The following is a 279,974-nucleotide window of genomic DNA, read 5'->3' as shown; positions in this document are numbered from 1 at the left end:
ACGATTCTCTCTCATCATGGATGTTTCTATCTATCTCTCACTCTCCCTTCCTCTCTGAAACCAATAAAAATATATTAAAAAAAAAAAAAGACTGACCAGACAGCAGTATGGATGAGTTTAGTACAATAAGCCAGAGTGGATCCTGGAGTCCGCTGCTGTGAGTGAGGGCCTGCACAGCCCTGCACGGTCCAGACCCTGTCCACGGTGACCCTGCCCACAGCTCCTCCAGGACGCGCTGAGACAGGACACGCCGCCGCTGCCGCAGAGGTCACCCACGTGACGGTACGTACGTGTCTCTACAAGGTGCACGCGGCTGGAGAGGAGGAGGGAAGGAGGAGAGGAGGGAGGAGACGGGTCGAGGCGGCGTCCCGTCACTGAATGCGGGGTCCAGAGCAGGAGACACGGCGGTTACACCCTCACCAGCCTGTTGCTCCGACATTGGCAGGACCTTCAGCTTCTTCACTGGAAAGTGGCTATAGATGCGCCCACTCCACTGAGAGGACACAGCTAACCAGCAACCACCATGGCCAATAGGTTTTGTTTGGCGACCGTGACACGGAGGCCCTGCGGGGGCTCCAATAAGCCTCGTTTGGCAGTGAAGGAAGCACGTCCCACTGAGATGCGCAGATACAGGGACACGGGAGGCTCCGTGGTTGAACCTGTGAACCAGGAGGTCAGGCACATGCCCGAACTGCAGGCTCGATTCCCTGCAGGGGACGTGCCGGAGGCAGCCGATCAGTGACTCTCTCTCGTCACGGACGTTTCCGTCTCTCTCCCTCTCCCCTCCTCTCTGAAGTCAATACAAATATATGAAAAAAAGAATGCGCATGGGGTTGGGCAGCTGAAAAGGAACTGGCCTCTGTGCACCTACATCACAGCATCTGCCGCGACCCCCCGAAGCACATCCCACTTAATGCGATTCAACAAGTTTTCACTAAGCACTTCCTGTGCGAAGTCCCGGATCAACAAGGGCATGGCCTCACCGGGGCCACAGGTGGCGGAGGGCGAGCAGGGGGCTCGGCTCTCACCGGCAGGCTGGCCGCAGCTCCTCCGCTGTATGCCGACTGCCGTCCTGTCCTCCCCGGGGCTGGGGCTCCCCCGGCGGGAACCTCACCTTTCTCGGCATTTCTCACACGTGGCATTTCTCACGGGTGCCGTGTCAGTGTCTGATTGCAGCAGGCGAGCTAAAGTCTCCCTCAATTAAATAAATTAAAGAAATGAAGGCGCGAGTGTGGCCTCTCCCCCAGTTTAGCTTGTCCCTGGGGCTGACCTAACAGCTGGACTTTGCTCTCATGTCTGTTTACTGCCTCTGCCCGGGACACAAGCCCCCGGAGAGGGACCGGAGCCCGGGCTGCCCCCCGCCTCCTGGGCCCAGAGACTTGTCCACGGAGACCTGTCTCGCCGTGAACGGCCGGGAGAGGATTTCTGGAGTCTTCCTTGATGAGCTCTCCAGCCTCCGTAGACTGCCCTGAGGGCAACTGAACTCCTGAAACATTCACTTATGAGGACAGTTCTGGGTCAGCGGGCGTGTCGCCATCGTCTTCACAAGTGCTCAGTGACTACCTCCGGTCTCTGCCTCCAGCAGTGTCTGCTGGCTTTCCTTCAGGGAGAGGCGAGTGGGTGAGCTGCCAGGACACCTCTCTGTGGCAGTAAAGCTCATGTCGCCCCACCGAGACGTGGCCCATGTCCTCAGAGCTCTGCCCACAGGCTGCTGAGATGTACGAAGAGGCAGCCGGGTGGAGGGCACTGCTGGACGGAGCCGAAGGGACGGGGTCAGCAGCCTGAAGAGTGGGACCGGCTGCGCAGGGCACGCCCTGACACCTGGAGGCAGCCGGGGAGCTGGAGAGGCAGCCGGGGAGCTGGAGAGGCAGGCGGCACAGGCCCAGGAGCAGGGGGGGGGGGGCGACGGCTCCAGCCTGGGAGTCCCCCAGCGAGGCCTCACGCAGGTTCCATGTTCTCCCCTGTGAGTTCACAATCCTCTGAGCGCCACCAGCGTCTACAGATGCAATTAAATTCAAAACATCGTGGCGTGTGGGGACGGCTACCGTTGGATGCGGGGCAGTTAACTGGTTAATTAATAGCATTTGTACGTTTTATTTTTGTCTTCATTTATGGAGACAAACTCAGTACTTTTAAAATGTAACGTTTTAATTGGAAGCAGTTCATGTGGCCTGTTCAGCGGGAACGCGGAGGGGCAGAGAACAGCGCACGGAATAAAAAGGCCGCACATCTGTCTGCACACACCAGCCTGACGCGACACCCAGGACATGGAAGTGGGAAAAGCTACAAAATGGCAAGTGCAGTGAGCGCCTGCACATTTCCCTAAACTGCATCTTAACGTAGTACTGATTTTTTCTGGCACGTTATTTAGTGATATAAACAAACAAAATTAATGATAATGTTCAAAGCATTTATTTACTAAATCAATGAGGTTGATTTATGTACGAGCATTTCAACAAATAAAATGTTTAATGAAAAAATCCTAGTATACAATGTACTTGTCTCTAGAAAAAAAAATCTTATTTACAAGTTATTTTAGATAAAATGTGGGTTTAAAAAAAACATTCATCAGGCATTACTAGCATAATAAAAATGGGTTTCTTCAGAACAGCTCCAGCATCCAGTGAAATCTTAAGAGGTGAATGAAAATTTTTTCAATTATATTGAGAAAATCTAATATGTTTACTTGCTTGTTGAGTCTTTTCGAGTCTAATCTTTTCAGCTTTGGCGATTAACTGCGGAGAAAGAAATCAGAAATTAGAATGTATTGGATACCTAAAAACACCTTCGCCCGCTCGGGTCTGCACAACTCGGGGGCTCGGGGGCCCGAGGCCCCGCCCACCCACCCGGCGGGCTCCGCCCCCACGCCGCGCCGGCGCCCGGGGATCAGGTGACCGCTGGCGGCGCGGTCACGTGCCGGGGCGCGCCCGCGGCTGGTGGCCATGGCGGCCGCAGGCTCCAGTGTGGCCAGGCGAGTGGAGGAGCTGGGGGACCTCGCGCAGGCCCACATCCAGCAACTCAGTGAGGCCGCCGGCGAGGACGGCTATTTTGGACAGGACATATTTTGAGGAGAACAAGCTAGTAGATGAAGATTTCCCTGAAGACTCTTCCCAGAAAGTGAAAGAGTTGATCACTTTTCTTTCAGAACCAGAAATTTTAGTTCAAGAAAATAATATGTACCCAAAACACTGTGATTTACTTGGGGACGAACTCTTGGAATGTCTCTCTTGGCGACGAGGAGCTCTACTTTGTATGTATTGTCATTCTCTGACCAAAAGGAGAGAGTGGCTCACGAGGAAATCTGGTTTGCTTAAAGAGTACCTTGTTGATGGAATCAGTTACTTGCTACAGATGCTAAATTATCGGTGTCCTACCCAATTAGATGAAGGAGTTTCTTTCCAAGACCTAGACACAGCTAAGTTACTGAGTGAAGGAATATTCAGTGACATTCACTTGCTGGCTATGATGTACAGTGGAGAAATGTGTTACTGGGGATTGAAGCATTGTGCCGATCAGCAGCTAGAAAACCAGGGCGTGGACGCAGGTGTTTCTGGAGCAAGCTGCACTACACACAGAGAGCCCTTGGATTTCCGAGAAGTAGGAGAGAAAATTTTGAAAAAGTATGAATCTGTGTGTGAAGGACCCCTGAAAGAACAAGAATGGAACACAACAAATGCAAAACAAATTTTAAACTTTTTTCAGCATCGCTCTAACTCGTAAGTTTAGTCCTTTTCAAACAGAAAAGCAGAAAGACCTATGAAATGGAAACGTTCCAGAAAAGAAGACATATTGACACTAAGAATGTCATACTACATAAAGATGCCCAGCGTGGTTCCCTTTTAAAAATGCCATCACCGTAGTTCATTATATATTCTTAACTCTGTGAAGGAACAATTCTCTCATTTCTAAAATGGCATGTATGTTATTCTAACTCAGCCTGAACTACAGATATCCTGTAACTAATATTAAGGAAGAATCCAAAAAAAAATAAAAATAAAAAAATAAAAAAAATAAAAACAAACAAAATATAATTATGTCTAGAAAAATTTCACAACTATCATCAGCTTGAATAAAATATTTCCAAAAGGGGGAGAGGAAGACGGGTGAGATAATTAGGCTTAGGCCCATCAATCACAGAAAGAACTATCAGGTGTGGTTTATAGTGTAAGAAGTACTCAATCTTTCAATTACCCCTCCCCCCCCCTTAGTTCCAGATGACTGAACATTTTCCAATGAAAAGGAGCCACACTCCCCGCAGCTACGTTGGTTACCTGCGGGTCAGGACCCACCCTGTTAGCTGCCCCCCGCCCCCCGCACCTCGGCGTCAGTCCTGACGCTAAGTCACTCCTACAGGCCTGTGGGCAGCCAGGACACTGAGCTTGAGAATCATGTGCTACTGGAACGAGACGGCGTATTTCGGGCAGAGTGCCACACAAAGCTCTGCTTACAAATTTGAAAACTAAAATCTCAAACACAGCCCTGGCTGGGAGGCTCCGTTGATTGGAGCGTCACCCCATAACCCAAAGGTTGCAGGTTCAATTCCCAGTCAGGCTGCGAGTTCGATCCCTGGTCAGGGCTGGGCAACCAATGGAAGCTTCTCTCTCACATTGTTGTCTTTCTCCCCACCGTTCTCTTAAAACAAAAACAAAAACAGAAACATATCCTCGGATGAGGAAATAAATACATAAACAAACAAACAAATAAATGTCACAAGTACGGTCTACTACTGAAAATACTTATTACGCCAGAACACAAACACGTCAATATTTTCAAAGAAGGCATGAAATTATGTGGTATGAAGATCATTTAAAATAACTAAATATTCCACAAGCTTTCTTTTTTAACCCTCACCAGAGGATTTTTCTGTTGACTTTTTTTTAAAAAATATATTTTTGTTGCTTTCAGAGAGGAAAGGAGAGATAGAAACATCCATGATGAGAGAGAATCATGGATTGGCTGCCTCCTGCACGCCCCACACTGGGGATGTGCCCACAACCCAGGCATGTGCCCTGGACCGGAATCAAACCTGGGACCTTTCAGTTCGCAGGCTGACGCTCTATCCACTGAGCAACACCGGCTAGGTCAGCCATTGACTTTTTGTAGAGAGCGGCAGGGAGTGAGGGAGGCAGAGGGGGAGAGAGACACATCACTGTGAGAGACAACTGCCTGCCCCCATGTGCCTGACTGGGGCAAGGATTGAGCCTGCAACCCAGTGCACGTCCTGGACCAGGAATCAAACCCTTGACCAGCCGTGGGCAAACTACGGCCCGTTTGAAATGAATAAAACTAAAAAAAAAAAAAAAAAACCGTACCCTTTTATGTAATGATACTTACTTTGAATTTATATTAGTTCACACAAACACTCCATCCATGCTTTTGTTCCGGCCTCCGGTCCAGTTTAAGAGCCCATTGTGGCCCTCGAGTCAAAAAGTTTGCCCACCCCTGCCCTTGACCCTTTGGTGTGCGGTCCAACCCTCTAACCACTTAGCAACACTGGCCAGGGCCCAAAAGCTTTCTTTCTTTTTTTTAAAAAATATATTTTATTGATTCTTCCACAGAGAGGAAGGGAGAGGGATAGAGAGTTAGAAACATCAATGAGAGAGAAACACTGATCAGCTGCCTCCTGCACACTCCCCACTGGGGATGTGCCCGCAACCCAGGTACATGCCCTTGACTGGAATCGAATCCGGGACCCTTCAGTCCGCAGGCCGACGCCCTATCCACTGAGCAAACTGGCCAGGGCCCAAAAGCTTTCTTGATAAAAACATCTAAAATATTTAGCTTTGGTAGAAATGAAAATCTCATTCTCATAAAAACACAGATTCGAATGAGCAATCGACCACCAACACAGTTTCTTTAAAGTGTGTGGTGACAGGAGGCCACTGGCAGGAAGTCGCTGTGGGTCACCCTGAAAGCCCGTTCCTCCCGAGGCGAGGCCAGGTGACAACGGCCACTCCAGCTCCCTCACCGAAACGTGAACTACGCTCTCCCCTGCTGAGCATCCGACACACCAGTCGTGCAGGAAAAAACCCGTTTTGATAAAAAGCAACACAAAATGAAAACAGGAGGGTGAGTGGGTGGGAGGTAACCCACCACAGACCTCTTACGTGTGTGTCCATAACCCACAGGCACGGACAGTTAGGGGGGGAGGCCTGGGGAGGGGGTGGGGGCAGGCTGGAGGGGTTCATGGGGGTAAAGGGGGACAAATGAAATACTTTCAACAATAAAGACTAAAAATATTACCATTTACTCTAAGAGCTAAAGGGAAAGGAGAGAAGCCTCACTCTGCACCATGTGCTCCAGGTGATGGCCACAGGCACCCGGTCTGGCAGGAACGGGGAGGCCGTGTGGGCAGACCTCCAGTCCCTCACCGACTGTGAGCGTCATCTCATTTCCCCCCACGAGACGCTACCCGCAGGGGGGCAGGGGCAGAACATGAGTGTCCTTCCCCTCTTCCCACCAGGACTCAGGAAACTGTCCCCACTGCCTACACTGCGATGTGGAAACAAAGCCCAGGATTCACGGCAGCGCTCTCCCCCCCCCGTGGACGACGGGCTGTCAGGCAGGTCTGTCTCACCGTCTGGCAAACCTTCTGGGAACCCTCAGCGCCCGCCCGAGAGGCCTGTCCGGCCCCCAGCGGCACTGCCCCTGCCCCCAGGAACCCGGCTCCCTGGGCCGAGGCCGCAGACGCCCGGGCCCTGGTCTACTCCGCGCGGCACTGCCAGCACCCACTGCGCGGCCACTCGCGGAGTCCTCACTGGTGGCAACAGGAACGGGCCCTCGGAAATAAACGAAATGAGCCAGAAAGGAGGCTGCGAACTGATCACGGCCCAGCCTCTCCTCCCAACTGCGACCTGGTGTGGCTCCCACGTTCCACTTCGGACGGGAGCCCACGGCGGCCTCCCTGGCGGGGCTGGATGTGGCTGAAGGTGCAGCAGGTGAGGGGGTCGGAAAAGAGCCCGCGCTCCCCACCGGCCCTCGCTGGGCTCCATTCACAAAACGCCCAAGTCAATCTTTTTCCTCGCCTCAAACTTAGGAAAATGGGATCTTTCTTTAAAACAAAATTACTAATTCCTAGTTCTACAAACATACAATTTAAATAAAGCGACACACCAACTGGAAGATAAACATTATTTAACAAAGTGGCTTCATTTCAGGGCCGGGTTCTGGATTAGCGACTTTAACATTTAAATAGCCTCACGCAGGCTTTCAAATTAACACCTCCCAGAGCCCAGCGCCCCCAGGAAGGAGGAAGGCCCCCTGGGAGCAGCGTCTGCCGGCAGAGGCAGATTTCACACAGACCGGGCCACCTCCCCCAAACCACCTCCATCCCAATGGAGGCGGGTGAAGCGAGGCTGAGGAAAAACACCCGATTTTTAAGGTGAAGGAGGAAAGAATTTTATAAATACGAGCCCAAGCCGTCAATCCTGGAATACAGAAAGCATGACTTTTCAGGTGCCAATGACATAAGAATGCACATCTTCACCGAAGCCGGTTTGGCTCAGTGGATAGAGCGTTGGCCTGCGGACTGAAGGGTCCCAGGTTCGATTCCGGTCAGGGGCATGTACCTGGGTTGTGGGCACATCCCCTGTGGGAGTGTGCAGGAGGCAGCTGATCGATGTTTCTCTCTCATCGATGTTTCTAACTCTATCTCTCTCCTTCCTCTCTGTGGAAAATCAATAAAATATGTTAAAAAAAAAGAAAAGAATGCACATCTTCATAGGCTTTTCTGACTTTTACAATATACACTTTAAAATTTTGATAATAGTAATTTAGTTATTATGTGCCCTGTTCTGTTCTAAGCACTTTAAGATGCACTAACCTTTACATATATAATAATCTGTTTTAAAATAATAAGCTTGACATCTCACTAGAAACAATAATTTACTCAGTGTACCTTAAAATAAAATTACTGAACGAGAAGCTTGCTTTAAATTACTTACTGTACTGAAAGCTGTTTCTATCACCGACTATCCAGAGAAAAAGCAACACGGCTATCACTGCTCAGGGAGCCACACCCCGAAAGGCTCTCACCTTGTCTCTGGAGGCCCCTGTCCTTAGAGACCACACTCTACACACACTGTTCCCACCTTAAGTGAATGTTTAAATGACCGCTTACCCCCAGCTGAAAGCCCAGCGCCCAGAAAGCAGGACTGCTCTAAGTCAGCACACAAGTTAAAAAAAAAAAGGCCAAAGGGAAAACGCTAAATTAAAATCATGCACCCTCCTGAGGAAATAATTCCAATTCTGTGTATTTCAAAATCTAGAAAATAAGTGTTCCCTCAACCTCAAGCTCAGTGCAGGCCGCGTAAACCCGCCACCTACTGCAAACCCCAGGCTGCTGCGCGCCTGCGCGTGACTCCAGAGGCGCGCCAGCCTTCGGACACGCTTAGGCTGCCCCCAGCCCCCAGCCACGCAAAGAACAGCGAAGCTAAATAAAATCAGCCGCTACCTTCTCGGTGCCTCTTTTCTTCTCGCGGGGCTGGTTCAGCTTGGCCTGCCGGTCTACCAGAATCTTCTGCCAGTACCTCTGTTCATGGTCACCTGAAAACACAGAACACGGGCTCTGCGTACAAGGACACACGGAGAAACACGCTCGGGGCTCTGCGCCCAGCAGAGCTGAAGTTCACGGCCACGGTGCGCGTGAGAGCACAGAGGAGACCGGACTCATTAGCCAGACTCAGAGCATCACAGTCCCCCCAACAGGCAGCTGAGAGGGAAGGTCCCCGCAGCTTTACCTGCGAGAACCTCGAGTTTCCAGCAGTGCTGCTTCTGCAGGTCCGCGCTCGCGCTCAGGACGGCCTGAGCGTCCTCGGGAGACTTAAACCGCACGTGGCACTCGGTGTCTCCGTCCAGCAGGTCCACGTACACCACTTCCGAGATGGTGGCCAGCGTGTCCTGCCGCACAGGGGAGAGGGGGTATGAGCAAAGCGTCTCACACCCAGCGTCGTGTTCCCCAGGGCTCTGTCAGAACGTGCTATTCCGCCTGAAGCCTCAGAGAACGACCCTACATTAAGCATTTCCTCTGAAATATGTACAAATGCTCTTAGAAGCCTCACAGGGACACCCCTGAGAACCCAGTCAACGTCGCCTCTAATCGTAACTTCCTTTACTCCACCGCACCTTTCACATCCCCCGAGGGGAGACCTGTCTGGGGAGCACAGACGTGCAGCAGAGCGCACCACACCCACCCGCCCGTCAACAAGAGGGGCGCCCCGTCCGGGAGCCGACAGAATAAGGGCTGGAATTAAAAACAAAATAGAAAGAGCCTCCACGGATTGGGGAAGAGGAGTGTTACCCCTCACCCGTACACTTGTGACTTCTGACTTAAAATATACATGAAAATATTCAACTTCTTGGAACAACTCATGCAAAAGAAGGTTTCAGCGAACTACACAAATCCGAGGTTCCTGAGCGGTCTTTGAAAATACAGCTCAAAGCTCTTCCTCTTTGATGAGATACCTGACCCACCTCTGCTGAACAAGCCTGCCACCCAGACCCAGGAGCAGCTTCCCCACCTCGCCTGCTGGGAGGGCAGATTAACAAGATTCCTGCATTCGCAGCAGGCCCCTCAGCAAACGCAGGCGATTATGCAGGAATGTCACACCAGGTCTTCATTTATCAGTCTCCGTTCATGAAGCTAAACAAACAGCTAAGGGTTCCCAGCCAAAAACAGGGCCTTATCCATCTGGTCCCCTGCAGTTTTGACCCAAAAATCCAAGCCACAAGTAATGTAGGTTGCTCTGAGATGTTGGGTTTTTAAGGTCTGATTGACACAGAACTGAGAAACACCTGGAAAGACTACTGCATCACAGGCGAGGAGAAAAGCTTATTAGTTAAGAATGAAGCTTACGTATATAAAGACCTGTGAGTCTGTGGACACGGGCTAAGTCTTACCTCGCCCCATTCCTATCATCCTGCCCATCACACAAGAGGCATTCATGTTTGCTAAGTCAGTAAGAAAGAGGACATACTGGTCAATTCTTCCCATTTCTGTACCTCGTTAACAGCACTAACTTAGAGACGAGGCAAGAAACACAATCCGTTTCAAGTTGGAAAAGTTGGACTCTGCAATGGAAGCACAGCCACGTGACTGATTTATGTGACTGGTTTATAGTGGCCCCTTTCAAAAGACATTTACTGAAAGCCATCGTCACGTCGGGGTGCCCTCAGAATGACAATGAGCCTGGCAACCCCATGGCAAGCACAGCCGCCACCTCCTCCCAATCGGTTTTGTTCCAGCAAAATGCAAGTAACCTCGAACTTGATTCATAGTTACTTTATGATTTCGATGATCACGAATGAAGAATTTGTAATCGACATAAATTTATGCTATTCATTCCAAATGACAAACCGAATGATTTTTCTATTAAATCTTAATAGAAAAACCAACCAACTCAAGCACAGCAGCACTTCCAAGTTCGGTCTTATCCCCGTGTGTGAAGTTCTGTTTTGCCACAACGCTCTGCAAGCTGGGAGTGTCCGCGTGGGCCTGACCACACCCTCACCCACAGCCTAGGTCTAGGAGTTCCTCTCCGAGGTGTCAGCGAGAGCTGCGGACTTGCAGGAAAGCGTTCACACCGATCACAGTGAGCAACCTCAAAGGTTATGCAGGTAAAACGTGACTGGTATGAGGATGCAAAACCAGAACAACTCAACATGATGCTGAAAGTCAGTATAAAAACGTAAATACATTTGCTCTGTTACATTTCTTTCAAGAAAAAAATTTCAATTTCAATTCATTAACAGACAAAAATAAACTAAATTCATGCAAAGAAAAAAATATACATATTATCTCTTTTATTCCAAACAGTTTTGACTTTAGGCAAAAGACAATTTAGGAGTCTGTTCAAAGCTAAGAACACCAATGAAAAGAAATCACAAATTATTTCGTTTGTTCCAAAATCTGTCAGCAGACGATTAGGATTTTAGAGTAATTTCAGACCAACCCCACTGCCGACTGAATCTTCAGCACGTGTCCGCACTACCCTTCTAACACCCATCTCTCTGAAAACAAAAGCCCCGAGGAGGAGCACCAGGGAGGCGCTCTGCTGCAGCCCGCCCGCAGCTAAGAAGGACTCAGCCCACGGGCACCGGCCAGGGCACCGCGGACAGACCGAAGAATTCAGTCTTTGGATTCTGCTCTGGTCACATTTCAGAGTGACTCTGGAATAAACCCTGCGAGGACTTTCCCAGAGGAATGGGCCCTGATAGGATTGGCTGTGTTTCCCAAATGCCCCCATTTCCACAGGGAGCCCTGAGGAGGAAGGAGGGACAAGCAGCCGGACGCTGTGGCTCACCCTGACCAGCTTCCTGCCCGGCAGGGGCTCCGGGCTGACGATCTTCACGATCACGCCGGCCGTGAACTGCGGCCCCGCCGCCTGCGCCTTCTCCGGGGGACGGCCCTCCTCACTGCTCGCTGCCGATGGAGCAGAAAAGACCAGGAAGCAACATTACCCTCAGCCATTTAACACCTAGGCCTCTCTACACCGCCACCATTGTTTCTTAGGCTACTTGAAAAAATTAGTTTACTTAATTTAAACTTAATTGTAACATAATTTATGTAATTAAGAAAGTTACACATTGTAAATCATTGGGGCTCATAATAGGCCTCCCTGACAAAAATCACACTGCTAAATGCAGATTACCATGAAATAAAATACAAAAACTGTAATCACTGTAAATGCAAACTGTTACTTTTAGAACACTTGTAACATTTCCCCCCCAAATGCCCATCTTCCCTGAACCAAAAAACCCAAAAAGTACCTAAACAGGCATGGGATAATAAAGAACATATAATAATTCAGATGTGAAAATTTATTTTCATTATAGGAATTTAACATATATCCTAATATTATAAATTTCATAGGAATCTCATTTGGTGTTGTTTCTGCTTGTGGTTAATACTATGAAATAAATTTACAAGTGCGAAATTACAATCTTTGTTTACACAAACAATTCATAAAGTAGGCACTCATTACTAAATCTGACTAACAATGAGAACTAGAGAAAACTTAAATAACAGATTAGGAAACACACTGTTTAAATAAGCTCTTCAAATGTTCTTATATCAAGATGTCACACATCTGAATAACTTGCCAAATCAGTAATTTCTGTAATGATTACTGTATAATTAAGTTTCTAAAAATTAAAGTTCAGCCTATAACTCCAAAATAGCATTTTAGTGTATAATACAATATAATGTTACAAAAACTATCATTTTACTTTTTTCATTTTTCAGTCCAGGCTTATCAGTTACTCCATGGTCTATTTCCATTTCTGACTCCAATTTCATTTGGGATATTGTTTTTTTTAACGCAGCCATGCTGGCTTTTTGCAGGGCTAAATACTCCTTTTTCAAATCCATCCATTCACTCCTGTAAGAAAAGAAAAGTACATTAGAAACAGCAGATGACTACGGACGTCCCCTCACAATGATTCACATCGCCCCGCGAGCAGGCAAAGGGAGGGCCCAGGCCAGCACCCAGATGGACTGGCATCGATTTGCCAGGTCAGTTCCTACGTCTACTTCAATGATTCGAACTTTTGGAAATAAAGGCTTTGAATTAATTAACTGCTAACATTTTCTACAACAGTCATTTCTGGGGGAAAAGGACAGACTGAAATTGAAAGACTTAGATTACTGTTAAACTGCTCCCAATTTCAGAGATAACATTCCTTAGTGTTTACAGGAATGAAAAGGAATTCCTAAGAGGGAAAAGGCACCCCCTGGAAGCAACTTATTTACATGCATTTAACAAGCAGATGCTTCTTCAAACAGCTGGAGCCCCTCCAGGGAGGAACACAATGGCCCTGTGGGCTCCTGGAAGCCTCATTGTTAACCCTAATCTACGCCATCAAACACACAGATAGCAGAGTTTTAAGGAGGAGGAGATCTTCTGGTGATGGTTTAGCAGTAACATTGACATCTGTATACTTCAAAAAAAAAAAAAAAATCCCGACCCACCCAGGATCCGACCTTCCTGAGCTGAGGCATTAGAATAACAAAAGGCCCTTAATGATTCCCTCAGATAAAGGCAGTTAAGGAATTCAGAGCTAAGGATCCTATAAATACAGGAGCCCCAAGTCCTTGCCCTTTACCCTTCCCAGGAGGACAGGACGTTAACAACTTTCTTCTGAGAGGTATGCTGCTTGCGTGTCCCTCCGTGGCCCCCACCCCGGCGCCCGTGGGCTCCCCTCCACTTTAACATGGAAATGCTCTCTGTGACCTAAGTAGTAAGTGCTTCCATGTTTTAGTAGAGGTGAGTCCGGCTGTCCCTCGGCTGCCGCCCAGCAACCAGCCTGTTCCCAGAGGCGCGGGGGGCCCCTCTGCTTTAACCTGGGGGCACCTGCTGTGTAAAGCAAAAGTAAGTGCTTCCATGTTTCAGTGGAGGTGTCCCCACACCCACACCGTGTTTTGGGCCCAAATCTGTTTTCTACTCACTTTCAGGTTAAAGCCAGTCAGGACCGCAAGGCTTCCCAGGACTGGGCTCCCCACCACTTAAACGTGGATGTACTTGCTTTGGAACCAGAGAAGTAAGTGCTTCCATGTTTCAGTGATGGTGAGTCTTGCTGTGCCTGTTCCCAAGCGCACAAGCCTGGCCTGCGGTCGGGCATTTCAGCGGAACCCTTCAGCCTCTAAGAACACCCACCACTTTAACATGGAGGCATTTGCTCGACAGACGGAAATAAGTGCTTCCATGTTTCAGTGTGGTTGTTGCTTGGTCCCCGTCACCCTGCCGCGCAGACCTGGCTGCAGGCCGGCACTGTCGCTAATGTGCAACTCTGTACGCGACCTGGAATTGCACTTTAGCAATGGTGACGGCCTGGCCGCCGCGACCGGCGCACTCACTTGGGCAGCACGCGCAGGGGGATCACCTCCTCGCCCATCTTGTGCCGCTCCTTGTGCTTCTTCTTGTGCTTCCGCTTTGCTTTCAGGAGCGACCCGTCTTTTACGTCGCCCGCCTCCTTTTCCTCTTCCGTGGAGACTTCCAGATCTTTCAGAAAAAGACGGAAATCAGGCGGTAAGTCAGCTGTACCTGTCGAGCCCCGACCGTGCGTGAAGTCGGAAATACCTTTGTTTTCTTTGGACACTTGGGAGGCGTTCTTCGGTTTGTCCTTCTGGGCCGTCTTCCTGACTTTGGGCCTGGGAGCCGGGCACCCCGCGTCCTCGGAGCTGCTCCGCTTCCTCTTCTCCGCTCGCCCCGAAGGCAAACCGGCCGCGTCAGCTCTAACCCGCTTTTTCTTCTTCTTTGAGGGTGGCTTTTGGGGTTCGGCGCCCTCCCCTTCGGAGCCGTCCGACGCGGCCCTGGGCCCCTTCACCTCGCAGGCGCCGCTCTCCTTGCCTGTGTCCACGGTCGCCTCTTTGGCCGGGACACCGTCTTCCTTTTTCACCCGGACTTTCTTCTTCTTCTTCTTTTTCTTTTCTTCTGTAACAATGCTCCCATCAGTTCTCACTTCCCTGCAGCTACGTCCACTTACAATATTTTTATTTAAATACTCACCAGCTACTCCCAGGGCAGGAATGGGCTTATTTTTCACTGTTTTAGGAAATATCCCAGGTTTCCTTGGTGCTTCCTCTGGTGGGTTATTAAGAAACTGAAATGAAATCAGCAAAAATTTCTTCTAATTAAAATGCGTGATAATTTTATTTTGCTCATTTTTTTTCTTTTTAAAAAGGTTCTGGACCCACCTCAATAGCTTTTGCTGCCTGTTCTTTTGTCTCAAATTCCACAAAGGCAAATCCCTTCGGGTCCCCCGTAGACTTGTAGTGTGGGATGCTCACATACACGACGTTGCCACATTTCCCAAACACTCTCTCGATCCAGCTGTGATTGACATTTTTGGGAAGTAGCTCCTACAATGAATTAGTGACATTATTAATAATGCTCTCACTCTTCTCACTCCAGGGCGACACGTCTTCACTTGTCTTCCAGGACAGGCTTACCACGTACACGGTCCGCTCGTCCTCGTCCGGGGGCTTCTCGCCCAGGGGCTGCTTCCTCCTGATCCGGGTGCCTTCCAAGTCCAGCTGCGAAGCACACAGTTAGTGAGCGGCTGAGTTTTTATGTAATTGTGTGATAATTTGTGATATAAGCTGTTCTTACCTCGACAACGGCTGAACTTTTCAGGGCTCTGGCTATTAACTTTTTGTCAGTGGTCAATTTTTTCATTTTGTTAAAAGACACCAGAAGCGATATATCAACATCTAATAAAAATGTAAAAGTGAACAAAAATAAACTTTCAATCTGCTCCTGTTACCATCATGGTTGAAACCCTGTCCCATTTGAATTCTTAATGTCTCCTTTTAAAACTGAGTATAAAACCTTAAACTTTATTAGTTTTAAAATGCTTTCTTGGGACATGCCTCTAGTGCAGTGGTTCTCAACCTTCCTAATGCCGCGACCCTTTAATACAGTTCCTCATGTGGTGGTGACCCCCAATTTCATTGTTACAAATTGAACATAAAAAAAAAAAGATTAGTCACAAAAACAGTATGTAATTATATATGTTTTCCGATGGTCTTAAGCGACCCCTGTGAAAGGGTCGTTCTACCCCCAAAGGGGTCACAACCCACAGGTTGAGAACCGCTGCTCTAGTGCCTGTCCATTTTCTTAAAGTCCTTATAGGTGCATAATTCCACAAATCTGCACAACCCCAAGTCACTGTCCATCACCATGTACATCAATCACTATTATACTCTGTACCTCCCCCATCTCCACTCACTATGCTGTCATCCGTGTCCATGAGTTTTCTCAATCAAGTCTAGTGTGCACAACATGTTTATATAATATAGTGTGTATACACCACACATAACACAGTAATACTGAAGAACTAAGTAAAACAGTGCACACCAATTCATGCAATTACATGCTATTTCAGCAGTAAACAAGCTGGTACATCCAAGGCAGTGCAGCTGGAAACCGGTTCCGTTTACACTGAAGCAAACTTACACCCGTCTCTGGACTTCTCTATCTGCTCGCGAAGAAACCTGTCCTTGTGGAGATTTGCGTCTCCGAACCAGAAGTCCACTTGCTTGGTGATGTCTGCAAGCACCTGCTTCACCCGAGATCGCTTCTTCTTCTCAACCTCTTTTTTCTTTTCAGCACTTTCCTCTTCCATCGCCGTTTCTTGTTTTCCTCTTTCAGTTTCCATTCCTGTGAATTAAAGAGGTAAAAATGTAAGTCTGGTAACAGAAAGAGCGAATCCGTGGAGTAAACTTTCATTGGCTGGCAGTTCATTTAAAAATGTTTAGCTTTTCCCATTGGCCTTTAAGATTTAAACTTTTAGAATATCCTGCCTCAGACACAGGTCAAATAGGCCTTTGACACTGCAGGCCTGGAGGGTTCTATGTAAAATGTCACTCAGCTGCACTTGAAGTCAGTAAGTCAAAGTGTACGATTGAGGAACTCAGACATTTCATCTCAACAGACCTCAAACATTTGTTTACATTTTTAAATACAACCGCCTGTGAGACAGTGGGTTCCTGACTGAATTGTAAAGTGCCTCTTTCTCCTCACTAAGCAGAGCTTCGCAGGGAAGCTGCGGAATGGCCCTTCTCTGGTGGCCGACCATCCCAGGACTCACTTCTTGGGCACCAGTTCCCACCCCCTCCCTTCAAGTTCTCCTGGCGCCTCCTTTGCCCCTGGGCTCCAGCTCAGTCCTGGGCTGCTCTTGCTCTGAAACCCCCTAGGTGCCTGGCTGCTCCCTCGCTTGCGGAATCAAGTCTTGTTCACACGCCTCTCCAGGGAGGGCTCCTTCCACAACTCTATGTAAAACCGCACGTTTCTGGACAGTTTCTGTCTCCGCACCTGACGGCCCATCGCATCCAGCTCGCTTGTCTGTTCTGTGCCCTCCCTAGAGTGTGGGCTGGAGGAAATCCGTGCTTCTTGTGTTAGTTACGGATGCATCCACCCCGTCCCTGGCACACAGGAGTCACTCTTAATGCCGTCACTAGAGGTGCATGCACACACATGCACACACGCATGCGCCCAGGCTGACCACTGGGTCAGACGATGCCGGCCTGCCTGAGGGTAACCGGTCTCACTGAAGATGGTTTTCTTGGAAACAGGAGAGAGTTAAGACATATCTCTCCAGCCCCTCTCGGCTGGCGGGCAGGCCGTGGGCCCACGTGACCACAATGACATGACAGATGGGAGGGTGAAGGGGGCTAAAGCTTTCACGCACCAGAGGAGCCTCCACACTGACCTTTATCTGTGGAAGCCACAGGCTGGGCTGGGCTGGGGGCGTGCGGGCGGGCAGGCCTCCGAGAGGAAACGCTGCCCCTCTCCACCTGCTGCCTCTGCCCCGTAGAGCTCAGCAAACAGGGCAGGAGATGGAAGCCCATCTGCGTCTCAGTCTCAGCAAGGCCCTGCACCCGCGGGCAGCAGATGCGGCGACAGGGCAGCCAGAGCCCCCGTCACCCTCCAAAGTCAACCCGAGAGAACTCGGCCTTAGAACCGGCTTCCTCGGTCAGCGAGGTGCGGACTGTAACACAGACACGTAAGGAAGCATTAATTTACGTGATGCCCGCATCACACAGAATGCAGCTCCAGGTCAGAACCAGTCATCAGAAACCACAGGTGTCGCCGAAACCGGTTTGGCTCAGTGGATAGAGCGTCGGCCTGCGGACTGAAGGGTCCCAGGTTCGATTCCGGTCAAGGGCATGTACCTGGGTTGCGGGCACATCCCCAGTAGGAGATGTGCAGGAGGCAGCTGATCGATGATTCTCTCTCATCGATGTTTCTAACTCTCTATCCCTCTCCCTTCCTCTCTGTAAAAAATCAATAAAATATATTAAAAAAAAAAAAAAAGAAACCACAGGTGTCCTGGTGCTGCAGCACGTCCCCACCTGGTCCCATGAAGGTGACACGGGACACACATCAGCTGCACCGTCTGACCCAGCGGGTCTCAACCTGTGGGTCGCGACCCCTTTGGCGGTCGAACGGCCCTTTCACAGGGGTGGCCTAAGACATCCTGCACATCAGATATTTACATGACGATTCATCACAGTAGCAACATGACAGTGATGAAGCAGCAACGAAAATCATTGTATGGTTGGGTCACAGCATGAGGAGCTGTATTTAAAGGGCCAGAAGGTTGAGAACCGCTGGTCTTCCTCATGCAGCTCCCAGGGGGTTTCCCCTTCAGTCTCCCTTTCTGGACCCTCCCACCCGCCCCCTGGGTTCAGCTGGGCTCCCTCTGACCCACAGGGATCCTTCCGGAGGGTCCCAGCTCTCAGCTGCCTGACTCGATGCCGACAGTTTGCCATCTAAATTTTCCAGCCCTGACTTCTCCCGAGCTCCCCACTCTAACATTCAACGGCGCGATCTCTGCCTGTTTATCCGAACTTCATCTCAAGTTTAAAATGGGAAAACTAAACTCAAGTTTTAGCAAACTTGGGCTTTGTCTAGTTTTCCATCTCAGACCCAAATAGGAACTGCAGGCGGGCAGAGCCCCTGAGTCACCTAATCCTTTCCTCACACCAGACAGCTCCTCAGGGCCCAGCTGGCGTGTGCCCTGCCTGGACGACGCAGGGCGCCCACCGAGGCCTGCTCCCGCCTCCCCCATTAGCACCGACCCACCAGCAGCAGCCGGAAAAGCACCGAGGCACGGAAAGCAGGGCAGGTCCACCTCCTGCACCAAGTCCTCGACTGTGATCACACTCAGAATGAACCCAAGGCCCTTGCGGGGGCCCGGGGGTGTCGCCCTAACTCCATCTGACACCTGCTGTGACTCGCGGCCACCAGGACCGGGGGCTTCCCGCGAAGGCCACGCCCACCTCAAGGCCCGCACAGCACAGGGATCACTTCCCGGTTCACTCAGGTCCCTGCAAAGGTCACCAGCTCAGAGGCGTTCTCTTCGACCAAATCTAACCTATCCCCGCCCTGCTAACCTCAACCCCTGCACAGCCCGTCACCACCGTCCATCCTGTCTCCTCTGATCACCGCCTGGAATTACAGTTGTCTCCCCCAGACGGTAAACACTGTCAGGGCAGGGACTGGAGCTTGGCCACAACCTATGCGTCTGCTGAATAATTAAACAACGTATTTTAAAGGATTTTACCAACTGTCAGGTGTAAGCATTACAAACCCTTTGGGGGGGGGGGGTAGGACTGTAAATAAAATCCAAATGAAGCCCCTGCTTACCCCACGGCAGGTCCCAGGGCGAGCGTCCCCCTGAGCCAGCTCTCCAAGCCTCTGCTGTCAGGGCCGCCACCCGAGACAGAAAGTCACAGTCTCCCAGGAACCAGACGGTCCCCCATCCTCGCATCTCAGCCCAGAGAATCGCCTGCCCTCCTCCTCCTAAGGATTCATTTCGGGGCTTGAATCAAGTCGGGGACTCTTGCCCGGGTACATAACATGCCTGCACGTGTGCTCTGTAGATAAACAAACAGGCCTCCCTTTAGAGCAGCGGTTCTCAACCTGTGGGTCGCGACCCCCTTGGGGGTCCAACGACCCTTTCACAGGGGTCGCCTAAAACCATGGGAAAACACATCTATAATTACGTACTGTTTTGTGATTAATCGCTGTGCTTTAATTATGTTCAATTTGTAACCATGAAATTGGGGGTCACCACAACATGAGGAGCTGTATTAAAGGGCCGCGGTGTTAGGAAGGTTGAGAACCACTGCTTTAGAGGAAGCCATGGACTAAACAGAAGGCAACCACCTGGTACAATTTACGGTCCCTACACAACGGCTGGGAAAGACCAGCAGTCACAGTCGGACCTGCTTGATCCCGAAGCACTCCTCTCATCCCGGATAGCAGGTGGGTGCGCTGTCACATCCACCCGTTCCAAGGCATTATCTCTGCTACTCAGGCCTGCGCTTCGTTAAGGACCCACAGTCCACGGAGTTAATCAGCCAAACCATTTACTAGCTGCGTGGGCTCTGAGCACGTTACCTCTTCTCTCTCTGAGCTCTATGAGATGTGGGTAAAACCCGTACCCATGTAATAGGGTTTTACGAAGATTAATCGAAATACTGTACATATGCCCTAGCGGGTTTGGCTCAGTGCTTAGGGCGTCGGTCCAATTCCGGGCAGGGCACAGGCCCGGGTTGCGGACTCCATCCCCAGTGGGGGGCGTGCAGGAGGCAGCCGGTCCGTGATCCTCTCTCATCACTGATGTTTCTCTCTCCCTTCCTCTCTGAAATCAATAAAGATGCAGTTAAAAAAGGTGTACATACAGCACTTCCAACTGCTGCTACGCAGCACACCCTCAGTGACACGGAACCATCGCCGCCGATCCCTTAGCAACCTGTCCCCACGCCCCAGCCACGCGCCCTGGGGGTCGGCTCTCACGTCCACCCGGTGTTCTCCGCAGCCGCGGTCACCGCCGCCCGGGACGGTCCGTGCAGCTCACCCGCACGTCTCGCTGTGTGGCCTGGACGGCAAGACGTTCACTAGAATCCCTTAGCCTGGCCACGACCTACGCGTCTGCTGGACGATTAAACAATGTATGCTAGAGGATTTGACCAGCTGCCGAGTGTTAAGCATTACAAGCTCTTTTTGTATGGGGCGGGGCGGGGGGATTATGAGTCAGTGCTTTACGGGCCATCTCACAGCAGAACACGTATTTTCCAGGAGCTATGAGTGAAGCGGTGACCGCGAACGGCTTTAAACAAGGAATAAACCGTATTGTGTGACGGCGCCCATCCGTCCACACAGGCCATTCTACCTGCTCACAACCCACAAGCCGTTTCCTCCAACTTCCTGTGACAGAGGTTCCGAGGCTGCGAGGGGCCACAGCCCTGGGAGCTGGGGGACCCCCCGCCCATCGCCTCCGGCCCCCAGGCCTCCAGTCCGCGTTCTGGCAGGAATGGGAGCGAGTTTCAGGAATTCCTGGGAATCCCATGAACGTCTTCCATGGTGCATTTTTTTTTTTTATATTTTATTGGTTTTTTACAGAGAGGAAGGGAGAGGGAGAGAGTTAGAAACACTGATCAGCTGCCTCCTGCACGCCCCCTACTGGGGATGTGCCCGCAACCGAGGTCCATGCCCTTGGCCGCAATCGAACCGGGGACCCTTCAGTCCGCAGGCCGGCGCTCTATCCACTGAGCCACACCGGCCAGGGCTCTCCCATGGCGCATTTCAATGGAAAGGTGGTCACTGGTCCTGCGCGCAAAATGGACACGTGTCCAAGATCTTTAAGCAACGAGCCAGGGAACTAGTTACGCGTTAAAACCAGTTCAAAGGAAAATCTAAAAACCAGATACACGAATATGCTAGTAAGCGGTGTATCTGAAGGCGGAAATAAGCTTGGAGGGTTCGTCAGGGCGACCGGGCGCTCGAAGGCCGAGAGCCCCGGCCCTGCGCGCGCGACCCGCCTCCTCACCGCGGCTCCACCTCCAAGGCCCGGCCCCGCCTCGGCTCCCCAAACCCCTGCGCGAGGGCCCCGGCCCCGCACGCCGCGCTCACGGGGACAAGGGCCCAGGCCCCAGGCCAAAAAGGACTTGGTTAGAAGACACGGGTCCTCCCTCCCGTTACCCTAGCGCCCCGGGGTCCAGTCCGTGACGCAGCGTCACTTCCGCGTGCCCCGCCCTCGCCCCTCCGCGCCGACTCCGCGCGTGCGCACTGACGGGCTCGCTGGTAGGAGGAGGGAGAGGGGGGAGAGGAAGGGGGCGGGGCACGAGGGAGACAGACGGCAGGGCGCACGGACCTCCGCGCCCCTCGGTGGCCCCAGCGTCCCCTCGGGACTTACTCCGTTCAGTCTCCAAAATGCAGGCCAGCGCCTGCGTCCTCCAGCGCTTTCCGTCTCTCCGTCTCCCGAGTCTCACAGTCGTGGTTGTGACGCGTCATAGGACGCGCGACACGGCTCTCTGGGCGCCTCCTGGACGCTCCGAAGCGCAGCGCGTCGCTACGTCTCCGTCGTGCGGCTCGCGGGGCGGGGCCTCGGGGCACGCGACCAATGAGGAGTTTGATTGGCGGGCGGAGTCGGCCGCGCGAGCGGAGCGCTGGGCCGGCGCTATGGGTGTCCCGGGGTGGTGACGTCACGGCGCTTGGCGGGAGAATTGGAAGCGGGTTTTGCGTCGCGTTTGGGGAAGGCGAGCGGTGCCCGGCTTTCCGAGACTGAGGGCGCGGAGCCGAGGCGGCGTCCCTGACCTGGGTAAGGGACGAGAGAGCCGCCCCCGAGCGGACGGCGAGGACGCCCTGCGGCCGGTGGCCCCGGGTCTGCAGCCCCCGGATGTGTGAGGTGGGAGGGTCCGTCTTCACCGTCACCGGTTACACAGGGTCTCGGCCAAGGAAATGGGGCTTCTCCTTATTGTGATGTGGTGTTTTTTTTTTAATTGTAGTTTTTGGGTTTTTAAAAAATATATTTCTTATTGGTTTTAGCGAGGAAGGGAGAGGGAGAGAAACATCAGTGATGAGAGAGTCACGGATCGGCTGCCTCCTGCACGCCCCCGGTGGGAATGGAGCCCGCAACCCCCGCCTGTGCCCCGACCGGAACCCAACCGTGACCTCCAGGTTCAGAGGTCGAAGTTCAACACCGAGCCACCCTGGCAGGACAGGACAGGACAGGACATTGGGTTCCGTGGGCCGTTGATGGGTCGGGGAACAGTGGCCGCCCTGGCCCGAGCGCACAGCCACGTGGGCGTGCATGGCGCTCACTTGTGTGGTCCCCCGGGAACGTGGGGGTCCCCACTCCTTTGGAACCTCTTGGCGGGGGCGCCCCGGAATCGCCCGGCAGCAGGTGCGGGTGGACGGGGCCTGCGGAGGCCTCCCGGCGCCCCCCTTTAAGCCCCCGTAGTGCGCAGGCCGCGGGGTCGCGTTGCCCAAAGGCCTGCGTTTTGTGCCGGGAGCCGTGCGGCGGAGCCGGTGTGTGTCCCGCTCGCCCGCCCCGAGCAGCTGTGAACCCCTGAACCCTGAGTCAGACGGACGGCCACCAGCCGAAAGCCCTGGCGCGCCGCCTGCCGTCCTCGAGGGGAAGTGCGGCCGCGCGAGTCCTGCGGCCATTCCTCGCGTTCACAGCCTCCCCTCGCCGCCGTCTCACCCTGGGCCCTGACGCTGCCCCGGGAGGGGAGTCCCCGCACCCCATCCCGCCTGCGGGCCTCGCGGGCCTGTGCGGTGGGTTCCTGTTCGGAGGCCCCGCCCGCACCCGCCCTGGCCGCTGGGGGTGCCGCCTGCCGATCGGCCGCGCGTTCCAGGAGCCTTGTTTGGCGCCCTGGCCCCTGCGCTCATCCCTGTCACATTGATGTATTTATTTATTTGTTTATCTTTAAATACGTTTTTATTTATTTCAGAGAGGGAGAGAGAAAGATCAGTGTTGAGAACCATGCATCGGCTGCCTCTTGCACGCCCCGCAGTGGGGACTGAGCCCGCAGCCCGGGCCGTGCCCTTAGCCCGGAATCGAACCCGGGACCCTTCCGTCCGCGGGCCGACGCTCTATCCACTGAGCCACACCGGCCAGGGCCACTTAAAAAATTTTTTTTAAAAAAAATAGATTTCTCTAATGATTTCAGAGAGGAAGGGAGAAGGAGAGATAGAAACACCAACGATGAGAGAGAATCATTGATTGGCTCCCTAGTGGGGATGGAGCCCGCAACCCAGCACATGCCCTTGGCCGGCATCGAACCTGGGACCTCCCACGCCCCACAGGGGGGGATCTAGCCCGCAGCCCGGGCTCGTGCCTGACCAGGAGCCACGCCGGCTGGGCTGTTCCTGTTACATTTTATTGTAATTACTGCTCATCACTCCACGGCACTGAGCATTCCTTGAGGTTAGGGATGGTGTTTTGTGCATTTGAGTCTGGCACCTGGGAAGAGCTAAGTAAATGTATCTAATGTATAAGTAACACGCAGGTGGTCTGTTTTACACGTGTGAACGAGAAATGGAACCCAGAATTGCAGATCGCAGCCTTACTGAGCCCTCCCAGGGCTTCTCGGGCGGTGCTCAGACTCCAGCATCACTCACCCCCCCAGGGCTCCTCGAAAGACTGTGGGGCCCTGACCCCACCTCCTGTGTAGTAAGTCTTGGTGGAACCAAGGATTTTAATTTCTGACTAGTTTCCAGCTGATGCTGATGGCCCAGGGGTCATGGCTTGCAGCCAAGGCTTTAGGGAACATATAATTTTATTTTATCGTCTCTATTTACTTCTTCGCCAGCAATGGCTTTAGATTTCCAAATTTGCCCGCAATAACAGCTTTATCCAGCGGCCTGGGATAATTACAGAACCCGTTGCCACGACATTGAAAAGATCTTTTCCTTGCAGAGGAATTATGTAGATCCGACTGTACGATGTAAAAGGAAAAATGTAAAAAACAGGGGGGCCCTCTTGTGACCATAGCAATTCAGAAGCCAAGAATCCAAGCTCCTTCCAGCAGGGACCCAGCCTGGGGCAGGCATCATTTCTGGTAGGTGGTGCGGCACTGGGAGAGCTGGTGCCGACTGCTAATCATCACACACCCTGCTTCCTTCCTCTTACCCGACACCTCCCTTTCCCACGGCGGCGTCACTGACCGGGCGGGTCCCAGTGCCGGGTAACTTGGCTGCACCTGTTCCCCTTGGTAGTTACAGCGTCGTAGAGCTCTGATTCCTCTCTCGGGGCGAGAGTTCGTGAGAAGATTGTATTTGTTACTTATTCATTTCGTCAGGGTTGAGTATTCTTTGTCATTTTTCAATTTAGGTGTTCTAAATGGTTGAATAACCACTGATTATTTCTGGACCTGACTGGTTTATAACTTCAGAAGGAACCATGGGAAGCCAAGAATTTATTGTAAGTCTTTGTTTTTCTTCCACATTTTACAGATGTTGCTAGAGTTGCCAGATTGAGAAAAAACAAACAAAAAACCCCAAAACAAACAACCCCCCAAAACCCCAAACCTAAAAGCAGGACATGCAGTTACATTTGGATTTTAGATAAACAGTGAAAGTTTTTAGTATGAGCGTGTCTGTCTCAAGCGTTGCCCTGGATTTTAACTGGCAGCCCCACCTCTTGTCGCCTGTTCACATTGTTATACAAAGTCCTTTGGAACAAAATCTCAGGGAGCTTGGGACCAGGGGACAGTCTCTCTTGAAGAACGGACGTGCCTCTTTTAGGTGCATCCGTGATCTTACATTGTTTGGTCTCAGGATCCTTTCCTACTCTTGAAAACTATTGAGGACCCTAAGAATTTTTGATTATGGGGCTTATAGTGATGTCTTTCATATTAGAAATTATAACAAAATTTTAAACATACGTATTTACTAAAAATAATAAACTCATTACATTTAACGTAAATTACATTTTTAAAAAAATATTTTATTGATTTTTTACAGAGAAGAAGGGAGAGAGACAGAGAGTTAGAAACATCGATCAGCTGCCTCCTGCACATCTCCCACCGGGGATGTGCCCGCAACCCAGGTACATGCCCTTGACCGGAATCGAACCTGGGACCCTTCAGTCCGCAGGCCGACGCTCTATCCACTGAGCCAAACCGGTTCCGGCCGTAAATTACATTTTTAAAGAAAATAGCTACATTTTCCAAAAACAATAACAAAGAAACATTGACAAGAATAGCATTGATGTACATATTTTGCATGTCCCTTTGACATTGGATTTAATTCTCAGCTCTGCTTCTGCATGCAATCGGAAATTGAATCTTACACTGTTGCACATAAATAACCTGCACTTAACTCCACTGTGCTTCCCGGAAGGAAGGAGAGGGAGGAGGCAAGTAGCTTCATGAAGATAGTCCTGACCTCAGAGCCCTGGGAAGTCTTGGGGACCTCCAGGCGGCTCTGCACAGATCATGTGTGCTGTGTAACCAGCACATTTCCCGTTCCCGCTGATGACAAGAAGCTCAAAATTACGTTTGTTACCAGTTAACTTCAGTTTTTATTTAGAATTTACTTCTCCTTTCTCCACCCCCTTGCCTTTTGCTGCCTAGTTTCTTTTTTCTTAAATGGGTTTATTTTGTTATTGTTATGCTATCTGTGCTTTTATATTGGTAAAAGATGTCCTAAGTATATTTTTTGGTAGAAGGGTATAAAATACGTAACGTTTAACATACATATATAGAAACCATTTCTTCACTTTGTGCTTTTGGAAATAGGTACTGTATACTCATCAAAAGGCGAAGAAGTCAAAAGTGTGGCAAGATGGAACTTTGAAGATCGCTCACCTAGGAAACAAAGTAAGTGCAAAGCGTCCAGGGCAGAACCGAAGCTGCGTTTAGTTTCAGGAGCTGCAGTCTGCACGAGGCCATGCCTGTGGAGAGGGCCGGTCCCATAGTGGACATCTCCACCTCCAAGTCATGTTATTGTCCTTTTTCCAATTGAACTTATTGGGGTAACATTGGTTAATTCTTCTCATTTAAACAGATGAATGTTTAGCCTTCCCCCTCCTACAGTTTTTTATTCATTTATCTTGAACTAATAAATTCATTCACTGTTTGATGCTATTCTGTGTACTTTTTTTCTTTATATTGTTCCTATTTGGTTAGGGCCAAGTCTTCAAAATCCTACAGATTTAGTCTTATATTAAAACTAGTGGCCCGGTGCACAGATTCGTGCACATTGAAAGGAAATTAATTAGAAGAAATATTTTAATATCACTATCTGCCCTTTCTCTATAATAGAAGTGTCAACCAAATTCACGACCGACAGTGACAGATCGGTGCACATGCGTGCGATGGGCGCCAGCGAGAGCTTTCACGTATCACACATGTGCGAGTCAGCGTTTATTTTTAAGTTGCCAGTGCGTGTCATATGTACCGGACGGTCGGTCACCTAGCCTTTTATATATATAGAAGGCATCTGATTGGATTCTGAGTATCCATCACGTCTTCTTGTGATACAAAATCATAGTACTAAGGTCCGGCTAGCGGTGTCCACTTTATCTTCAGTTGTCACGTGTTTATTGTGTGCATTGTACACCTCACACTGGAAGGTGATAGGAAAACAAGATGGATGTGAGGCAGCACCAGAGATCTCTGGCCCAGGAACGTTACCGACCTCAGTCTCTCCTCGCCCGCTGCTTCCCCTGCTTCTCTTGCGCTCGTAATGCCTTTTCTCTGTCTGTCCAGATCTTACCGTCTCCATTAATGGCGCCGTCACCCAACAAGCATTGCTGGTGGGCGGTGGGGCAGTGAGGTCAGCCGTGGAGTCGGCGTGGAGAGCTGTCCTGCCAGGCAGGCCTCGCTGGCGGCCGGCTCTCCGCCTGGTGGGCGTGTAACCCGGGCAGGTTACTTAGCCTCCAGGCCTCTAGTGTCTTTCTGAATGGGGGCAGTGACACTGTGACCTTGTCCCGAGGGTTAAACGAGGAGCATGTAGACCTCTGGCACGCCACCTGGCTCGCTGTCAGCAGGCGTCTCTGTCAGGCGTCGGATGGTGACTGTTGCTGCAGTTTCTGTCGTGAGGGGCTTTTGTCTAAGCATGAGGATCATACTCGGTACAGGTATAGGTCCAGGGCTCTGATAACGAAGGACGGACATCAAACTCTCACTCTGGTTAGGAGTCTTTCCCCATGAAGCGTTTGCTTTGGTAGGTTGTGGGAAGAGGGGCCGTAGATGGGCCGTAGCTGCAACACGAGGTAGAGAACGGTAGGCAAGGTGAGGGCTACAGGCACCGGTTGTGGCTGGAGTGAGGCCCGTGTGGGGCAGTGGCAGCAGCCACATCGTGATGGACGGAGAGCGCAGCTCGAGGAGCAGGGAGGACTGAGCAGAAGGGTGACAGCCATGTTCCATGTCAGGAAATTATTTTGGCAACAGTGTCAGACAGAACCTTTAAGTTCTGAAGGATGCAAGTCAGATTGGACTTAGGGAGACAGTTGTCGTGAAGGGACAGCAGTAATATGGACACAGAGTGATGGGGTCTGACTAAGTGAGAGGGGTGACTAGTGAGACGTTAGGAAAAGAGCATAGAATCTTAAGGTCTCGATACGGAAGGTGAGGAGGCTCCAAAATCAGCTCCCGGTTTCCGTACGATTGACGTACTCGTCAGGGCATCTCCAGAAAGAACGCCAGCTCGGAGGGAACTCGGAGGCTGGGCTCCGTCTGAACGCACTGAGTTTCAGGTCGTGGAGACAGTCAGGTGACCGGCGTGGGGACCTGGACTCAGGAGCGTCCGGGCTGCTGAAGGGCGTGCGTGGCTTTTGGGTGCTGCTTGCAGCTCCTGGAGTGGATTCATGGGTTCATTTATTCCACAGTTTTTGAGCGTCTGTTCTGAGTTACACACTGTTCCGAGGGATGCCGCAGGGAACAAAGATAAACCCCTGGCTTCGTGGCAGTCACATGGAGGAGACGGACCAGCATGTCCAGTGGGTTAGGCAGACCACCGGGAGGAGGGGAGCAAGGGTGAGGTGGACACAGAAGGGCCCTGGGGCCTCCCTGGTCGCTGTGAGGACTGCTGCTCTCATTCTGTGGGGCTGTGGCGACCGAGGAGGGCTGAGCAGAGACTGACGCCGTGTGATCTGTGTGGAAGATGATGCTCAGGGTGGGGCACAGGCTGCGGAGGGGAGAGGAGAGCCCTTGGAGACACCCGCTTTTCAACAGCTTTTCTGACATACAATTCACACACTTTTTAAAAAAATTACTGATTTCAGAACAGAAGGAGAGGTAGAGAGCGAGATAGAAAGAATGAGAGAGAGGATCATGGACCGGCTGCCTCCTGCACGCCCCACACTAGGGATCGAGCCCACAGCCTGGGCATGTGCCCCGACCGGGAGTCGAACTGTGACCTCCTGGTTCCTAGGTCGACAACCATTGAGCCGCACTGGCCGGGCCACACACTTTCAATTCACCCATTTAGAGCACACAGTTCAGTGGGTCTTAGTGTATCCACAGAGCTTTGCAATCACCAGGATATAACACCCAGCCCTCAGCAGCCACTGACCTGCTCGCTGCCGGGAGCTGTGCCTGTTCCGCCTGTCACGTGACTGCCGTCCCAGACCCTGCGGGCCTCTGCCAGCTTCTTGTGATGCCATGCCTCAGTGTCCGTCCGTGTTGACCGTGTATCGGTGCTTTATTCCTCTTTCTGGCTGAGTAATGTTCTGGTGTGTGGATTTCCCACACTTTCCTTATCCCCTCGTCAGCTGACAGACGTCTGAGCTGTTTCCTCGGTTTGGCTGTTAGGAATAATGTGGTGTGAACATCTGTGTGCAAGCTTTTGAAAACATGTTTTTCGTTTCTCTACTGCCCAGGCGTGGAATTGCTGGGTGTGGGTCCCTCTGCGTTCAATTGTTAAGGAACTGCCAAACTCCCCAATGATGGGAACAGCGATACTGAAAGGGCTAGTGGAGGGACTGCTGCGAGTGGCTACAGAGACACAGGAGCAGTCTCCTGGCTCCCGCGTCCCCTGTCCCCGTGCCCAGGCTCTGTGAGGACCTCACGCACAGTGACGTCCTGCACGCCCTGTCCTCGCCCTGATCCCCCCGACCGCAGCAGTCTTCACACGCCCCGTCTGGGTGCCGCCCAGCTCCACCCCAAGGTCAGGGCGGGGACTAACTTTAGTTTCTCGTGTGCCTTCGAAGCTCTCTTCGCAGAGCGAGTGACATTGGAGACAGACACACTTCATCATCCACGTTAACAAAGTGGGCGGTCCTTTCCTGCTGCTTCCCACACGCCCCCACACTGGGGTTGGAGCCCACAACCCGGGCCTGTGCCCTGACCGGGAATCGAACGGTGACCTGGGTCACATGTCGACAACCACTGAGCCACACTGGCTGGGCGATCCTTTCCTTACATGGTTTACTTACAGAACAGTCTTAGATTTTCTATTGAAGATGTTTAAGAAAAGCAGAATTATGTTGTGCCCCGTTTTAACATTTATTTTGTTTTAATATAGGCGATTTTATATGATGACAAAGGAGAACGCTTGGAGAGCTTATTTCTGACCCGCCTTGAGGTATTTTAATGTGTCTGTCTTATTTTTTAATTTTTACTTGTTGATTTTAGAGAGAAGGGAGTGAGAGAGGGAGAGAGAATGTTGGTCTGTTGTTCCACCATTCATGCATTCTTTGGTTGATTGTTGCATGTGCCCTGACGGGGGATTGCCCGCAAAGCTGTGGTGGATCAGGACAGTGCTCTAACCATCTGAGCTGCCTGGCCAGGGGGTGTCTACCGCATTTTTAAGTATTGTTTTAAGGTATCTCTTTAAGAATTTTTTTTTAAAATATATTTTATTGACTTTTTTACAGAGAGGAAGGGAGAGGGATAGAGTTAGAAACATTGATGAGAGAGAAACATTGACTAGCTGCCTCCTGCACACCTCCTACTGGGGATGTGCCCGCAACCAAGGCACATGCCCTTGACCGGAATCGAACCCGGGACCTTTCAGTCCGCAGGCCGACGCTCTATCCACTGAGCCAAACCGGTTAGGGCTCTTTAAGTATTTTTTTACGAATGTTAAAAAGTATAGTCAAGACACTAATACTAATAATTACAGCGAGTGTTTCCTCAGCACTTATTATTAGCCAGATTCTGTGCTAAAAGCTTTTAGATGTTGTCTGATTTGATGTTTATGTAGCCCTGTGGTTGCGCGTTAGGCGTGCCGCACTGAAGCTTAGGTAGCGTGCCCACATTTGCGTGGCCGTGGTGGGGCTGGGGTGGGCCCAGGCGTGCCTCTAGTCCGGCTCTATGATGTGGTTTTGGTAGGCAGAGAACCACAGTGGGAACTGTTTTGTGGAATTATTCCTACTTAAAATCTTGTCTCATGCATTGTTCCTGTGTTTTCCCCTGTTGGAGGAGAAGGGAGGGGAACTAAAGGCATTTTTAGTGTAATGAGTAAGGATAACGGGTTGTGCTTTCCGGGTCATTTCCCCCTCCTGTGCAGCTCAGCCATGCGTCTGACTCTGCTGTGACACCCAGGCTGGGCAGACGCTGGGCTGGGCGGGGCTGCGCCCTGGGAAGATGCCCAGCCGTTAGTGCAGTGACTGAAGGGTTAGGATGCATCTTGTCATTGTGCTGGTTTGGGCCATGGTATTAAATCTACTTGTAAATTTTACATGACACTAATAGTGCGTGTGGTATTTCTATCTTTATCAAAAGAGGGTCTATAAGCACTGTTTTAATAGGTGATTCATTGGTGGTAACTGTTATTATTTCATTGAGAATAATTTAACTAATTAAGCACATTCTCTGTGATAATACACAGATTTTTATCAATTAGGTTGATTTTTTTTATGCTGCAGTCCGAGATGGTGGCAAGCGCTATACTTAGCTGGTTAAGATGCTTTTTGGGGAATACAATTATTTAAGCAACTACTAATTTATAATAGTATTTAATTTGTGATATTTAAAGATATATAATTGACATTTAATAGCTCTAATTTTTTTTTTTAAATATATTTTATTGATTTTTTACAGAGAGGAAGGGAGAGAGATAGAGAGAGTTAGGAACATCGATGAGAGAGAAACATCGATCAGCTGCCTCCTGCACATCTCCTATTGGGGATGTGCCCGCAACCCAGGTACATGCCCTTGACTGGAATCGAACCTGGGACCCTTCAGTCCTCAGGCCGACGCTCTACCCACTGAGCCAAACTGGTTTTGGCAATAGCTCTAATTTTTAAAAATTACATTTAGTTGTATGGATTCTAAAAGAGGTTTTTGCTTCTGTGTGAATCCCCAGCAAATAACAAAGCATCTCACCTAGGTCCCCAATATGTTTGTTGAGTAAATGAGTTAGTGAAACTTTTATTGTATTATTCTTTTTTGTGTATGTTGGTACTTAACTAGTACATGATATATAAGGAATTTGTTACTGATTGATCCACTCAATAACTGTTGAATATCCGTTGCGTGTTGCTAGTGCTGTAAGCTTACAGGAACGCATTGGCCATCCGGTAACGGGGTGTGTGACTCTGACTTCCACTCTTTAACGTCTAGGTAAAGCCTGGAGACGGCTTAGAAAGTGAGCGGTACTTAATCACAGTGGAGGAGGCTAGAGCTGCTGGGAGCACCGCTGCCAGCCAGGAGGACATTCAGGAGGCACGAGGGTCCCGTCCACCGCGGGCCATGCCCTGCGGCCGGTCCCTCGGGTGTCAGCCCGCCGGTTTGAAAAGGAAGTTTCCTGTAAGTGTCTCTGTGAGAATAATGAGTCAATATATACCTGTATTTCATTTCAAGAAGTCGTGAATTTTGAAGTTGTTTTAATCTCATTAATGTGGTACTTTATAGTATGTGCTTAGGTAGAAAGTAAACCCTAATTAGGAAAAATCTTAATAAAAATGAGTTTACATTTCAACTTTGTGAATTTTATATGTTAATTATTACTTTACCTTACAAAACATACACATTCATTTTTCTTTCCTTCTTTCTTTCCCAGCCAGTACATTTCACATTTTCTTTATAGGCAATAGAACAGCTAATAATTGTTTTATTATTTTTAGGGTTTTCAAGGACCACGGCAAGTGCCAAAGAAAATGGTTATTATGGAAAATGGCGAGTCAGCCGCGTCACTTGAGGCTGCAGCCCCTGGCCCTGCTCTCCTCGCTCCGTTCTCGAGCACGCCTCCTCTGTTTGCTGCTGCTGGCAGGAAAGAAGTCAGCAGCGTGCCAGCAGACCTCAGGAACATTGTCGTCCGCCAGGACGGGAGGAGTGGCCCGCCGGGCTTTCCCGTCGGCTCTGCCCCCTCCTCCAGGAGTAACCCCGAGAGGCTGAGGGAGGAGGGCCATCTTTGCTCGCCTGTCAGTTCTGCAGTCAAGGCCGCCGTTTCTTTCCTGCCTGACGAGCCCACGAAAGGACATCGCTGGGCACCTCGCTGTTTAGGAGTCACACAAAACATCAGGAGCAAAGCACAGATCCTAGCTCTTCTGAAGTCCACGCCAGCCAGTGTGTCTGAGGAAGTGGATGCTGAGATGTCAGCCCATGTCCCTCGAGCACAACCACAAGGAAGCTTACACATTCCCACTACACCAAAGTGCTTCGTTGAACAGGGAGCGTGTGCTGCGGGGAGAACAGAGAGCTTACAGTGCCGGCGACCCCCAGAAAGCCCCGCGAGCAGGGACAGCCGGTGGGCTGTGTACTTATCCCCACAGCCTTCGCCTGCTCGTTCTTCTGCTGTAGCTGGAGATGAGCTGGAAAGGGAGCCCCAGGCTCAGGGAGATGACCTCAGTTTAAATCTGAGAGACTTTTTGGAACAAAAAAGGATCCAGTTATTCGAAACGGGTGCTGAAAATGTGGAAAAGTTTAATGGAGACAAGCTGGTAGACAATGCCGATTCATCCTGGGATCGGGAGGTAAAATTAGAAATTCCTTCATTCGGTGAAAGCTTATCCGTTACCTGTGGCGATTTGGGAAAGGATGGCTTAGTGTCAGGGTCCGACATGCAAGGAAGTATTCCAATGCCCGTTAATCGGAATGACCAGGTGTGCGTAAGAGGATCCGTTCCTACAGAAAATGCTCAGGAGACAGATACCTGTGGGACGCCAGAAAGGGCGTGTAAACAAGCAGAGTCTCACCTGCCGGCATCTGAGCGTCTGCAGTTTGAATCTTCACTGAGTGACAACTCTCAGATCTCTGAAGCCGTCACTGACATGTTTTCTAGGACGAATACTGACAGTGAAAGTTTTAGTATTCATGGACCTGTGAGTCATGTGACACAGCCAGTTTTGGAGGTAAATTTTAATCTGAACAATTTTGAAACCAGTGACACGGAAGAGGAACTCCAGGAAAGCAACAAAATGTCCCAGGACCCAGAGGATTGGGAAAGGGAGGCCTTGGCTGATGCCTGCAGTTCAGGGGTTCAGAGGCGATGTGAGGGTGTGCCCTGTGAGGAGGGTGGCGGTGCACCCTTGCCTCTCTTAACGCCTATTGGGGGTAAACCTATAGAGCCGTTTCCTCCCCCAGAGACCCTGCCGCCACAGCTTTGTGGGACAGCTGCACCCACTGGGGATGAAGCCGCGGGGTGCAGTGCCTGCACTGTAGGGTGGACCGGTGATGTGGATGCAGGTAAGGAAGCTGCCAATAGCCCTACCCACAAAGTCAGAAGTGACTGTGATTTTGCTTCACTCCCAGATAAATCTAAAGGCATAAATTCAAATTTATATATTCCTCATTTTTTAGACATAGACACTAATCAGACTCCTGAAAGCAACCTATTTTCAGAACAGACACCACCTCGGCCTTTTTTTATGGGATGTGACTTAGATACAAACGATGAACAGGTTTTACCGTCAGCCTCTGGCAGTGACGACAGTCACCAACGATTAAATGCCAGTCAGAGTCACCTTGACGAATGTATTGCTCTTGATAAATCAGCCCCCCAAGTTTCCAGTTCTTTGTTTTACCCTCTGGGGGGAAAGCATCCTGTTTCCAGAGACACAGGAGCACATATTGCTGAATCTGAAGATTTGGGAGGGATTCCGAGTTTATCCCATGACCATGTTGAAGTAGATGCTGCTGGAGCAAGCAGACAGTCCTGGAATCGTCCTAGGAATTCTCCAGAACTCTCTGGATTAGTAAACAGTATTTCCCTTTTAAAGTCACTGTCTGAACACAGTACAGCTTTAGAAGGCTTGGAAATGCTGAGAAAGAAGAGTCCTGCCTTGAAACAACAAGCAGCCCCGGAGACGCAGCCCGAGAGCAGCCCTGAAGGTTAGGATGCCTGTCTGTTTTGGATTGTTCTCTAGAGCTTCAGGATGAGGAGACCCCTGCTCTGGAGGCGACGTTAGGGATTACATGTGTTCAGATGGGCAGTGCCTGTCCTGGGGCAGCCGCTCCAGTAGAGCAGCGGGTCTCCACCTGTGGGTTCTCAACCTGTGGGTCGCGACCCGTTTTGGGGTCGAACGACCCTTTCACAGGGGTCGCCTAAGACCATCGGAAAAACACATATGTAATTACATGTTGTTTTTGTGATTCATCACTATGCTTTAATTATGTTCAACTTGTAACAATGAAAATACATCCTGCTGATCAGATATTTGCATGATGATTCATAACAGTAGCAAAATTGCAGTTATGAAGTAGCAACGAAAATAATGTTATGGTTGGGGGTCCCCACAACATGAGGAGCTGTATTAAAGGGTCGTGGCATCAGGAAGGTTGAGAACCACTGCAATAGAGGCTAAGATGTGAAAAGGAAGTCTCCTTCCTTTGACACTCCCTCAGCCCACTCAGTGTGGTTTCCGCCAGAGTGTCCTCCGCACGTCTGAAGACACATGTAAGCAAACGTGTGTTTTATGGGCCAGTCCTGACATACAGTTTTGGACATGTGCTAGGAGCTGCTGTTTTTTAGAAAGTCGTGAGGTTACAGTGATTATCTCTGGTTCCACCTCCACTCCTTAGGGCTCTCTCCCCTCCATTCCGTAATGTGCTCCTTTGTTCCCGCCGTGAGGAAAGGCCAGGTTCCCTACCACGTCAGTCCGTTCCTTCCACGATCCACACCACACAGTCCCAGATCGCCACACCCGTGTCACCGCAGCACTGAATCCTGTGCGGTTTTTTGTTTTTAGACTATCTCCTGTGAGTATAGAGCTGAGTATTATGTTCAGTAGTTACTGGGTTACTTTTTTCTCTTCCGGGCGATTATATTATTCAGTATAAATATAGTTCATCCGGCTTTTTTGGCCATGCTTGTTGGTTTGTGTTTATTTCTATGTAAAATGCTGACCTGGTTCAAAAGTCAAAGCCATGTGCAGGCGTGTGCTCCTGCCTTAGGCCTCCCCCTCCCGTCCTGCTGCTGTAGCGGCCGCTGTGTCACACCCGTGCTTCCTTTTTTTAAAATGTATTTTATTGATCTTTTACAGAGAAGAAGGGAGAGGGATAGGGAGTTAGAAACATCGATGAGAGAGATCGATCAGCTGCCTCCTGCACACGCCCTACTGGGGATATGCCTGCAGCCGAGGTCCACGTGCCCTTGACCGGAATCGAACCTGGGACCCTTCAGTCCACAGGCCGATGCTCTGTCCACTGAGCCACACCGGTTCTGCCCGTGCTTCCTTTTGCAAACAGACAGCTCCACAAGGATCTGCTGTCCCTTGTTCAGCAGAGGGCGCCACGCTCTGTACTCGTTAGCGCCTTGCTTCTCACCTGGCAGTGCCTCCTGGAGGTCACGCATGCACAGGCCTCGTTCTGGTTACAGCTCTGAGGCTCCTGTGGACGGGCCATCGATGCACCCAGTCTCTGGTGTTTAATGTCACAAGTAACGTGACAGTCACCTTATGTGTCCGTATGAGTGTGTGGGCTTTCTGCGTATTGTTGGAAGTATGCGAATATGTAGCAGTGGGGCTGCGGGTGGAAATGTCTGTACATACTGCACAGTCACCATTTCTCACCCACCGGCAAGTGTGGCAGCCTTTTCCCCACGGCCTCGCCAGCCTCGTGGTGAGAAGCAGCATTTCACTGCGTTTACGTTTGTATTGCTATTACCGCAGGGAATGGATCCACTTTCCAGCATTTGTATATATATTTTCATGTCTTACCCCTTGTCAGATTTTTAATAGTGGTTTTTATTCTTGTTGATTTATACATGCTCTTGATATATTATGTATTAGCCCATTACCTGTGATATATGCTGTAGATATTTTCTTCCAGGATATCATTGCTCTTTTTACTTTGCTTATGGTATGTTGCCAATAGTATTTGTAAAAAGAAATAACACAGAACATTAGTAAATACAGTAAATATTATGTACACCTGAGTGTGAATGAATAATGTACAATACTCAAAGAAAAGTTAAAATTAAACTCTTAGTTGACTAGTTCAAGGAATTCCTGAGAAAAATAGGAATAAATTATTATAACTGCTAAATGTTTCTTTAAAATGTAGTTAAATTTGATGATGATCATTACAGTTTATTTTCTAAAAAATTAAAGAAAAAGTCTGAAAAATAAATATGGGTAGTTAAAATTATACAATACCATAAGGATACACATTCCTACTATGAAGATTTAAGAATTTTAGAATTAATTTTGGGAAATCTCTTTTTTCCTCATCAAGGTGGAAAAGAGCGTTCCAGACATTCACTTTATTTGCAGTAGTTCTGTTACATAAAGTCACCGCAAACACGATGAGCCATAGCTTTCAGGGGAAATACAGGATTAGGCTCCTTCAGACCTCAGGTCAGACCATTGTCATGAACCCATAAATACAAAGTCCTGTGTTAGTGTGTTAAGGACCCTGCAATTTATGTAGTTGATTCATTAACATCGAAGTCATAGCCAACAGCTTTATGACAAAATTGGAAAACGTGGCACTAAGTAGACCAGGAGGACGCGGTTTACAGTAGAAGCGCTGAAACAGGAAGTCAAATGCTAATTTAGAATTTGTTCCCTGGTGAAAGTGGTAAAGGAAAACCAGCTTTTACCCAGGTGCCTTCTAAAAATCCTCACCTGAGGACATGCTGAGAGAGAGAGACGTGGATGGGGGAGAGAGACATTAATCGGTTGCCTTTCTGCTTGAGCCCTGACCAGGAATCAAACCCGAAACCCAGGCCTGTGCCCTGACTGGGAGTGGAACTGGCAGCCTTTTGGTGCACAGGACAACACTCAGCCAGCTGAGCCACACCAGCTGGGTGTCCAGTTCCTTGTTAAAGCTCTTTAAGTAAATAGCTTCAAGTTCTAAAATCCAGTTGTTTTTGTTTCATTTATTGTTTTCAACAGGAAAATAATGAAACAAATGGCTAAAAATGAAGTTACAGCTATGAGTTTTTATTTTACAGTGATAAGCACTTTAAAATGATAGTCTTCTTGGTGCGTTTCGTAGAAATTGAGGTGGTTGAGTATGGACGTTTTTAGAAGAAAAATCTGTTTTTAAGCAGAAACCCACCTGCACCGCTCGTGTTTCCTTGTCTTCGGTCCCAGCTGCAGTGTTACTCCCCATGAGGGGTCTTCCCATCGTCCTGTCTACACCGCTCTCATTCTTCATTGGTGGGGACCTTTGTGTCTCAGTCTGGCTTGGCCGGGTTTGTTTATTTCCTGTGCCCCTCCCTTTTTGAGGGACCTTGTCTGTCACACTGTTTGTCCAGTGCCTGGCCCACTGGGCATAGGAGATCATTGAAGGTTTTTTAACAGTTATCAAGACCTGGCCACATCTTACAATTTAAATTTTATTCCTTGTTTCATTCGGTTTTAGAAATAAGTTCTAAGAGAATGTCAGGGCACTGCTGTGTGTGCTGAATAAAATCACTGGGCTTTGTCTCTTCAGCCGGGAAGCCGTTGACTGTCGTCGTTTCGCCAGCCGGTCCTCCGTTTCCTCCTCTGAGCCAGGATTCCCAACTGGTACGCTACTTTTTCTGTCACCATATTTTATTTTATTTTATTTTTTAAAAATATAGTTCATTGATTTTTTACAGCGAGGAAGGGAGAGAGAGACAGAGAGTTAGAAACATCGATGAGAGAAACATGGATCAGCCGCCTCCTGCACACCCCCTACTGGGGATGTGCCCACAACCCAGGTACGTGCCCTTGACTGGAATCTAACCTGGGACCCTTCAGTCCGCAGGCCGACGCTCTATCCCAGGGGTGGGCAAACTTTTTGACTCGAGGGCCACAGTGGGGTCTTAAACTGGACCGGAGGGCCGGAACAAAAGCATGGATGGAGTGTTTGTGTGAACTAATATAAATTCAAAGTAAACATCATTACATAAAAGGGTACGGTCTTTTTTTTTTTTTTTTTCAGTTTTATTCATTTCAAACGGGCCGTAGTTTGCCCACGGCTGCTCTATCCACTGAGCCAAACCAGTCAGGGCCCAGATTAGATTTCTTGCTCCACATTGATTCCCGCATGGGAGCTGATTTTATCACAGCTATTTCCTAAAACCCAGCTTCACAAGGACGTGGTGTTATTGAAAGAAATGACGTGAGATCTGACCTTGAGTTAGTTTGCTCAGTGTCTGACATGTCGAGTGACACTGTACTTCGCTCAAATGTAAAACGTCCGCCGAAGCCAAAGTACTACCATGGGAACCGTGGCAGGAACATAGAAACACCAGCACAGCCAGGACGGGTGGGAGTTCTGGAGGCAGTCCTCCAGATCAGCGCTTGTGCGGACCCTGGCACCCCCAGAGGACAGTCCCTTCATTACAGGGCACTGCTCTTCCCGCAGACAGCGAGGACAAAGGGGAAATGTCCCACTTCCCCCGTTGTGTATTTTACTCTGGTTTCCATGTTGTTGGTCTTCTTCTTTTCATCTTGATTTTCCTCCCTTTTTAAAATACAGAGATAATTATTAACATTTCCAGCTTTTGGGGGGCCTGTTTTTAAAAATATGGTTAGATTGATGTGTACAAATAGTTTTATATCCTTTTCATCCTCACATTATTAAAGACTTTAAAAACATCTTCCTTTAAACAGAATTTTTATTTTATTTTTAATTGATTGATTTTGGAGAGAGAGAAATGATTTGTTGTTCCACTTATCCATGTATGTGTCCTGACCTGAGATTGAACCCCAAACCTAGGCGTATCAGGACAGTGCTCTAACCAACTGAGCTACCTGGCCAGTGCCATAAATGTCTTTCACAGGTTATTTATATAAGAAGTGTTTTAATAAAAATTTCCTAACTTAATTTTTACAATATCCTGTTATACATAACAGGCCTGGTGCACAAAATTCGTGCGCTTGGGGGGAATCCCTCAGCCCGGCCTGTGCCCTCTCCCAGTCTGGGAGCCCTCGGGGGATGGGATGTCCGACTGACTCGGGGAGTGGGCCTAAGCCAGCAGTCAGACATCCTTAGCGCTGCTGCGGAGGCAAGAGAGGCTCCCACCACTGCCGCTGTGCTCTGCCAGCCTTGATTCTGGCTGAGTGGCACTGCCTGTGGGAGCGCACTGACCACCAGGGGGCAGCTCCTGCATTGAGCGCCTGCCCCCTGGTAGTCATTGCGCATCATAGCAACCAGTTGTTCTGCTGTTCGGTCAATTTGCATATTAGCCTTTTATTATGTAGGACTAGAGGCCTGGTGCATGAATTCGTGCACCAGTGGGGTCCCTCGGCCTGGCCTTTGAGCAGCCTTTGCATATCATTAGCATATTACACTTCGATTGGTTGAACAGACTACTGGACACTTAGCATATTAGGCTTTTATTATATAGGATTATTAATAATGAACTGTGACGTTCGCTAATGACTGATTACTATAAACATGCTGCATTCATTTCCCTTATGTGCAGGCGCACCATTTCTCTCCACTAATACTAGCAGTGGATATTTTAGCAGCCGGTTGCCACGTCATTAGTCTTGTACTGACTTGTTTGGTGTGCGCAACAGGGAATATTTTGCTTTTGGAGAACAAGAAAAGTAGGTTTATTTGTGTTACGCTTATTAATTTGTGCAGTTATTCAGTATCTGGTAAGTTAATGTTCAAGAAAAAAATATTTTTATTAAAATGTTCTGTTATTTTCAGTTAACGACGACCCATTTATTTCAGCCCTTTGTATTCAGCATTCTCTATCGAAATAAACCTACGTTTCTATGAAAATTGAAGCTTTTGCTTTTTTGTGGCCACACAAACTTAAACCTTGTTTATTTGGCCCATGTTAGCCTTTGAGTTTGACATGCTTGATGTACAGCATCACTTTAGTAAAGGTTTTTACACACAGATCATTGCTTACATTTAAGTTATTTTCTGAGATTGGATCCCCAGAAGTGTAACTAACCTGAAAGGCTATGAGCAACTTTCCTAGGTTCTTGATATAAATTGTCAAATCTTACTGTTTACAATATGAATATTTAACTTCATGTTCATCGTACTGTTGAAGTCTTCTAAAATTCTTGCAATGTGAAAGTAGTCTTTAATCAAATTTAGTTTTTATTCCTTTGGTTGTTGTGGTGTCCTCACATTCATGTCTGAAGTTTGCATGCTGTGTGTAACTTGCTGCTGCCTTTGGTTTCTCTTACGTTAGTGTTGTGCTCCCAGGACAATGAGAGAAAATGACCAAGTGGACCCAGGTGGACCAGCGCAGTCTCTGCCGGTGAGTTAACTTATAAAACGTAACGTTGCCGAAGTTACATTTGTGCATGTGGATGTGGCGTATAATTTTATGTTTGTGTTTTACACTGTCAGTTTCAAACTTACTTGTAATTAGTTACCTGTCATACTCACTGAGCTGAACCTGCTATCTTTTGTGTAAATGCCCCGTGTTGTCTGTAGGATTAGGAAAAGAGCCAGTCTTTTTCATTAAGCTAGTTTTGCAAACACACAAGCATCACCTGATTCATACATCGTCGTTGGTGGTCACAGCTCTGCTGCCTGATCCCGAGCAGGACAAACAAATCCATGCTGTGGTGACTTGGTCACTTATCTTTTTTTAAAAAATTTCTTCAGTCTGCAGGCTGACGCTCTATCCACCAAGCCAAACCGGCCAGGGCAAAAAATTTCTTTATTGATTAAGTTATCACATACATGTGCTTATCCCCATATTGCCCTCCCATCCCCCCACTCATGCCCTCACCCCCTGTTGTCTGTGTCCCTTGGTTAGGCCTGTGTGCATGCACATAATCAGTCACTTATTACCGTACATGATAAAATCATGGGCAGTCAGCAGTTGCATCATATAACTACAAGTGATCACATTTTTGTTGGTTTTTTCCCGCTGGAGAAAATAGAGTTTAAACTTTTTCAAGGACAGTTATTACCAAATGTAAACTGCAAATAAACACCATCACTGTATTTTCCTCCAGAATAAGTTGTCATTTAAGATATATATATTTGGTTTTAGAGAGAGAGGAAAGGAGAGAAACATCAGTGGGCTGCCTCCTACACACCCCCTACTGGAGACCGAGCCAGAAATCTGGGCGTGTGCCCCGACTGGGAGTCAAACCGTGGCCTTTTGGTGCACTGACGACGCTCAGCCACTGAGCCACATCAGCTGGGCGTCACACATTTTTTTTGAAATCTGTTGTAACCTCACAGTCATGGGAAAGGCCTTACAGTCTTTGAAAGTAACATTTTAATCTTTATTTCTGTAATTACTTTCTTACTACGCTTACTACAGCTGTCTTGAAGTTAAAATGTTGCCAATATCTTGTGTTTTTTGGCTGCTAGATGATTCATTCTTTAAATAAACTGTTACACTGTGTATAGTTTTTCCTCCTTTAACTTCATACTAATCTTTGAATTAAGTAATTTTCATTAACATCAGCTTTAGGTTTGATGACTGATTTATAATGAACCCAGTAATTTTCTCTAGTGTTAAAGGTTCAATTACAGTTTTAGAATCAGGATTTTCCCAGGCGTTTTGAGGTTAATTAGCGTGGCACCGCTTCTGTAGAGCAGCCCTGTGCCGGAGTGGCTTCTTACATGTCTAGAGAGACAGAAGCAAGATAGAAACGACAAGTGTGTTTCAAAGGCAAACCTAGCCTCCAGTTTTGGAGCATTTTCCCATCACACTCCTGAACACACTTCCTGGTCTTTTATTCTAGTTCCTTTCCTTGGGAAGTGAAGAAGAGACCGTCTTTCCAGCTGTTACTCCTACACAAATAGAGAGAACCACCTGGGACCCTCAGGTAAAACCTGTGAAGATCATTGGTTTTCTAACTGAATGTGTTTTCCTGCGGTTTTCACACAATCGTCAGAGCTTTCATAGGCAGGGGGTGGGGAGCGTGCTAGTACCCCCGGTTTTAAGAATAAGGAACGAGAGGGTTCTGACCGCGTTAGGTCTTGAGCCCTCGCTGTGTTACTAGTGACCTGACCGGTGCGTGTGCCTAGGAGGCCCGAGGGGCTGGCCATGGGCTGTGAAGTGCCGTTAATGACAGTTCCTCACAGCCGTGACCTGTAGTGCCCACACGCTGACGTGGCACACAGGTGCCCATAGCCCACCCTAGGGGGCGCTGGAGAGGCAGCATCCCGGCCTGGCTTCCAGTTGACTCTACTCCTGCAACCAGCATCTCGGGAGGGAGCCACGGCCACCATGGGGCCAGGCATCCGCGTGTGGAACGTGTCTTCGCCAGCACAGCAGACGTTGTACACTGCCATGCGTATTTTTAAAATTCAGAGTAATGTTTTCAACAAAAGTCCTGGGGCATTTTAGATTTGATTTTCCTTTCAAATGTGTGACCTAGAATATTTATTTTTAACTAGGAGAATATTCCTATTATGCCTCATGGTCATTTTGTTCATTTATCAGTTAGAAATAAATTCGTCCTCTAGGTACATTCCTTTGGCTTGATTAGCCTTCTTATTTTCCAGTTCTGGGTACCACCCCCCTCCCCCCCCCCATGCTGTGAAAACGCCAGCGCCCTCCCTGGAGGGCGGGGCAGCAGAGAAGTCTTCAGCCTGAGAGCTGGCCGCCTGGGCAGCGCCCCCTGCTGCCTCTGTTGGGGTCACGCTCAGACCTTTGCTCTCCCAGCAGGGGATCAAGTCTTCTGGGAGGCAGATCCTCAGAGTGAAGCCTGATATTTACTAACTTCAAGAAAAGGCTCCCTGTTCTCCTCCCCTTCCTGTTGCCGTGTTTCTTGCTGGCCACTCTGCCAAGCTTGGTGTGAGGACTTCATTGGCGCCGGGGGAGCAGAGGGCTCTGTCCTCAGTGCTCCCAGAGAGCTGGTCCCGGCCGCAGGGACCGGCAGGTCTGCAGTGGGCGTCCTGCAGTGGGCGGGGAAGGGCAGCGCGGGCTCCGTGTGCCCCTGGCTCAGGTAGCTCGGCACCAGTGCAGGTCTGTGCTCGTAGTAAAGTCACGCTGGTTGTGTTGAACTGGAGCCCAGTTAAATCAGTGCACTTCCGTCACCTCTAGCGAGTCGTCGGGTAAGAGCATTGGTCCCCTCGTCATTATTTACATTAATGATATTAACAATATGAACAGAAAGCTGACTTGTGTATTGTTTTCTCTGTATAATTACATTGTGAACGCACGTGTCCATTGTTCCTAACTTCCCTGTAGCCTGTTGAGTTCCAAGGGCACCAAGTGCAGGGGTCGGCGACCAGCGCTGTGATGGTCCGAGGGCACTGCCCGCCGCTGGGCTGTAGCCAGCTCCCGGGTCGCCCCGCGCACAACAGCTCCACGGCCGACGCCTGTGCTTGGGCGGCCAAGCTGCCTTGCGCTTGTGCGCAAGTTGACTTCTTGCAGGTAAAAAGGTTTATGTTTTTATAATTTTTTATTGTTGAAAGTATTACATTTGTTCTCCTTTTTCCCCATTGACTCCCTCTAGCCACCCCCCACCCCCCTGCCCCAGTAAAAAAAGTTTTTATAGTTGCATCTCCCAAAATCATTTCCCATATGTCAGTGCTAAATTTCATGAAGGGAGTATGTTTAAATCTTTGTACAGTTGTAACTTGAAAAGGAATTCCGTAAATTGACAAGAAACATAACATCTCAGATCAAACTAAATAGGGCAAAAATATTTTATTTGGAAGATTTACTTCTTTTGTAGGATCAGGAACGTAAAGGATCACTTTTCCCTTCAGAGAAGACTGGGAATTCATGACAATAGCGTGCAGTCAGGTTACAGTTGTTTAGCAGCTAGCAGATTTTTTCTTCTCTTTCCCCCCAAGTATGACACCAAGTGCCTCGCATTGCTACCCGCTAGAAGCCATGCCTGGGTGTCTGTGAGCAGGATCTGTTAGAGAGATGTTTAAATTCCCCTTTTCATTGACCATCACACACGTGCAGAATGAGCACACAGCTCAGGAATGACTCAGAGCGGATCCACCCTCAGGAACAGCACGACCGGCCTCCCAGCAGCCCCCTCTCCCAGTCTTGCTTTTAAAGTTGCATGTGAGTAGCGGGCAGGCCTGACATCCATCGCTGCCGGTGCCGGTGGCTGTAGTCACGCGTTCCCGGGGCTGGTGGGTGTGCCATTGTGCGAATGCCCCCAGCTCTCCATGCCTCAGTGGCTCACGCCGCAGCGAACACCCATGTGCTGTCGTGAACACCTGCCCACGTGGCATCTTCTGTTAGTCACACGGTCCAGAGGCGGGATTTCCTGTCTTACTTGTCGGGGCAAGGCCCTGTTTTCCTGGTTGCAGAACTGGTGGGTGGGCGCCCCCAGCTGGCCGGTGAGTGAGAGGGGAGGAGACTGGGCACAGGAGCAGGCCAGACACCGAGTCCTGCCTGTGAGGGGAACAGCGTGAGGTTGTCCCTGAAGGGGTGTCAGCAGAAAGCCCTGGCACTGGATTGACATGCTGTGGGGGATCTGACGGGTGAGCAGTGGGAGCAGGGAGCCTGGGTGACGGCGACTTGGTGTGGGGTGTCTCAGGAAGCGTGCAGAGGACTTGACAGGGACACAGGTGTCATTTGGAGGAGACGTGTGGATGCTGCTGGATGGATGTGGAGGGCGGGGGAGACAGGGAGAGAGACTCCTACCTCCGGAGGAGGGAACCGAGTGGTTCCCAGGCGAGTCGGGAGGGATGTCGGCCAGCTCCGGCCGCGCACAGAGGGTGCAGCTCGCGTGTTTTACACACATTTACTGCTCACATGCCTGAGGCTGGAAGTCCAAGCTCCAGGTTCTGGCTGATTTGGTTTTCTATCGAGGACTCCTCCTGGCTCATAGGGGGCTGCTCACTCTGTGCGCTCACACGGCCGTTCCTGTGTGTGCGTGTGTGTGTGCACGTGTGTGTGTGTGTGGTGGGGGGGGGGCTCATTCTCTCCCATCAGGCCCCTCACTTAGCCTGTGAGTTCCTTTAGCTTTTACCTCTTACTGCCCCTATTTCCAAGTACAGGCGCATGCATTTGGCTTCCACGTGACTTTGGGGCCATCTGTCAGCCACGTTAGGTTTGTAAGGTGATCGATTTCTGGACGCGACAGCAAAATGAAAGGCTTCTAGAGAGTGACAGTGAAGAAGACGACTGGTGCGGTCCGGGACAGATCCAAAGGTCCCTCATCTGGGAGCAGTACCTTGGCGTTTAGGTCAACGATAGGCCTGCTCTAGGCCTGAGGACGTCATGGGCGCTGCTCAGTCCTTGGTCTTCCTGCTCCGGACAGGACGTCTCAGCCTCAGCCCCTCAGGTGGACACTGATCCTCAGAACCAAACCCGCAACCCAGTCAGTGCAGGTCAGAGTCTGTCATGTTTCAAGGAAACCCAACAGGCTTTCCGTTCTGTAGTTCACTTTCTAGTTTGCTTTTTTGAGTAGCAGATAGTGTATTAGTAAGTACTCCGTACATGGTCTTAGTGGCCATCATTTCACTTGAACAGCAGACAGGAATGAAATGGAAAGAATAAGTGCGTGCTGCTCATCAGAAACTGGGCCTGGGCCCGGCTTGCGTGGCTCAGTGGTTGAACGTCAGCCTATGAACCAAGAGGTCACGGTTTGATTCCCAGTCAGTGCACATGCCCAGGTTGTGGGCTCAGCCCCACTGGGGTGGGGAATGTGCAGGAGGCAGCCAATCCATGATTCCCTCTCATCGATGTTTCTATCTTCCTCCCTCCCTCTTCCTCTCTGAAATCAATAAAAATATATTAAAAAATAAATAAATAAAGTGTTTCCTCAGGGCCATCAGGAAGAAATGCCAAATCACTCTTAGGTCAGTGATGGCGAACCTATGACACGCGTGTCAGAGGTGACACATGAACTCATTTTTTTGGTTGATTTTTCTTTGTTAAATGGCATTTAAATATAAAAATAAATATCAAAAATATAAATCTTTGTTTTACTATGGTTGCAAATATCAAAAAATTTCTATATGTGACACGGCACCAGAGTTAAGTTAGGGGTTTTCAAAATGCTGACACGCCGAGCTCAAAAGGTTCGCCATCACTGCTCTAGGTCGTATGGGACAGGCCATAGCCCAGCCGTGGGCAAACTACAGCCCGCGGGCCGGATCCAGCCCGTTTGAAATGAATAAAACTAAAAAAAAAAAAGACCGTACCCTTTTATGTAAGGATGTTTACTTTGAATTTACATTAGTTCACACAAACACTCCATCCATGCTTTTGTCCCGGCCTCCGGTCCAGTTTAAGAGCCCAGTGTGGCCCTCGGGTCAGAAAGTCTGCCCGCCCCTGGCTAGCCCCGGGCCTGTGGAGGGAGCTGTGCAGCTCAGCACCTTCTGGCTTGTTTCCTTCCAAACCAATGGCTCCTACACATTCTTGGTTTTGGATCACTTGGGCTTTTTGCGATCACAGTGTCACCTGTTTGGACACCATAAAAATGGCAACGAAGATTTTCTGCAGAGAGTATTGAACTGTAGCTCCATTGAGGGCCCAGAGCCCATGACAGCACGCACGCGTTCCGAAGCAGTGAGCGCCAGCTGTGCTTGTTCAGAAGCCCAGCGGTAACCCAGGGCCCTCCCTCTGCGGCCCCTGGGGAATGAGTGGGTGCCAGCAAGCCGGGCTGTCCCCACCACCGCGAAGCGTGCTGTGTCGGCTCCGCCACCGCGGGCCTGGGGTCTGCTTACAGCGTGTTCCTTCTTGGGGTCGTTGCAGAGCTTCCAGAAAAACCATGTAGTAAACATGTCTCAGAGCAGAACGGGTGACCCATGGTTTCAGGATTCCCAGCCCTCGCGGCCTTTCTCCCTGGGCCCCGGGTCCCCACTGTCTGGTTGGTTTGGGTGAGTCTCTTCTGCCCTGTCCCGCGGGGGCGTCTGCCCGCTGCGCTCCGCATGGTGTGGCTGAGGCGGCGTCTCAGTGTGGATCCCGGCTCGCTCAGCCCGGGAGCGCAGTCCAGGCCTGCGGTCTGCAGCCTTGTTTCTCTCTGGACAGGTGCCCCCGCCCGCACAGGAGGGCTCAGCACCAAGCCCCGCGGCCGCCTTCTCTCTGGGCTCACACGACGAGGCCTTCCTGCTAGAAGTCCCCGAGGGGGCCCTGCCAGCAAGACCGTCACCAGGTGGCCTTCCCTTCCTCCTCTTGCAGCTGTTCCAGGAGCTCTGCTGTCTACCTGCCGTGTCAGGGAGCTTTCTGTCTGAGAGATTGTTACCAACTGAGAACACGTTGGACCAGACCCCAGTCATCCTGCAGCCTTCCCCGCCTGCCTGCCCGCCCGCCTCGGGGCTCTGCTGTGGCAGGTGGCTCTCCCCTCCCTCTGGCTCTGGTTCCTCTCAGCTCTGGGCACCCAGAAGCCCGGCGGTAACCCAGAGCCCTCCCTCTGCGGCCCCTTGGGAATGTCTGGTCTACACCATCGGTTACCCTGACATGACCGGCTTCCCCTCTCTGCTCGGGGTCCTGGCAGTCTCAGCCAGCGCTCCCGCTGCTGCCGCCCGGGTGTGCCAGGCCCGCCTCCCCATCCCGACCCCTGTGCGTGACCCGCTTCTCGATAGCCCCGCTTTCGGCAGGACCCTCCCTCACCCCGTCCTCTCCCGTGACCTCATGCATCTCCCCGGGTTCTGAGTTCTGCCGGGTGAGGCGTGCAGTCATGGGCTGTTGTTTAGTCGTGGGTGGATGATACGGAAGAGCTTTGCAATGTGCCTGGGTGTTTGGGAGCAGGTTCCGTGGGTGTGGCTAGAGCAAACAGTACAGTAGAGCCGTTGTCTGAGACAGGAGAGTGACAGGGGAGTGACAGGCGCCTCCATAGTCACACCAGGAGCCTCTGCGTTTTCCCTGGCCTCACCTCCTCTGTCACTGTTGCTTGATGGCTTGTTGGCTCAACTACTGCTTTTCTAGCTTCGAAGTGAACTCCAGTTTATTTCCTAAAAACAGACACTCCAAGGAGGCACGTTACTGTCAAATAGGAACAGCCCTGTCTGGTAAAACTGCAAGCCTGTATATTCTCACGCAGCATTATTCATTTGTTTGTTTATTCAACACATTATTGCTTTTTGCATTTTCAGGGCTATATCTATTACTAACACTCAGTCCAAACACGAACTCTTATCACATACAATAGGTCAAACTAAAGCTAAAAATCTTTTCCCTTACGGTCAACATATTAATTAGTGCGTGTGATAAATATGTAGAGGAAGTTACATGGATAAACTACCTCAAACTTCAGTCTCTGGAGAAGGAATGTAAAGTGGAGGACAGTCTGGGGTCTCATCCTGAGTGCCAGTTGGTCGTGTTACCTCTGGGCCTCGATTATCTCATCTGTGAAATGGATGATGATTCCCTTCTTGACTGAAAGTTCTCTGAAAACTTCAGTGCCATGTAAATAAAATGTTCTAATTGGGGGGAAATTGTCAGCTGAAGGGAAAAAGAAAAAGACAGTTTCAAGTTCATCAACCTTAAAAAAGTTTTAGTATTTTCTTAAAATGTTTTTAAGATATATTTTTATTGATTTCAGAGAGGAAGGGAAAGGGAGAGACAGAAACACCAATGATGAGAGAAAATCATAGGTCAGCTGCCTCCTACTTGCCCACACCGGGGATCGAGCCCACAACCCAGGCGTATGCCATGACTGAGAATAGAACTGTGACCTCCTGGTTCATAGCTCAACCACCGAGCCATACCAGCCAGGCTCAGAGTCTTGTAATTTATCTTTGAAATTTTTCTTTTCTTGAGACTAAAACCATAAAAATTATATTTTATTTTAAAAAGAGCCCTAACCGGTTTGGCTCAGTGGATAGAGCATCGGCCTGCAGACTCAAGGGTCCCGGGTTCGATTCCGGTCAAGGGCATGTACCTGGGTTGCGGGCACATCTCCAGTGGGAGGTGTGCAAGAGGCCGCTGATCGATGTTTCTAACTCTCTATCCCTCTCCCATCCTCTCTGTAAAAAACCAATAAAAATATATTTTTTAAAAAATAAAAAGAAATAAAAATTAAATGTGATTTTTTAAAGGCAAGTTAGTATTTTTGCTGTTTTGTGTAGATACCCGCAGTATTTTAGAGCCTAGGCATTGACTTAATACACTTTTATTTAATTGGCTTTTCCCCAGGAATGGAAAGGTTCAGTTCCCTGGAGAGCCAGCACCTTCCGAGGCTGCCTTCGTCCAGCAGAGCCCGAGCTGCGCTCGTGACTGCGCCCCCAGTGGATGCGCCCCCCGACGGAGACCCTGGGCCCTGGGCCGCCGCCTGGGGCTGGCAGCCGGCTCCCGGCTCCCCCGGTTCTCCCCTGTTCAGCCTGTGTGAGGAGCCAGCCGTTCTCCCTCCCAGCCCTGGGCCTGAGGACCAGAGTGAAACCCTTTTGTGTCAAGTGTCCATGGAGGCGACCCCAGGGCGTGTTTCACTTCATGGAATGTCTGCTCGAAGCAAGTGGCTGAAATACCAAAACACGCCCCCGTGCGCCTTGCCGACTCCCGGCCCACCTGAGGCAGGTGCCACCGAGGACGGCTTCCCTGCGGCGGCCATGGGGCTGTGCGGTGGTGACGCAGGCGAGAGACGCAGCGATGCTGGGGACAGCTCCGCAGGCCCCACGCCTCTGCAGAGGGTGAGAGGCCAGCTCCAGCGGCAGCAGCAGGGCGTCGGCACGCGGGACTTTGTTTGTGGAAGGAAAGCGCTGTCTTTGAGGCTGGAGTCTGCATCCGAGGCTGAGGACGCTCGGGATGTGTGGGAAGAGTCTGCGTGTGCGACAGGCGTGCAGGTGAGGACGTGTCCGGTGCTCCCAGTCGGTATCGTCTGACTTTCCCCAGCCAGGATTTACTCCTGGAGCCGTGGCTTTGTGTGTGTGAGTTTCCGTAACATCTGCTTTGACTGACGGTCTTGCCTCGCAGTTGTGGGCCTTAAGTGAAGTTCCACATTGGGAAGCGTCTGGTGCAGCATTTAGCCCAGTGGGTTAACCATAGCTCCGACGGTTCCAGGCGCCCCCAGTACTGCCGCCCGGTGACTATTTCACTCAGCTCTGTTTGCTGGTCAGATCATCGAGGTAAAGGTACATCTCACACACACTGAATGTGAGCCATTCTTTTCTTTTTAAGATATCTTTATCAGTGGAAGAGAGAGGGAGAGGGAGATAGACACATAGATGATGATAGACAGACATCTGTGAGCTGCCTGTCCAGGAACCAAACCATGGCCTCCTGGCTCATGGGTGGAAGCTCAGCCCCTGAGCCCCAGCAGCCAGGCAGCAGTTCCTGTGGCAACTGTAGCAGAGACGGGAATGCACAGTGATCCACTCGCATCTGCTAACTTTTTTCTTGCAAAGGGGCCAGCAAGAAGAGTTAGTCCTGTTTATTAACAGTGCTCGCGTGGCCCTTCTCCCACACTCGTTTCTCATTTAAACTTAGGAAGGTATTTTCAAGGTTTCTGGAAAATTTTTAAAAATTGCTTCTTTTCTTGAACATACCTATAGGAAATAATTTACTCATTAGTAATTAGCATTTTTTAGTTGTTATATTAACCTGAGTTATTCCATTTCAGGAGATAAACGTCTCTGAGCTGTGCTTCCCCAGTGGGCGGGAGATAATATCTGCTCCTCTTCCCCGAAGGCAGACGCGCGTGCCCGCTGTCTTCCAGTCTCCTGCTCACTACAAGCAGGTCTTCACCTCCTGTCTCGTAGGTACGGCTGCTGCCTTTCTGTTTCCTGTGCTGGTTGTGTGGCTGCAAGCGATGCATTGTCGTACGGTGTGAGTCATGTGGCTATGAGCCCTGTAACTGTGAGCCGTGTGGCTGAGAGTGATGCAGTGTCATGTGGTGTGAGCCGTGTGACTGCGAGCCGTGTGGCTATGAGCCATGTGGCTGTGAGCGGTACAGGGTCATGTGGTGTGAGCCGTGTGGCTGCGAGCCATGTGGCTGTGAGCGGTACAGGGTGATGTGGTGTGATCCGTGTGGCTGCGAGCCGTGTGGCTGTGAGCGGTACAGTATAATGTGGTGTGAGCCGTGTGGCTGTGATCCGTGTGGCTGCGAGCCGTGTGGCTGCGAGCCGTGTGGCTGCGAGCCGTGTGGCTGCGAGCCGTGTGGCTGTGAGCCGTGTGGCTGTGAGTGGTACAGGGTCATGTGGTGTGAGCCGTGTGGCTGCGAGCCGTGTGGCTGTGAGCGGTACAGTATCATGTGGTGTGAGCCGTGTGGCTGTGATCCGTGTGGCTGTGAGCCGTGTGGCTGTGAGTGGTACAGGGTCATGTGGTGTGAGCCGTGTGGCTGTGAGCGGTGCAGGGTCATGCGGTGTGAGCCGTGTGGCTGTGAGCCGTGTGGCTGTGAGTGGTACAGGGTCATGTGGTGTGAGCCGTGTGGCTGCGAGCCGTGTGGCTGTGAGCGGTGCAGGGTCATGCAGTGTGAGCTTTCGTGGTGAGCTCTCCCCTTGGAGTGTGTTATCGCCCATGTTTACTCCAGAGTTTGACAGTAGCTTAATTTCAGAGCCACATTGTTTTAGAGATGGGAAATGACAGTATTCTCTTTCTGAAGTTACAGTTTTTTATTTTCTTTTAAACTTGAAGTGCTACAAGTGGTTTTGTTAGGAGGAAATTTTAAGCATGATGCCTGATTTGACGGCTCGTTCTGCTGTCCAAGGGCAAGCCTTGCCTTTGAAGCTCAGTGTTAGGTTATAGTTCACGCTGTTCACAGGCTCTTCTCCAGTTCAACAAGCAGCACGTGTGATGCGCACATGCATTATTGTGACTAATCCCCCCCTTCTCTCTGTAGAGCATCTGAACATTCTGCTGTGCGGGCTGGCACAGAGGCTGCGCAAAGCGCTCTCCGCAGTCGACCTGTCATTTTACACATCGTCCCTCGGAGCGGGAGGGGGCGCCGCAGGAAGCAGGGTGCCGTCCTGCCGCCACCAGCGGCCCGCAAAGCTCGTCATGGTGAAGAAGGAGGGGCCCAACAAGGTCTCGCTCCCCCTGCCCTCCTGTTGTCCACGAGCATTGTCTCCTTAAAGGTGCAGCACCTGTTGCTCTCACAGGCTCAGCAGAGTGTCAGTCTGACCAGGAGCCTCTGCCTGAGCTTTCGTCACTAACAAACGCTTAGGAACTGAGAGCTGAGTGGTGGGTGGAGAGGATGGAAGGAAGGTTACACCGCGGTTGGCAGGCAAGGCAGGAGGAGCACGGCCAGCCCCAGGGAGAGCCTGGAGGTCGGGAGGAAGGGACTCGGCTGCCGCAGGTCAGGGGGACAGGACGCCCCCGACTTGTTTGTTTGCTAAATGCGCACGGTGATGGGAGGTGTCGTGCGATGTCTGTGTGTCAGTGGGTGGTGCGTTCTTGTGAGACCAGGCTGCACAGCAACACAGGTTCACTCCGTGTCTGCATGCTGAGCACGTAAACCTGGTTTAAACATAGTTGTCAGACCAGGTCCATAAACCATATTAGAACCATGAGGTAAAGTGTTGTATATTATCTGATGACGTCGTTGTCGTACTAGTAGTATGTTGTTGGTATAAGGGTTAGGTCTGAGTTTTACTTTAAAGAGCAGAGCAGTCTACACGCGTGTATTGTGTGTGCACGTGCAGGTCAGTGAGCGGGAAAGGCCGTGAGAAGAGCTGCTCGGGCAGCTCGCAGGCTGGCTGTCGGCAGTGATCACTTTAAATCAGAAAAACAGTGCATTTTATTTTCCAAGTAAGCTTACATTCTCAGAATAATGTAACATGTAACTTTTTGATACGGAAAAAACAAGTGGAAAACTAGCTGGTTTTAAATTTTATTATTTAAATCAATGAAAAGATTGCGTTGTATAATGACGAACTTATTGGAGTGCATTAATGCCACGCAGCCTTTGTGAAAGTCTCAGCACACAGCATACAAGCCCTGGCCGGAGCTCACTGGTTAGAGCACCATCCCACTTTGCCAAGGCAGCGAGTTCCACCCGGTCAGGGCACATACAGGAAGCAACCAGTGAGTGGAAGACAAATTGACCTCCTCTCTCTCTCTCTCTCTCCCCCCTCACCCCCCTCCTCTCTCTCTCAAATCAATGAATTTTTAAAAAAAGGACTTTCCTTTTAAAAAACCAGTATAAAGTAGAAACACTTTTTCTCACTGAATTGTATTGTCTCTGTAGGGCCGTCTCTTCTACGCCTGTGACGCGCCCAGAGCGGACAGGTGTAACTTTTTTAAGTGGCTTGAAGAGGTGGCCCCAGGACACGTCACACAGGCGGACTCTCCGCCCGCCCTGGTGTTAAGTGACGTGAAGAGCATCGGCGTGTACCTGAGAAGCCAGAGCGTCCCCGTCTACGAGGAGTGCCAGCTCTCGGTGAGGTGAGTGCTGATCACACAGTGTCCTGACCAGTCAGAAGGCAGTCGCCGAAGTCCGGGGAGAGACAGGAGATCCGGGACCTGGAAGCTCACCTGGGTGTGTCCTGCTGAGATGGGAGCAGGTCCCTAACGCCGTGTGGGCCCCTCTCTGCACCAAGCAGTGTCAGCACTGCCAGGCAGCTGCAGGAACACCATTTTCTCATCATTTTAATACACAATCCCAATCCCAAGGGCAGCCCTCCCGAAGCGCCACAGGCCTGGCTTTGGTGAGGGCAGGGCCATGGTGGTGCCTGCCATAGCCCGGACTGCAGGTACAAGCGCTGCGTTTGGAAACATGTTTCATAGCAGCAGGACCGCCCCAAAGGGAGCTGTACTGAGCATGTGCATGGGACCTTAGAGAACAGCGTGCACGGGAGCTCCCAGGTGCCGCCCTCAGCTGAGCACTGCGTGTCTATTCAGTCATCGCTTCACCTCTAAGAGGTGGAGATCGGGGCCTAACTTGTTATCCCCTTTACAGTCACAGCAGCTCCTTAGGTGCTGAGATACTGTTTCTATCTCAGTCTCTTAAAACAATGATAATTCCGTGAGGGCTGCTGGTTCCTTCCTTTGACGCGGTATGTTTTTGTTTTGTGTGTGTATGAAAGCATGAGCACACCCATCCTGGTCCTTACCTGCTGTATTTTAAAACAGTTGTGCCTTCAGACTTGCAGCTATGAAATAAATTAGTCCTGGGGGTGTCACGTACAGCATGGTGACGATGGTTACCAATACTGTATATAGTCTGTTTAAAAGTTGCTAAGGATAAATCTTAAAAGTTCTCATCACAAGAAAAACATTTGTAACTACGTATGTTAACTAGACTTACCGTAGTTGTCATTTCACTGTCTGTTAGAATCACTGCGATGTACACCTGAAGCTAATATAAAGTATGTGCCAATTATATTTCAATTAACAAAAAATTTGTATCTTAATATTCAAATTCATTTTTGTTTTTTACTCATTTTGCAGAAAAGGATTTGATTTTCAAAGAAAACAGTATGGCAAACTAAAGAAGTATACGACCGCACACCCTGAATTGTATCCTGAACCTAAAAGCAAACTGTATCTCAAGCTGAGTCGGAAGGAAAGTTCTTCGGCTTATAGCAAAGGTAGGTTGGTGTGATCGGTCGATGCCTCAGGCTCTGTGAACTCACTCTATATTTATCTTTCAAATGTTGTTACTTTTACTTAATTGACCAAGAACCTTTATTTTCCTGCAGAGCAGCGGGGGTGACTGTGGAAGGGACTGAAGTCCCGTTTCCTTTCACGAGCAGGACTAGGATGTGCAGCGCAGTCCCTGCCTCAGTGAGCCACCTGGGCTGTCTGTGGGCACATCCCCCCGCCCCCCACCCCCGACACACACACAGTTTGTTCACCTGAATCCCAACCTACGGCTCCTCAGAGTGTCTCTAAGCCAGCCGTGGGCAAACTACGGCCCGTTTGAAATGAATAAAACTAAAAAAAAAAAAGACCGTACCCTTTTATGTAATGATGTTTACTTTGAATTTATATTAGTTCACACAAACACTCCATCCATGCTTTTGTTCCGGCCCTCCGGGCCAGTTTAAGAACCCACTGTGGCCCTCGCGTCAAAAAGTTTGCCCACCCCTGCTCTAAGTGCACATAGCTGAGTCATTAGATGTTGTACATTCTGGTTTAACAGAAATATTTATATGCAGTGAAATATAAAACCAATTTTTGGTTGTGTTGCTACATTTAAACAATGTATGTTGCCTAAATAATTGGAATATAACTCAAATCCGAAATTGTCCTGGAAAACTAAAACAGTCAAAAAGTACAAATATTTAAAACTATAATAAAAATTAATATTTAGTTGTATAGTTTATTATCTGTATACTCATAATAAACATTACTATCTTAATCTTAGTTTTGCTAACAATTTTTAGCAAAGATGATCTATTTTAAAAAGCTACAATTTCCTCTTATTCCATTATTATTTTAAATGTATCTCAACATTTATTTTCAAGGCAAAGAAACACAAACCTAATTCACTTCATGATAAGTACAAATGAGGAAATCTGAGAATTATAACCTCATAATTCTTTTATAAAGGGAACAGTCTGGGTATATTTTTAAAAATCAATTAATGTAACCAATGCTACTCCCAATAAATTTAATGAAAAGGGAAATGGAAAAAATCAGTTTATGAAGTTGGCTTATGGGAAAGTTATGTAACCCTAACTTAAAAAGGAAACGGACAACAACAGGCCTGCCTGGCCAGGTGGCTCAGTTGGTTGAGCGCCGACCCATGCACTGCCTCGCTTCCAGGTCAGGCAGGGCACCGCCCAGGTTTCGGGTTCGCTCCCCCGTGCCCAGTGGGTTGTGTGCAGAAGGCAAAACCGATAGGTGTTTCTCTCTCACATTGATGTTTCTCTCTCCCCCCTCTCTGAAATTAATTAAGTATATATATTTTTAAGACATGAGTAGCTTTAAAGAGTAAAATATTTCTATCCTCAAAAGAGATTTATTCTTTTGAAAATAATTTTTCAAAAGAAAAATTTATACGAGTTTAAATCATGGGCTGGTTAAAAAACAAAACAAAGGCAGAACAAGAATTCTTAGATGGTCAAGCTCAGTCATCACGTGGCTTTTCCCTGGGAACAGCACATCCTGATGCCGGTCCCAGGAGGCAGAGCGGCTGCGTCTGTTCTGCGTGCCCGGCCTCTCTGCTCTTGGTGACTGCGCTTGGGTTGAGGTTCCTTCCCCTGAAAACCTGGGCTTTGCTTTCAGAGTCTGTTCTCCGGTTTCTTCTCGAGCTTTTAGATCGTGTGAGTGGACAAGCTCTGAGCCAACTCCCTCGCCTCTTCGCTGGCTGGTTTGGTCATTTCTTACACCTGACGGGTTTCAAGTGTGTCTCCTTCAGGGAACACTTTTTCGGGTGATTTTTGTTCCAAAACAGAAGACTGGCAACTGCTTTCCTTTCTCATGTCTGTCTGCTGTTCCCAGTGAAGATGTCGTCACCACGGTCACTGTCCTCAGACAGGGAGGCCTGGTGGCCTTTCCTCGGTGCTGTCACCAGCACCCTCCCCTCCGGCCCTTCTCCATCTCGGACTCTTCTCTTTGTGTGATGCCACGCTTCCCTTTTTGGGTCAGCGGTGCCCTCTGGGGTTCAGAGGGAACTCGGAGTCCTGCCCAAGGCTTAGGTGGGGGGTTCGGAACGCCCACGGCTTCGGGTCCAGGCTCCATTGTGGCTGTTTTTCTTGTGAATGATTTCCTGGTTTCTGTGCCGGTGCCTTGGCTCCCGTGTCTTTTTTCTCACTGAGTCACTTCATGCTGCGCCTTCATGGCATCATCACTGAACCTGAAGTGCAGCGTGTGCCTGTGCGTATCGGGAAACACTGTGTTTTCAGTTCTGGGAAATTGATCTCCATTATTTCTTCAGGTAATTTCCCTCTTGCTTTTATTTATTTCACTAGGACTTTTATTATTCAGATGTCAGCACTTCTGAATGTCATCTCTAAATCGCTTCACATTTCCCTTATATTGTCTGGGTTTTCTGTCTTCCTTCTAAATTGCTTATTTTCTAACGTATCCATTCTCTATGTATCCCACTGATTATTACTTTAACTGCCACATTTTCCCAGACGAACACTGTTCATGTCCTTTTCAGTGTTTCTTGCTCCATTTGCACTGCTGCTCCCCGTACTTCTCCCCTCTTTCCCAGGCTCACACCTTCTTTGTCCGTCTGTCTGGTGCCTCCTTTCTGAAGGGCTCTGAGGCCTAGTGTTTTCTATGCAAGTCTTTGTGTCCCTTCAGTGGGTCATTGTTTTGGCCTGAGACCCGCTTCCCCTGGGTTTCAGCTGTTCTCTGGCAGCATCGGGGGAGGTTGGCCGGGCTCGGTGCTCCCGTGGCTCAGGAAGTCGGTTCAGTCCCAGGCCTCCGTGATGGCCTCTGTCTGTGGATAATTTACTTAACGTCTCTGTTCAGAGAATAATAGTAATAATACCTACCTGACATTTGCAGTGTCTGTTGGCCCAGAATGTAACATAGCTATTGTGTCTTCCTAACAACAAACCCCCGTCGATCGAGACCTGCGATGACTGACCTGCTCCCTGGTCATGGTGCCCAGGACTCATGCCCGTGGCCGCCCTCCTCACTCAGAGCCTCCCTGGTCCCGGCCCTCGGAGTCGCCTGAGCCTCTGTGGTGAGGGTCACATGCCCAGTGTCAGTCTCAGGAGTGATGCCCCACCCCTTCCTGCACCCACAGCCAGGCTTCCTGTGGCTGCCGAGTGGGGGGGTTTCCTGAAGTCCCCCAGAAAATTCTGTCTTTTCTTTTTCCATCCAGAATTCCTGTCATCTGCAGGGATTAGTAGTTCCCAAGCTTCCTAGGTCTTACCATTCCATCAGAACCTCCCTTCTAGGAGGGGTGGCCTTCGCGCGGCCCTGTTCTGTGCGGTCATTGCAGTGGGTCGAGGAGAACGGAGCGGGAGCACACTCCTGCCAGCTGTCGTGAGTTAGACATCTTCCTGCGAATCGTGGCAAACGTTGAAGAAAGTAAACATTAGCGAATGGGAATAAGTCGCTTAGATGTGTTACCTCAATTGGTAAACGCTTTTAAATAAATTAGGAATAAAATATACCGCGGTGTAGCTCAGCTTTTTCTAAAATAGTTTCCTGCACATATTCACTAAAATGATAGTTCTCAGGGCATTGGTAAGAGTGGACGTAAAGCAAAGGAGGCCGGGGCTGGGTGGGCGTGGAAAGCGCCCGGCTGAGCAGTCTCAGCCCAGGACTGCGAGCCCTGCGTGTGCTGCTGGGCGTCGGCCGTCTTCCCTGAGGCCGGTGAGGCTCTTCCGGGCCAGGTGGTTGTACAGGTTGTTTAGAGTCAGGTTATAGATAACGCATATGAGCCGTTAGCATTTTACCCTAAAATACATGGGCAGTTTTATTAATGAGCTTTTGACAGAGTCCAGGCTTTTGTTCAGAATGCGGGTTTTGATTGGAGACCCGTTCATCGTCCTCGTATGAACCATCCCCACAGGGTGCCGCCCGCGAACGCGCCGTCTGACCCGTCACCTGGGCAAGGACGCGGCACCTCGAAGTCTGAGTGGAGAGCGATTTACATTTGTTCGCTCTCTTTTCTCATGCTTTGCACTGATCTCCTCTGCACTTGAGTCAGAGCAGTTTTGTGTTTTGGGTCCCTTTCTTTAGCAAATCCTTTAAAGTTTTCTAAATTGTTCCCTTAGGTTTTCTTAAAACAGTTTTTTTCTTCATATTCATAATGGTTGAAATAATACATGATTAAGTTATATGATTATAACAACAGATACAACTGGTATAAATAAGTTTTAGAACAAAAGCAGTTTACAAAAAGACAAATACGGTTGACTCTCTTTTTTAACTTTCTTTAAAAAATATGTTTTTATTGATTTAGAATAGAGAGCAAGGGAGAGAGCGAGGAAAAAAACATGGATGTGAGAGAGAAACATTGATCGGTTGCCTCCCGTGCGCACGCCGATGGGGATCGAACCCGCCACCTGGGTGTGTGCCCTGACCAGGAACGGAACAGGTGTCCTTTCGGGGCACAGGGTGACGCTCAGCCACCTGAGCCACGGCCAGGGTTACAGTCGACTCTGCTGGTGGTGGACATTGTGCTCAGGTGGCGTGCGGGGTCCTGCTGGCCTCGGGTCACAGTGTGCGCTGGGGATGGGGGGCAGGCTCTACATGGAGAAGGCACACGGTTCATCTCCGCAGCTTCAGGCCAGCGGAGGTGTAGGGAGGCACTGCCTTCCGTCCATGGGCTGCCAGCCTTTTCTGAGCATGGAAACCACTGTACCGCAGAGCGTCTCTCTAGACCAGCGATTTTCACCCGTGTGCCGCAAGGATGTCCGAACATGCAGTTCCTGCCTATTGAGTCAGGGGCCCTGCCTCTCCCTCAGATTGTCAGATAAAAACTGACAACAGCCAACCAACAATAGCCATCCAGTGTGAATGATTTAAAATTGTAACCTATTTTTTTGTGTGAGATCAGCAAAAAGTATATTTTGTGTGTGCCACATAGAATCTTAATAACTAGTTTTTGTGTGCCATGAGATGAAAAAGGTTGGAAATCGCTGCTCTAGACTTATAGTCTACCTGGGGAAAGTCTGATGTAGCTATAAGGCTGTTCTAGAAGAGATGAGTTAGATGTCTGCTTTATTTACACTTTTTTATAATGATAAAATAACTTTAAAACCATGGAAGTAATCTAGTTAAAACATGGAGATGTTCAGGTCCTCATTTGGGTGGAATCTTGAAGATGACAATAACCAGTTTTGTTTTTTGAGAAATAATGTAGGACTAGGCACCTAGGCAATCCGAGTAGCTCTGGATTGAGCATCGTCCTGAGCCCTCGCCATGTCTGTCTGCAGACGATCTGTGGGTGGTCTCCAAAACCCTGGACTTCGAGCTGGACACGTTCATCGCCTGCAGCGCGTTCTTCGGGCCGTCGTCCGCCAACGAGGTGGAGCTGCTCCCTCTGAAAGGCTACTTCCCCTCCCGGTGGCCCACGGACAGTGAGTATCGCCAGGCCGCCTGTGACCAGAGAGAGGACAGCGTGAGGCGCGCTGCGAGCAGGGGTGCTGGCTTGGGTGGGTTCTTCGATGAAAGCCGAGAAAAAGCACCCACTTCTGCTCCCTGGGCTGTGTCCCTGGAAACGTGTGAATGTTTCTGCAGTTCAACCCCAGAGGGCTGTCGACCCACAGCATCCTGGCCCTCACTTCGGTGCTTTGTTGGGGTGGAATTTACACGCATGTACCTGATTTCTAAATAGGAATTTTGTCACATAATTCCTAGTATTAAGTCCTATTCTCGTGGTTCACTGAGTTCCCTTGGTTTCTCACGCTAGTTGGGCACGTTGTAAACACATCATTTCCTTCACACCGAGACGTTCTCAGAATTGCAGGGATTTGGGGGCAGCGGAGCGGAGGGTGTTTCATGTGGAGGGAGGTTGTCCTCGGCCTGGGAAGCGCCTGGTGAGGCCGGGCCGCCAGTGCCCCCGTTCGTGAACCAGGGCGCCTCCCCCTCGGCAGCTCTGGGATAATTCCCGATGTCCGGGGCTCGCCTGACTAATTAAAGACACAGCATTGAATGACTCATTCAGGTGTTTCATGCACGTTTTAGCGTGTGTGTGTGAATCCTCACCCGAGGATACTTTTATAGAGAGAGTGCAAGGGGGGCACGCAAAGTGAGAGAGAAACATCAACGTGAGGGACACGGATTGGTTGCCGCCCGCACCCACCCCACGGGGGCGGGATGGAACCTGCAGCCCAGGCACGTGCCCTCGAGTGGGAAGGGAACCCAAGACGCTCTGGGGCGCAGGCCGACACTCAGCACTCAGCTGCCGGCCAGGCTAACTCCCTGTTTTCTGTGGGAGCTGAGTAGACAGCTGGATCCTATTGTCTAGTGGAGCGAACATTGGTCACTTCAGAGTCCTCACCAATATCAGCGTCCAGTCTCCTGCTTCCCAATAGTTCTGTGAAGTAACAGATGCTGCAGGTCCAGGGCGGGGTGCTGACTGGTGGCTGCGCATGTCACCCGTGTGTCTCCACAGTGTCTGTCCACGCCCCTCGGGCACAGTCACGGACCCACACTCAGTGTGCCTGTGCAGACGGCAGGACGGAGGCGGGTGTGCCGAGGGCTTGCGGCCTGGGGCTGGTTCAGCACCGGCTCTGAGCTGCGTGGACACTCCCTAAGGTGCTCCCGGTCTTTGTTGTGGGCACTGACGCTCCTCTCCGCACCCTCTCCACAGCGGTCGTCCACGCCCTGTGGGTCTGCAATGCTAGCACGGAGCTGACCACCCTGAAAAACATGCGGGAGCACTTCAGCCCCGCGACCCTGCCTCTGACGCAGCACCTGTTGGCCATGTAAGTCCTGCCCCTGCGGGTGGGGCGGGGTGGCGTACCCAGCAACAGTACATCCCGTTTGGCAGCAAAATTGTAACTGTCTTTCAGAGACTAGGAGATAGAAGGGGGGAGAGAAAGAGGGAAACATCCATGACGAGAGAGAAACATGGATCGGCTTCCTCCTGCACGCCCCCCACTGGGGATGAGCCCACAACCTGGGCCTGTGCCCTGCCCCGGAATCGACTCAACCACTGAGCTACACCAGCTGGGCCAAACTTTTAAGTACAGTGGGGCCTTGACTTACGAGTTTAATTTGTTCTGAGACCGAGCTCGTTAAGGAGCTGTTAACTCAAATTACTCTATCAACTCAATGCAAAAAATCGGCCGAGAGACAGCTGGTATCTCAAAAAACTCGTTAGTTGGGACACTCGTAAGTCAGTCCCCACTGTAATTATTTTACAGTTTGAATCCAGTATGTATATTGCTACTAGTTTTATTTTTGACATAATCTTTATCTCATTTTTAATTTCCCAAGTACTATAACTCCTTTAAAAAAATTGGAAGTGATATTTTATTAAATTAAATTGACAAAACTAGTTTCAAATTTGGAATGTTATGGTCTATTTGGTTTTATTCTTTTTACCACAATGAAGTCTTGGGTTAAAAAAAGTCTGTGTACTTTCAATATGTTATTTTTCTACTTTGAAATGAACTCAGTCTTTATATACTAAAGCCAACTTATCTCTGACGGTTTTACTTGACGTAGAGGCTCTAGTAATTTCCTGAGCCAGTTTGCATAGTAAGGCCTGGGCTCCGTGTCAAACACCACTTAGCAGCTGGGTACTTGTGGGAGAAACGTTTACTATTTCCGTGTCTCTGTTTGGGTAGATTAACTGCTCCCCAGTGTGACGATCCCAGTAAAGACGTGCAGTACTCAGCATAGTGTCTGCGCGTAGTAGGTATTCAACAAATGTCAGTGCTTTTCTCTGGTGCTCACAGAAGGACGTTCTCTGAGGTGCTCGTAAGTGAAGGTTAAGTTATAAACAGGTCTACTCCCCTTTTTCAGAAGCCCCTCATTTTTCTTTGATTGTATTGCTCCTTTTACTAGGCCTTCGTCAGCTGCAGTCAGCAGTAAGAGTGTGGATAAGAGAAGATTCGTCCCGCCCGCCTTCTCCAATACCCACACGCACTGTGAGCTGCCCGGCCCAGGAGCAGCCCTGCAGTTAGCCAGCGCCTTCATCCAGGCCCACCAGCTGAACGAGGACCAGGCTTCCGCTCTCGCCCAGATAGCACGCATGGTGGCGGCGCGCGGGCCTGCCGAGGCGGGGCAGGGGCTGCCCGCCTGCCCCCTCCCCATCACCATCGTCCACGGTGAGGGCCAGGGGGTGCCGGGCACACCTGGGTGTGGGGACCCCCTGCAGCCCAGCACCTGGCCAGCACCTGATTATATATGAGTCTCTGGGACTTGGTCTGCTCCTCTGCCCCTTCTAGTCAGTGCAATCCCAGGAGGACTCAGATGTTGGGACCCACTTTAGAGGCTGTGAGAGCAGCATGGGCACCAGTGGCCTGTGCCCACCACTGGCGTATTCGGGTTTGACCCAGCATCGGCCCGGAGCCGTCAGCGATGCCAGTGGGCGGCTGTCATGGTGGGCGTCAGTTTTGATGAGCAAAGCCGTTGTGAACTGTCAGCTCACTCCCCATCCTCCCAGCAGCTGTCCCAAACCTTCCTCCTTCCTGGCCATGTGGGCCCCGCCCCCGCCCTGAACCAGGACGTGCAGGACACAGCAGATGCCTCCGCACCTACCTTTGCCTGTTGGTAGGCAATTCCCACTAGGTCACGTGCACCCCTCCATCCCAGCCTCCGCCTCCTCCACGTTCCTAGGGTGAGACGGGCCCTGGAGCTGGAATCCTGGGCTCCGCCCCAGCTCCGGCTCGTCTTAGCGCTGCGACTGGGCAGGTTACTCCCTCGCAGCTTTACCTCCTACTCCACACGGGTCAGTCAGAGCCTCTGCCTCATGGGTTGGAGGACTGACCTGTTGACTTAGGTAAAGGCTTGGCCCGTCCTGGCATGTGGTAAAGAGGGCATGTCATTGCCATGGTCGCCTCACGCTGCTCGAATCAGTTCACCGTGAGTTTCACCGTCTGTCAACCCATGGTCGTCGGCACCAATTCAGCGCCCACAGGAATCCCCACTTTGGGGTGCGAGGGAGAAGGAGACTTCCTTCGGGGAAAACAGCTCAATGGCTATACCGCTCGGCTGTGAGGACAGTGACCCTGAGGCGGCCCTGGGCCAGGCCCTCGGGCGCGGCTGCTCTGCTCCCTGCGACATCGTCTGGTTCGGCTCAGCCGGGGCTGCTGGTCAGGGAGCGCTGGGTGGAAAGGGAAAGGGGCTCCCAGAGCCAGAGGGAAAGTGACTTCCTGGACAGAACCCCCACCCCTGGCCCCTGATTGATTCTTTCTTACGCAAATGAGAACTCCAAGTCCTCAAAGTGTGATTGGTCCAAAAGGCACTGTCCTGATGGGTCAGAGTAGAGCCACACTGGTTGGTCAGAGCTGCTCAGCTCTGATGGGATGGGGAGAGCCTCAGTCCTATTGGTTGAAATGGACACCAGGAAGAACTTCCTAAGGGCTGGGCAGATGCAGGGCCAGGCAGGCAGGCGGGCAGTGCAGGCCGGTGGTCCCGGGCCGGCTGCTTCCCGAAGGGCAGGGTGCATGTGAGGCCTCTGTAGAAATGGCTGCCAGGCTCTTTTCTTTATTTCTTTTCATTTTCTGAGCCAGTTGGCCACCAGGAGCACTTCTTAGTAGCTGTTTTCTTTCTCAGGATTCACACTTCATAGTTCCGCTCAACTGGTTTTACCAGAACACTCTGATTAAGTCAGTTTCTTGCTTAAGATCCGTCAGGGACTTGCCCGTCTCCAGGACAAAATTTATTTCTCCGACAGTGAGCAGAACTCTGGGACTTGCCCTCGCCTCCCTCTCAGCCTTGCCTCTGGCCTGCGAGCTTCTCCAGCCTCTGCTGGAGGGACCTTGGCTTTCAGCGTCTGCGTGTCTTCCTCTGGACACATTCGTTCCGCTTGTTTGTCGGAAGCGTTCCCACCTCCACCAGATCTGAGCGGGGTTCCTTCTCGGACGCAGTCACAGCGTCCTCACCACGTTCACTATTTACTGACTGTACTGGGGCAACATGAACAGCACCACAGTCTCGGGGGCACAGGTGGTAACGCCATCTGTGCTGAGGCCAGTTTCCTCCCTTCACACTGTTCGACCCCTTTGGCCACTTCCCCCCCACGTGTCCTGTTCTTACTGTTCCTTCCCTGGCTGCCTTCCTAAGCCACTAAGATAGCGGTTCTCCACCTGTGGGTCGCGACCCCTTTGGGGGTCGAACGACCCTTTCACAGGGGTCACCTAAGACCATCAGAAAACACATATATAATTACATATTGTTTTTGTGATTAATCACTATGCTTTAATTATGTTCAATTTGTAACAATGAGACTTTATCTGCATATCAGATATTTACATTACGATTCATAACAGTAGCAACATTACAGTTATAAAATAGCAATGAAAATAATGTTATGGTTGGGGGTCACCACACCATGAGGAGCTGTATTAAAGGGTCGCGGCATGAGGAAGGTTGAGAACCACTGCGCTGAGAGGTCTTGCTTGGCCATCTGTTTGTCCTGGTGCTGAGCACATCCTGGGTGCTCTGCTCATGGTCTTGTAATGACTTCGTTACAAGAAGGAGAGGGAGATGGTGACATTATTTCTTGTGCTTTCAGAAATGTACTGATGACGCCCCCTTTGTTTTTCCCTTCCTTCCAAACTAGGAGTTTTTGGAGCAGGAAAGAGCTACTTGCTGGCAGTGGTGATTCTGTTTCTGGTGCAGCTGTTTGAAAAGAGTGACGCTCCCGCAGCGGGACGTGCACGGCCGTGGAAAGTGCTGGTTTCTTCTTCCACTAACGTGGCTGTGGACAGAGTCCTCCTCGGGTGGGTATGACACGTGAGCGTCAGGAGCTGGTGGTGCAGGTCGGTTGTTGAGAGGGGCCATCTTCTTGGGCCCAGGTGTGAGGCCTCTGTCTCTGATCGAGCCATATCCATGAGACAGTAACCGGCCACCTTCCTCGCTTGTAAGTTGTAGGAAATGGGTTTCAAACCTGACAGCCTTGGCACAAGGACAGGATGTCCGCTTGTGTGGAAGCGAGCACAGCAGGAGGCACCTGTCTGAGAGGTGGGCTCGGGGCCCTGACCTCTCCCACCCCAGACAGGCCTCGGCTCAGGGTCGTGCCAGCCGCCCGCACCCTGACTGAGGGGCTGGGGCCTCCCTCCAGGACAGAGAGCCTGCCCACTGCTTGTCATGTCGTAACCTCGTGGGTCCCCACGCTCCTGTTCCTCCGACAGCCCGGGCTGCTGCATGTGCGGGCTCCCTCGGGACACCCCTGCCCCTCCATGGGACTCGGGGCCGGCGGGAACCAGTGCCGACGCGATGCCTGTGCTGGCTCCGGTGCCGTGTGCGAAAGCCCTCCTCTCCGGTTCTGTGACCGGAGGAGCTGAGGTGCAGGTGTGTGAGCTGACGGTGCAGAGCCGAGCAGCTCGAGGCACGCCTCTGGTCCCGTGAGAGGCTCTGAGGAAGCAGGGGCAGGGCCTGCTGCAGGTGCTTGGGGTTGTTCACGGCTCTGCTGAAGCCTCACAAGAGATGACGTGAGGGTCGCCAGCGTTTAATGGTCTGAATGTCAGCATCAGCAAAAAGCTCGATTAGGAGAAGTGACTCCTATGTATAAATGCAGGCGCAAAAACTGAACTTTATGGTGAAATGTACGGTCTGTACAGGTAATATATTTCCTTACAGGTGTTTTATACATACACTCATTTTATTTTCCAAACTTGGTGTGATCAGTATGTATTTGTGTCTTGCTTTTAAATCTTAGAAAACATACTTTTGATGGGTCTGCTATAGGCAGTGACTTGCTTAGATCATCCTTTAAGCCATAGTCAGTGCATCCACGCGTTCCCCATGATAAATAACACGGTGGCAAGGACCCTCAGACGTAAGTCTGTCTCCGATTCTGATTTTCTCTGAGGAAAAAGTTCTCGGCCTGGAATCACAGATCGGAATAAACTGTGCGAGCTTGCCCTTCGTGAAGGCTCTCTGAGGCACAGGTAATGCGCTCCCGGCGTGAGAGTGCGTATTAAAGGCCCCTAGCAAATGCGTTCTATTAAAACTCTCAGCCACATTGCATTTACATTGAATGTAAGCATTTCACATTGAATTACAAAACTAGAAGATGCTGTTACACAAAGTTAATGTTAATAACGTAAATATTACATGGAACTGTCTTACGCTGTTTTGTTTAAAGGCTCCTCAGTCTTGGATTTGACAAGTTTGTCAGAGTTGGGAGTGTTAGGAAGATCGCCAAGCCGGTCTTACCTTACAGGTAAGAAATCGTAATTCCAAAGCCATAGGGTGCTCTCAGAACACAGCAGCCTTACAGACCTCCTCCCCCCGATGTTCTCTGAGGAAGAATAGAGAAAGCGCTGTCTTTTTCCTGGTTAACTTAGGAAATCTGTTTTTAACTTTTTTGTAATGTTTTGGAAATGGAGCGAAGAAGGTATTTTATGTCGTTCTTTCTTAGCTTGCATGCTGGCTCAGAAAATGCCAGTGAGCAATTGAAAGAACTCCAGGCGCTGATGAAAGAAGACCTGACTCCCATGGAAAGAGTCTATGTGAGGAGAAGCATCGAGCAGCATAAACTGGGGACCAATAGGACGCTCCTGGGGCAGGTGAGGGACCTGCTGGGCGGGGGGAGGGACCAGCCTGACCTTGGTCTGAGTTCCCAGAAACCTCAGGTTCCTCTTATTCCTGCTGATGGAGGCCAGTGACCACATCCAATTAGAAAATGTATTGGTTTCCTCTTTGTTATATTTAGACCCAGAGATGAAATACTAGCTTTGATCAGGCTTTCTGTCTGGGGAATAATGGTATTCTGGGGTAATATCTAAGCCTGTGAGGTTCACATAAACTCACAACCAGCAGTGCATGGGCCGTACTGCTGTTGGAATGACTTGGCGACTTTTCCTTCTTGGCGCATCAAGTTGGGCGTGTGCTTGGCGGTGAGCGGGTCCGTTCGCCCGCGTGCCCAGGGCATCCGCTTACTCAGCCTCAGCGAGGGGATAAAACGTGCGTGTGACCCCTGACATTTAAGATCCTGGCATCATGACAGCTTCCTTGTGAGTGTCCGAGGGAGCCTTCACTCTGCAATAGGCTGTCTTCGGTCGCTGTGCCTGTGGCTCCCATTTCTCGGGGGACAGTGGCAAGTGGACATAGTGGCCTGTGGGCTCTGATTGCAGGGCTCCCGCCTTTAGTCCTGACCCCACCTGCAGGCTCATGTTTTCTAAGTAGCTGACGACTCTCACATCCCTGTGCCCAGGTCCGCGTGGTGGGCGCCACCTGCGCGGCCTGCCCGTTCCCCTGCATGGCCGGCCTGCGGTTCCCCGTGGTGGTGCTGGACGAGAGCAGCCAGATGACCGAGCCCGCCTCCCTCCTCCCCATCGCCAGGTAACTCAGGGCCCGGCTCGCGTCACTCCTCCCAGGCTCTGGTGGAAACCTTGGCAATTCAAGTGCCACACTGACGTTTTCAAGAATGCAGGGGGGGCCTGGGGGGCTCATGTGCCAGCACTTTGTTCGGGGGCATGTAGGCCTCCGGAGGACGGCTCTCGAGAGGGTGCCCCTAGCACCCCCGGCTGCTCGCTGTGGAAGGTGCCTCTAGCCACCATCTGGGAACCCGGCTCTAGGCTCTGCTTCAGTTGCCTCCTTCGTCTCACTCCCATGTCTAGTTTCTGAAGATAGTTTTTAGATTATGGAAGGATATCACGTAGATAAAAATAAATAAAAAATGACAATTTGTTTTAAAGTGTAGGAGATGAAATCTTCTAAACTGTCTCAGCCACTGAAACATTGTGCTTTTAAAGCATCTCTCACGAATCCCGAGGTGGCGGGAGGAGGCCTGGATTTGGACTCAGCATCCTGTCCCCAAGTGAGGGGGGCGTCGGTCCCAGTTGTCGCCATTGGCCAGGATTGGCAGGTTCCTGCATCACAATTGGCCAGGATGGGCAGGTTCCTGCATCACGATTGGCTGGGATGAGTTAGGTTCCTGCATCACGATTGGCTAGGATTGGCAGGTTCCTACATCACAATTGGCCAGGATTGGCAGGTTCTTGCATCACAATTGGCTGGGATGGGCAGGTTCCTGCATCACGATTGGCTGGGATGAGTTAGGTTCCTGCATCACGATTGGCTGGGATGGGCAGGTTCCTGCATCACGATTGGCTGGGATGAGTTAGGTTCCTGCATCCTGGGCTCTCACTGTTACACTGGGACTGTCCTGAGCAAAGGAGGATGAGTCAGTCTCCCCACCCAGGAGCCAGGGCAGAGGAGCGCTAAGGCCGTGCACAGAGGGTGGAGGAGTCACACTGGATGCTGACACATCACCCATGTGCTTCCTTACGTCCTCACCGCAGCCACGCCGGCATGGGCACGTCCAGGTCGCTGATGAGTACTGACGCGCAGAGTAGATAACCTGCCGTGTGCATCCGTAGGGGTCCTAGAGCTGGGATGCCATGTAGGTTTTGCAATAGGGGTTCCCAGACCAGTTCCTACATGGGGCGGGGCTCCCCACCCCTCCAGCAAGCCGTTCTCCCGCACCAGCTGGGGGACAAAAGCTCCCCTCAGTTCTGACGTGCTCACCGCAGGCAGCGTCAGAGCTTCAGGGGAGGGCTGTCCTGCAAGACCCACTTCCGACGCCAGGGCCAGGCCTGGGCTGCTGACCCACTGGGTGCAGACGGAGGTTCCCGGGCCCCTCCCGCTCAGTGCCAGTCCCGGGCCTGGGCTGGCACCTGGACTTCTGACCGACTGGCCATAACCAGAGGTTCCCTTCATCTCCTTGGGTTCCGTTAACTTGCCAGAGCATTTGCAGACTCAGAGGAACATGTTGTTTCCTGACCCCAGGTCACTATGGCACTAGGAACAGCCAGAGGCATTGGTGCCAGGACAAGGTGTGAGGGAGGGCAGGAGCTTCCAAACCGTCTCTCACCTCCTCACACCTCCACGCGCTTACCACCCCCCAGCCTTGAACCCTCGTGTTTCCATGGAGGTTTGTCACCTGCACGTGACTGATGAGCTCGCTGACCACTGGGGACCCAGTCAACTCCCTGGGGGTGGGCAGGGGGTGGGGACTAGAAGCTCCATCTCTCCAACCCCAGTTCCCCTGGCAACCAGCCCCGCCTCAGGTGCTCGGCTAAGGTCCCTTAGACACAACCGAGGACCTTGATCCCTGTCACCACTTGGGAAACTCCCAGGGTTTCCAGGGTGTGAGCAGGAATTCTGGGCGGGGCCAAATATGTGTGACAGACAGACTGTGGTCATCTGAGTGACCACATACATGGTTCTGAGACCTTACAAGACTGCAGGTTTCTATTTGGAAAGACATTAAGCCCGAGAGCCTACTTCCTTGCAGGAGTTTAAACCAAATTATTCCCAAGGAACGCTCCTGAGCCTGCAGTTATAGGTTCCAAAATCACTTTCCCCAAGCGCGTTCCATGACATGCTGATTGTGTGCAGAGCAGGGGACGCTAGGAAGGCTTGTGTGGAAAATACAGTTATACCAGGGGTTTCTCCACTCACAGCCGCGGCCTTTGACTACACTGACTGGCACCACGAAGCCTGTTTCCTGGAGCGCGGGGTCCTCGAGCTCTTTGAAATGCATTTAGAAAACAGTCCGTGTCCGTCTGCGCTTCCTGTCTAACTTCTGGATCTGTGTTCAGGTTTGAGTGTGAAAAGCTGGTTCTCGTTGGGGATCCCAAGCAGCTTCCCCCCACGATCCAGGGATCGGAGGCGGCTCACGGGAACGGGCTGGAGCAGACTCTGTTCGATCGACTCTGCTTGATGGTAGGCGCTGCCGCCAGACCCGGGCTGACCGCGTCCGGCCACACCGTGTGGCCGATGGGAAATGACACTATTAGGAGACCGAGCCCCGCCCTAAAGGACCTGCGATTGGACTTGTTTAGGAAGCACTCACCTCGCCCACCTCTGACCCAGGAGGTCCCGGTTCCATCCCCGTCAGGCACAGGCCAGGGTTTCAGGCTTAATCCCCAGTGGGGGGCGTGCAGGAGGCAGCCCATCCACGATTCTCTGTCATCATGGATGCTTCTCTCTCTCCCTCTCCCTCCTTCTCTCAGAAATCAATAAAAATATATATAAAAATAAAGAGAGCACTCATCTTAAAGATAAGTAGAACCCCACGATTTAAGTGTTCCTTTATAAAATGAGCCTTTTTCTTGTGTACTTAGTAGGAAGAAAGTATAAAGCTTTTGTTCTAAAATAAAAATAAACACCTATGATCTATTATTATCCATGCCCCATTTTAGAGCTCTACTTTACATTAAAAATGTAAAAAGTTAATCATTAATCTATTTGTAACTGAGGTGATGTTCACATAACATAGAATTAGCCACCGCAACGTAAGTGGCCGTCACTACACTCCCTGCCCTGTCTGGTCCCAAACACATCCCGCCTCCCACCTCCCTCTTTCCGGCCCCCACGTCTGCTCTGTGCTCACACTCACCACCCTCACACCAGGCAGCTCCAACCACACACGGGTGCCTCCTGGGTCTGGCTTCTTCCACTCGGCACGTCCTGGAGGCCCCTCCACATTGTAGCACGTGTCCGTACTGTTCCATGCTGGCCGCCCTTATCCGAGGGGCACGCCCAGACCCCAGGGCGGCCTGCAGCTGCGACAGGAGCCCTACGTGCACTGTCTGTTCCTGCACACGCCCGCGCTGTATGGCTCCTCTGGCATCTTCAGGTGGCCGGCATCTTGTGCTTTGGGGCCCTTATTAGGAAAACGGGGTGACGTGAACACAAGCCCAGTGACACTGACAGCCTATCGGGTCCCAGGCTGACTGACTGGTGGGTGGGCCGTGTCCACAGGGGGACCTGCTGGGCGAAGGGATGGGTCATGGCGGGCGGGAGGTCCAGGTGAAGGTTTCCTCACCCTGCTTGTTAGATCATGAGTTAAGGTTTGACAGTTTAATACTTTATGATTTTGTGGTGTGTGGTCATTTACCAGGAGAATAGTTTAGTAATTAAACCATTTACTATTGTGTTTCTAATTCATGTAGTCAGAGCACAATACGGCAATACTTCCGACTTTTAAAATACCTTTTTTCCCTTAAGAAAAAAGTGCTGTTTCAGGTTCTTACTTTTGCTCATTTAAACTTCTTAGGGTCACAAGCCAGTTCTGCTGAGAACCCAGTACCGCTGTCACCCGGCCATCGCCGCTGTGGCTAACGGCCTGTTTTACGGAGGTGGCCTGAGGAACGGCGTCTCGGAGGCCGAGAGGGGCCCGCTGCTCACCTGGCTGCCCACCCTGTGCTTCTACAATGTCCCGGGGCAGGAGCAGGCGAGTGCCGTCCAGCGGGGCCAGCACAGCCCCGTCCTGTTCTCTGTGGTATGTGGTGCTATGTTCTCGTCCTCCTCGCCTTTCCGGGAAATGTAATTCTGGGTCTGTTTTTCGTTCCAGATGGAAGGAGGTAACAGCTTTCATAATGAGGCGGAAGCCGCTTTCACCCTGACGCTGATTCGAGCTCTGGTTGCAGGTGGAATCCCAGGCACCATGATCGGGGTGATAACGCTGTACAAGTCCCAGCTGGGCAAGGTTTGTGTCTCCCCCCCCCCCCCCCCCCCCCCCGCCGTGTACAGATGCTATCATTTCCTATCACAGCGCTTGATGTTATATTTGTAAGGGGTTGACTGGGTGCTTTAAAACCTTTTGGGACCATAATTAATGCATTCAGAAAGAAGCATTCTGAGTTTTGTCTGTCTGGCTTTTTTTCTGTATAATTAAATGTAAACCTAACAAGGTTTAATGAAATTCCGTTTACAGCTGTTGGGGCAAAAATGCAAATAAACAAATTAGAGGGAAGGAAATGTGGTGTGTGCTTTGTGTTTTGGGACAGATGGGATTGGATCTGTTTTCCAAACTGTTCTCTCATTATTACCTTTTATCAGTAAATAAAAATAGACACCAGATATTCATGTACATATCAGTCCATTACTTATAACATTTTTGTTAATTTTTAACTTTTTAGTACTTTTCATTGTTAATCAGCCCTAAATTAGCATATTCAAATGAGCTCCCCCAACAGATGAACCGTTACTCGTTGTTTCACGATGGATGTTGTCACCTAGTTGCGCCCATGCTGTAGAACCGGGCAGAGCCGTGCGCGTCACAGAAGACAGCGGCTTTTCCACTCCGGTGAAGACGCACTGGGAGGGCTCAGCCGCGTCCCCGCGGCCCTTGCATGCGTGACCCGTCTCTCCCCACAGCTGTGCCACCTGCTCGGGGCCGTGGACCTGGACCGCCCGCAGCTCGCGGCCGTGCAGGTGTCCACCGTGGACGCCTTCCAGGGGGCCGAGAAGGAGGTGGTCGTGCTGTCCTGTGTGCGCACCAGGCAGGTGGGCTTCATCGACTCAGAGCAGCGCGTGAACGTGGCCCTGACCCGTGGGAGGCGGCACCTGCTGATCGTGGGGCACCTGGCTTGTCTGCGGAGGAGCCGGCTGTGGGGCCGCGTGATCCAGCACTGCCAAGGTAGGCTGCCGAGGTGGGCGCTGCCGAGGTGGGCGCCGCCGAGGTGGGCGCTGCCAAGGTAGGGGTTGCCAAGGTGGGCGCTGCTGAGGTAGGGGTTGCCAAGGTGGGTGCTGCCAAGGTAGGGGTTGCCAAGGTGGGTGCTGCCAAGGTAGGGGTTGCCGAGGTGGGCGCTGCCGAGGTAGGGGTTGCCAAGGTGGGCGCTGCCGAGGTAGGGGTTGCCAAGGTGGGCGCTGCCGAGGTAGGGGTTGCCAAGGTGGGCGCTGCCGAGGTGGGCGCTGCCGAGGTGGGAGCTGCCGAGGTAGGGGTTGCCGAGGTGGGCGCTGCCGAGGTGGGCGCTGCCGAGGTGGGAGCTGCCGAGGTGGGCGCTGCGCTGCGAAGGTGCCAGGACGGGGGTCACCTGAGCCCTTGGAATGAGACCTGGCCTCGGGGTTGGTGCTCGGCGGGTTGTGGGGAGCAGAGCACCTGCCGTGCGGGAGCGGCTGCGGCTGGGGCTGGGGCTGCCGTCACCTGCCTCCCCTGTCCTTGTAGGCAGGGAGGACGGGCTGCAGCAGGCCAGCCGGTGCGAGCCGTGGCTGCGGCGGCTCCTGGAGGAGCGCGCGGAGAAACTCGCGGGAGAAAAGCAGAAGAAAGCCAGTGGGAGAGACGGCTGTGAAGATGCGTCTCCTTCGCCTGGGAACGGACCTGTGCAGGGCCTCAGTGTCCGGGACGCAGGCCCGCCTCGCGCCCACGTGCCTTTTTATTCCCCCAAACCCGTTCTCACAGAAGACTAAGGCTACTTAAGTCACATTAGATAGATGCCCATAAATACTCTTCAAAAGTATATGTTACTTAGGCTAAGATGCTGAAGGTGATAGAAAAGCTTATAATAAAATTTTTCTAAGAATTTGCTTAAAAAATAGTGTTACACGGGGCAGGGGAAGCCTCAGGGCTTTTCGATGTTGCTTCAGAAGTGAGCGAATCTCTCAGGCTCACCTGTTAGAACACATACCTGGTTCTGCCAGCACCCGCCCGGGTGACGCTCCGCCAGCCTGACCCGTCGCCTGCCACGCGGTCAGCAAGCAGGGCTCTCGACGAAGCATGTCTGTCCCCGAGGAGAAGCGGCCAGGCCGGGCCATGCGCGCCCCTGGGGTGGACAGTAAGGAAGGAGCGAATGGCTGCCTTGGGTTCACTTCCTTCTAGCCTTTCCCTCAGCATTTATTTGCCCAATAGTTATTGGTGTAGATGGTATATAATGGGTTTTAAAAATATTTATTACAGAAATTCATCTGCTTGTGGAAAACCATTGCTAACTTGGTGCCTCCACCCTTTTCTGTGCTTATGTTCTATGTGTGTGTGTGTGTGTGTAAATGAAACAGTTTGCCATGGTTTTTAGACACTATTACAAGGGAACAGTGATTAGTCCTACATGGAAAATGGCGAGGGCTGGATGGTACTTATGCCAGTGATGTCCGTACCGATTTAAAGACGTCTGTGGCCCGGGTCGCTCAGAGTTCATTTTATCTACTTATTATTTATTTATTTATTTACTTGCTTATGCTAATCCTCACCAGAGTATCACTTGCTCCATGACTTTTAGAGAAAGGGGAAGGGAGACGAGTGAGAGGACATGGGTGTGAGAGACACATCGGTTGGTTGCCTCCTGCATGCGCCCTGACCAGGGCCAGGGATTGAGCCTGCAACTGAGGTCCATGCCGTTGACGGAATCGAACCCAGTCCACAGGCCAACGCTCTATCCATGGAGCCACACCAGCGAGGGCTATTTTTTTAATTTTTGGTAATCCTCACCCAAGAATATGTTTTCCATTGATTTTTAGGGGAGTGGAAGGGAGGGGGAGAGACGAGAGAGAGAAACATGGATGTGAGAGAGACACATCGATTGGTTGCTGCACGCACCCCAAGGCCGGGGATAGAGCCTGCAACCCAGGTGCGTGCCCTTGAACCTGTGACCCTTCAGTCTGTGCGCCAACACGAACCACTGAGCCAGTGTTGGGGCTCAATGTTGATTTTAAAGATGCAGAAATTTCTTACTTGGATTACTTTGCAATAAAAGCGACCAGTCAACCTCTATAGAACTCTTCTTTTATGTTTGGGGAAAACTAAATCCGGCGAACAAGACTTGTTTCATAACCCCTCCTTGTCCAAGCAGTTGGGTGACTGCACAGCCCCTGTCCCACAAGCTGGCCTCTGGACTCGTGTATCCCAGGTCCGAGCTCTGCTGCCCAGACCCCCTCCCCAGTGTATTTCTTAACTTTGAGTCCGTTCTTCACCGGCCGGAGCACCTGGGGTCTCAAGTAGTTTTTTTCCAAGCGGAGTCTGGACAGTTCAGATTTGAGACTGCATATGTGTGTGTGGGGGGGGGGGGGGGGGGATGGTTCTGTGGCATCACAGGAAGCAGCCTGAGGGCCCCGCCTGGGAACCCCTGGCCACACCTGCATCTGATGACTTTGAGCCCCTTCTCAGGTGCAGCTGGACGGCCGAGTCCGTCTGATGACACTGGTGGTGCTGCCCGCAGTTCACCCCGCGCCTCCCATCGCCCGTTTCCAAGAAGAGGGGAGGCGTGAGCGGGTGGAGCGGGTGCTGTGTCCTGCCTGACGCTGGGCGGAGAGCTCTGGCAGCTGCCCTGGGCCTCGGGAGGCGTCGCAGCACCTCTGCCTCTGCCACTAGGTGCCAGTGGTACTTGCCCACGTTATGACACCTCGAAATGTCCCCTGAGTAGCCGGGCCCCGCCTCCCTCCTGGTTCCAAAGAGGCAGCTGCACCCAGAGGGGTCGCCGCCTGCTTTCTGGTCGGCATCAGGCTGAGGTTTGGCCCCCACACGGCGGGGGGCAGGGGCACCCCGTCATCGTCCTCAGTTCCTGACCCTCTGCCTTCCCAGGCGTCAGCTCTGAGCGTCAAACACTCGCAGTCACTGCGAGACGACACCTTTGCATACGAACACGCTGACGTCGGTAAAGGACTCCCATCCCTTCAGTGATGTTTTTGCCGAGAACATGGTGGGTACAGGTGTTACGTACAGAAGGGGCTCAGAGGCGGGCAGGACTGTTCTTGCCTGGGCGTGGCTCTGTCTTACAATTACATACTTCGCTTTCTATTTACCGTCCTGGCCATCGTAACTGACTAGTATATTCACACTTTTCTTGAAAGACAAACCTTTTTTTCTTTTTGGACAAGTTGACAGTTGGCATTCAGGTGTTGTTTTACTTTTCTTTTTACCCTTTGACCCCTTCCCTTCACCCGTGTCTACCCCAGCCCTGGCTGCCACCAGCCTATTCTTTGTGTCCTTGTTTTTGTTTGTTTGTTTTAGGTTCCACATGTAAGTGAGGTCAGATGGATTTGTCTTTCTCTGACTTATTTCACTTCGTATAATGCCCTCACGGTCCATCCATGTCGCAAATGGCAAGATTTCATTCTGTTCTGTGGCTGAGTGATGGTCCGTTGTGTGTGTGTGTGCACATATATGATGTATATGCGCATCTTTATTCACTCACCGGTCGGTGGGCACCTGGAGTCTCAGGTCCTGGCCATCGGAACCGGCGCTATAGTGACGGCGGGCGCTCCTGTGTAAATTCCTGGTGAGTGAGCTCCAGAGTAACCAGCGTGTTCCCAAGCCCGATCGACAGAACAGCGTTGATGGCGCAGGGTTGCTGCTGGGCTGAGCGCTTGTTGGCCATGTCAGGCCTGCAGGGAAGAGGCCGAGGTGAGTGTGTGGGTGAGTGGGCAAGACGGAGAGGGTGTGGGGGCCAGGCCTTCTCCCCGAGGGCGGAGGACAGCACTTTCCCGTTGTAACCGCTGAGGCCAAGGGTCAGAGACATCGAAGCGGGACCCGCCTGACCTGCCAGGAGAGCAGCGCGGGGCTGGGACCCAGACCAGCTGGCAGCTCGCCCGCCGCCTGCGCCTGGAGGTGAGCGCGCAGCCCCACGCCTGGGCCTCCGAGCAGCCAACACTCCGCAGCCCCCTCACAGCCGGCCCGTCTGTCTGCTGGCACAGCTACGTGCCCTCCTGGGAAGTGCTTCGCTGCAGCAATGGCAGGACTGACTTCCCCTGGAGGCGTGTGGAGGTCTGCGTTCCCTGTTAGAAGACCCAGCTTGCCAGTTAGTGCAGGAAAAGCTGGTTGTTAACAGAAATGTGCTAATACCTAAGCTGGTGATTCCTTCACATCAATAGTTGGTTAGGAAATATGTTTCTTGGCTCTCAGCCAACCTCCTCACGAACAGACATTTCAGCCTTGGAGTCACTTGTGAAAAACCCGCTGAGCTGCGGGGGGACCAAACTCACGAGGAAGCGCCGGCTGTGGTCTTCACCGCTGGGCAGAGGAGCGAGCTGGAGGTGCACGGCCCGCGCCCCTGCCCCGCCCCACGTAAAGGCGGCTGGGAATGGCTGGGCGCTGACCCAACCTTCCACGTTAAACAAGAATTAAACGGAAATTGGTGATTTACTTGACAGATGCTGGATCCTGAAAATTAAATAATTGTTCTAAAAGCGTTAGCTCAGCGCTGATTTGAAAGGCCTGCTTTATAGCTAGTCACGAGTGACGTGTATTCTGGTGCCAGTTGTGTTTTTGGTTTATGTTAGCACGACTTCATTATGAAGGAAAGGAAACAACCAACGGCCTCTGCCACCTCCGAGCTCCTCTTACCCTGAACCGCTCGTGAGGTTGGCATTTTTAAGCTCTTCTGTTAGTCTTAATTATTGATTTTCCTTACTATTTTTCTTTCTAATCAGGCAAATCTGGTTCAATTTCCCAGTAAATGAAGGTGTGTGTAGGCTGTGTGTGTGTAGGTAAGTGTATGTGAGTGTAAGAGAGTATGTGTATGTGACTGAGTGTATGTGTAGGTGAGTATGTGTGTGTGTGAGAGTGTATACGTGAGTTTAGGTGAGTATGTGACTGAGTGTATGTGTAGGTGAGTATGTGTGTGTGTGTAGGTGTGAGTGTATGTGTAGATGAGTGCGTGTAGGTGAGTGTGTGAGTGTAGATGAGTGTATGTGTAGGTGAGTATGTGTGTGTGTGTGTGTAGGTGAGTGTGTGAGTGTAGATGAGTGTATGTGTAGGTGAGTGTGTGTGTGTGTGTGTGTGTGTGTAGGTGAGCGTGTGTGTAGGTGAGCGTGTGTGTAGGTGAGTGTGTGTGTGTGTAGGTGAGTGTGTAGATAATTGTGTGTTGGTGAGCGTGTGTGTAGGTGAGCGTGTGTGTAGGTGAGCGTGTGTGTAGGTGAGTGTGTGTGTGTGTAGGTGAGTGTGTGTGTAGGTGAGTGTATGTGTGTGACCAGACACAGACAACAGTGTGGTGATTACCAGAGGGAAGGAGCTAGGGATGGAGAGGGGAAGGGGCCAACTATATGGTGACAGATGATCTGACCGGGTGGTGGGCACACCATGCAATATACAGATCATGTATCATAGAAATGTCCACTTGAAACTGACTGATGTCTAACCAATGTCACCCCAATATATTTAATTTTAAAAACAAACAAAAGACTGCAATTGTGTAGACCACTTCTCTCCCATCTCATCGTCAGAACTGGGTGCTGACCACTCCTGGTGAGAGGAGAGCTGTCGCCTCCCCTTGGGCAACAGGTGCCCCGCTGACAGCTGGGAGCCATCCATAGGGAAAGGGCCTTCTCATCGCTGTGTGTATGTGAGTGTATGTGTAGGTGTGTGTGTGTGTATGTAGATGAGTGTATGTGTAGGTGAGTGTGTGTGTATGCGTGTGAGTGTAGGTGAGTGTTGTGTGTGTGTGTAGGTGAGTGTGTGTGTGAGTGTTGTGTGGGTGTGTAGGTGAGTGTGTGTGTGAGTGTTGTGTGGGTGTGTAGGTGAGTGTGTGTGTAGGTAAGCGTGTGTAGGTGAGTGTGTGTGTATGTGTAGGTGTGTGTGAGAGTGTATGTGTAGGTGAGTGTTGTGTGGGTGTGTAGGTGAGCGTGTGTAGGTGAGTGTATGTGTAGGTGAGTGTTGTGTGTGTGTGTGTGTGTAGGTGAGCATGTGTAGGTGTGTGTGTGTGTGAGTGTATGTATAGGTGAGTGTTGTGTGTGTGTGTAGGTGAGCGTGTGTAGGTGTGTGTAGGTGAGTGTGTGTGTGTGAGTGTATGTGTAGGTGAGTGTTGTGTGGGTGTGTAGGTGAGTGTGTGTGTAGGTGAGTGTGTGTGTAGGTGAGCGTGTGTAGGTGAGTGTGTGTGTGAGTGTTGTGTGGGTGTGTAGGTGAGTGTGTGTGTGAGTGTTGTGTGGGTGTGTAGGTGAGTGTGTGTGTGGGTGAGCATGTGTAGGTGAGTGTATGTATAGGTGAGTGTTGTGTGGGTGTGTAGGTGTGTGTAGGTGAGTGTTGTGTGTGTGTAGGTGAGTGTGTGTGTGTGAGTGTATGTGTAGGTGAGTGTTGTGTGGGTGTGTAGGTGAGCGTGTGTAGGTGAGTGTATGTATAGGTGAGTGTTGTGTGTGTGAGTGTTGTGTGGGTGTGTAGGTGAGTGTGTGTGTGTGTGAGTGTATGTGTAGGTGAGTGTTGTGTGGGTGTGTAGGTGAGTGTGTGTGTAGGTGAGCGTGTGTAGGTGTGTGTGTGTGTGAGTGTATGTATAGGTGAGTGTTGTGTGTGTAGGTGAATGTCTGGGTGTGTAGGTGAGCATGTGTAGGTGAGTGTGTGTGTGTGTGAGTGTGTGTGTAGGTGAGTGTTGTGTGTGTGTAGGTGAGCGTGTGTAGGTGTGTGTAGGTGAGTGTGTGTGTGTGTGTGAGTGTATGTGTAGGTGAGTGTTGTGTGGGTGTGTAGGTGAGTGTGTGTGTAGGTGAGTGTATATGTAGGCCCCTCAGAGGGGCCCCCTTCAGTCCTGTCAGGAGAAACCCATTTCCTTGAATATCTTGGACTCGGGTGAGGTATTTCCATCATTTCAGGGTGTTCCCAGCCTGTGTGGAGCCGTGGGTCCGAGCACAGGTGTCTGCGAGGACACGGGGTCTCCACGGCCACTGGTCACGTGAGATATTCGTGCCCTGTTTGCACTTAACGTTTCTGATCACGATTGAAAGTAGTGACTTAAAAGCCAATAAGAAGGAAACAAAGGCAACTTAATATGCACGTCATTTGTTGGCACTTGATGACAGCCAGTGACACTGTAGATTTTTCAGCCTCTGACAGCACAGCGCTGGCCGTCGTCACACCGTACCCCGTGACCGGAGAGGCACCCAGGCTTGACGGCCGCAGTGGCAGGTCCCGTGGATTTGTGTGGTGAGCGTCTCCGGGAGTTTAGAACAGATGTGCCTGTGTGTGCGCACATGATTTACCGTCAAGTCAATACCAGTTTGGATGGAATCACCTTTGCACACAGCTGTGTTTGTGTTCGTGTACGTTAGGTTGGTGTTCGTGGTTGCATGAGAGAGAAGCACGGGCGCTTACATCGGGCTGATGTCTGTGTCTCAGGGAACAATCACGGCCTCTGCACGGAGGGGCCTCTGCACGGAGTCTTTGCAGAAGGGCGGACGCGCTGCTCAAGGGAAGGGCCCGGGCTTGGGACTGCACGTCTGGGCAGGAATGCCAGCAGGATCCCGGCCTCGGCCGGCACTGACCCGGGCCGTGGTTTCCTCATCTGTGAGGACTGAACGAACTGGACGGCTCCCCGCGGGCCCCGCCCTGGCTCAGCGCCTGCCCCTGCCTCTGCTTCCCTCCACACCAAGCGTCCCTGCTTCCTGTTTTCATCAGGAATCGCGCAGGTCACCTTGGAGAGAGCGCTCCAGCCGCCGCCGGCCATCCTGCAGCCTAAGCCTCTGGAGAAAAACTGCACAAGGAATGACTCCTTCAAGGACGGGCTTGTCAGGGCACGTGGCCCAGGTGTGAGCGGCCGGCCACGCTGACTGCTGCCTGTGCTCCGGGGATGAGGCCACCGTGGCCCGCGTCCGGATTCCCTTCCTCCCAGGCACCGAAGTAGAGTCCGGACGGCCAGCGAGCCGATGGGAGCCGGGGATTCTCCCTCGCGAGGCCTGGACCCGGGCGTGACTGATTTCCTCTCCGACTGTGTGGTTATTATTGGCTGAGAATTCTTGTGGCGAGTTTTCCTTCATCCTATTTTCTGGGGAGGGGAAAGCGCTGAGCTTTTGGGATGCGGGAGGCTGTGGTTTTAATTAGAGGCTACTCCTCACTTAGCTTGCGTGGGACAATGACTGTCTCCAAGCACCCGAATGCGGAAGTAAGCACTGTCGATGCCATTTCCCGAGGCTGCGGCCAAAGGAAGATTCAGACAAGAAAGTAAAATACAGTGCAGCCTGGCTGGTGTGGCTCAGTGGATAGAGCTCCGGCCTGTAGACCGAAGGGTCCCGGGTTCCATTCTGGTCAGAGCACATGCCCAGGTTGTGGGCTTAATCCCCAGTAGGGGGCGTGCAGGAGGCAGCTGATCCATGATTCTCTCATTTATGTGTCTACCGCTCTCTCCCTCTCCCGCTCAGAAATCAATATAAATATATTTTTAAAAAACATACAGTGTGATTCTTCGGGAGCAGCCACAAGAATGGGCGTGTCCACCGCGATGTCACCTGTGGGGCCGCGGGACATCGCCGGACAAAAGGAACTTAGCCCCCAAGTGACTCCCCGAGGCCTCCAGTGACTCATCCTGAGAAACAGGCTGGTCTCAGTCCGTGTCATTCATAATCTGCAGACACGGCTGCAGGCGGCCAGACGGTGCGAATCGTGACACGGCGTTTTCTCTGCAGCTGGGGAGTGTTTTAAGGGCAGGGGAAGGCTTCGTTCTGCTTAGGACAGTAGCCGGCGTTCAGGTTGAGTTAATAGTGACATGGAGGTTTGTTTCTTTCCTTACCCCATTTTGTTTTCCCAGAATTTCTTACCATGAAAACATGTCTTGATTTATCTGCACAATATTACATTGTGAGATGACTCCATTTCTTTCAAGAGAGAATGAACTCTCAGGTCTTCAAAAATGAAAACCCCGGGCCCTAGTCGGTGTGGCTCAGTGGGTAGAGTGTCAGCCTATGGACCCAGGGTTCTGGGTTCGATTCCGGTCAAGGGCAGGACTTCCGGTGCAGGCATCTCCCCAGCCCGGGTCCTGGTCGATGTGTTTCTATCTTTCCCTCTCTCTTCCACTCTCTCTAGAAATCGGTGGAAAAATACCCTCCGGTGAGGATTAAAAACACAAAAACCCTGGGGACCGGAGAAGCGAAGCATGCGTTGCCCCACCTCCTCCCCTTGAGCCCGGCCTCGAAGGCACAGGAAATGCACACCAGGCTCCCCGCGCTGGGAAGTGCGCAGCTCAGAGCCTCACCCGCCACGGCCACATGCTGCCGTCAAACCTCGTTACCTCTGACTCGGAAAAGCACAATTTGGCGCTGGCCGGTGGCTCAGTGGATAGTGCGCCGGCCTGCGGACCAAGGGTGCCGGTTGGATGCCGGTCAAGGGCACACACCCGGGTTGCAGGCTCCATCCCCAGTGTGGGGCGTGCAGGAGGCAGCTGACCCTGATTCTCTCTCATCATTGATGTTTCTCTCTCTCCCTCTCCCTTCCTCTCTGACATCAGTAAAAAAAGAAAAAGAAAGAAAAACAATTTGCCTGAGAACGCGGGGGACAGTAAATTTCGGGGGAAAGCGATGGAAACGGGTGGCGAGGGGTGGCGTCTGGGTTCAGGGGGCAGCGCCTAAGGCGACCAACAGCAGGCGCTCTGCAGGCCCTGCATCCGACACGCATGACGTCACGCTGAGATGGGCGTTGCCTGCATGACGTCACGCGGAGGCGCGTGTTTCCTGCCTCTTCGGAGAACAGAAATGCCGGGCCGGTGGCAGACACCCCGGAGACCGCGTCTGCGCCTCTGCCCGCCCGGTGCCTGGGCACCTTCCTGGGCCAAGGGCAACCCCTCAGGGCAAAGGTCTGGGCCGGGCCGCCTGGCCATAGACCCGCCAGGGCTGGGGGTCCGGACAGCCCGGGTGTTGGGCTGCGGGCACTCGCCACGGGCGTCCTGGTGTGCGGAGCCCAGGGGAAGGCCCACCTGGAGGCCCTGGTTCGCGGGGCCACCGGGCGCTCGGGCGACACAGGAGGGAGCGGCCGCCTCCGGACAAAGCCTCCAGGCCCGGGACCGCCTCCCGTGGGCTCGGCCGCCTTCTCGGGGAGGAAACGCCATAGGGACACGCCGCCCCCCACACCGGCGCTGGGCACGCGAGAATGTGACGTCAGCCCTTGATGTCAGCAATTGCGTCATCACTCTAACAATTGTGACGCCAGCGATGGCATCATCTCGCCGATGGAGCATGGCGTCTGCTCTTGCACCCCCACTGCCTAGGCCTCCCCCGCACAGGCGCTGGCATTTGGGGGCGACAGGACGACGCGATCAGCTGCCAGGCGCCCCAATGTGCAGGACCCAGTCACCACCTTGGACCGCGCAAGGGAAGCGCGCCCGCCCTGTCGGGACTCACGCCGCCCTGTCTCCGCCTCTGCCGTCTCCACCTCTGCCCGTGTCACCGTCACCGTCTCTCGGCGCTCGGTTCTCTGCCACCATCGCGCGTGGGCTCCCGGGTGGGTGGCGGCCGCTGCGCCCATCCCGGTGGGGGGCCGCGGGTCAGGCCTAGTGACCGGCGTCCTGTCCCCGAGGGCGGGTCACACAGCCTCCTCCGTGGACGGTCCCGCGTGTCCACCGCGATGTCACCTGCGGGGACGCGGGACATCGCCGGACAGGCCGCTCCGAAGGGCCTCTCCCCGCGGACCGCGCACTGTCACCGGTCGCTGCGAGCGCACAGGAAGGTCCTGGGGAGGAGGCGCGGAGGGGCGGCTGTCCTGTCGGGGCGCAAAGGGGACGGTGCCCACGGGGCTTCTTACTCGGGGAGATTCCACCCCCCACCTCCCCGCCGGGTGCCGGGTGAACCGCAGAGGCCAGTGCGCGGTCCCTACGGGCTGGAGGGATTACTCGGGATTAAGGTCCCCAAATCCTCGGCTTTGTCGCTGGGCCGGGCGATAATCGTGTTTGTCTCCGGGCCCTGGTCTGTCCCTCCCGGACCCTGGGGCGGTGTCCTCCGCGGGCAGAGGGGGCTCCTGTCCCAGCGCCCCTGTCACCTGAGGACCAGGTCGCCACGTGGGGGGGCGGGGGGCACCAGCGGGCAGAGTGCAAGGGCGGTCTACTCGCCCAGCCACCGCCTCCGCCTCCGCTTCTGTGCCTCCCCTGCACCTCCTCCCCGCTGCGCCCCTCCCTCCCCTCGGCGCCCCTCCCTCCCCTCTACGCCCCTCCCTCCCCTCTGCGCCCCCTCCCTCCACCCCTCCACCCCTCCCTCCACGGGGCCAGAACTCAGGCCCGAAGCCCCGGGTGGGCGCATCCTACAGGTTTGGGGCTGGGGACCACAGGACTTTCTAGGTAACCCCCGCCCCCTCCCCCTGCACCAGCCAGCCTGTCGCGGGGACGATTCCTTGGCCATTTGTGAGGTGAAGTGGGGCTCGATGTCCCGGTGGCCCCGCGGCAACACCCACCCGCGGGCCAGATCACCCGTGGAGTCCAGCTCCTCAGAGCAACAAAGACTTTACAAGGCGCCCTCGCCGCCCCGCGCGCCCCTCCGGGAGCCCAGGGTGTAAATCAGTGTGTCCTGGTCGCCCGCCCCAGCCTTTGTTCCCTTAAAGGGGGAGCGCGGCGTGCGGGGGGCTGGGGATGAGCAGTTTGACCCCTCGGGACAGGTCACGCGGTGGACAGCGCGCCCTGGTCACCGCCCTGGCTGCGGCCGGCCCGCCCTGCCTCCCCCGGTTCAGCCCCGCTGCGTCCGGACAATCTGGGGACCACACAAGTGCCTCTTGAATTCACTTCACTTAGAGGCCTGGACAGTCCGGCCCAGGACCCGGCGCTGGTCACGTCCTGCTAATGGGGCCGCAATCCAATCACTTTCTTTCTGCAAAGCCCAGCGAATGGCCAACGATCACAGAATTCCGGGGCTGGGTGCCTGGCGGGCTCCCGGGGGCACCAGGGTCTAACACTGTTCCTGGCAGTGTCTTTCCTATAAAACAATATTCTTCACAGGCGGAAGTTTTCCCGGAAGCGTCCTGGCATCAGCGGTGATCCTCCTCCTAAAAGCCGCACCACACAGAACCACAATCTTAGACTCATATTCGAGGTGGTCTGGGGGGGGGGGAGGGGGCGTTCCTCAGAGGCCTGCCCTTCGCAGGTAACCTCAGGCGTCCCTGTGGCCACGGCCGACAAGACAAGGCCTTGTTGTGAAAGTAGCGCCTCAGCCCCACCATAGCGTCATATTTACAGAGAGCGATTCATGTCAGTTGGAAATCTTGCGCTCCTGGCTTGCTTGTCCCATTCGAAGGAAATCTCAGATCAGAAGCGTGCGATTGACCCAACAATCCTTCCCCGCTCATTGCGGGCCGCACTTAGCTGTGCATCATTAACCTCAGAGGGGCAGCGCAGACCTTCCAGGGCGCCATAAAGACATAAAATCCCGGGAGACGATAAAAACCGGTGGGGGCGGTCAGGCCCCAATGCTGTTAACAGTCAACTAAAGGTCCCTTGTGTTCCCCCGGCCCTGAGCCACTGACCAGCTCCGCCTCTGCCTCTGCCTCTGTGGTTGGCCGAGGCCCCGCAGGACACTTCCCACCGACCCTAAGGCTCACACCACCTGCCCACACAGGTGCTCACTCACGGGTCTCCGTGCCGCGGGGAGAGGCAGATGTGCAAGGTTCGTCCCGCCTGTCCTCACAACCTCGCTTTCTCCTGTTTCATTCAAATCAACACCAAAGGCCTGCGCAATCCCAGGCATCCCTTCTTCCATCTGTACCCGGCCGCCAAGATGGTGGAGGTTTTTGTTTGTTTGTTTGTTTTAAGGGCGGGGGACTGTCCAGAGGGGTCTCCACCTGTGCGTCACCTCTGGTGTCGCACCCTGTCTGGCCTCGCCCTGGATCCGAGTCTTTTGTGAAGTTCTGACTCACGGCTCAGGGTACAGACAGAGACCCAGAGAAGGGAGAGAGGTGGACGCTGCCACTCAGAGACCGAGGACACCGGACGCGTCTCTCCTTCCTTTTTAAATTCCTGCCCTGCGGACCAATGAAACCCAGCTGTTCTGAACGGATTCAGAGGGAAGTGGGAAAATAACGCTTTTAAACGGAGTGGGTTTGTTTTAAAAGGTGGGGGAGACGCAAAACACAAATATTGAGGAGCTAAGTGGAGCATCGCAGCAGTTCTCACAGGATTTCAAGACAGAAGGGCACGCCAGCGAGGCTCAGTGGTTGAGCGTCGACCTCTGATCCCAGGAGGTCACCGGTTTGATTCCTGGTCAGGGCACAGGCCTGGGTTGCAGGTTCGATCCCCAGTGTGGGGCGTGCAGGAGGCAGCATATCCATGATTCTCTCTCATCATTGATGTCTCTCTCTCTCTCTCTCTCTCTCTCTCTCTCTCTCTCTCCCTCGCTCTTCCCTTCCTCTCTGAAATCAACAAAACATATATTTTAAAAAAGACAGAAGGAAGCCTGGCGATCTGCTTTGGGTGACTCCAGCCTTCACTTTTTGCTCCTTCCACTCCTGCTGTTGCCTCCCCGCAGAAGACGCCACGAAAATCAAACCTCTTTCATCTCCTTCCGGGCGCGCACCTTGTCTCCAGCGCCTGCAGAGCCAGCCCGATACTTTTCAACCCCAACGTCAGGTGCGCTCGGCCTCCGCTTAGCTTGCAGAGGCGCCTCAGGGGCTGCGGGCGAGCTGCGCCCCCCTCCCCGCCCCGCCGGGCGCGTCTCCCACCCCCGCACCCTCCCCTCCTCCGGGCCCCCTGGCTTCTTCCCTACAAGTCAGCCCCTTCGACAAGAGGGTGGGCGCTGCCGAGCGATTCCAGACAAGTTCCCCGGGTCCCTGCGCCCTTGAGCCCTTTTTTCCGAATGAAAAGCCGGGGGTGGGCGGGGGGGGGGGTCGGGAGGACGGGCCACAACGCCCCCAGCGCGGAAATGTCAGCGCAGGCCCTGCGCTTTCGGGCGTTGAGGCAAGCCGGTGGCTCCTGGGCTCCGCTGCTGCCTCCTGCTGTTCCCCCAGCCGTCTACTGAGGTCGCCCTAAAAAAGGGTCCGTGTCGTGGCTGGAGCCTGTTTGTCACACGTCCTGAGAGAGCCCCTCCGCGCGCCCCTCTCCAGGACCCCTCGGAGGCGCCTGTGAATCCTGCCACGTCTGTCCTCCACCCTCTGGCGCTGGTCTCTGAGGAGCGCTGCCCCCACGAACCCACAGCGCGCCCCACGTTCCCACAGCGCGCCCCCGTTCCCACAGCGCGCCCCCCATTCCCACAGCGCGCCCCCGGTTCCCACAGCGCCCCCCCCATTCCCACAACGCGCCCCCGGTTCCCACAGCGCGCCCCACATTCCCACGGCGTGCTACCCAGACCCCGCTCCTCCCTTAACCCAGTGATGCGCTTGAAACGGCTCCCAGGAGGCCCTGCCCAGAGGGCCCAGCGGCACCAGGACCGACAGCTCTCTCGGGGTGCGGACCCTCGCCTGGGGGTGGGGGAGTCCCGCTGCCCCCGGGCCCGGCCCCCGCGGAGCCGCTGAAAGGGAGCGGGCTCAGCGCGCGTGGCTCGCGGGCCTCCCGAGGTCCGGGCGCCGGGATTGGCCAGCTGCGCCCGCGCCCCCCATTCATTAATAAATTAGCGGCACGCTCCGGCCGAGCGCGAGCGCCAATCAGGGCGCAGGGCGGTGGCGACCCCGAGTCCCCAAGCGGACCCGCCGCAGCCGGGAGCTCCGGCGGGGGCTCCGGAACCATTTTATGCTGATTAGACGGAGGGGTGCGGGGTGGGAGAGGAGGATCGATGGCCCGCAGGGGAGGGGAGGGGCGCGGGGAGAAAGGACTGAATGAGGACGAAGCAGTGAAAGGAGGAGCGGGAGGAGCGGGAGGGGGAAGGGGGGAGAGGGGAGGGGGCCGGGGCGATCCGATTGTTTCCCGGGGGGTATATAAGGGGTTTTAAGGAGAGTCGTGTGCCAGACACGCAGCCACTGAACCCCAAGCCGCTTCGCTTTAACTGGAGTGCCCGGGGGTCGCGTGCCGGGCGGGGGCTGAGTGACAGACGGACACGCACCCCGAGCGCACGCACGGGACCCGCCCGGGCCGCACGCGCTGGAGAAGCAGCCGAGTAAGTGACCCGCTCGGAGGGCGGCTCCGCGGCGCACACGCCCTGGGCCTCTGCCTCTTCCCGGGCGGACGCGGGGCCCGGCGGGGCGCGGGGGGTCCCCCCCCCCCAGCTGGGCTTCTCTCGGGCGCGCGTCCCGGGGCCCCACGCACGTGCCGTTGCTTCCGCGTAACCGACAGTTCGGTGTCCCCTCCCCGCTCCTCCCGCAGGACGGTCGTCAAGTCCGAGGCTTCGGAGATGAAAGAGGAGGCGGACGCGCCGGCGCTGTGGGGCGCGGCCTCCCCGGCGGCGGCGCGGACCCCGCCTCGGTCCAGCGCGGACGAGGACCGCGGGGAGCCGGGCGCGCCGGGCGGGGCACGTCGGCCGCGCGGGGCCGCACCGGGGACGCGGCTGCCGGGCCTGGGCCACGAGTGCCGGCGGCGTCCCTCCCGGGCGCGGGCCGCTCCCCGCGGCGCCCGGACCGCCGAGACGGCGCAGCGGCTCAAGAAGACGCGCCGGCTGAAGGCCAACAACCGCGAGCGCAACCGCATGCACAACCTGAACGCGGCGCTGGACGCGCTGCGCGAGGTGCTGCCCACGTTCCCCGAGGACGCCAAGCTCACCAAGATCGAGACGCTGCGCTTCGCGCACAACTACATCTGGGCGCTCACGGAGACGCTGCGCCTGGCCGACCACTGCGGGGGGGCCCTGCCCGGCCCGCTGCGCCCCGAGCCCGCGCTGCCGAGCCCGGCCGGCGCCCTGGGCAGCGTGGGGGACAGCCCGTCGCCCGCGTCCACGTGGAGCGGCACCGACAGCCCCGCGCCGCCCTCCTCCGCGCCGTCCGCTTCCACCTCCCCGTGCAGCTGCGCCTTCTCCCCCGCCAGCCCCGCCGGCTCGGACCGGGACTGCTGGCCGCCGGCGCCGCCCGACAAGCGCCGCTGCGCGCCCCGCCGCCCCGCGATCGGGGGGTGCGCTTAGGCCGCGCGCCCGGCCTCGCTCCCGGGGCAAACCCCGCCGCCACGCAGCGCCCTCCCGCCCCACTTCCCGGCCCTGGAGACCCGCTTGAGTCCTGGGCGGACACAGACGTCCGTCCGGCTGGTCGGTGCCCCTGGTGAGGGACGTCCTCTGTTCAGATGGGCTCTGAGTTACTGAAGCGGAGACGGCGCCCAAGTCCGGGGATGGCGGGTGCGGGGAGGGGCGCGTCTTAGGGCCGGGAAGGCGCGGGGAGGAGGCGGCTGTGGCGGGCGTGACCCCCTCCCATCCCCGCGCGCCGAGGACTCCGCAGTCCGAGTGCGTCCCCGGGGGACGCGGTTTGTTCCCGGTCCCGCCGCGGCGTCGGCTTAGAGATGCTAATGTCGAGGAGGGAGCAGCGCCCAGGCCTCGGAGCGACGCGCTGCTCACGGTGCCCCACGGCCCGCGGGCCCGGCACCTGCCGCCTTCCCAGCGCGCCGCGGGCCGTGGGAACCTCACCCGTCAAACCAAACTCGCCCCTGACGCGCACTTTGTTCCGCGGCCCGGATTCGTCGCAGCGCCATTGTCCGTCCTCCTTCCTCCTGCGTCCCCACGTTGCCATCTGTCTCCTACGATGTATCGGGAAGACGCTGTTTTGTTGGAGGGCCAGGTTAGAAGTCATTGTATAATTTGTCGGCTTTGTGCCGCCTGAATGCGAGCGTGGAAATCTGGGCTGAACTCTCCATCGTCAGGGAAAAAGAACGTGGAGGAAAAGCGAAAGCGGGGCACCACTTCGCGCATTGTTTATCGCGACCTTTGAGGGGCAGGGAACTCCCCGCTCTTTCAAGAGATTAAACATAAATCAACAGACTGAGAACTGAAGCGGGCGCGGAGCTCCGCGGGGATCAGCCACACACGCGTCCCCTTCTATTTATTATAAAGAAACTGTTCATGGGAAAGTTATGTATTTTTTTGTATATTCTACAGAGTTTATTCTAGTATGTATTTACAACTCGTGGGGGAGAGAAAAAACAAGAAAATTGTTGTTGTGGTTAAGCTATAAATAAAATATCTAATTTTCATAATCTTTGTCTATAGAGTGGTAACTTTTTCCTGCTTGTGTGGTTTTATTTTTCCGGAACATTTTCTATATCAAATGGAGTGCGTGTGTTTCCCACCAACGTCTGTGTGTAGATGACACGAACCCCCGGGGCCTACGAACCCTGAATTGTGTTTGAAACACTGGCTGCCTGAGGGGGGCAACTCTCAGGACTAACACAACCGGGTTTTTAAGAAAGCGATTTCTGGGCAAGCAAGATGAGTGAAAAAGGGGGGGCAATTTAAATAATTAAGTCACAATAAGCTTCAGAGTTCACAAGCCCTGACTTTAAAACTCCGTGAAGGCGAGGTTTCTGGGTGGCTGTGGAGAAATGTGGCTCTTGCACTGAACTCTTTGGGCTCCCTCATGTCTCTGAGCTGAAGGGATTCCGTGGGATCCCCGAGGGCTCTCCAGCACCCCAATACCCGACTATTTATATACCTTCCTCACCGGCAGCTGCGGCAGGATCGGCCATATTAACACTCCGCGTGCGCGTGCGCTGCGAGACCCACTCGGCCTTCCCATCATCTTTGTGAGAACAGCTGGAGAGCGGAACCGTCTCCAACGAGAAGGCAAGAAATGGTTTCCCAAACTCGGGGACACAGAGCTCTAAGCCGTGCACCTCAATCCCAGGGCAAGAATACGTGACCTTTGGCTGGCCTTGGGTCAGAGATGGCCAGGGAAGGAAGGCTGGCCACGTTTGAGGTCTGAGCCCTTTGAGGGAGGGTGTCCATGGCAACACAGCTACAATAAATCACGCCTGCAAAGAAAAGTCTCTTGTTAAGCCTCCCCGGCCCCATACACTTCTATCTGCTTCTGGTTTGGGCTCGCCCTCCCCCCTGCACAAAGGGACCTCACTTCTCCCTGTGATGTCTCTGCAAACCCCTCCTCGCCACCCACATGGACAACACCGGTTCACATCGTGTGTAACTCCACATTTACCAAAGGCAGAACCAACCTGTGGTTTGCTTGGTTTTCATGGCTGGACATAAGGGACCTGTTGGAAAATCACTTCTAATTTATTTTTAAAATATATTTTTATTGATTTCAAAGAGGACGGGAGAGGGAGAGAGAGAGACAGAAGCATCAATGATGAGAGAGATTCATGGATCGGCTGCCTCCTGCACACCCCACACTGGGGACAGAGCCCACAACCTGGGCAGGTGCCCTGACCGGGAATCCAACCCTGACCTCCTGGTTCCTAGGTGGACGCTCACCCACTGATGGTCCTGTTCGGAGGCAGCCTTCTCGTCTGCCAGGAGAGAACGTGGCCTTTGTCCCTGAATCACAGTTACGTGACGTATTTAAACGCCAGGCCAGCGGGCAAAGCCGTCACAGTGAGAATTTCACGGCATCCTCTTTTAAACCTGCACCACCGCTCAGCGCCTACGCGGGGTCCTTCTTTTGGAAACTTGGGAAGCAGCTCCCGGCCCAGGGCTGTGGCCACAACCTCCAGGTGACCCTGAGGGTTTGGGGGCAGAGGCCTGAGTGGGGGCCGCCCAGTGACCCCCACGACCAACCGAGCCGCGTCCAGGGAGCAGCAGGTGGGCAGGTGCCCAAGCCCAAACGTGACCTGCGCTCGGACCTCCCCGCCGCCGTCGTGAGGAGCGCACCCGACCTGACATGCACTGGTGCCGCTCTGGGCACGGTCGCGTCTAAGAAGGAGGCGTCGGCCGCGCTGGGCGCTGGACCCCCGCGCGGCGTCCTGTCCCCTCGGGGCAGGGGAGGCGATTCCCGCGCAGTCCGTGCCCCCCCGCCCCTGCCTCGGCCGTGAGGAGCCTGGCCTGTCCGGGTGCGGACTCGCGTCTAACGCGGCACCGAGTGTCCCTGGGCGATGGCCCAGCCCCGCCGCCGGCGTGGGGCGCGCTCCCCGGCTCTCAGGCCCGGCCTGGTCCGGGCAGAACTTACCGGAGTCCACGGGCGGGAGGGACGGAGAGGGCGGCGATGCGGCCGGGGTCCCCTGGGCTCTGTGAGGAGTCTGCCCGAGGGTCCCGGGCGCGCCCTCCTCGGGCTCCCGGCAGGGTCTCAGCGCGCACCCCTGGCCCGCGGCCCGCGCCGCCTCCCCGCCCCCCCAATTAAATGAGCCCCGCGCCCTGGCTGCGCCCACGCGGGGCTTGGGGAGCCTGAAGGTCCGGTGTCCGAGTCTTGGAAGGAAACCGTGAGTGGAGGGTCCGTGGTCTCCCGCCCGCGGGGGGCGCACGTGTGAGAAGCAGTCCCCCACTTTAGTCTTAAAAAGCGGGTGCCCGCACCATCGCAGACCCTGGAGCGCCAGCGCTGCTGCTTTCCTTCCAGGACCGGCGTTAATGATTCAAGGCAAGGAAAGTTCCCCAAAGCGGCTGTCCCCTCACTCCCGGAGCTCCACGTCCTGCCGAGGCCGGCCGGTGCGCATCCTGGGGGGCTGCCTGGAGGCGGCGTCCCCTGGCCCCACCAGCTCCTCTCCGGGTTGGGTCCTCCCAGCGGACTGGGTTGTCGTGTCGGCTCCGAGGTACGCTGCTGCTCTGTCTGGTCCTCAGGGGCGTCCAGGTCCCAGGGACGCACCTCCGCGGGTTCAGGGGTCCCCATAGGACAGGAGCGGGGCCCAGTCATCTGGGGCCAGAGTGGGACACGGGGCGTGGGGGGGGGGCGGTGAGGGGTGCGCTCTGCGTCCCCGCGGTGCTGGGTTGTTGGGGTGGGGGAGGCGGCGGCAGGGCCCTGGTGCGCCCCACACCTGCTCCCACAGCCCCCGGGCGCTGGGGCTCCTCAGCCAGGTGGTCAGGCATCAAATTGGCGGGACAGGGCGGAGGACCTGACAGGTGCCAGCTCCTCGCTAACCTGTGGCCAGGAGGACGGGGAGAGGCGGTGGCTCCCCTTCCTCCCCTCCTTTCTCCCGCCTCCTCCCCCTCCGCCATCTTCTCCCTCCTTCTCCCTGCTCCACCTCCCTCTCAAAGCTGTCTACGCGGCCTCCCCCACACCTGGCCGCTCCCACACACCTGGGCTCCCGCACACCTGGCCGTTGCTCCTGCACACCTGGGCTCCCGCACACCTGGCCGTTGCTCCCGCACACCTGGCCGCTCCTGCACACCTGGGCTCCCGCACACCTGGCCGTTGCTCCTGCACACCTGGCTGCTCCTGCACACCTGGGCTCCCGCACACCTGGCCGTTGCTCCCGCACACCTGGGCTCCCCGGGTCGTCACTCACCTGCGCTGTCACCGCAGAGGCTGTAACGGTGCCGCTCGGTTCTCTTTGCGTCCAGCGTCTCCCAACCATCACGTTTCTTAAGAAACAGGAGGACTTGGGGTCCAGGAATCCCCCCCCCAACCCCCTCGGAAGCACACTTTCTGCGTTAGTGTTGGTTGGATTCCTGTTTCCTGTGGTCACTGCAGGGAACGCGAATTTCAGGGCCCAAGAGACAAAACGTTAAAGTTGCTTCAAAGGACACACATCCCAGGCGGCAGGCCGGCCCTCCAGGGGCTCGGGCTCAGGGACAAGGGCCTCCCAGTCCTGGTGGTTCAGGCCCCGCTGTGTCTCCAGGGTCTTCTTCCTCCTCCTTCCCAGGGTTCCCAGCCACCCCCTCCTCCTCCCCCTTCCCAGGGACCTGGGGGGCTGCTGGGGGGGGGGGATCCTAAGAACCAGCCCCTCTCACTGAGTTTGAGGGAAATCAAGGAGGAAAAGCTCTAAGATCCCAGCAGAAAAGACACGGACCTTCCAGGGCGGTTCCCATGGCAGCAGTTGGCAATAAAGCCCAATTCCTGTGCACAGGGGCCTCCTCCCTTTCAGTGGTGTCTGCGGCTCGCTGTGCAGTGTCTGTGGTTCCCTGTGCAGTGTCTGTGCTCCCTGTGCAGTGTCTGTGGCTCCATGTGCAGTGTCTGTGTGCTCCCTGTGCAGTGTCTGTGGCTCCCTGTGCAGTGTCTGTGGCTCCCTGTGCAGTGTATGTGCTCCCTGTGCAGTGTCTGTTCTCCCTGTGCAGTGTCTGTGGCTCCCTGTACAGTGTCTGTGCTCCCTGTGCAGTGTCTGTACTCCCTGTGCAGTGTCTGTGGCTCCATGTGCAGTGTCTGTGGCTCCCTGTGCAGTGTCTGTGGCTCCCTGTACAGTGTCTGTGGCTCCCTGTGCAGTGTCTGTGGCTCCCTGTGCAGTGTCTGTGGGCTCCCTGTGCAGTGTCTGTGGCTCCCTGTGCAGTGTCTGTGGGCTCCCTGTGCAGTGTCTGTGGCTCCCTGTGCAGTGTCTGGGCTCCCTGTGCAGTGTCTGTGGCTCCCTGTGCAGTGTCTGTGGGCTCCCTGTGCAGTGTCTGTGGCTCCCTGTGCAGTGTCTGGGCTCCCTGTGCAGTGTCTGGGCTCCTTGTGCAGTGTCTGTGGCTCCCTGTGCAGTGTCTGTGGGCTCCTTGTGCAGTGTCTGTGGCTCCCTGTGCAGTGTCTGTGGCTCCCTGTGCAGTGTCTGTGCTCCCTGTGCAGTGTCTGTGCTCCCTGTGCAGTGTCTGTGGCTCCCTGTACAGTGTCTGTGCTCCCTGTGCAGTGTCTGTACTCCCTGTGCAGTGTCTGTGGCTCCCTGTGCAGTGTCTGTGGCTCCCTGTGCAGTGTCTGTGCTCCCTGTGCAGTGTCTGTGCTCCCTGTGCAGTGTCTGTACTCCCTGTGCAGTGGCTGTGGCTCCCTGTGCAGTGTCTGTGGCTCCCTGTGCAGTGTCTGTGCTCCCTGTACAGTGTCTGTGCTCCCTGTGCAGTGTCTGCGGCTCCCTGTGCAGTGTCTGTGGGCTCCGTGTGCAGTGCCTGTGGGCTCCGTGTGCAGTGTCTGTGGCTCCCTGTGCAGTGTCTGTGCTCCCTGTGCTGTGTCTGTGGCTCCCTGTGCAGTGTCTGTGCTCCCTGTGCAGTGTCTGTGGGCTCCCTGTGCAGTGTCTGTGGTTCCCTGTGCAGTGTCTGTGGGCTCCCTGTGCAGTGTCTGTGCTCCCTGTGCAGTGTCTGTGGCTCCCTGTGCAGTGTCTGTGGGCTCCCTGTGCAGTGTCTGTGCTTCCTGTACAGTGTCTGTGGCTGCCTGTACAGTGTCTGTGGCTCCCTGTGCAGTGTCTGTGCTTCCTGTACAGTGTCTGTGGCTGCCTGTGCAGTGTCTGTGGCTCCCTGTGCAGTGTCTTTTCAGGGGGCGAGAGGGTGGTGGTCCTGGACACCATCACTGCTTTCTTCCCACTGGACACGGATCTGGCTGTGCATGGTAATAGTTTAAAAATGAGGGCTTCTGAGGGTACTTTCATTTGACTGTATATTTTTTCAATCTTTTGCTTCTTTAAAAAATATATACGTCTTTATTGATTTCAGAGAGGAAGGGAGAGGGAGAGGAAGAGGGAGATAGAGATAGGAACATCAATGATGGGAGAGAACCATGGATCAGCTGCCTCCTGCACGCCCCCGCCTGGGGATTGAGCCTGCAACCTGGGCATGTGCCCTGACCAGGAACTGAACTATGACCTCCTGGTTCATAGGTCAATGCTCAACCCCTGAGCAACTCACCTTTTACTTCTACTGAATACCACCTGCAAGACAACCCTTTCCCACTGAGCCAAGCCGGCCAGGGCTGTTACAGCACCTTTGACGTGGGGGCAGCCATGGGCTTTGCAGCGCTTCTGCGTTGACCGCCCGCTTGGGATTTTAGAAGTTCTGTCAGCACGGTGGAAGGCTTAGGAGTCTCTGAGCAAAACTGAACACGGCGGGACTGGTCCCCCCTAGGGGATTCTCACTGTGTCCCCCTGAATCTGTCTCGTTGGCGGCTGTCTGTCAGCTACACGTCCATGTGGGAGTAGAACATGCCTTGTCCCGACAGCACCCCCCACACAAGGCCACACGCGTGTGTGTTCCAGGAGACATGCTTCATCGTTCCCGTGGGCACATTCCCGGCGGCTCCGTCTCACAGCGGTCACCGAATCTCATCGCACCTGCCTGTGTGAGGTCCCCAGGCTCACCAGGGTCTGAGGCTCATCCCCCTGGGCACGCCCAGCCCCCCAGTCAAAGCATCAAAGCAGCGTGGGCTTCTGAGTGGCCCTGTGAGGAGCAGTGTTCCTGGGGACACCCAGCTCACCGTGGAGCCGCACGAGGGGGGAAACATGTGAGTTAAAAGCCACTGTGAGCCCCGTTGGCGTGGCTCAGTGGTTAGAGCGTCGACCCAGGAACCAAGAGGTCACCCGTCTGGTTCCCGGTCAGGGCACATGCCCAGGTTTTGGCTCCATCACCAGCAGTGCAGGAGGCAGCCGATCGATGATTCGCTCATCAGTTTCGCTCTCTCTCCCTCTCCCTTCCTCTCTCTCTAAAAACAGAAAGATTAATAAAAAAAATAAAAGCCACTGAGATTCGATGACTGTCAGTGCATAAGGTCACACTCAAATGAATGTGGATGTGTATTTATCTGAGGATGGTACAACGTATTTGTAGCAGAAAAAGTCTTAGAACTGACTAAAACCTAGTGCTTCACCTCTGAACAGACTGAAGATTTGGTCGTGCACGCCATTTTTATGTTTTGGCCATGAAACACAGGTTTCACGCTCGAAGTCTATCGCCATCCTAAAGTGATTTGTAAGAAGTCATCATTCGCCCTGACCGGTTTGCCTCAGTGGATGGAGCGCCGGCCTGCGGACTGAAGGGTCCCGGGTTCGATTCCGGTCAAGGGCATGGACCTTGGTTGTGGGCACATCCCCAGTAGGGGGTGTGCAGGAGGCAGCTGATCGATGTTTCTCTCTCATCGATGTTTCTAACTCTCTATCCCTCTCCCTTCCTCTCTGTAAAAGATCAATAACATACTTTTTAAAAAAGAAGTCATCATTCATTATTTTTAAGTTTACGTCCAGGCGTATTCACAATCTCCAGAACTTTCCATCTGCAAAACGGACACTCTGTGCCCATAAAACAGTGACCCTGTCCCCTCCCCCAGCCCTTGGCAACTATGGTGCTTCTGTGCCTATGAATCTGACTGTCTTACGTACCTCACATACTAACAGGTGTTGTTTTGTTTTGTTTTAATATATTTTATTGATTTCAGAGAGGAAGGGAGAGGGAGAAATAGAAATATCAATGAGAGCGTATCATTGATTGGTTGCCCCCTGCACGCCCCCCACTGGGGATTGAGTCCGCAACCTGGGCATGTGCCCTGACAGGGAATCGAACCCGGGACCTTTCAGTCTGCAGGCTGACGCTCTGCCCGCTGAGCCACACAGGCCAGGGCAGGTGCTTTTACTTTGAAGGCAGGCCGGGTCCCTGTCCCCCTTTTCTCCGTGTCAACAGGAGATGGCAACACCACATCCTCAGTTGCCTTTATAACCGTGTGCCTAACCCTGGAAGCTGGCAGCGTGAGGCCGTGGTGGTGTCCCTGTCCCACGGACACGGGCGCGGGAGGCTTGTGTGCAGCGGAACCCGCGGCCGTGCCTGTGCGCTGCACAACGGGAGCTCATCGTGCCGGGGGGAGGGGGAAGGAGAAGAGCAAACTTTTAAAAACCCTTAAGAGACCCTTTAAGCTGCTTTCGGCGGAGGACGACTGTGTCTGTCCGTCGGGGACCGTCCCCCATCTGCCCCCGCCTCCCGCCGCCCGAGGAGTGTGTGATCCCGGCATCGCCAGTCTGTCCACACATCACACGAGTGATTTAAAATTGCTCTTCTTGGGGGAAAACAGATTAAGCCTCGGCTCCCCATGAACCCCTCTGCCCGCTCCTTTTTAATAAAGAAGAGCTAGACTGGGCCAGTGCCACGGGCATATTTACCTTCATGAGCTAAAAAAAAAAGAGGAAGAAAAAAAGTTAATTACTGCTGGAGTGAGTTAGCCAGGCCGTCCGAGCTCTTTTATGACTCGCCCTTCATTAATTTCCCTCCCTGGCTGGCCAGTCCGCTCAAAGCCGCATCTGTGCCATTGAGCAGAGCGGGAGCCTGGCCAAGGGGGCGAGGGGGGCGGGGGAGGAGGTGCTGTTTACAAATCAGCTCCGATGAACGATTAACGGTGAACGTGAGGTCTGCTTCGCTGAGGGGCTGCGGGCACCAGCGCGGGGGGTGCAGTCTCACTCCCTCGCGGGAGCCAGGGTGCTCCCGGCACGGTCTGAACGGTCCCCTTTCCCCAGGGCTGGACAGCGGGCCGTCCTGTCACTGCCCTTCACCAACCGGAGCGGACCTACTGACGGTTCACCGAGGAGGGTTGGTTGTCCCAGCGAAGGCAGAGACTTTAAGGAGCCAAGTGAAAAAAAATGACCTTTCCCCTTTATGCACGAATGGCTTGTGTGTGTCTTTTGGTTTGTTTTTTTTAAACATTTCTCTTTTTTAAATGTTTTTATTGATTTTTCATAGAAAGGAAAGGAGAGGGAGATAGAGATAGAAATATCAATGATGATAGAGAATAATCGATCAGCTGCTACCTGCACACCCCTTATTGGGCATTAGGCCCCAAAACCTGAGCTTGTGCCCTGGCCAGGAATTGAACTGTGACCTCCTGGTTCATAGGTCGATGCTCAACCACTGAGCCACACTGGCTGGGCTGGCTTGTTTTTAATTATTAATTTAGTTACAGCCCAAAACTTATGGGACACAGCGAAAGCAGTCCTGAGAGGGAAGTTCACGGCACTACAGGCCTTCTTCAACAAATAAGAAGAATTGCTACTGGACTAAGCCTACAACTTAAAGAACCAGAAAGAGAGCATAGGGATCAGAGCAGAAATAAATGACATAGAGATTTAGAAACAACACAAAAGACCAATGAAACCAAGACCGGGTTCTTTAAAAAGATAAAACAAGATTGATGAACCATTAGCCAGACTCGTCAAGAAACACAGAGCAGGACCCAAATAAATAAAATCTGAGCAAAAGAGATGAAATCACAACGGACACCACAGAAATACAAAGGACTGGAAGCAAACACTCTGAACAACTATATGCTACCAAGCTGACAATGTGGATGAAATGGACACATTCCTAGGAAAATACAACCTCCAAAACTGAATCAGGAGGAATCAGAAAACCTGAATACGCCAATAACAACTGATGAAATTGAAGCAGTAATAAAAAAAAAAAACTCCCAGCAAACAAAAGCCCTGGCCCAGCGGCTTCACAGGGGAGTTTTACCAAACATTCAAAGAAGAACTAACACGATCCTCCTCAAACTATCCCAAAAAAATCCAAGAGGAAGAACACTCCCTAACTCTTTTCACGAGGCCAGCATCACCCTAATTCCAAAACCAGATAAAGACACTACAAAGAAAGAGAATTACAGGCCAATATCCCCGATGAACACAGATGCTAAAATCCTCCACAATATATCAAATCAGATCCAGCAATATATTAACAAGATAATACACCATGACCAGGTGGGATTTATTCCAGGGATGCAAGGCTGGTACAATATCTGTAAATCTGTAACTGTGATACATCACGTGAACAAATCGAAAGATAAAAAAATCACATGATCATATCAATAGATGCAGAAAAAGCATTTGACAAAACCGAGCTCCATTTTTGATACAAACTCTCAGTAAAGAGGGAATAGAGGGAGTATATCTCAACATGATCAAGGCCATTTATGACAAACCTACAGCCAACATCATACTCAATGGGCAAAAACTAAAAGCCTTTCCCCTAAGAACAGGAACAGGACAGAGTTGTCCTGTTTGACATTGTACTGGAAGTCCTAGCCACAGCGATCAGACAAGAAGAAGAAATAAAAGGCATCCAAATGGGAAAGGAGGATATAAAACTGTCATTATTTGCAGGTGACATGATATTGTACCTAGAAAACCCTAAAGACTCCACCAAAAAAACGACCAGATTTAAGAAGTGATTTTGTTAAAGTAGCAGGATACAAAATCAACACCCAGACATCATTGGCATTTTTATACACCAATAATGAATTCTCAGAAAGATAAATTAAAAAAATAATCCCATTTAAAATGACATCCTAGCCAGTTTTCTCAGTGGTTAGAGCATTGGCCTGCAGACTAATGGGTCGTGGTTTGATTCTGGTCAAAGCACATGCCTCGCTTGCAGGTGTGGACTTGGCCCAGGTCAGGACGCATGCAGGAGGCAACCAATCGATGTGTCTCTCTCACATCGATGTCTCTCTCTCTGTCTCTCCCTCTCACATTCTCTCTAAAAAAATCAATGGAAATGGGGGAAAAAGGAGACATATGTAATATTATATGTAATATTTTAAACCAGCGGTCGCCAACCAGTGGTCCATGAGGTCCAAAAGGTTGGCGACCACTGCTTTAAACAATAAAGAATAATAATAATAATAAAAAGACATTTTGATTCAAAATAATTTAAAAAATAAAGTCACTACCTATACTGTTTTAAAAAAAATCAATGGAAAATTATTGAGGATTAACAACAACATCATCAACAAAAGCCTGGCCAGTGGGGCTCAGTGGCTGAGCTTTGATCTATGAACCAGGAGGGTTCCCAGTCAGGGCACACGCCTGTGTTTTGGGCTCAAACCCCAGGGGCACTGTGCACGAGGCTCAATGTCGCTAATCATCAGAGAGATGCAAATTATAATTCTCTCTCATCACTGATGTTTCTATCTCTCTCTCCCTCTCCCTTGCTCTCTGAAATCAATAAAAATATTTCTTTAAAATTGCAACAAAAAAATTAATATACTTAGGAATAAACTTAATGAAGGAGGTAAAAGACCCGTACTTGGAAAAATATAGAACGTTGAAAAAACAGATAGAGGAAGACGTAAACAAGTTAAGAATATACCATGCTCATGGATTGGTAGAATTAACATCATCAAAATATCTATACTACCCAAAGCAGTCTATAGATTCAATGGAATCCCTACTAAAATGCCAACAGCATATTTTACAGATCTAGAGCAAACTTTCCAAAAATTGATATGGAGCCAAAAAGACCCCACAGAGCTGCAGCAATCTTGAGAAATAAGAACAAAGTTGGAGGGATCACAATACCAGATATCAAGTTATACTATAAAGCCACTGTAAGCAGAGCAGCTTGGTACTGGCACAAGAATAGGCATATAGATCCATGGAACAGAACAGAGAACCCAGAAATCAATCCAAGCCATTATGCTCAATTAATATTTAACAAAAGAGTCAAGAGCATACAATGGAGTTAAGACAGTCTCTTCAATAAATGGTGTTTGGATAATTGGACAGATACATGTAAAAAAATGAAACCAGACCATCAACTTACATGATACACAAGAATACACCCAAAATGGATAAACTATTTAAATGTAAGTCACAAAACCATAAAAATCCTTGAAGAAAACATAGGCAGCAAAATCTCTCCTAGCAATATGTTTGTGGATATATCTCCCAGGGAAAGAGAAACAAAGAAAAAATAAATAAACAAATGGGATGGCATTAAAATAAAAAACTTTAAAAAGCTTCTGCACAGCAAAAGAAATCAGCATCAAAATGAGATGAGCCCACTGTAGGGGAGACCATATTTGCCAATGATACATCTGATAAGGGGTTAATTTCCTAAGCATCTAAGTACTCATGCAACTCAGCGAAAGGAAGACAAACAATCCAATCAAAAAATGGGCAGAAGACCTAAGTAGACATTTCTCCAAACTGGACATACAGACGGCCAAGAGACATATGGAAAAATGCCCAAAGGCACTGATCACCAGAGAGATGCAAATTAAAACAACAACGAGGTCCCACCTCACACCTGTCAGAATGGCTACCGTCAACAAATCCACAAACGACAGGTGCTGGTGAGGATGCAGAGAAAAGGGAGCCCTCATGCACTGCTGGTGGGATGCAGACTGGTGCAGCCACTGTGGAGAACAGGATGGAGTTTCCTCAAAAAATTAAATATGGAACTGCCATTTGACCCAGTGATCCCACTTCTAGGAATAAATCCTAAGAAACTAGAAACACCAGTCAGAATGAATGTATGTACCCCTATGCTCATAGCAGCACAATTTACAATAGCTAAGATCTGGAAACAGCCCGAGTGCCCATCAGTAGATGAGTGGATAAAAGCTGTGGTACATCTACACCATGGACTACTATGCAGCTGTAAAAAAGAAGGATCTCTTACCCTTTGGGGCAGCATGGAGGGGCCTGGAGAGTATTATGCTGAGAGAAATAAGCCAGTCAGAGACAGACAAGTATCACATGATCTCACTCACATGTGGAATCTAATGAGCAAAATAAACTGATGAACAAAACAGATCCAGAGACATGGAAGCATGAACAGACTGGAGACCCTCTGAGGGAAGGCGATGGATGGGAGGGAAGAGACCAACCACAGAACTTACATGCACCTACGATAGCCCATGGACAATGGTGGGAGGAATGGGAGTTGGGAGAAGGGGGTGGTCAATGGTGGAAAAAAGGGGACATTTGTAATACTTCCAACAATAAAGGTAAAATTTAAAAAGAGCCTGTTTTCTTTTTCATCATTTATTTTTTTTGAGAAATATGTCTTTAATCCATGAAACTTGCAAAACACCCCTTTTTATTTCTCTTGAAAGCACCCGCGTTCTGAGCCAAGACCTATATAAAGCCTCCTTTCCCTCTTATCTGTAAAGTAGTTGGTGCTTTCGCTGGAGCATGTGATGAAATGACGCAGATGACGTAGGTTAGCAATGTTTATCCATCATTTTAAAAAAATGAGGTTATTGACACCATTTGGCCGCGTCGGAGAGAGTGCTCCTGGGGCAGCGATGCCTCCGCATGGAGGCCACGGGCAGATGGCGGGCGCTTTCACCAGAGTCATCAGATTCGCAGATGCGTGAAATAATAATCAAACTCGACATCAATACAGAACCAGGAACAATTTTTTTTTTACCAATTTTAATCTGTGTGCCCCAAATTGTTTAATTGTCTTAATTAAATAAGCACTAAAATAAAAATCACAGAAAACAAGAGGGGACTGGATGTCCCTAAGCGATGAAGCCCACAAGCATTTTCAGTTTTTTTCTCCAGACAAAAAACCAAAAACAAATAACAAACAAACAAAAAACCTGTCCACCCAGGAGCTAATCCGTTTTCCACACTCATTATCATTCAGATGAGCCTTTTGAGAAACAAAGATGTCGGCGCAGCTCTTTGCAGCCCCTGACGCCTTTCTTGTTTGATTCTGCAAATAAAGAGGACCCTCTGGATCTAATTAAGAGACTTTCACCTGCCGTCGTCACTCATTCAGCCTCCGACGCCCGTGGAACGTGCGCTAAGGGCTGCATTACACCGGGAGCCGCAGTGCACACTGGGCCGCTCATAAAACCACACTCTTAATTAATCTTGTGGTTTTTAATGATTTAATTCTTTCATTCAACGAGGCCTTATTAACAACCAAGTGCTGGCCTGGCCCCGGGGCGGACGCACTGCACTCGGCCTCTGCTCTCACGTGCTCACAGTCGAGTGGGGAGGCAAACAAGTGATTACTGTGCAACTGGGTCCCACCACCGTGGTGCGCTCCCTGTGTGTGTGCATGAGCATGTGTGCACGTGCATGTGTGTGTCTGTGTGCACCAGGGTGCATGAGCACGTGTATGTATGTACGTGTGTGCATGAGTATGCATGTCCATCCACATGGATGTGCATGTGTGTGCATGAGTATGCACACGTGAGCCTGTGCATTCTCTGTATGATCACACGCGTGCATTGTGAACATGTGGGCACACAAGTATATACATGTGTGAGAGCATGTGTGTGAGTGTGTGAGCAAATGTGTGCATGCATGTGAGTGTGTGTGCGCTACGAGAGTAAAGTAGGAGCAGAGGGTGGAAGGGGTGGGACTTGGGCTGAGTCTTGAAGGACCAGTGGGAGTTCCCGGGAGAGGGGGCGGGTACTCAGGCCCAGGGAACAGCCGTGGGGGGACTGCGCTCAGGGGAGGCTGCGAGGGTGGGGGACACCTGGAGGTGAGGCTGGCGGGACAGAGAACGAGGAGTCATGTTTGGGTGCTTCGTAGGTTGAACCATATGAACTTGCCGATATTAGACTAGTTTGGCTTAAAAAATAGAGAGTTGCTAGGGTTTCAATAATATTTTGAGGTGACGCAATAACAATGAGTGAGTCACGAGGACAGGAGAGGCATCTGCTATTGTTGTCGGTACCACTCGCGTCCCTGCTCCCCAGCTGCTCAGGAACCCCTTCTCGGGGGACCCGAGGCCACAGGCAGGACCGTGGTCTTGGGAGAGGAAGTGGGAACGGGAGCTGCAGGGCCGCACTGAGAACAAGGTTGGAGGCGATGAAAACAAAGCCCTGTCTTCCCGGGACCCCCATGCCTGCCTGTGCGGAGCCTGGGAACCCCCAAGTGTCTGTTATTCCCATCGATGCCTGGGAACCCAGAGGAGGGGGCACCTTCTGCGGCAGCAGCGCCCGGTGCATCCTGTGACTCTTGGGGCCTGGTGAGGTGGCGGCAGCAGGAGCCAGACGCCCCTGACCACCAGGTGACCCTCTCCTAGAAGAGGGGAGGTGCGGCCAGAAACGGGGTGTGGCCCCAGGAGTCACTTCTGGGCCAGAAGTCCTTGCTTTTTCTTTTTTTTTCATTTTAAGTTTCTTTTTTTTAAAAAATATATTTTATTGATTTTTTACAGAGAGGAAGGGAGAGGGATAGAGAGTTAGAAACATCGATGAGAGAGGAGCATCGATCAGCTGCCTCCTGCACACTCCCTACTGGGGATGTGCCCACAACCAATGTACATGCCCTTGACCAGAATCGAACCTGGGACCTTTCAGTCCGCAGGCCGACGCTCTATCCACTGAGCCAAACCGGCTACGGCTCATTTTAAGTTTCTAATGAAAGTTGTACAGAATATTACTCTATTCCTGCATCTTCCCAATTGCTCCTTCCTTGTGTTTTCCCTTTCCCTTTCCTACTTGGCGAGCTGTGGCTCTACGTTCAAGGATCTGTTTGCGTCTTTGTCCAGCGTTCGCCGAGTGATCACGACCTTGCGGGGCGAATGCCCGCGTGGACAGTGGCACCGTTGGCGTCTCCCGTGGCCCTCGCTCCATGTGGTGGCATATGGCTTCCTGTAGACCAGGGCTACTGGCATGGCCCAGTGCTGCCCTTTGCAATGTCCTCGGACAACCTGAGCTTCATCGCCCTCTCGGATGGGCACGGGTCGAACATCGTGCTTCCGTCTCAGCTCCTTGGAAAGAGGAGACGACATTGTGCTGGGCAGCATATCTGGCGCTTTGGCCAGACGGGTCATGCTGTGCTGTCTGTTCCTAAAACACACAGATAGGAAGGTGCTGACACCAGGCCAGGCCTTGAGATATGGTCTCATAGCCCCTTCCCAGCACGCAGGCCTGCTTTCTCAGAAGGCCCGGAAGTCTCATTCCAAATTTAGGAGACAAAAGACTGGAAAAAGTATAAATAAAGAGAGTTTCCTCCATATTGGGGGTCCCAGAATTTGAAAGACACATTTTTCTCTGGGCATCCACAGAATTTAATAATAAAATGTAACTCCTGTAGTCGTCGCTGCAGTTCAGCCTCTGCTTCGGCAGGGTGCTGTGACTGTGGTCGCTGGCCAGCTCAATAAATCCTCGCTTGCTGTTTAAGACCTAATTGGAGTCGGTGGTCTTATTCTCGCGAATGTTGGTCCACAACCACATACCCTTCCTTCGAATGCGGGAAGGTGCGTTGAGATGCCTCTTACGGCCCTCGCTCCGGTCAGAAGTCACAAAGCGACTGAACTTCCCGCTGGCCGCTGGCGCTCCTACGAGGGCCGCGAGAGGGAAGAGACCCACACGCTGTGTCCGGTTCTGTGAGTCCACCAGAAGCCCTTGCTTTTCAATGTCAGGGTTTTTGGCCTGAGGGAGGCGGGAGGGGAGGGATAGTCAAGAAGCAGGTTGGGGTGACGTGGGGGCCAGGGAGGCGGGGCAGCTTTCCTCTCCGCCTCCCGGGCAGACCCCCGCCGGCTCCATGGTGCACTCTGGGTTCCCTGCCACAGGAATGGAGGACGCACGTGGAAATGTCCTCCCGTCAACGGGTGCATAAAGCTGTGTAACATCATATGATGAAGACATTCTCTTTGTTCCCCTAAAATGTGCAGAGGAAGGAATGTGTAATCAAGAAAGACAACACCACCCGTCCGGCGTGGCTCAGGGGTTGAGGGTCGATCCATGAACCAGGAGGTCAGGGTTCGATTCCCAGTCGGGGCACATGCCTGGGTTGTGGGCTCGATCCCCAGTGTGGGGGGTGCAGGAGGCAGCCGATCCATGATTCTCTCTCATCATTGATGTTCTCTCTCTCCCTCTCTCTCCCTTCCTCTCTGAAATCAATAAAATATATTTTAAAAAAAGAAAGAAAATACAACATCTGAGAAAGTCGGGCACTCCCGGTGCGCTGGGACATCCGTCCGGCTGCAATGCGGCAGTTCCGGGGCCTGTGTCTCCAAGCCGCCAGTTCACACACGGTGAGGGGTGGGTCTGTACCCAGAGGCCCACGTGCCAGGAGCTCAGCGTCACCTGCTGTCCCGGAGGCCCGTGCGGGAATCCAGCTTGCGGGTGAGTCTCTCTCTCTTTCTTTGTGTTTATGACTTCATTTGAGAAGCAGCCGTCAGTCCTCATCCACACGCACTGTCTGCAGGTTTTGAAAGTGTGGCCGCTGCGACGAACACGCACAGCGCTGGATCGGGACGCTTTGTCGCTGTGTTTCCTGGACCAGGTGGGACTTTCCCGATCCCTTTGGCCCAGAGGCGCTGTGAGTCAGCGTCACTGCCCGCACCTGGCGGCCGTCTCCTTCACCGCCAGTTTCCAGGCCCTTCTGAGTGCCCGATGGGCGCGCTTCACGGACTTGCTGCAAACATGCCATGGACATGCTGCGAGCATGATGGTGCATGTCTGGTCCCCTCGCCCATGGCAGAGCTGCCCTCCCTCTGCCACCTTCTCTGCAGGCCCAGGAACGGCCAGCGTGTCTTTTAAAAATATATTTTTATTGATTTCAGAGAGGAAGGGACAGGGAGAGAGAGAGAGAAACATCAGTGATGAGAGAGAATCATCAATGGCTGCCTCCTGCAAGCCCCACACTGGGGACCAAGCCCCACGTAACTCAGGCATGCGCCCTGACCAGGGATCAAACCAGGACCTCCTGGTTCATAGGTCGACGCTCAACCACCGAGCCACCTGGCCAGGCTGGGCCAGTAGGCTGAAGGGACGGTGGGTTCTACTTAAAGTTTTGGACAGTGACCTTTTCAATTGAGAAGCAGTCATTCACAGTCTGGATTTTTAAAATTTTCTTAAAAAAAAAAAAAAAAAGTGGGTGTGTTTTCTTAAAGATCGCACTTTTGCATAAGAAACATATAATCTTGCCCGGCCTCATGGCTCAGTGGTTGAGCATCGGCCCCAGGAACCAAGAGGTCACTGGTTTGATTCCCGATCAGGGCCCATGCCCAGGCTGCAGGCTCAGTCCCCAGGGTGGGGTGTGCAGGAGGCAGTGGATCCATGATTCTCTGTCATCATTGATGTTTCTCTCTCCCTCTTCCTTCCTCTCTGAAATCAATAAAAGTACATATTTTTTAAAAAAGATGAACTGAAAAGACCCTTGAAGGAAATTAATGTTTTATAAATTCTAACACTCAATCCAGCTTTCAAGGAAGTATTGTTTTCAGGAAGCATTCCACAGGCCGATACGATTGCAGAAGAGACGGCTGTAGTTTCCATGGTGATGAGTGTGATTAATCCTGCATTCCACTCTGTTGGAGATGAGTTCCCTTCATCCCTGCAAAATAAGCCTAGAGTTGTTTTCTCTTTCAACAAAAGTATGTTTCTTTTTTAAAATATGTTTTTATTGATTTTCAGAGAAAGGAAGAGAGAGGGAGAGGGAGAGAGAAACATCAATGATGAGAGAGAATCATGGATCGGCTGCCTCCTGCACGCCCCACCCTGGGGATCGAGCCTGCAACCTGGGCCTGGGCCCTGACCTCCTGGTTCATAGGTGGACGCTCAACCATGGAGCCACACCGGACGGGCGGACTTTGACATCTTAAACTTCCTTTGTCGGAATAATTTATGGCTTTGAGTCTTTGCACAGGCTCCTGGCCTCCACTGCTCCGAACCTTCATACCATAGAAGAGCTTTCCTACGGCATCCGCGGGGGCAAGCCGGCCGCTGCTCAGAGGGGGCCTGCGTCTGGCCAGACCCGTTGGCTCCAGCTCACACACGCCCTGGAGGCCGGGAAGGGCGCAGCTGGCCGGAGCCCGTCTGTGTCCCAGGCCCGCGATGCAGGTGCTCAGGGCATGGTCCAGCCCAAGGGAAGGCCGCGCACGGCCCAGGTGCTGCTGGAAAGGATGCTCCCTGTCGACAGCAGCCGCGTGGGCCCCTGTCATTTGGAAAAGACCATGTCAAGTGTCTCCCAGAAGGGCTCAGCGGCCCCTCTGCTCTGTGATCTGTGCAGGGAGAGAAGGTGGATGCCGCCATCAGTCCCAGCAGAGAACACACACACTCCCTTGCTCCCGTGATTGGCACAGAACATCGTAGAACCGATAGCCAGGGATTGTGACTGAGGTTTGACATCGTAGTTACAGGAACAAAACAGGGCATTCTTTGATTCTCAACCCCTGTGAGTAGAAAACGGTCTGTGCTTGAGAGAGACGGGGGCGCGTCAGAATACGCCCAAACGGTAACCGATGGCGGCGTTTCCAGTAACAGCGCCGCCTACAGCTCACCCGGACCCTGGAGGAGCCACTGCTTCTTTCTCTGCAGCCGTTTCCTTCCCAGGGCGAGGCGAGGCGAAAGGGCAAAGCTCAAACTGAACCCGGAAGTTATCTTACGTCTTAAAAATATGTGGTTATGAAGACATTTTTCTTACATTCATTTGAATCGATGCTCTTATTCAATATAGAGTGAAACCCGGGGGACTTAGTTTTCTTCCTGCTTTTGAAAGTCACTTCTGACAACGAACATAGCACAGCTGCAGGCGTAGCACAGCTGCAGGCGCGGTTCTTGTAAAAATACTATTTTGTGTAACTTGACACCATTTGCTTCGGCTTCGAGACTTAAAGACTCGACCCCAGGCTTCCACTGGGAGCTCATTTCTGTATGAAATTCATTTAAGACGTTACTCCTGGAAGAGCCGTGTTAATGACTCTGACGTACCTGCCCCCAGGAGGTGAACTGCCCCGGGCAGGGCTGCTCATCTGTGGCTGCGTCCCCGTCATTTGCGGAGACAATAAATCAGTGTCCATCGCTGGTGACGCACTGGGCCCCGCTCGCGGCCGAGGCGGCTCCCCCGCAGGTGCATTCTGTGTCGTCGCGTCGTCTCCGGGGAAGCCGTGTCGACGGACGTGACATTCCAGGTCTGTTTTCCTGTTACATTCTCTGCTTTCCACCTTTTCAGCTTCTGTGACGTCCCCACCGGCTGCGAGGGAGCCCTTTGTCTGGGCCACACAGCGAGCTCGCCCCCTTAATCTCCCCCGGAGCACGCGAGCGCCCACACGTCGGGTAATCGGCGTGTCCCGTGCTGATCTCACGTTTCTATGGGAAGGCGGCTCCCGGTCCCGTGATGGATGGCTTGTTCCCGCTGAACAGCAGTCAGGATGGGGAGTGCCCCGGGGGACAGACGGAGGTGCTGGGAACGGGCAGCCCTGACGGCCGCGCTCGGGCGCCGGACAAAGCCTCGGCCGAGAGGATTAGCCACACTCGCCTCGCCTCGTGGCGGCCAAAGCCTGTGCTCCTTGCGCAGCTGCAGAGCTCGGGCTCCTGCGGGTTCTGCACCATCATAACGAGATTTACTTCCCTCTCGCTCTCCCCTGCCTCTCGCCCGTCACACCGAGATTTTAAAAAATATATTTTCATTGACTTCAGAGAGGAAGGGAGAGGAGAGAGAGAGAGAGACATCAATGATGAGAGAGAATCATGGATCGGCTGCCTCCTGCACGCCCCACACTGGGGATCGAGCCCACAACCCAGGCCTGTGCCCTGACCAGGAATTGAACCGTGACCTCCTGGGTCATAGGTCGACGCTCAACCACTGAGCTATGCTGGCCGGGTGGAACTTAGCTTTTTAAATGCTGTCATTTCACCACGCTACATGCAAAAGATTAAAATACAGATTAATTATTTCGTTCAACTTAGAAAAATGCTCGTGGAGTTTTTCTAAAATTGACTTGAAAATTCCCCAGTGACCACCCATTCTCGCTGTGAGACTAAACATGAAAGGGTCAGGAACGTGGCGGCCGAGGGGGCTGAAGAGGCCCCTGTCCCAGGGCCAGGATGGAAACACAACTACACTGGGGAGCATCCCCTGGAGTCACTGACTGAGGCCCCGCCGAGGAGGAGGCTCACAGTGAGGACGGACAGACACCTGGAGGCGTAGGAAGGGTGAGGTCATGAGGGGGGCTGACCCAGCGCCCAGGGTGGCAGGCGGAGAGCGAGGAGGGAGCGCTGGGCTGCGGGAGGGCCTGCTCCCTCAGAAGATCGGGGCCAGGACCCCAGGCTGGGCTCACACCAGAGCCGAGACCCGCGGCCCCTGTAACGTCCACCCGTGAAGGGTGGCAGCAGGGCTGCTGGCCACGGCAGATCCGGGAGCCCGTAGACCAGAGACGGTCGGAGAGAAAGCCACAGTTTCTTTTCTCTTTTTCCCTCTAAACCCAGAGCACAGGAGGTTCATTTGCAGCCACTGACCCTAGGCTTTGGTGCAGGGAGGGAGGCGGGACCTGAAGTGCCCGAGGAGAGGCGGGGAGGGCAGCAGTGGGGGGTCGAGGAAAAGCAGCAGCCGGGAGACCTGCACGTGGCCATGCATACGTGCCCGCAGCGAGCCAGTCATTCCCCTGCGAGGAGCTGGAGTGATTTCTTTTTCCAGTATTGCGATCGCTTCACTGTCATCGTGTTGCTATTTTTAAAAACTTTTAAATCAAATTCAGAGAGTATTCGATTATGCCTCGTTTGCAAAGAGCTTTTTTTAAAAAATATTTTTTATTGATTTCAGAGAGGAAGGGAGAGGGAGACAAACATTAAGGATGAGAGAGAATCAGTGACCGGCTGCCTCCTGCACACCCCACACTGGGGATCGAGCCCACAACCCAGGCCTGTGCCCTGACCGGGGATCAAACCTGACCTCCTGGTTCATAGGTCGACCCTCAACCACCGAGCCACACCAGCCGGATGCAAAGAGCTTTTTTGCTTTTTTACTACGAAATAATTTTAAATGATAAGTATTTTTTTCAGTATCATTTGATATTATAATATGACTTCCCCCTTTATTTTGTTAATAAGATGATTTCCCCCCATTTCTTTAATAAACGTGTCAGTTTGGGTTCTTAAGAAGCAAATACCAAGAAGGGGGTAGACGTGCAGACATTTATTGGGGGAGATGGCCGAGAGGGGTAAGTGGAAGAGGGAGGGAGACCCCAGGGTCTGGCACGGGTCCAAGTGTGAAGCTGAAATGGACTCATCAGTTCCTCTCGCCATCCTTGGCCAGCCCTGCCCCGGGCCCCCAGCCCCCGGGACCAGGCTGCGCTGACCCCTGCGCACCTGGAGGGGGGGACCTGGCCCCCGTGAGCAGCTCTCGAGGCTGCCGCGTCCCCAGAAAGCCTACGAGTGGTTTCGCGTCTCCGTGGGCGGTCTTGTCAGGGAGAGACGCCGGCAGATCTCGTTGCACTGCGCATGCTGGTGGTTGAAGAAGTAGGAGATGCCCCGTCTCCCGAAGTTGGTGGTGACCTCTCTGCGGCCCAGCGAGTGGATCTGGGGGTCCGTCAGGTAGAGCAGCCCCTTCCCGTCACCGGTCACCCAGCCTGCGGAGCAGCACGCGTCTGAGGACGAGGCCTCTGGGCGCCCAGGACGCGTCCCAGAAAAAGAGTTATGTGCTTAACAAAACACGGAGAGCCCGCGTAATGACGTTCTGCTGAGCGAGTGGGTGTTACACGCCAATGATGGCTTGAGGGAGAGTTGAATATTGGATCGTTAAATCCGTCTCCGATCGATACCCAAGGGATGGTTTCCAAGGCACCGGAGAGCAATAAAACGCACCCTCATTGTGACCAAAATCACAGATTGGGTCTTTCTTTCGTGGTTCACACCTTTCTTTGGTGCCTCAGTCGTTAATGTGTATCTTCGTTTGTGTGAGAAATAGTTAGCGAGCGCAGACACTGTACAGAGCACAGTGCTCGGCCCGGGCCCTGCAACACGGGCATGTGCCCTTGACCAGAATTGAACCCGGGACCCTTCAGTCTGCAGGCTGACACTCTAGCCACTGAGCCAAACCAGCCAGGGCTCAAATAGGTTAATTTAATTGCAAGCAGGCACTGCACAATCTGTTAAAGAGTGGTTGGCAGAGGTAGCTGGGAAGCCTCACACGTACAAACACTAAACAGGATGGGTAAGCCCCTGCACGTACCTTGTAAATCTACCACGACATCCCTGTGGTTGGAAAACTCGTAAGAAAAGTGGCCGTAAGCCAAGCCGTATTCGGTGGCTTTGTACTCGGTCTTCACCACTTGCGTGTTATTGGACAATTTCACAAACTCCCCCAGTATGTAAGGCTCCACACTGACACACCCTTTTATCGCCTCGCCCTCTAAAATCTGAAAGACAGAAGCGGGAGGCGTGTGGCGTATGGTGAGGGCACGGGCGAGGGGACGGGTGGATGGTCTGTGAACCTCGGCTTTGCCCGTCAGGAGAATGGCGACTAGACCTGGTTTCCTTATCTGCATGCGAGGTGCCTAACGTTGATGGAATATCATAGAACCTACAGTTATTGTTCTTTCACTGAAATGCTCCTGTCAAACTTGGGCTGTGATGTTTCCTTTTTTATTTTTTTAAATATATTTTTAATGATTTCAGAGAAGAAGGGAGAAGGAGAGAGAGAGAGAAAAAAAAAATCAATGATGGGAGAGAATCATGAATCGGCTGCCTCCTGCACGCCCCACGCTGGGAATAGCGCCTGAAACCCGGGCCTGTGCCCTTGACCAAAATCGAACCCGGGACCCTTCAGTGTGCAGGCCAACCTCTATTCACTGAGCCACACCAGCCAGGGCTCATCATTGATGTTTCTGTCTCTCCCTCTCCCTTCCTCTCTGAAATCAATAAAAATATATTAAAAAAGAGAAATCTGACCTAAGAGGCGTCCATGGGCCCGTCTCCCCAAGCCCTGCCTGCGTCCATCTCACCAGCAGCACCGCGGAGGGGACGTAGAAGATCTGGGTTGGGATCTGCTGCTCATAAAGTCGCTTGTTGAATTCCGTCACGTAGTGCTGGGCGGTCGCCTGGCGCTCCACGTCAGAGAAGTGCAGCCACAGCGCCTTCGGCTCCTTATACGCCTTCCCAACGTACCTACCGTTTAGACAGAACCACCAGGTGACCCCCCCGAGGAGGCGGCCTTCCGGCGTCCGGCTCCACGCTGGGGTCTCCGAACCCGTCCCCTCCCTGCACCGTCCTCTGGGCAGGTGCCCAGGCTCCATGCTCAGGCCCTCACCTGGGCTGCCTCATCTCCGGCCTAAGACGGCTCTCCTGCCTTTTCCCAGGCTCATTCGTTTACTCAGAGTGTGGCTTTCAGAACTGAACTGGACTTTTTACCAGCATTTAAACATTCCTTTTAAATCCTCGCTCAAGGAGGTTTAAAAAATGGATATTTTTATTGATTTCAGAGAGGAAGGGAGAGGGAGAGAGAGAAACATTGATTAGGAGAGAGAATCACTGATCAGCTGCCTCCTGCACGCCCCACACTGGGGATCGAGCCTGCAACCTGGGCAGGTGCCCTGACCTCCTGGGCCATAGTCGACGCCCAACCACTGAGCCCCGCCGGCCGGGCTGAGCAGCCCTTTTCACATGAGTGATGGCGATGTCTGCGATCATTACCTTCCCAGCGTTTCTTCTTGATGGAGATAATGAACCCAAAAGGCGTTCCTCTGTCTGCCCTTCTTCGTCACCTCCAGGTAGTCCCCCAGGTACACAGCAGTCTCCTGGGCCGTCCACAGCTCCGACTTCTTGGAATATTTCAACAAAAGAGCATCTGTGAAAGGAAGAGCAGGTGAAAGCGGATCTGATTTTCCTAGGATGGCACAGTTACCAACACAGCGGAAGTGGCTCAGGGCCCAATCCAGCTGATCTGACGTCTTCAGCTTCTGTATACGTTTCTCAAAGGTTAGCCCTTCCAAGGAGATGAAGAAAAAGTCATCGAAGAGCAATTAACAAGCAGGGCTTCACAAATAAGACGCAGACTAGCCTTGGATTCCCAGACTCTTGTTTGTGGCGGCAACGTGAAGGTAAGGCCAGGGTTTCAGGACGAAAGGAGAGGAGAATAAAAGGCTATTTACTTATTTTTAAATATATTTTTATTGATTTCAGAGAGGAAGGAAGGGGGAGGGAGAGAAACATCAGTGATGAGAGGGAATTATTGATCGGCTGCTGCCTGCACGCCCTCTACTAGGGATCTAGCCTGAAACTCAGCTATGTGCCCTGACCGGGAATTGAACCACGACCTCCTGGTTCCTAGGTCTATGCTCAACCACTGAGCCACGCCAGCCGGTCTAAAGAGAGACACCTCAGAGACATCCTGGAATATGTGCTACAGGCTTGGTCTTCTTCTGATGGCCTGAGGCCTCCAGGTAATGGGTTCCTACCTACGCCAGGTGCTATGGACAGAAATACATCAATGTCTTACCTCAGAGGTCCCAGGCATTCCAGGACCCCTCGATTGTGTGTTAAAGCACCCCCTCATCTTCTCTTTCTTGTTTTGCTTAATTTGGAAAAGCACAATTACTTGAGAAAATATAGCTACTGTACAAAGATATGAACTCACATGGAAAAGGGAAAGATATGAAAAAAATAAGGACCGTCTTCACCTTAAAGAATGAAGAACAGCCTGGCTGGCGTGGCTCAGTGGTTGAGCATCGACCTATGAACCAGGAGGTCACGGTTTGATTCCTGGTCAGGGCACATGCCAGGGGTTTTGGGCTCCATCTCGTGTGGGGCGTGCAGGAGGCGGCAGATCAGTGATTCTCTCTCATCATTGATGTTTTTATCTCTCTTTCCCTCTTCCTTCCTCTCCTATATCAATATATTTAAAGAATGAAGAACAGCGCCAGCAAGAAAGCACCCCTTTGAGGGAGAAACGCAGCATTTTGGGATACTGTGTGATGTCACCTTTACGTGGAATTTAAAAAGAGGTCAGACGGTGGTTCCCAGTGGGGGAGGGGGGCTGGAGGGAGACGGCCAGAAGGTGCAGGCTCAGTGTAAGAGGGGCCAGTCCCCGGACGCTGGCCCCGCTGCGGGCACACAGGGCAGCTGCTAGGAAAGGAAGCCCTCGGATTCTCATCACAAGGAGGAAGCTTTTTCTTCTGTATTTTGTCTTTCTTTCCCATTTATTGTGTCTGCGTGAGAGGGTGGAGTGAGTGAACCCTCTGATCATGTCACCGAACACAGGAGCAGACTGCCATGCTGCCCACCTCAAACTCATACAGTGATGGATGTCTGTGACTCCCCAGTAAAACTGGGGGAATGAAAACCATGCTGATTCCTGGATCCACACCCCGGCCTATGAGATTGGAATCTGGGGTGAGGCCTCGGAAGTTTAGGACTGAGCCCCAGGGGCTCCCGTGGGGTGCCAAGACTGAGAACTACTCAAGAGTCCACTGCTTAGCAACTCACGTTTTCTCATAAAATGCCCTTTGTAGCAGTTTGTTGGGTTTTTAAAAATATTTTCTTTTATTGATTTCAGAGAGGAAGGGAGAGGGAGAGAGAGAGAGGGAAACATCCAGGATGAGAGGGAATCATGGACCGGCTGCCTCCTGCACGCCCCTCACTGGGGACCGGGCCTGCCACCCGGGCCTGTGCCCTGACCGGGAATTGAGCCATGACCTCCTGGGTCCTAGGGTGACGCTCAGCCACGGAGCCATGCTGGCCGGACTGTGTGGTTTGTTCATTCCAGTAGCTGGTCAGTGTCTGGGCTTTATGACGGGTCCCCGGCCGAGAGAAGAACCTTGTTTTGTTCCTTCCTGTGTCACCACCGTGTAGCAGCCCTCCTGGATGCGTGGCCTGGGGGCACCCTCCCAGTCTCGGTACAGAAAGTGACCTCCGGCTGCCCTTTGAGCAGGAAGCAGCTGCTGATTGCGGGGGGGAGGGGGCACATCTGGCCAAGAGCCTCTGGGGGGGTGGGGAGGGCAGGTGCAAAGTCACTGCCCCCCGGAAGGGTGGTGTCTAACTGGTAGATTCTATGCCCTGGGAGCTGAGTGGAGAGATGCTGAGAGGAGTCAGCTGGCTGCTCATGGGAATGAGAGGGGCTATGGCCCCAGCTGGTTTGACTCAGTGGGTAGAGTGTCGCCCTGCGGACTGCTGGGTCCCTGGTTCAATTCCTGGCCAAGGGCACAGGCCCGGGTTGTGGGCTCGACCCCCAGTAGGGGGCGTGCAGGAGGCGGCCAATGATTTGCTCTCATTGTTGATGTTTCTATTTCTCTTTCCCTTCCTCTCTGAAATCAATAAAAATGCATTTATAAAAAAAAAAGGGGAACACGGGGTTCCTGCCTCCCGATGGCCCCGTGTGTTCTATAGCGAGTCCCCAATACGAGGTGGCCCAAGGGGGCGTCTAATCCTGGGAACCTTAGAGCCCAGCAGCCCGAGGCAGGGAAGCCCTGCCGGACACATCGCAGGACACTCACAGAGCAGGACGGAGTCCCCTGAGCTTCAAGTATGGTCACAGCTCTGCAAGGGTGCTTCTGCCTCCTGGCCATGCACCCACCTCCCTGGCCATGCACCCACCTCCCAGGCCATGCACTCACCTCCCAGGCCATGTACCCACCTCCGGGGCCATGCACCCACCTCCAGGGCCATGCACTCACCTCCCAGGCCATGCACCCACCTCCGGGGCCATGCACCCACCTCCCAGGCCATGCACTCACCTCCCAGGCCATGTACCCACCTCCGGGGCCATGCACCCACCTCCAGGGCCATGCACCCACCTCCCAGGCCATGCACTCACCTCCCAGGCCATGTACCCACCTCCGGGGCCATGCACCCACCTCCAGGGCCATGCACTCACCTCCCAGGCCATGCACCCACCTCCGGGGCCATGCACCCACCTCCCAGGCCATGTACCCGCCTCCCAGGCCATGTACCCGCCTCCCAGGCCATGCACCCACCTCCCAGGCCATGCACCCACCTCCGGGGCCATGCACCTACCTCCGGGGCCATGCACTCATCTCCCAGGCCATGCACCCACCTCTGGGGCCATGCACCCACCTCCCAGGCCATGTACCCGCCTCCCAGGCCATGTACCCGCCTCCCAGGCCATGCACCCACCTCCCAGGCCATGCACCCACCTCCGGGGCCATGCACCTACCTCCGGGGCCATGCACTCATCTCCCAGGCCATGCACCCACCTCCAGGGCCATGCACCCACTTCCGGGGCCATGTACCTACCTCCCAGGCCATGTACCCACCTCCCAGGCCATGTACCCACCTCCAGGGCCATGCACCCACCTCCAGGGCCATGCACCCACCTCCGGGGCCATGTACCCACCTCCGGGGCCATGTACCCACCTCCGCGGCCATGCACCCACCTCCAGGGCCATGCACTCACCTCCCAGGCCATGCACCCACCTCCGGGGCCATGCACCCACCTCCCGGGCCATGCACTCACCTCCCAGGCCATGTACCCACCTCCGGGGCCATGCACCCACCTCCAGGGCCATGCACCCACCTCCCAGGCCATGCACTCACCTCCCAGGCCATGCACCCACCTCCGGGGCCATGCACCCACCTCCGGGGCCATGTACCCACCTCCCAGGCCATGTACCCACCTCCGGGGCCATGCACCCACCTCCCAGGCCATGCACCCACCTCCCAGGCCATGCACTCACCTCCCAGGCCATGCACCCACCTCTGGGGCCATGCACCCACCTCCCAGGCCATGTACCCGCCTCCCAGGCCATGCACCCAACTCCCAGGCCATGCACCCACCTCCGGGGCCATGCACCTACCTCCGGGGCCATGCACTCATCTCCCAGGCCATGTACCCACCTCCGGGGCCATGCACCCACCTCCGGGGCTATGCACCCACCGCCCAGGCCATGCACCTGCCACAGGCTGTGTACTTACCATATGCCTGGTGCAGGCGGCTGGGCCTGAACACTCCTGTGCCCTTCAGCCTCTGGAGCAGCCAGTCATGCGTCACGCCTGCCAGGAGCTGTTCCAGGTCATGGGGCTGCAGTGTGCAAGCCTCGAGCGTCTCCTGCCGCGTCTCTCCCGCCAACGACCCGAAGGAACTCCCGCTGGAGTTCAGGAAGGACCAGGGCTCGCCCCCCTCGGAGGATCCCCTGGACGCAGTGGGCAGCCTCCACCAGCTCCCCCAGGAGGAGCCAGAGCTGCCGCTGCCGCTGAGGCTGAGCTGGACGGGCTGGTTCCCCTCTTCCGTGGTGGTGCAGGCCTCCTGGCTCCCGGAGGCAGGGGGCGGCCTCGGAGCGCACGGCCTGGGGCAGCCCCGTGGCCCGGTGGGGTCCAGCAGCTGTCCCCCCTCGTCCACGGTGGAGGCATCAGGGTCCACTTCCTCCTCTTGGACGGGGCCCCCGCTGTGTCCTGACTCGGGATATTGAACGGGCCACGGCGACATGGCAGGGTGACGAGCCATCGCGGGGCTTGCGCCCAGAGAATCGCCCAGGACTCCGTGGGATTCGACGGCTTCTTCTGGGGTCCCCCTGGAGGGGCTCCCTTTAAACGCAGGGCCTGCTCCTGGTGTGCGTCCTGCTCCCGGCTCCTCTCCAGACCTGTGTGCGGCATCGCCACCGACCGCTGGAAACTCGTCCGTTATCTCCAAGGTCTCTTCTGCTTGGAACGAAGGCTGTGTGGCCGCGCTCTGGGGCCCACGGGAACCAGAAGACCCAGACGCAGACCCCAGTGAGGGCCCGGGGTGGGCAGAGGTGCCTCCGGGGCCCGTGGCTCTGCCTGCCCGCCTTGCCTCTGGGCCTCCCTCCTCCAGCCCGGCCCCGGGGGCCACGTGATCGCCCACGGTGCTCCCAGGAGGGCAGGCGGCCAAGGGCGTGTGACTGGGAGAGGACTCGGAAGGGCCATCCTCGGGCGCTGGGAAAGAGAGGCCTCGAAGCTCCGAAGACAGAGCACGCACAGCTGCACTGTCCCCACGGCTGCCCGGCTCTCCCATCCCAGCAGCGGGCCCCCGAGTGTCCACAGGGCGTTCCCTGCCGGGCGCTCGGCGGGGTGACCTGTTGTCCATGTGGGCGTCCACCTCCTCCCAGCTGGAGGAGGAGCTGCACCCGGACAGCCTGCTCCAGGGACTGGAGCTCCCGCTGCCACTCGGAGCAGCGTCCCCACCGCCGTGGCCTCGCAACGCGGCCTCGGTCTCCACGTCTGGGTCCAGGGAGGCCGGGAACGCGTCCGAATGGATCCAGTCCCTCCTCCCCGCCCGCTGGGGCGCCTCCAGACTCCTCGTAGCCGCCTGGGAGGGAGACAGCCCCCTGCCTGTTTGGAGACACGGCCCGCCCTCAGCACTCACGGAGTCCGTGCCCCGTGTGTCCGTGCTCAGTGCCGTGATGCAGACGCCCGTGTCTGGAGCCTTCTGTTCATTTTTCTTGTTTCCACAGATGCTTTCAAACACTCCACACACCGAGGTGTGGTGCTGGGCGTGGGCCTGGAGGACCGCCTGGAAGTCCACGCGCCCCAGCAGGAGGGGCCTGTCCAGCCCGCATGTGAAGCCTGCGGGGACGTACGCCCCGTCTTCCAAACTCGGGAAGCTCTGAGCCTGTAGCAGGTCCTTCACCTGCGCGATCCCACGCATGATCTCCCCAGAGAGCGCTGCCCGTTCCGGGGCTGCGGCTGCTGCGCCGAAGGTGTACAGCTTCCCCATGGCCTCGCGGCAGAGCCGGCGGGCGGCGCGGCCCGGCCCCGTGTCCCCGTGGAGCCGGCGGTGCACCGTGCAGAGGCCGAGCGCGGCCCTGAGGAAGCTGTGCAGCTCCTGCCTCCCGGGCACCGGCTCGTCCCCGCGCCGGGTGAGGAGGCCGATTTCAAAGGCCTCTCTGGCGTCGCCCAGATATGCCGCCCGCATCCCGGGGGGACAGGCGCTGGCGCTGGTGTAGGACAGCAGGCAGGTGCCCCGGATATTCTGGGAAAACACCAAACACAAAGGGCGACATGGAGTTGGAAACTGGAGGTGACACGGGAAAACCTCTCATTCCCAGAGGACAGTGGTGAGAAATGCTGTGGAAAAGTAAACACTGTGATGTAGGACCCCGCGCGTGGGCCACGGGCACTCGGCGGAAAATACACAATCGAACGTGGAAGTAAGACCCTGAGGTCTTGTCCGGCCGGCGGGGCTCAGCGGTTGAGCGTTGACCTGTGAACCAAGAGGTCAGAGTTCGATTCCTAGTCAGGGCACAGGCCCGGGTTTCAGGCTCCATTTCCGGTGGGGGGCGTGCAGGAGGCAGCCGATCAATGACTGTCATCATTGATATTTCTCTCCCTCTCTCTCCTTCCTCTCTGACATCCATGACATTATCCTATCTAATAAAAGAGAAACATGGTAATTAGCCGTACCTCCGCTACCCTTCCCATTGGCTAATCAGGACGATATGCAAATTAACTGCCAGCCAAGATGGTGGCCAGCAGCCAGGCAGCTTGAAGCAAACATGAGGCTTGCTTGCTTCAGTGACGGAGGAAGCCAACGTTCCCCGCCTGCCCCTGCCGGCCTCTGAGCTTGCAGTTTGAAACATTGTTACAAATATAGAATCTAAACAAAATCCCAGAAACCTGCTTTCAGCCAGCCGGGATCTCAGAGCTGGAGTTGAAACAGTGTTTCGATTATAGAACCCAAACAAACCAGATACCTGCTTTCAGCAGCTGAGGCCTAAGAGCTGGAGCCAGAGCTAAAGCTGGCCCAGAATAAAAAAAGAAAAAGAAAGAAAGGAGCGGTTGGGAGCTTCAGTCACCCGCCAGCCTGAAAACAGCCCTCAGCCCCTCACCCAGACTGGCCAGGCACCCCAGTGGGTACCCCCACCCTGAAGGGGGTGTGACCAGCTGCAAACAGCCATCATCCCCTCATCCAGGCTGGCCAGGCACCCCAGTGGGGACCCCCACCCTGATCCAGGACACCCTTCAGGGCAAACCAGCCGGCTCCCACCTGTGCACCAGGCCTCTATCCTATATAGTAAAAGGGTAATATGCCTCCCAGCACCGGGATCAGCGGAGCCGCGAGGCCTCCTGGCACCGGGATCAGCGTGACAGGGGGCAGCGCCCAAACCCGCTGATTGCCCTGCGGCTCTGTGTGTGACAGGGGGTGGCGCTGCAACCTCCTCATCAACCCTGCCTTGAGTGTGACAGGGGGCGGTGCCTCAACCCCCCAATCAGCCCTACCCTGAGCGTGACTGAGGGTGGCATCACAACCTCCCGATCTGCCCTGCTCTGTGCATGACAGGGGGCAGCGCCCCAACTCCCTAATCGGCCCTGTTCTGAGCCCGACCAGGGGCTGCACTTAGGGATTGGGCCTACCCTCTGCCACCTGGGAGCAGGCCGTCATCTCCCGAGGGGTCCCAGACTGCGAGAGGGCACAGGCAGGGCTGAGGGACCCCCCCTCCCCCCCCGAGTGCACAAATTTTTGTGCACCAGTCCTCTAGTCTTATATAATAAAGAGGTGATATGCAAATTAACCCTCATGCCCTCACAAGATGGCTGCCTATGATCAGACCGGCAGGGGGGTTAGTGAGGGGTGACCAGGCCGGCAGGGGGTGCAGTTAGGGGTGACCAGGCTGGCAGGGAGGGAGCAGTTGGGGGCAACTAGGCTGGCAGGGGGTCAATCAGGCTGGCATGCAGAGGCAGTGAGGGGTGATCAGGCCAGCAGGGGGGCATTTAGGGGTGACCAGGCCAGTGGGGGGGGGAAGTTAGGGGTGACCAGGCCATCAAGTGGGGCAGTTGGGGGCAATTAAGTCAGTAGGGGGGCAATTAGGGGTGACCAGGCCAGCAGGGGGGCCAGTTGGGGGTGACCAGGCTGGCAAGGGGGCGGTAAGGGGTGACCAGACCAGTGGGGGGCAGTTTGGAGTGACCAGACCAGCAGAGGGGGGCAGTTGGGGGCGATTAGGCTGGCAGGGGGGCCAGTGAGGGGTGACTAGGCTGGCGGGGGGGGGGCAGTTTGGAGCGACCAGGTCAGCAGAGGGGGGCAGTTAGGGGTAACCAGGCCGGCATGCAGAGGCAGTGAGGAGCGACCAGGCAGGCAGGTAAGTGATTAGGAGCCAGTGATCCAGGATTGTGAGAGGGATGTCTGACTGCAGGATGTCGGCACCCAGATTGGAGGGGGTGCAGGCTGGGCTGAGGGGGTGGATTTCGTGCACCGGACCTCTAGTATTTATATATAAAAAGAACCTGAGGCCTTTCTGGTGACGGGGAGGAGGGCCCGGAGGTCTGAGTGGCCGCTAAGAGCTGCCCATGACCCACTCCTCCCGTAGCCTCAGACTCTTTGATTAAAGGTGTTACTTACATTTGTTGTTGCTGTTAATTTCAGCAAAGAGTCCATACGTCGGACATGAAAGTTTCTCTATGCAAATAAGGCTTCTGTGTTTACACATTATTCTTTCAATAATAATCCACACGATAGGCGAGTGGCTTCCACACCCCTCGGTGCACTTCAGCCCCCTGGGTATTTCAAGAATCAGGGTTCGGGGAATCCCAGCAACTGGCACATACAGTGGGGCCTCGACTTACGAGTGTCCCAACTAACGAGTTTTTCGAGATACGAGCCGTCTCTCGGCCGATGTTTTGCTTTGAGTTGCGAGCTAAAATTCGGGTTACGAGCCAGCTTCAGATACCCCACCGCTAGTTGGCGCAGCCAACGTCACCGTGAATGCCACATCAGCCCAGCATCACGCGTCTCACTCGTTCACTTTATGATTTGACATACGAGTAATTTGAGTTACGAGCTCCGTCATGGAACGAATTAAACTCATAAGTCAAGACCCCACTGTACAGGGTTGAGGGAGGGGCCCGGGAAGGTGTGTTTTAAAAAGGCTCCTATGGCCCGGCCAGCATGCTCAATGGTTAGAGCATCTGCCCGCACATGGAAGGGTCTCGGGGGCACGTACCTGGGTTGCAGGTTCGATCCCCAGCCCCAGTCGGGGCACATGCAGGAGGCAACCAATCCATGTGTCTCTCACATCGATGTTTCCCTCGCTCTCTCCCTTCCACTCTCTAAAAATCAATGGGAAAAATGTCCTCAGGTGAGGATTAACAATCAATCAATCAATCAATCAATCAGCAGGCTGTGAGGGTCATTCCAGGTGCCGGGGACACTGCTCCGGAGCAGATGGTGTCGGGGCCTCCGGCTGGATTAAAGGAGCCCCCACCAGGATGTCACCACCCGCCCCATAAACCTCCCGCACAGCGTCCGACCGTGTTATCCGACCAGACCCGCCCCTCCCGCCTCCTCACCATGGCCGTGAGCACGAAGAGGGGCGTGTAGGGGCTGAAGGCAGCAGCCAGCTTGCAGGCTTCGGCGGCCGACAGCAGGCGGTGGGCACAGTCCTGCGTCAGGCCCTGGGAGAGAGTGGGGCCATGGGCCGTGCCCACAGTTGTTCATCCATCAGCCAAAGACAGACTGTGACACCCCGCCCCCCACTTCTCTTCCAGATTCCCGGGGATGCCCCAGCCCCCAGCAAACTGTTCAGAGCTGTGCCCAGAGAGGGGCCGCCCCCCACACTCAGCCTCCACCCCCCCCCCCCCCCGGCCACGTGGGCAGGGCCCAGGTGCCCAGCGGCTTCCTCCCCACAGGCCCCCTGGAGGGACTCGGCCCACTTCGCAGCCACGTTAATGGCTGGCTTCCGAGTCATCCTCAGCCCTTTCATTTATGGTCTCGTGGCAACAGGGCTCCCCATTGATTCTAGAAACACGTGCTGCGCGCTCTGTGCATCAGGCTCTGTGTTAGGCACAGGGACGCACAGGGAGCTGCCTGAGGGAGGGGATCAGACATCAGCGCAGGTAAGATGCTGGTGGCAGGGCCGGGGGCCGGGGCGACGTCAGAGGCCCCTTCCCTGGAGGAGGGACGGAGCCCCGCCCTGTTTGTCCGACAGCAAGAGTGGCAGCTACGATTCTGACTCCGGTCGCTGCCAACAGCCGTGTCCTCAGGCGGCAGAGCGCTGAGCGCCGTGACTGCCGTCACTCGGGACTTAACGGAATTGGCAACATCGGGGATCGTATCCAAGTCTCACTTTCCGCCCCGCCGGCGGGGCTCAGTGGCTGAGCGTTGACCTATGAACCAGGTCAGGGTTCGATTCCTGGTCAGGGCACAGGCCGGGGTTGTGGGCTGGATCCCCCATGTGGGGCGTCAGCCTGTGGACTGAAAGGTCCCAGGTTGGATTCCAGTCCAGGGCACACGCCCGGGTTGCAGGCTCCATCCCCAGTGTGGGGCGTGCAGGAGGCAGCCGATCCATGATTATCTCTCATCATGGATGTTTCTCTCTCTCTCCCTCTCCCTTCCTCTCTGAAATCAATAAAAACCTATTTTTAAAAATCTGCATTCCCATGCAGGGCAGGGAGCAGGTCTCTGTCCCCGCGGGACCCTGCTCAGCCGGAGACCCGGCTCTGCCTCCTGGCGGCGGCCCATGCACTCGCCTCGTGTCTCTCTGGGCCTCGGCCGCTCCTCTCTAACGGGGGCGGAGGGGAGGGGGGCGGGTGCGTTCTGCTCGGAGGATCTCCCGGGGTCACAGGCAGACACGGCCTTCCTGAGCTGTGACCGCGTGTAACTGTTCGGAATCGTCCTTGCTGAGGGCAGGGGCTCCACGTTTGGACGACGATGATGAAAGTTTTAAAGTTCCTGCCCCTTGAGGCGGCCCAGGTGTGGACACTGGGTTTGGTGAAAATTTGAAAGTGGGCGTACGGGGTTCCAAGCGTTGATCACTGTGGGGAGGTCGCGGGTTCCCTCGCCCGTCGCTGTCCGAGTACAGACAGCGTGCCAGGGCTGGGACGATAGAGCGCCAGGTGGCGGGGGAACTGGGAGCCCGATGTCCCCCCAGGGGGAGGCGCTGTCCCCCCCAACCCCCAGTTCCCAGGCGGAGCGCAGGTCAGACCGTCTACGGGGGCGGCCGCTTGGCACCGGGATTGGCAAGTGAGAGTCAAGCGACAGTTACCAAGGCTGCGTGGGGGTTGTTTTTGAACTTCTCGTAGTCGTGCTCGCTCATGGCCACGAAGACGTCGGCCAGTATCCCCAGCGAGGTGGAGATGCCCTGGGAGGAAGCAGAATCCCGTCAGCGCAGCTCACAGCCCGGCCGGGCCTCCAGCCCTCGCCCGAACCATCGCTTATTGTTACTGTCATTGTCGTGACCCTAGAAACGCTTCTGAATTGGATGCCGGAGGGACTGGCGGCCGAGCCCTGGCCCCCTGAGGACAGGACCCAGCGGGAGCACACGGCTGGCTGGCGGGGCTCGGCTGGGTGTCCGGCAAGCGTGTCCGTACTGAGGCCTGGCCCGGGGTCAAGGCCCGTGTCTGCTGCAGCTGCGGGCTTGCGGGTACGAGCCCAAGGGGAACGAGCCGGAGTCACACACACGAGGCCTCGGGCAGGGACCCAGCCCTGCTCTCGCTTCCCGCGTGACGACAATATGGAAACAGCAGACCCCGTCTCTGCCCTGGTGCCCTGAGCCCAGGCGGGGTGATGCCCACACGCTGGTGCCCTGAGAGGCGACACACGGAATCGTGTGCAGGAGCGAACCAGCAGGACAAACAGGACAGGAGACACGTGCACGGCCCACCTTCCTGTCGGGCTGAGGAAGCGTCAGGTACCCCACAATCGAGGCCCGGATTAGCTCCGCTGCTTCATACCACATCCCTGGAAAAGGGACACGGGCTAGGTCTGTGTCCTCGAGAGAAAACGCCTTGAAACCGACAGAAAGGAGCTTCCTCAGCTCCAGATGGACAGGGGTCAGGTGGACAGGGGCCGGGTGGACATGAGACCCTGTACCTCGTGCAGGCGGGGGCATGGGGCGGGGCGTGGGGCGGTGCGTGGGGCGGGTAGAGGGGAGGAAGGGGGCGCACCCAGCTTCTGCAGGATCTGCCCTCGGATCTGCACGCAGACGGACTGCACCAGGACCCGGTCGCTCTCGTGTCTGTAGAGCCAGGAGCCTGCGATAAAGGAGGCCTCGAATCAGGACAGGGACGCGTGAAACCCCACTGCCCATGGCGGCCCCGGAGCCCTCGGGACACAGATGGAGAGGCCCCTCGTCTGCACGTGGGGGGAGGCCCAGGAACGGCTCCTCCCTTGCCACCTCCCCCTCCGTCCCCGCTGAGAGGGCACGTTCTGTGCGGGACCCACTTCCCTGGCTCCGAGGGGACTGGCTGCTTCCCCTGCCCGGCCTCAGCGCAGTCCTGTTGCTGCAGGGCCGCGGGGAGTTCGCCCACGGTGACGCCCGTGGCCGTGGGCTGTCCTGAGCGAGGCGGGCGGGTCCCGTCCACCCAAACACGGACCGGAGGCAGGGAAGGGCCAGGACTCCCCCGTGAGCCTGTCTGGGAGCACGGCAGGGCCAGGCTGCCACGGGGCTGGAGCGGGGCAGTGCGAGTGGCGGTGGTTTCTCTCGTGAGGAGGGTAAGGCTGGGGAGAGGCCCCGCACGCTGAGGGTCACGGATGAGCAAAGGGGTGGGGAGGCAGGTGTGGACGCCGCCCGCTCAGACCCACTGGGACACCCTCCTCACTAGTCTGCCATGTCACCTCTGTGTTCACCCAGCTTCTAATCCCGGTGTGTGCGACTGTGTGTGCATGCGTGGGGGTACGTGTGCATGTATACACGCGCGTCTCTCTGCATGCACAGGCATATGTGCATGTGAGGGCACATGTACACATGCACACACATCTCTGCACACGCGGGCATGTGTGCACGTGTGGACACATGTGCATGTATACACATGTGTCTCTGTGCGCAGGCATGTGTGCGGGCACATGTGCAGGTGTGTCTCTGTGTGCAGGCATGTGTGCATGTGTGTGGGCATGTATGCAGGTGCACGCGTGCAGTGAGCAGATGAGAAACGTGCATGCTGCATGCTGGTGAGGGCGGCCACGCTGAGGGGTGTGGGGTCCGTATTTGTACTTCAAACTGCCTCTCGCTGGGAACGCCCGCCAGTTCGAAGGCCCTGGGCTCCTGGCCGAGCAGACTGAGCGTAAACTGCTGCGAATTGTCGTCGACTCGCCGGACACTTGCTGGCCGGATTCAGACCAGCATCCGGAGGCTCAGCGACTTGTGTCCCAGCCCCCGGGACTTACTTGCTTTCATGTGGGATTCAGTATCCGCCTGGCCCGGCGCTCAGTTGGTTGGAGTGTCATCCCGTACCCCCAAAAGGTTGTGGGTTCGATTCTGGTCAGGAGACATGCCCGGGTTGTGGGTTCGATCCCCAGTCTGGGCGCGTGCAGGAGGCAACCTGATCGATGCTTCTCTCTCACGTCGATGTTTTTTTCTCTCCCTTCCTCTCTCCCTACCATCAATTTAAAAAACTTATCCTCGGGTCAGGATTAAGCGCATACATTAAAAAATATCGGGTCATTCAGCCACAGCCTGGAGGCCTGAGGGCGGAGGCGCGGGGAGACTGGGCGCCCTCACCTGTTGCTCCCTTGTTGCTGATCAAACTGCTCAGGATGACCTCGGCTTTTAACAGTTTCCCTGAAAAGAAGCACACGGATGCCTCACGGTCAGCTCTGCGCACACGCTTTACACACAGTCCACCCTGACACGCCACGGCAGGGCCACGGCCGCGGGGAAGCGCTCCGTGTCCACGTCTGACACCAACACCGTCAGCGCGTGCGAGAGGGGAAGGATGGCCGGTTCTCAGGAGTCGGGGGGTGGGGCGGCTCGTGTCTGACATGCGGTCAGGGTCGCACATGAGGACACAGCACGGATCCGACCTCCGCGTGAGGACTGGACAGCTGGCGGGCGAGCAGGGCTGCTGCAGGACCTGCTCCAGGAAGGGCTCTTAGGGCGTGGGAGGTTCTTTCTAAACTTCTCACCGTGTCGGTTCCCGCCACGTGGGAGGGGCCCCACCTGCAGCGGCTGTTTCTCCGTAAGCGGAAACGCGATCACTGACTGTCCCATCCGCCCCTCCTCCACGCCCTCTGTGACCGGCCCCTGGGACGCCTCGAAGTGACTTTTGCTCTGTCTGCCTTGGGCACCATGGTCTCCTGACGGACCCTCGAACGTGCCCGGCCAGTCTGCCCTGCAGTCTGTGTGTTTGCATCATTCTGGTCTGGAATTTGTTCGTCCTGAATCTCTGTAAGGCTCCGGCCGCCCTCCTCAACCCCGGCTCGGATGTGACTGTCGCTAAGGCCCGCCCCCCGGCCTTGGTTCCACCGCACAAGGTGCCCACCTGGCGCTACGCTCTGTCCCCGAAGCAGGTCACACACGCCGTTCTGCGGGGGGACCTGCCAGCCCCTCACCACGGGCTGGGCCTCGCGTGTCTTCCCTCCTCCTCCAGCTAAACTGTCCTGACCTGCTGGGACCCAACCAGTACCTTCATGCTCGCTCCCCGCGCTGCCCTGTGCTTTAAGCAGACTATTTAAAAATACATATTTTTATTGATTTCAGAGACTAAGCGAGAGGAAACATCAATGACAAGAGGGAATCATGGACCGGCTGCCTCCTGCAAGCCCCACACTGGGGATCGAGCCCGCAGCCGGGGCCTGTGCCCTGACCGGGCGTTGAACCGTGACCTCCTGGTTCCTAGGCCGAGGCTCAGCCAGTGAGCAGCGCCGGCCTGGCTGAGCAGACGACTTTTAGGCCGCGTGTTTCTTGGGTGTATTTCTGTCCTTTCCGGGTTTGGGGCGCCTGCTTCCTGACTGTGTCCGTGCTGTGCCCTCGCGTGCTGCTTGTGGACTGTGACCTCAGGCGCCCTGGCGGGCGGTCCCCCGGGGCCCGGTGCGCACTTCTCTGGAGCCCAGGTTTGCACGCGCCCTGCCGGGCCCTGGACACTCCACCCTGAGCTGTTTGGTGGGGATTCCCGTGGAGCGGGCACACTCAGGCTCCACACACACGTTCGGCAAAGACGTGAGGTTTTGCTTCCTTTGGGGGATTTTTTTTGGCTCCCACCCAAGGCGGGGGCAGCTCGCAGGCCTCCCTGTCACAGGGCGGGCAGCTGGGGCTGTGCAGACCTCGGAGGGTCCAGCTTCTGCAGGTGTCTCACACCCACGGCTCTGTCTCTGCCCCGCACAGAGCGGGGCTGGCCCTTCCCTGGGACCGGATCATGTGTTTCTGCGTCTGCTGCTCTGACTGAGCCTGCCGGGTCTCGGGCGCTTGGACGTCTAAGTCACTGTATCTGTGACGGGGGAAGGTCCTTGTGTGTCAGCTTCCGTGCAGAGGGAGCTGGCGGGAGCTTTCACTGCGGGGAGAGGCGTGACTCTGAGTTTCCGGGAACTGGGCGGGTCAGGGTGGCGCCTCTGGCCCGACGCCCACACACTGACCACTGGCCTCTGGGGGTGTTTCGGTTGGACGCCAGGAAGGCGGGTCCCGGGGACAACAGGAGGACCCGCCGTTCCCTCTCATGGCACTGAGCCCTGTCGCCGTGACAATGCATGACTCCCCCTCTGCACGGGGTCCGAGGCCGAGGGCGGAGCCTGCAGCCGGGATAGCTCCTCCCGGTCCCTCCAGGACGAGGCAGCCCAGGCCGGTGGCGGCTCCAGAGACTTTCGGGCAGACGTTTGCACATGAGCACCAAGGGCTGGCTGTGCCTCTCGGGGCCCCTCTGAGTGTCCTTCAGGCAAAACAGCCCCACCTGTTGGGGCGTAAGATGGGACTCTCACCCCGGACACGGCCTGTGGGCCCTGCTCCGGGGCCCCCACGCTGGCATCACCAGACAGTTCCCCATGGAGCACAGCTCCTCAGAGACAGGACAGCAGAACCAAACAACAAACAAAAGCAAAAGTTATCTCGGTCTGCGTGGCTCAGCGGTGAGTGTCGACCTATGAACTAGGAGGTCACGGTTCGACTCCCAGTCAGGGGGTCAGGACACAGGCCTGGGTTGTGGGCTCCATCCCCAGTGGGGGGCGTGCAGGAGGCAGCCGATCCATGATTCTCTCTCATCATTGGTGTTTCTCTCTCTCTCTCCCTCTCGCTTCCTCTCTGAAATCAATAAAAATATATATTTTTTAAAAAGGCAAAAAGTTAGGCTGCGTAAAGCAAAGCTGTCAACGCATCTACTCCCCACTGGAACTCACCCCCATGGAACCCCACCCCACGGGACCCCACCCACGGGACCCCACCCCACAGAACCCCACCCCACCCCACGGGACCCCACCCCACGGGACCCCATCCCATGGAACCCCATCCCACGGAACCCCACCCCAAGAAACCCCATCCCACGGAACCCCACCCCAAGAAACCCCACCCCAAGAAACCCCACCCCACAGGACCCCACCCCACCCCACGGGACCCCACCCCACGGGACCCCACCCCATGGAACCCCACCCCAGGGGACCCCACCCCATGGGTCCCCACCCCACGAAACCCCACCCCTATCCCCAACCCCATCCCCACCGCCCACAGCAGCGCCATGCACCCCACACGAAGGTGCCACACCAGCTGTGTCCCCACAGGGCTCTCCCCACGCGCCACAGCCACCTGCTGCCATCGCAGGGACCTTGGTCCTCGGGGTCCCTCAGACCCACAGGCTATAAAATGCCCCAGAGCAGGACACGGAAAGGAAGGGACTCTCCCCAAGGTCAATGCTGTCCCACAACCCCTCTCGTGAGTAAATAAGGGGGGAGGGGCACACGGATGCCAGCTGTGCACGGGGACGGAGGGCCCGGGAGCTCGGCCCTCGCTGCAGCAGTGTCCCCGGGGCTGTGGTGAGGGCAGCTCCTTGTCCAAGACACCAAGGTGCAGGCATCAACCTCCCAGAGACCAGGGTTATCCAGACAAGAGCCTCAGCCTCAGCCACAGCCTCAGCCACAGCCACAGCCACAGCCACAGCCTCAGCCACAGCCACAGCCTCAGCCTCAGCCACAGCCACAGCCTCAGCCACAGCCACAGCCTCAGCCACAGCCACAGCCACAGCCTCAGCCTCAGCCTCAGCCTCAGCCACAGCCTCAGCCACAGCCACAGCCACAGCCACAGCCTCAGCCTCAGCCAGCCTTGTCTCTGGTGGGGCAGCTCCCATGGTCCTCGATTCTTTCACTCATGGACAGGAGAGCGGCGGCCGCATGTTTCTAATCCTCATGTTGTCGGGAATTAAAGACTGACTGAGCCTGTGGAGGGGACCCACTGCACACACCGGCCGGCCCCTCCGCTCTGCCCTCCGTTACCCCGAAGTCACAGACGAGCCTCCCTCTCCATTCCACTCACAGGGGCAGGAGGGGAACAGGCGCTTTAAGCAAATTGGGGGGCAGTGCCCATGTCCCGTGTCCCATGTCCTGTGTCCCATGTCCTGTATCCCATGTCCCATGTCCTTTATCCCATATCCTGTATCCCTTGTCCCATGTCCTGTGTCCCATGTCCCATGTCCTTTATCCCATATCCTGTATCCCATGTCCCATGTCCTGTATCCCATGTCCCATGTCCTGTATCCCATGTCCCATGTCCTTTATCCCATATCCTGTATCCCATGTCCCATGTCCTGTATCCCATGTCCCATGTCCTGTGTCCCATGTCCCATGTCCTTTATCCCATATCCTGTATCCCATGTCCCATGTCCTGTGTCCCGTGTCCCATGTCCTGTGTCCTGTGTCCCGTGTCCCGTGTGTGTGACGGGAGCCTCGGGTACTCCGTGTGCTTGTCGGGGGCCCTCCAGCAAGGAGCTGGGCCCAGGGAGGAAGAATTCTAACCTGCTGCTCACAGGCTCCTCTCAAAGTGCAGCAATGCAGCCCTCTGTCCGAGAGCAGCGGACGGCTTTGTGAGGAGACAAAAGCTCCAACTAGCTCCCACCCTTGCACGATTTTCTCTGCGCTCTGGCCCTGCAAGCAGGTCTTTGTGCCAGGGGAGGGGTGGGAGGGGAGGAGTGGGGGACAGGCAGGAGGGGCGGCAGGGCGGCCCCATCCTCAGGGTCAGGTCGGCCAGGACGGGCGGGCAGGTGCGCCTACCTGCGTTGAGCGCCACGCGGGCCTGGCGGATGACCAGCTGCGGGGCCAGGGGCGTGCTGGGCCACCGCCGGTGCAGCGCCTTGGCGACCCGCAGGAGCGGGCGGGACGCGTCGAGCCCGTAGAGGAGCCGGTCGCTCAGGAACAGGACGGCTGCCGCCGTGGCACCGTCCCCGTCGAGGATGGCGGCCTTCAAGGACACCTGGAGGTCATGCAGGGACACAGTGAGCCCGAGAGACGTGGCACCTGCCCCAGAGAAGAAGGCCGGGAACAAGCCTGGTCTTTGGGGTGTTTTTTTTATCAAACAGGAGCATTGCACCTGGCTGGTGAGGCTCAGTGGATAGAGTGTCGGCCCGGGGACTGAAGGGTCCCGGGTTCAATTCCAGTCAAGGGCACGTACCTGGTGTGCAGGCTCCATCTCTCACCCCGGTGGTCGGGGCGTGTGCGGGAGGCAACCAACAGATGTGTCCCCTCACATCCATGTTTCTCTCTGTCCCTCACCCTCTGTTCTGTTTTCTCTAAAAATCAATGGGGGACACCCTTGGGGTGAGGAGTAACGAAAGGAAGGGAGGGAGGAAAGAGGGGGGGAGAGAGAGAGAGAGAGAGAGAGAGAGAGAGAGAGAGAGAGAGTCTGTATTAGGCAACTGGGCCGAAGAAAAAACATCAGGCAAAGGCCAGTCCAGCTGCGGGAATGACAATACTCCTTCCCTCCCTTTCCCCACGCATTCCTGAATTACACACGTGATAGGCGTGTTTCCTCACACCACAGGTGAACATGGAACACACCCTGTTTCCCACCCCTCCTCTCCGCCATGTCACTCCTTTCTGCCCGGGCCCTGGCCCAGGGGCGGCTGACCGTCCGGCTGGCACATGGGGGAAGGACCTGGCGGCCCTCTCTCTCGGGAAGGAGCCGACCGAGGCAGCAGGATTCCCGTGCACACCCGTCTCACCTGGAGAGCCGCCCACCTGGGGTGTTCGCTTGGCCCCGCCCTTCCTGTGACGGGTTGGGGTGCCCACACACTCCCCAGGCTCACAGAGCAGACCCCTGTGCTGCGCACAAAGTTTTCTCTTCCAGCTCGGCCTTGACCTGAACTAGAGGTAAACGCGATCTCGTCTGCCCACGCCTTTTGCTGAGGAAGCTCTTTCCGCCTCCGGGGCCCAGGAGGGGGAGGAGGTGTCATTTGTCCAATCCTCCAAGCACCCCGCCATTCCCACTGCCCGAGAGACCGTGGCTTCCTTTGAAGCAGCCGTGATGTCGCTACTTGACCTTGATCCCCACCTCCCCAACCTTGACCCACCGACCCAACCTTAACCCACCTCCCTGACCTTGATCCCCACCTCCCCAACCTTGACCCCACCTCCCCGACCTTAACAACACCTCTCTGACCTTGACCCACCTCCGACCTTAACACCACCTTCCTGACCTTGACCTACCTCCCTGACCTTGGCCCCATCTCCCCACCCACAGGCAGTTCACGTCTATGCTACAAGGACCCGCCTTATGCAGGCTCCATGGCTCTCTGGCCTGGCTTGAAAACAATAACTCTATTAATCGGAGCGAAGAAACAGAGAGAATTTGCCAGTGACAGGACGGAGAGGAGCAGAAAGGAGGGTGCAGCTGAAACAGATTTATGGGCAACACCAGACCGAAGATCCAGGAACGCAAACCCGCCTTCTCGTCAGCGCGGCCCCTCGAGCTACGTGCGCGTCTTCATAGGAAAACGCACCCCAGTCTCTGCGTTTGCTGGAGCCTCCGTTCCTTCCACTGACACCACCTGACGACCTCGGGGCGGCAGACTTAGCCTGGGGCGTGTCAAGCAAGCCACCCCCCGAAGAACCCAGGGTTTAAATGTCAACAACTCATCACAGACTGTGAGTTCACAGATGGCAAATAGCCCTGGCTCAGTTGGTTGGCGCGTCGGCTCCAGATGCCCAAAGGTTGAGGGTTCGGTTCCCAGTCAGGGCACATGCCTAGGCTGCAGGTTCAGTCCCGGTTTGGGCTCGTGCAGGAGGCAGCGGTGGATGTTTCTCTCTCACATCCACGTTACTCTTTCCCTCCCCCTCTCTCTCCCTCTCTCTCTGAATCAGCGGTTCTCAACCTCTGGCCCTTTAAATACAGTTCCTCCTGTTATGACCCAACCATAACATTATTGTCGTTGCTGCTTCATCACTGTCATGTTGCTGCTGTGGTGAATCGTCATGTAAATATCTGATGTGCAGGATGGTCTTAGGCGACCCCTGTGAAAGGGTCGTTCGACCGCCAAAGGGGTCGGACCCACAGGTTGAGAACCGCTGGTCTAAATCAACAAGCAGATCCTCGGGTGAGGATTTGTTAAAAGGACGGAGAAGAAATGGACGGTTTTGTGTCTGTCCAGCTGTCTGGGGGTGGTGGTGGTGGTGGTGGTGGGGACTTCCTCCTCGGGGCGCACAGCAGCCTCAGCCACTTTCTGCAGAACTTCCGGCTCCCACCACTATGATCTCATTTCACTTTATTGTCACTAAAAAGTCCAAGTGAAATAAGGAAACTGGGGCTGAGAGGTTCTGTGACTTTCCAAGTTACAAAGTCAAAAGGGTCAGAGTCAGGAAGGAGCTCAAGTCTCTCTTTCCTCTTTTTGTTATTATTAACTAGAGGTCTGGTGCACAAAATTCGTGCACTGGGGGGGAGGGTGTCCCTCAGCCCAGCCTGTGCCCTCTCCAATCTGGGACCCCTCGAGGGATGTCTGACTGCCCATTTAGGCCCGATCCCACCTAAACAGGCAGTCGGACATCCCTCTCACAATCCAGGACTGCTGGCTTCCAACTGCTCACCTGCCTGCCTGATCGCCCCTAACCACTCGCCTGCCTGCCTGATCGCCCTTAACCACCTCTGCCTAGGCCCCCGCCACTGTGGCTTCATCCAGAATGACGTCTGGAAGGTTGTTCAGCTGTCCGGTCTAATTAGCATATTACACTTTTAGTATTATAGATTTATTATTATTATTATTATCATTATTGTGGTCAAAACAATAGCATTTACCCTCCTGCCCATTGTAAGTGTCCAGGTCAGTGGTGTTGAGTGTAGTCACACGGCTGTGGATCTGAACCAGAACTTTTCATCCGCAAATATAGAATCTAAACTGGCCCCGGCCGGTGTGGCTCAGTGGACAGAGCATCCGCCTGTGGACTGAAGGGCCCCGGGTTTGATTCTGGTCAAGGGCACATGCCAGGGTTGTGGCTCGATCCCCAGTGTGGGGCGTGCAGGAGGCAGCCGATCAGTGAGTCTCTCTCATCATGGATGTTTCTCTCTCTCTCTCCCTCTCCCCTCCTCTCTGAGATCAATAAATATATATTTAAAACAAACAAACCAAAAAACCCCTTTAAACTCGCTAATGGCTCCCTGGTCCCTCTCTCTCCAGCCCCTGGAAACCACCATTTTGCTTCCGTTTCTATGAGTTTGGCTTCCCCAGGTGCCTCATAGGAGCGAAATCTCAGGGTGCTCATCGTTGTGTCGGGATTATTTCACTGAGCGAATTCCCCCAGGGCCCCGCCTGCTGCCGTCTGTGATGGGAGAACGTTCCGTGGTGGGTGGACCACACTGTGTGTCCGCTCCCCTGCGGTGACGTCGGAGCTGCCCCCACTCCTGGCTGCTGTGAGGAGGCACACGGGTGTGCAGGCAGCTCCTGGAGACGCTGCTTCCCTTCCTTGGGGTGAAAACCCAGGTTTCCTGACGTCGGGTGGCTGCTTCAGGCTCAGGGAGATGCGGGGGACGCTCAGCACGGAGCCCGGCTCCTCGCGGGGCGAGCGAATGACAGGGAGCACGAAGGAAAACAGGGGAAAAGGCAACTCCCGCTCCCGCTGCCGTGCGTGACGAAACAGCGAGGAGCAGAGACGCTCCCCTAAGTGAGTGTCGGGGGGGGGTCAATGGGGTAAAAAGGGAATGAAAGTCACGCCGACACCTCGAAGGCTCATCCCAGGAAATGTCTGCACCTGCAGTTTTTAACACCTCGTTCCGTCCACCCCCTCGGAGGAGCCAGTCGCTGGACGCCGAGAACAAGGGCGGAGGCCCCCTTCCCCACGGCCTGGCCCATGGGCCCCGCTCGCCACACCGAGACCAGGCCGCGGACTCCACGGTTCCTCCTGGACACGCCGGGCTCCGAGCGACACTGGACATGCCGGGCTCCGAGCGACACGGCGGCGTCTCTGCCCCGCCCCCCACTCTCCACAGATCCGAGCACAAAAGCCCGAGAGAGGGTGACCCGGCGGACAAAGGCCCTTTGAGCTGCTTGGAAAGGAGCCGTGGGGGCGATGGACGGGGTCCAGGGCCCGTTCTTCCCACTTGCACTAATTAGACATTTTTCTGTCGGCCACTGAGCACCGCTGAGAGGCCAACCCGCTGGATTCGTTTCTAAAGTGTTTACAGAAGTTTGCATCTGTTTGTGTCTCCTCAGGAGGAAATAAGCACTTCAATAGCTTTGTGGGAACTGAAGGGAGCCCTCGGGGCGGCCTGCAGCTGCATAACTCAGCTCCCTCCTGGCGCCCGGCCTGCGAGGAGGAGGAGGAGGAGGAGGAGGAGGAGGAGGAGGAGGAGGAGGAGGAGGAGGAGGAGGAGGAGGAGGAGGCCGCAGGGGGCCGCCAGGCGCCGTCCTGCCCGGCCACACTGGCTTCTCTCCCTCTCTGAGCAGGACACGCAGATTCAGGGGTCCATCCCCGTGGGCTAGCAGCACTCTGAGAAATGAGCCCCACTTCCAAAGCTCCGAGGACAGGGGGTGAATTCTTCAGCAGCAAAGCCGAGTCCAGCCGCGCCCTGGACTGTCCCCGGGCAGCCGGGCCCTCTGACTGCGGCCGGAGCAACGAGAGAGGCCGAGGGTGCGGGGGACCCGGGAGCGGGCCCCACGGAACCCCTTGGTTCTGAGCAGGCAGAGGAACAGGAAGAGGGCCGCACCCCGAAAGGCGGAGGAAGAAAACAACACAAGCCCAGCTCGCCGTCCGCGGGGCAGCCTGGGAAACGCATGCCGCCCGCTCGGAACCTGGCCCGGCTCTGCCTGTGCGGCTCTGAGGCCACAGCCGACCTGCCGTCGAGGGAACGTGATAATATGGCCTTGCCCAGCACGGCGGCTGGGCTGGCGGGGCGTCAGCACGGGCAGCCGGGGGCTGCAGGTTCGATGCCCGGCCGGGCACACACCTAGATGTGGGCTGATTCCCAGTCGGGGCACCTACGGGAGGCAACTGACCTCTCTCTCTCTCTCTCTCTCCCTCCCTCTCTCTCCAATAAAAACATATCCTCGGATGAGGATTAAAAAAACAAAAGGAAGTGTGCCTTTTAGATGGTGGCTCAGTAACAGAAGGTAGTGCGGACCCAGCATCGGGTGTCCAAGATGAAAACAGGCCGGAAGCTGCTCCTGTCTCTCCTCCAGCCGACGGGGAGCCTGCTGGCCGCCGGGCCCCGGTCCTGTCCCTGCTGAGCCATGGGGTTAAATCCACCTTCAGGAGGTGAGGGTGCTGGGCGCCTGCGGCTCAGGCCCACAGACATCACACACACACACACACACACGCACGCACGCACGCACGCACACGCGCGCACACATGTGCACACGCGCGCGCATACATACACACACACGTGCACACAGGCACCACTCCCTCCGCGGTGGAGATTTGGGGTCTAATGGAGTTTGAGGCCCAGGGGAGCTCCAGGGCTGGGAGGCTGAGTCAGGCAGCGAAGGAATTAAACTTCACAATAAGGTTCCTGTTCACAGTGATTGGAAACATGCTAAGGAGCCTTCCGAAGGGCTTTGGCGACCGCGGGACCAGGGGAGGAAGAGTGTGTGTGCCGCGCTCACTGCTGCCCGCATTAGCCCCCCCCTCCTCGCTACGCCAGCCCCGGGCGCCCCAGCCTTGGCTCAGAGCCCGCGGCACTCACACCAGTGACAATGGCCGCTGATCTGGGGTGGGGGGTGGGGGGGTGGGGAGTGGGGGGAGGACCAGGACAGAGCCATCTGGCATTGCCGTTCAGGGGGCCCAGGAAAGGGAAGCTATGGCTGGGGAGGAAACTGGGAGACGGGGTGAGGGTGGAGGGGTGTGTCCCGAGGTGAGGAATCAGCAGAATAAGCAAGTGAGACGTGCCTGACGCCTGCATCGTTATGCACCAGCCGTGACCGTGACTGCTGAGGACCGACTGGGGTCAGCTGGGCTCCTGGTCTGTGCACCTGCTGACCTGGGAGGAGGCGGAGGAGCAGGGAACTGTCCCAGGTGGGGCCCAGGACCTGTTACGTTTCCCTGGTCCCTCCTTCCCGTCCCCAACGCCGCACACAGACTCAGCTCCTTCGGAAAACGGTCATCGTCTCCTCTGTCTCAGGATCTAAAGATGACACTTTGAGCCCAGCCAACGTGGCTCAGTGGGTGAGCGTCGGCCTAGGAACCAGGAGGTCAGGGTTCGATTCCTGGTCGGGGCACAGGCCCGGGTGGTGGGCTCCATCCCAGTGTGGGGCGTGCAGGAGGCAGCTGAGCCATGATTCTCTCTCATCATTGATGCTTCTCTCTCTGTCCCTCTCCCTTCCTCTCTGAAATCAGTAAGTATACATATATGTAAAAATAAAGATAACACTTTGAATCATCTACCCTTGCTCTTTCACCTTCCCTCTCCCAAATCTATTTAAGGAAAGAGAAAGCAATCCCCAAAGAGACACCCCCTCCCCTGGCCTGTGCCCACGGCCCCTCCTCTGCCCTGGAGGTTGCTAAGGCCGTCGCGACTCACGACATCCTTGGTGAAGTCCCTGCTGCATCCCCACTCCCCACTGCGCACCCAGCGGCCACTTACTGACCCTCATCTGACCAACTCCCAAAGCATCTGGGGTGACAGTCACTCCGCCTTTTCCAATCACGTGCCCTGTGGCATTTCCCACCGTCCTGGTAATTCTGAAAACGTGGCATTCAAAACAACTTTCTTTTATTGCTTCACCTCAAAACTGTGTCACTTTACAGTTTTCCAATTCAAGAGAGTCACCTTCACACACGCAGCAGAGATACATGTTTCGTCAGTAAGGGTGAGCCTCGCTTTGACAAAACCTCATTCAGAAAACCAGACGACTCAGCGATGAAGTGTGGACGTCAGAAATGGTTTTGTTGCCACGACAGCGCTCACCCTTCGCTGTCATGTTTAATCCTCACCCAGGATATTTTTCCATTGATTTTTAGAGAGAGTGGAAGAGAGAGGGAAAGAGAGAGAAGCACATTGATTGGTTGCTTCCTGCACCGCCCTGACGGGGATATGCCCGCAACCAAGGCACATGACCTTGACTGGAATCGAACCCGGGACCCTTTAGTCCGCATGCTGATGTGCTATCCAGTGAGCCATACTGGCCAGGGCCATGTTCTTTTTTTATTTATTTCTCCTCATCCAAGGACATGTTTATTGATTTGAGAGAGGGAGGAAGCAGGGAGAGAGAGAGAAAGAGAGAGAGAGAGAGAGAGAGAGAGAGAGAGAGAGAGAGAGAGAGACATCGACTGGGGATTGAACCCACAACCTATGTGTCCTGACCAGGAATCAAACCCGCAACCATTTGGTGTAGGGATGACGCTCCAACGCTGACCCACCAGCCAGGCTCTCTGCCATGTTATTAACGAACGAGCTTTCCAACACCCCCCCCCCCACCCCTGCCCCGTCCATCTGCAGCCCGGCTATGGCTCCGAGACCGGGCGTCTCTCACCCTCATCCAGGCCGAGGCAGAGGGAGCGTCCGATGGCCGGACTCACACGGCTCCTCGAGCTGTGGGGACGGGACTCTGTCACCGCTGATCCCATTTCACCAGCTGAGACGGTCACACGGCCACGCCTGGGCGGCCAGAGGAAAGCTGGAGCACCAGCCACAGGTCAGGTGGACTACCAATGGGCGGCCTCCAGCGAGCAGGCCTTCGGCCAGGGGGCCCAGCTCTCCGTGCTGGGAGCGGGTCCCGGGCATGAGCAGGACTCCTGGTTCTCTGAGTTGATGTCAGAGCTCAAACTCAAATGCCTGGCACTTGCCGACAGTAAAGCTTTGCTGAGTGAAGGAAGGCATATCATTTGCCTTCACTTTGCTTTCTGTCTCCTGACAGAAAAGACCTAAGTGATTGATTAAAACCCCAAAGCTGCCCGGCCGGCATGGCTCAGTGGTTGAGCGTCGACCTATGAGCCAGGAGGTCACGGTTCGATTCCCAGTCAGGGCACAGGCCTGGGTGGAGGTCTCCATCCCCAGTGCGGGGCGTGCAGGGGGCAGCCGACCCATGATTCTCTCTCATCATTGATGTTTCTCCCTCCCTCTCCCTTCCTCTCTGAAATCAATAGAAATATAATTTTAGAAAAGCTTTATTTTCATATTCTCGTCTCACTGTGCAGAAATGGTTCTTTCCAGAAATGTGAACGTTACTGGAAACAAAGGTGGCGTCCAGAGCCGGCCTGTCCCCGATCCTCGCGCCCAGGCGTGTCCCCGCTGCCGTGCCCGCCATCACAGAAGAAAATGCCGTCGGTGCTTTAGAGAAGCCCAGCACGGCTCCTGCCGAGCCATGTCTCTCGGGCCTCGCTGTTCTCCCAGGCGCCCAGCGCCCTGCCCGGCACTTGAAACCCTGGCCCCGCGTTTCATCTCTCCCCTCGGAGGGTAAACATTGTGCCGAGTGAAAGGGGCTGAAGGAGGGCTCACTTTCCCTTGAAATCTCATGCTTCATGTGAGAGGGAGCAAATCCGTGCTCCGACCAGAGCGGATAATACCGCGGGTCAGCGTGTCAGGCGGGCGACAATCACCGCGCACACAAAGGCGGCCCCTCCTCCTCCCCCGGCACAAAGGGCCTGGGACACACATCACCCACGAAGACGAAACAGCACTTCAAAGCCTGCGGGGCGATCGGACCGCCGTCCCCCTGGAGGGACCGGGAGGGGGGTGCCCGAGCTGGGGGACACTGGCGTGAGGTAGGACTGAGGTCCCCGCAGCCCGCAGCCCTGGGAAGCGCCTGGCCTCCCCGGGCAGCTGATGTGTCCACAGATGTTTTAGCAACAAGCAGTGGCAACACCTCGGGAGGGTCCCGCCCACAGGGGAGAGGGCACAGCTCCAGATGCACTGTCCGCTGTGCCAGCCACACTCACGAAGCCATGCGCTGCCTGCTGTGCCAGCTCTCCAGTCCCACTCGCCCTGTTTCAAGTGCGTCTGAGCCACACTAGCTGGGCAGCCAGGCCCCACCAGACCAGCTTCCTTCAGGCCGGCCGCCTCCAGCAGCTCCCGGGGCCCCAGGGAGACCCGGGGGGACCGAGAGGGGCTGCGAGTCCCGCCCCTCAGTGGTCTGACCCCGGGCGGGTCAGCTCCCTGCAGCCAGCGTCCTCGTTGTTACAATGAGAGGAGGAGGAGGTGGGTCACCGGAGGCTGCTCTGAGGATTAAATGAGACACTTGTGCACGTTGCAGACCGCACAGGGATGTAGGAATGACAGTCACTCCCCACGCCTCATGGCCACTGACGCGGGCAAGGCGTTCAACCCTCTCCCCGCACCCTCCCAGCCACCCTCCTCCCTTGGCTGCAGCCCCCGGTCGGCTTAGCCCAGGGGCCTGTGTGTCTGGTTTTGGTGGGTGGGTGGGTGGGACGGTGGGGATTTGCTGCTCTGGGGATTTACTCACAGAGAGGCTGTGACGTAGCTCAGGGTCTTTCCTGGGTTTTTGTTTTGAAGGCAAAGACAGTGTGTAAGTTTTGGGAATATATCCTTAAAAAAACCCCAAAACACCCACCAGAAAGAATGTATGCACCCTTGTGTTCATAGCAGCACAATTTACACTAGCTGAGATCTGGACACAGCCCAAGTGCCCATCAGTAGATGAGTGAATAAAAAATCTGTGGTACAGCTACACCATGGACGACTATGCAGCCGTAAAAAAAGAAGGATCGCTTACCCTTTGGGGCAGCATGGAGAGACCTGGAGAGCATTATGCTGAGAGAAATAAGCCAGCCAGAGACCGACAAGTATCACATGACCTCACTCACATGTGGAATCTAAAGAACAAAACGAATTGACCAACAAAATAAGACCTGAAGCAGGGAGGCATGGACCAGACTGACATGCCTCCATGTGGGGTTGGGGGGATGAGAAGAGATAAACCGAAGAACTTATATACTTACTAGAGGCCCGGTGCAGGAAATTCGTGCACGGGTGGGGTCCCTAGGCCTGGCTGGTGATCAGGGCTGATCTGTGGGGCAACCCTGGGGGTACCGGGGGCTCCCACTGGCACCCACTTTGGCTGGCCTGGGGCCTGCATGCTGGGAGCAGCTCCTGTGTTGAGTGTCCGCCCCCTGGTGGTCAGTGCGCATCATAGTGACCGGTGGTTCTGCCGGTTGTTCCACCGTTGGGTCAATTTGCATATTAGGTTTTTATCATATAGGACAGGCACAGCCCATGGACATGGGCCATAACGTGGGGAAGACCTGGTAGGGGGCGGGTAGGGACTGGGAGGTGGGGGTTAACAGGAGGAAAATGGGAGACATCTGTAATTCTATCAACAATAAAAAGGACATTAAAAAAAGACAATGTCTATACATTTATTTGCCTGTGAAATAAAAAGTTTAGGGTATTGTCATTGCTTGTAATCCCTGGTCTCCAGACATATTTTATTTGAGAAACAAATGCATAGAAGCACACACAGTCTCTCCCTTGACACTCATCCGAGACAATGTGGGTGGAGGCAGCAGGGCCATCAGCTCCCGGTCGGTCCGTGAGCTCGGGACTAAGCATGTCAGCGATGTTGGTGAGATGCTCCCTCCTTGGCCTCATCCTAAGGAGATAGGCCTGGGTCTGGGAGGGGCCTGCCAGGGTCAGTAGCTCAGACGGCACATCACCCTGATGACAGGTGGGGAGTGTGCTCACAGGGGGGAGGCAGAAGTGAGCCCACAGTTATGCGTACACGAAACGCAGAGTTTACTTTGTATTATTATTATTTTATGTACTAGAGGCCCAGTGCGTGAAATTCATGCACTGCGGGGAGGGAGGGTGTCCCTCAGCCCAGCCTGCACCCTCTCCAATCTGGGATCCCTTGGGGGATGTCCGACTGGTGGTGTAGGCCCAATCCCACAGGGCCTAAACCGGCAGTCGGACATTCTTCTCACAATCCGGGACTGCTGGCTCCCAACCTCTCACCTGCCTGCCTACCTGATTGCCCCTAACTGCTTCTGCCTGCCAGCCTGATAACCTCCTAACCACTCCCCTGACAACTTGATCAACACCTAACTGCTCCCCTGCCGGCCCAATCGCCCCCAACTGCCCTCCCCTGCTGGCCCAATTGCCCCTAACTGCCCTCCCCTGCTGGCCCAATCGCCCCTAACTGCCCTCCCCTGCTGGCCTAATCGCCCATAACTGCCCTCCCCTGCAGGCCTGGTTGCCCCTAACTGCCCTCCCCTGCAGGCCTGGTTGCCCCCAACTGCCCTCCCCTGCCAGACATCTTGTGGCAGCCATTTGTGTGAGGGTGTGACTGTCAATTTGCATATCACATCTTTATTATATAGGACTAGAGGCCCAGTGCATGAAATTCATGCATGGGTGCAGTCCCTATGCCTGGCCAGCGATTGTAGTGTGAGCATCTGGTGTGGAAGTGCAGGTCCCAGTTAACCTCTGGGTCCTGGGTAGCACCTGGGTCCCCAAGCCCCTGTGCCCCCCCCTCTGCCTGAGTGATTGGGCCCCTGCCAGGCTCCCTTAGCACCTGGGAGCCAGCAGAGTTCCCTGTCCTCGGCCACCACAGCTGGTCACCATCTGGGGGGCGATCGGTGGGGCTATTTGGCCCCACTCTCACCCGCCTTGGCCTGGCGCTGCCTGCTCACCTGCTCCACCATCCTGCCGCAGTCCCGCTCTGGTCAGGGCCCATTGGGGCTGGCAGTGCCTCCACTGCCACCCGCTGCCAGCACCACATCCCTGATGCCTGCCATGTTCCACGCCCCCCTGCCTAGTGGTCAGCGCACATTATAATTAGTGGTTCAACTCCTGGTTGAACTCTCAGTCGAAGGGACAATTTGCATATTAGGCTTTTATTATATAGAATTATTTTCCATACAAACAACTGCAAACCTACGTTTGCCATCCCCCCCATATTTAAGCTCTCCAACTTTTATTTATTTATTTATAATATACTAGGGCAGTGGTCGGCAAACTGTGGCTTGCAAGCCACATGCGGCTCTTTGGCCCCTTGAGTGTGGCCATGAAGTTTCAATCGCACTGTACGTGCGCACCCGCACGTGGTATTTTGTGGAAGAGCCACACTCAAGGGGCCACAGTTTGCCGACCACTGTACTAGGGGCCCGGTGCATGAAATTTGTGCACTTGCGGGGGGGTCCCTCAGCCCAGCCTGCCCCCCCTCACATACTGGAAGCCCTCAGGGGATGTCCTACTGACGGCTTAGGCCCGCGCCCTGCTCCCCTTGGGGAGCTGGCCTAAGCCGCAGCCTTTGTGGGAGGCGACCGGGCTGATCAGGGGAAGGCACCAGCCTCATCACCCCGCTGCTGCAGCCACTGCCAGTCACTGCAGCCACCAAGGTGTTTTCATCAACACGGACTCCAGTCCCTTCACCATGAAAAAATGACAACTTTCTTTAGGCATTTTCAAGATGTGTCTTTCATAGAATATGACATTTCTTTATTATTTTTTTTTTTATCCTCACCTGAGGATATGTTTCCATTGATTTTTAGAGAACGTGGAAGAGAAAGGGAAAGACAGAGAGAAACATCAAAGTGAGAGGAACACTTTGATTGGTTGCTGCCTGCATGAGCCCTGACCTGGGCCCCGGCCAGGGAAGAGCCTGCAACCTAGGTACATGCCCTTGGTTAGAACTGAACCCAGACCCTGCGGTCGGCAGGCCGAGGCATTATCCACTGAGTCAAACCGGCTAGGGCAGGATATGACATTTCTTAGCCCTCCAGCAGCGGACCTTCATTTTTTTCCCCAGGAGTGTGGTGAAAAACCCTAGATCACCTTATTGGATTCTTATTACCCAAGTTACAAAGAATAGTACCAGTGGCATACAGGGAGCTTAGCCAATGAGCGGTCAGAAAAGGTGTTTCCTCTGTAGTTCACTCCAATCGCAGGCTCCGCCCCTGCCCCTCTGATCATGGCTCCACCCCTGCCCAGGCCTGAGGCCTCTGGCTGAGGACTCTGGCCTGAACAGGGGACCCCCAGCCCCCTCCAATCACCTGCTCCACCCTTGCCCACCCTTCCTCCCTCGCCACCTGCCTGGCCAACAGGCCTGGACACTTCAGTGGCGGGACTGAGGGGACTGGGCGCTGCCATCTTGTGGCTATGGGCGTGGCCATCTCTGTGATGGAGTGACAACTAATTTGCATATTACTCTTTTATTGGATAGGATTTTTATTGATTTCGGAGAGGAAGGGAAAGGGGGAGAGAGATAGAAACATAAATGATGAGAGATGATGATTGATCGGCTGCCTCCTGCACGCCCCACACTGGGGATCGAGCCCACAACCCAGGCCTGTGCCCTGACCGGGAATTGAACCGTGACCCCCTGGTTCCTAGGTTGATGCTCAACCACTGCGCTAAACCGGCCGGGCATTTCAGGGCCCTGACTTTTAGTAAGTAGCATTTCAAAACAAGAATGCAACATGGCATGGTGCAGTCAAAACCGCAGCTCTGGCCGGCAGACAGGTGAGCATTTCAGGACACAGGTGTCTGCATAGCCCCACTGTGCACCCTCCTCCCCTCGCTCAGCCTGGTTTGTAGGTGCCTGGTCTCAAGATGCTTTTCTAAAAGCTGTTCCCTCCCATTCTTCAGCTGGCCAAGGGGGACACAGGGAGAGGCTGTCTTAGGCCTGAGAGAAACTCAATCGATGGCAGTGCATAGGGCGACACGCCTGGTGGGTCGGGGAGCAGGTGGGGCGTCCTACCAGTAGCTGCTGCAGCCCGGCGCCCACCAGGTCCTGCAGGTTGGCTTTGTCCTCGGGGCCCGCGGCCGGCTTGTACTGCCACTTCTCAGGCACGAAGGGCCACGCCATGTTCTTGGCCTCCTGGAGGAGGGTCCGCAGCTCGCCGGGGAGTGCAGCTGGAAAGGTCAGAGTTCAGGTGAGGAATGGCTCTCAGAGGAAGGCGGTGGGCCCCCGGGTTGTGATGAAGTGCCTCAGTGGCAGAGACACTGCCCCAGGCCCCCCCGGAATAACAGCGAGGGGCTACCTGCCCCTCCGGGCAGACGGGGCAGTGGGGCATGGAAAGGTTCAGGGGGACGCGAAGAACTTCCGCGAGCAGCTCTGCGTGAAGTCAGACAGGATGCAGGAGACACAGGCTCCCTGTAACGTGAGAAAGAGACTGTCCGGGGTGCACCTGGGGCCGCGGCTGCAGCTGCAGACACCACCTGGGCCCCTCTGCTCCCACCCCTCCCTCACCCACACTTTCACTGCGATGGGACTCGAATGCAGAAAAGAACATGGAAAACCCAAGTGGAGTGTGAAATGGTATCAGTCTTCTGTGAAATGTCCTTGCCTCATGGAGCAGATCTATTTAATCTCTTTTTAAAGACATATATATTTTTATTGATTTTAGAGAGGAAGGGAGAGGGAGAGAGAGATAGAAACACCAATGATGAGAGAGAATCATGGATCGGCAGCCTCTTGCACGCCCCACACTGGGGATCGAGCCCACAACCTGGGGGCATGTGCCCTTGACCGGACTAGAACCCAGGACCCTTCAGTCTGCAGGCCAACGCTCTATCCACTGAGCCAAACTGGCCAGGGCTAGTTAATCTCTTGGTGGCCACCACACCTAACTAGCACACCCATCCACATCTTCTGTCCAAGCGCAGCGAACTCAGAAAGCTCTGGAAATTTGAAGGTTTTCCGTACATTTGATGCCCAAAGCAGCTTGAAGTGATGAGACGCTAATTGCAGTTGCGTTTATTCTACAGAGTGAGCTCAGTCAACAATTTTGCTGCAAAAATGTTCCCGCTTGACTCTGGTCGCCACCCAGTTCCTGCTGGTGTGTGGCGTCCAGAGGCCACATGCCATTCAGTGCCCCCCGGACATCTGGGAGCCTCTGGATTCTGGAGCCCATGTGTCACCAGTCTGCCTCTCCAGGTGTGAGCTGTGCAGACACCGCAGACGCAGCATCCCTCCAACAGAGCTTGTTGCCTTCCCTCCAGCTGTGTCTCTCTTCTGTCCTCTGCTCCCACACTCACCGAGTCCCCAGATCGGACACCAGGAGTCAGTCTGGACTTCATGCTCTCTCTTCTCTCTGAATCTAAATGGGTATCAAATCCTGTGGATTCTGAAACCCATTTCCCTCTTCACTAGGAGTAATTCCCATCGCATTCACTGCCCCCAGTCTTGCCCACCCATCCCATCTTCTGCCTTGGTTGATCCTAGTTTTTTGAAGCACAGGTGGCTGGGCATGGGCCTGCACTGAGTTCTTTAATGGTTTTCACACCTGCTGGCCCTGTTTTGCTTGCTCTCTCTGAACCCCACTGAGGTCAAGCTCAGCCCACCAACAGCATTCAAGGCAAACATGTCACTTCCTGTCAGCCCCCCTGCCTCCTGTGACCTGAGGTGCCCTCCTGAGCACCCACAGATCTCCAGGCCACGCCCCTCTCAGCACACATCCCACAGAAATTAGTGAGAACATCAAAGACATGAAAAGGGACCCCAGTCAGAAATTGAGCATACGCTAACTAAAATGAAGAATAATTTACAGGGAATCCACAGTAGAGTAGAGGATGCTGAGAATCAAATCAACAATTTGGAATATGAGGAAGCAAAAAACATCCAATCAGAAGAGCAAAAAGAAAAAAGAATCCAAAAATATGAAGATAGTGTAAGGAGCCTCTGGGACAATTTCAAGCACACCAACATTCGAATCATGGGGGTGCCAGAAGGGGAAGATAGAGCAAAATATTGAAAACCTATTTGAAGAAATAATGACAGAAAACTTTCCCTACCTGGTGAAAGAAATAGACGTACAAGTCCAGGAAGCGCAGAGAACCCCAAACAAAAGGAATCCAAAGAGGACCACGCCAAGACACATCATAATTAAAATGCCAAAGGTTAACGATGAAGAGAGACTCTTAAAAGCAGCAAGAGAAAAGCAGTCAGTTACCTACAAGGGAGTACCCATACGACTGTCAGCTGATTTCTCAACAGAAACTTTGCAGGCCAGAAGAGACTGGCAAGAAATATTTAAAGTGATGAATCCCAAGGACATAAAACCAAGATTACTCTACCCAGCAAAGCTCTCATTCAGAATTGAAGGTCAGATAAAGAGCTTCACAAACAAGAAAAAGCTAAAGGAGTTCATCACCACCAAACCAGTATTACATGAAATGCTGAAGGGTATTCTTGAGGAAGAAAAGGAGGAGGAATAAAACAGAACCAGAGGCATGGAAACATGGAACAGACTGACCAATCTCAGAGGGAAGGGGGGGGGGGAGAGATTTACCAAAGAACTTAAATGCATCACCTGTGGACACAGACAATAGGGTGGTGAAGACCTGGGAGGTGGCATGAACCGGGGGGAGGGAGGCATTGGGGGAAAATGGGGGGCATCTGTAATACTCTCAACAATAAGGATTTTCAAAAACAGAAAGAAATGTATTGATGACCAAGACAAGGGAGATCGGACTGATGCGGTGACACGTTTACGGAAAGCAGAGACGCCTGTGGAAACGGGTGAGGCACAAAGGCCCGTGTGAGAGAAAGTACGTGCCAGCATTGAGAAGTGGCCTTCGTTTTTTCATAATTGAAACGTGCAGGCACCAGCCCACTCGGAGCCTTTGTTCCCCTGGAACCTCCCTGTGTCTTGAGGCCTCCTGTTTACTGAAGCCGAAAACGAGAACTGACAGTGATTCACGACGACAGAGTGGCCGTCCCCCTGCCCTCGCAGCCCCCCCCATTCCTGCCCCAGATCCGCTGTCCTGGGTCATCTGCCTGCCTGGGGAGAGACGGGGGCCAGGGGACCTCACCTCCGTGCGGCGGGTCCTTGTCCCTGCGCTGTTCCCGCGCAGGTGCGCCCGGAGCCGCTGCCAGCTGCTGCAGCAGGTGCAGGCACTCCTGCAGGTGTGCGGCCACAGCGCCTGGGCTGTCCATGACCCTCCCTCACGCGGGTGCACGTCCCTGGTCCACGGGCTCAGCCACCTAGGAGAAGACATCCATTCTCAGTAAATGAGCCCTTCGAGGTGATTCGCTGAGCATCCATGACCTACAAGACTCGAGGAGACCAGGAAGATGCAGACAGCCTGGGGGCTCTATGGGGTCTCTGCGAATTCCCTGCAGGGCCCGGTCCAGGTGGCAGCCCCTCTGGGCAGGTCCCGGAGACACCCCCCCACCCCCCAGGGATGTTGGTGGAGCCACAGGGAGCCTGCAGAGTAACGCACCTCTGATGACGTGGCTTCCAAACCCCTCCGGTCCGCCCGTGGGTCCCGGGGACACCGCTGCCCGCCCCTGCAGAGTCCCCAGGAAACTTCTGACTGATGTGCCTGCTACTCAGACACAAGCCCACAGGAACCCACTGCTGATTCTGCGCATGTGTCCTTTGTGGCATTTGGAGTAAGATAGGCAATGACAGCCCTGGCCGGTGTCGCTCAATGGATAGAGCGATGGCAATCAAGCAGGTCAGGGGGTGACCAGGCTGGCAGGCAGAAGTGGTTGGGGCAATCAGGCAGGCAGGCAGGTGAGCAGTTGGGAGCCAGCAGTCCCGGATTGTGAGAGGGATGTCCCACTGCCGGTTTAGGCCTGATCCTGAGGGGTCCCAGATTGGAGAGGGTGCAGGCTGCGCTGAGGGACACCCCACCTCCTGTGCACAAATTTCATGCACTGGGCCTCTAGTTTAAAAATAAACCTCAACAGGTCCTTTCTAAACAAATTGCTAAAATAGTGCTTTAGAGAAGAGGAAAGCGATCACAGACGAATGGCTTCAAGGGGAAACAAAAAGGATGCCACTGGCTAAATCTAAGCATGCACTGTATAAAGCTGTAACTGTCTTGTGGGAAAAATAAGAAAGAAAAAATATACACAAACACCAACAGAATCCACGTCAGGAGGAGAGAGACGGGCAGTATGGTGTTCTCAGATCTTTGAGTTGGTTAGGAGGAGGGGAAACATTAACTTTGGATGGTGACAAAAATGTTAAGCTAATCCCTAAAAAATTATAATAAGACATATAACTTTAAACTAGTAGAAGGGGAAAAAATGAAGAAAATTTCAAGAGAAGGCAATAAAAAAAATTAAGAAGTACTCTCCTAGGTCACTTGCAGGCCCAAGAAGTCATCATCATGGAAATTAGAAGCTATTCTAATGGAATGGCAACTGCTGTGTATCGGAACATGTGGAGCCCCGGCAGGTTTGTCTCAGTGGGTAGAGCATAGGCCCGTGAACTGAAGGGTCCCGGGTTCGATTCCAGTCAAGGGCATGTGCCTCGGTTTCAGGCTCAATCCACATCCCGGGCATGTGCAGGAGGCAACCGACCAATGTGTCCCTCTCGCATTGGTGTTTCTCTCTCTGTGTCTCTCCCCGTCTCTTCCACTCTCTCTAAAAATCAATGGGAAGAATATCTTTGGGTGAGGATTACCAAAAACAACATAAAAAGGAAAAACACGTTGAGTTCAGTCAAGTGAGACATGAAGTAGGAAGAGTCAGAGCGGATTCGCGGAGGGAGACAGAGGGACGCGGGTGAGCACAGGGGCACGGGAGATGGTGTGCGGACCTTTCCTTAAGTTCATGGTTCCCTCTGTGGGCATCCATCATGTTCTGTGCACAGTACACCTATTTCATACTTGTTTGATGTCTGTTAGACTTTATTTTTTTAAATATATTTTTATTGATTTCAGAGAAGAAGAGAGAGATAGAAACATCAACAAAGAGAGAGAATCACTGATCCCCTGCCTCCTGCACGTCCCCTAATGGGGATGGAGCCTGCAACCCCGGCATCTGCCCTGACCATGAATCAAACCGTGACCTCCTGGTTCATAGGTCGAAGCTCAACCACTGAGCCACGCTGGCCGAGCTCTATTCGACTTTTAATGAAAAATTAAAAAGAATAAAATGGAAACTGGGTCTCCGAGTGTGGCTGAATTATAAACATGGACCTCTGCCCTCAGGGCTGTGGCCCCCTATCCCATGGCAGGGGCCAGGCAGGGGCCTCCCGGGTCAGACGGAAATTGCCGGGGACAGACGCGAGGACGGGAAATCAGGTGGGGACAGACTCCGGGAGCAGGTCCTCTCTGTGTTGAGAGCCCGGGATGAGCACACGTGGTCCTAACAGCGAGGAGGCCGGCATGGGAGCCATCAGTGTAACCATCGCTTGGCTGCCAAGAAACCCAGTTTACTTTCTCAGTCCATTTACAAAGAACAGGAGAGCGTGTGCGTGATAATCAGGACTTTGGGAAAGGCTGCAGGGGACCCGCAGTTCTTGCCCGAGCGCACAGCTGGGTAACTCAGGACGGAGGCCCCGCCCGGCCCTGCCTGTGGCCGTTTGTCACACCTGCGGGTGCAGGAAGGCAGGGGGGTTCCGGGTCACGGCGGGGCACCTGCCGCCTCAGGGAGACGGAGGAGGAAGAAGAAAAGGCCGCCGTCGCGGGCCCTCTCGCCGGCTCTGGTTACCTCTCCATCAGCGCGGTGACACCTGCGAACATTAGCCTGGCCCCGGCTGCCAGGGCGACACCGGGGGTCAAGGTGAGCCGGGCCTGCCATCTGGTCCCCCTCGAGGCTCCGGGCGCCTCTCCGGGAGGTAGTCTCCGTGTCTCTGACCCCAAAGGAGAGGCGGCCTCCCACTCAGACAGCTGCCCGCACGTGGCCCCGAGTCCAGGGCTGCCCTCAGCCACGGAGCAGCCGGAGCAGAACAGGCCTCGCAGACGTGGGAGGCCCATCGGAAAGGCCTGCTCTGGAGGCAGGGGGCCCCGACCCAGGTGGAGAGGGGGAGCCGGGAGGCGGGACGGGGAGGCGGGATGGGGAGGTGGGACAGGGAGGGGTGAGAACTCGGGTCTGAGGTCCCTCAGACGCACTCTGCTTCCTACTAAACAGAGGCCTGCGTCCGGAGGAAGACACAGCGGGAGGGCTTTGCTGGAAGAGGAACTGTCCATCTTTAAGGAACAGCCTGGCTGGTGTGGCTCAGTGAACAGAGCGTCAGCCTGCGGACGGAAGGGTCCCGGGTTCGATTCCCATCAGGGCACGTGCCTGGGTTGCAGGCTTGATCCCCAGTGTGGGGCGTGCAGGAGGCAGCCGACCCAATTCTCTCCCATCATCGATGTTTCTCTCTCTCCTTCTTTCTTCCTCTCTGAAATCAATAAAAATATTTTTTAAAGTTTTTTTTTAAAAAGAAAGAAGCAGAGAGCCCTCGCCTGCTGACGAAGGGGAAGCTGGTTCCCAGTGAGGATGCAGACCCGCCGCCCGCCGTGACAGGTGCGGGTGGAGGTGTGCGGGGCCCCTGCAGCGGGAAATCGCCAGGGCAGGGACACGTCACATGATTCTCACGAGGCCAGCGATGTGGGGATTAAAGTTAATTTCACAACAAAACCCTTTCCAATCTGTGTTAGTTATACTCCCAAGGCTGGGAGAGTGACTTTGTAGAGCCGTCTGGGTTTTTGACCCACCTGTCTTGGAGAAAGGTGAGGGGTGAGGGGGCTCCAAAATCATAGGAGAAGAGAAATGGTCTTGAAATGAAAGCTGCTGTTTCACCGTCAAAGTCATCAGAGGTGACAGGTTCACTCATGCCCTTGCCCTCAGGCTCCCTGGCTGCGATTTGGGATTTGGGTTCTGTTCCCCGCTGGCCTTGGGCCAACCAGATCCCGGTGTCCTCGTGGGGGGAGAGAAAGGGAGATGAATGGTTCCAACCTCAGAGTAATTTTCCTTTGATTTTTACAGAGAGTAAAAGAGAGAGGGAAATTTAGAGAGAAAGATTGATGTGAGAGAAACACATCAACTGGTTGCTTCCTGCATGCACCCCGATGGGGAGGAGCTTGTAACTGAGGTACGTGCCCTTGGCTGGAATCGAACCCTGGACCCTTCGGCCGCAGGCCGACGCTCTATCCACTGAGCCAGACAGCCAGGGCTCACAGAGTCCTATGAGGTGAGTTAACATGTGCAAACGCAGGCGCCTACCACGGACTAAGAGCTTCGTAGGGATCAGATATTATTGTTTAAAAATGAAATTTCCTTTTTAAAGAGATCGTCCAATGTTTTCTTTAGTCTATTTGGGTTCGGTGCCTTGCTGGCCTCGTTGGCATTTATGGGTTTGAGAATAAATCTCAAAGTCTGTGCAAAGTCTTCAGGCTCTTGCTACCCTTCCCAGCATATCGCCCTGTGATAGTGATTACCCCCTAACTGAACCTCCAGATCCACATGCAATTACGGAACAGAAATCCGATCCCACACTGAAATATTATGACGGCCAAGACATTTTCAGGACGAAAGATGCGAGTTTTATTTGCATGAAAATGACACCCGAGGACCCAGCCTGCCAGGTTTAATCAGCTGTTGGCCGCCGCACAGGCGTGGGGAGCCCCCACCCCCCAGTGGCCAGGGCAGCTCCCGGGATTACAGCCCAGACAGGAACGACGGCCCTTATCCGCGTCTTTGCTCCCAGACACACAAAGCTGGTTATTTATTTTATACTTAAAGTGTCAGGGGCGCCGGGTGGGGGGCCTGGGCTGGGGATCGCAGACCACACTCTGGGCGGACAATAGCGTCCCCCGTGTGGCCGGCGATCACTCAGCCCGTGTGGGTTGCCGGGGCCGCTGGGTCTCGGCGGGAGCCTCCCGCGGGCCTGGGAACCAGGGGGGACTTGTGTCTCCTCGAGGGGCAGCCCCTGTGAGGGACGCTCGCTCAGCACCCACACATTTAGGGGCCAAACCTCCACACGCCAACCGCTTCAGCCTGCGACCCCCAGGCCCAGCCCCGCAGCCAGGCTCTGCCGACAAGGATTGTGCTTCTCCGTGTGACCTCAGGGGAAAGCGCCCGAAAGAAAAGACAGCACGGCTACCGTTTTGCTCTCCTTCTTCTTCACTGCAGAGTTCTCCCTCCTCCACCTCCTCCTCCCTCCTCCTCTCTGCTGCTCCCCGCTTCTCCTCCCTCCTCCTCACTGCTCCTCCTCCCTCCTCCTCCTCCTCCTGCCTGCTCCTCCCTCCTCCTGCCTGCTCCTCCCTGCTCCTCCCTGTTCCTCCCTCCTCCTCCCTCCTCCTCCCTCTCCTCCCTCCTCCTGCCTGCTCCTCCCTGTTCCTCCCTCCTCCTCCCTCCTCCTGCCTGCTCCTCCCTCTCCTCCCTCCTCCTGCCTGCTCCTCCCTGCTCCTCCCTCTTCCTGCCTGCTCCTCCCTGTTCCTCCCTCCTCCTCCCTCCTCCTCCCTCCTCCTGCCTGCTCCTCCCTCCTCCTGCCTGCTCCTCCCTGCTCCTCCCTGTCCCTCCCTCCTCCTCCCTCCTCCTCCCTCTCCTCCCTCCTCCTGCCTGCTCCTCCCTGTTCCTCCCTCCTCCTCCCTCCTCCTGCCTGCTCCTCCCTCCTCCTGCCTGCTCCTCCCTGCTCCTCCCTGTCCTCCCTCCTCCTCCCTCTCCTCCCTCCTCCTGCCTGCTCCTCCCTCTCCTCCCTCCTCCTCCCTCCTCCTCCCTCTCCTCCCTCCTCCTGCCTGCTCCTCCCTCTCCTCCCTCCTCCTCCCTCCTCCTCCCTCCTCCTGCCTGCTCCTCCTGCTCCTCCCTGTTCCTCCCTCCTCCTCCCTCCTCCTCCCTCTCCTCCCTCCTCCTGCCTGCTCCTCCCTCTCCTCCTCCTCCTCCTCCTCCCTCCTCCTGCCTGCTCCTCCCTCTCCTCCCTCCTCCTCCCTCCTCCTCCCTCCTCCTTCCTGCTTCTCCTTGTTCCTCCCTCCTCCTGCCTGCTCCTCCCTGGCTCCTTTGGTGAGAAAGACTCCCTCAGACCCCCAGGCACCCTGCTCTCTGGGACCGCAGAACCCGGGCCCTGCTTTCTCAGGGCTGACATGGAAGCGAGTAGCTGAGGTGCAGGACTCCGTACTTCCTGTGAGTTCTGTCACTGAGTCAGGTGCCGGGGCAATGTGCTCAGCGTCACTCGCCTGATGGGCAGGTGGCCGTGGTTTGGGGCCGCTGCACGCTTGGCTCGGGAGCTCCTGGAGCGGGAGGACTCGCATCTCCTTTCTCTAGCGAGGAGGGTGGGATCGGAGACGTGCCGCCAATTCCACTCCTCGCTTTCAGCGAATGGGGCACCTTCGCCAGCACAGAGCTGACACAGGAAAATGTTTTTTAAAAACAGTGAATTTAAATAGCAAGCGAAACACCCCTGATTACTGGAGACAAGAACATTGTTTTCTGCTGTTTCCTTAGCACCTGGCTTGCATGGCTGACGGAGAGGCTTACCATGTGAAACACTAGGGACTGATTTGCAAACTCCTGGACGGGAGTCAGCATTTCCTGGTGCCTGGTGGACACGGTGCTTCACTCCTTTGCGGTTACGGAGGAACAGAACGGACTTTCCTCAAAGTCGCCCTCACTGGGAAGGAAGACAAGCAGGCAGGTCAGCCGAGAGGAAGCCCAGCCCCTCCCGCCCGCAGTCAGGCTCAGGCTCGCTGACACCAGCTGGAGAATGCTCTCTACCTCCCCCGCCCCCCTTTATGGGAGAAGAGGCGTATCGGATCCTGGCCGAAGGCAATCGAGGAACTGGACTGATTATCCTATGTTTACAAGATCACAATGAGGCAGGTAGCAACTGATAGGGCCCCCGGCGAAGACCTGAAAAGTCGGAAGTTGTGTGATTTGTCCACGTTCCTGTGGCAGCTCCGGGGCCGGGGGGAGGTGGTCAGACGCAGCGCCGACCTCCGACCCACGGGGTTCCCGTAGGACGGCTCGGTGTCCTGGCTTCTGGAGCAGAAACAAACGGAGAAGCAGGTGCTCGACTCTGATCGCTTGTTGATTCCGTGAGAGAAACGTGCGTCCTAGTCGCCCAGAGAAACAGGCTCACGTCTCAAGTTTTAAAGAACGGAGAGGATAACGGCTGCGCTTTTGTCTTGTGTTTGTAGGATATTTTACCATTGATTTTAGAGGGAGCGGGAGGGAGAGGGGAAGACTGAGAGAAGTGAGGATGTGAGAGAAACACATCGATGGGTTGCCTCCTCCACGCTCGCCGACCAGGGCCCGGGCGGGGAGCAGCCTGCAACTGAGGTCCGCCCTCTTGACCGGAATCGAACCTCGGACCCTTCGGTCCGCAGGCGACGCTCTATCCACTGAGCCAAACCGGCCAGGGCTCCAGGGCTACGTAACATTTTCAATCCCAGTTTATCGTCACAGACACCAGGGCAGGCAGAGGCGGGTGTGTGTGTGTGTGTGGGGGGGGCGCTCTGTCCGAGGGAGCACCTGGGGGCCTTGAGCCTGCGCACGCACTCGGAGAGGCAGGCTCTGGGCTTCCCAGTGGAGAGATGAGGGCGTCGGGTCAGACCCCACGGGGCTTCTAAAACCATTTGCCTTCCAGCTACCGACACAGCCCTGAATATTTCAGAACACACCCATGTGCCCGCACAGACAGGCCGAATGGGAGCTGCCAGGACTCAGCTTCCAGCAAAACAATTCTGTGAACACACACACACATACGTGACCGACGTCCTCCCTCACTTCACCAGTAAACCGGCTCCTGCCCAGCCTGCGCCTAAGAAAGTTGATCGAATGCTTGGATTTCCTCCACCCAGACCAGAAGGAGAGCCTGAATGGGGCCGCTAATCCCGCCGGCACCCCACCGTGTTCAGGGTGGGTGACGCCTGCTGACAACCAGGTCTCCAGGGCCCTGACGCGCTAACTCGGGCCAGAACCCCCCACTCTGTCCTCTCCGGGGAGGGCGTCTGCTCCTACAGATGATTACAAACTCGGCGATGCCCTGCCCAGGATGTCTCTCGCCTTTTCCTCCCAAAAGGAGAAACTTGGGCTGGAAGATGACGGGTTTCTCCCTTTCTCTGAGGCGGAGTGCACCAACTGGCGTCGCTGCATTCAAAGCAGGGGCAGCCCGGCCGCGGCAGCCCCGAGGAGGGCGGGCTCTGCGCGCAGCCACATGAAAGGGCTCTTTTCATCCCGCGGCGTGGAGCGCACACCGGGCCTCGGCACAGCGCGGCCGCGACCCCCGCGGTAACGGGATTTACATTACTTTCTGACAGGAATTAAATGAGGGCCTTGTGGCCGCACGAGCAGCCGCGGAGGCGGCAACAGATGGGCCTGAATGCGCTCCCGGAAGCACCACGGCGACATCTGTGGCTCCACAGCCCGGTGGGCGCAGCCCGTCGCGGGCAGGCGGGGCTGGGCCAGCGTGTGTGTGTGTGTGTGTGTGTGTGTGTGTGTGTGTGTGTGTGTGCGCATGTGTGTGTGGTGCCTGTATGTGTGTGGTGTGTGCGTGTGTGTATGTGTGTGTGGTGTGTGTGATGTGTGTGTGGTGTGTGTGATGTGTGTGTGGTGTGTGTGATGTGTGTGTGGTGTGTGTGGTGTGTGTGTGGTGTGTGTGGTGTGTGTGTGTGTGTGGTGTGTGTGGTGTGTGTGTGGTGTGGTGTGTGTGTGCGTGTGTGCGTGCACACGTGTGTGTATGTGCGTGCGCACGTGTGTGGTGTGTGTGTGTGTGTGTGTGGTGTGTGTGATGTGTGTGTGGTGTGTGTGATTGTGTGTGGTGTGTGTGATGTGTGTGTGGTGTGTGTGTATGTGTGTGTGGTGTGTGTGATGTGTGTGTGGTGTGTGGTGTGTGGTGTGTGTGTGGTGTGTGGTGTGTGATGTGTGTGTATGTGTGTGATGTGTGAATTGTGTGTACGTGTGTGGTGTGTGATGTGTGTGTGTGTGGTGTGTGATCTGTGTGTATGTGTGTGATGTGTGATGTGTGTGTATGTGTGTGGTGTGTGATGTGTGTGTGTGTGTGGTGTGTGTGTGGTGTGTGTGTGGTGTGTGTGGTGTGTGTGGTGTGTGTGTGTGTGTATGTGTGTGGTGTGTGATGTGTGTGTGGTGTGTGTGGTGTGTGTGGTGTGTGTGTGTGTGGTGTGTGCGTGTGTGGTGTGTGTGGTGTGTGTGGTGTGTGATGTGTATGTGTGTGTATGTGTGTGTGTGGTGTGTGTGATGTGTGTGTGGTGTGTGGTGTGTGTGGTGTGTGATGTGTATGTGTGTGTATGTGTGTGGGGTGTGTGATGTGTGTGTATGTGTGTGTGGTGTGTGATGTGTGTGTGTGATGTGTGTGGTGTGTGATGTGTATGTGTGTGTGTATGTGTGTGTGTGTGTGATGTGTGTGTGGCGTGTGTGGCGTGTGATGTGATGTGTGTGTATGTGTGTATGTGTGTGTGGTGTGTGATGTGTGTGTATGTGTGTGGTGTGTGTGTATGTGTGTATGTGTGTATGGTGTGTGATGTGTGTGATGTGTGTGGTGTGTGTGTGTATGTGTGTATGTGTGTGTGTGTGGGTGTGTGTGTGTGTATGTGTGTGTGTGTGATGTGTGTGTATGTGTGTGATGTATGGTGTGTGTATGTGTGTGGTGTGTGATGTGTGTGTGTGGTGTGTGTGTATGTGTTGTGTGTGGGTGTGATTGTGTGTGTGTGGTGTGTGATTGTGTGTGGTGTATGTGTTGTGTGTGTATGTGGTGTGGTGTGTGATGTGTGTGTTGGGATGTGTGTGGTGTGTGATGTGTGTGTGTGTGATGTGGTGTGTTATGTGTGGTGTGTGTATGTGTTGTGTGTGTGTATGTGTGTGTGGTGTGGTGTGTGTGATGTTTGTGATGTGTGGGTGTGTGATGTGTGTGATGTGTGATGGGTGTGTGTGTGGTGTGTGGCGTGTGGTGTGTGCTGGAGCCGCCGGCACAGGGTTGGCCCTATTGTCACCATCCGATGGAGAGCGTGTCCTAGCGCCTGTGTGCACCCGGCGAGTCTGAGATGACGTCTCTCCTTGGACCGGAGGCTCGGCCCCGGAGGCTGATCCCGTCTTCCAGGGCGGCCTCTGGCGACGGGCTCACTTTCGGCCGGGCAAAGGGCGCTGCTGTCTGCGGTTGATGGGGCGCGCTCACACGCGGCCGAGACAACAGGGACCCGTCCCGGCGTTCTTCCTCCGAATCCGTCCCTTTCCTCCTCCAAGGGGGGTCCTGTTCTCACCCGGAAGTCTCAGTCCGTTCCCGGTTGAGACCAAGTCAAGAGACCTTGCGGCGGTGACCTTGAAGGGCGACCTTGATGGGCGTGAGGGAGGCTCCTGGGGATGGAGGGAGGCCGGCAGGGGGAGAGCGAGCGGCTGGCCCGCCGGCCAGGCCAGGCCCCCATCCCGTCCACACGCCCCTCTCCCCCACGCTCTCCGCTCTCCGCGAGGGGCCAGGGCGGATGGACCTGGGGCCGAAGGCTGGGCAGGGAGGCGAGGGGTCCAGGATGTGCTCTCCAGTCCCAGCGGGAGGAGGGACGGCTCCCTGGCCTGCAGCCCCCACAGCGAGAACAGAGGCTCTGGATCAAAGTGCCCACGTCTGGCTGGGCCGCGGCTGATAGGAGGCGGGGGGCGACGTCCGTGTGCCTGTGTCCTGGGCTGCGAAGCAGAAGGAAGCAGCGTCCACCTCGTAATCAGACGGGAGTCGCGTCCCCGTGGGCAGTGCTTCTGGCCTGGCTTCGAGGCCCTTCTCACCCTCACTGTGCGGAGGGGGGTTCCGAGGCCCCAGGGCAGAGCCCAGCCTCTCGATGAGTCTTTCAAAATGAGTAGCACTGTGCTCCGCACGTGTGTGGAAATTCAGAAAATGAACTTTTCAAAAAAAACACCCTTTTATTTTGGCTTCTCGGGACTAAGGTTATACTTTAAAATCACATACTTTTCAGCCCTGGCAGCATTGCTCAGTGGTTAGAGCACTGGCCTGGGCACCGGAGGGTCTGGGGTTCGATTCCCAGTCAAGGGCCCGTGCCTGGGTTTCGGGTTTGTTCTCGCCTCCAGTTGGGGCATGTGCGGGAGGCAGCCAATCAGCGTCTCTCTCGTATCGGTGTTTCTCCCCCGCCCACTCTCTCTAAAGAAACCAGTGGGAAAAGATGCCCTCGCTCCTTGGGTGACGATGGAAGAAGAAATCACATTCTTTTCATAATGAAACTGTGATTTGCTGTAACAAACGTGCTCATGACCAAAAGCAGCGGGGCATCGCCAAGCTATGGTAGAGCCTGCCGGGAGGCTGATAAAATAATACATTGAGATGAAAAAGGGAGGGTCAAGCCATATTTCTAGCCCCTCTTCCTGGTGCAGAAACGGAAGCAGGCCGGGTGCTTGATGGAGAGTTCCGGAAGAAAGTGGTTGGATGCCAGCGAAATCCGTGCAACACACTGTTCCGAGCAACAGCAGCAGCAGGAAGAGGCTTCGACCCCGAGGCCCTCCTGCTGTGACGCTCACGCTGCAGGGGTTCAGGTAAGCGTCCCACACGGACTCACAGCCGCAGCCTCTGCTCTGTGCGGCTTTAAAAAATACGTATTTTTATTGATGTCAGAGAGAAAGGGAGGGGGAGAGAGAGAAACATCTACGATGAGAGAGAATCATGGACCGGCTGCCTCCTGCACGCCCCACACTGGGGATCGAGCCTGCACCCCGGGCCTGTGCCCTGACCGGGAATGGAGCCATGACCTCCTGGTCCGCAGGCCGACGCTCAGCCCCTGAGCCGCGCCGGCCGGGCTCCATGTGACTTTCAAAGGGCCCAGGCGTGAGCCGCGGCGAGTGGGTGGGCCTGGTGCCGTGTGAGGCTGCTTCTCAGGGAAGCAAGTCCACAGTCAGGCCCCCTCTCGCCACGGCTTCCTGTCACCGTGGACGTGACGGGGATGAAACAGGTGCAAGCACTTTATTTTCACCAACGGGAAGCCCTCCTTCCTGAGGCTGCGGCACACGCACAGCTCGTCTCCCCATTGCTCTCCTCCTGTCCCGTTGCTGTCCTCCTGTCCCATTGCTGTCCTCCTGTCCTATTGCTGTCCTCCTGTCCCGTTGCTGTCCTCCTGTCCCGTTGCTGTCCTCCTGTCCCATTGCTGTCCTCCTGTCCCGTTGCTGTCCTCCTGTCCCATTGCTGTCCTCCTGTCCCGTTGCTGTCCTCCTGTCCCATTGCTGTCCTCCTGTCCCGTTGCTGTCCTCCTGTGCCGTTGCTGTCCTCCTGTCCTATTGCTGTCCTCCTGTCCCATTGCTGTCCTCCTGTCCCATTGCTGTCCTCCTGTCCTATTGCTGTCCTCCTGTGCCATTGGTGTCCTCCTGTCCCGTTGCTGTCCTCCTGTCCCATTGCTGTCCTCCTGTCCCATTGGTGTCCTCCTGTCCCATTGCTGTCCTCCTGTCCCATTGGTGTCCTCCTGTCCCGTTGCTGTCCTCCTGTCCCGTTGCTGCCCTCCTGTCCCGTTGCTGTCCTCCTGTCCCATTGCTGTCCTCCTGTCCCATTGCTGTCCTCCTGTCCTATTGCTGTCCTCCTGTCCCATTGGTGTCCTCCTGTCCCGTTGCTGTCCTCCTGTCCTGTTGCTGTCCTCCTGTGCCGTTGCTGTCCTCCTGTCCTATTGCTGTCCTCCTGTGCCATTGGTGTCCTCCTGTCCCGTTGCTGTCCTCCTGTCCCGTTGCTGTCCTCCTGTGCCATTGCTGTCCTCCTGTCCTATTGCTGTCCTCCTGTCCCATTGGTGTCCTCCTGTCCCGTTGCTGTCCTCCTGTCCTATTGCTGTCCTCCTGTGCCATTGCTGTTCTCCTGTCAGGCCTCGGCAGAGGCCCTTTGTCTTCAGGGCCCGAGGAGAAGCCACAGAACAAAGGCCCCTGTTGTTCCCTCTGCGGCCTCAGAAGTGACCGCGGCAGCGGCAGCGCGTCCCGCTCTCCCGGGCTCCCCACACCGCCCGCTCCCCGGTCGTCGCTGGACGTGAAAGGGGGGTAATTGAGGGAAGACCCATAAATTTAAGAGCTCTTCAGGGACAGACATAATGAATTTGGTACAGCACATATTTCTACATCAAAGATGCCTTTGAAGTGACAAAACCCTAATCCGCCAACGACCGGGCACTTCCCCTCGGCCCGCGAGCCCATCGGCAAATAAACGCACATTCAGGAAATTATCTTTATCTGGAAACGGCCACCAGGAGCCTCGGCCTCCCGGCAGCCTTGCCGCAGCGACACCGGGAACGTTTGGGGAGCCAGGCCTGAGGAGCGAGGGGCTTGCTGTGTGCAGGGCCCTGGCCCCGCAGCCGCCTGTGCGAGGGACAGGCCGGCTTTGTGCGCTCTCCGCTCGCTCGGGGCCTACAGGGCACTCGGTCATGAATATGCATCATGTCAGGAAGAGACAAGCCCTTCAGATCCGACATAGAAGACACGCACATCCCTGACCAGCCAAACCCCAGGACCCAGAGCGACTTGGCGAGCACGGTGACATGCTGGCCGCCAAAGGCAGGTGACGCTGGACACGCGTGCAGCCCGGCTGTGGGTGACGGGACTTCCACTCTCCAGCGACCGAGGGGAAATCTCACAGGGATTTCAGTTCTCGGAGCCACGGGTACGGATCCCACATGCAAATCACACACCAGACAGTGAGCCCACCTTCCCGGTGTCGACGAGGTTCTGAGTGCGGGAGAGTAGCATCCCGTGAACTAAATACACACGCGGTTTTAAGAGACAGGATTTTCCCATATTGAGCAGAAGGACATTGTGCAGAAAAAAGTAAAAATAGCAAATAAACAATTTTAAAGGGAAATGGTGGAGAGCCACGCGGTAACCTGAAACAGTGCTCAGAAGTTCCCGTTCTGTGCCTATTCTTTTCTACAAAGACGAGCTACTTCGCAGCGACCCCTGGGCGGGGAGCTGGTCGGATACTTGTTAATGACGGGGCTTTGGTTTTTCTGCCGACTTTGAAGGGTAACGCAGCCGAAATATAAATATAGATTTAAATGAACTTTTCACAGACGCAGATCCGGGAGGCGGCTGGGTACGCACTGGCTCCTTTTCTGCTCTCCTCCCGGGATGATAGAGCGGATCCCGCGGGGCACAGACAAAGCGGACGGGGGATTTGGGATATTCCCAGTGTTCCTGCAGACGTCCCGCCTCATTAGCATCACCTCCTCCCGGGAGGGACCGGCTCAAAGCCCAGCCCGCCCGCTAATCCCCGCGCAGAGCTCTGCTGGCTCCCTTTGAAGAGTAACAGAGTCCCCTTGTGCCTCCTGGGCGCCGGCCTCCCGGCCGAGGCTCTGGGCTGGAACCCGCTGCCGTCGGGGGAAGGACCAGGAGGCCGAGTGTCCAGGAGGCCAGTGCGGTGCAGGGGAGACGCTGGCTGGTCTCCCTCTTCCTCAGTGTCCATCCGTCTTCCCTCCTCTCGGCCGAGATGACGAGAGCACTAGCCCTGCACCTTGTTCCTTCGATGAGGGTCAGGCGCTGCCGCGCACCTGCCGGGCCATCGAGTCCTCGCTCCTCAGGGACAGAGGCTGGTCCCGGCCTCTTCCTTCACCCGCATCTTCACGGGACAACGGCACACTTAGAGACGGCCATTCTGGCGGCTCATTTCCTACAGACGCTGCTGACATACTCAACTAAGCAGCAGGTGGACGAGCAGCCTCCAGTTTTAATAAAATGCAAAAAAACCCAAGACCAAAACAAACAAACAAACAAACAAAAACCAAAAATTACACAGCAGCGTGGAAAACATTTGTCATATATATATATATTTTTTGTTGTTGTTGTTGTTAAAACCAAAGGCTCCGGAGTTTGCTGAAGACACTCCCTCAGGGAGGCCTACATTCTGTGTCTGAAACGCAAGTGCGAGGCTGAGAGCACAACTGATTCTAGTTGTTTTTCTCATTTTATGATCATTCCTTTGTGATAAAAGGAACCGGCTTTCACGTGTTTGCCGTCTTGAAGTAACTGCTTCCTAAGATTGCGGGAGCGTGTCCCCCACACGGCTCAGTGCCAGGTGACGCCCGCGGGGCGGGTTCTCCCTGATTAAAGCAGGAGACGCTGGTTCTCATGCTGCTGGGACCTGTTGTTGGCATCAGGTCATGAGCATCTCAACCTCGGCACGTTGCCCCTTTTCACCTTTGCTCACAGGGAACTCGGAACCGGATGCTGCCCACGGCTCCACAGTGCCCTTCGCTCCGCCAGCCTCGCACAGACCACCTGTAGTGACAGTTCTAGACACATCTGTGCGTCGCAAATAGAACGTTTCGGTATTTCTGAGTGCGTGCACAGGTTAAAACACGTTTCATAACAGTGCTCCCTATTCGACATGGCCTTCACATGCGTACGGAGAGAACTCGGGGTCTCAGGTGCACGGCGTGATTTTGTGGCACACCTTGCCATGTGGCAGGTGACGAGGCTGTGAGGCAGGTCACCAATTACCTCTCTTGCCAGGAGCCACTCTGGCACGTTCATGCCCTAAATCAGATCTGCTGTGCCTTTCATCCTAGCAGCGCCAACGTGTGGTCGCCCAGGCGTTGGCAAGTGCCGGTCCTGAGGGGCATGCTTCTCCCAGTCCCCGTCCTTTAAAAGTTATTAGAGCCCTGGCTGGTGTGGCCCAGTGGATAGAGCGTCAGGCTGCGGACCAAAGGGTCCCAGGTTCGATTCTGGTCAAGGGCACGGACCTCAGTTGCAGGCTCCTCCCTATCCGGGACCCTTGTCGGGGCTCGTGCAGGAGGCAACCCATCGATGTTTCTCCCACACTGATGTTTCTCTCCGTCTTTCCCTCTCTCTTCCACTCTCTCCGAAAGATCAATGGGAAGATATCCTCAGGTGAGAATTAACAACAACAACAAAAAGTTATTAGAGCATCGCTTCTGTGTGAATGTCCTTCTGACACCTTCTTCCCGCACTTCTCACGTAAACAAGACAGGGAACGATGTAGAGAGTTGGATATATTTACGATTGTGGGTGATACTTGTACTAAAAATCTGTCTTCCTTGAAAAAAACAACACACCACTAAAATACTTAAGAATAAAAAAAGTCACAACATGGCTTATTAATTTAAAAATGCAAGCCCTTCAGCTCTTACCCAAAATAAACGCATGTTACTGCTGGGCATTTACAAAAATTAATAACATAGCAGGGAAAAATTGCCCATGATCCCTTTAAGAAGCTCTGGATGGTTAGCCAGACGCTGGCATCAATCACCAGCCCACTTGGAACTTCCACGGCGCTCACGAGCCATTTTCCACTTCACCCCCAAACCGAGCCCACGGCTACACGCACGAGACCAACAAAAACGACGCGTGAACCTCGATTTCCTCCCAAGAAGAAGAAACCAGCAAAAACCAAGCCTTAGGGAAGCAGAAGGAGCAGATGGACGTAACACGTTTAAAAGTAGTGATTTATGCCCGGCGGGCCTGGCTCAGGGGTTGAGCATCGACCTGTGAACCAGGAGGCCATGGTTGGATTCCCGGTGCAGGAGGCAGCCAATCAATGATTCCCTCTCATCCTTGATGTTTCTATCTCTCCTCCTCCCTCCTCTCTGAAATCAGTAAAAATATATTTTAAAAAATAGTGATTTATAAAACAGTCGATACATCAAAATGGTGGTTATTTGAAAAGGCCCCTGAGTTGGCTTCTGAGAAAATCTAAGGGGTGACAGGAGAGAGAAGAATGTGGAAGGCGGGACGAAAACCATCACAGGTGAGATCTTCGAAGGAGGTGAGGCCATTATGAACAAACCCACCTGACGTATCTGCTTCTAAAAAAGGCCAGGTTAAACATTTACCAGCTCTAAGCCTGTCCTGCTGGCATCTTTATTGTTTGATAAAGGTGTCGATGACTTTGGAGAGCAAGACTCACAAATAATAGGCAATCTTTGCACACTCTCAGTCTTAATTAGGTCTTAGGCTTTTCTTCAGTTTTCTGTTTTAAATATTTTAATTGACTTCAGAGAGAGGAAAGGAGGGGGGAGAGAGAAACATCAGGGATGAGAGGGAATCATGGATCGGCTGCCTCTGCACGCCCCACACTGGGGATGGAGCCCGCAACCCGGGCCTGTGCCCCGACCAGGAATGGAACCGTGACCTCCTGGTTCACAGGGTGACACTCAACCACTGAGTCTCACCGGCCGTTTTAATCGTGTATCAGAATTGTTCAGAGAACAAGCCGCTCTTGCCACGGAGATCCCGTGACCAGGACACCTGTGGGCACTGTGGCCGCAGATCTGAGCTCCGGGGAGGAGGACCCAGCGCGGCCAGAACCGACAAAGCCGTCCGGGCCTGGGGTCAAACACCTCTTTTCCTTGAGAAACGTCCCTGCTTTCTGTGTTGGGCCCTGGGAGAGACCGGTGTCTCCGGGGAAATGGCCTGAGCCTGAGGCCTGAGCCGCCCTCTAAGCGCGTTGCTATTTCAGGCTTTTATTGGCAAGGTCTCCTCCTGTGGACTCGCTGAAGGCCAAGTTCACCCCCAGCAACACACATAGCGTCGCCCTAAGAATGCGCTGGGCCGCTCCCAGGGCTCACCGGTCGCACCTCAACCCAGAGCAGCTGGCCATCCGTCCGGAGCAGGGAACTCCACCAAGGAGGACTCGGCCGGAGCCGGCAGGGGCGTGAGAGGAGGCGGGGCCCTGGTCCAGAAAAAAAGTACCTGCTCCAAATCAGTAACAATACCTGGTGTTTCCGCCAAGGACAGATGGTGGGGTGCAGGAAAGACGGGCTAGGAGGGGGCCTCCCGCCTCACCACCCCCTTACTGAGAGCACAGCCTCACAGCCGGTTCCCACGGGGGCTGTCAGCGCGCAGTCTTCTCGCCTGTTCATCGAGCGCCTGCCCACATGGCAGCCCACAGGCAGCCAGCCATCCCCACACTCCCTGCCGCCCTCTACTTCGCTAGGCTGTTCGGTGGTGGTGCCCTTTACAGTTAGTCGTGAGTGACATGCACAGGGCGGGGCAAAGTAGGTTTGCAGTGGTTCCCATGGAAAAGAACACAACAGTCTATACTAATAAAAGCGTAGGTGGCCCTCCCGCCCTCGCACGATGCCCTCACGTCATCACAAGATGGCCAGCAGGGGAGGGCAGTTGGGGGCGACCAGGCCTGTAGGGGAGGGCAGTTGGGGGAGACCAGGCCTGTAGGGGAGGGCAGTTGGGGGCGACCAGGCTGGCAGGCAGAAGCAGTTAGGGGCAATCAGGCAGGCAGGCAGGCGAGTGGTTAGGAGCCAGCGGTCTCGGATTGTGAGAGGGATGCCCCAGATTGGAGAGTGTGCAGGCTGGGCTGAGGGACACCCCTCACCCCCCCCCCCCGCATGAATTTCATGCACCGGGCCTCTAATTAATAAATAATAACACAAGAATAAACTCTGGCCCAGCTGGCGTGGCTCAATGGTTGAGCATCGACCTATGAAACTGGAGGTTACAGTTCGATTCACGGTCAGGGCACCTGGATCGTGCAGGAGGCAGCCGATCCGTGATTCTGTCTCATCACTGATGTTTCCAGCTCTCTCTCCCTCTCCCTTCCTCTCTGAAATCCACAAAAATACATAAAAAAAAGGACGAACTCCATGTTGCGTCCTCACTACTATAAACCGACTTTGCCCACCCCGGGTGTAGCTTGCACAAAACTCATGGAGCCTCTTCTTTCTCTCATGTGAGTGTCGGAGCAATAGCGTCTTTCTGGGATGAAGTTGCAAGTATCAGGGGGCGCCCCCAGGCTGGGACCCCTGGCTGCAGTGGGAACCTGGGCGCCAGGAAGCTCAGGGCTCTGACCAGCTCCGTGCGTGCATGCGTGCGTGTGGCGAGCCCGCCCCTCGGGCCCTGCCTTTCGACGGCCTCCTGACCGGTTTCTGATCAGTGCTTCTCGCTGCCACTTGTCCTCCCTGCCCTTCGTTTTCATCACGCGTGTCACTTGACTCGCTTTCACACACACGGAGACTCCCCTGTAAGTGAGTGAGACGAACCTGCCTTTCGCCAAGCAGCTCAGCCACACGACCTGCTCACTCACCCGGTTTCACCGAGCGCCGGGCCCCGCCCTCCCGCCATCGCTGCCCTGGCCGTCCCTGCGATGTCCTGTCCGTACCCCATGCCAACCCGTTGGCCGGGGACCTGCTCCTCCTCACGCCCTCTGGGCCCACCTTTCCCGGGCGGGTCCCTTTAGATCCACTCCAGCTCAGACCCTGCAATCTTACACCTGATAACGTCTCCGGTTACCTCACCGCAGGATAACGGCGGCCTCGCCCCCTGGAAGCCAGAGCTGCCTGGTCCTAGAGCTGGACGTGGTGCTACGATGACGACGAGGCCGGCCTCACAGCCGAGAGGGGCTGTGGCCGGGACGGGAGTGGGCGTGCCACGCTCTGGGTCCCCTTCAGATGTGTCCCCGGGAGGGCGGTCACCAGCCACACGCGGTCGTGCTGTCCACACTCGGCCCCTTTCCCTCTCTCCTCTGAGGATGTCCGTGTGAATCAGGCGAAGTCCTCACTCGTGTGCGGCTTTTCTTCTTTCCCCTCAGCTGGGCTCCCCTCCTGCCTGCGCGTTCCTCCCCGGCACGTGCGTTTATTCTTTCACTCCCTCGGCGTTGCTGGAGCATCTAGGCCAGTGACGGCGAACCTATGACGCGCGTGTCGGAGGTGACACGCGAACTCATTTTTTTGGTTGATTTTTCTTTGTGAAATGGCATTTAAATATATAAAATAAATATCAAAAATATAAATCTTTGTTTTACTGTGGTTGCAAAGGTCAAAAAAATTCTCTATGTGACACGGCACCAGAGTTCAGTTAGGGTTTTTCAAAATGCGGACACGCCGAGCTCAGAAGGTTCGCCGTCGCTGCTCTAGGAGGTGCCGACAGGATCCGCTTAAGGATGAACAGAAACGCACAGCCGAGTCCCGGAGTCCGGAGCGCGAGGCTGCAGAGGCCGCTGTGCGGACAGTGGTCAGCGCCCTGAGGAAAGGGAGGCACCTCAGGCGTCCCAGGCGCCCTTCGCCTGAGCACCGCCGGGAGGCGCTGGGGGGCAGCGACCTGCTTAACAAGCCGCGAGCAGGTCCGCAGGATCGTGGCCCCTCGTCCTGGGGGCGTCGCTGGTCTTCACGCGACATCCCAGGCCGCCCGGGACCACGCACAGCCCAGCGACGTCGCACTTGTTCCCCCACATCCCCATGTTGCATGTGGCTGAGATCTGGGAGATCTGGGAGGTGAAACTCCTGCCCAAAGCAGCATGTTAAGAAGAAAAAAACACATGTTTTTCAAAGGAGGACAGAGATCCCCGGGATCCCGAGTGGCCGCGCAGAGCCCAGAACCTGCCAGCCCGAGAAGCGCTGTCGGTAAAAGGGGGACGCTGGTCCCCGCAGGGTATCTGGGGTGCGCACAGCAAATGCCACAGTGGCGCTGGGTGAGCCTGGGGATGTAATTATTTATGTAGATTGAAAGGTGGAGGTCCTTGGGGGGATTCCGAGATGTAGCTTTAAATTAAAAAAACTTAGTTGAGTGATGATCTATTATTAGTTAAGCAGAATCAGCAGGGAGAAACCCCATAGCCAGAAGGGGTGGTTGAGCTCCTTGATTTTACAGATAAGAAAGAGGACTCCTAGAGGGACTGTAGTCGGCCACCACCTAACTGCAGGGATGTGTTATGAGGACTGTGCGGCATTAGGCGGTTTTGTCGCTGTGAACATCACGCAGTGTAACTCTCCAGACCCAGACGGTACAGCCCACTGCACATGCAGGCTGTGCGGTTCAGCCTGTCGCTTCTGGGCTCAACCCTGTGCAGTACGTTACTGTACTGCACACGGTAGGCAACTATAACACAGTGGTATTTGTGTATCTAAACATAGACAAGGTACAGCAAAAAATATGGTGTTAAAGATAAAAATGGTCACCTGTGTAGGGCGCTTACCATGGGCGGAGCTGACGGCCACAGGATGACTTGTGTTTCCATTCCCAAAGGTCACTGCTGGTCACAAGACAACTCATGTCTGCACTTACATTAATTTCAGTAATTTTAAGGTCTGAAAGCCATGTAGAGTTTTGTGTGTATATATGTGTATGTGTGTGTATATATATATAGTGACTTCAGAGAGGAAGGGAGAGGGAGGGAGAGATAGAAACATCCATGATGAGAGAAAATCACAGATCAGCTGCCTCCTGCTCACCCCGCACTGGGGATTGAGCCCGAGACCCAGGCCTGTGCCCTTAACCAGATCGAACCCGGGACCCTTCAGTCCCCAGGCCGACGCTCTATCCACTGAGCCCAGCCGGCCAGGGCAGGACGAGCGATCTTCATCTCGTCCACAGGAGCTTGGTGCCACCGGCCCAGGCGCTAACTGAATGCTCCTCAGGGTGTCAGGGTCATCACCCTCGCGTGGTACACGGGGCACCGGAGGCTGCAGTGACGTGAGTCGGGGAGTAAGTTGGGGCTTGGGGCTTGCAGATCTGTCTCCCTTCAGACCTGTGCTCGCGATCAGCGCACCACCCTGCCTCCAAGTGCTTCGTTTCCTACTTCTCAAACCTGGGATGCTTGCCTGTGGCCTTGCCCTGACCGCCCGCCCGCCCACCTTTGAGGTTTACACCCGACCCCCTGCTGCCTTGGGAAGGAACGGCCTTTCTTCTCAGGCCCCGCACAGCGCGGGGTCCCAGAGCCCGGAGCCCCTGCAGCTCCCTGTCAGCCGAGCGCAGAGCCCAGTGGAGCTGACGGCGGCTCCTCGTCGAGCGCTGAGCTTGGCAGGTGTCTCCTGTCACAGCTGGCCCTCCCGTGGCCTTTAAATGCAGCCACGCTCACCAGCAGTGCCCCAGCCCCTCTCCCCAAAAGGTCTTCAAGTTGGAGCTGGTCATGTTTTACTATCAACCCCTGGCCGGTGCTCAGTGGTTAGAGCGTCGGCCCGCGGACTGAAGGGTCACGGGTTCGATTCCCAGTCAAGGGCACTGCAGGCTCGATCCTCGGCAATCAACCAGTGCGTCTCTCTCACATCGATTTCCTTCTCTCTCCCTCCTCCCCGCTTCCACTCTCTCCAAACATCAATGGGAAAATATCCCTGGGTGAGGATTTAAAAAAAAAGAGAGAGAGAGAGAAGGCCACCAAGTGTTCTTTTTGGAGGTGATTTGTTTATTGTCAGTTGAGTCCTATTTTCAATTTCACTGAATTTCCAACTTTAGGGTTGAACCCAAACTGATGTATTCGGGGCGATTTCCCTTTCCCCCCAGCTGTAGGTAATGGATTAATGGTGAGTCTTTCAAATGTGTGTCTCTCGGGCTATCGTATAAACTGCAACAGGCCAGGGACTGCGTCTGCCCTGCTCCCTCCTAAACCTGGGGTATTCGGATCTGGAATAGTTCCTGGCACGGCCGAGGTGCAGAAACGTTCGTTGTTGTTCAACGCTCACGAAAGGAGACGCTGGCTGAACCGGGGCAACCTCTCTCATTTGCTTCGTCCTCCGCGTTGCTTACTGTCCACTTGATACGTTGAAAAACTTCCTTCTATGCCAGCAATAACTCTGCCATTCCCAGAGGAGGTGCTTTCATCGTCTCTGTAAGGATTAAACTCCCCGCCGACCCCTCGAAGTGGTCATTTCGTCCTCTCATCTTTTACCTCCGAACTCATGTCAAGTTTTCAGTCCTCGTCGGTCCTAACAGACGTTTCCACACATCGATGACCTGATGGTGTTACCAGGACGTCATCGGACCCTCCGAAAACCGTGGCCGTGTCTACGCCACAGTCTCCGGCTCAGAAAGTGAGTTAAATAGGACGTCAGCCCCGACAAATGTCTGCGTCACTTGCATCAGGGTCTTCCTCGCTTTTCCCCAACAAGAGCCTGTGGTCTGTTCTCCTACCCGCGCCTCTCCGCCGCCCTCTCCTGGCGGCTCATAGCAGCACAGGCCAAGGAGAAAACCCTTGTACACGCTCACTTATTAGGGAAAACAAGTGTTTTGTTGTCAGAACAAAAAAGACCTAAAGAAATTACAAGACTCAGTAATGACCAATGGAAACGTAGAGCTTCTGTGAAACGTTGACATAGACAATAAATAAATAAAAACAAACAAACACATACCCTCTGGTGAGGATTAAAACAAAACAAAGAAACCACTGAAATAGTGATGCATATTATTTGCCTGACCAGTAAATTCAACTCTATTTCAGTAAAAATACAGGCATCTTTTTGGAATTCACTATAAAAAAAAGAAGATTCGCTAATCTATTATCTCAAAGTCGGTGATGTTTCCGTGTAACGATGATAAAATTACACTTGTGCCATCTACGGCGTGTTTGCTAACCAAACCAGCACAACAAATTCACCTGTTAAGTCCTGCCCGTCCGTGAATCTCCTGCCCGCGACCTACTCATTCCCAACCACATAGTCAGCCCTTTGCCGGCGAGGGCTCCCGGGTTCTAACCCCACTGTTCCGTGAATTTAGGGGCGTCCCCTCTCCCTGCCAGACCTCCACTTCCTCCTCTTTGTTTTTTATTTATTTACTTTTGTTAATCCTCACCCGAGGATATTTTCCCACTGATCTTTAGAGAGAGTGGAAGGGAGAGGGAAAGACAGAGAGAAACATCGATGTGAGAGAAACACATGGATTGGTTGCCTCCTGCCTGCACCCCAACCTGGGCCCGGGCCAGGGAGGAGCCTGCAACCCAGGAACGTGTCCTTGACCAGAATCAAACCTGGGACCCTTCAGTCCACAGGCCGATGCTCTATCCACTGAGCCAAACGGGCCAGGGCCATTCCCTCCTCTTTAAAATTAGAGGGTGTTGCTAAGGTCTCTGAAGCCCCTTCTGACTCACAGAGTCTATGACGCCATCTCCACCTTCTCGAAATTCAGTCGGATGTCCCCGAGGACTGTGTCAGCCTCGTGCGATCTGGTAGATGCCGCAGGACTTAAAAACAGCAGCGTTTGTTATGACCAAGTCCTGGCATCAGGTCCTCAGTGCGAAAGCTCATCTGATTTTTGTAAAAACCACACGGATAGTTACCCTTCCTGTCCTCCTGCTCGGGGCGCGAGCACTGGGGCCCAGAGGGTCAGGCACCTGTCAGGGTCACACACGAAGGAGCAGAGGTGGTTCTAACAGGGCAGCCAGAGCAGCCCCCGTGGGCGCCCACACACGGGATAAAGGGTGCCTGGAATAGGTGTGTTCAACAGACAGGAAGAGGGTCTGAAGGGAGGGCAGCCAGAAACACAGGAGGGAAGTCAGGGTGTGAGGTGGGACAGAGACCAGTCAACAGCCTGAAAACTGGAGGGAGAGAAGAGAGAGAGAGAGAGAGAGAGAGAGAGAGAGAGAGAGGTGAAATCTACAGAGTGGCCTTTGAGTTTGGATAAGGTGAGCAGAGGTCACTTTTCCGAGTGGAAATATGTTTGAAGAATGTGCCCCAAGGAGAGTGAGGAAGGTGAGGGGCCCTGCCCATCTGGCCAGGAGGCGAGCGCCTGTGCGGCCCAGCAGCGGGCAGGGGCTTCTGCCAGCTTCTCGCTGCCTGGCCCGCGGCCTGGGCACCTCGCCCGCTCCTGGGTCTGGTCTCTCACCCTCTGGGGAGGGGCTGCGGGGGGCAGAGCGTCTGAGCTCGAGGCTTCGAATGTTCCTCCATAGCCCATCACCTGCAGCTTCTGGAAGTGAGCATCGGACCTGACTCCTTACTGTCTCGGGAGAGTCACTGGGGGCACGACTTAGGGAAGGAAATTTCTGGGCAGGGGTGTCGGTGTCTTGGAAAGTCACGGCCCGAGGCATCCAACCTTGAATGAGAGGTTAAGTTATTGTGAGGACGTGGCCCAATCAAAGGAGCATCTAAATGTGTCTTTTCTAGAAAAAAAAAAAAGAAGAAGGACGTTATGAGCGGCCGAGGCAGCGTTGGTGGTTCTGCAGAGGCGCTGGCTTGTGCAGCGGTGGGTGAGGAGTGAGGCGCGGAGACCAGGGGTGCCCCCTGCCGAGCCAGGGGCGCGCAAGCCTGGGCCTGGGCTGGGAGTGTCTGCAAGACACGTGAACGTCAGCCCGGCGTGTGCTGGCCTCGCCCATGAGCCTGGGTCAGGGGAACACTGACTAGTAAGAGTGAGAAACGAAGAGGGTGTCACCACCGGGGGAAGTTCCCCTTCCCCCTTCCCTTTTCTCTTTAAAAATTTTCCATTACTTTTGAGAGAGAGAGGAAGGGCGAGGGAGAGAGAAAGAAATATTGGTGTGAGAGCGGAACATCCATCGGCTGCCTCCTGCACGCCCCCTGCTGGGGACTGGCCCGAGACCTGGGCATGTGACCAGGAATCGAGCTGGCAGCATTTTGGTGCCCGGGAAGATGCCCAAGCAACTGAGTCACAAGCTCACCCAAGGCCGCTTTGTAGATTTCATCTCTCTCTCTCTCTCTCTCTCTCTCTCTCTCTCTCTCTCTCTCTCTCTTTTCTTTAATTTTTGTTTTTTTTTTAATCCCCACCCTAGGACATTTTCCCATTGATTTTAAGAGAGGGTGGGAGGGGGAGAGACACACAGAGAGAAACATTGATGTGAGAGAGACACATTGATTGGTTGCCTCCTGCACAAGCTCCGACCATGGCCCAGGCCGGGGAGGAGCCTGCAACCGAGGTCCGTGCCCTTGACCGGAATCAAACCCGGGCCCTTCCGTCCTCAGGCCGATGCTCTATCCACTGAGCCACACCGGGCAGACCTTCTCTTTTCTTCAAAGCAAAAGAGGAAGAATCCACACGAGCAAAACCAGCCGATAGAAAGGGTTCCCGTCGGCACTTCACCCCGCGCTCTCTGGCTCCACCTGTTGGTCCTTGACCGAGGCTCAGTCCTCTCCACGTGTCCAGTACACAGAAGGCGAGGCCTTCCCTCCCAAAGACTGCCATTCACTGTGCACCTGCATCGTTTTCTTTAATGAAGTCTGTTCGTTTTCTCAGAAAAGTAATATATTACATAGTAACATAAGCAGCCAATCATAGTATAGATATAGACAAAGACCTGGGTTCAGGTTCACATACCGACATAGACATAGGTGGTAGGGGAGAAAGAGAGAGAGAGAGAGAGAGAGAGAGAGAGAGAGAGAGAGAAGAAAGAAAGAGAGAGAGAGAAATAGAGATAGAGAAATAGAGAGAGAGGGAGATAGTGAGAGAAATAGAGAGAGAGGGAGATAGTGAGAGAGCAAGAGATAGAAATGAGAGAGAGATAGAGATAGAGATAAATATATATATATAGAGAGAGAGACAGAGAGAGAAAGAGAGAGAGAGAGACAGAGAGAGAAAGAGAGAGAGAGAGACAGAGAGAGAAAGAGAGAGAGAGAGACAGAGAGAGAGAGACAGAGAGAGAGAGAGAGAGAGAGAGAGAGAGAGAGAGAGAGAAGCAGAAGGGAGAGGAATAGCCTGCCACTATAACACGCCATCCACGCCAGAAGATCTGTGAGTTATACCTTTGCCGTTTCACGTGAGCAGCTGTAAGAATCATAGCTGAAGCCCTGGCCGATGTGGCTCAGTGGATAGAGCGTTGGCCTGCAGACTGAAGGGTCCCGGGTTTGATTCCAGTCAAGGGCACATGCCCAGGTTGTGGGCTTGATCCCCAGTGTGGGGCACGGGGGAGGCAGCGGATCCATGATTTTCTCTCATCGTTGATGTTTCTGTCTCTCCCTCTCGCTTCCTCTCTGAAATCAATAAAAATAGATTTAAAAAAAAAAAGAGTGATAGCTGAGTCTGTGAGCATTTTCTGTGCTGATGCTGGTCTCAGTCCCACCAGGCCCACAGGGAGCCACCATTAGCTTAGCCCAGGGTGGGCAACCCCGGCACTCGTGCCAAACATGGCACGGCAGTAACTTTTGCTGGCACGCGAAACCCTCTCTTATAATCTTCCGTTTACAATTTTTTTCTTAATATCGACTTTTTTATTTTTCAGATACATTCAGTGTAGGTGCATCTTAGATAACTAAATAATTTTACATAACACGTTATCTTAAAGACCATAGCCATGGATTGACGAGAGAGGGGAAGAGCAATTTCTATGCCTCTGCCTTAACTCTCCCTGCCTTCCTAGGTCCGACCAGTGTTTTGGTTTCATCCACATACTCTTGTGAATCTTTGTTCTCAGTGATGAATTTTGTTAAGTCTCCTAATAGGAGTAGCCTGACGGATGAAAGCAGTAGCGCGTGCGTATCTCTGAAGGTCACGAAATATAAACCTGATGTAAAATCTCTGTCATCAGTGAGGCAGCAGCAAAAGTCCCACTGATAGTATCAAACGGAGTCAGAAAGTTTTCTGTCGGACTATCAGTGTACATGTATACATTAAAAAATAAGTGTATTTTTCATCATCATATACTGTGTTTTTGTCGCTCGAATGAATTTTATTAATTCTTCAAGGTTCTCCACATACGTACACCTTCAGAGATATCAAGCAGGCGTAACATGTTCTCAAAAAATTAGGGTTGGCACGCAGAAGAATTCTGAGTCAGAGATTTTGCTGGTTTTGGCACGCACTCACAAAAAGGTTGCCCACCCCTGGCTTAGCCTTTCTTCTTGGTTAGGGTGCCTGCAGTTCTTTCTTATCACACATACCTCGGTAATGAAACTCTGTGAATTTTCTCCGTATTCACCACTATTTCCTCCCTAGGATGGACTCCCGAAAGGTAATGACCAACATGCGCATTTTTGACGTCCGCTGGCACGTAGCGTGATAGTTATGACTCTTGACCCCGGTGCTCCTCGAGGTCAGAGAGCCCATCTGACCGGCAAGAAGGAGCTGGGGGTTACCTGGGACAACTCGCCTGCTCGACGACTCATTTCACAAGTGCTGGCGGCCTCTGCACCTCCCATTTCATGGCAATTCGGAGGAAATACGGAGCAGCACAGCCCAGTGAGATCTGATAAGACGTGTACTTATCTATCAAACACGTTGCATGTCTATCATCAGGAAACCCAACAGTCTGTGTTATCAGTTAAGCTCCGTGACCCAGGGACAGCGCGGCTCAGGACTCCCACCCGCCCTGGTCAGAGACGCCCGCCTCACACACACCAGTGCCCGTGGCCTCAACCGCGGCCCTTCCCAGGCGCCTTCCTGGCCTCACCCTGTCGCACATCTCCTGTCACCGCATTTCCTTCATCGCTTCCTCCACACGGACAGTAAACAGGCTCAACATCTTTCAGGGCAATCACATCCAGGGAGCAATTGTAACTCACATTAAACCAAGCACATAGCAACGTTTCAGTCTGGAAGGAGCCGCCTTCCATCAGCAGTTGGTGTATCACGTGTATCAGGCTTTTTTTTGCACCCACATCTACCCAGCGTTGTTTGACGCGTGAAGGCCGGTACTCACTTTTCTCTCGCAGGAGACGGAAAACACTCGGAAAAGAACCCCTCGGCCTCCTTGAAACACCGTTTCTCAGAAGCAGCCTCCGTGCCAGGAAGCAGGAAACTGAAAGAAAGCCAAGCCGGCCAGTCTCCGGATTGTGCAACGTCCAGCCGTTTGCACCGTTGGACACACCCCCGCAGGCACCCCTTGGTGCAGGGTATTCTGGGAGTTGTATTACTGCAGAAAATTCCTTCTTTTAAAGAAAGTGCAAGAAAACTCTTTATTTGGACTTAGAACGGAGAACCGTCCCCCGGGAGCCGAGGACAGAGAGTGTCAGTGGGGAACGGTTCTGATGCAGTATCAGAAGACAGACCCGAACGGGAGAGCGCGATGCTGAGGGAAATAAGCCAGTCACTGAAGGAAAAATACCACATGATCTCACTCACTCATGGATAATAGAGACCATTATAAACTTATGAACAATAGTAGATACGGAGGCAGAGCAGCCTCAAACAGATTGTCAAACTGCAGCGGGAAGGCCGGGGAGGGTTGCGGGGCAGGAGGGAGGGGGGTAAGAGATCAACCGAAGGACTTGTATGCATGCATATAAGCATAACCAATGGACACAAGACACTGGGGGGTAGGGGAGGCCAGGGGATTGTCAAGGGCGGGGGGGGAAAAAGGACACATATGTAATACCCTTTGTAATACTTTAAGCAATAAAATAAATAAATAAATAAATAAATAAATAAATAAATAAATAAATAAATGGTCTAAAGAAGGAAACCTGCTTAACTTGAAAAAAAAAAAAAAAAAAAAGAACAAGATGTAAGCTGCACGCCTCTTGGAAAGGAAGTTGGGTCAACAGCTAGTCATTTCTTTTTCTTTCTTTCTCATGGAAATCTGTATAAGTGCATTTTGGCCACTTAGAAAACATGGTTGCAGGCCTGACTGGCGATGTCAAAGGTCAGGGGTCTAACCTCATGGCCAGCGATGTGAAAGGTTAGGGGTCTAACCCCATGGCCAGCGGTGTGAAAGGTCAGGGGAGGGTCCCCCATGGCCAGCAATGTGAAAGGTCAGGGGAGGGTCCCCCATGGCCAGCGGTGTGCTAGGGGAGGGAAGGTCACCGTGGGGCGAGGTCCTTGTTTTCCCAGTCTTGCCTGTTGCTGGGCACCGGCTCTCCACCCTGGTGACTGCCGCACCTGGTCCCCGTCCCGCTCTGTGGAGTCTGGCTAACTGCCCATCACCTTCCCCCTCAAGGGTCTTGATCAGGGGGAGAGTTACTGACGCCAACGTGCTTATTATCCTGGTCCTTCTGAGCCTCCGGTTAGAGGGGGCTCCTCTCTGGCGGAGGGGGTTGCATTGTGGTGACGCAGGAAATCTCGGGAAAGCTCTCTGGTACATTTCCCCCACCGACTCTAATAACGGGACGGACCCTGTGGCAGCTCAGATGGCTTCCAATTCTGCCTCCGAACAAAAGAAAGAAGGGAATCCGAGAGCGGCTGGATAACGCGGAAGTGCTACACACACTACTCAGTCTACCACTTACATTTTTTATAAGAGTGCACTTTGTCATTCTTCAAAAAATATATATAGCTATTGATTTCAGAGAGGAAGGAAGAGAGAGAGAGAGAAAGAGAGAGAGGGGAAGAGAGAAACATCAATGATGAGAATCGTGGACTGGCTGCCTCCTGCACGCCCCACACTGGCGATCAAGCCCGAAACGCAGGCCTGTGTCCTGACCGGGAATCAACTGTGACCTCCTGGTTCATAGGTCGATGCTCAACCACTGAGCCACACCGGCTGGCACTTTGTAATTCTTAATACATGACCTTAGAAGTTCAAATAACCCAATGGCATTGCTGCCACAAAACTCTCTCTCCATCGATTTATGTGAACTAAACGGTGAACTAGGCTAGCACGATTCAAGGCTTGGTGTGTGTGTTTCTGGGGATGCTGTTTTATTAGCTACCAGTAGCATTCATCCATGAAGTAATTTCTTTAAACCCCCCTAAATCTCGTTAAGAAAGAAATGCATTTTCCATAAAATTGTAGTTTAATATTCATAAAAACATGTAATTTATTTCTGTCTTTCATTATGAATTTATAATACTTGTATAAGTCAGTCTTTTAAAATTTTAATACTTAGAGTCTATGGCTAGAGGAAATAAAAATGTTTCATCTCAATGTCCACATGTTTTTAATGTAAAAAAATATGGTAAAAAAATACCTTACAAGCATTTAATCTACTTAATATTATGAGAAAATTCTATGGAGAAAGTGGAATGAAAATAGAAGTTTAAGGCGATAAAGAAATAATAGGCTCAATTGTTAAACTTTTTTGTGTGCAAAAATTTGTACATATATTATATGACTGGGCATCAAATCACTATTGTATATAACTCCCTTTGGATACATTTAAAAATTACTGCTTAGTAATTACTGAATTAGATCCTTTCAACTATTTAAACTTATGATAAAAGGTGAATAACAACTTTAAAATGTATGAGAGAGTTATTGTTTTTGTAAAATTCTGTTTGGTGAGCAACAATGTTGGACATTCAGGGTTTTGAGTGGGGCTGAATGTTCTAGGGCCTCACGGAGGATCCCGGGAAGGGAGAGAGGAGAGCGTTGGCACTGCCATCGTCCTTCCTGGGAAACGCAATACGGAGACGCTTACCTGTCTTACCATCTGGACAACGGCCGAGCCTCTTCCGGCAGAGAAGCCTGGCAGGATCCCCAGATGCATGGAAACCCAAAGAAAGAACGGATTACAATGCTGAGCTTCAGACATATCTCAAAGCCAAAAATGCCTGTAGTGGAATAAGTCATTGAGATGTGCACGCATAAAAGAAGCACATGTGGCCCCTTAGAAAACATGGCTGCAGGCCCGACCGGCGTGGCTCAGTGGCTGAGCATCGACTTATGAACCAGGAGATCATGGTTCGATTCCCGGTCAGGGCACATGCCCAGGTTTCAGGTTTGATCCCCAGTAGGAGGCGTGCAGGAGGCAGCTGATCAATGATTCTCTGTCAACATTGATGTTTCTAATCTCTCTCTCCCTCTCCTTTCCTCTTTCAGAAATCAATATAAATGTATTTAAATAAAAAATAAAACATGGTTGCATCATCATATTCATTTTTATTGAATGAATAAAAATGCCAGAAGGCTGAGAACCACTGGATTAGAAGAAGAGAAGGGAATTAGGAAAACACTGTGATCGTCTCTAGACGGAGGTAATGACCAGGCTTAATTAGTGTGAGAAACATCAGAAATAAAGGGAAGGGGAGAGCCGCGTGGGAGACGGAGGCACACCTCCCATCCGTGTCTGGTGGGAGGCAGAGAGGCCGTGACACAACGACACTGTAGTAGAGACGCCCAAGGCAGAGTGTGAAAGGAAGGCCACAAGGGGCAAACGTGGGGATTCCAGGGTTCAGCTGGAAAAGGGGGGCCCACGGAGGAGATGCGGAAACAACGCCCAGGACAGGAGCAGAGAAACCACGAGAAAGCCATGCTTTAAAGACGGGACGGCCCGGCTGGCGAGGCTCAGGGGTGGAGCCTTGACCTCTGAACCAGGAGGTTATGGTTTGATTCCTGGTCAGGGCACAGGCCGGGGTTGCAGGTTCAATCCCCAGTAGGGGGCGTGCAGGAAGCCGATCCATGATTCTCTCTCATCACCGATGTTTCTATCTCTCTCCCTCTCCCTCTCCCTTCCGCTCTGAAATCAATACAAATATATTAAAAAGAAAAACAGGACCAGCTACATGATTTGTGGGGTCTCTTGTCCAAAAATCATCCAGAATTTCAAGACAGCAGCAGCAGAGCCACGCACGGGGCCCTGTGGGACTCCGCAGGCCGCACCCTGGGAAGCCTGAATTCCTAAAAGCCCCGTAGGTGGTGGGTGTGATGCAGCAGGTGGGCATTTTGTTAATTTCAAATTAAATGATTCATCAGGGATCATTCAAACAGTTAATCCCTCTTTTTTTGTATCGACAGCATACATGCCTGGTGTTTCCTTCTGTTTCGCTTTGATAACTGTCTCGCCCAACTTTTGGGGTGCATTTCTCTGAGGGTTCCTGAATTGGCAGCCCAGGAATGCGTAAACGGCCGAGAAAGCATGTAGCTAATTTCGCGTACTCCCAGCAACCCTCACAGCTTCTGGCTGTCTCACAGGAAGGCAACCGAGTTTAAAAGCACCCAGAGCCTTGGTGAAAGTCTCAGGAAAGGGCTGGCCACGCGCGCTCTGATTAAGACGCTGGTGGCCCATGAGCAGCTCTGAGTGCAAAAGTTTTTGCCACTTCAGGGTCAAAGGATGGGTTTGTCAAATGATACAACCACACGGGAGTGGGGGGGGGGGGCGGTTTGTTGTTTTGTTTTGTTCCTTTTTTAAAAAGGAAACTTGCAAATAGGGCTTCAGAATGGTGTCCGCAGTCTGCTGGCCTCAACAGATCTGGGAGAGTAGCACGGATCTGGAAGGCTGCCCTGCCCGTGACTTCCCTGCTAACCAAGTCCGACCAGCCAGCATTCACGTGGTCTACGGCTGCTGTTCACGTTCTCCTGTAGGTGCTACCATCACTCTAGATGTTTAAACTTTGACCTTGAATAAAGCAAGTAAAAATCTGCAGTAAACTGCAAAATAATCTTATTTTTAAATTTTTAAAAATTTGTTTAAATATATTTTTATTGATTTTTAGAGAGAGGAAGGCAGAGGGAGAGAGAGAGAGAAACATCAGTGATGAGAGAGAATCATGGATCAGCTGCCTCCTGCACGGCCCCCTCGGGGGGATGGAGCCACAACCCGGGCCTGTGCCCTGACCGGGAATTGAACTGGCAACCTCTTGGTTCCTGGGTCGATGCTCAAGCACTGAGCCACGCTGGCCGGGCTACCGTACTTTTAGTGGTTTCACACAAAATGAAACAGTAATAAAGTGAAGCACTTGTTACACATGACTTTGCCTGATTTCGATATTAGAGGTTTAAAAATCATGTCTTTTAAAAATATCTCCTGAGTATCTTCGGAAAACTCAGCAAAGGGAAGTTGCCAGAAAGAAGCGGGCACAGTTCTCTCTGGCTCTGGCTCTTCCAAGCTGTTAGACGTTTCCGGGCCTTCGGTCAAGTTTCAGGAAGTTGGGGAAGCCAAGGCTGCAAATGTCTGTGCCTCGGTTTTCAAAGGGGAGAACAAGGCCCCGGTCAGTGGCTCCGCTGGTTGGAGCATCACCCCGTGCACCGGCTTCCTGCCAGGCCACACACCTGGGCTGTGGGCTCGGTCCCCGGTCCTGGGAGGTGTGGGGGGGGGGGGCATGTGGGAGGCAGCCCCAGTGGATGTTTCTCTCTCTCTCTCTCTCTTCCTTCTCTCTAAAATGAATAAAATACATCTGTTAGAGCAGTGGTTCTCAACCTTCCTAAGGCCGCGACCCTTTAATACAGTTCCTCATGTTGTGGGGACCCCCAACCATAAAATTATTTTCGTTGCTGCTTCAGAACTGTCATGTTGCTACTGTTATGAATCGTCATGTAAATATCTGATATGCAGGATGTATTTTCATTGTTACAAATCGAACATAATTAAAGCATCGTGATTAATCACAAAAACAATATGTAATTATATATGTGTTTTCTGATGGTCTTAGGCGACCCCTATGAAAGGGTCGTTCGACCCCCAAAGGGGTCACGACCCACAGGTTGGCGACCCACAGGTTGAGAACCCCTGTGTTAGAGGCTTCCAGGGCAGGAGGAATAGGGAAACTGAGGCAGGAAAGCTAAAAAAAGGCAAGTAGCAGCCAGCTTGTAACTAACGAGCCACTATCTTCCCAGCCAAGGCAGGGAGAGCAAATGGTTAAAAACCGCCCCAGGGAGAGACTGCAGAGGGGGAGGGGGAGGGAGGGGAGGGAAAGGGCCGTTCCACTCCCTCAGCAGAGGAGCCGGCAGCCTGGGCTTGGGCTTGGCAGGGCAGAGTGGCAGGTGCTTCTCAGGAATTCTGGGTAAACAGGGGCCTTGGGATTAATCTGCACCAAGACAGCCAGCGGGGAACTTTGAAGCCTATAGACAGGAGGGTGCATAACGCACCCCCCCCCGCCCCCCTGCCCCCCCACCTGCTCTTGGGATGAGCCGAGAGCCGTCTGCGCTTCCTGAGCCAGATGCGAAGGTCTGCTGGCTTCACTTTTGCTTTTTCTCAATAAAGGTGCAGCTCTAATTGCTTTGATGATTGGCTTTCACACCGCAGCCAAGGTCTCTCGTATAAATTCACTCACATGAGAAGACAGGGATCGAGGTTGGGGACAGCCTCTCCCGCTGTCCGGGGCTGTGCTGTCCGGGAACCCCTCTCTGGTGTCGGTGAGAGGGGCCTATAGCGTTGCCTCGGGTGAGGGGAACAGAGGGCCAAGTCGCTGCAGCCCTTGTCCAGTGTCACTCGAGGCTCCCGGGAACAGAAACTCCCGTGTGCACTCTTGACTGTTTTGCAACTGCCACAAGCTTTCTGGGCTTTAAGGCCCATGATGCTGACCCGGCTGCCAGAGGCAGACAACTTAGGGAGCTTGGATTCTGGTCTAGAATTGAAGGCTCATTCAGAGTCTCATTCTGGGTCACTGACGGGAAACAAACACAGCAGCATGCATCTTAGCAATTGTCGCACCTGCTCTGTTATCATCACCTGGAGGCCCCATGTGCGGATTCATGCACCTCAGGCACGGGGACGGGGTCCCTTGGGGTGTCCTGCGGAGATCAGGCCCCAGCTGGCGCCCCCACCCTTGCAGCCCCGCCTGGCACCCTGGCCTTAGCCTGGCGCCATCCGCTCCCCTGCTCCACCATCCCTCCGGCCGCTGCACAGTCCTCGGTGCCCATGCGGCTGCCAGCGCCATGTCCCGGGCCTCCCCCTGGTGGTCAGCACACGTCATAGCGAGCGGTCAAACTCCTGGTCTAACAACTAACCGAGGGGACAGTTTGCATATTAGGCTTTTATTATACAGGGCACCTACGAACCAGTCCTTGGCAGCGCATAGAGCATGGTCACAGATCGCATTTTAAAGGTTAGAGACCAGAAACTCCAGTTCCGGCACTTTTTTTTATTGTACGAGTTTATTGACAGGGTCAAAGTCCATGTCCTCTCTTCGCCTGCTTTCATGTCCTGCTGCTGCAAGAGGACACGCTGGCTGCCTCTATTCCAGAAAGAAAGAAATGCTGCTGATTAACGAGCAAAAGAATTGTAGCCTTACAGGCCCCCGGAGTGCGGCTGCCCCAAAACCAGCGCTTGGGAAGTCAGGACAGAACCCAAACAGGCAGGGGCCTCCTGCTGGCCTTTCCCGACCTGGAGGGGTTCCCCCCCCCCGCCCCCCCCCCTCCCGCCTCGGGCTCTCAGTCCCCTTCTCCCCATGGTCCCTGGGCTCTGACCCTCTAGACACCTCAGGTCCTGCCCTTCTTCCAAACCTTCTCCCCGAGGCAGGAGAGTGGCGCCTATTCTCTGTAGGTCAGAGCTCCCCGGTTGGGGAGGTGGGTCCCCGTCGGTCACTGCGCATCAGCTGGGCTCCCAGAGGCGGTGCGGGAGGCGTGGTGGGGTGCGTGGTGGATGCGGTGGGCGGGTCACGGACAGGAGGAGCAACGTGGGGGGGGGGAGCATGGTGTGGGCGGGGCGTAGGGTGCTGGGCGCGCGAGGTGGAGGGCGGGCCCGGTTGGGGGGCGGGCGTAGGGTGCTGGGCGTGCGCGGTGGGGGGCGGGCGTAGGGTGCTGGGCGCGCGCGGTTGGGGGGCGGGCGTAGGGTGCTGGGCGCGCGCGGTTGGGGGGCGGGCCCGGTTGGGGGGGCGGGCGTAGGGTGCTGGGCGCGCGCGGTTGGGGGGCGGGCGTAGGGTGCTGGGCGTGCGCGGTGGGGGGCGGGCGTAGGGTGCTGGGCGCGCGCGGTGGGGGGCGTGCGCGGTGGGGGGCGGGCGTAGTGTGCTGGGCGCGCGCGGTGGGGGGCGGGCGCGGGGGGGCTGTGGGGGCCCCGGGCGGAAGGCGCGGAGCAGGCGGTTCTGTGCGCGGCTCTGCGCTCCCGGAGGCTCCCGCGGAGAAGGGCCCGGGCCCGGGCTGCGCGTTGGGAAATAGAGGAATCCACCGCTTTCCGGGGACTTTCCCGCTTCTGGTGGGGAGCAGGCGTGTCTGCCGCCCCCCCCGGGGCGATCGCGGGCCGCGCAGACGCTGGGAGCCGCCGCCGCGCGGGGGGAGGGAGGCGCTCCCGGAACACAGCGCGCGCCCAGGGTCCCGCCGACCCGCGCCCGCGCCCGCGAACAGGACCGTCGCCCCGAGCCGAGTCCGCTCCTCGGTGAGGCCCCCAGACCCAGGGCTCCCGGAGGGAGGGAAGCCGGTGTCCCCACGTCCCTCCTCCCTCCCGCGGCCAGTGCTGCGCGTTCACCGGGGAGGGCGCCGTGAGGGGCGGGGAGGGGGGAGTAAAAGTGTCGGAGGGACACTCGGCGCCCGGAACAGGCCCCTGTGCACAGCCCACCTCGTTTTAAACAACACGCGCTGAGAATGTGGGCAACTGCGGGCACGCCCGACCCCCCGGGGCGCCCCGCTGTCTGTGAAGCAGCGAGGAACTGGCTCCTTTGACCAAAAATATCTCCACGGGCGGCCGTTGATGGTCAAACCCCGTCCCCCGCCCCTGGCTTCGCGGGGCCTGGCGGGGGGCGGCGGGGGCGGGGGGTCGGTGGGGACGGGGGAGCGGGCGGGGCGGGTTTCTGCGCTGATCACCCTGCCCATCCTCCCCCAGCCCCCCCTGATCCCCCCCACCCTCGGAGTCAGGCGCGGACCCCCTCCCAGCCCCAGATCCCAGGTAAGTGCGCCGCCCGGTGGCCCGCGGGGCGCTCAGGACGCAGCCACCTGCCTCTGGGTGGTGCTGTGATCAAGGCCCCCCGAAAGCCTGGCGCCTTTTTTAATTTTTTAAAATATATTTTTATTGATTTCAGAGAGAAAGGGAGAGGGAGAGAGAAACACCAACGATGAGAGAGAATCATGGATCGGCTGCCTCCTGCTCGCCCCCCACTGGGGGTCAGGCCCACAACCCCGCACGTGCCCTGACCAGGACCCTTCAGTCCGCAGGCAGAGGCTCTATCCACTGAGCCGAACCGGCCGGCCCCAACGCCTCTTTGTGTCTATTTATCCCAGTTCATTTGCCGACACAGACATTGCTACGGATGTCATCCCAGAGTATCGCAGCCTTTTCCTGTCCGACCCCAGGTTACAACTTGAATGATACTCCGTCTCCACTTCATGTCATCCCATAAAACCAGATGGTTTGTGATTTTGTAACGAAAATATCTGTGAAATCTGGAATAGATGTTAAGTGCACGTGGCACAAAGGTCAAAGGTCCGGAGCGTGGGGGAGCCCCCTCTGCAGAGGTCACCACTGTGGAAGCGGAGCCCACTGCTCCAGTTTCCGTGGTAACATGTAGGGTTTGAAAAGGCTGTGTTTGGGCACCTGCCCATTCGTGGGTGCCCTTTACGTATTTTAAACACTAGAGGCCCAGTCCTTCAGGGTGGCCTGTGGGGATCGGGCCCCAGTCGCACCCCCAGCCTCACAGCAACGCCTGGCGCCCCGCCTTGGCCTGGTGCTGCCCCCTCACCTGCTCTACCATTTGCCTTCAGGGCAATTGATTTGGGGTGTGCGCCCCCCCCCCCCAACACACACACACACACACCCTGGGCTCTCTCAGGGCCTGGAAGCTGGGCGGCAGTCCCGCGCCCCACCACGCTGGTCGCCATCTGTGGGGTGATCGGGCTCCCGCTCGCACCCGCCTTGGCCTGGCGCCGCCCGCTCACCTGCTCCACCATCCCACCGTGGCCCCACTCTTGTTGGGGCCCATCAGGGCCAGCAGCGCCTCCACTGCCAGCGCTGTGTCGCCAACACCTACCCTGTTCTGTGCCACCTCCTGGTGGTCAGTGCAGCCATAGCGAGTGGTCAAATGACAGCCCAAGGAGACAATTTGCATATTAGGCTTTTATTATATACTAAAGGCCTGGTGCATGAAAATTCATTCACTGGAGGGGGGTCCCTCAGCCTGGCCTGCCTCCTCTCACCGTCCAGGAGCCCTCGGGCGGGAGGCAACCTGGTGATCAGGGCAAGGCAACGCCCCATCACACCTCTGCTGCTGCGACTGCCGGCAGCGCAAGCCTTGGCCGGCCCTGGTTATCTGAGCCTTGGGTGGCCCTGGGGCTGAGGGGACTGGGTGCTGCCATCTTGTGGCTGTGGGCGCTGCCATCTCTGAGGGCGGGCAGTCAATTAGTATATTCCCTCCTTATTGGCCGTGGGCGCTGCCATCTTTGCGATGGTGCGAGAGTTAATTAGCATATTCCCTCTTTATTAGATAGGATATTTTTATTGATTTCAGAAAGGGAGAGGGAGATAGAAACATCAATGGTGAGAGAGAATCATTGATTTGCTGCCTCCTGCATGCCCCCTACTGGGGATGAGCCAGCAACCTGGACGTGTGCCCTTGACCGGAATTGAACCTGGGACCTTTCAGTCCGCAGGCCCACCCTTTATCCAGAGCCAAACCGTTAGGGCTCGTGTTTGTGTTTTAAAGAAAAGACCCACCTATTTTACCTTTCAGGGTGTGTTTTGGTTAGTTTCTGTCTTTTCTGGTTTTCTACCGACCACCCTGGAGTGGCAGGGCTCAGGCCGCTCACAGGGGGCCTTGCAGGTGGACGTGTTAAATGGGCAGAGCATACGCTCTGTGTTCTTGATGTCAGAGACAGGTTCACCCTAACAACCTGGCTGCCCCCTTGCCAGCAAGTAGGAACCGGTCCACACACCTGGGGGTGGACCCAGTGGGTCCCTCCCAGCGCCAGGCTCCAGCCCTGTCCTGCTGATTCTAATACACACGCCTCCCTGCGCCCTGCCCTGCCAGGGTCACAGCTACAGTCTCTAAAATCACAGCCTGGGGTGGATTCCCCGATGTTAGTGCTGTGGGTTGATGCTTGCTGTCTTTGATTTCATCGTAATTTTTACCACAAATGGGCCCATGATGTTAAGGGTTCCTTTCACTTTTCCTGTTTCCAGTCGAGCGTCTCCGTGGCTGATACAATAGGGTGTAAAAACCTGCACGCAGAATCGGTTACGGAAGTAAAGTTACATAACGTATTTCCAAATGAATAAAAAAGAAATTGCTTAGCTCTGGCATTTGTTGAATAAGTTGACAATTTGATTTGTAGCAGCATCACTTTGTCAAACAAGCAAAAAAAAACTATGTTACAACACCAGGAACCAAAGAAAGGAAATGAAAGCATTGCTTTTTTAAACTAGCTCTGATACTAACATCTACTACAGGCCGCAGACAGAAAACATTGAAGTCACAAATCAGCCTTGCTTAGGACTTAGAGCCCCAAGCCCCAAACCAGGGTTTGAAGAATGCAGGCAGCAAGCCCACCGCCTGGGGATGTGGCTTCCCAACACACTGACTTAGAGGTCGGTGCCGCTGGTAAAGAATGAGGTGCATTTATGTGTAGATATGGGAAAAGCATCCATTTGTATTATTAATTGAAAAACGCAAGACCTAGTATGCTTGTTGTGTAAAGAATTTTTTTATGGGAAAAATCAACTTTACAACTGATTCTAGAAGAGGAAACAGGATTAGGGTGGAGGGAAGATACTTTTTAAAAATACATATTTTTATTGATTTCAGAGAGGGAGAGAGAGGGAGAGAGATATAGAAACATCAATGATGAGAATCATTCATGGGCTGCCTCCTGCACACCCCACACTGGGGATCGAGCCCGATACCCGGGTGTGTGCCCTTGACTGGAATCGAACCCGGGTCCCTTCAGTCCGCAGGCTGAGCCAAACTGGCTATGGTGGGAAGATACTTTTTTTAAAAGCCTTTACTGTTTTGAATTCTGTAATCGTGTGCATATAACCCTTTTTGAAGTTTTAAAATGGCATTTCTGTGTCAAAATAACCTCCAGGGGTTTTGGTAACGAACTCTCCTGTCCTGTGATACCCTCTACCCCACTGACTGCTGAGGTCCCTGCAATGGGGGGGAGGGGGCGGCCCTCCCGGGCGCAGGTGTGGCCGGTGTGGTAACAGCAATTGGGCCGCTTGTGGTTACTGACAGCTGTCCATCGTTAGGGACGTCTGGCAAAAACAAACAACTCCCGTGGAGTCTGTGCTTAGAACTACGTCAGAGAGACTTTTTTTTTTAAATATACTTTATTGATTTCTTACAGAGAGGAAGGGAGAGAGATAGAGAGTGAGAAACATCACTGAGAGAGAAACATCCATCAGCTGCCTCCTGCACACTCCCTACTGGGGATGTGCCTGCAACCCAGGTACGTCCCCTTGACCGGAATTGAACCTGGGACCCTTTAGTCTGAGGGCCAATGTTCTCTATCCACCGAGCCAAACCGGCTAGGGCCATCAGAGAGACTTTTAAAGTTGTCACATCTACATATTAAAATGGTAAAATAACCTTTGAAATAACTTACTATTTTTAACCGTTTACCTACTAGAAGTACAAATGATGACAGTAAATGTTGCAATTATTTATGACTTTTTAAATCTTTCTTTAATCAGGTTTCAGAATTCACATCCATCTAGTTTTAACAGTAAATGACAGCTTTTATAGGTTCGTCCTCTGAGGACATTCAGATCGAAGGCAAGACCCCTTATTCCCGATTCCCTTTTCAAGCACGGCTGCCCTGCTGTCTGGCCCCAGCAGCTCTATTTAAATGAGAAGGAAACTGGGGTTTTGTTATGCCACCCACAAACCACTTTATTATCAATAATTACTTCTTTTGTTGTTGGATTACATGTATGGTCTTATCAAACTAGAAATGAAAAAGAGATAGGAAAAGGGTAACACCAATTCACAGAGCTTGGTATACAATTTCATGTATAATTGAAAGGATTCTATGTATTGTTTTCTTAACTTAAAATCTAAATGACCTATCAGAAGATTTTCATCAAATATGAGAATCAAGATTTCATTGCCTCGCCCAGCTGGCATGGCTCAGTGGTTGAGCATCGACCTGTGAACCAGGAGGTCACGGTTCAATGGGTTGTGATCTCCAATGTGGGGTGTGCAGGAGGCAGCCGATCAATGATTCTCATCATCGATGTTTCTATCTCTCTCTCTCCCTCTCCCTTCCTCTCTGAAATCAATCAACCCTATATATTAAAGAGGTAATATGCAAATTGACCATCACATCCTCACACAAGATGGCCACCCCCATGTGGTCACAAGATGGTTGGCAGGGGAGGGCAGTTGGGGGTGACCAGGCCGGCAGAGGGCAGTTGGGGGTGACTGAGCTGGCAGGGGAGGGCAGTTGGGGGTGACTGAGCTGGCAGGGGAGGGCAGTTGGGGGTGATTGGGCTGGTAGGGGAGTAGTTAGGCATCGATCAGGCTGGCAGGGGAGTGGTTATGGGCAATCAGGCAGGCAGGCAGGCAGGCAGGCTAGCGGTTGGGAGCCAGCAGTCCTGTATTGTGAGAGGGACATCCCCTGAGGGGTCCCAGATTGGTGAGGGTGCAGGCTGGGCTGAGGGACACCCCTCCCCCCGCCCATGCACGAATTTCATGCACCAGGCCTCTAGTGTGTGTGTGTGTGTGTAATATATGTATATATTAAAAAAAAGGTCTCGGTGCCCAGAGTGGGATGTGAGCTAACGTGCTGCTGACTTGCAGGCAGGTGCTGCCGCCGCCATGTCCAGTTTCGAAGACGCGGACACGGAAGAGACAGTGACGAGCCTGCGGATCACCATTTACCATCCTGGCCAGGTGCAAAATGGGATATTCCAATCGATAAGGTTCTATAACCCAGAGAAGCTCCCGTCCAGCGAAGTGGTGAAATTTGGCCGAAATTCCACCATCTGTCGCTACACTTTTCAGGACAAGCAGGTTTCGCGAGTCCAGTTCTCCCTGCAGCTGTTTAAAAAGTTCGACAGCTCCGTGCTCTCTTTTGAGATTAAGAACATGAGCAGGAAGACCAGCCTGCTGGTGGATAGCACGGAGCTGGGCTACCTGAACAAAGTGGAGCTGCCCTACAGGTGCATGGTCCGCTTCGGCGAGTACCAGCTCCTGGTGGAGAAGGAAGACGGGGAGTCCCTGGAGTTTTTCGAGACTCTGTTCATTATGTCCCCCAGGCCTCTCCTGCAGGAACACGACTGGCCCGCACGCAAGCCCACCCCCGAGTTCTGCAGGTCCTCGTCCTGGTGCACCCAGAGCACTTCCCTGAGTGCTTCTCCGAGGGAAATGGATGAGAATGAGTATTAGGCACAGGCAAGAGGAGAGGCGGACGGAGCACTCTGCGGACGCCACTGACCGTTACCTGCAGCCCGGCTGTCGCCTGCTGATGCCGTAGAGTCGGACCCAGGGCTGCCGTTCCACAGCCTGTAATTCGTGGGCGGCACCGACTCGGTTGCCTGGTGCATGGCTGGACGTGCTGAGGGCTCGTGCACATGGGTGTGGTGATGGAGTGATGACCAATAAATGGGTTGTAGTGTTTTCTCTTTACACCTGATGTTAGTCCTGTGCTTTGTTTTGTAAGAACCACCTCTAGGTCACATCATCTCACAGCAGCCACTGGTTTTAAGGCCAAGGCTACAGGCAGATGGTTGCCTGCTGGTTGTCGGGCACTGGCCTGGAGGGGAGCGTGTGTTAGTGTCTGCGCATTGCTGTGGCTTTAATGTGGGAGCTTATCTGAGCTAATACCTTGACTTCCGACCGATGGGATTATAGTATGTGTCTGTTCTCAAGAATAAAGTTCTTGTCTGTAATCAGCACCTAAAAACAGCACTTAAAACATTTTATTGAACCACTGTGCTAGATGCAGAAGTATGTTTCAGTTTTCTTACCCAATTTTAAACTGATCTTTATGTCCTATTAAAATGTTTAATTCCACGAATTCCTAATGTCAACAGCACCTACGCACCTAATAAAATCTGTTTAATTCTCGAACCATTTTCTTGGAAACTCTAAGGACAGGCCCAGTGCGGCCGAGCCCGGGGCTGTGCACTCAGACACGCAGCTCTGCCCGTGTGTGTCCAAGCCATTCTCCTCCCCTCCTCACTCCGTGTGCTGACCCAGGGCCACTGGGTGCCAGGATCGATCAGAGAACCTGACCTCCCAAGGGCCAGCGGCCCGCCCTCCACCAGTCAGCTCTCCGCAGGTGCCATTTGAGACTGCCAAGCGGGGTGCTGGTAGGAGGTACTGCAGCTAAGCTGTCTCTGACCCCCCTCTCCTACCCATGTCTGACCCCTCAGAAGACTCTGCTCTGTGTTCCAACAGCCGTTCCCGCCCCGGCCCCACCGTGCCCCATGAGGGGTGCCCTCTACAACCCGCCTGCACAGCGGCTAGAGCACTTTTTCAAAAATGCCCACGTGCTCACTGTTACTCCAGCTTCCTATTCTACATCAAGTAAAACTCACCTTGCCCTCCAGTGTGGCTCAGTGGCTGAGCGCTGATCTATGAACCAGGAGGTTGATTCCTGGTCAGGGCACATGCCAGGCTGGGGGTTTGGTCCCGTGTGGGGCGTGCAGGAGGCAGCTGATCAATGATTCTCATCATTGATGTTTCTATCTCATCAATGTTTCTCTCTCTCCCTCTCCCTTCCTCTCTCTTTTAAAATCAATAAAAATACGTGTGTTTTTTTTTTTTTTTTAAACTCATCCTTCTCCATGCCTACAGGCCTCACATGACTGGCCAAGTGGTCTTTTATGCTCGGAACATACCAACTCCCTCCCACCTCACCTTGCACGTTCGGTTCCCTTTCCTTACCACATGCTTCCCAGGCCTTTGCCCTGGCTGGTCCTGCTCCAGTGTCTCAGGTCCAAGGCCGTCTCCTCACAGAGGGCTCCTGACCTGTCAAACCCAGTCCCTCGTCCCCTTGCTGCCCTGTCCGTCATCCAGTGTATCTCCTGCTGTCATCTGTGATTCCCAATTACTTGTTATTGTCTGTCTCTCTTGCCAGAAGGTAAACAAAACAGAAACTTTTCAATGCGATGTTTCCACGCTTACCCTACCAGACACAGTAGATTCTCCAATATTTGCTGAAAAATTAGTTATTTCCAGTGTTTTTAACAAACATAAATCAGCCCTAGCCAGTTGGGCTCAGAGTGTCGGCCTGCAGACTGAAGGGTCCTGGATTCAATTCTGGTCAAGGGCTCATGCGGGAGGCAACCCATCGATGTGTCTCTCTCTGCTTCTCCTTCCCTTCCACTCACTCTAAAAATCAATGGAAAAATATTCTCAAGTGAGGATTAACAACAACAAAAAATTTAATATCCTCTTCACAGCAGGTAAAACAAACATTTTCAAGTTTAGTTCCAGCCTGCTTTCCTAATTTACTACTTTTTGTCTTCATAGCAGATTTAATAAAGTAACTGTCAGAAGTCAGGGTCACTCACTGCCTGTTAGGAGACATATGTACTACTATTTGTAATACCGTAAACAATTAAAAAATTTTTAAAAAAATAAAAAAATAAAGAAAAAAATAATTATGGCATGTTTATGGAATAAAACAATAATTTTTAAAATTAGTTTTTAAATGTAAAAATGTGTTTATTCACAATCCTCGACAAGCTGCCATTCCTCCAAAAAATATTTTATGAACAAAATGCAAAAAAATTACAATCGTAGCTTATGCCAAACAAAGAATATACATCAGATGTATATAAACTTCAAAAAGCATAACAGGCAGTGTGAGTATAGATTACCTTAAAATATTTCCCATGACATAGCTACAACGTAAATTATGCGAACACAGACATAACCAATAGCGTTACCGAACACGTCTACATACTTAGTGTCGTGTGTAGGTCTATGAGATAAAGTGACAGAACCACAGACGCCCTTGCCGAGCAGCTCAGACACTGAAAGGACCACGTGATGCGTTAAGTGCAGCAAGAATCCGAGTCGCTATTTACACCCGGGCCTTCCGATGGTCTTGAGAACATGCGCTGTCATTGTCGCAAGAAAAAGAAAAGGAAAAGCGCTGAGGAAAAAAATCAAGTTTGCTGACTGAAATCACATCAATTCTCAGCAAAATCCAGATAAGCCACTAGGCGTCTCCTTGGCCTTTGAAGTTGGTGCCTAACCTTCAGAGGAAAGAGCTCACTGTCCACCCCAAGGAGGAGGTGTATTTATTGATGGACTTAATTCCAGCCCAGTAGTGCACCTTGAATTACAAGGCAAAGGAAACTCAATAGAAATCCACAGATCCTTTCACACCAGAAAGGATTTATTTACTCTGAAATACCCGTATTTCCTTGTTAGGTTTTCCTTTCTTATTAAATGATGCAGAGAATAAGATCTTTCTAAGACCAGTCACTGGAAATAAAAAAAAAAAAAAAAAGGCGTCTAGAAATTTAATTTATCAACTAAAGTCAACATTCATGTGTAGCGCATGTAAAAGGAAGTGAACATTCATCTTCTTCTACTCCTGATCACCAACTTCAAGCGTTCGAACTCGGGAAGCTTCCTCTGTCCTATCATCTCCTACGTGGATGTGCAGTCAGTGTGGACAGAGAATGACACGTGAGCATTCGAGTCGCCTCCCAGAGTAACCGCTACGACCTGGTGGTGAGTGAGTGCGGGACAGGCATGCGGAGCGGGACCGTTATTCTGAGTCTGAGCCGGGCGCTCCGTCCTCTGTCCCTCTGTCTGCTCAGCGTTAACACCCAAAGCCTTAACACTCGCAGTCAGACACTGAACAAGCTTCTGCAGACACACTAAGTAAAACCAACAAAGCCATCCTAGAAAGAACACCTACAGACTGCAAACGGGAATGTACTTGATACTGTGACAGAACCATGAACTTGTTTTGAAAACGAAGGCAGATGCTGAAATTGCACTTGTTCTGAAGCAGTTCAGATCCAGCCCATCTCCGGTCCTTTCTGACAGCTTGTACACGGCTCCCACCTCCGGTGCCAAGGCTCAGCATGATTTACACATTCTCGCTGGGGTTACACTGGGTCCCACCTGCCAAGCTGGGTCACAAGATCTGACCCCCTCGCGTCTGTGGCTCTCCGCCCACTGGCTGCCCGCCGGGCTCCGACAGGTCTAGCACGGGGTTCACGAAGCCAGAGAACTCGGAGTTGCCGTTGTCGTCCACGTCGGCGCTCACGAAGTCGCTCTCCCACTCCAGCCCATTGGAGTCGTCCGAGGCGGACGCGGCGTGGCTCCCGGGCCTCCGGCCGCCCCTGAGCGCCGCCCGCAGGATGTCCTCCTCCGTCCGAGAGCGCTCGCGCACTGGGAGCATCCGATTCATGCCTGGAGGGGGCCAAGGTGTTCAACATCTCAGCGAAGGTGAAAACGCCACATGAAAAGACTTCCCAGGGTAACAGTCTAGTTTGTATCTAACAATCAGACCCTATTTGTGAGTTACAGAGCCAGCACCATGGAGGCCTCTCACGGGTCATGCATCTCACCCTGGAGCACGCCTTAGAGAAATGAACTCACCCAAGGGCAGCTGGGACACAACGCGACCACCTAAGGAGATGAAATGTCTGAGGAGCCATAAATCACACAGAATGAACGGAGGACCTAATGGCTATTAGTCATATACGGACAAATCCGTGCACCTGCCAATCCTCTCCTCCCCGGGTGATAACTTCCTTTCCCGGAGGGAACAGGGACTCCAAGAATAATGACAACATCCTGGCCCAGCACTGCCTAGTTCCCGTTAATGTTGATGTGTATTACGCACGGCTCTCCTGCTCTGCTCACAGCTGGGAACCTGGCAGGAAGGAGAAGGGGCCTGTGTCAGGGCTCCAAGCCGGGCTCCCGGCTCTGCCACACAACCCAGCAGAGGCGGGCCAGGGACTACACCTCATTCTGAACAGAAAGAAACTGGCCAATAAATGGAAAGTCCCATATTCTTGGGAGAAAAACAATGTCATTTTATTGGTAGAAGGAAGCGAGGGAGGGAAGACAAATTCAAATTTGTAAGTGTAGGACCAACATAAGTAAAAGAATTAACATCTAGGACTAGAAAAGGGATTAGAAGAAAATTTCCCTAAACACAGTCAATAATTTTGTTTTCTGACCTTAACGAATCAAACCCTACGGTAATAGAAGAACTTTTAAATATATATCAGTGTTGTCTGTCACTCATGAAAAATCACCAAGACTCAACATAGCAGAGCAAGTCATTTCCATAGACAAGACATAAACATGAGCTGCTGCTAACATCGCTCTGAGGGTTTGCATTCGATGGAATGACTGGGCCAAAGGAAGCTGGACTGCATATCGGGCTCCTAGTGGGCTCTGCCCTGACCCCACGGTTCATGATTCTACGTGATGATAATCCAGTTAATGACCTGAATAACGACCTCCAAAGACATGTTACCTACAAATCTGATTAGCATACAGCATGGACGACAGAATAGAAATTAAAATAACTGAAAGGCTTTGGGTCAAATTGAACTAGATGCTAAAATAAAAATAAACTTAAAGTCTGCTGACTGGAATTCAAATATGCAATAACCTCAGTACAGGAATAGGGAAACAGTACTTAGCTGAGAAGAAGAGCAAAGTTAAAGCAATTCTTGGTAAAATTATTCGAGCGCTGACATATCTGTTTCTTTATTAATAAAACAAAAGACTTCTATGGGAGGATATATAAGGTCCATTCCTTCCCAAAACCCTATGAAGAATTTAATGATTATTATTTTTCTTAAAGTCCTATGTTCTATAATTGGTTCTTCTGTTTGGATTATTTATTTCTTAAAATGAAAATGAAAACTTGGGCTTTATGCAGTGGAATAGTCTTTTTTTAAAAAAATAAATCCACATTTTAGCTATAATTTTGAGTACTTACTATTCGCAACATCCTGTACTGGGTCTTTTACAGAAATGGTATTTAATCTTCACAACATGAATGCCTTCATTTTTTCCAAATATTTACCAACTGCCTCTTGTGTGCCAGGCAGAGGACAAGTCAGGGAATGCCACCCTTTAAAGTAGGTTTATTACTCCCTTTGAGGCAAACGAACTGCAGCTTGGAGCGACTGGGAAATCTGCCTAAAGCAGCGCAGCCAGGAAGACATGCAGCTAAAATCAAATTCGAGTCTGTGTCACAGCTTTTATACCAGAACTACAAACTGCCCTTGATCGTGAACAAGGTCATTAACTGCTGGCTTTAGGTTGCCCACAAGGGGGCAGCCACTCTTCTGGACTGAGGCTCAATGGGCTAGATTACAAAACCCTTAGATTGAAAAATTAACATTTAAGCCCTAGCCGGTTTGGCTCAGTGGATAGAGCATCAGCCTGTGGATGGAAGGGTCCTGAGTCAGATTCCAGTTAAAGGCATGTACCTTGGTTGCAGGCTCCTCCCTGGGCCTGGGCCCTGGTCAGGGTGCATGCAGGAGGCAACCAATCAATGTGTTTCTCTTACATCGATATTTCTGTCTTTCATTCTCTCTAAAAAAAAAAAAAAATCAATGGAAAAATATCCCCGGGTGAGGATTAACAAAAAAGAAAAACAAAAAATTAACGTCTAGGAGGCAAAAGTCAGCAGGACCCCAAGCGCCTGCAGCTGACACCTGTGGGAGCAGCTCTGTGGGGGAAGGAAGTACAGCCAGAACCATGTCCGTCATGGTGGAGATTCAAGGCAGAACCAGCCTCTGGGGTAAGGAGCCCCAACCACTGGACAGCTGGCACGATGACACTGGGGTTGAACCTCACAAGTTGGGGGGGTGGCGGGGTCCCTCCCACACCTGGGACATCAACAATCAAGTCCCAGTTACAACAGGGGAGCCCAAACAAAGCACACAAGGGGCATTCCTAGAGCATCCAGCTCAGGGGAACAAAGAGACTGCACCACTGGACCCCTCAAGACACTTTCTACATGAGGCCATCCCACTAAGACGGGGAGGGATAGCATCCTATCTGATACATAGAAGCAAATACAAAGACATAAAATGGGGAGACAAAGAAACAGCTCCTAAATGAGAGAAAAGAAGGACTCTCCAGAAAAGAACTAAGTGAGATGGAAGCAAGCAACCTATCAGACATAGAGTTCAAAGCAATGATCATAAAGGTGCTTAAGGAACTGAGTGCAAATTACAACACATGAGAAGGGAAACAGAGGCCATTAACAGGAACCAGACAGAAAAGCTAAGTGATATATCTGACATGAAGAACACACTGGAAGGAATTAAAAGTAGAACTGGATGAGGCAGAGGACCGAATCAGTGATTTTAAAGACAAGACAGGATAGAAATAAATACCCAATTAGAGCAGCAAATAGAAAAAAGAATTAAAAAGCAGGAAGACAGCTTAAGAGAGTTCTGGGAGAACATGAAATGTAACAACAACACTCGCATTACAGGAATACCAGAAGGGAAAGAAGGTGAGCAAGGAACAGATAACCTGTTTAAAGAAATAGTGACAGAAAACTTGCCCAACCTGGTGAAGGAAACTGTCACACACATTCAGGAGGCACAGAGTGTCCCAATCAAGATGAACCCAAAGAGGCCCACACCTAGACAACATCGTAATTAAAATGGCAAATGTTAAAAAAAAAAGAAAGAAACTTAAAGGCAGCAGGAGAGAAAGGCAGCAAATCACCTACAAAGGAATTCCCATTAGAATGACAGCTGACTTCTCAATGGAAACATTCCAGGCCAGAAGGGAGTGGCACGAAGTACTCCAAGTAATGAAAAGCAAGGGCCTAAATCCAAGAGTACTGTATCTAGTGAGGCTATCATTTAAAATTGAAGGCAAAATAAAAAGTTTTCCAGATAAAAAAGGTTAAAGGAGTACATTACCACCAAACCAGCAATGCAAAAAATGTTAAAGGGACTGCTTTAAGAAGAAGAAAAGGAGAGAGAGGATCATAGGCATAAAGAAAACAAAAATGGCAATAAATACCTATCAATAATAAATTTAAATGTAAATGGACTAAATGCTCCATTCAAAAGACATAGGGTGACAATGGATAAGAAAAGAAGACCCGTATACATGCTGTCTATGATACCCATCTCAGAACAAAAGATATACAGAGACAAAATGAAGGGATGGAAAAATATATTCCAAGCAAATGGAAAGAAAAATAAAGCTGGAGTAGCAGCAATACTCTTATCAGACCAAACAGACTGCAAAACAAAGGCCATCACAAGAGACAAAGAAGGCCACTACATAATACTAAAGGGAATGATTCAACAAGAAAATAGAACCCTTGTACACATACATGCACCCAACACAGGAGCACCAAAGGACATTAAAGAACTCTTGATGGACCTTAAAGGAGAGACTGACAGCAATAGTCATAGTAGGGGACTTTAATACACCACTGACTTCACTGGATAGATCTTTCATACAAAAATGTAACAAGGAAACAGAGGCCTTAAATGACACACTAGGTCAGATGGATCTAACTGACATTTACAGAACATTTCACCCCAAAACAACAGAATATACATTCTTCTCAAGTGCACATGGAACATTCTCAAAGACAGACCACATGTTAGGGCACAAAACAAGTTTATACAAATTCAAGAAGACTGATATAAAACCAAGCATCTTCTCAGATCACAATGGCATGAAGTTAGAAATCAACTAAAATAAAAAAAACTCAAAAACACTCAAATACATGGAGGCTAGCTAGCATGTTATTAAGCAATTAATGGGTTACCAATGAGATCAAGCAAGAAATTAAAAACTTCCTGGGAACAAATGAAAATAAACACACAACCACCCCAAACCTATGGGACACCATGAAAGCAGTCCTGAGAGGGAAGTTCATAGCACTGGCCTCCCTCTAGAAACAAGAGAAAGGACTAATAAACTATCTAACCCTTTAACTAAATGAATTAGAAAGAGAACAGCAAGAAAAGCCAAGAGGAAGTAGAAGGAAGGAAATAATAAAGATTAGAGCAGAAATAAATAACATAGACACCAAACAAACAAACAAACAAACACCCAGTACAAAAGATCAACAAATCCAAGAACTGGTTCTTTGAAAAGATAAACAAGATTGATAACAAGATTGATGAACCTTTAGCCAGACTCATCAAGAAACAAAGAGAGAGGACCCAAGTAAATAAAATCAGAGGTGAAAGAGGTGATATAAAAATGGGTACCACAGAGATACAAAAGGATTGCAAGCAAATACTATGAACAACTATATGCCAACAAACTGTACAATCTGGGTGAAATGGATAAATTCCTAGAAACATACAATCTTCCAAAACTCAAACAGGAGGAATGATAAAACCCGAGTACGCCAATAACAACCAAAGAAATTAAAGCAGTAATTTAAAAACTTCCAGCAAACAAAAATCCTGGACCAGATGGATTTATAGGTGAATTTTTACCAAACATTCAAAGAAGAACTAATACCTACCCTCTTCAAACTATTTCAAAAAATTCAAGAGGAAGAAACATTTCTAAGCTCTTTTTATGAAGCCAGCATCACCCTAATTCCAAAACCAGATAAAGGCACAAAGAAAGAGAATTACAGGCCAATATCTCCAATGAACACAGACGCTAAAATCCTTAACAAAATATTAGCAAATCAGATCCAGCAAAATATTACAAAGATCATACATCCTGATCAAGTGGGATTTATTCTAGGGATGCAAGGCTGGTACAATATTCGCAAATCAATAAATGTGATACATCACATAAACAAACTGAAAGATAAAAACCACATGATCATATCAATAGATGCAGAAAAAGCATTCCACAAAATACAGCACCCTTTTTTGATAAAAACTCTCAGTAAAGTGGGAATAGAGGGATCATACTTCAACAGAATAAAGGCCATATATGACAAACCTACAGCCAACATCATACTCAATGGGCAAAAATTAAAAGCATTTCCCTTAAGAACAGGAACAAGACAGGGATGCCTGCTTTCACCACTATTATTCCACATAGTTCTGGAAGTCCTATTCACAGCGATCAGGCAAGAGGAGGAAATAAAGGCATCCAAATAGGAAAAGAAGAAGTAAAACTGTCAGTATTCACAGATGACATGATATTGTACATAGAAAACCCTAAAGATTCCATCAAAAAACTACTAGAGCTGAAACTGGTTTGGCTCAGTGGATAGAGCGTCGGCCTGCGGACTGAAAGGTCCCAGGTTCGATTCCGGTCAAGGGCATGTACCTGGGTTGTGGGCACATCCCCAGTAGGAGATGTGCAGGAGGCAGCTGATCAATGTTTTTCTCTCATCGATGTTTCTAACTCTCTATCTCTCTCCCTTCCTCTCTGTAAAAAATCAATAAAATATATTTTAAAACAAAAACAAAAACAAAAAAAAACCTACTAGATTTAATAAATAAATTTGGCAGAGTAGCAAGATATAAAATTAACACCCCGAAATCTATGGCGTTTGTATACACCGATAATGGACTCAGAGAAAGAGAAACTTAAAAAACAAACAAAAAACCCATTTACCATTGCAACAAAAAAATTAAGATACCTAGGAATAAACTTAACTAAGGAGGTAAAAGTCCAGTACTCAGAAAATTACAGGACGCTGAAAAAAGAGATAGAGGAAGACATAAACAAATGGAAGAATATACCGTCTTCATGGATTGGTAGAATCAACATCATTAAAATGTCCATACTACCCAAAGCAATCTATAGATTCAATGCAATCCCCATTAAATACCAACAGCATATTTCACAGACCTAGAACAAACTCTCCAAAATTTTATATGGAATAAAAAAAGACCCCGAATAGCCGCAGCAATCCTGAGAAAGAAGAACAAAGTTGGGGGAATCACAATACCAGATATCAAGCTGTATTACAAAGCCACTGTTCTCAAAACTGCCTGGTACTGGAACAAGAATAGACATATAGACCAATGGAACAAAACAGAGAGCCCAGAAATCGACCCAAGCCATTATGCTCAATTAATATTTGACAGAGGAGGCAAGAGCATATGATGGAGTCAAGACAGTCTCTTCAATAAATGGTGTTGGGAAAATTGGACAAAAAAGTGAAAGTAAACCATACACAAAAATAAACTCAAAATGGATAAAGGACTTAAACGTAAGACGGGAAACCATAAAAATCTTAGAAGAAACCATAGGCAGCAAATATCAGACATATGTCGTAGCAGTATCTTTACCGATACGTCTCCTAGGACAATGGAAACTAAGAAGAAAATACACAAATGGGACTACATCAAAATAAAAAGCTTCTGCACAGCAAAAGAAACCATAAACAAAACAACAAGAGAGCCCACTGTATGGGAGAACATATTTGCCAATGATACATCCGATAAGGGTTTAATCTCCAAAATTTAACAAAAGGAAGATATACAATCCAATCAAAATATGGGCAAAGGACCTAAATAGACACTTCGACAGTGGACATACAAAAGGTCAAGAGACCCATGAAAACATGCTCAAAATCACTAATCATCCAAGAGATGCAAATCAAAATGACAATGAGGTACCATCTCACACCTGTCAGAATGGCTATCATCAACAAATGACAAGTGCTGGCGAGGATGCAGAGAAAAAGGAACCCTCTTGCACTGCTGGTGGGAATGCAGACTGGTGCAGCCACTGTGGTGAACAGGATGGAGTTTCCTCAAAAAATTAAATATGGAACTGCCATTTGACCCTGTGATCCCACTTCTAGGACTATATCCCAAGAAGCCAGAAACACCAATCAGAAAGGATGTATGCTCCCCTATGTTCATAGCAGCACAATTCACCATAGCTGCGATTTGGAAACAGCCCAAATGCCCACCAGCAGATGAGTGGGTTAAAAGACTGTGGTACATCTACACAATGGAATACTACGCTGCGGTAAAAAAGAAGGGATTCTTACCATTTGCAACAGCATGGATGGAACTAGAGAGCATTATGCTAAGCAAAGTAAGCCAGTCGAAGAAAGATAAATATCACATGATCTCACTCATTTGTGGAATATAAAGAACATAAACTGATGAACTAAAATAGGTCCAGAGACACAGAAGCAACCATCAGGCCAGGGAGGGAAGGCAGGGGTAAGAGATCAACCAAAGGACTTATATGCATGCATATAAGCATAACCAAAGGACACAGACAGTAAGGGGCGGGGACATCTGCTGGGAGGGGAAGCAGCTGGGGAGAGGTCAACCAGGGAAAAAGGAGACCGGTAATACTTCCAACAAAAAACAATTTAAATCAAAAGGAAAAGTAAAACAGCAGTTGATTTCTATAAATTAACAGAGTAAACTGCACATGTCAGGTGAACGGTGAGCGTCAGATACCTTCCTCATCTTCCCACTCCAGATCCAAGGACGTGCTGTCGTCATTTCCACTCGTCGATTTGGTTTTGGTCACTAAGTCACAACTGCTTTCTGTATTTGGTGTCAAAACGGTGGCATCTGACGAGAGTCCTGGAATATACACCGAATATGATTAAATGTGATCGGTCGTCTGTACTCAGTACCACAACCACTTACTCTGCAGGAATCTCTCTCCCCAAACACTTCTATGCCTTTTATTGTCACAGAAACAAGGGCAAACCACTACATCTGTAAGCGTGTTTAGAATAACATACAGCACCCCCCCCCCCATTTCTTTTTGTGTTTCCGCCATTGAGCAGCACAGCAAACATACAAATGTAAATAATTATAAACTTTTCAAATATAATGAAGTCTACGTATTATTCATCACAATCCATTACAAAGGGGGACAAAGTGGAAAAGGCGGTCTGTATTAAGAGGGACACTCCCATGCTGCCCTTCCTGGGAGTGTCCCCTGCACCATGGAGAACAGCCTTTCCCTCAGGAACCCTGAGTTACAGCTCCCACCTCTCCTTTCTCTTTCTGGGGGAGTCTGGGGTCAGAGTAGAACTACAACATGAGGCCCTATCTCCCCACAGAAATCTGCAGGAAGGGCCCGAGACTGCTCTCTCCAACTTCTGTTGTGTATTAAGGACTCTCACTGACCATCTGGGCAACAGGAACCAAAGGTGGGAGTTCCCCGAAACAGAGCCGGGACCCCCAACTATCACCTGCTCGATGTGCTAAAGGAGACGTGAAACGTACACAGAATGCTTTAAAGACTTACTACTACTTCGAAACACTTCATACTGTGACTTTATGTTTCGCAAACAAGATTCGAAGTCGTCTTCTGGTCCTGAGCTGTAACAAAGTAAAACAACTGCTGTCTATATTCATAGCAGATGGAACATAATGCATGTTTAAATTAACGACGACGTTTGGCTTGGTGATCTGTCCCACACAAACTCACAATTACTGCACCATTAAAATAACAATGACAACAGGGCTTAATTTTCTTAATGTTAGCATTAAATGGAAACTAAGATTTTGGCTAATTCTGGTGTCACATCCCCAGAGCTTAGCCGTAACTCCCACTTCACAATGTGTAAACGCAGCGTGGGAAAGGGGCAGGAACACTCTTCCAAAAATGACCAGACTGTAAGAGCAGCGGGGCTAAGGGCAGACACAAACAACAGGCACACGTGGCTCATCCAAAGGCATTCGGTGTGTCGTGGCATCGTTTCTATATAGAAGACGTGGCCACTCTTAAAGCTGCCATAGAATCCATTTAGAGAAACGATCGCTTTCCAACATAAAGCAATGTTTGGCATTCTTGCAAGAGCGTGTCTTTGACAAGCACTGATCTTTGGGGAGCAGGCAGGTGAGGGTGTCCACGGACACGCAGCGACACTAACACTTTGACCCGAGCAGCGCGCTGGCCGTACCTGGGGCCCTCGGCTCCGCTGGCGGGGCGGCATCCGGGAACGGCGCCCGGCCTCTCCTGCTTGGAAACACGAAGCGGAACAAAGTCACTGCCGCACAAGCAGAGCGTTAAGACCAGTCATGCGATGCCAAGATGCGCTTTTTTGTAGTTTGTAAAAGAAAACACAAAAACTTAGGAAGTTATTCTACTGAAGTCTTTCCCCTTAAACTCACCGCTGTTACGTCTACATTCTCATATTTATGGTTAGAAGGTCACTCTATTTATCAGTGTCTGATCCTTAAGTGGTCAGAACATTCAGCGTTTTAAAAAAATAACTTTAAAAAGATACATCCTTAACAGCCTCCCACACCTGAGGACTCCTCGGACTGGGAGGGCCGAGGGGAGGACGGACCAGTGCGGACAGCGCAGGAAGCTCCGTTCGGCGGAGAAGCAGCGTGGCCCGAGCAGACCTGGCAGGCTGTGCTGACAGTGATCAGCTGTGTGACTGGCACGTCCCTGACTCCTGTTTGTTCACCTGTAAGTGACAGAGGCTGTGACGCCCCAGCAAACCCCCAGGGCTGCCGCGAAGACCAGATGCGCCCTGAGTACCTGTGCCTTCCTGTGTGGGTGTGCTGTGCAGGCTGTGGAGTCTGTGATGCATATGCAATGCTTTCTGTCTTTAAAAGGCGAGCAGATAAGAATTACAGTAAAAAGAGTTGCCTACATTACAACCAGAAAAATACTTTTATTTCTTAGTAGAGGTGAGTTCATTTTTAAACTTCCCCACTATTTAGAAATTCCAAAAAAAAAAGACATTCCCGTGTGATCTAATTACTTATTCGGCTGAAACACACGTGTGCGAGTGAGATAAAAGACACAGGTCACACAGAAACCCCACAGCCTGTGACGGGCACGACGCTTCGGCTTCTCTGAGTTATAGTCGTGGTTTGTGACGTGACCTCTGCACCGGCCGTGAGCACGGCAGAGCGCGCTCGTCTGGCAGAGCATGGGGGAGACACTGAGTGGGACCATGGCCGAGTCTGCTGAGCTGGCCTCAGGCTCTGCGTCCATTGGCTGCAGAATCCCAGCCGGTACCCCTCCTCTGTCCCTCTGCTTCCTCAGCTATAAAATGGGGCTCAACATATAGCACCACCTAACACCCAACGACCTGACACCCCGGACTGTCGTGAGGACCGAACAGGTAAGACTTGTGAACCACTGAGGACAGTTCCGGACACTCAGCCAGGCTCCGCGAAGGTTGCGGTCAGAGCTCAGGGCATTGTAATGCCGTACACCAAGCATGTCAAACTCACAGCCCGTGGGCCACAGGCCTCGTTGATTTGGCCCTTGTTAGCCTTTGAGTTTGACATGCTTGCCAAACACCATGAGCACTGGTAAGGTATGGCGAACCTCTTGCCTTCTCTAATAACATGCCAGAGATTTCTCAAGGCTCAAACTCCCAATCTTCCAAAGACACGAGAATGAAGATGAGAAATATACAACATCCCTGGGGGCAAAACTGCCCGGCTTACCTGACTAGGAAGGATAGGAAATTCTAGCAACTCAAGGCCTTGTTTTTAAAAAGCAACAAAAAAATGACAAAATTAAACTTAAAAAGGCCGGTTTTGCCCTGTTTCTGTCTGAGGGCATATGTATTTTTCCAACAGAATACTGGATTTTAGAAAACTGAAGCTGATCTTTGGGATAAACAAGACCTAGCGCCTGCTACCCTAAGGCAAGCAGCACTCAGCATCAAGCGTGTAATCGGATGTCATTTCTGCCTGTTAAAGCTCAACTGGTTTGCCTTAAATTCCTAGAAATCCAGGCAGGAATGCATTTGTTACGCAGAAGCCCCTGACTGGCGGGGACAGAAGAGCTCCCACGGCCGGTCAGAGAGAAGCAGGAGAAGAGCCGCCCTAACGCGGAGGGTCCCTCACCTCCAAGAGCTTTCGCTGCTTTGCTGCCCTGGCTGCTTCGCGCTGGGCAGCGTACACAGCCTCCTCTTCTAGTCTTAACTTCTCTTCTTGTAAGGCTAACTGTGCATGAACAAAACATAAGGATTAACAGAATCAGAACCTGTCTAACTGCTCTCCAAACAAAATGCTCTACTCGTAAAATAAAAATAAATTAAAACATCGATCCCTTCAAAGCATGGCAGAACTCCAATTTTTGTGATTTCTCATTTCAATTTCTCTTTTTATAAAATAACCCAAAGGAAGTCAATCATATTACAGAATTCTCCAGGAACTGAAGTTGTGCAGGAGCAGCATGTAATCTGCATAAACACGGAACTGCTTCTTCCTCAGAATCCTCACCCACAGTTCACTGCCTGTTGGCCCTGACGGGGTAAGGGTCTGGCCCGAGGCCAATCCTCTCTCGTCAGCCCCCTCCTGACGATCACCCCACGGAGCCCGCATCTACGTCCCGCCATTCCCAATAGCAACTCACTGCCCTAGTGACAGTCTACTGCATTTCAAATAAAGCTTAAGCATCAAATTTCAACACAATTTTTTTCTTTAAAGCTAATATTATCTATTATAGATTACTACTGTAATTACAGGCCATTCTGTGAATACATTAAATACAACATTTATGACTATTAGAAGCAGTTGGTTCATTAAGAACAAATAAATCTGAGACAAACAAAAAGACTTTTTAAAAACAACACTTATTGTGAAACAGTAAATCTTAAAAGTTGTTTTTAGACACAAAGGTGCATGTGTCCTGCCAGAGTCCCTTCTTGTGACTCAGGATCTGATCTTTGGGGGCATGTGCTCTCTTCGTTTTGGCCACATATGGCTGCTGATAAATTAACCAAACTGAAATAAATTATAATAGGCTGAAATAATTTTTAACTTTCAAATAATTTCACTTGTATATATCTGAAGATAGGTCCAAGGATTTTGTATGCAATATATTAGTCAATGACAACTTGCCCCTACTTAAAGACCCTTTACAGTAACATATATAAAAGCTGCTTACCTCTTTTTGAATTTTCATATCAAGATCTTTCTGTTTCTCAGCAATAGAATCATAATGTCTCTCTCTTAGGTCGATGATTTCTTCCTCAGTAAGAGGCCTACACAGAAAAATGAGGGAGAAAAAGAAAGAAAACTTCTGATGACTCTGAGTCCAAATAAAACACTCAAAAACGGAAATTCTGAAATTTACTACCAAAGTGAATTAACACAATTTGATGTTGTCACTTGTGTTAAAGAGCACACGTCCTAACACGGGCCATGTGGGGTGGAAAGATGGCACAGTATCAGGTTCTGAACTGCAACCACCTGTGAAGAAATGTGGCCTCCGTGGCCTTCACTCTGGCTCTGCTCCAGCCCCCTCCCCCCCATCAGGTCCTGGCCAAGGTCACTTCCGGCCAGTGCAGGCACCACTCGGGCCTGAGTCGCTTTCTCACCAGCACCCCCACCTGCACCGCCACGCCTCCCTCCCCAGACTGCTCTCTACTCTCACCGAGGCTGAGAGCTGCAGAGAAAGCCCAGCACGCCTGACCCTCGCCGGCGATCCTCACATGGCCACCTGCCTCCCATCCACCCTGGCCGTGAGCATCTCCGCACAATCCCTGCGCTTCTTATCCAAGCGCCTTCCTCTTCACAGTCACCCTCATGGACTCTGGGAAACAAGGGGCATCGGCCACCACCACGCCCTTCTCGCCCTGCCGCTCTCCCGGCACCTGCATCTCCCCCTCGTAGGCCCACGGCCCTCACTCCGCCCATCACCCCAGCCTGCCGCCTGCTTCCGCCTCTGCCACGTGAGGGGAGGGAGGAAAGGCGAACCCTTCCTCTCACCCAGATCCATCGCTAGCTCCTCCTCCTCTTCCTCCATTTCAGCCCAAATCCCAGAATAAACGTACAGGACAGCAGCCATCACTCAGCATGGCAGGTGCTCTCCGCCATGATCTAGGGTTCACCCTCACAGCACCCCCTGCGGCAGATGCAGAGATCACACGTCCGAGGGAAGCAGGTGGAGCCATAGGCTGCGCCGAGCTGGGACCATCTTCCCATCAGTCACTGGGTCTCCCCTGCTCCCATCTCTCATCAGGCCAGCAAAGGAGACCCACGGCTGGTCCCTTGGCTCCTGCGAGTGCTGGCGTCCCTGCCTTCCCTCAGCCCACGTGTCTCCACTCCGCCCGGGGCTGCCCGCGCCCTGGGCCTCCTGGTCACCCATCGGGGCTGCCTTTGGACTCCTCTTCTCATGTCCATTCCTCAGCCCACCCTCCTCGTCCCCCACCCCTGGCAGGTGATGCCAAGACCTAACACGGTCTCAGCCAGCCCGACAGGTGACGTCTCTCACTTCTTCTCCTCTGCTAGGGCGTGTGTGTTTGTCTGTTTTGAGGTCTAACGTATAGAAAATAAAATACAACTTTTAAGTGTTCAGTGGTTTGTTGTGACAACGGTGTACACTCTTAGCTGCCAACACCAGGAACAGACCTTCCCATCACCACCAGGTTGCCTCACGCTTCTTCCCAGTCAATTCTCATGACTGCCCTTCCGTCTCTCCTCCTGGAAGGCTCTCCCCTGGGGACAGCCACCACGAGTCACCCTCCAGGACCAGCCCAGGCACGTCTCCTACAGACGTCTCCCGGGCGTGCCTCCCTCCCACACAGTGGACAGAGGCCTCTCCTTCAGGTCTCCTCGAATGCTCTACCACTGCTCGTTACGGCTTTTCCTGCCTCGTACTGAAAGCAGCCTTCTTCCCTGTGACGTAGAGAACACGTGTGCCTCTTTAATCCGGCCCCTGGCACAGTGACCGGCCACAGGACAGTGCTTAATAAGCGTGAGCTAGCCTACACAAGGTAGAGAAATACACATTCAAATATGAAACACATTTAAATATTTTCTTGCTGTTAGGAACTCTCAATTTCAAGTTAAAGACAGATGGCTCTTTTTCAAGTACTTAGCTCAAGTAATTTTAAATAAATTAGAGTATTGAGGTTCTAGTTACTATGGAGTGATATTTAAAAATCTGTCATTAGTAAAAGAAGCTTTAGAACATCATAAATAAAAGGAGGATAAAGTTTAAAAATTAGAGAAAATGTAAATGTTTTTTAAAAAACGAACACCTAACAACTCAGGTTCACAGGAAGCGCCCAGCACTCATGTGCGCTGCACGGTTTCATGTCCACGGCCGTCCTGCGCGACGGGCGTGCTGTGCCTGAATCTTGTAGAAAAGCCAGGTCTGAGAGGGAAGCAGTTCAGAGCAGATGACAGCCCAGCCCTCAGAGCCCTCAGAGCTTCTGCAGCACAAACCCAAGTTCCCGAGAAAAAACACCCCCTTACCTGTGACTGCTTCCTGGGCTTTCCCCCTGTACAGAAAATTAATTACACAATTAAAATGCTTCATTAGCATAATTCTATTTCAGACAAGCCAATAAAAACTTTGTTTAATCCAAGTATTCTACTTATCTTTTTTATCATAGTGAACAAGTTTAATTATTTAAAAGCTTTAAAATTTTACTATTTTGCGAAGGCAAAATTTAGTTTAATACCTAGCTTAATTATATAACAACAAATTGCTGGATACGTCTTAAATTTTCTAACAAATGTTTGCTCTACACCGGGTCGGGCTGGGACCAGACACGCTCTATGCCTTCACCCCTCTCGGACTCTGGGTGTCAGCTCACCTCCCAGGTCACATGCATCAGAACCAGCCGGCCCGGACCTGCCGGGACTCCCGGGCTCTCGCAGAGCAGCCAACACGGGCGCCCGCGTGCACGTCCGGGGAGGCAGAGCACACGGGGTTCCCCCTCTGGTTCCAGCTCGCAGGCTGTGCTCCTTTTACAGCCTGTTTCAGGCCACGGTGTTCACATGTCTGTTTTATGGGTGATTTCACTGTGGAAAGGGCCCGTGCAGTGTGACGTGCTGTGACGTTGCCTCTCCAGTGCTGTTGGCTGTGAGTTCGAGTCAATGAGCCAATAATATATATTAAAACGAGGTGTCCCAGAGACATCAACAAGGCTACACACTGACTAACAGATGAACGTGTGGGAGAAGCCTGGGCGCCTGATTCTGTTATCTCCCCGAGGAGGGTGCTCTGGTTCCTGCAAGTTCAGCTCATTCTCACAGAAGGAGAACCCACCGTCTTCATTTCCCTCCACAGGATATGAAATTATCCACAGCTTTTTTTTTTCCCTCCAAAGGAAACCCTACTTTCAAGACTGATTTGGGCTCATGTGTCTGTCTCATACAGTTAAGCTATTCACATCTGACAGTTACAATATATGGCTAAGGAAGAGCAGAAATAAAACTCTACATGGCCCAAACGAATTTGGGAAATAGCATTGCAAAACAGTTCCACCAAACCAGACACAAAATGTGGTGCGAGAGAGAAAAGGCTGGTTAGCAAAAAGAAAAGCAGCCAAACACAAAGCACTTTGGGCAAACACACAGGACCACAGATTCTTTTAAAGAGCTGTGTGGCCCTGGCTGGGTGGCTCTGTGGCTGCTGTCACCAGGTCCTGATGCGCCACGGCTGCAGGCTCCATCCCTGGTCAGGGCACGAAGAAGAACCACCCAGTGGACGCATAAATAAATGGAACAATAGATATCTCCCCCTCCTTTCTCTCTTAGAAAGAAACATTTTAAAATCAGTGATGCTGGATGAACTATACTGAAGGCTGAAGGAACTCTTACATTTAACATTTGTCAGAACTTTAAAAGTATTAGATGTTGGCCTTCACTGTGTTTAAAAATAACCAACAAACATGGAGATGAAAGTGACCTTTGAAAAGGAAAAAAAACTAGGTTCTATGAAATATTCAACTATCAGGGAGAAATTTTACTGGGAAAACAGAAGGTAAGTTTCCTAAATGTGCTCTATCCTATGACAATAATACGTACTGCTATTTATAAACAGGACTTAGACCCAGACTGCTCTGGGAAATGCTGAGTTGAACAGACTTAAGTAACCTCTTTCCCAACAGCTCTCCTCAGGACCCTCAGCAACCAACACGCACTCCGAGACCGCACGCCGCACACGCCGGGAAAGGCCGGCTGAGGAATAACTTAAATGTGGTTCGACACATTTTCCCCTTTTCTTAGAAAACAAAACGGACAGCAGGTCGGAGCCTGCAGGCTCTTCTAGCCTCACTCATTTCAGAGACGTGGGGTGGGGCCCAGTGCGCTCTCATTGCACCGGCACACCGGACACAGACACCCACCTCACTAGCCCTAAATGTCCTTTAAGAAAATAGTGTAATGTGTTTGTACTTGGACTGCACTTTGAAAGTGACTTGAGTTTTAGATGAGATGAAATGCCAAAAATCAACCAAAAGTAACTGCTAGAAATGATAATAGCAAAAGTCAGAAACTGCTTGTAGAGTGAACATGTATAAATTCCACCCTCAGAAATTCATGGAAACTATGGTTAAAGAATGCGTCTACCCTGGATTGTGAGGAATTTTATCTACCTAATGGCAAGAGGTTTGAAATATCCCTTTTTAAAGTTCCTTGAGTTCTGAAGAATGCTTTTAAAACCTGTGTTATATAGCTGATATTATAATAGGCATAATTGACATACAGAACTATATAAAAATTAAATTATATATAGTATTACATATGTTCTAGAGTAGGATAAATTAGTGAAAGACGAAAATAAAGAACTAAACAGTAAAAATAAAAATTCTAATTTAAAAGTAAATGACATAAATGCTATTTAAAAATGAATTAATTGCCCGACCAGTATGGCTCAGTGGTTGAACACAGAGGTCACTGGTTTGATTCCCAGTCAGGGCACATGCCCGGGTTGTGGGCTCGATCCCCAGGAGGGGGCGTGCAGGAGGTAGCTCTCTCTCTACCCTTCCCGTCCTCTCTCTCTAAAATCAATAAAAACATATTTTTAAAACTTACATTAAAATGAGGAAAAAAAACATGAATTGTTAGAACTAATTAGATGACCAATGAGATCGATATGGACTTTGCACTATTATGGAAATACTTACTTCATCACTTTCTACTAGATTCTCAAACTGAAAGGACAAGAAAGCAAACGTTAGGAGAGATATCTCTCGAAGGTACATACACCACAAATAATGATGTCACATTTTCACCTAAAGAGTAATGTAAGATATTTAATTTCTTTGTACACATCAGTTCATCTGATATATACTGAAGTCCTACAAGATAGCCAAAACAAGCTATCTTTTTCATTTATGACTACATAAAAAACAAAAAGGAGACTCACAGCAAGTTTCTACATAAATGAGAAACTGATAAGCAAAACTTCCATCTGAATTGAACATTTCATAAACCCACACAGGTAGAATTTCCACTTGAATTCAGATGAACTTAATGTTATTAGAAGGAAAATTACTCAAAAAACAGGAACTGAAAAGATACCCAAACAAGAATTTCTCTTATAATGTTTACTAGTGGCCCAGTGCATGAAATTCATGCACAGGGGAGGGGGTGTTCGTCAGCCCAGCCTGCACCCTCTCCAATCTGGGACCCCTCGAAGGATGTCCTACTGCTGGTTTACAGGGATCGGGACTGCTGCCTCCTAACCGCTCACCTGCCTGCCTGCCTGCCTGATTGCCCCTAACCACTCTGCCTGCCGGCCTGCTCGCCCCCAGCTGCCCCCCACCGCTGGCCTGCTCGCCCCCAACTGCCCCCCTGCTGGCCTGCTCACTCCAAACTGCATCCCCCCCGCCCCCTGCTGTCTTGATAACCTCCAACAGACCCCCACTGATGGCTTGCCCCCAACTGGCACCCCTGCTGGTCTGCTTACCCCTAATGGCCCTGCCCCCCACCAGCCTGATCACCCACAACTGCCCTCCCCTCTTGGCCTCTAACCGCCTCTACCTTGGCCCTGCCACCATGTCTTTGTCCAGAAGAACGTCCGGAAGGTCTCCTGGAAGGCCTCCCAGTCTAATTAGCATATTACCCTTTTATTAGTATAGATATTTATTCATCTACTCATTCATGTATTTGCTGAAAATTTACTACATGCGAATCACAGCTCCCAATACTTTTTCTAGAGATAGGAATGACCATGTCAAATTACCTAATGAAAGTCATTACTACTAAAATAATTGTATTTTAAGTATAAATAACTGATAACCACTTGAAAGAATAAAGATTTTCTTGTTAAAGATCAAGAAAACAATGAAAAGCCCGGCTGGCGTGGCTCAGTGATTGAGCATCGACCTATGAACCAGATCACAGTTCGATTCCCAGTCAGGGCACAGGCCTGGGTTGCGGGCTCAATCCCCAGTGTGGGGTGAGCAGGAGGCAGCCCATCAAAGCTTCTGTCTCATCATTGATGCTTCTCTCTCTCTCTCTCTTTCTCTCTCTCTCTCTCTCTCTCCCTCCCTCCCTCCCTCCCTCCCTCTACCTTCCTCTCTGAAATCCATAAAAATATATTAATAATTAAAAGAAAACATGAAAGGTTCAGAAAATTCAGGACTATAAAGGGATTACTTAAAACAGTTTAAAATGATGATCTTAAACTTGTTTTTTGTATTGGTTTGTGACCTTTTAAAAACTAATTTCTGGTTTATATGCTTCCTTATTTAATAAAGAAGACAGTCAAGTACAGTGCTCAAGCTTTGGAGCCCGGCAGTTGGGACTGGAATTTAAATTCTGCCACTTACAGGCTGTGGATGGGAGCCCACTGTCTTCACTGCCTAAGCCTCCGATTCCCAACCATGAAATGGGGTGACTGCCACAAGCTAACTACGATCGTGCTAAGAGTTAGGAACAGTGACACTCATCAATGACGCAGTGGAGCAGCTGGTACCCAGGAGGGCTGAGTCCATGGGGGATCCCACTGCTATGTTTTACAGACAGAGACAAAGTGCCTCAGGGATTCTATGTGGAGTGGCTGAAAATGAACGCGCTCTAACTCCAGGGCCTCTGCACAGGGCCGGCTGCACCTGCTGGCAGCCACCGCCTAACGGACCGAGGGCACCTGGCCTTGCGCTGTGGGGTGGAAAAGTAACTACTTTTTGAGTAGAAATGGATCTGCTGCCCACATTTCCCTATGCCCCCCGGCCCCCCCAAAAAACCCCACAATTCTTTCCTCTTCACCAGCATCAATAACACCGAAATATACAGTCCGCACTAAATTTAGGTCCTGATCTTTCCCAACTTAATTAAAAAAAAAACAAAACCCTCCTGAAGGTACTTGTATCCAATCAAATTATTCATTCTACTTACCTCTATCGTTAAATGCTCGCCTCTTGAGCATGTTCTAAAATATTTGGATCTGGGAAGAAAAACAGAAAAACAACTTTAAAATAAAATTTAATCCTAAAACTGAATTAATATGACGGGGTAAAAACATTTTCCTCAAGAGCAACTTTAAATTCTTCAACATATAGTACCTTATATTTATAAAAACAAACTACCAAATTTACCTAAAAATATAAATAGTCCAGATTTTAAAACTTTGTTATGAGTTTAAGTGTTTAGTCAACCAGTATTTTTCTATTGGTACTAATATTTACTAAACTTGTAATAATGAATTTATATTTACTAAACAGAATACAAGCAAATTTAAAAATGTATCGCATTATTTTTACTGTATTAAGAAAAACACCTTGTTAAAATACTGATATAGTAAGTAGTATATATTCCTAATTTTGTTAAACATAAGAAAAACAACAACAACCTAGAAGGATGAATGCCAACGTGCTGCCTGGCCATCCCTGGATGGTGGGGCCATGTGTCTACAGGAAGCGAGGTGCTTCCGGTCCCCCCCCCCCCCCCCCAAGCTCACACAAATGAAAATATAGCCAGGCATGCACACAGCAACCACATGCTCGGTTCCGTTAATTTTTCCAACTAGGGCCAAATAATGACTTTAATTTTAACCTTCCTCTTCACAGTGTATCCATGTATCAAATCACCATGATGTACACTTTAAATCTTACCATTTCCTCAGTTATCACTCAGTGAGCGGACGTTTTATAAAAGGAACCATTCTGTTCTGCTATTAGCAAAACAAACATCTTTGTTTCATCTGCTCCCCAGACACAGCCACACTGTAACCACTTAGCCTGAGTACAGGACAAGCCACTCAAGTCCTTCCCCAGGGAGGAGCCCAGAGATTGACTTTCACTCAATGTGGTCTCTGTTACAGCTGCTAAAACTGATGCAGGAAAGCACTCCGCCCCCTCCACCCCGCCCTGCCCCGCCCCGCGAGGGCGATGTGCCGCTGAGCTGGACGCCCGGGGACCTGGAATGGTGCCGCCCAGTGTCCATCCGCACCGCCCTGCACAGCCTGTGGCTCTTCCGTGAGCCCCTCCATCTCCTGCTTGGCCTCCTCTTCTGCTGCTGCCTCCGTTCCCAGCATCGCTCTTTTCCAAAGCCCCGCCTCCTCACCAGGTGTCTGGAGCAGGACAGCGTCCGTGTGTCACCTGCCCCGGCCGTGCTCAGGCTGACCTGCCTTTCTCGCGCTCCGGGGCCTCCGCGCAGCCCTCCTCCAGCCCCCGGTTAAAACGAACCAGCTTCCCCATCAGCCTCTCCACTGTCTGACCTCCCACCCTGGTCTCCGCCTTGGTCGCCGTGGCCCGTCTGGGCTCCCGGTGACCTTTCCTGATTGTCCCCCGGCTGTCCTTCCGGCCTCGGCCTCCCTGACTCGCTGGCTGCTGCCTGCACTCGCCCTGAGGACTGAGCCGAGGTCAGCGAGAGCCTCGCGTCTCCATCGTCTGCGCTGAGGTTGTGCGCTTCTCCTGCCGTGGCTCCCTTCTTCCTGCTGGTCAGACGCGTCCTGCTTGGCCACTTTCCTCCTTCACTTTCAGAAGCCGTTTCGCATCGTGGCTCCTTCGGCCTCAGATGGTGTCGCCTGCAGAGCTTCAGTGACTCTCTCTTCCGCCCGAGGGCTCCTACTGGGTGGAGAGCACCCTGCACGTACATTCAGCTCCATTAAATATGAGGAGGGCTAAGCCTATGAAACAAACACGCTGCACAAACAATGACTTAAAGAAACTAAAAGTGGAGAGAACCAAGATGGCAGCGTAGGTAAAGGCCGGTACCCACCGCATCCCTGAACCACCATCATTCAGAACCGCCTGAGAGCTGGCTGAATAGAAGCCGTACAGCTAGAGGAGTAAAGAAGAAGGCACACTGAGACTGGCAGGAGGGACAGAGGGGAGGCACGGCTGGTCTGACACCCACATGTGCCATTTTTATAACCAGGAGGGAGAGCGTCTCTGTGGAGGCCGCCTGTGAGGAGCAAGAGACCCAGTCCCTGACCGCCTGCCCAGGGTTCCAGAGGTGGCAAGAGAAGTGCCCGTAATTTCCGGCTGTAAAAACCAGCAGGGATTGTGGCTGAGTGACATGGAGGCTGCTGGAGACCCAGGCAGTTCCATTTAAAGGGCCAGTGCATGGATTTACTTGGACTCCTAGGAGCTTTGGGGGAACCCAGCCATACGAGGAGGAACTGGATTGTCTGGCATCGAGGCAGGAACTCATGTTTCTCCCAGACAGAGGTGCTCACAGCAGTCACTGTTCCTATGCTGGGACCTCCCAGGTCACAGAGCTGACTGGCAGGGGCCATATCTGAGTCTCCATCAACTTGTCTCTAACTGTCTGCTCTGCCCTGGTGATTCTGAGATCCCACCCCACCCAATTTGCAGCCTTACCCAAGCTGTTTGCACCAGCTTTTTCATATCAATGGCCTGTCCTGACTCAGGCTTCAGACTTTGCTAAAATCTCTCAAACAAGCTGCAGCTGGTGACAGCATGCCCCAAACTTATCAATAAAAGGCCCAAGACCCAGCACTAGTACCAGCCTGACTTGCTTCACAGTTGGGCCTCACCAGGGCACTGCCAAGCCCAATACAAGTTGCAGCCATCTGCAGATCTCTCTGTAGCTCCTGCTGGGTGGCCCCAGAGCCACTGTACCCGGTGGACAGCTTCAGACCATAGCAGATTACAACTCTACACATCCACAAGGGACACACTAAGGGGCAGACTCAGTGAGCACCGAAGCTCTACTGAAGTGAATCCTGCTCCATAGGGGTGTCTCCTGCACAGCAGCTCTCCTGCTGTAGTAGTAGCTGGTCCTCACAGCCAATTAGCCTGGAGGTCATCTCCTCCCAGTGACATCAACAGCAATCAAAGCTCAACTACAAGACTATGCACACAGCCCACACACGGGGGCACCTAGAGTGCCCAGCTCAGGCGACTGGGGAGGCTGAGCCACTGGGCCCTACAGGACACCCACTACACAAGGCCACTCTATCAATTCCAGGACACATACAGCTCTACCTAAAACATAGGAACAAATACAGGAAAGCAGCCAAAGGTCAAAATGAAAGAAATGGAAGCAAGTAAACTACAGAATTCAAAACCATGGTTATAGTATTACTCAAGGATCTTCAAGAGACGTTCACGGATCTTAGTGAGAATGTCAAAGACATGAAAAAGGACCAGCCAGAAATTACGCATACACTAACTGAAATAAATAACAATTTAAAGGGATTCTACAGTAGAGTAGAGGACACCGAGAATCAAATCAACATTTTGGAATATGAGGAAACAATAAACACCCAAGCAGAAGAGCTAAAAGAAAAAAAGAATCCACAAACATGAAAATAGTGTAAGAAGCCTCTGGGACAACTTCAAGTGTACCAAGTGTTATGGGGGTTCCAGAGGGAGAAGAGAGAGAGCAAGATATTAAAACCCATTTGAAGAGTCCCAAACAAGATGAACCCAAAGAGGCCCACACCAAGACACATCATAATTAAAATGCCAAAGGTTAAAGACAAAGGGAGAATCTTAAAAGCAGCAAGAGAAAAACAGTTACCTACAAGGAAGTGCCCATATGATTGTCAGCTGATTTCTCAACAGAAACTTTGCAGGCCAGAAGGGACTGGCAGGAAATATTCAAAGTGATGAGTAGCAAGGACCTACTACCAAGATTACTCTACCCAGCAAAGCTCTCATTTAGAATTGAGGGTCAGATGAAGAGCTTCACAGACAAGAATAAGCTAAAGGAGTTAATCACCACCAAACCAATAGTACATGAAATGTTGAAGGGTATTCTTTAAGAAGAGGAAAAAGAACAAGAAAAAGAAGAGGAAAAATATGAACAATAAAATGGCAACAAATACATATTTATCAACCACTGAATCTAAAAATAAAAATAAACAAGAAATCTAATGAACAAAATAAACGGGTGAATAAAATAGAATCAGAGGCAGGGACGCATGGAACAGACCGATGAATCTCAGAGCTTGGGAGTGGGGCAGGAAGAGGTTAACCAAAGACCTTTCCTAAGGACACACAGGGTGCTGAAGGCCTGAACCGGGAGGAGGGAGCTATCGGGTGGAAGGGGGACATCTGTAATACTCTCAACAATAAAGACTGAAAAAAATCATAATAAGCGTATCTTCTGTCTTTCTTAACAGCCTAAAGTCCCCTAACGTCATCTATGGACATTCCTTTATGCAGAACCCTTGTGTCCCCGAGAGCTGTCTCTAAATGAAGCAGCCTAAGTTTCTGTGTCCGCTCTGCTACTGTGACGTGTGAGCACGGACTCCCACACGTGAAGGATGTCAGACGGGCAGGCAGGCAGCCTCTCAAACTCGGAATGATGTGGCTGTAAAGGCATCTCCAAGAGCTGAATGTGATGCGAATGGGATTCGTGTCTCCATGTTCATTATCCAGGCAGGCGTCAAGATCATCTTTTATGAAGGGTAACATCAGTCTTGTCAAGAATAGACTGAATGCAACAGCATGGATGGAACTGGAGAGCATTATGCTAAGTGAAATAAGCCAGTCAGAAAAGATGACTATCACATGACCTCCCTCATTTGTGGAATATAATGAACAACATAAACTGATGAACAAAAACAGATCCAGAGACTGAGAAGCATTGATCAGACCGTCAAACCTCAGAGGGAAGGTAGGAGAGGGTGGGGGTAAGGGGACGAGATCAACCAAAGGACTTATATGCAAGCATATAGGCCTAACCAATGGGCACAGACACTGGGGGGGGGGGGGGGGGTAGGGGTAATGTGGGGATAAGGACACACATGTAATAACTTAATCAATAAAAAAATTTAAAAAGAACAGACTGGAAATGCAGGTTGTTGTGCTGACATTTTGCACAGCTGGTACATTCTCTTTTACGCCAAAATGACTTAAGTAAAATATAACTGAAAAATTCTCACAAATCACACATTAGTATTGTCCCTTTTCTTCATATTCTCCTACATATGTTAAAATAAAAACGAAAATCGTTCCCTCTACCTTCTGTTTGACATGATAAACAAATGATGAAGAACCACAGGAAACTGTTCCAAAATCTATTAAAAATCAAAAGCTTCCCAAGACTCTCGTCGTCTGAACAAAAGATTGGAAAGGTTACAAATCCAATTCCTGGCAAAAATTATTACAATGAAGACGACGTACAGACCGTTTACAATTAGGATCCAATGCTTGAAAGGAGGGTTAACCATTCAAATCTCAAGGGATGGCCCTCAACAGGTTTTCCAGGTAGGCGTGCCCTCGGCACAGGAGGTAATAATATAAAGTACTAACATCCTCTGCTTAACAAGCCCCTCTCTGCTGAAGGCAAATTTAGGAAGAACAGATGTTCAGAAACGTATTTTATGCCTAGGAAGAGATACATCTTCTTTCTAAACACGTCGAAGACAGAAAACATGGGTTTAAAAAAGCCACTGCCCTTTCAGAGGAGCCTGGCTTCGAGGGAAATAATGACAGACAGGACCTTGGAGGTCTGTTACTTCCTTCTCACTCTTCCCTGCAATGTGTGCAGCACCTTTTCTCTCATTCCTTCCATCTACAGGGTGTCATGTGACAGGAAGGCCAGAGGGTCCTGCCCCGTGAGGGGTACCCCACTTCCTGTTGGGTGTGTTGTAAACAGAGGAGCCATTCTCGGGCTCCCTGCTCTGATCACACCCTTGACCACCCTCTGCATTTAGAAGCTGTTGCCCCCTACACGAACCTTCTAGTTCTTGCCTCCCTGGGTTCCAGAGAGACACAGCTATGTATTTAAAATACAAAGTGAATAAAAATTGACCAACGTACCCAAGAGACTGAAGTATCACAGGCCAGACAGTGGCGAGTTACCAACTACCATGGTCTGAGAAGGAAAGTTCCAATGAGGGCAGGAAAGTCAGCCCGAGGAGGAGGAGTCCACCAGCCCCTGAGGAGCGAAAGGAACGCTTCAGGGACATCAAGGACCAAAGGCAAGGGAAGGTGAAAGGGCCAAGATACACTTCAGAAGCCGCACTCCTTAATTCCGTCAACCAGTACATACATTCAGGTCCTCCAGCGGCAAAGTACAAGATAATGCAGAGAGATAATAGCTCATGGCTCATCTCTGGAATAGAGAGCCATGAGCTATTAGACAATATAAATCACATCAAGTTTTTATTACTCCTCTAAGTTTTGGCCCTTACATATTTAGCTAGCTAGACCTAGTGCTAAAAAAAAAAAAAAAAAAAATCAAAACTACCAGGTGGAAAAAAAAAAGTATAAAAATGAGAGGTAAATTTAACCTCACCTGTCTGCATGTTTATTAGAAGCTGCTAAAATAATATTAAAATTGATGTAAAACAATATGTTAACCAGAAGACTCAAGTAAGGGAACCTGTGCGAACCTACATTTATGGATTAAAGAAACAGATCAATACCAGCATCATGTGACCGTATATTTTTATTCATTGATTTTTAAACGGAGAGGAAAGCATCCATGTATTGGTCCACTTATGCATTCATCGGTGATTCTTGTACGTCCCTGACCCGGATGGAACCACAGCTTTGTCGGGAGGATGCTCTCTCGCCAGCCGAGCTCCCGGCCAGGGGGCATCTGACTCCTCAGCGGGGCTGTCTGTCACAGGAGTTCTGCCCAGAGCGCAAAGCACAGACCCAACTGCTCAGTTTGCACACACACCCGCAGACGGCTGACACAGGTTCTGGGGCTGCCCGAGCCGCCCCTTCCCCCCCGCTCAGGGAGCCGAGTCTGCAGCAGCGGTTCTCAACCTGTGGGTCGCGACCCCTTTGGCAGTCCAACGACCCTTTCACAGGGGTCGCCTAAGACCATCCTGCACATCAGATATTTACATGACGATTCATAACAGAAGCAGCATGACAGTTATGAAGTAGCAACGACAATAATTTTATGGTTGGGTCACAACAGGAACTGTACTGAAAGGGCCAGAAGGTTGAGAACCACTGGACTCTGCAACGTCAGTGCAGTTCCCTAGGAGATCAGTCAGAGCCCGAGAGTCCCAGACCCCAACGCAGGCCAACGTCCAATGGAGGGGGGGGGGGGGGCGGGCAGCAAACAGGTTGACAGCGGCTCCTATGGAAAGTGCAGTGATTAACAACAATAACACAAGAATAAAAGGCTCGGGCTCGGGCTCTCACAGGTGCACCTGGCTCTGCCCCCCTGCACGCGATGTCTGCTCCCCGAATTCGATCCTGGCGCTACGGTTAGAATGTAACACCCGGCAACAAACCTACAGATAAACACGGACCACGCCGGAGACTGCGCATCTGGCCCTTTAGTGCGACCGCACTCAGGCGACAAGCACACGAGGCGACTCTGGCCGCCTTCCCGGCTGCGGGGTCAGGAAAACCCAAACCTGCCCTGGCCGGTGTGGCTCAATGGATAGAGCGGTGGCCTGCAGACTGAAGGGTCCCGGTTGGATTCCGGCCAAGGGCATGGACCTCGGTTGCGGGCACATCCCCAGTGGGGGGCGTGCAGGAGGCAGCTGATCAATGTTTCTCTCTCATCGATGTTTCTGACTCTCTATCCTTCTCCCTTCCTCTCTGTGAAAAATCAATAAAATATATTTTAAACAAAACAAAACAACAAACCCAAACCTAAGCGAGGCGCCGCGTCTTCCGGTCCCGGGTTTCCATTCGGGGACGCAGGAGGGAGAGGAGGGGGCGGTGCTCCTGTCCTCAGAACCCGGCGCCGAAGACCCGAATTAGAAACCACGCGGCCTCACGGCTCCTGCTCAGCCGCCTGAGGACCCCGTGACGCCGGCGAAACCGGGCGGACCCCGAAAGCCTCCGATCTCCTCCGGGAGCGACGGCGCCGGCGTCCCCACAAAGGGGCCGGTTCCGAGTTCCCAGTCTGGGTTCCGGGGCGCGCTCATTCAACAACAAAGCTGCCTCCAGAGCCCTGCTCTCCCTCCGCGGCACCGACAGAACCACGGCCAGAACCACAGCCACACACGGGCGGTCACGGCGCTCCAGCCCGGGCGGCGGAGGGGGGCTCGGACGGGCGCCCGGAGCGGGTCGGGCTCCGCACGTCCCCGAACCCACAAACCCCCGGGAAAGCCCGCGGGCCCTGTCGGCACCGGGAGGACGGACGCGGGAGACCCCGCCAGGCGCCAGGCCGTGGACAGGGCCGCCCCACGTCCGGGCCCGGTCCTCCCGCCCCCGGGACCCGGTCCTCCCGCCCTGGAGGCCCCGCCGCGGGGACGCACGCCCCGAGGGGAGGCACCCCGCCCAGCGCCCGGGGCTCGCGGCGGCGATGTCCGCTTACCCTCCGCCGCGCGGCAGCCGCCCCGCCTCCCTGCGGAGCCGCCCGAAGCACTGCGCCCAGCAGCAGTTCCCCATGGCGGCCGCCCGGCGCCCCCGCGCCCGCTGCAGGCCCGGCCGCAGCCGCATCCGCGCCGGGGCCACGCGGGACTCCGGGCAAAGGCGGCGCTACGCCCGCGGCCGCCCCGCCGCCGCCGCGCCAGGAAGGGGCGCCGGGCCGCGGGCTCCGGGCCGCCGAGCCGCACGCAGGGCGCCGCGCTCGCCTCGGCCCCAGTCGCGCCCCGGGCCGCTCCCGCCGCCGGAGGTGGCCCGGCCCCGCCCCCTGTCACTCCTGGACCCCGATTGGGCGGGCGGCCACGGGTGCTCTGCCTCTTCCGTCAGCTTGATGACGTCACTTCCTCCTGCTTCTGATTGGCAGCCGGCACCATGCGCCGCGCACGCTACCTGGGGGAGGGTGTTGGCTGGCCTTGACCTGGTCGGGACTCGCTTCTCCCGGAAATGACGCAACCACAGGAAAGGGCCGCGGCGGGGGGCGGGGGCGGGTCCCCGCGGTGAAGGAGAGCCTGGTCTCGGGAGCCCGTGTCCGTATGTTTGTGATCTTGCGCTGCCTTCTCCAAGCTGCTGCCATTGTGGGAACGGGCAAGGGCACAGGTGATTGCTCTGTTACTTTTTACAACTGCAGGTGACACCACAATCATTTCAAAATGAAAAGCCTAATTTTAAAAAATGAAAACAGGCGTTCTGTGTCCACCTCGTCTCCTGAATTCTGCCAAGGACGACGCCACCTGTCAGGGCAGGTTCCTTCTTAGACCAGCGGTTCTCAACCTTCCTCACGCCGCGACCCTTTAATACAGTTCCTCATGTTTGGTGACCCCCAGCCATAACATTATTTTCGTTGCTACTTCATCACTGTAATTTTGCTACTGTGATGAATCGTCATGAAAATATCTGACATGCAGGATGTATTTTCATTGTTACAAATTGAACATAATTAAAGCATAGTGATTAATCACAAAAACAATATGTAATTATATATGTGTTTTCCGATGGTCTTAGGCGACCCCTGTGAAAGGGTCGTTCCTTGAGCATCCTTATAACCATTTTTTTTGAAATATGTATCTAGTAGTTTTCTTGTTTCCATTTCATTTAGTTCTTTTTCTGGAGATTTCACTTGTTCTTTTATTTGTGACTTGTTTCTTTGTCCCTGCATTTTGGCTGCTTCCCTGTGTTTGTTTCTATGTATTAGGTCAGTGATGGCGAACCTTTTGAGCTTTTGAGCTCGGCGTGTCAGCATTTTGAAAAACCCTAACTTAACTCTGGTGCCGTGTCACATATAGAAATTTTTTGATATTTGCAACCATAGTAAAACAAAGATTTATATTTCTGATATTTATTTTATATATTTAAATGCCATTTAACAAAGAATAATCAACCAAAAAAATGAGTTCGCGTGTCATAGGTTCGCCATCACTGTCTTAGAGAATCCAGTGCACGCCAGGCTTCAGCCCACTTTCCAACCTCAGGCCAGAGGGCAAACAGCCCGTGTCCCCTGCTGCCCCTCCTCAGCAGGCAACGCCATCCCCTGGGCACAGAGGCCTTCGAAGCTCATGTTGGGATTTTACTCTCCTCCAAACGTTTCTGGGGAAAATAATGGGCTGGGCCTTTTTGGACATTCTGTTTCTGGAGCAAAATGTCCCTCTTACCCCCGTCCTTCCTGGGTGACCCGGCTTAGAACAGGCCGCCCATTCGTGGCAGTTTTCAGAGATGATTGTAAACTGGTCTGTTTCTGGGGCTGGATCTGCTGACGGCAGGAAGCACGGAGTCCCCAGCTCCGAGGCAGCCGGCGGGTCATGGAGGTGTGTCCGGGCCTCAGATACCTGGAGTTTTCCTATTTGTCCTTGGGAGAGTGATGTAAGGGTAGAATGGGGAAAGATACTCAATCTTCAATACTAGGTTTTAAAAAGAAATCTGCTGTGTTGATACGTACCGAGAGGCAAAGATTATGGTGAAACTGAAAGGAAGTACAGACAATTGGCATTCAAAGAAGAAAAAGAACAATGCCGGTGACTTGTCCGTGTCAGCGTGACATGGTCAGAGACGATGCGAGCCTCAGAGTCCTGCCCAGCATCAGAGCCTCTGAACTGAAACTCCAGCACAGAGAGCCTCTCCTGGCCCCACATAGCCAAGCCAAAGGGCTGCGCCTCGCTCAGGGAGAGGACGGGCACAGCCTGAAGCAATGGCCCTGGGCCCTGGGCCTCTCTCTCAGAGTCTTAGGCGGCTCTGCCCTGACACCACTCCCTGGCCTCTCTCTCCGAAAGTCCTAGCCAGGCACTGGCCCCAGCACCCTTGGCCCCGAGGCCTCTCTCAGAACATTCGAGAACGTGAAGAAGCTACCCTAGAGGACAAGCCCCATAGGGACCCAGGCTCCCTAGGGGACTGGAGGGGCCAGGGATCTCTAGTCTCTGGCTGAAGCGCACCTGGCAGCACTGGTGGCTTCTGCCCCCTCCTTGGGCCTCAGCTCGCCTTGAGGGGCAGATAGTGAGGGTAAAGGGCTGTCCTCACGCTGAGGATAGACTATGACTTATCCAAAAAGAGTTCCTGGGTTTCAAAAAAGTAACGCTCAATCATGGGCCACTAAGTCCCCATGCAACCATTGTGACCTGGGTGAGATGTCACTCACGGAGGACTACATGAAGTTAAAATAGTTCACACATGACGGGATCTCGGAGGATCAGAGCTGTGAGATGAGAGCCGGCCCTCCTGCCAGACAGCCAAGCCCTCTTTCAGCCTAGACCTGTGGGCGCATGGAAGGCTCCCTATGACCTGCTGACAGAGGAAGCAAAGTCGTGGCCCGGCTTACCGGTGACTTTGCATGATGTCACTATCCAACCGGAAACTGGACGGCTGCGCTCCAACGGACCATTCGGGATGTTTGTGAAGGAGAGTGGGTAACGAACCCATCACGATGGGCAGAGATTGGGCCGTTCGCCTCCTCATTCACCTTGAAGATCTCCTACCTGCAGACTTTTTCCGTGGCGGTCACCTGAGGGGAAAAAGCATGAGTGAGGATACGATGGCAAAGGAGTTCAAACACAAGGATGCTATCCTGTGGGTGTTGAGCACAAACTGGAGTGTGCTATGTTGTACTGTGAAGTTGTACAAGTTAGTATAACGTCATTAACCACATGATCCCCCAATACTTAATAATGGGATAATTTTAAAAGAATCTTTGTCAGTCTTCCTCTTGTTTTTGAAAGTACGAGACATTCCTCTGTTTTCGAAGAATGCCAGCATAGTTTTGTTTACTTGCCCCCGTTCATTAAGGATCATGGAAAGCCTCTGTTAAGACTGAGCAGTAGCAGGTGTGCTTAGGGCGTCAGCCATCAGACGGTTACTGAGGAAGACGGCTAGGAAAATAAAAGACAATCATTAAGAGAAAACAAACACCAAGTTCTATTCCAGAGTCCATTCAAGACAATCTCTAAATATTGGGCTACAGCATCACTAAACAGAGGAGTGAGGATCGCTGTGGCAATCCAATGTGTTTTCAGTTTGTAGTTTCCATGTCTCTGGTGATGACATAGATGTTCTGAAAAATTTCTGAGTGGTCCGCAACAGCAGACATGGATGTTTTCCTTGATTTATATCCAAGACACCAGATTCAGCTTGAAAATATTCAGGACATGAGAAGATTTATTTTCTCAATGGTTCCAAGCCAAAGATGTGAGAAAACTGGGAAGGTTAATGGTAGAGTTATAACCTACATGGCTATAACCTAATTGGAATAATTCAGAATTGTTCATGGACTGGGAAAACGTGCAAGAGGAAACACACAAGGACGATAATGGCAGTGAGCTCTCCTGCAGCAGCTGCCATGACCTAATTATTGTCCCCAAGCCCTGTAAGCTGGGAATTATCCTCATTTTTTCAGAGAAGACAAGACAGTAGTCTCTGAGAACAGCCCCAATTCCCACAGAGTGTTGAAGGAGTTAATAGTTTTAATGCTCTTGGAAACAGTGTCAGGAACATAGAAAGTGCTGTAGAAGTGTTTGATGAATAAGTGAAAATAAATTCTAGGTTCCAGGTGGTGACCAGGGTCAAGAGCTGCTCTGTTGCAAGAGGGCAGTGTTGACACCATCCTGCAAATTCCAGTCGATGAAGGCTCTGCTCAAGCATGAATCCGTGGGATCCCAGGCCTTACCCGGCAGAGGGAGGCTTGTCCTGTGCGCTGGCCAGTGCTGCTGGTGCTGGGGGAAGAGCTGTCACTGAGGCTGAATCAGAGCTGCAATGGAGCTTACATTCTAGTGGGGAAGATGTCATGCAAACACATCATTACAGTCTCAGTGAACAGAATCTATGAAGCCAGTCAGAATCTCCCACAGACTGTAGGACTATTGCAAATTAAAGAATATAAGTCTTCTAAAACCTAGGTCTGTTATTAAAGTAACACGAAATTCACTCCATAGGACATGGCTGTGTGTTCTGAAGATGTTTTCTCATGTGCCATGGTCACGTGTTTCAGTTTCCAACACACAACACTGAGACACACCTGCCAACTTGCAGCCTTCATTTCTTTAAAAAATATATTTTTATTGATTTCAGAGAGAAAGGGAGAGAGAGATAGAAACATCAATGATGAGAGAGAATCATTGACCAGCTGCCTCCTGCACATCACCCCACCCCCACTGGGGATCAAGCCCACAACCTGGGCATGTGCCCTGACTGGGAATCAAACTGTGACCTCCTGGTTTATAAGTCGAGGCTCAACCACTATGCAACACTGGCTGGGCACAGTCTTCATTGTTTAACAGAGGTTCTAGTGCTGTGGTCGGCAAACTGCGGCTCGAGAGCCACATGCGGCTCTTTGGCCCCTTGAGTGTGGCTCTTCCTAAGCCTTAGGAGTACCCTAATTAAGTTAATAACAGTGTGCCTACCTATATAGTTTAAGCTTAAAAAATTTGGCTCTCAAAAGAAATTTCAATTGTTGTACTGTTGATATTTGGCTCTGTTGACTAATGAGTTTGCCGACCGCTGTTCTAGTGAAAACCAACTGTCTTGTGCCCCTTTAAAGTTTGCCTCCTACAGGAAAACCTGCATCTTTTTACTTTTCTCTCTGTCTTGAACCTGAGCAATTTCTGCCTTTCTGGGACGAGCCTGTCTTGCTTTTCTCAGTTTTTCAAAATGAAAGCAGAAAGGCCCTAACAACTACTAAAACAGTATAACGAAAATCCCATTTCCCCTCCCTAGCAAGGTTGAGATTATCTGTAAATGGAAAACTTTTCATTATTTTGCTTTCATGACATCATTCCGACCAAGGATCTGTCAGTGTTGTGTATCTACAGAGCACACCAGGTGTCTATGGGCCCTCGGACTGGAGCTGGGAGGGATCGGGGTTTTGGAAAGGAACACATGTGAGAGGAGTGTGTTAACCTGTGTTTGACCTTGGACTCCACCGGCAGGGAGGCTGAATGTGAGCACAGATCTCATCCCCAGCTCTCCTTCTCAGCTCTGCAGGTTCCTGGGCTGCCCTGGAGGGGGCTGCACAGAAGACACAGTGGTGACTGCCAGGCTCACCCCAGAGTCCCAGGTGAGCGGGAGCCCCTTCCTCCCCAGCACCAGCACCTGTCTCTGCTGTTGGTCTCTCCCCACAGGTCCTTCACCCCCACCCCAGGTCCATGGGGGTTTGCGTTTTCTCATCTATCCCAAGGTTGCTTACCATTGTCTGCCTTTATTTTAGTGCCCACTTAAGGGGATTCTCCCGGTTTGCTCCTAGCTGGGGGGGCTGTCTGTGCTTCCCCAATCTTCCTAACCCCACCTGTTTGGTCCGCTGCCCCCTCAGTGGGATTTTCCTGTTGAAGAAGAGCAGCTCAGCCAGTGCGAGCTGAAGATCTTGTCGTGATTTACTTTTATTTTTTAAAGTGTCATGAGCTTAAGCCCGAAGGCACAGAGAAGGTGTGTCCTCTTGTGGAAAGTGTGGTGTTACACTCCGAACAATCTCTACGTCCACTGGGTTTTAATGTCTTACCCAGTGGTTCCTGCCCTCCTTGACCTCAGACGGAGACTTCACCGTATTTAAAGGTACGAGTACAAGTGAGCCCCACCCCACTGTGTTGGAGCCGCCCGAAGCCTTGGAAAGGCTTGGATAGGGTGTCACTGCTTTCACTGCACTTGGACTTGTTTCCCAAACCTTTTCACTTTCTAGATCAGTGATTCTCAACCTTCCTAACGCCGCGGCCCTTTAATACAGTTCCTCATATTTCGGTGACCCCCAATTTCATTGTTACAAATTGAACGTAATTAAAGCATAGTGAATAATCACAAAAACAATATGTAATTAATTATATATGTGTTTTCCGATGGTCTTAGGCGACCCCTGTGAAAGGGTCGTTCGACCCCCAAAGGGGTCTTGACCCACAGGTTGAGAACCGCTGTGCTAGATGCTTAGGATTAAGTGGAAGAACTTCTACTGTGTGTGACATTTCCTTCTTCAGTGGCTATTTTGTTGGCAAATGTGATGAGAGCGAGGATGGAGTTGGCAAAAGCGAGGATGGAGTTGCTTCTCTGAGCCCCTTCTTTCTGTGATTCGTATGGACACTCAGAAGCCCTTCCACTTGCCTTGCTTACGCTCGCCTTTTGCCCCGCCCTTTATCCAGTCCAAGGCACATGGCCCAGCCTGACGATCCCTAGATCTCAGAGCCTCTGCATGCATCCCAGCGCACTCCTCACCCCTCCCCCCCATTCTCAGTTTGTCCCTTTCTTCCGATGGACCCGCTCCCGTTCCCAGGTGTGCATCCTCCTCAGCACTCCTGTCCTCCCTCTGGACTTCCATCTGATCCCTGTACTTAACCCTCATTCATGGCGCAGAGAGACCTCTGTCGTTCTTGCCTCCCTGGGACTCAGCAGAGAGCTCTCCTCTGGGGCAGGCGTAACAGACAGTTGCCGGCCCTTGTGATTCCAGGTGGTGAAACACAGACGAAGATCTGAGACCTGCCTCTAGCTGGGGAGCATCTGGAACAGGAGCCTGGGCTGATACCGTGCCACCTGCGTGAGGCCATTGCCCAGAGAGCTACCTGTGCAGGGCCCGTGAACTGGAGGGCAGGTGACAAAGAAAGCAGAAAAGTGCCACTGGAAGGAAGTGGCACATTTGCCAAGAATGTGGAAAGAGCTTTGCTCAGAGTTCAGACCCGACTAAGCACAGGAGAATCCACACTGGGGGGGAAGCCCTATGCGTGTGAAGAATGTGGCAGCGTCTTCATCACAGCTCAGACCTTATCAAGCACCAAAGAACTCACACTGGGAGAAGCCCTGTAAGTGTGATGACTGTGGGAAGACCTCTAGCCAGAGCTGCAGCCTCCTTGAACATCACAGACTCCACACCGGCCAAAGCCCTACCGGTGCAGCGTATGCGGCAAAGCCTTTAGGCGGCATTCACATCTCCTGAGACAGCAGAGGGTCCATAGCCTTAAAAACGGTAAAAACGTTCAGGGTCCTGAGCATGGAGAGACTTGGGAGAGTCATGGGAAGATGGAGAGCCAGGAGGGGGATGCTCGGCTCCCGTGTCTGTACCTGTGATGAGTGTGAGAGAAGTTTCACCAGGAGCAGAAACCTCACTGAGCACCAGAAGAGCCACACTGGGGAGAAGCCCCATGAGCGTGAGGCATGTGGCAAAGGCTTCGCCCGACTTCATACCTTGTTCAACTTCAGAGAAGCCACGTTGTGAAAAGCATTCTGTCCTGGTGCCAAAGTCGTGCTCCTTCCTCGTTGAATAGAAGCACCCGGGAACCCTTCCTGGTCACAGAAATGGTGGGCCGCGGCTTCATTCCCCACACGCCGTCAGGTGGGGCCAGCTCTGCCACATTCTAGAAGGTGGCTGGGAAAAAGCTGTGAAAGGAGTGTCTGGATTGTTGTCTGGAAGAGGTAAGACCTGAGACGGTTTGCTCTGACCTGTTGGACTTCAGGGACTTCCGGACCGGCTCATCCCCGAGCTGCCACTTTATGTCATTGCCGGGTGATGCCTCTGACGGAGGGCCTGCTGCTCTGACTGCTCAGCCTGCCCACGTGGAAACCTTCACCAGGGGGTGGGATCAGTGGGGTCTTACGCCCCCATGGTGCCTTGCATGTCAGTGCTACATGGGAAATGACCTTCATTTGTCTGAAAACGGATGTCTAGAATTCTGAGGAATTTCTAACTAAGGTCTGTGTTTGTGTCTAGTTCTCTGAGGTTCTAGATCAGCCGCGGGCAAACTACGGCCCGCGGGCCGGATCTGGCCCGTTTGAAATGAATAAAACTAAAAAAAAAAAAAGACCGTACCCTTTTATGTAATGATGTTTACTTTGAATTTATATTAGTTCACACAAACACTCCATCCATGCTTTTGTTCCGGCCCTCCGGTCCAGTTTAAGAACCCATTGTGGCCCTCGAGTCAAAAAGTTTGCCCACCCCTGTTCTAGATCCTGTCAGTGAAGCCCATTTTTTGCTAAGCACATAGGATTGGCAAAACGGGGGTGAGGACTGTATACTGTGATACAAGGAAAACACATCTTTCGTAAAACAACACGAGGCATTCTAGTGTGAATTCCTGAAATGGCCTATTTATCTTTAAGTGAGTATGTGCCAACCATGGAATTTCATTCTTTTGTTCATGTTTCCCTGACATTAACGTGCTACTCTGTGGGGAGGCAATATTCCAGTTCAGTCAGTGTGGAAATCCGTTATCCAGGGAGCATCAAATACAGATACATTTTGTGATGCTCAGTATCTTGGTTCTCACCCTTTAGTTCTGTTTGGGCAAGTGCTCTCTAAAGCTACCCCGTCCTTCCCACAAACCCCACCCCTCCCCACAGTGTAGATGGGCATGAAGACTTATACTCCAGGTCAGTGGATTCACACCAGATATTTAAAACAAGTATCGCCATGGCTTCAAAATCCATTATTAGTGTGCAACCATCTTGGTCTTCTTATGTATTGGTTTCCAAACCAGCATGTGGTGCTGTCTCCTTCATTATTCACGATGAGAACTTGACCATTAAGGTAACTCCTCAGTCTACTTTCCTTTAAACATACTTTGTTGACCACTCCCCCACACGCCCCCCCCCCCGCCCCGCCCCATGATAGTCAGAATTGTAGTCTTTGAATTCCAGTGAACAAACTTTCGTGATCAATATGCAAAATATTTATTATGTGTATTTCTACAAATATATGTCTGGATAACTATGTCCTGCAAACTTTTTTGTTAGTTCTTACAGAAATATGCTTTTGCTGTTGCACCTCATCATCTTCCTCACTTGGTTTCTGGCACCAGCGGTCACTTCCCTATTTACAACATCACTCCGAGACTCTAGAAGTCGCACACAGCAAGGTCTTCTGGCCACCTTTCACAGTCAGTGTTTGGCCATTGCGATACATTCTTTCCTGTGCAGCCGACAGCCTTCACAGGTGTTTTTCTCTCAGTTTCCAAGGCTTTTCACGTCAAGTTTTTCAGGGACCTGGAGCACGCAAGTGTAGCACACCCTAGTTTAAATTCTTTGTCTTGGAGCAATAAACCATATGGTTATTTAAAGTGTTTGAGTGAATTCTTAAACCAACAAAAGCACATTGCGTGGTTTCTAAACTTTCTTAACGTACTTGTATTAGTCATGGTTCTGCAGAGAAACAGGACCGATAGTATGTATATGTAGAAAGAGTCATTATACGGAGTTGGCTGGCAGGAGCACGGAGGCCGAGAAGTCTCACGATCTGCAGATGGCGAGCTGGAGACCCAGGAGAGCACGTGTGCTTTGCCTTAGGTGTCATATAAAAGTATCCTCCAGATACAGTATTAGCCCTGTTATTAACAGCTCCAATTCCAAAGAAGTCACAGGGTTCTCCTCCTGTTATAGACTCCAGTGTCCTCTCTATTCTCCCTCTCTCCTGCTGGAACACGATACAAGGAGTGGACAGCCTTCTTGGGAAAATGCTGGGGATGATACAAGTTATGATAATGGTAATTTTAAAAAGAATTGCTACTAACAGAGCCTGAGTCAGTAGCAATTTTTACTTTCATTTCATGATTAACCACCTTCAAGGACTATCCCATCCAAGACTGGCACATTTTAACGCATTTTTAAATACATGGGTCTGTATTTATTCTAAAGGTTCTGTTCTATATTCTTTATTTCCTAACACCGTTCTCCAGTTCCATGACCACACCTGCTTGGTAATCACTGAATCCCTGTACCAGCATCCATGGGGAGCCAGCAGTCATGTGTTTGCACTGGCAGATACTGACTGTCCAATCAATATGCCAGCCTTTCAGTTTAGTAGAACTACACTGGTCCTTCAAAGACCACCTTGCTTCTATTTGGATATCTGTAATCTTTGTTAGTCTTCTATGGAAGAAGATGCCACATTCCTAGCCCGACAAGCATCCAGATGTTTCTAAGGCCAGCTGCTCTTGTTCCGTTTGCTCTTGATCCCTGAGACCAAGAAGGTGGTGGTGCTACCTGCAGAATGGGTGCGTTTGCTATTTACTTAGAGTGAATTCTAGGCTGCGAAGAGGAATCTGAAATCCAGGTTAACTGAATACCCCTTCACTAGAGAAGTAAAAGGGTATAAGAATATTTTCTCACAATTGCTAGGTGCTCGGTCTTATAAGCCTGCATTCTATGTTTATGTTTTAGGTTTGTAATTTGTAACAAAGATATGTATAGGAGAAAAGCCTTAACTGAATTCATGGCAAGTAAGGGAGGTCTGTTCTTCCTATTACTGTAGACTTCTGTTATTCACATTACCAATAGAAATAGAAATAGAAATACAAACATGATTGATAGTAATTGTAGCAATCATGATCACAGTGGACCTCATTTATGAACTTGCAATAAGATGGAACTAATACCTGCATTGCAGGCTTAGCTGCACGGCAGACATCTGTAATAAAGGATTGTTATAATTTGGCAGGCATGATGACATTATCCGTGAGGAACTCTGTGGACCCTCTCTGTGGAAGAAGATAATGATGGCGGCTCTAGATGAACAACTTTTCCAGGAGGGCCATAACTATCCAATGGACATGAGACAATCTCAGTGGACTCCAGCAACCTCTGGGAAAATGGCAGGTTTGCAGCCTGACCCAGCCTTCTTCAGGGCCACTTGAGAAGGACAGATGGAGGGGAGAGACAACCAACAAGCTCCCTGACTTTATCTCAAAAGAGGACCCTACACAGGGAACCCAGATTCTGAGTTCAGAGTAAAATAGAAGAAAGTTTTAGTGCTGTCGCCGTCACCCTGAGACCCACTGGTGAGGAAGGGGGAGATCTTTGGCATAGGGAGGAGTAAAGAGTTTCAGATCCAACCTACTTAAGGAGAAGTCGGAAATTCAGGGTAGTCTGGGACCGCTAAAAGACATTGATCAGCAGTTAGAAATCATCCCAAAACAAAACAAAAAATCAAGCTGAGATGGCTTTCCGGGTGACAGCTGCTAAACATTCAAGAAAAGCTTTCAAAGAGTGGGAAGAGGGAATCTCTCCAACTGATCATGTGAGGCTAGCAAAACCTTGACACCCAAATTAGTTCACTATTAGCCTGGATAGCACCTGGAGAGGGCAAGGACACCCTGGAGTGTAAAAAGAAAACATGTAGGCCCATCTTACTCATTAATATATAATGCAAAAATGCGAGGCACAGTATCCAGCCATTGCTAGATAGAAATAACAATATATCAAGACCTGTTGGATTGATACTAGGAATGCAAGATGAATTTCACGGGAAAGTGAATTGCATAATTTACTTTATTAACAGAATAGAAACAAAAATCCATTATATAAATAAAAGCCACTTGGCAAAATTGACAGCCCTTCTAATGAAACCCCCAGCAAAGTTGGAAACTTCCACAGTCTTATAAAGGCATCTATGCAAAACCTACACTAAGTAGCATACTCCACATTGAATGTCGCAAGCATCCTCTTTCAGGCCAGAAGCAAGATGAAGATGCTCACTGTCACTGCTTTCATGCACCACTGTACTGGAGGTCTTAGCTAGTGCAGTGGACAAGAAAAATAAACACAGGGCATATGGTTGGAATCAAAGAAAAAAACTTATTTGTGGCAATGATATGATTATCTACAAAGACACTCTGCATCTGTGAAGGGCCAGGCCATCTCCTCCCTCTCCACCTGTCCTCATTCCTAGCTGCCTGCCCAAGTCCCACCACAAACACCAGCTTGGTGGAGTGCATGGCAAGCTGGACCATTAGGTTATGTGCAGTTTCTCTTCAAATTGAATGACCAAGATTCCACCCAAAGCTGCAAGGACTATTGTGTTACTATACTTGTCCAGGATACTGTGTGTGCTCACTCTTTTGTTCTGTCTTGGCCCATTTAGGCCTCAGTGCTGGACTTTGAGCTCTGTTAGAATCAGTCTTCAGTTTAAATGTCTGTAAAATGGAAATAATGTTTCTGTCTCATTTGGAAAAGGAAAGCAGTAGGTAAGATGAGGCATATGAGAGGCTTAAAAAAGAAATTATTTCAAAGTGAGTTTAATTCCAGGTCTGGATTCTCATTTTTTAAAATTTTATAATTATTTTTAAATCTATATTTTTATTGATCTCAGAGAGGAAGGGAGAGAAACGTCAATGATAAGAGAGAATCATTGATTGGCTGCCATCTTGTGTGCATATTGGGAATAACACCTTAGTGGACCTAAGTAGAAAAGAAAACATTTTCTGCTGCCATCTCGTGGCCATCTTGGGAATAACACCTCAGTGAAGGTCACGGGGAAAAGTTTTCTCTGCTGCCATCCAGTGTGCATTTTGAAAATTACAGCTGACAAACTGTAGATGGAACCTCTATTATGAAGCTGTAAGCAAAACAACTATTGAACTATCACAGGGTTGGGAAATATGAAATTGCTGAAGGAAAATTTCTCCAGTTAGAAAGGTATACTGTATCTAGGAAAAGAAGGCAACCAGTCAATATGTTCTCACATGGATGTTTCTCTGTCTCTGCACCCCGTGCCACCCCGCCCTTGCCCCTCCCTCGCCCCCCCCCCCCCAATGTCTCTGAAAAAGCAATGGAAAAAATATCCTCAGGTGAGAAATTAAGAAAAAAATAAAAAACACCTCCTATAATGATGACCTTTGGTTCATGATTTGCCTTAACATACATGTATGGTAAATAGGAACATGGACTCCTTCCCAATCTCCAGCTCCCTCTCCCACCCCGTGGTAACATGAACAAGGCCATCAGTAAGCAGCCTTTGAGAGCTTGGGAGCCTACCCAGCTCCTCAGCCAAGAAAACAGGTAGCAGTTCTGACTCACACAGCTTGTTCAGAAACACACCCTCCCCTGCATGTCCCGCGTTGCTGTTTTCTGCCCTCTATAAAACCTTGGGCTGGGAAAGTCTGGGTGGCCCCAAAACAATAGCAGTGATGATGAGGCCTGTCCGCAGGCCAGATGGGATTTAGCAGTTCAACCTCACCGGTGGTGTGGAAGCTGGTGTGCAACTCAGTCCTGGTAAACCCATGTCTTTCACAGGCAGTCCTCCCGGTGATTTCTTTGGAATCCACGAACAATACGCCGAGTTTTCCTGGGACCTCAGGACTTCATATAACAATTCATAATCCTAAAGTATGCACTCAGCTGGTTCTTACTTGGCCAAAAATTAGCCTGTAAGGGACCTGAAACGAGATTGGCTGATTTTCATGATAAAGACATAGAATGACTATGCTAATTGAGAAAGGAGTCTCGGCCTAATCTCAGTGAAAAGAGCATTGGCCTGGGGACCAAAGGGTCCTGGGTTTGATTCCGGTCAAGGGCACATACCTAGGTTCCCCACCGGCCCTGGTTGGGGCATGTGCAAGAGGCAACCAATTGATGTGTTTCTCTCAGATCGATGTTTCTGTCTTTCCCTCTCTCTTCCATTCTCTCTAAAAGATCAATGGAAAAATATCCTCCGGTGAGGATTCACAACAAACAAACAAACAGCCAAACAAGAAGGAAGTCTCAGCGAGACTCTGTGTGAAGGATGGTATGGTAACCGGTCAATCAATGCTTCCAGGCTGCCTGTCACTACTTGAGCCAATCAAGTAGAGACAGGGTTGAATCACTTATGAGCGCTTATTCCAATACTGCTGGCGGTGTGCGAGGGCAGCTGGCCATCCATAAAAACCTGCTCTGTAGCCCCCATAAGCAAGCTGTTTATACAGAAGGACAAGGATTACATGAGGAAGTAGAGGTCACAGGCATGAGGACGTAGGCTCTGCAGGCTGGGGCGGGACTCCACTGTTTGGGCATCTGGGGGGTGGGGTAGGCTATGCCTCCCAGCCAGGTTAGAATGTGCTTTCTTTAATCAGAATAAAACAATCTTGGTGCTTTCTTTAATCAACACAAAAACAATCACAGTTAGCAGATTAATATTAATATGATTAATATTTCTTGCTTTATTTCTTATAACTAATAACTAGTCCCCAGTATTCTATTTCTGCCCCTAACAGTTGAGTATCGACCTATGAACCAGGAGCTCACAATTTTATTCCACATGAGGGCACATACCCGGATCCCCAATGTGGGGCATGCAGGAGGCAGCACATCTCTCATCATTGATGTTTCTAGCTTTCTCCCTCTCCCTTCCTCTCTGAAATCAATAAAAACATATATTTTAAAAATCCATTGTAACCAGGTTGTTTTGGTATATAAATTCCTCAGAGTTGAACAGTAGGAGCTCCTCAATGCCTCCATCAGTCTTTATGCACTTACGGTCCTCCGGTGCTGTTAGCAGGGATATAAGAATAAACAGTTAAACCACATATAAGAAACCAGCCAGCCGGCAGCTTGGTATGTCCATTTCTATAAGAGATAGCTGAGTAATTAGAACAATTTATATTATAATCATTGGATAATGCAAGGCAATAACTAGTACACCCAGTAACAGTCAGACATTTCCCATTGCAGTGACCTTTAGAGAAAACATTTCTCTATGTTTTTTGGACCTTGGGTCCCAAGGCATAAAGGTCCATATAAGTGAGCCTTTGTTTAATGTGAATCAAATGTGTATAGTTTTGTATATTAGCAGTAGGGGTCCCCCTCCAAGTAGACAGGAGGAGGAAGTCTGTTCTACATAAGTTCCACCTGAGAAGAAAAAGTCAGAGACATTAAGGACACTTTTAAAAATATATATATTATATTGATTTTTTACAGAGAGGAAGGGAGAGGGATAGAGAGTTAGAAACATCAGTGAGAGAGAAACATCGATCAGCTGCCTCCTGCACACCCCGTACTGGAGATGTGCCTGCAATCAAGGTACATGCCCTTGACCGGAATCGAACCTGGGACCCTTAAGTCCACAGGCCGACGCTCTATCCACTGAGCCAAACCGGTTACGGCAGGACATCTTTTACTCAGTAAACCCAGTTGTTTTCATGTCTTTTAAAAGGAATGAGTTCTTCTGTTGCCAGGGTGATAAAGTGTAAGACTAAGATGATGATGGTCATTTTTTTTGGAGAACAATTGTGAGGTCTTCCCCGGGGTTGCCGTCCATCCCTCTTATTCTGCACAAGTAGGTCGTGTCATGCATGGGAAAGCTGAGGGCTCTATTCTGGGTCAAGGGAATGCTGGTCAAGGGCACATACGTGGTTGCAGGTTCTATCCTGGCTCTGGTCAGGGTGCTTGTGGGAGGCAACCAATCCATGTTTCTCTCACATCATTGTTTCTCTCTCTCTCTCTCTCTCTCATCAAAAAATAACAAAGTTTCTTTAAAAAATTCTTAAAAAGTAAAGAAGCCCACATTTGCTCAACTACTGGTGTCCTACTCATGGTCTTTGGCTGAGGGACCTGGACAGATATCACCAAGTCTGTCTCAGAAACCAGCCCCCACGCCAAGGCATGAAATACCCAGTTCCCCATCCCCTCCCCCAACCCCAAGCCTGGCCCCTCCCCTCAGCTTTGCCCATCCAATCCGCCCCATGTGACACCTAATATGTGTGTGTGTGTGTGTGTGTGTGTGTGTGTGTGTGTGTGTTGGTTTGTTACACACCCTGTTTTTCTTTTAGATATCATGGAGAAGGGGGCCTCCAGTCATAATTTATAAACCAAGGAATTGGTTGGGTTATCCCTTGTGGACAACAGGGCCATCAACTGTCCTGGAGACCAACGTGCCCCCAGGAAGCAGAAATCATGTCCAGTTAGGGGAGAAGCCACCCTGACACGGGAAGAGGCAGTTCAGAGGGCGAGCTGGAGTTAGCAAGGAGATCTCACAGGGCGGTGTCCTTTGGCGTTCCATCACGCAGGTCATCCTCACTCACATGGGTTCTAATAAAAGCCCCCTCGGGAACAGCACACTACCCGAGTCCTGTTGAGGGCAGGCAGGGCCAGGGCTGTCTGGCCACTGAGGCCTCCCAGCCCCTAGGACAGGCACCGGGTGCGGCAGCCGCTCCATCAAAGGACTAATCAATGATTGCGCCTCCCCGCCCCCCCCCACACACACACATTTGCTCAACTAGGCACACACACACCTGCACAAGGGGCAGGGCCTGAGGGCAGGGCTGCCTCCAGCCCCTTAGGGTGGGACCGGTGGGTGGCAAGTGCCTACGAGGTATTTAAGGCGACACTCGCAGGGTTGATTGCCAGAGCATCAAGCGCAGAGGGCCCAGCAGCATCCAGGATGCAAGAACCCGGGTTTCCCACGGGTGAGTATGGGCCCACCGTGAGGGCTTGGGGACTGGAGGTGGGATCCTGGGCATCCAGACCAGGACCAGCTTCTCTGGGAGGCTTGGTGGGTTTGGGGGATGGAATGACACCATCTGGTTGAGGGCCGGGGGAGAGGAAGCCCACCTGGGCCACCAGCCTGGGTGAGTTTGAGGGCCCCGCCATGCCTGCCTGTGGGCCCTGCAAGAAGAACGCAGGCGCTGTTCCCGGGCCCCTTTCGGAGATGTGGATGCCCAGGACTACGGAGGCCGGTGGCCTGGGCGAGCAGGTGCCGGGTCAGGGCCGCTGCACCACAGGCCACGCTCTCAGGCACCAGCGAGGTCCCCTGCCTTCGGGTGTGGGGCCGCCACCTGCTCACAAGGGTGTGTGATGGGTGGCCCAGGCCTGGTGGGCTGCGGACAGTCCTTGGAGCTCCTCTGACCTCGCTTTCCCCTTCTGCCAGGCTCCCGGCTGTCTCCAAGCGGGTGAGGCTTCGGATATGCTCGCTCTTGGACGTGAGACCTTCTCCCTGTTCTGCCTCCAGCGGAATGGTTCTGAGCAGGCCTGGCAGCTGCTTTCTGTAAGGTCTAGCCGCGTCTAGGCAGGGCCAGGCGTGCGAGGGTTAGGGGTGGGGTTTGGCCCCTCCCCTGGGGGGGACCCAGGTGCCAAGAGCCCCTTGAGGGCTTCCTGTGTGGTGGGAGCAGGGTCACCTTGTAGGTTACATTAATCCATTTTCTGGAGGAGGAAACTGGAGCGGAGGGAGGTGAAATTAATTTGCATACTCAGGTCAGGTAACTGGAAGACAGGAAGCTCGAGTTGAAGAAGTTGAGGGCCAGGGTGAGGGCCCCCTTCTGAACAGGGTGAAGAGTGGGAGCCTAGCGAGAGAAACCCATCTGTCTGCAGCCAAACAGCTTAGCCCTGCCGAGGGCAGGTCTAGTCCCTGTGTCTGTGGGGCCCCGCGGAGCAGGGTCTGAGCGAGGCCTCCATCAGTTCTTCTGGAATGAATGGCTGAATGACCTTGTGCTCTTTGTTACGGAGCGAGTTCCCCAGAGACAGACCACCGACTCATAATTAGTTAGAGCAAGCAAGCATTTATTGATTACAGATTCGAATCTGGGCCCCTGACGTAGCTGACACAGCAGCAGGCAATCGCCGGGGGAAGGGCGAAGGGCGGAGGGGCAGTCCCTCCTTTTATCACCCCTCCCGACCTTGGCTGATCTGTCCTATTCCTATTGTTTGGCTACTGAACTAACAGCCCGCCCACCCCCCGGGTGAGGGCCAGGCGGAATTCCTGCTGTTTTTCAGGCTTTGCCCAGCTTCCTTCTTTCCCCAGATGCCACTCTGGCAGAATTCCTGCTGTTTTGCTAAAGCTATTCTTCTCCCTGACAGGCTTTGCTCAACTTCCTTCATTCCCAGATGTCACCCTTATCTGGACTTGTTTTTCAAGTCTGGTCTTCCCCTATGTCTGATTCAAGTTACAAGCTATGTTCAGTACTTTTCCACCCTGGCTGAGCCCCCCACCCTGCGATTTCTATCTTTTATCACCTGCACATCAGCAGTCGGGCCTGACTCAGATCCGCCCTCCACCCTCCAGAGTTCTTGAGGGCCCTTCCCTTCACCCTACAAGGACTCCGTTTCATTAGCTTTGTGACTACTGCCCCAAAGAACTTCACAGTCTCCACACTGGCTCCATCACTTTGATTAGAGAAGAAGGAATTAGATGACAGCCCGATCCCCAGGAATGAACCTGCTCTGACCCCTGGAGCCAATCGGAGGGCTCAGTGGGTGCTCGCCTTGCTCTGTTTATGTGTAGTTAGTTTCTCTCTTGAATGATTGTATAGGCATACCTTTGAGTTTTCCCCTCAGATTTCCCATTGTCTTCACGTTATTCACTGAGCAGTCTGTGGAAACAGCAGGCGAATCCACACATGTTGGCTTTCCTTAAGGGAGGTACATCTTCCAAAGAGTCAGAAAATGGGTCCATGTCATGTGTAAACCCCTGAAAAAGCTAAAGGACCCAGAAAAGCAACTCCTTAAAGCCCTGTGTCCCTCCCCAAGATTATGCTAATTTGATAGGCTCCGCCTACTCGGGAATTCCCCTCCAACCAGTATAAAAGTGCAGGAGGACTGGAAATCCTGCCAGTATCCCTGAGACCTGAGACGGGCAGGGCGGAAGCTGCAGCGGCCCCGGGGAGCTGGTCCAGCACCCATTTTTCTGAGGACCTGCTGACGAACTGCAGGAGCACAGCGGGATTGCACGTGGGTTTCCTTCCTTTTTCTTTTCTAAAAAGTCTCTTCTGTGGGTTTTACAGAGAGTGAAAGGGAGAGGGAAAGAGCCAGAAACATTGACAACAGAGAATCATCTATTGGCTACCTCCTGCACACCTCCTCCTGGGGGTGGAGCCCCCAACCCCTGCACGTGCCATGTCCCAGAGTGGAACATGTGACCTCTTGGTTCCTGGGTCATCGCTCAAGCATTGAGGGACCGACTGATGCTTGGAGGTTTTTTTCAGTTGGGTCCTTCCATTGTCTCTCAGAGACAAGACACTAAAAAAAACAAACAAACTTGGGAGTGCTTGCATTTTATGCAGAGAAGTAAGTGTTGAGATCAAGATATGGGCACTTAAAAGTATATAATTGATTTGTTCACATTTAGTTCCAACATATGCATTTCACATTCTTTAAAAACGAATTGCCCTAGCAGGTTTGACTCGGAGGAGAGAGGGTCGGCCTGCAGACTCAAGGGTCTGGGGTCCCATCCCGGTCAAGGGCACATTCCCATGTTGTGGGCTCCATGCCTAGTAGGGGACATGCAGGAGGCAGCGGAGCAATGACTCTCTCTCAACATTGATGTTTCCATCTCTCTCTCTCCCTCTCTGACATCAATAACAATATATATTTTTAAAAGAAAAAAATGAAGCTAATTAATGATAGGGAACTGAGGGTAGAATGAAGAAAACACACACACACACTTTGCAGAGCCTTATTTGTGATGCTTCTAGACTAGCAGAGGAGAAAAAACGTTTGTCTGGTGAATTTGTATTTGAAACTTGGCTCCTCTTCTGTCCAATGGTAACTTCATATTTCCCAGAGGGGAGAACACTTTACTTTGCTGTGCTAGTATGTAAACCCCAATACTCAATGCATTGATGATGGTGTAAGCCCGGGAAATGCTGTCTTTCTCTGTCTTACTATTAAGAAATTCGAATGAAAAATTTTCTTTTTCAGCATCATCTGTGGAATCAACGGAATCATCACTCAAATATGTGTGAAAATCTACATCGAGTATATCCAAATTTTCTTCATTTAATTTTTGAACATGCTCATTTTTTGGACAAAGAATTGCACATTTAAATATATTTTTAATATTATCTATATCAGTGGTTCTCAACCTTGGCTGCACATTAGAATCACCTGGGAATCTTTTTAAAATCCTGATTCCTGGGCCTCATCCTCCGGAAATTGTTCCTTTGTTATGGGGTGGGGCCACAACATTAGTAACAAAGAAACAGAATTTCCAGAGGATGAGGCCCAGAAATCAGGATTTTAAAAAGATTCCCAGGTGATTCTAATGTGCAGCCAAGGTTGAGAACCACTGATCTATAGATATAGTATTTCCAAAGGTAGCTTCAATAATAGATCCATTACAAATCATTTCACTTCCACGCTCTGCTCTGAGGGTGGGTTCCTGCCTGAAACCTTGCCCTCCAGGAAACAGCTATGGGAGGGCGCAGCCATTTCCAAGATGACCCCTGCAGGACTGACTTCCTTCCAGTTGGTTGTGCTTCTGGCCATGATGTTACACCCAGGGTTTTTATATAAGTAGAGTACACACCTCTCTCATCCGAGTGCTGAGTCTGGTGATGCAGAAATCACTTACTTTCTAATTCCCTATCTTATTGTGATATTTCTTATCTGAGAGTGTTTTTATTGGTGTAGATTTAAGTTTGAGTTGACATAATGTGTTTATTTGAAATCTGTGTTTCTATTGGTCCTTCACCAACAGCCAACAGCCAATGGCCTCAGGAGCCTATTCAGTTGTACAAGTCTCCTCCCAACACTGCTGGACACAGAAGTGTCTTCATGTTTTACATAGAATCATCGCACCAACTGCACTGTGCTAGCGTACTTCTTGCATCTCTTACATGCAGTTTGTTTTAATACACATTTTCTTGATTCAAATCAGACTTCCTCCACAGGAATCCAAGGACATTGCTCTGGTGATAAAACACAGAGCATGGACAATGTACTAATAGGCTTGAGGTAAAGGAAGGGATACAAATAGATCAAGAGCATAATGTGCTAATCACTAGTTTTAAGAGACTTGAGGGGAGAGGCCAAGTTAAGGCCTGTTTGAGTTGGTCTGTTTGTGCTAGGGTTAAATATCCAAAATATATAGGTTGGCTTTACCTGCCAAGGTTATGTAGGTGGTTTGGGGGAAAGTAAGAGGTAGAAACCTGAGTGCAAGGTCACATGACCTGAGCTCAAGCCCTCTCTCCTTGTGCTGTTTATCCAGGGAGCTGGCAGGCTCCGAGGCTGGGGTCCTGGGGGTGGGGGAGCTGGAGCACAGCTGCAGAAGGCGCCACATCTCATCAGGCCTGCAGAGCCTTGCTGTGCCCATTCCAGGGGAGGAATCTAGATGTAAAGGAATGAAGGACAGAGTTCAGACCGGACATGTCCCTGGTAGTCAAGTGCAAGGCCATAGTCCTCTTGGGGCCCTGCTGACTTCAGAGCTTTTGACAGTAGGGTGGGCTAGCCATTTAGTGGAACATTATTAAATGTCACCTGATCGTGGGTGGACAGTGGCCAACACCCGGCCAGCCTGGGCTGGTTCAGGGTCTGGGATGGGCGAGCAGCCTGTGGTCAGTGTGGAAGCGTGTGGTTAGACTGAGCAGGACAGGAAGGATGAGGCTTAGTGCTGAGCAGTCAGACCCCAGGCTTAGAAATACTGGAGGTGCCTTTCAAACTAGGTTCCATCACTCCCCATGGAAGAACTTACCTAATGCCTCTTACCTGTAGGATTAGTTTCCCACTGGGACATAAGTCCACACCCAAAGGATTTTTGTGAAAATAAAAGGTCTTCTCCGCTAGATCTCTTTCTGGTGATAGAAATCTATATATATAAAAGCTTAAGTGACCGTTACAACCGAATGACCAGAATGACTGGTTGACCAGTTGCTATGACATGCACTGACCACCAGGGGCCAGACGCTTAATGCAGGAGCTGCCCCCTGGTGGTCAGTGCACTCCCACAGCCAACTTCCTATGCTGCCCCCTGCCGGCTGGCCCCCTGATAGGCCATGATTGGGGGGCTGGCAGGCCAACTTTCCAGGGGTCCCTGCCCCTGGCCAGCGGGCACCCCCCCCCCATGGACTTCCATCGCCATCCAGGCTGAGGGACCCCACCTATGCACAAATTCATGCACCGGGCCTCTAGTCTATCTATATGAAAGGCTAATATGCTAAGTGTCCTTCCCACCTTCTGACCAGTCACTATTACTCACACTGACCACCAAGGGGCAGATGCTCAATGCAGGTGCTGCCGTGATGTGCACAGAGAAGTGACACCATGGACCTGGCGCCCAGAAAGCAACAGTTGGCTTCCCCCAAGTGGGACACAGGCCCCACCACCACCCCAGAGTGATACCCCACCAAATCGCAGCCAACGCTGCCAAGACCCCATGGCGCAAAATGCAGCCCATAGCCCAGCCCAGCCTGGAAACTTGGCTTGGCCGCCAAGTAATGATGTCAGGTAGCAACGCCCAGCTTCCTCTCCCTAGCGACTAGCCTCCTTGGAGTTCCAGGAACACAGATGGAATCTTTTTACACTTCCAAATATCTGTGGAGCATTTTCCCGTGCCTCATCTCATTTGATCCTCACAGAAGTCCTGGAGTAGGTAGATAGGAGATTTGGTGGAATCCTATTTTCTTTTCATTAGCCAGAAAACGGAGATTTAGAAAGCTTAGAAACTTGACCCAACTGAAAAGAAGAAAGAAATGGTGGCCCTAATCGGTTAGCTCAGTGGATAGAGCGTCAGCCTGCGGACTGAAGGGTCCCAGGTTCGATTCCAGTCAAGGGCACATCCCCAGTAGGAGGTGTGCAGGAGGCAGCTGATTGATGTTTCTCTCTCATCGATGTTTCTAACTCTCTATCCTCTCTCCCTTCCTCTCTGTAAAAAATCAATAAAATATATATTTAAAAAACATGCTGTCCAAATGATAGGCCCAGTTACGTGCTCCTGATCCCTGGAAACCTGGCTGGTGAGAGTGAGGAGCTAAAGTGTAAATGTTAATTACACAGCCACACGTGGTTACTCCCACGGTGTTGCACAGCGAGCCACAGAGGAGAGCGTTTTAGAGCTCCTTAGGATATAAAGTTAGCTTTTTAGAATTTTCTTGAGTGAAATGTTCTCCCAGTTCCTTATTTCTGTGCAGGGTACATGCTGTTTAGTGTGCAATGAGGTATGTCGTCCCTGTCTTGGAGAAAAATACACAGAGGACGTTTAAACAAGCACAGGAAAGACAACAGACAGACCAGTGACAGCACAATATGCTTTCATATTAATAAAAAGGCAAATTATACCAAGTGCAGAGGAGTCAGAGGGACAGGGGTCTCTTCAGGACCAGGAGGCGCGGGGGCTGGGCACGCTGCCCGTGTGCAGGGCAGAGAGGAGGGGATTCCCTGTGGAGGCACCGCGAGAATGAAACCAGTAGTTTAGGGCCTGACAGGTGAGAGCAGGCTCTGTGGGAGGCTGATTGGCTGCAGCATGGAGGCGGTTTGGAAGATGCGATCACCTGTATCGAACATAGCTATGGCTGCCTCCGAATTCATGGCTAAGAAGCTTGGGTACAGCTCTCAGAGGGAAACTTCCGCATTATTGAAGAACGTAGCACTAGGGGAAATGCCATCAGAGTTTCACTGCAGGAGCATAGCCCTGGCAGGTGTGATGAGCAGAGAAACCGTCGGGAAGCCCACACTTGCCTGGACAGGAGGCACAGGTCTGACCGGAGGGGGCTATGGAGGTGACAGCCATAGAGGGCACGCTGAATGTGAGAAGGTGACTGTGGAGGCACTCAGAGCGTCACAGCATGACAGACTGAATGGTAGCACTTGTGGGGGAAGCGAGTCCAGCCACGTCCCCAGGTTGTGGTGAGAGATGGGGGTGAAGGTATTACAGCCTGAATCCTGGGGTGAACTGGAGATTTCAGGGGGAAGCAGCCACTGGAGGTACCTGGCTGACAAGTCTTTGCTGGAATTAGTCGCTGTTCACACATTTCAGTGCGGCATTAACATTTAGCTTGGCCCTGGCCGGGCAGCCCAGTTGGTTAGAGCGTTGTCTTCATTACGCCAAGGTTGTGGGTTTGATCCCCAGTCAGGGCACATACAAGAAGCGACCAATGGGTACATAAGTAGAACAGCAAATCGATGTTTATCTCTACCGCCCGCCCCCCCTCTAAAATCAATCAATAAAAAGACGCTACCTTTAACCAAGACTTAATCTGAAAACTTGAGTGTGTTTTTATGTGAGGACTGGAGCACTGTTAATGTTAACAAGCACATGATCGGTAAGCGTCAGCAGAATGATCATTAGCACCAATGTCATGTTTGTAACTAGTAGTTTATTGAACCTTCTCCCCAGTTCCCACTCCCCACCTTCCCCCTCGCTGCTGACTCTGATCTTTTCTTTGTCGAGTGAACAAAAGCAAACATGACGAACAACTGGTCTGAGAACCTGGGCCCAATGCTGTGTGGTCTGGGAATGAAGCTGCTATGGGTTGTTGCCCAGTGAGTTGGGTAATAAACTGAACACTTTCTCTCTCTAGAACTGGAATTGGAAAGCTAGACTTGTCCCAGCCATTCTCCGCTGGTAGTCTTCGTCAAACCTCTCGTTCTGAGCCACGGTGAAGTGATTCTTCCAGTCTCCGACTGCCCCTGAAAAGACATGGGAGTCAGAGCTGCTGGAGGACTGTGTGCCCTCTGTCCTGCTCTTGTGTGCGGTGTCCACTCGCCCTGCAGGAGGGCAGGGCTGGGCTCGGCGTTCCTCCTGCCAGCCCGTCCCTTTCCGTCCGAAGGGAAAAGACAGTCATCTGTCTGATTGTGAGGCCAGGAGAGCCTGCTGCCCCTAAGCCACGTTATGGCAGGGGTCGGGGGGGACACCACGTTAAAACCGCAGGCCTAAGGGCTTTCCTGTCTTTCCCCGTCCTCTTGCATGTCAGATAGCATAGAGCCATCTACACCGTGGATGCGTTGCTCCATCGGACCTAAGTGTATTTCCACCTTATCATCGAGAACTCTGGAGGGGAGTGAGATAAGGCAGTGGGTTTAGGCACTAAACCTTACTCTCTAGTGTGGGTACACGTTGGTTTCATTTCGTCTGTGGTCTCTTAAATACTCCTTCCCCAGTATCATTTATTATGGACCTTGTCTTATCCGTGGAAACCTCCCCACAGGCCCTGGGGTCCTCGACAGCCCTTTCAAGGTCGTGACGCGCAGAGAGAACCACCTTTCCTCATGAACGGAGACACCGAGTGGTCCATGATCTCGGCGGGGACTGTCGAGTAGTTCGCCATGGGATTTTGCTTCATAACATCAAACGAAGTGTGATGGACAATTTTATCCAGGACGCTGTCATCCAGCTTTTTCCCAATAAATTCTCCCAGCTTCCGGATTTCATGCTTTGGGTTCTGTGATCAGAGTGAAAAGAAAAGTGAAGATTTGATATAAAACAGTTTAAAAAATATTGCATTAACATAAAATAAAAAAACAATGGTGATAAGTAACATAAAATCAAAAAACAATCCTGCCTCCTAAATGCTGAACTTTCCAGAAATAACTCATTTTAATACTGTGACACAGGTTTTTAAAAATTAACCATAGCCCTAATGGGTTTGGCTCAGTGGATAAAGCAGCGGCCTGGTTCGATTCCGGTTCGATTCCGGTCAAGGGCATGTACCTTGGTTGCAGGCACATCCCCAGTGGGGAGTGTGCAGGAGGCAGATGTTTCTCTCTCACTGATGTTTCTAACTCTCTATCCCTCTCCTTTCCTCTCTGTAAAAAATCAATAAAATATATTTTAAAAAACTTAACCACAGAAACCAAGATGGCGGCATAAGGTATATACCTATCCGTGCAGCCCCCCACAACCACATTAAAACTACAACTAAAAGACAAAAAGGCTATCATCCAGAATCACGGGAAAGCTGGCTGAGTGGAAGTTCTACAACCAGAAGGAAAGAGAAAAGCGCATTGAGGCTCGGTGAGAGGTGCCAAGGCGCCAAGAGCAGAGGTACAGAGGCGCGTGAACTGGGCTGCACCTGGGTGCACGTTTTTTTTCAATCGGGAGATGCAAGCTCCCAACTGTATGAGCTCATTTCCGGCGAGACTCTAGGGACCCAGATTCCTATGGGGAGAAACTGGATGGTCTGGCATCGGGTCGGAAAGCGAGGGTGGCTTTCTTGCAGAACTGCTCGCAGGGATCATTGTTACTGTGGGGGCCGGGTCTAGGTGACGCGGGAACACAGAGACCTGGAGATGGCTGACGGACAGGCATCACTGTTTTCTCCGCCCTGGTGATTCTCTGAGACCCTGCCCCACCCAATTTATAACCCCACCCAAGCTGTGCGCAGTCGCGCAAACGAATTGCTTGTCCTTTTATAGCCTAACCTAACAAACTGCAGCTGGGTCAGGGAGCTCCAAAATTTCCAAACCCCAAACAAAGAGGAGAAATCTTCAGATCTCGCTCCTGCTGGGAGGACTCACATGTTGGTTGAATTTGCACCTCCTTGGAGATCCAGGAGCCAGTGTGCCCAGTGGTCAGATACAAGATTTCAACTCCTCACATCCATAAGTGACACACTTAAGAGGCAGACTCAGTGAGCACCAAAGCCCCACTGAAGCAAGTCCTGCTCCATAAGGGTGTCTCCAGCACAGCAGTTCTTCCACTACAGACACAGTGAGTTCTTGCAGTCAATTGGCCTGGAGGTCATTTCCTCCCAGGGATATCAACAGCAATCAAGGCTTAACTACAACAAGACTGTGCACCCAGCCCACAAAGGGGTGCACCAAGAGTGTCCACCTTAGGTGACTGGGGAGGCTGACCCACTGGGCCAAATAGGACACCTACCACATAAAGCCACTATCAACAGAGGGAAGCAGCCAAAATGTGGAGACAAACATGTCACAAATGAAAGAAACGGAGGAAAGCAAATTACTGGATTTAGAGTTCAAAACCACAGTTATAAGGTTACTCAAGAATCTTCTACACACCTCTGAGGAACTTAGTGAGACCTTCAAGGATCTTAATGAGAATGCCAAAAAAATGGAAAAGGACCAGTCAGAAATTAAGCATACACTGACTGAAGTAAAGAATATTATACAGAGATCCAACAGCAGACTAGAGGATCGCAAGAATCAAGTCAAAGATTTGAAATGCGAGGAAGCAAAAAACACCCATCCAGAAATGCAAAAAGAAAAAAGAATCCAAAAATGTGAAGATAGTGTAAGGAGCCTCTGAGACAACTTCAAACGTACCAACATCCGAATTATGGGGATGCCAGAAGAAGAGAGAGAGCAAGATATTGAGAACCTATTAGAAGAAATAATGCCAGAAAACTTCCCTTACCTGATGAAAGAAATAGACTTACAAGACCAGGAAGCAAAGAGAACCCCAAATAAGAGGAATCCAAAGAGGACCACACCACAACACATAATAATTAAAATGACAAGGGCAAAAGACAAGAAGAGAATCTTAAAAGCAGCAAGAGAAAAACAGTTAGTTACCTACAAGGGAGTACCCATACGACTGTCAGCTGATTTCTCAACAGAAACCATACAGGCCAGAAGGGAGTGGCAAGAAGTATTCAAAGTGATGAACAGCAAGGACCTACAACCACTATTACTCTACCCAGCAAAGCTATCATGTAGAATTGAAGGTCAGATAAAGAGCTTCACAGACAAGAAAAAGCTAAAGGAGTTCATCACAACCAAACCAGGATTATATGAAATGCTGAAGGGTATTCTCTAAGAAGAGGAAGAAGAAGAAAAAGGTAAAGATAGAAATTATGAACAACAAAGGGACAACAAATACATATCTATCAACAAGTGAATTTAAAAATTATGTCAATAAAAAATCCGATGAACAGAATAAACTGGTGAATATAATAGAAGCAGGGGCATAGAAAGGGAGTGGACTGACAATTCTCAGGGGGGAGGGGGTGTGAAGGGTGTGGGAAGAGATTGGACAAAAATCATACACCTATGGATGAGGACAGTGGCGGGGGTAAGGGCCTAGGGCGGGGTGGGAACCAGGTGGAGGGGAGCTATGGGGGGGAAAAAAGAGGGACATCTGTAATAATCTGAAGAATAAAGATTTATCTTAAAAAATTAACCATAATTATTAAGCTTTTCCTGCTCTGAGATGGAAGAACCACTGAGTGTGATGCAGTGTGTGGGAATGCTGCCCTAAACTTATTTCCAAATGTCCTGCTCAGGCCGTTCCTGGAGGGTCTTGGTCGGCCACGTGTGCAGCAGGGAGAGTCCATAGAACTAAGATACCGCAGAGGCACGGGGCAGGCGATGGAGGCCTGACCGGGGAGGCTGCCGCTGGCTCTGACTTTGACAGAAACGCGCCCAGACAGTGCTGTGTGGCAGAGGATGGAGAGGACCTGTTACACTCAGGAGGCGACTGAGAGGTGCCCACGGCTGACGACTCCAGGCCCAGTCCATCCGACCGGTGCGTAGGTATCTCAGTGCCTAGGGAGCCAGTGTTCTCTCATCAGAGGGACACAGAGCCCTGGGAGATGTGGCTGTGGAACGTACCTGTTTCTAGAAGGGGTGGGGGGAGGGCAAGTGGAAGAGTTTACCCCACGATGGTATCTTCTGTTTTATGATGAGCTTCAGCTTTAAAAGGTTGGATGTTTAATGTGCCCAGGCCAGATGCTCAGTGGTTAGAGCCGTTGCCTGTGATCTGAAGGGTCACAGGTTTGATTCTGCTCAGGGGCATGTACCTCAGTTGCAGGCTGGATCCCCGGCCCCAGTCCAGCTGGGGGAAACAGCCAATCCATGTGTCTCTCACATAGATGTTTCTCTCTCTCCCCATCCCTCTCACCCTCTCAGAAAGCCAATGGAAAAAACATACACTTGGGTGAGGATTAACGACAACAAAAAGTGCTTAATTTAATTGGCCTACAGCAGTGATGGCGAACCTTTTGAGCTCAGCATGTCAGCATTTTGAAAAACCCTAACTTAACTCTGGTGCTGTGTCACATATAGAATTTTTTTGATATTTGCAACCATAGTAAAACAAAGAGTCATATCTCTGATATTTATTTTATATATTTATATGCCATTTAACAAAGAAAAATCAACCAAAAAAAATGAGTTCACGTGTCACCTCTGACACGCCGCGTGTCATAGGTTCGCCATCGCTGGTCTACAGACTAAGAATCAGCAAGAGTGCGGAAAACTGAGCTTTGTGTGACTACATTCAGGGAATATTCCAGAATATGACCACAGAACATGTAAAAGGGTTTAGGGACTCTGAGGTTAGAGTACCTGTGTATTAGAATACTAGAAATGTAATAAGTTATTTTTTTTAAAAAAACCATAGAGTGCAATTTAAAACAAAACAAAAGAATTCATAGATATGGGGAACAGACTGGGTTTGCAGGGAGCAGGGCGGGGCTGCGTGGAGTGGGTGAGGGGTCAGAGATACAGACGCCCAGCTGTCTGCTCAGTCAGTCCTGGGGTGTATGTGTAGCAGGCGACTGTGGTTAATGATACTGTGTTGCATACCTGAAAGGTGCTGAACTATAAGAAATAATTATAACTATATTTGGTGCAGATGTTAAGTAGACTTACTGTGGTGCTCATTTTTCAAGGTGTACAAATATCAAGTCATCCTGTTGTATACCTGAAACTAACACTATATTACACCTCAATTATCTCGATTGAAAACATAAAAACAATTCTGTGTTTTTTCACTCTCGATATTTTATATCTGGCAATAAATCTAGAATTTGAATTCAATAATTCTGACTCTAAATCATTAGTATTTTCCCATTATACCATCATTTCTTAAACTGTTTCTTGAAATTGATGTCCCTCAATGAAAAAAATGTGTTAGAAAAACATTTCCCTCCTAAGCAGAATTTAAAATAGATGTGCTGGAAGGCGAGGTGAGGGACCAGCAGCCAGGGGCTGTGGGAGACGCGATGCGGGAGCCAGGACAGCCCAGTGCATTGCGCACGGGGACAGCCGTCGCCAGTGAAATGGAGCCATTCTCTGCTCCCTGTTCACTCTGTGAGGCCCTGATGCGGCCGCTATGCTATGATGTAATATTTCATGGTCAAATAGGAACGTGCTGCCCCTTACCATCTTCAGGTCCTCGTAGAAGAGGTAGAGGATGCGGTGTTGGTCTCTGGCTTCCCACCATCCTTTCACGTGGTCGTGCCATGAGCCCCAGCACACTACAAGACAGGGTGGGGATGGGGCCAGAGTGTGGGGGTAGGGGAATGGGCCAGGGGCCAGGGGAATGGGACGGGGACAGGTCATGAGCCAGGGGCCAGGAGAATGGGACAGGGACAGGGTGAGTCCCGCTCACCAGCTGACACTCCACGGAGGAGAGAGCTCCCAGTGTCAGGTGGTGATACCCTCACATCCAAGAAGGCAGGTCCCATGGGTCCTCAGGAAATGACCGTTTTGATGGTGTTGGAGGCTTAGAAAGGGGTTCAGAGCTGAATGTTCATACCTTTCCCAGTCAGAAAGCTCTCAAAATACTCTTCCCAGGTCCCGGGGTCCGGAAGCGCTTTATTCATTCTGTGGAAATGGTAGTAAGACACCAGGTTGTCCTTGGGGTTTCTCGCCACATAGATTATCTGGGGGGAGAAGAGGGGAGAGAAACAGCCCATGAGGCCGCTGCACGCTGGTTATCGCCCACAAGCTCCATCCATCCATCCGTCCGTCCGGGGGTCTTAAGGATGCGGATCCTGGATGTGGGTATTGGGAGAGGAAAGGCTCAGAGCCGCGTGCACGCGGTTGTTGGAAAGAGGTGAAGGGTTTTCCCTGAATAAGTGAAGAGCTTTCAGAAGAAGTAGATTGAAGACCAGAGTGTCACTCAGAGCTCCTGTTGCTCTTTACCTGACAGTTTTTCTCCAGGAAAGACGGAGGCAGCAGTTGGAAGGGAAGGTGTGTTTTCAGGGTCCGTGGTGAGGGCATCGCGCTTGCTTGTTCCAAGCCTGTAAAATGATTCTGATCATTTCCCACTAGTGTTCGCTGTGCTTCACAACATGCTGCTTTCACTGTCACCACCTGAGGGCCAACTGGACAATGTCAGGCAGCTCTGTGGTCTGACCCGCGAGGATGTGTCCAACCGACGAATTAATGTTCTTTCTTGAACAATGTCTAACCATAACAAACAGCAAACCAAATAAATAAGAACCCAAATCCCAACCTGTGGACCAGGAAATCACTTAGGCTCCTCCTTGTGGAGTACAATTAATGTCTAACTAGAGGATCAACATTTAACTTCCTTCCGTATGAACAGTGACTCCGTTAGAAGAGATGGCTAGAAAACAGCATGGGCCAGATACAGTTTTTTAAAAAGACGAAGTCACAAGTATATTGATATACTTGTGTGAGTGTCTAGAGTTTTGGGAGGCTATTTGATAGTCAGCATTCTGAGTCTGCATTTAGGAGTATAATCCAGTGAAGTTATTCTACACTCACCCGATCCCATGGACGGGATTATCCATTCGATGAAAGGAAACCGCACGTGAGTAGGTGCTCGTTGAGTTCGGTCAACATCACCATCATTTTGTATTAAGTCCACTATCTCCTGAGTCCACGTGGTCCCTTGTTCCGCAGGGAGGTAGAGATGAGTAGACTGTTAGGATACTGTATCCTTAAAGATGGCCAACTGCTTGTTAGACATCTGTGTGCATTGTGAAGCCAGGTTTGTGATGGGATTAAGAAAACATCATTCTTTATACCTTGTTTTACCATAGTATGATTTTTATGAAAAGGCTCCAATGTGAAGCAGTCTTATGTGCAGTTCATTGTTTCCTGCCACAGCTATTCACTGGGCTGCTGTCCTGTTGGCTGAGCTGCATTGTTCCTTAGTGTTATAATACTCTTATGGTCATAAGAAAACCCCTCTAATGTGTGGAAATAATTAATGTGTGAAATGTTTGCTGTGTGAAGAACCCAATACTCTGTAACTTCCAAAATGTGGTGAACGCCCCACTATCCTGATGTGAATACCCTAAGCCCTTAAAGTGTAAACACCCTGCTCCTAGCATAAGGCACACCGTCTGGCCCACACCGATAAGACACAAGTTGTTTACCACCGGCTATATAAGACCAGATTTTCTTCAGTGGACGTCTCCTGCTTGATGAGAGGAGGACTCCACATCGTTCCGTGAGATGAGCCCCTGACTGACTGCTGTGCTGTGTGAGCCTGAACCAACTGCGGCCGCCTGTCTGTCTCCGTCTTCCTCGTCCGTCTTTCGGTGTGCATCGCTGGGTGGCCTTTGCCGGAGCCTAGGACCCACTAGGAATAGGTAAATAAACCCTGTGTGATTGCACACTGATTCTGTCTGTGTGTTCATGTGTTCCAGTTCAGCTCAACTGTCTAGGTTTGAAGTACCAGGCGACAGGCCGTTATTGTTGACCCCTGGTCACCTGCATATGTCCCGCTAAATCTAGACAGATCATTAATTAATTGGGACAGAATTGGGACACTTCGGAAGAACAGCTCTCCGCTCCTGACCTGCAGATTTGAGGGCTGCTGAGCGGGTCAGCAGTGCAGAACCACTGCTCCCCTCCTCGTCCTCGTCCCCAAATCAGGCTGGTCCCTTTCCTGCTCACTCACACAGAGCAGCTTTGTGCCAGGCCCACAGGAAGGCCCGCCTGGGGAACAAATCTGTCAACAAGTCTAGAGCCCTTTTGTTCTTTGCTGTTTTATTCACGCTCTTCTGAGGAAGTAAAAAGAAATGGGCGTCGCTGGAAGAATTAAACGCTTAAAACTTGTAGGTCATTTTAGTTTCAGTTTCCACGGCAATTTGCTGTGGCCCTCACTCTGCCCAGCCAACAGCCCTCCACTCAAACCCGGTCATCTGTTTATTTCATTATTAAGGCATTTCCCGCCCCCCCCCCCCCCCCCCCCCCCCCCCCCCCCCCCCCCCCCCCGTCCCCCCCCCCCCCCCCGCCCTACCTGCTTTAGGGTAGGTGCAGATGAGCAGGTCGTCGGGCCTGGCCCGGAAGTCCCAGATCTGGTCCCAGCCGTCGCAGGTGGACGTGGGTTGAAGGATTCCCTTCACATAGTTCAGTTATGCGCTCTGTCCCATCACATTTCAGCTCCTTTCTGCTCAAGGCCATTGGTGTCCGGAGTCAGTGCTGTTCCCACAGACTGCGGGCTCTCAGCACAGAGCTGTGGTCTGACACCTGCAGGCAGCCTCTGCCCTCAGCCCTCCTGGGAGCCTGCGCCGGGCAGGGAAGAGCCTCGGCCTGCTGGCCCCGCCCCGGGCCCGGCCTGTTGTTTGGGACTTTGCACTCAGGCGCTTCCTGGCCTCGGCCCTCCCCCGACTGCAACACCCCGGGCCTTGCCAATCCGAGCGCTGGGGCCCTCCCCCGACTGCTACACCCCAGGCCTCACTAATCCGAGTGATGGGGCCCTCCCCCGACTGCGGGCCTCGCCAATCCGGAGCGACACCCGGGGCCTCGCCAATCCGAGCGCTGGGTGCTGCTGGCCCTGCCCTCGGCATCAGTGCAACAAGGGTCAGGGCCAGCTCTCACGTGTCACCTGTGTTCATGGAATGAGGCAGGCGCTTTAGCTGTCTCTCCTGGGAGGTCTACGCCGAGTGCAGGTGGGAGAGGACCTGCCTGCGGGGTGACATGGCAGCAGCGAGCCACTTCCCTGGCGGCCGGAGGGCAGGCCTGTGGCTGTGACCCACGCGGTCCGGATGGACCCTCCCGGCCCAGAAGCCGACAGGCTCCGCTCTGGGTTTAAAGAATGAAACAAACCGGCTCCTGAGAGGAGGCTCCTTCCCGCTGGAGGCGGTAGCGCTCCTGCCAACAGGCGTCTCTCCGCGGCTCTTACACAGGTTGTCTCAAAAGCAAAGGGAGTGACAGGCGGTTGTGTTAGGACTCGCCCCACCTGCTTCCTCCTTGGGGCTCACGCCAGAGGCGGCTGTGGGCTCGTTTCCGCACAGCCTCGGGCTGGTCTGCGCCGGCTCCTGTCCCGGGAGCAGCCTGGCTCCTGGGGGAGCCGCTCTCCTCCTCCCTCCGGGCCCCTCCTCCTGGCTGACCAGCTCTCCGTAGGCCGGTCCCTCTCCATTGTCCTTTCAGCGGCTCAGTGCGATGGGTCACCAACCGCCTTCCCTGTCTCCTGTGATACAAGAGGACAGACATCGCTCTGCTCCTGTGTCTCTTCCTGGCTCAGAGCTCCTACCCTTTGGAAGTGCCTGTGGTGGGAGTGCCCTTGGTTATTCATGAGGAGCCCCTTCCCACCACACCCGGGCGGATGCTAATGAGGGGCCAGGGCCCTGGGATAGTCTCCCAGCCAGCGGGCTGGCCACACCGGGAAGAGGCGCATGGCTAGCGGGTGGGAACTTTTTCAGGCCCCTCCCCAACCTGCAGGGAGGGGAGACTGGCTAAGGCCCCAAGAAAGCTCTGGCCACTGAAGCTTCCAGTGGGTGGTGAGCACGTGATGTTCTGCGGGGCGACAGGCCCAGATGCCACGGGAAAGGGCCTGGAGGCTCTCTGCCCCTCCCCCCAGCCCTGGAACTACGCACCTCTCCCACTAGACTGCTCCCGACCCCATCCTCACGGTAAAGCTGTGAGCATGGTGCTTTCCGTGAGCCCTGCGAGCCCTGCTAGTGGGTTAGTGAACGAGGGGTCACGGGAACTCCCGCATGGAGAGCTGGCTGGTCGCCGGTGCAGGTGAGCCTGGGGCTGGCTGGCTGGCACCGCCGACGGGCAGTCTGTGAGCCACTGCCCTTGTGTGGGGTCTGCACACGGCAGGTGGTCGGTGCCGACTGAATGGAATTAGGACCCTGGTTGGCGTTGGGGTTGCTGTTGGTGCCCCAGCAACCCTCGAGGGCTCTCAGAATCCATCTGTCCCCAGAAGTCAGGAAGTCCCATTCTTGCTTAAATCCTTCTCCCCAAATCTTCACAAGCTCCCATGAGGACCTTCATGCAGGGGCCTCCCTGTACCCAGGCTAAGCCTCACCCGCGGCCTCTCACGGGGCAGCCCCAAGGCCGTGCCTGCTGGGCACCAGCTCCCTCCGGGGTGGCAGACACCACGGTCTCTCCCGGCGCGCTCCTTGGCTCTGCAGGTGGCGCATGTGAAGTTCTTTGGCTTCCCTCTCGCTGCTCTAATGTCTTCCTGTTGCCCTCGCTGAGCGGCCTCCCTGAACCCAGGTCCCCACGCGGGTCCCACCTCCTGCCCTTCGAGGAGCCCGATGCGGCGTGTGTGAGAGGATGTGGCCCTCGCTCACTGCAGTCCACACGGGTCAGTCGTGAAACATTATACAATCCGGCTGCACTGCACTCACTCCAAATCTAGCTGCCGCTTGTCACCGGACAGTTGGCCCTTTACATGTTTCACCCTCTCTCCGCCTCAAGTCCTAGCCCCAGCCCCAGCCCCTGATCTGTTGTCTGCCTCTATGAGTGTGTTTATTTGTTTGTTTATTTTTGGTTTTCTTTTTAAAAATATACCACGTATGAGTGAGATCATATGATATTTGCTTTAGCTTTTCTTTTTTTAATTTATCTTTATTGTAGAAAGTATTGTAGATTTCCCTTTGATTGTTTTTTAGCTGTGGATCCTCTCTACCCCACACCTGCCCTTCCCAGGCCTTCGCCACTCTATGGCCTGTGTCCGTGGGCTATGCATACCTGTATACAGAAAAGGCTAAGTGACCATCCATCCAACCAGTAGCTGTGACACGCACTGACCACCAGGGGCAGATGCTCCGCGCAGGAGCTGCCATGACGCGCACTGCCCATCTATTTATATAAAAACCCTGGGTGTAACTTCACAACCGAGGCTCAACCAACCGGAATGAAGTCAGTCATGCAGGGGTCATCTTGGAAACGGCTGCACCCTCCCCGAGCTGTTTCCTGTGAGGGTGGCGAGGTTTGAGGCAGGAAACCGCCCTCGGTGCATGGCCGCACTGAGTCCTGAGTCCTCTTAGCTACAGCTGCGCCCTCCCTGAGCTGTTTCCTCAGAGGGCAAGGTTTGAGGCAGGAACCCGCCCTTGGAGCATGGAGGCATATTTTTATGAAGTTTTAATACGTTATATTAGAGGGCGTGGTAGTACTGTTTTACCCACAGCATCTACAGGAATTGCTGCAAATTTACTTCTCGGTGGAAGCACCTTTCATTCCCAATATAAATTACCCATCCCACTAAACAAAACTTCAATTTCTAGGCTCGATATAAACAGTGAAGTTGCTAAAACTATTAAAAAGGCCCAACTTCTCATTATTGATGAATGCAACATGGCATCCAGTCATGCTATAAACGCCATAGACAGATTACTAAGAGAAATTTGAATGTTGTGTTTGGTAGGAAAGTTCTCCTTCTTGGAGGGGATTTTTGACAATGTCTCAGGATTGTAATGCATGCTATGTGATCGGCCATAATACAAACGAGTTTAAAGTACTGCAGTGTTTGGGGATGTTTCAGAAAGTTGTCTCTTACAACAAATATGAGATCAGAGGATTCTGCTTATAGTGGGTAGTTAGTAAAACTTGGAGATGGCAAACTTTATAGCAGTTTTCATTTAGGAATGGATATTATTGAAATCCCCTTTGAAATGATTTGTAATGGATCTATTATTGAAGCTACCTTTGGAAATACTATATCTATAGATAATATTAAAAATATATCTAAACGTGCAATTCTTTGTCCAAAAAATTAGTACATTCAAAAAACAAATGAAGACATTTTGGATATACACAATGGAGATTTTCACACATATTTGAGTGATGATTCCACAGATGATGCTGAAAAGGAAAATTTCCCCATCGAATTGCTTAATAGTATTACTCCTTTGGGAATGCCATGTCATAAATTAAAATTGAAAGTGGGTGTAATCATCATGCTATTGAGAAATCTCAATAGTAAATGGGGTCTTTGTAATGATACCAGATTTATTATCAAAAGATTACAACCTGACATTATCGAAGCTGAAGTATTAACAGGATTTGCAGAGGGAGAGGCTGTTCTGATTCCAAGAATTAATTTGTCCCCATCTGACACTGGCCTCCCATTTAAATTGATTCAATGACAGTTTCCCGTGATGCCAGCATTTGTAATGACTATTAATAAATCACAAGGACAAACTCTAGACAGAGTAGGCATATTCCTACCTGAACCCGTTTTTGCACATGGTTAGTTATATGTTGCCTTCTCTAGCGTTCGAAGAGCATGTGACGTTAAAGTTAAAGTTCTAAATAGTTCATCACAAGGGAAATTAGTCAAGCACTCTGAAAGTGTTTTCACTCTTAATGTGGTGTACAAGGAGATATTAGAATAAGTTTAATCAATTTATCAGTCATTGTTTGCATCACTGTTGTTTTTATATCTTGTTTTTGTTGTTTTTATGTCGTTTTTGTTGTTTTCATATCATGTTTTTGTCCTTTTTATATCATGCCTCTGCTGTTGTTACATCCTTTTGTTACTGTTTATTAATAAATTTATATATTATTTTCATATACATTTATTAATTTCCTTTCATCTCTCATACTTCTATTATATAGAAAGGGCAAATAGCAATATTAAAATATTTCCACTAATTAATTCCCTTTTAATGTGCATAAATTTTGTGCACCAGGCTACTAGCTTAAAGATAAATGGCACCACAGACCTGGCGCTGACAAACCAACACTCGGCTTCCCCCAAGTGGGACATAGGCCCTGCCACCACCCCGGAGGGACACCCCACCAAATCGCAGCCAATGCTGCCAAGACCCCATAGCACAAAATGCGGCCCAGCCCAGCCCAGCCAGGAAACAGCCACTGTGGGTGCCAGGTAACAACGTCGCATAGCAACGCCTGGCTCCTCTCCCTAGCGACTAGCCTCCTTGCAGTTTCTTCAGCCGAGGAACACGACTTCCTTTATAGCCAGGTGCAAACATTTCACAATTAAACTAAATGTCTGTGGAGCGTTTTCCCGTGCCTCATCTCATTTGGTCCTCACAGAAGTCCTGGAGTAGGTACATAGGAGACTCGGTGGAATTTTCTTTTCTTTTCATGAGCCAGAAAATGGAAAGTTAGAAAGTTTAGAAACTTGACCCAAGTGAAAAGAAGTAAGAAATGGTGGACATTGAAAATGACTTCATGTTTTCTCACTGCACAGAAGAATATAGTCAGACACTGCTGCAGTTAAATATTTTACCCTTTGTTCTTCCTGCATGATCTACAATAATAATCTGCTCCATGTTGATATTTGCTGTGTTGCTGACAATTACCTGAAAGAGAAGTTGGGGTGCTTTACTGGGCTGAAAAAGTTTAGCTACATCAGAAAGCAGGTCTAATGAAGCAAGTTTATTCTATGTCTATAAAAGGCTAAGTTGGCTTGTGCATGCTCGGTACATACAAAGTTCTCGCCGGCACCAATCACATGCGTGTTTCTATCTGTCATTGTTGATCGTGAATTTGGTTGATACTTCTATTATAGAGAAAGGGTGAATAGCGACATTAAAATATTTCTTCTAATTAATTTCCTTTCAATGTGCATGAATTCGTGCACTGGGACACTAGTATGCATATAATATCATTACCCAATCACCCCATCCCACCTTCCCTCTGAGGTTTGAGGGTCTGTTCTGTGCTTCCATGTCTCTGGATCTATTTTGTTCATCAGTTTATTTTGTTCATTAGAGTCCACATATGAGTGAGATCGTGTAATACTTGCCTTTCTCTGACTGGCTTATTTCACTTCGCATAATGCTCTCCAGGCTCCTCCATGCTGCTGCGAATGGTAAGAGTTCTTTTTTACAGCTGCATAGTATTGCACCTCCTGGTGGGAATCATGAAGATGTGAAACAGACCCGAACCCCCGAGAAGACACATTTGTTTCTTTCTGGGGAGAGGTCAGAGCACTGCCTTCTATGTCCCTCTCCTAATGTTTTAAAAACAAACTGTGTGAGAGTGTGTGTTGCAATTCTAAGTGTATGTTGACATAGTCCTTAGTAACATGGGACTTGGTGCCCAAAACTTTAGTTCCCATGTTGGGCTTCATAAAACTGGAAGTACTTATGCTGCCCATCATGAAGCCCAGTGGTCAGAGAGGACATGAAAGTGAGAACAGACTTACAGTTCTCTGTTCTCTGTCCCTGCCCCAAGCCGCTGAAGGGCAGGGACTGTGTCCAGTTGCCCCCTCCAGCTCTGCATCCACAATGTCACTTGTGCCTCGATATCAAAAGTGTCATCTTGGGCTAGTGTCCTCTCGCTGTTTGACCAGCCTCTCGGCACCCCTGGCCTAGCAGCCTTGGACCCGCTCCAGCCCCAGCCAGTGGAGCCCTGGCACAAGCAGGTCACAGCACTTTCCAGGTGTGGCTCAGAGACGAGAACAGAATGTGGGGGGGACCCTCGCAGCCCACCTGCCAGAGGGAGGTTCAGCATGTGCTGCTGGTCTGCTGTCCCCTGGAGGGTTCTGGTCCGCTTCCTGGCGCACGTGACCCCCCAGCGGAGACCTGAGTGGAACCGACTCTCTCAGGAGCGTTTGGTGCTCATGGTTTGGGTTCTCTGAGAGCAGCTTCTGTGCCCATTTTAGCTTAAAGTTTGAAATTCTATAAATAGAAGCAGGAACAAATTTACTGCCTGTTCAGATTTGTGATTAGATTTTGCAAAGAGCTCAGTCATTCACCACAGAGAAGGACCGTAATGTCGCTCTCCCTGGGAAGTGAGAGCAGGCTGTGACTGTGTCTCAGGGAGAACATGTCATTGTCAGACTCTGTTCCCTGGAACCTGTGACCTCAGGCCAACCAGACCATGCCGCATCCCAGACAAAGCCAGACGGGACCAGACGCACGATAGGTGTGGAACGAAATGAAATCCAAGGAAGGTAGACAGGGTAGCATCTCAGACCTAACTTTTCATGCTCCGTTATCTTTTGTAAAGAGTGCCATTTGCCTGCAATGCGTTTGTGACCAGTCCTACTGGCCTTTCCCAATTTTTAAAAAATATTTTTACTGATTTCAGAGCGGAAGGGAGAGGGAGAGAGAGAGAAACATCAATGATGAGGATCCCTGGTTGGCTGCCTCCTGCATGCCTCACACTAGGGGTCCGGCCTACAACCCGGGTGTCAGAGCACAGCCCCGCGGGAGCCCAGCACAAGCACCACAGACTCGTGGTCTGACTGGCACTGGTCTGGGCAGAGCTGGCAGGGGGTCTTGGGAGACGGAGAAGCCACGAGAGGCTGTGGGTGTATAAGGATGAGTCCTTATTGCAGGAGCCAGTGGCCACATAGCCGTCAGACAGAACAGTCCCTACAGCCAAGTCCATGCAGGCAGGCAGCAGACACCAGCGGGTGAACATACCTCTTCTCCATAAAGCAGCATCTGTCCCTGTACCCACAGCTTCAGCTGAGCAGCCGCACGCTGCCTCAGACTCACCACCTCACGTCGTAGCCGCACCTGAGCTCCAGCTCAGCAGCTTCTCCATCTCTCCATCCCAGCTGCTCTGTCCAGCAGACTTCTTCTCCCTCCATCCCAGCTGCTCTCTCCAGCAGACTTCTCCCTCCATCCCAGCTGCTCTGTCCAGCAGACTTCTCCCTCCATCCCAGCTGCTCTCTCCAGCAGACTTCTTCTCCCTCCATCCCAGCTGCTCTCTCCAGCAGACTTCTCTCCCTCCATCCCAGCTGCTCTGTCCAGCAGACTTCTTATCCCTCCATCCCAGCTGCTCTCTCCAGCAGACTTCTTCTCCCTCCATCCCAGCTGCTCTGTCCAGCAGACTCTTCTCCCTCCATCCCAGCTGCTCTGTCCAGCAGACTTCTTCTCCCTCCATCCCAGCTGCTCTCTCCAGCAGACTTCTTCTCCCTCCATCCCAGCTGCTCTGTCCAGCAGACTTCTTCTCCCTCCATCCCAGCTGCTCTCTCCAGCAGACTTCTTCTCCCTCCATCCCAGCTGCTCTCTCCAGCAGACTTCTCCCTCCATCCCAGCTGCTCTGTCCAGCAGACTTCTTCTCCCTCCATCCCAGCTGCTCTCTCCAGCAGACTTCTTCTCCCTCCATCCCAGCTGCTCTGTCCAGCAGACTTCTTCTCCCTCCATCCCAGCTGCTCTGTCCAGCAGACTTCTTCTCCCTCCATCCCAGCTGCTCTGTCCAGCAGACTTCTTCTCCCTCCATCCCAGCTGCTCTGTCCAGCAGACTTCTTCTCCCTCCATCCCAGCTGCTCTGTCCAGCAGACTTCTTCTCCCTCCATCCCAGCTGCTCTCTCCAGCAGACTTCTCTCCCTCCATCCCAGCTGCTCTCTCCAGCAGACTTCTTCTCCCTCCATCCCAGCTGCTCTGTCCAGCAGACTTCTCCCTCCATCCCAGCTGCTCTGTCCAGCAGACTTCTTCTCCCTCCATCCCAGCTGCTCTGTCCAGCAGACTTCTTCTCCCTCCATCCCAGCTGCTCTCTCCAGCAGACTTCTTCTCCCTCCATCCCAGCTGCTCTGTCCAGCAGACTTCTCTCCCTCCATCCCAGCTGCTCTGTCCAGCAGACTTCTCCCTCCATCCCAGCTGCTCTCTCCAGCAGACTTCTTCTCCCTCCATCCCAGCTGCTCTGTCCAGCAGACTCTTCTCCCTCCATCCCAGCTGCTCTGTCCAGCAGACTTCTCTCCTCCATCCCAGCTGCTCTCTCCAGCAGACTTCTTCTCCCTCCATCCCAGCTGCTCTGTCCAGCAGACTTCTTCTCCCTCCATCCCAGCTGCTCTGTCCAGCAGACTTCTTCTCCCTCCATCCCAGCTGCTCTCTCCAGCAGACTTCTTCTCACTCCAGCCGACTCCAGCCAACTAGCTGGTCAGTACCTACTTTTACACCATTTACACAAAGCAGGCTTCGTGCCAACAGTGACATCAGTCACACTGGCCACAGAAGGGCACAGTGTGCCGCGTGGCCTTGCGCCCGCTCACGGTGCCTTGGCCTGATTGGGATTCTCAGGCTCCGAGTCCTGAACATCCCGTTGAGGCAGATGCCCAGCACGGCCGGTGGCCATCCTGGTGTATTGATGACAAGGCCTCTGTGCTTCCACTGGCCTTGACTATCCAGGGACCTGGCATGGTTCCCACACCAGGCATGTGCCCTGACCGGGAATTGAACCGTGACCCCCTGGTTCATAGGTCAACACTCAACCACTGAGCCACACTGCATGGGCCTAATTTTTTTAAAAAAATAAATTTATCAACCAGGTAATATTTTGGCATTAAAAGGAGAACTAATTTCTCTAAAATGATAGTAGCTGATTATACCTATTGTGGAGTGCTAGTCTACCCCTTCAAGGTGGGAGGTTACCAGGATTAATTAATTAATCGCTTAATTTAATTACATATTGAACCTGGGCAAGGCTCTGCCCAGCCTGGAAATCACTTGGTGGCTTCTTCCATCTGACAGCAGAGCTGAGCCTGTGCACACGTTGGCTTTCCTGAGCCCTTCTGTGTGCTCTGGCTCCAGCCCTGCCACCCTGGCAGTTGAGCCTCTGGGTGCCAACTCCGCTCTGACCACACAGCTGATTGGATGCGGTGGGTGGGGGGTGGGCTGGGTGGGGGGCTGGTCAGGTTCTCTCCTGGACATTGAAGCAAAAATACAGAAAGAAGTTGTCAGTCTGTTGTGAGAATGGACCCTAAAGCTACTAGTGAGAAGGCGGAAAACGGGCAAGAAGGTTCTCTTAGTGCCTGTGTGTGGCCTCTGAGTGTTCCATCCGAGAGACAATAGCAACACAAACCAGGCAGACATGGGCCCGTCCGTTTCACTCGGGGTTAGAGCATCGGCTGCAGGCCGAGGGGTCTCGGGCTCAGCTCCAGCCAAGGGCACTTACCTCCATTGCAGGCTCGATCCTCCCCAGTCAGGGCAAGTGCAGGAGGCAGCCAATCAAAGTGTCTCTCACATCAGTGTTTCCCTCTGTCTCTCACCTGCCTTCCACCCTCTAAAAATCAAGGGGGGGAAATATCCTTGGGTGAGGATTACCCAAAATATAAAAGAATTAGGGAGAAAAGCAAGACAAAAATGAACCTAAAAGCTTTACTTCTCTCAATGGACTGGAATTCCTCTTTGTTCAAAAGTTAATGAAAACGATTTCTCTTTTTGCCTTGACTCCTGGGCCCAGCCTGGGTTCTAAACAACCCTGGGGACTTCTCATTAGCCGTCCTTTGGGTGTAGGGATCCGGTGCTATACATGGTGCCTTTGGAACTTTTACTGAAACACAATAACATGCTACCAGCTCCTCGCATGTGGAGCGTGAACTCCCTGTGGAGCTGTGCATCCTGGGAAGTGAGTGCAGGGACCGAGCTGCGGGCTGTGCCCACAGGAGACGGGAGCGGAGGGAGGGCTTAGTGGGAGACCTGAGAAGTAGGACAATGGTCAGAGTTTCCTGCAGGTGAGAGGGCCTCCTGCAATCTGCGGTGATCAAGGTCAGCTCAGGGTTCGGGCAGCGCAGGGTTGAAAGGTGAGGACGTCCACCTTTGTGATCTCGGGCGACACCACGTGAGCCTGTGAGGACCCCGAAGGGGGACCCTCACTCTGTCCCACCGACCGACAGCGACCCCAATCAACCGCAGGAGACGTCACTTGATGCAAACGGCAAGAGGCTTTATTCCAGTGCGCGCTGGGGCTCAACCCGTACTCACGCAGGAGTAGAGGAGTTGGGCGCACAGCAAGCAGTCTTTCAGCTATTTATATGCAAAACTCACACATCAGGGAGGGGGGTGGCATGCAGGAGGGCGAGAGGAGAACAAAGAGATTCCAAAGGGGTCTGGTTCGTGTCTTGATAGGGCATTCCTGCCTGGTGTTTTCACAACCTGTTTATCTCAAGGTTGATTGAAGCCCGGTTTACTCAGCCTGCCCTTTGTTGGGGCTATCTCCTGAAACAGCCTTAGGGAGGGCGTCATTCTCTCTGTTCCTATCTCTAGTGGGGGAAGCCTAGGGAGTTGAGATAACAGGCAGCTAGGCCTGGCAGCTGGGCCTGTGCAGTTTGTAAAATTCTTTTATTATTTCAAGCCGCCAAGCTGGTCTGCCCCCCCCCCCCGCCCCTCAGAGCGCCCACCCCTTGCACACACTTTGTTGTGGGTGGAATTGGGACCCGGGCAGCTTGGAGTGTCCCTCCCATTTCTTTTCCTGTTTACTCATGAGCTTTTCCTTCTCTGTTGGCGGGTTTTTCTTACCCTTGGCAGGTGCGGTCCAGCCCAAGCCCTGGGGGTGCTTCCTGGTGGACGCAGGCCCAGCCCCGCGGCTGCAGGTGCCACAGCTCAGGCTCAGCCCCCCGCCTCCTGCCCCTCTGCTCAGGGCACCCCAGGGAGTGAAATGGGCCCCATCGCTCCCCACACGGGCCGCAGGCTCAGGCAGAACAGCCTCGGCGCCCGCCCCCACCCCCTCCGCACCGGCTGTTTCCCTGAACCGCACTCCCTGTGACCCTCCCACCCTCGTCATGCTTCCTCCTGCCTCTGCCATCGCGGTGCCAGGAGCCCTGACCTCAGTCTCTGCTTCTAGGGAATCTGCCTGAGAACCTGGAGCAGCTACCGCTCGGAGGGAAAAATGGATGCTTCAAAGTAACATACATTTTTCCTCTTATTTTGGACTTTTTCTCTAATTCAGGGTATTCGCCACAGCTTCTTAACTTTATAAGAGCATGAGTGGCATGTTTTATTCCTTTAGAATTAACTAGTGACTGCTATGGAAAGAGACCTACCACTTGGCCCTAGAGGTGGGGGTGGGGGGATAAGAGAGAGATCTGCTCCCCTCTCTTCTGAAAGTCCCAACCCGCCCCCCCCCCCCCTTGGGCTTTGCTGTTGAAGAATTACTCCCCTGGGTCTTGAAGGGTCGCTGGCCTTCTGGAACCTCTGAAGGATGTGACCTTGTGAGGTTTTAGAAACACAGTTGACCCTTAAACAACGAAAGGTCAGGGGCACCAACCCCCTCACAGTCAAACACCTGCGTTGACTTCTGATCCCCCCAAGCCAACTCCCAGCCGCCTGCTGGTGACCGGAGCCTTGCCAATAACAAACAGTCAAGTGGCAGGCATTTTGTGTGTTACATGTTACAGACTGTGTTCTTCCAATAAAGCGAGTTAGAGTCCTAACCGGTTTGGCTCAGTGGATAGAGCGTCGGCCTGCGGACTGAAAGGTCCCAGGTTTGATTCCGGTCAAGGGCATGTACCTACCTTAGTTGCGGGCACATCCCCAGTAAGGGGTGTGCAAGAGGCAGCTGATCAATGTTTCTCTCTCATCGATGTTTCTGACTATCTATCCCTCCCCCTTCCTCTCTGTTAAAAAAAATTAATAAAATATATTTTTTTAAAAGTGAGTTAGAGATTGGAAGATGGCGACCGGCAGGAAGGCTGGGGGGAGCGGGGGGGAGAGTGTGAGAGCGCGAGGGAGTGATAGAGGAGTGTGGACGGGTGTGGGGTGTGTGTGTATGAGCTAGGGACAGTTAGATTCTGCAGGTCTTCTAAGGGGCTGCTAAACTGGGCAGTCTTAGACGGCAGAGCCCCGCTCCCAGCATGGACATTCCTGGGCAGCCAGCATGGGAACAGAGACTACGCCATCCTGAGAAACAGAGCTGCTTGAGACTAGAATCCTGGCCTCAGCACCACCCAGTCTGGTCTCAGACGCAAACCAGGACCTTGCAGCCACTGGGGACAGAGACCTGCGACCACAGCTACAGAGCCACAGACACCAAGAGTCCAGAAATCCCCATGGCAGATCCGTGAGTAACAGAGCCCATCCCCCTCCCTGCAGGCTCATGGGCAGTGCCATAGTAACTGATAGACCCACCCCTTGCCGGGGCCTCAGTGCTGCTACAGGGACCTTAGCCTGGAAGTGCGCAAACATGGAGAACTTGTGCCTTGCAGCGCAGGCTAAGAGAGCCTTGGCCTGGAAGTGCGCGAACACCAGGAACTTATCCTGCACAGCACAGACTAGGGTAGCCTTGGCCTGGGAGTTAATGCTCGAACACTGGGAACTTGTTCCTCACAGCACGGGCCCCAGGACCCCGATTATCCGGGCAGGAGGCAACACCAAGCACCAGTTACTTGACTGCATTTCTTATCACCTACACCTGGGATCCCTGATTCCTTGTGCATTCATACTAAGAGCCAGTGACTCCAATTCTTGATGCATGTGCACACAGGGACCCCGATTCTCAATGCAAGGCTGCACGAAGCAACATAGACTCTGATACTGGATTCTTGGGGAACTCTGACTCCTGGCACACACTAGGGGGCTCTGATTTTCAACACACTCCGGGGGGTCTCTGTTTTAGCACGGTGCAGGCGGGGTCTCTGATCCTAAGTGCGCACACAAGGCCACATTTAGTGCTGGTAACACTGACTCTGAGTGAGCCTGGTTCCCACCAACCCACCACAACCACACATCTTGGTGTCAGAGCTCTTCAGTGACACTAGGGTGGTGTGAAGCTCCCACTGCACATGGCCCAGGCCCACAAAACTCGACTTTTGAATCATCTGGAGATAATCAGAATGGGGAGACGACACAACCACCAGAGGAAAGAAAATGAGAAGTTGCCAAGAAAGGAAATTAATGAAATTGAAGCATGCAACATGACAGAAAAAGAATTTAGAGTAATGGTTGTACAATTCATTCACCGGATGGATGAGAAAATCAACAACCTCTGAAAGAATCAGGAAGAAATGAAAAGTGATATAGCTACAATCAAAAACACCATGGAAGGATTCAACAATAGACTAGAAGAAGGACTGAATTAGTGAGTTAGAAGATAAGGTAGAGAAACAAGCTCAATCTGAACAGCAACTGGATAAAAAAATTAAAAAACAGGAGGAGAGCCTAAGGGAGCTTTGGGACAACATGAAACAAAGTAACATACACATAATAGGGTTTCCAGAAGGACAAGAAGAGCAGCAAGGATTAGAACATCTATTTGAAGAAATAATGACAGAAAACTTCCCAGATATGGGGAAGAAAAAAGTTACACAAGTACAGAGAGTCTCAAGCAAGATGAACGCCAAAAGACCCACACCAAAACACGTCATAATAATGATGGCAAATGTACATGACAAAGAGAGAATCTTAAAGGCTGCAAGAGAGAGACAGAGAGTTACCTACAAAGGATCCCCCATCAGATTATCAAATGATTTCTCAACAGAAACACATCAAGCTAGAAAAGAATGGAAGGAGGTATACAAAGTGTTGCAAAGCAAAGGACTGAATCCAAGAATACTCTATCCAGCAAGAATATCAATCAAAATTGAAGGGGAAATCAGGAGCTTTGCAGACAAAAAAGGCTAAGGGAGTTTATCACTACCAAGCCAGCAATGCAAGAAATGCTAAAGGGAATTCTGTAAAAAGAAGTGTGGAAGACCACCTATTGTTTTCACTAACTGATAAGCATAGACACAGAACCCCCCCCCCCCCCCAAGGCTGGGTACCTTTGAAGCCCTAGCAAAGGTCAGAGCTAGGCACCACCTCTGTTTGTCCAGACAGTGGTAGCTGAAGCAACTTCCCCATTTATTATTATGTAAATCCTTGCTGATGGGCTAGTCTGCCTGTTGCCATGGGTCACCTGCCTAAGGGCTATGCTATGGGTGTATCCCAGATGAATGAATGCTTGGTGAGGCCTGAGCACGAGAGGAAGTCGTTCCTCCTGAGTTGGACTTACTTGCCTGGTCCGAAATATTATTAATATTTCCAAATTATCTCGTGTATTTTCTCTGTCATTTGTGTGCGGCTCCGCTTCTAGTTCCTGAATCCTGATCCACGCAGGACGTGGGAAGGAAACACTCAACAAGAAGAAATATAAAGGTAAGAAAGAACACAGGCACAAAAATAGAAATGACTACAAGCAAGTACCTTTCAATAATAACTTTAAACGCAAACGGACTAAATGTTCCAACCAAAAGACATCGAGTGGCTGAATGGGTAAAAAGACATGACCCACGTATATGCTGTCTACAAGAGACCCACCTCAGAACAAGGGACTCACACGGACTGAAAGTGAAGGGGTGGAAAAATATCCTTCAGGCAAATGGAAATGAAATAAAAGGTGGGGTAACAATACTTATATCGGACAAAATAGACCTCAAAATGAAGGCCATAACAAGAGATAAGGAAGGCCACTTCATAATACTAAAGGGATCAATACAACAAGAAGATATAACCCTGGTAAATATATATGCACCCAATGCAGGAGCACCCAAATTCATAAAAAAACTCCTGGAAGATATCAAAGGAGAGATTGACAACAATACAGTCATAGTAGGGGACTTTAATACACCACTGCCAGCACTGGATAAGTCCTCTAGACAAACAATCAGCAAAGAAACAGCAATCCTAAATGACTCACTAGATCAGATGGACTTAATAGACATCTTCAGAACACTTCACCCCAAAGCCACGGAATATACATTCTACTCAAGCGCTCATATGATATATTCAAAAATAGACCATATATTGGGTCACAAGCAAAGTATCCCCAAATTCAAGAAGATTGAAATCATAAAAAGCATCTACTCAGACCACAAGGGCATAATATTAGAAATAAACTACAATAAAAACAACCAAAAATACTCAAACACCTGGAAGCTGAAAAGCATGTTATTAAATATTGATTGGGTTACCAATGAGATCAAAGAAGAAATTAAAAACATCCTGGAAAATAATGACAATGAAAACACAACAATCCAAAACCTATGGGACACAATGAAAGCAGTCCTGAGAGGGAAGTTTATAGCTCTACAGGCCTATCTCAAAAAACAAGAAAAAATAGTAGTAAATCATCTAACTCTACAACTAAATTAGAAAGAGAGCAACAAGAAAACCCCAGAGTGAGCAGAAGGAAGGAGATAATAAAGATTAGAGCAGAAATAAATGACATAGAGACCAAAAAAACAATACAGAAAATCAATGAAAGCAAGAGCTGGTTCTTTGAAAGTAAAATAGAACCCCCCCAACACTCTTCACGGGTCCCGGGTCGGAGGAGCCTGCCCAAGAGGCACCCGTCAAGCACCCCAGGCATCGCAGCCACGTTCAGGAGAACCTTTCCTTGAGATGCGCCACCTGCCCCACCCTAAAGTTGGCATCGCCCAAACAGTGACGCTTCATTCCTGGGAGCGGCTGATTGGTGGGTCTCTCTGGCTCCTCCCACCACGCTCTGGGGCTATAAAAGCAGGGGCGGCAGCACCTCGCAGGGTCTATGGTTCGCGGACCTTCTCAGCCCTGGGCGCGTCTGAACGCTGTCTCCGTGGGAACGCTGTCTCCGCAGGAACGCTGTCTCTGTCGGAAAGCCATCTCCGTCTCCGTGGGAACGCTGTCTCCGGCCGAACGCTGTCTCCGTGTCATTTCCTCTTCCGCGAGGAGTCCGTCCACACCTTTGCGAACCGCTGCGCCTGGACCCCAACATCTGGTGCCGGCTCAGGAACAGCCCCGGCGCCGCGGGCGGGAAGGGAAGGGCCGGCGTGCTTCCCGCACGGGCTCGATCCGAGGCCGATTCCGGGCCCGCCATGGCCGACAAAGTCAGCATGTCTCTGGACGACATCATTAGGCTGAACCGGAGCCAGCGGGGCGGCCGCGGCGGGGACAGGGACCGAGGCCGGGACCGAGGCCGGGACCGAGGCCGGGCCGGCTCCCAGGGAGGCCGCAGTGGCGGAGCGCAAACCGCCGCACCAGTGAGCCAGGGCGGCGGGCCGTGCCGCAACCGGGCGGCCCCCGGCCGAGGCAGGAACCGGCCGGCGCCCTACAGCAGGCCGAGACAGCTTCCCGACGAGTGGCAGCGCCACCGCTTCCGCAGGGGCTTGGGCAGGGGCGCCGGCCTGGTGACCGGGGGGAAGCTGCTTCTGTCCAACCTGGCCTTCGGAGTGTCCGACGCGGACGTCCAGCAGCTGTTTGCGGAGTTCGGGCCTCTGAAGAAGGCCGGTGTCCACTACGACCGCTCTGGCCGCAGCCTGGGGTCAGCCCACGTGCACTTTGAGCGGAAGGCAGACGCCCTGGAAGCCATGAAACAGTACCACGGCGTGCCTTTGGATGGCCGCCCCCTCAACATCCAGCTCGTCACCTCACAGATACACACGCAGCGCAGGCCGGTACAGAGTGTCAACAGAGGCGGGGGGACTACACACCGAGGATCTGGAGGCTTTGGCGGCGGCACGCCGAGTCGCGCCCGCGGAGGCAGCCGGGTTACCGGCAGGGGCACCGGACGCAATTCAAAGCAACAGATCTCTGCGGAGGAGTTGGACGCCCAGCTGGACGCTTACAACTCGATGAGGAGCACCAAAAAGCTGGACGCCCACGTGAGCACTGGCAGCGCGATGAGGGGCACCAAAGAGTTGGACGCCCAGCTGGACGCTTACAACGCGCCGAGGGGCGCCGAGGAGTTGGACGCCCAGCTGGACGCTTACAACTCGATGAGGAGCACCAAAAAGCTGGACGCCCACGTGAGCACTGGCAGCGCGATGAGGGGCACCAAAGAGTTGGACGCCCAGCTGGACGCTTACAACGCGCCGAGGGGCGCCGAGGAGTTGGACGCCCAGCTGGACGCTTACAACTCGATGAGGAGCACCAAAAAGCTGGACGCCCACGTGAGCACTGGCAGCGCGATGAGGGGCACCAAAGAGTTGGACGCCCAGAAGGACGCTTACAACTCGATGAGGAGCACCAAAAAGCTGGACGCCCACGTGAGCACTGGCAGCGCGATGAGGGGCACCAAAGAGTTGGACGCCCAGCTGGACGCTTACAACGCGATGAGGGGCGCCGAGCAGTTGGACCCCCAGAAGGACGCTTACAACGCGATGAGGGGCACCGAGGACTTGGAGGACGCCCTGCTGGACGCTTACAACACGGCGATGGACACCGAGGAGTTGGACGCCCAGCTGGACGCTTACAACACGGTGATGGACACCGAGGAGTTGGACGCCCAGCTGGACGCTTACGACGCCATGATGGACACCAGCTAAAGCACCACCAAGTCGGTGCGTGCGTGCGTGGTGGGGCTAGGCCTGGAAATCGTCTCGCGGTGCTTCCCGAGGGCGGGCTGGCGGGGACCTGTGGCCCATTGGGGAATTGTTTCTTCTGTTTTGAAATAGGATTTCATTAAAACTCATGCAAAGTGTTGTCTTTAACGTTTATTTCATTAAAAAATTCCGAAAAAGACCTGTGCTGTACCTAGTCGTTTTGGGGGGTAAATTTTACTGGTTGCTGTTGTGGAGGAGCTGTTGTGGAGGAGCTGGCGTTTTTCACCTTGGCCATAATAAACAGAAACGGGTGCAGAAAACAAACAAACAAACAAACAAACAAACAAACTACTTCCCTCAACAACAACAAAAATCATAAACACAAAACAAACGAACAAACAAAAACCTCAAAAAACAAAACAAACAAACAAAAAAATCCTCCAAAACCCCCCCACCCCCACACACACACACACTCACACTCACACACACACACACACACACACACACACACACACACACACACAAAACCTCCTTAGAAAACACGCTGATCCAGCCTTTCAACGTTCTGACGCTTCGGCAAGCCCAGATGGCCAGGCCCGAACCTGGTCTCTGGGCGGGGGCCTGGCCATTCATCCAGAGAGGGAGGGGGGTGGGGGTGGGGGTGTGGGGGGTGAGGGGCGGTCGACCAGATGGCCCTGCCCTGACAAAGTCTTTGGCTGTGGATTGGGTTGACTGGGGCCCGGGCCGAAGAGCTGGTCCCGCCCCCTGCTGGTCCAGTAGCGCTAATGCAAGTCACCCTCCTGCAGCCACCTCTGGGGAAGGCAGAAACAGGTGCCCGGACTTGACCTGAGGGGGGGAAGGACAAGCAGGGGGCGCGCCGCCTACGAGGAGGCAGGGGCTGAAGGGTGCTCATGGATGCCGACGGGACCAATCAGGTCAAGAAGCGTCTGTGCGTGACTGTGTGTCTACGTCCGCAGTCACGCACAGACAGGCACTCGCCTCACGCAGACCCTGCTCCCAAGGGCCCCACAGACACGGGGACGAGTCATGCCCGCCCTCCCTCGGTAGGGCTAAGCTGTTTGGCTGCAGACAGAGGGCATTCTCTCCCTAGGCCCCCACTCTTCACCCTGTTCAGAAGGGTACCCTCGCCCCGGCCCTCAACTTCTTCAACTCCAGCTTCCGGTCTCCCTGATAACTGACCCGTTTATGCAAATCAGTTTCACCTGCCTCAGCCTCAGTGTCCTCTTCCAGAGATGGATTCATGTAACCTGCAAGGTGTCCCTGCTCCCACCACACTGGAAGCCCTCAAGGTGCCATTGGCACCTGGGTCCCCCGAAAGGAGGGCCAAACCCTAGGCTGCTTTCTGTAGGGAGATGCCTCCAGCGATATGCCTATAGGGGTGTGGGCGTGTGGGGTGGGTGGGGAGTGGGGGTGGTGGTGGTGGTGGTGGTGGTGGTGGTGGTGGTGGGTGACATTTCACAGAAATGCAGTAAACACAAACACGCACACACACACAACTGTGCCACATCTACACAGTGGAATACTACGCTGCGGTAAAAAAGTAGGGAAAAGAAGGAATTCTTGCCAGCATGGATGGAACTGGAGAGCATTACGCTAAGTGAAATTAGCCCGTCAGAGAAAAATGAATGCCACACGATCTCACTCATTCGTGGACTATAGAGAACAACATAGACCGACGAACAGGGACAGATCCATACACATCTATACCACCGCTCTCCGACGGGGCTGTTTGAGTGCGGGTGGCCTCTGGCGTCCTGGGCTCGGAGCTAAGGTACAAAAGCATACACATTTTATTCACATCCGCCTCAGCCTCTGCCTCCCATGACCCCCAAGGGCCGCTACGTCCGGTGTGTTTGCGTCTCCGGTCTCCCCCTCCCCCCTCCCGCAAACCTCGCACCCCCCCCCCCCCCGCCCCCTCCCTTCAAATGCAAATGGGGCCGATGTTTGCAACGGTTCATTGCCGAGAGATAGAATCCATTGCAATGAACGAAGAGAAATGAGCACAGAAATAAGAAAAAAATAACACAAAGTAAAATAGAACCCCCCCAACACTCTTCACGGGTCCCGGGTTGGAGGAGCCTGCCCAAGAGGCGCCGGTCAAGCACCCCAGGCATCGCAGCCACGTTCGGGAGAGCCTTTCCTTGAGATGGGCCACCTGCCCCACGCTAAAGTTGGCGTCTCCCCAACAGTGGCGCTTCATTCCTGGGAGCGGCTGATTGGTGGGTCTCTCTGGCTCCTCCCACCACGCTCTGGGGCTATAAAAGCAGGGGCGGCAGCACCTCGCAGGGTCTATGGTTCGCGGACCTTCTCAGCCCTGGGCGCGTCTGAACGCTGTCTCCGTGGGAACGCTGTCTCCGCGGGAACGCTGTCTCCGCCCGAACGCCGTCTCTGTCGGAAAGCCGTCTCCGTCTCCGTCTCCGTCTCCGTGGGAACGCTGTCTCCGGCCGAACGCTGTCTCCGTGTCATTTCCTCTTCCGCGAGGAGTCCGTCCACACCTTTGCGAACCGCTGCGCCTGGACCCCAACATCTGGTGCCGGCTCAGGAACAGCCCCGGCGCCGCGGGCGGGAAGGGAAGGGCCGGCGTGCTTCCCGCACGGGCTCGATCCGAGGCCGATTCCGGGCCCGCCATGGCCGACAAAGTCAGCATGTCTCTGGACGACATCATTAGGCTGAACCGGAGCCAGCGGGGCGGCCGCGGCGGGGACAGGGACCGAGGCCGGGACCGAGGCCGGGACCGAGGCCGGGCCGGCTCCCAGGGAGGCCGCAGTGGCGGAGCGCAAACCGCCGCACCAGTGAGCCAGGGCGGCGGGCCGTGCCGCAACCGGGCGGCCCCCGCCCGAGGCAGGAACCGGCCGGCGCCCTACAGCAGGCCGAGACAGCTTCCCGACGAGTGGCAGCGCCACCGCTTCCGCAGGGGCTTGGGCAGGGGCGCCGGCCTGGTGACCGGGGGGAAGCTGCTTCTGTCCAACCTGGCCTTCGGAGTGTCCGACGCGGACGTCCAGCAGCTGTTTGCGGAGTTCGGGCCTCTGAAGAAGGCCGGTGTCCACTACGACCGCTCTGGCCGCAGCCTGGGGTCAGCCCACGTGCACTTTGAGCGGAAGGCAGACGCCCTGGAAGCCATGAAACAGTACCACGGCGTGCCTTTGGATGGCCGCCCCCTCAACATCCAGCTCGTCACCTCACAGATACACACGCAGCGCAGGCCGGTACAGAGTGTCAACAGAGGCGGGGGGACTACACACCGAGGATCTGGAGGCTTTGGCGGCGGCACGCCGAGTCGCGCCCGCGGAGGCAGCCGGGTTACCGGCAGGGGCACCGGACGCAATTCAAAGCAACAGATCTCTGCGGAGGAGTTGGACGCCCAGCTGGACGCTTACAACTCGATGAGGAGCACCAAAAAGCTGGACGCCCAGGTGGACACTGGCAGCCCGATGAGGGGCACCAAAAAGCTGGACGCCCAGCTGAGCACTGGCGGCGCGATGAGGGTCACGGAGGAGATGGACGCCCAGAAGGACGCGTACAACGCCATGAGGGGCGCCGACGAGTTGGACGCCCAGCTGGACGCTTACAACGCGATGAGGGGCGCCGAGCAGTTGGACCCCCAGAAGGACGCTTACAACGCGATGAGGAGCACCAAAAAGCTGGACGCCCACGTGAGCACTGGCAGCGCGATGAGGGGCACCAAAGAGTTGGACGCCCAGCTGGACGCTTACAACGCGATGAGGGGCGCCGAGGAGTTGGACGCCCAGCTGGACGCTTACAACTCGATGAGGAGCACCAAAAAGCTGGACGCCCACGTGAGCACTGGCAGCGCGATGAGGGGCACCAAAGAGTTGGACGCCCAGCTGGACGCTTACAACGCGATGAGGGGCGCCGAGCAGTTGGACCCCCAGAAGGACGCTTACAACGCGATGAGGGGCACCGAGGACTTGGAGGACGCCCTGCTGGACGCTTACAACACGGCGATGGACACCGAGGAGTTGGACGCCCAGCTGGACGCTTACAACACGGTGATGGACACCGAGGAGTTGGACGCCCAGCTGGACGCTTACGACGCCATGATGGACACCAGCTAAAGCACCACCAAGTCGGTGCGTGCGTGCGTGGTGGGGCTAGGCCTGGAAATCGTCTCGCGGTGCTTCCCGAGGGCGGGCTGGCGGGGACCTGTGGCCCATTGGGGAATTGTTTCTTCTGTTTTGAAATAGGATTTCATTAAAACTCATGCAAAGTGTTGTCTTTAACGTTTATTTCATTAAAAAATTCCGAAAAAGACCTGTGCTGTACCTAGTCGTTTTGGGGGGTAAATTTTACTGGTTGCTGTTGTGGAGGAGCTGTTGTGGAGGAGCTGGCGTTTTTCACCTTGGCCATAATAAACAGAAACGGGTGCAGAAAACAAACAAACAAACAAACAAACAAACAAACAAACTACTTCCCTCAACAACAACAAAAATCATAAACACAAAACAAACGAACAAACAAAAACCTCAAAAAACAAAACAAACAAACAAAAAAATCCTCCAAAACCCCCCCCCACACACACACACACTCACACTCACACTCACACACACACACACACACACACACACACACACACACAAAACCTCCTTAGAAAACACGCTGATCCAGCCTTTCAACGTTCTGACGCTTCGGCAAGCCCAGATGGCCAGGCCCGAACCTGGTCTCTGGGCGGGGGCCTGGCCATTCATCCACAGAGGGAGGGGGAGGGGGGTGGGGGTGGGGGTGGGGGGGGTGGGGGTGGCGGTGGGGGGGAGGGGCGGTCGACCAGATGGCCCTGCCCTGACATAGTCTTTGGCTGTGGATTGGGTTGACTGGGGCCGGGGCCGAAGAGCTGGTCCCGCCCTCTGCTGGTCGAGTAGCGCTAATGCAAGTCACCCTCCTGCAGCCACCTCTGGGGAAGGCAGAAACAGGTGCCCGGACTTGACCTGAGGGGGGAAGGACAAGCAGGGGGCGCGCCGCCTACGAGGAGGCAGGGCCTGAAGGGTGCTCATGGATGCCGACGGGACCAATCAGGTCAAGAAGCGTCTGTGCGTGACTGTGTGTTTACGTCCGCAGTCACGCACAGACAAGCACTCGCCTCACGCAGACCCTGCTCCCAAGGGCCCCACAGACACGGGGACGAGTCATGCCCTCCCTCGGTAGGGCTAAGCTGTTTGACTGCAGACAGAGGGCATTCTCTCCCTAGGCCCCCACTCTTCACCCTGTTCAGAAGGGTACCCTCGCCCTGGCCCACCACTTCTTCAACTCCAGCTTCCGGTCTCCCTGATAACTGACCCGTTTATGCAAATCAGTTTCACCTGCCTCAGCCTCAGTGTCCTCTTCCAGAGATGGATTCATGTAACCTGCAAGGTGTCCCTGCTCCCACCACAATGGAAGCCCTCAAGGTGCAGTTGGCACCTGGGTCCCCCCTCCCGCCCTCCCCCTCCTCCCAAGGGAGGGGCCAAACCCTAGGCTGCTTTCTGTAGGGAGATGCCTCCAGCGATATGCCTATAGGGGTGTGGGCGTGTGGGGTGGGGAGTGGGGGTGGTGGTGGTGGTGGTGGTGGTGGTGGTGGTGGGTGACATTTCACAGAAATGCAGTAAACACAAACACGCACACACACACAACTGTGCCACATCTACACAGTGGAATACTACGCTGCGGTAAAAAAGTAGGGAAAAGAAGGAATTCTTGCCAGCATGGATGGAACTGGAGAGCATTACGCTATCATTCGTGGACTATAGAGAACAACATAGACCGACGAACAGGGACAGATCCATACACATCTATACCACCGCTCTCCGACGGGGCTGTTTGAGT

General features: G+C 52.5%; 9 protein-coding genes, 2 long non-coding RNA genes, 1 other non-coding gene and 1 pseudogene across 26 annotated transcripts; 7 read left to right on the top strand and 6 right to left on the bottom strand.

The window, feature by feature from the left end:
- Window positions 1–2,450: 2,450 nt before the first annotated feature.
- LARP7 (La ribonucleoprotein 7, transcriptional regulator) lies at window positions 2,451–21,872 on the bottom strand. 5 transcript variants are annotated; one of them, XM_036311538.1, is made up of 14 exons: window positions 21,703–21,872; window positions 17,209–17,487; window positions 15,954–16,157; window positions 15,108–15,208; window positions 14,948–15,031; window positions 14,693–14,857; window positions 14,505–14,598; window positions 14,076–14,429; window positions 13,853–13,997; window positions 12,226–12,377; window positions 11,301–11,419; window positions 8,739–8,898; window positions 8,453–8,544; window positions 2,451–2,735 (listed from the first exon to the last, which is right to left on the bottom strand). In XM_036311538.1, exons 2-14 carry the CDS (start codon window positions 17,345–17,347, stop codon window positions 2,655–2,657), a joined length of 1,890 nt encoding a protein of 629 aa, XP_036167431.1. In that variant the 5' UTR covers window positions 17,348–17,487; window positions 21,703–21,872; the 3' UTR covers window positions 2,451–2,654. The 5 variants fall into 5 exon arrangements, with proteins under 5 accessions (XP_036167431.1, XP_036167434.1, XP_036167436.1 ...); XM_036311541.1 differs by having other exon boundaries at window positions 14,076–14,426; XM_036311543.1 differs by lacking the exon at window positions 17,209–17,487.
- Window positions 2,943–3,919, top strand: LOC118657494 (annotated as a pseudogene).
- A 1,638-nt stretch (window positions 21,873–23,510) lies between the features above and the next one.
- On the top strand, window positions 23,511–75,077 carry ZGRF1 (zinc finger GRF-type containing 1). The gene is made up of 27 exons (XM_036311533.1): window positions 23,511–24,714; window positions 26,033–26,113; window positions 29,763–29,822; window positions 31,805–31,990; window positions 32,308–34,513; window positions 38,039–38,136; window positions 40,758–40,826; window positions 42,277–42,360; window positions 43,731–43,916; window positions 47,487–47,635; window positions 49,591–50,236; window positions 51,013–51,151; window positions 52,231–52,415; window positions 53,578–53,774; window positions 54,780–54,919; window positions 60,182–60,325; window positions 61,561–61,675; window positions 62,763–63,025; window positions 65,485–65,644; window positions 67,012–67,089; window positions 67,288–67,435; window positions 68,083–68,210; window positions 70,475–70,598; window positions 71,935–72,111; window positions 72,232–72,366; window positions 73,038–73,299; window positions 73,828–75,077. Exons 1-27 carry the CDS (start codon window positions 24,694–24,696, stop codon window positions 74,067–74,069), a joined length of 6,423 nt encoding a protein of 2,140 aa, XP_036167426.1. The 5' UTR covers window positions 23,511–24,693; the 3' UTR covers window positions 74,070–75,077.
- Window positions 75,078–87,173: 12,096 nt separating this feature from the next.
- NEUROG2 (neurogenin 2) lies at window positions 87,174–89,294 on the top strand. Its single transcript, XM_036311532.1, has 2 exons — window positions 87,174–87,208; window positions 88,547–89,294. Exons 1-2 carry the CDS (start codon window positions 87,174–87,176, stop codon window positions 89,292–89,294), a joined length of 783 nt encoding a protein of 260 aa, XP_036167425.1.
- Window positions 89,295–111,349: 22,055 nt separating this feature from the next.
- On the bottom strand, window positions 111,350–177,395 carry ALPK1 (alpha kinase 1). Of its 2 annotated transcripts, XM_036311561.1 has the most exons (14): window positions 177,287–177,395; window positions 149,157–149,328; window positions 146,101–146,255; window positions 132,239–132,437; window positions 127,776–127,835; window positions 126,223–126,309; window positions 125,940–126,016; window positions 125,322–125,417; window positions 123,628–123,732; window positions 118,303–120,316; window positions 114,067–114,220; window positions 113,379–113,541; window positions 112,607–112,793; window positions 111,350–112,004 (listed from the first exon to the last, which is right to left on the bottom strand). In XM_036311561.1, the coding sequence occupies exons 2-14, from the start codon at window positions 149,278–149,280 to the stop codon at window positions 111,805–111,807; spliced, it is 3,621 nt and encodes a 1,206-aa protein (XP_036167454.1). In that variant the 5' UTR covers window positions 149,281–149,328; window positions 177,287–177,395; the 3' UTR covers window positions 111,350–111,804. The 2 variants fall into 2 exon arrangements, with proteins under 2 accessions (XP_036167454.1, XP_036167455.1); XM_036311562.1 differs by lacking the exons at window positions 111,350–112,004; window positions 113,379–113,541 and having other exon boundaries at window positions 112,670–112,793.
- Window positions 177,396–184,326: 6,931 nt separating this feature from the next.
- LOC118657474 lies at window positions 184,327–184,844 on the bottom strand. The gene is made up of 2 exons (XR_004968023.1): window positions 184,660–184,844; window positions 184,327–184,416 (listed from the first exon to the last, which is right to left on the bottom strand). It is a non-coding gene; the product is annotated as an uncharacterized LOC118657474 (long non-coding RNA).
- A 368-nt stretch (window positions 184,845–185,212) lies between these two features.
- On the top strand, window positions 185,213–192,174 carry TIFA (TRAF interacting protein with forkhead associated domain). 2 transcript variants are annotated; one of them, XM_036311554.1, is made up of 3 exons: window positions 185,213–185,552; window positions 186,392–186,519; window positions 190,903–192,174. In XM_036311554.1, exons 2-3 carry the CDS (start codon window positions 186,517–186,519, stop codon window positions 191,488–191,490), a joined length of 591 nt encoding a protein of 196 aa, XP_036167447.1. In that variant the 5' UTR covers window positions 185,213–185,552; window positions 186,392–186,516; the 3' UTR covers window positions 191,491–192,174. The 2 variants fall into 2 exon arrangements, with proteins under 2 accessions (XP_036167447.1, XP_036167448.1); XM_036311555.1 differs by lacking the exon at window positions 186,392–186,519 and having other exon boundaries at window positions 185,214–185,552.
- Window positions 192,175–193,751: 1,577 nt separating this feature from the next.
- On the bottom strand, window positions 193,752–223,519 carry AP1AR (adaptor related protein complex 1 associated regulatory protein). 9 transcript variants are annotated; one of them, XM_036311516.1, is made up of 10 exons: window positions 223,365–223,519; window positions 215,049–215,097; window positions 212,834–212,860; window positions 210,174–210,199; window positions 207,859–207,955; window positions 206,814–206,912; window positions 204,899–204,957; window positions 204,241–204,314; window positions 203,436–203,564; window positions 193,752–195,486 (listed from the first exon to the last, which is right to left on the bottom strand). In XM_036311516.1, exons 1-10 carry the CDS (start codon window positions 223,487–223,489, stop codon window positions 195,209–195,211), a joined length of 963 nt encoding a protein of 320 aa, XP_036167409.1. In that variant the 5' UTR covers window positions 223,490–223,519; the 3' UTR covers window positions 193,752–195,208. The 9 variants fall into 9 exon arrangements, with proteins under 9 accessions (XP_036167409.1, XP_036167410.1, XP_036167416.1 ...); XM_036311517.1 differs by having other exon boundaries at window positions 204,899–204,954; XM_036311523.1 differs by lacking the exon at window positions 223,365–223,519 and adding an exon at window positions 216,873–216,896.
- Window positions 220,642–220,765, bottom strand: LOC118657510. Its single transcript, XR_004968027.1, has one exon. It is a non-coding gene; the product is annotated as a small nucleolar RNA SNORA11 (small nucleolar RNA).
- A 121-nt stretch (window positions 223,520–223,640) lies between the features above and the next one.
- LOC118657479 lies at window positions 223,641–232,929 on the top strand. The gene is made up of 5 exons (XR_004968025.1): window positions 223,641–224,011; window positions 228,867–228,947; window positions 229,280–229,438; window positions 230,319–231,277; window positions 232,607–232,929. It is a non-coding gene; the product is annotated as an uncharacterized LOC118657479 (long non-coding RNA).
- A 14,686-nt stretch (window positions 232,930–247,615) lies between these two features.
- LOC118657495 (sulfotransferase 1C4-like) lies at window positions 247,616–257,014 on the bottom strand. The gene is given in 8 exon segments (XM_036311545.1): window positions 247,616–247,948; window positions 248,520–248,700; window positions 253,388–253,482; window positions 253,764–253,890; window positions 254,153–254,250; window positions 254,741–254,866; window positions 256,227–256,342; window positions 256,344–257,014. Coding segments are annotated over 8 exon segments (903 nt in total). The 5' UTR covers window positions 256,391–257,014; the 3' UTR covers window positions 247,616–247,835.
- Window positions 257,015–272,681: 15,667 nt separating this feature from the next.
- Window positions 272,682–274,139, top strand: LOC118657487 (THO complex subunit 4-like). Its single transcript, XM_036311530.1, has one exon. It carries the CDS (start codon window positions 272,691–272,693, stop codon window positions 274,137–274,139), a length of 1,449 nt encoding a protein of 482 aa, XP_036167423.1. The 5' UTR covers window positions 272,682–272,690.
- Window positions 274,140–276,775: 2,636 nt separating this feature from the next.
- On the top strand, window positions 276,776–278,233 carry LOC118657486 (THO complex subunit 4-like). Its single transcript, XM_036311529.1, has one exon. The coding sequence runs from the start codon at window positions 276,785–276,787 to the stop codon at window positions 278,231–278,233; it is 1,449 nt and encodes a 482-aa protein (XP_036167422.1). The 5' UTR covers window positions 276,776–276,784.
- The last annotated feature ends 1,741 nt before the right edge of the window (window positions 278,234–279,974 follow it).

The sequence above is a fragment of the Myotis myotis genome, unplaced genomic scaffold (assembly GCF_014108235.1).
Source record: "Myotis myotis isolate mMyoMyo1 unplaced genomic scaffold, mMyoMyo1.p scaffold_m19_p_56, whole genome shotgun sequence".
NCBI lineage: Eukaryota > Metazoa > Chordata > Mammalia > Chiroptera > Vespertilionidae > Myotis > Myotis myotis.
The sequence above is the reverse complement of the archived record's forward strand: the minus strand, read 5'-3'. Positions and strand labels throughout refer to the sequence as shown.

Excerpts from the sequence above, each read along its gene's own strand:
- ZGRF1 (XM_036311533.1), top strand. The coding sequence starts at position 24,694 with ATGGGAAGCCAAGAATTTATT. Across the intron at positions 40,827-42,276 it reads GACCAGCGCAGTCTCTGCCG|TTCCTTTCCTTGGGAAGTGA; the intron begins GTGAGTTAACTT and ends CTTTTATTCTAG. Across the intron at positions 68,211-70,474 it reads TCCCTCCTCCCCATCGCCAG|GTTTGAGTGTGAAAAGCTGG; the intron begins GTAACTCAGGGC and ends ATCTGTGTTCAG.
- ALPK1 (XM_036311561.1), bottom strand. The coding sequence starts at position 149,280 with ATGGACAGCCCAGGCGCTGTGGCCGCACACCTGCAGGAGTGCCTGCAC. Across the intron at positions 132,438-146,100 it reads CCGGGCTGCAGCAGCTACTG|GTGTCCTTGAAGGCCGCCAT; the intron begins GTAGGACGCCCC and ends CATGACCTCCAG. Across the intron at positions 120,317-123,627 it reads TCTTCGTGCTCACGGCCATG|AATATCCGGGGCACCTGCCT; the intron begins GTGAGGAGGCGG and ends GTGTTTTCCCAG.
- LOC118657486 (XM_036311529.1), top strand. The coding sequence starts at position 276,785 with ATGGCCGACAAAGTCAGCATGTCTCTGGACGACATCATTAGGCTGAAC.
- LOC118657487 (XM_036311530.1), top strand. The coding sequence starts at position 272,691 with ATGGCCGACAAAGTCAGCATGTCTCTGGACGACATCATTAGGCTGAAC.
- NEUROG2 (XM_036311532.1), top strand. The coding sequence starts at position 87,174 with ATGTCAGCGCAGGCCCTGCGCTTTCGGGCGTTGAG. Across the intron at positions 87,209-88,546 it reads CTGCGCTTTCGGGCGTTGAG|GACGGTCGTCAAGTCCGAGG; the intron begins GCAAGCCGGTGG and ends CTCCTCCCGCAG.
- LARP7 (XM_036311538.1), bottom strand. The coding sequence starts at position 17,347 with ATGGGCTTCCATCTCCTGCCCTGTTTGCTGAGCTCTACGGGGCAGAGG. Across the intron at positions 14,599-14,692 it reads AGGCAGCAAAAGCTATTGAG|TTTCTTAATAACCCACCAGA; the intron begins GTGGGTCCAGAA and ends ATTTCATTTCAG. Across the intron at positions 13,998-14,075 it reads AGTGTCCAAAGAAAACAAAG|ATCTGGAAGTCTCCACGGAA; the intron begins GTATTTCCGACT and ends TTTTTCTGAAAG.
- AP1AR (XM_036311516.1), bottom strand. The coding sequence starts at position 223,489 with ATGCGGCTGCGGCCGGGCCTGCAGCGGGCGCGGGGGCGCCGGGCGGCC. Across the intron at positions 215,098-223,364 it reads CGGCTGCCGCGCGGCGGAGG|ATCCAAATATTTTAGAACAT; the intron begins GTAAGCGGACAT and ends TTTTCTTCCCAG. Across the intron at positions 212,861-215,048 it reads GCGAGCATTTAACGATAGAG|TTTGAGAATCTAGTAGAAAG; the intron begins GTAAGTAGAATG and ends TTGTCCTTTCAG.